The 288,358-nt window shown below is 44.7% G+C and overlaps 6 protein-coding genes across 16 annotated transcripts in view; 2 read left to right on the forward strand and 4 right to left on the reverse strand.

Moving 5' to 3' along the window:
- Positions 1-201: 201 nt before the first annotated feature.
- On the reverse strand, positions 202-37,951 carry BARHL1 (BarH like homeobox 1). 3 transcript variants are annotated; one of them, XM_081179258.1, is made up of 7 exons: positions 36,693-37,951; positions 29,381-29,603; positions 13,016-13,368; positions 11,402-11,546; positions 9,427-10,398; positions 6,154-6,265; positions 202-304 (listed from the first exon to the last, which is right to left on the reverse strand). In XM_081179258.1, the coding sequence occupies exons 1-3, from the start codon at positions 37,153-37,155 to the stop codon at positions 13,074-13,076; spliced, it is 981 nt and encodes a 326-aa protein (XP_081035384.1). In that variant the 5' UTR covers positions 37,156-37,951; the 3' UTR covers positions 202-304; positions 6,154-6,265; positions 9,427-10,398; positions 11,402-11,546; positions 13,016-13,073. The 3 variants fall into 3 exon arrangements, with proteins under 3 accessions (XP_081035384.1, XP_081035386.1, XP_081035385.1); XM_081179260.1 differs by lacking the exons at positions 202-304; positions 6,154-6,265; positions 9,427-10,398; positions 11,402-11,546 and adding an exon at positions 18,551-18,693 and having other exon boundaries at positions 13,306-13,368; XM_081179259.1 differs by lacking the exons at positions 202-304; positions 6,154-6,265; positions 9,427-10,398; positions 11,402-11,546; positions 13,016-13,368 and adding an exon at positions 18,110-18,693.
- Positions 37,952-50,538: 12,587 nt separating this feature from the next.
- On the reverse strand, positions 50,539-152,459 carry CFAP77 (cilia and flagella associated protein 77). Its single transcript, XM_081179266.1, has 6 exons — positions 151,687-152,459; positions 93,613-93,712; positions 91,499-91,727; positions 70,075-70,180; positions 68,040-68,141; positions 50,539-50,847 (listed from the first exon to the last, which is right to left on the reverse strand). The coding sequence occupies exons 1-6, from the start codon at positions 151,870-151,872 to the stop codon at positions 50,719-50,721; spliced, it is 852 nt and encodes a 283-aa protein (XP_081035392.1). The 5' UTR covers positions 151,873-152,459; the 3' UTR covers positions 50,539-50,718.
- A 12,883-nt stretch (positions 152,460-165,342) lies between these two features.
- On the reverse strand, positions 165,343-193,896 carry TTF1 (transcription termination factor 1). Of its 2 annotated transcripts, XM_081179193.1 has the most exons (13): positions 193,818-193,893; positions 187,672-187,848; positions 187,003-187,042; positions 182,249-183,849; positions 181,153-181,385; positions 179,417-179,602; positions 178,071-178,149; positions 176,097-176,227; positions 175,449-175,671; positions 173,169-173,258; positions 170,875-170,940; positions 169,858-169,943; positions 165,343-165,684 (listed from the first exon to the last, which is right to left on the reverse strand). In XM_081179193.1, the coding sequence occupies exons 4-13, from the start codon at positions 183,841-183,843 to the stop codon at positions 165,485-165,487; spliced, it is 2,889 nt and encodes a 962-aa protein (XP_081035319.1). In that variant the 5' UTR covers positions 183,844-183,849; positions 187,003-187,042; positions 187,672-187,848; positions 193,818-193,893; the 3' UTR covers positions 165,343-165,484. The 2 variants fall into 2 exon arrangements, with proteins under 2 accessions (XP_081035319.1, XP_081035318.1); XM_081179192.1 differs by lacking the exon at positions 187,003-187,042 and having other exon boundaries at positions 193,818-193,896.
- LOC308578707 (putative helicase senataxin) lies at positions 188,884-242,111 on the forward strand. Of its 4 annotated transcripts, XM_081179174.1 has the most exons (25): positions 188,909-189,071; positions 193,645-193,822; positions 202,724-202,892; positions 203,572-203,681; positions 205,753-205,972; positions 206,963-207,082; positions 211,327-211,498; positions 213,283-213,373; positions 213,836-217,216; positions 219,181-219,283; positions 220,027-220,182; positions 221,494-221,717; positions 223,113-223,280; positions 226,236-226,380; positions 227,107-227,208; positions 228,816-228,931; positions 230,051-230,122; positions 231,070-231,222; positions 233,015-233,122; positions 234,309-234,496; positions 235,764-235,856; positions 236,617-236,787; positions 237,665-237,763; positions 239,265-239,352; positions 241,379-242,111. In XM_081179174.1, the coding sequence occupies exons 2-25, from the start codon at positions 193,646-193,648 to the stop codon at positions 241,949-241,951; spliced, it is 6,999 nt and encodes a 2,332-aa protein (XP_081035300.1). In that variant the 5' UTR covers positions 188,909-189,071; position 193,645; the 3' UTR covers positions 241,952-242,111. The 4 variants fall into 4 exon arrangements, with proteins under 4 accessions (XP_081035301.1, XP_081035300.1, XP_081035302.1 ...); XM_081179175.1 differs by lacking the exons at positions 235,764-235,856; positions 236,617-236,787; positions 237,665-237,763 and having other exon boundaries at positions 188,884-189,071; XM_081179176.1 differs by lacking the exons at positions 188,909-189,071; positions 193,645-193,822; positions 202,724-202,892; ... (1 more) ...; positions 205,753-205,972; positions 206,963-207,082 and adding an exon at positions 208,162-208,481.
- A 5,805-nt stretch (positions 242,112-247,916) lies between these two features.
- REXO4 (REX4 homolog, 3'-5' exonuclease) lies at positions 247,917-264,248 on the forward strand. Its single transcript, XM_081179240.1, has 9 exons — positions 247,917-248,043; positions 250,012-250,275; positions 251,664-252,025; positions 253,123-253,272; positions 256,329-256,522; positions 257,678-257,766; positions 258,456-258,530; positions 261,134-261,208; positions 262,396-264,248. The coding sequence occupies exons 2-9, from the start codon at positions 250,051-250,053 to the stop codon at positions 262,486-262,488; spliced, it is 1,263 nt and encodes a 420-aa protein (XP_081035366.1). The 5' UTR covers positions 247,917-248,043; positions 250,012-250,050; the 3' UTR covers positions 262,489-264,248.
- Positions 263,991-288,358, reverse strand: part of STKLD1 (serine/threonine kinase like domain containing 1) — a 27,639-nt gene continuing 3,271 nt past the window's right edge. For 3 of the 5 annotated variants that reach the window (XM_081179206.1, XM_081179204.1, XM_081179205.1), the window contains exons 3-20: positions 286,941-286,985; positions 284,710-284,784; positions 283,744-283,848; positions 282,951-283,021; positions 282,688-282,803; positions 280,627-280,739; positions 277,493-277,644; positions 276,871-277,001; positions 275,760-275,843; positions 274,667-274,786; positions 273,664-273,804; positions 270,408-270,536; positions 269,214-269,342; positions 268,544-268,672; positions 267,272-267,412; positions 266,359-266,438; positions 264,259-264,307; positions 263,991-264,159 (exon numbers count right to left, since the gene is read on the reverse strand). In XM_081179206.1, the coding sequence (XP_081035332.1) occupies positions 264,146-264,159; positions 264,259-264,307; positions 266,359-266,438; positions 267,272-267,412; positions 268,544-268,672; positions 269,214-269,342; positions 270,408-270,536; positions 273,664-273,804; positions 274,667-274,786; positions 275,760-275,843; positions 276,871-277,001; positions 277,493-277,644; positions 280,627-280,739; positions 282,688-282,803; positions 282,951-283,021; positions 283,744-283,848; positions 284,710-284,784; positions 286,941-286,985 (1,824 nt within the window). In that variant the 3' untranslated portion in view covers positions 263,991-264,145. Of the gene's footprint in view, positions 264,160-264,258; positions 264,308-266,358; positions 266,439-267,271; positions 267,413-268,543; positions 268,673-269,213; positions 269,343-270,407; positions 270,537-273,663; positions 273,805-274,666; positions 274,787-275,759; positions 275,844-276,870; positions 277,002-277,492; positions 277,645-280,626; positions 280,740-282,687; positions 282,804-282,950; positions 283,022-283,743; positions 283,849-284,684; positions 284,785-286,940; positions 286,986-288,358 lie in introns of those variants that run through there. The other 2 variants (XM_081179207.1, XM_081179208.1) reach the window with 2 other exon arrangements.

The following is a 288,358-nucleotide window of genomic DNA, read 5'->3' on the forward strand; positions in this document are numbered from 1 at the left end:
TTAAAAAGGGAAAAAATAGAAAAAGATTAAAAGACTTCTGATTCTCTTGACAGCTAAATATAGCAACTAGTTCAAAGTATTCACTGAAATTGACATCCAACTATTCTATTTTCTATAAGCCAACATTTTCTCAATCTTCAAATCCAGATATTACAAGTTCATTTTCTCTTTCACGCAAAAAGTCCATAAGAAGTTTCCAGTCCTTAATAAATGTCAACAAAGATTTTTCTCTGATTGTTCTCTGTAGCAGGAACATTGACTATAAGTTGTTCAAAAGCAGTCAACTCTCGGTCTGCTTGAATGGCTATACATGGTTTTAACAGAAAGAAAAACAATTGATTAAAATTAGACAATGACCATGTTACATTGGGAATGTCAGCCAATATCTGCTTTTTATTGGGGGGGGGGGGGACTCTTTACATTAAAATCTCGAGTCTATAGAAAACTTAGTGGTTTTTTGTTTTTGTTTTAACTGTGCCTTGATACCTTTCCTAACAACAGTGACGTGGGTGGGTGTGATTGCATTCCTTCATCTGGGGGTAATGGAGGGAAAAGCTCTCCCCCACATGCCTGTCAAGTGGGCCTCTGCTGGCAGTCATATCTTCATAAGGGTCTCTCCTGCAGCTCTTAACAAGGGGGCAGGTTCATAATGAGGCATGCAGCCCCAGAGGAACTAAGCCGCTTAGGGCTTTAAACATCTCCTGAGCCTGGGGAACAATTGCTTGGCCATTACATTTTGCATCATTTGAAGCGCTGCACTGACCGGACAGTCTTCTAGGGTAGCTCCATGTAACTCAGTTTGCAGTAATCCGAACAGCAATGCAGAGAAGGCATGGGTAACTAGTGCTAAATCAGACTGACTCAAGAGATGTGATGGTTGGTACTCCTTGCCACCACAGCTGCAAGGCTCAAGGGGAGTACAACCCTTTCCACAGCAGGCCAGGCCCTAGTCCCTGAGGCAGACTGACGAAACAGCACCTCCATCTGTCAGGGGTTATTGGAGTTGTCACATAGCAACATCCAGAGGGCCACAGTTTAGCCTCTTCTGATGTTTCCCAAGAGTGAATGGCTCTGACCAAAAGGGACAGTGGTGGAGCTGAGGTATTACTTTCAACCAGTAGCAAGAGGGGTGGGCAACCTCCAGAAAGTGCTGGAATCCTGTAAGATCAGGCCAAAGGGGGCCCATCTAGTCCAGCATCTTGTTCTCACCATGGCCAACCAAATGCTTCAGTGGGAAACTCACTAGCAGGACTGGAGCACAGGAGAACTCTCCCTTCCTGCAGTTTCCAGCAACTGGTATTCCAAGGGATGCTGCCACAGGGGTGCAGCCATCATGGCTAGTAGCAGTACTACATTCAGGGCCTTTTTTTTCAGGGGGAACTCACAGGAACTCGGTTCCGGCACCTCTTAGGCATACCCTCCAACATTTCTCCGATGTCCTTGTCCCATTCCATAATGATTAATCAACTATATATACCCCACACGTCTCACTGGGTTTGCCCAGCCACTCTGGGCAGCTTCCAACATAAAAACATAATAAAACATGAAACATTTTTAAAAACTCCCCTATACAGGATTGCCTTCAGACGGCTCGGAGGCCGGATAACTCCATACCCTCCAACATTTCTTCAGTGAAAATAGGGACGGCCTAAGGAAAAGTGGGACATACTGGGATCAAATCAGAAACCTGGACAGCTTCTCAAAATCAGGGACATCCCTGGAAAATAGGGATACTTGGAGGATCTGCTCTCAGGTGGGTTCTGGCACCTCTCAGGTTGGTGCCACTGCCATTCTAAGAGACTGAGGGAGGTGTTCATAGTGAGTTCTGGCACCTTTTTTTTCTAGAAAAATACTACTGGCTATATTTACATACAGACTGAACAGGCTGCATCCCAGGGCCTCATAATCTAGGAGGGCCTCGGCCTCTCCCCCCCCCCCCCATTCTAAAAAAACAGGCAAATTTTACAATCTAGGCCCAGTTCCTTAGTAACGTTAAACATGTGACACACGAGTCTATGACAAGTGAATACTTATTGTTTAGTAAATTCGTGGAGGCTTTAAAGCTACTCAGAATCAAATAATATTGTCCACTACAAAGCAATGCAGGTGTTCAGATCACTGTCTATCATTACAGTGTGTGTTTTAAGAACAAGTGAGGATCCTTTTATATCACTGTGAATCACCTTTTTGTGAAAATAATAATGAGCAAGCAATATGAAAGTGGTGCTAGTAAATGAAAGTGACGAAAAGAACAGAAGGAAGTACTCCCAACATTTAAAGCCAATCACGTCATACGGCTTTGTACAGCCGGCAAAAACAGCCCTACATAATCCCTCAGATACAGAACGTTCGTGTTTACAAATAGAAGAAAATCAAGTAGACGACACTAAGCAGTTTGAGCAGAACAACCGGTTTATATACAGAGCGCAGCCTCCCAAGAACTTTGAGAACTGTTTTCAGTGACTACAGCCACAAGTACTGGACCTACAAAGACTACCATATTTTTCGCCCCATAAGAACGCACCTAGTTTTTTGGGGGGGAAATAAAGAAAAAAAATTTATTTCCCCCCCCCCCAGGCGCGGGGCTGGGGCGGGAAGATGCCCCCCGAGTTTGCGGGGCTGGCGGCGGGGAGAAGCAGGCTTCTCCCGCCGCCAGCCTTCTAACCAAGTTGGGGGACAGCCTCTCCCGCTATCCCCCGAGTTTGCGGGGCTGGCGACGGGGAGGAGCAGGCTTCTCCCCGCCGCCAGCCTCCAAACCAGGTCGGGGGACAGTGGGATGGCAGCGTTCCGCCTCCCCGCTGTCCCCCGAGCTTGTGGGGCTGGCGGTGGGGCTCTCCTGAAGCCTGCATTTGCCCCACAGGACGCACACACATTTCCCCTTCATTTTTTGAGGGGGAAAAGTACATCCTATAGGGCGAAAAATACGGTAACACAAGGTACCAGAGGCAGATTTAGGGGAGTGCAACTGGTTTGGTCACACTGAACGCAGAGCCTTGAGGGCACCACAAGAGATGCTGCAATTATGGTGTAGAATGGAGCGAGATGGGTGGGGAGTACCAAATCCTGGTGTTGCATAGGGCACCTCTGAAATTTGAGACCCCATGTTCCGCAACATGCCACGAGATAGTTATACCAAAAGAAGCAGTTAAAGCTCAATGCAATCTTAAAGAATTGGAAAACAAAGCAAATGATCTCAGCGAAAACCCCAGCACCACATACACAAAATTACTAACTAGTTATTTCAGAGACAATAATGATGTAGGTTTATGGATAATGTTGAATAACGAGGAAATATTCTGTATTGATTCTATTCCACCAAAAGTAAATTGAAAAACCTACCCTCAGGAATGGCTAATGTATTCTCTCACAACAGGAAAGGTCTACTAGTTTGTGTGCAAATTTTTCACTAACCTAACTACCTTCTAATGACTCTGATTATTAGCATCACACTTATCTTGTTCGAACCCACAAAAACTCTAAAAATCATATTAACCCTATGCTAACATGCTTAACAAGAAAGCATGATCACATGCTCACATCAAAATGAGCAGGATTACTGGAGGCACGTACTTCAGTGAGTTATTGCACTGATTTCTCTTTTGGCAGAACGTGGCTTGGCGTTTAGGGGAAATAAAATTCAGGAATTCAGTTCACCAAATAATGGTAACTTTCTGGAATTGCTTGAATTAATTGCCAGATTTGATCCCTTCCTGTGTGCTCACATAAATCGGTATGGAGGTAAAGGCTTTGGTCACCCTTACTTATCCAAAGCCATATGCGACGAGGTTATCCAGGTGATGGCTAATACAGTTCAAGAAGCAATACCAAATGACTTCAAATAGGCAGGTTATTTTAGTTTATCAGTCAATTCAACCCCTGATGTTTCCCATGTTTATCAGCTTACTGTCATTGTTAGATATGTTTCTCCCCACGATGGATTACCAGCTCAATGCTTTCTGAGTCTTTTTGAACTGAAAGATCACACCAGTGAAAGTATGGCTGAGCTGATTCTGAACTTGAAATAGATTTCAGCAAATCTAGAGGACAGTCATATGACAATGCAGCCAATATGGCTGAAAACTATAACGGCAACCAACCAAAAATGCTGGAAAGGAACAAGTTTGCAAAGATTATTCCATGCATTGGACATTCTCTAAATCTCTTTGGCTGAACTGCATTTTACTCATGCCTGGTTGCAATGATTTTTTACCACAATAGATTAACTTCATTGTTTTTTCTCAGCTACTTCAGAAAGATGGGCAGTGATAAAAGAATTCTTGCTTTTGGGTCAAAAGTTCCTAAACATTTATCCGACACAATAAGAGAGGCTCATGGCAAAGCTACTGCAGCTATTGGTGAAAGTTATACTTACATTGTTGAATTCCTCAGTCATATTTACTGTGGTGAAACCGAAAAAGGAGATACTAGACAACAAGCTGTAAATCTTCCGCAAAAAATGGAAGGATTTGAATTCATGTTTATGCTCCACCTTTGAACAGTTTTGCTAGACCAATTTCATAAAGTTAGCAAGGCACTCCCAAGTTTGCAAATTTTATTGAGCACATGTGTAAATATTTACAGCTCACTATTACACTTTGTATCAAACACCCAGGTTAAGTTTGATGAAACTGAACAGCAAGAAAAATTTACTCTACCAGAGGTAGAGTGCAAAACTGTCAAAAGAAGGTACGGGGTGGGGGGTGGGGAATGATGGGACAGCACCTGAAACCTTAAACAAACTTTCTCAAAGAGTTAAGGGTAAATTCATTTACACCTGTCATGGTCACTCTTAAAGCCAATGTAAACAGAAGGGCAACAGTGTATAGGAGCTGGCAATTTTTCTTTTGTGGTGAACCTTCAAGCAACCAAGGAGCATATTCACAATGGCATTGTGATTTTGGTGCAAAGTACCCAAAGGATGTTGACCTTAGTCTAGTGTCAATGAACGCTTGCACTTCTACCTGTATGTCAAACCAGCTCACCCTGAAAAAGAAAATTTCACCCACCAAGATATGCATCAAGTAATATTCCAGGAAAAATTCAGACAGCTTTTCCAAATGTGGAAACAATTTTTAGATTGTTCCTGCGTTTAATGGTTACAAACTGTACTGGCGAAACATCATTTTATAGACTAAAAAGGATACAGAATGATCTACGCTCAACAATGTCCCAAGAATGATTGTGTGATCTAAGCATTCTCTGCATATAAAATGATAAACTGTGACTTACTGATTTTAATGATATAATTAAGTTTGCACCCAAAAGACCTTGAAAGAAACTGTTCTGACCTTGTATATAGTGCAATGTTGTAACTTTGCTATAATTTCCCCTATGAAGGTTCTGTGTGGATGTGTTCATTAATTCCATAAATTTATAAACAATCTTTTAATCAGTGCTAAAATTTCAGAAATGTTCTACTTTCACTGAGTTGATAAAGAAGAGAACGGGGTTTTGTTTCTCATGATCAGATGCTATTCAGTTTGGGCCTCTCAAGATCTCTTAGCCTAGCACCTCAAGTTGCTTTCATCTGGGTCTGCCTATTAGCCACTGATAGCCTTTATCTCCATGAATTTGTCCAATCCTCTTTTAAAGATATCATTTTTAAAAAAGGTAAAGGACTCCTGACCATTAGGTCCAGTCGCGAACGACTCTGGAGTTGTGGCGCTCATCTCGCTTTACTGGCTGAGGGAGCCGGCATACAGCTTCTGGGTCATGTGGCCAGCATGACTAAGCTGCTTCTGGTGAACCAGAGCAGTGCACGGAAACGCTGTTTACCTTACCGCCGGAGCTGTACCTATTTATCTACTTGCACTTTGACGTGCTTTCGAACTGCTAGGTGGGCAGAAGCAGGGACTCACCCCATCACGGGGATTCGAACCACCAACCTTCCAATCGGCAAGCCCAGGGTTTAGACCACAGCGCCACTCGCATCATAGATGGTGGCTATAACTGTCTCCTATAGGAGAGAGTTCCATAGTTTAGCTACGCACTGTGTGAAGGCCTTTCTTCTATCTGTCCTGAATCTTCAAACATTCAGCTTCATTGGATTTCTGCAAGGATCTAGTGTTATGAAAGAAGGATGGGGAAAATGCATCCACTGTCTCCAATCCATGCATAATTTTATAAATTTCTACTGTGTTGCTTCTTACTTGCCTTTTTTCCCAATGAAAAAGTCAAAAATACTGCAGCCTTTCCTCATAGGAGAGTTGCTCCAGAATGGGTGCTGGAGTCATGCAACATCTGAAGGGCTGCAGACTTCCCAGCCCTGAGTAAGAGTGAAGACAGAGACCACATTCACACCATACATGTAAAGCACTATGATGCCACTTTAAGTAGTCAAGTCTTCCCCCCTCAAAAAAAAAATTATGGGAGTTGTAGTTTGTTAAGGGTGCTGAGAGTTCTCAGGAACAACTTCCCCGCCCATTACCCTCAAAGCTACAATTTCCAGAATTCCCCATGAAGACAAATTGACTGCTAATACACTATGGGAATCGTAGCTCTGTGAGGGGAATGCAGGGGTCTCTTTTAACAACTTTCAGCACCTTTATGAAACTGCAGCTCTCAGAATTATTTGGGGAAGTCATGACTGTTTAAAGTGGTATCATGGCGTTCACATTTTGCATCACAATTCTCCAGCCTGCAGGTACAGAAATGCATGTACTGGGGCAAAGTGTGCATAAAAATGCATATAATAATGAAAATGGCATACACAAATGTATCACACTGGGGGATATGGCTTGCAAATAAATGTATATGTTAGGCAAAACTGCCTACAAAGATGAGTCTGTTAGGAGAAATTAACACTTAAAATGCTGGTGAATATTATCATCAACATCACAGATTATTCACTGCCTTCTAAACCACTGCCTCCAGGAGATTTACATATAAGATGACTAAGAACAGTTAAACTAAAACAACTGATACATTAAAAACAAGACTGAAACCCTAACAAGTGGTAACACTCATGGTAAAGACTGAGGAAGTTTTCATGAGAACTTTAAACAAATGGACAGCGGACAGTAAGACAAGAAATGGAAAGAGAAAAACAAAATTGGCAAATTCTCCCATCCGTAGCGAAGCAAACATTTTCTGCAGCTCCTTAGATCATTTCTATGCCTATCCATTTTCAACCCTAGGGCCCTCCTTCTCTCCTCCCTGCTGAGGATCTCTGCATAGCTCTTTCATTTATCGCCATTTGTTGTCCCTCCGCTTGAGTGTCTGACCTGCATGCATATATTTTTGCAGCCTGGCCTGCAGGTTGGGGAGGAGATCTGTGTGTGTGTTTGTGTGTGCAAAGGGGGGTGGGTGACGTTGGTCTGGCAGAGGAGGCCTGGTTCTGTGTAAAGAGCTAAGCCTCGCAACCCATCTGTCAGCTTCCCAAGACAGAGAGCAGCTCCCAGGCTTGTCCCGGTGACCAGCTGCTGGGGGAGATGCAGGCCAAAGGCAGATGAGCAACTTAAGTCCTTTCCTTCTCTTGTTCCTCCCCTTTCCCCTTTTCATTATTGCTGGAGGGTGGAAGGCACTCTTTTTTGTTTTTTCACCAAAGCGATCATTTAAGGCCATTATCTGTTTGCAAGATGAGCGTTAATAATTCACTGTCGCTGGCAAGGTCCCCGCCTCCCTGACCCTCTCCAGCTCTCCGACTCTGCTTTCAGAAGGTACAGAGGGCAGAGAAACAACAAAAATAAGCCCCACCGGTGGAGGCTGGTCCACTGGTGCAAGTGCCCTACTAACTGTCAGCCTGTTCTCAGCCACTCCCTGCCTGCTTTTTACTTGCAATCATTCCAAGGGTGGTGGGGGCTCCGGCTGCCAGCTTCCTTTGCCTTAGTATTGTCCCTTGTAGAATATCATGAGCCCCAAGCACCACCCACAGAGGAGAGCCTCTCTCGCAGTTCTGCATGAGTCACTGGTCTGGCCTAGGCTGCTTTCTGTAGGGAGGGACATGTTCAGATGTGAAGAGCCGGGCCATGGTGGCTGGTGCTTATTCAGAACGATCATGCGGAAGGCAGGGTGGCCAACAGGCAGAGCCGACTAATTCAAGTTTTCTTCTCCATCCTTCTCCAGCCTGCCCTTTCCTTCCTTACTTATATCCAGTCCAAGGAGTAGTCCTGCCTGTCCGCTTCTTATTCCTTCACTTCAGTGTTGCCCCTTGTTGACATGGCTCTGCCTACTCATGGACTCCTTGCCTTCTGTGCTCCTACTCCCAGAGCGCACCAGCCGCTGCTGGATAGCACGCACATCCTGGTACTAAATCTACATAACCCCAGGATAACCACTATCAAAGGCTTTTGCCACAGCTAAGCACTGCCACCTTTTACCGCGGCAAATGGTTTGACTGCAATCTCCATGCTTTCAGTTTGTTTGGGCTTTCTTTGGGAACAGAGCATAGCCACATGGCTAGTAGCCCATGGATAGGCTTCTCCTCCATGTATTTGTCTAATCCTCTTCTAAAGCCGTCTAAGACTGGATTTCAGAAACAGCGAATTAGCTAAGTTCCTCCTGTAAATAAAACCAGAATCGAATTTCTTCTGCATACTTGCCTGCAAGTTGATGGGTCACTGTATGATGGGAAACCAGCAACATATCGGAAGGCTTACCTGAGCTGCTTTTGTTTACTTTTATTTTACACAAATGTAAAATGTTGATAGGCTAAGATCAGATACACACAGCACATAGTTCAAGATGGAACTTCCTCCTGCTGGAAGCAGTGATGGCCACCAACCTAGATGGCTTTAAAAGAGGATTAGGCAAAGTCATGGGGGAGAGGGCTATAAAGGGCTACTAACCACGAGTCAGCAATGCTTCTGAATACCAGTTGCTGGGAACCACACGAGGGGAGAGGGCTTTTGTGCTTGGGTCCTGCTTTCAGGTTTCCCACAGGCATCTAGTTAGCCACTGTGAGAACAGGATGCTGGACTAGATGGGCCATTGGCCAGATCCAGTTCTTAAGCCACCAAAAGGGCTGAAAAGCAGGGTAGAGACATTAAACTGATTCCTTATCCACGTAACCAGAATTATTTTTCCCTCCAGCGAGAATTTTAGGGACTTCCTCTTGCTGCTTCTCTCTCATTGCTTTCCAGCATGTTTTGATGTCTCTGTAGCGAAGTGGGGTGGGTGAAGAAGGCTAGGAAATGACTCAATCTGTTTGTAAAGAAGTTTATTTCCACATTTAAAAAAAGAGAGATGGAGAGGGAAAGAGAGCGAAAGCAAGAGAGGAAGCTTTCCCCTCCCCCTGATCTCTTCTAAAGCAAGAATCCTCCTTTTCTTCTTCCTCATTACAAAGTCCGGAAAAGAGAATCCTACAGATATACAGACTTACGAGACTCACTTACACAAATACGCCCTCTGGGTTCACCAATAAATAATTCATATACATTTGTGCACCAAAGTTATTTACAAAAAGGAAAAAAAATTAAAGTTACATACTTTTTGAAAATTCTTGGTCTAGCATAAAAGGAGTCCTCTTGTGCTACAGGGAGATAAAACATAGTTATTTCTTTTGCTCTGTGTGTGTGTGTGTGTGTGTGTGTGTGTGTGTGTGTGTCTGTCTGTTAGTGTGTGCGTGTGTGCGTGTGTGTGTGTGTGTGTGTGTGTTAGAGGGAGCAATCTACACCTTTCTGTACCTCGAGCCAGGCTGGTGGTCCGCCAGCAACTAATTTCCAAAATTGGAAGGCCTAAAACAGAAGTAATGCCTGCTGGGTTTAGTGGGGCTTACTCATAGGTAAGTTTGCAAGCCTAGTCTCATCTGCTGAAATCAAATTGGATTCTGTTATTTTAACCCATTCAACGTGCCTATTGTTTATTTTTTTTCAAAAATAATAATAATTAAATTTTACCTGTTGTAACTGTTCTCTCTGTTTTATATACACTATAAAATGAATGGTTTTTTTTTTAAATCTTTACACAAACTTCCCAAAATTGGGCTGGTAAGTGTTTCACATACCAGGAATACAGAAATACTAAGTCAGACCATTGGTCTTCTTAGCTCAGTAATGTCTACACTGACTGGCAGGGTTTCAAAGAGAAGACATTTGCATTCCTACATGGCTATGCTGTTGAAGGATTAAACCTGGGACCTTCTGCATACAGTACCACTGAGCCAGGTCTCATCTCTATTTAAATATATATTTCTTAAATGATTTTAAGAATCAAAAGAAGTAAAACACAGATATATAGAGTTGTATAAAACCAAGAGAAGGCCAACTGAAATGATGTAAACCACTTAGAGGTGTTGGTGATTAAATTGTATGTTAATCCTGCTGCACAGAATAGAGTAAGTTGAAACAAATGGACCTGGGTTCACTAAGTTAATGGACCTAGTGTGCACTGATTTCAGTGTGTCTGCTCTGAGTGTAACTTAATCTCTCTCCCCTTTACGAGCTCACTCTATCCCTTTTCCTGCAGTGAGAGAAAAGGACGAGTCAGCATGTAACGAGATGAGCGGAGGACATTTTCTTGGTGTGGCTGGACTGGGTAGGAGAGCAAACTGTAAACGTGTGTGTGTGTGTGTGTGTGTGTGTGTGTGTGTGTAAAAATAAATAGCCATCAATAACCCAGATCAGATATGTCTGCTGCTGGTTTTGTGGCTGGGGCGGCAGGGCTGCCAAGGTGTGAAAAATTCTCTTGTCTTGCCTCTGAGGACACCTCCCAAACAATTTGCTTATTGGTGTGGATGTGACCTCAGTCTCAAAGTGGTAGAGGGGCTGGGGTATGTTAGAGTGCCATGAAGAATATCATATATATTAAGTAACTGAAAAGCCAAACTTATTGAGGAGGTTGCCTATGGTATGTCTGCATCAATTACTGCCCTGGGCTTAGCCCCTCTTGAACAGGAAACACATTCCAGGAAATGACAGGCAGAAGGCTGGGCTGCTCTGCAGGTGGACGTATGTAAAGCATGTTTTTCCTCAAAAGAATCCTGAGAGCTGTAGTTTGTTATGGGGTACTGGGAATTGTAGCCCTGTGAGGGAACTACATTTCCCAGGATTCTTTGGGGGAAGCTGCCTGCTTGACTCTATTCACTCCATCTGAAAACAAAGGAGCATTATTATTATTATTATTATTATTATTATTATTATTATTAATATTATTATTAAAAGCTGCTTAACTTTGCCAGACCATGCAAAGGAAATCAAGTAATGCTGCAATAGTACGGAAGGGCCCTGTCAATGTGTTATGTGTGCGTGTGAGATGGTGGGCTGCATGTGTCCATGAAGCCATGTGTGTAAAGGGTGTTTGGGCCAGTATGCAGAGCAAGGGTCAGGCTCTTCACATGCGGCCCTCCAGACCTGTCTATGTGGCCCTCGAAATTCTCCCCAGGCCATGCCCTTCACAGGCCTGGCTCTGCACCTTTCTTAGATGCTTTTACCTGGCTGGAATGAGTCCCTGAACTCTTGCTTACCTGGCTGGAGTACAGATGTCCACATGTGCGTAGAAACCTCTGGGGTTTGCAGCACCCCTGTGGTACAAAGGTGAGGGCCCCTGGCCCTGCCCATCACTGCCATGCGTCCCCCAGAAGGTTGCTTATGAGGACAAGTGGCCCTCAGCTGGAAAAAAAAAAGTTTATTAGGAAAGGGGGTGCTATCAAACAGGTGGGGGAGAGAATATAAGTCCATCTTTGCCCACTTAGAAGGGTGCTGAATGCTCCGCTGCGATATCAAATCGGGAGAAGTTCTCCCTGCAATCTGGGGGAGGGGGAACTGCATCTGCTGAATACCTGTTGTACCTATTTAAAAAACTGAAGGAATTCTGGGAAGGGGTGGGGAGGTTGGCAACTTTGAAGCTCCTTCAACTTCAGGAGAGAGGGAGGGATGACCCTCCTTGTTCTGCTGGAAAGGACTGTGTCAGGCCCAAGCCCAGGCATAAACGCTTGTGCACATGGGTAAACAGAGTTTATGAAAGGCAATGGGTCTGAAGAGCAGGAAACCCCATGCAAACAAGAGGCAGCATGGGAGACACCGTCTTTGTAGGGGTTTTTTATTATTATTTTCACAGGGCCCATCCTACTTCTGTTGCTGTAATCTGATTTAACTGTTTCAAAACTTTTTTTCCCTATTTGAAAAAAAATTATTGATAATATTTTGTCTATTTGCTGCTGCTCGGCTTGTAGAGGGAACAAAGCACCGTCCCATAGGTCGTGTGAAGGAGGCAGAGGCGTACTTAGGGGTCAGCCAAGTTGGCCCCCGCCAAGGGAGCAGGCCGTGGGGCGGAGGCGCGAAAATAGTGCCCCTCTCTCGGCGCGGCGTGGAGGCATGGGCTGTCGCAGCAGCCCTGCAGAGCCCCCTCCCCAGAGAGCCGGCAGTGCTGCCGGTTAGTTCGTGCAGCGGAGCTCCCCGTGAGGACGCCGACGACGCCAAACGTCAGGCGAGGCTCTTAATTTTGCAAAGACGAGTCACTTTCCCCTGGTTTCCTTCCCGCTTTGACCAATTTCCAGCCCGCGCCGCTGCATGTTTACCCCAGAGAGCAAGGGCCATCGACGGGGCTTAGTTCCGAGTAAAGTGTGTACTTAGGGCGCAACCTCCAAGTGGTGCCATAAGAAACAAAAAGGCAAGCGAGGTATTGTCAGAAGTTGCTTGCTACCTTTAGGCTGCAGGCCGGTGTACCCACTTTCCTGGGAGTAAGCCCCATTGAACTCGGTGGGATTTACTTTTGATTAGACGTTGATAGGATTGGGCTGTTAAACGCCCAGTTTAAGAGTAATTTGTGACGATTGAATTAGGCCAATTAAAAAAAAAATATTTTTTGCTGGAGATGCGGGGGGGAGGGAGGGGGCGCGCCGATACCGCTCCTTGCCAAGGGCGCAAGGGAGCCTAGGTACGCCTCTGGAAGGAAGCACTAAAACGCGTGCATCGTGGTATATCCCCCAAATAGGATCTGATTTTCCCTCCCGTTTTCAAGAGTCAAACTGGACCAAATTTGTTCGCTTGCATGTGTGGTTGATGGTGCGTGTGCGTGCGTGCGTGCGTGTGTGTTTGAGCAAAGCAACGCCCGTTCAAAAGAGGGATTTCCCACCCACCCCCCGGCGTTCCCACGTTGTCTCTTCCAGAAGCTGCGCCCGGTCCCTCCTCCTCGCCTCACCGCGGCTGAGCCGCCCGGGGAAGGACTCCGGCCAGGGGGGGCAAGGGCGGCGGGGGCTCGCTGCCCCCTTGAAGTCCGTGGATGAGGATCCGGGGGACCAGCGGCCTCTGCAGGGCCGGCGGCGGGGCGCTGGGCCCGCGGTAGAGATAGAGGGCAGCGCCCGGATCCAGGTTGGACACCAGACTCTGCGGGTAGAAATAAGGCGACGGGAACATCCTCTGCAGCGCCGAGTAGTTCCCGGCTTCGGCCAGCAGCTCCAGGCCCACCGCGGTCTGCCTTTTCCATTTGGTCCTGGGGTAAGGGGAAAAAAAGTTTCGGGGGTCAAGACACTTGGATCACTTTTATTGACCGTTTTAAGAAAATCCATCTCATGTGTCTGCGTTTGACAAAGGGATTGCTCTCTTTGGGGCGGGAGTTCCACACGTGCACTCGCATAGTCTCTGCACCTGTGTGTACAGCTGCACGTGGCAACGGACCCTCTTGGAAAGGTTGGTTTTTTTAAGTGTTATTAATCATCATACTTAATGATAATACCATTTTTTTATTTGTTCCCATACCAGACTGTATTACAAAAGTAATACTGTTTAAAGAATAAATATAAATTAACACGCCCCCTTTTCATGATTCAGAGTATATTTCTTTAAAGCACAATATATTCTACAAATAGGATTAAGACTCTTGCATTTAGCATGATATTCAACCTGCAAGGGCTATTTGCTTCACTAACTTTCAAGAATAGAAGAACAGAATCTCGCTGAATGGACCAAACCTTGTTGGCTGATTGCATCAGGGGGAAACAAAACAAAAACCATTGTGTTCTAAGTGGTCATCAGAGCATCTGCCTGGGATGTTAGATCTGTGGTGGCGGATTCACACGTTCAAGTCACCACCTGATGAACAGGCAACTGAGGATCTGCTCAGCATGTGGGGATTAAGCAGGGATTAAAAGACCCAGCACAGAGGAGAAGCATAATTTAGGAGGACAAAATCATACTCATGTTCACATTAACTGAAAGAATTGTAACAGGCTGCTTACTTGCACATATGAAGTGTTAATCACAGATCTGACACCACAACTTTCCTATTGTGCTGCTTCTCCTCCAAGTAAATCTGAGGCACTCAAATTTGGCGGCCACACATAGAATCATAGAGTTAGAAGGCACCCCAAGTATCATCTAGTCCACCCCCCTGCAATGCAGGAATCTCAACTAAAGCATCCATGACAGATGACCATTCAATCTCTGCTTAAAAACCTCCAATGAAGGAGAGCCCATCACCTCCAGAGGAAGTCTGTTCCACTGTCAAACAGCTCTTACTGTCAGAAAGTTATTCCTGATGTTTAGTTAGAATCACCTCCCAGTCTCCTTTTTTCCAGGCTAAACATACCCAGCTCCTTCAACCATTCCTCATAAGGCTTGGTTTCTAGACCCTTGAGCATCCTAGTTGCCCTCCTCTGCACACGATGTAGCCTAGAATAGCATTAGCTTTTTTTGCTGCTGCATCACACTATTGACTCATGTTAAGCTTGTGTTCTACTAAGACCCCAAGATCCTTTCCACATGTACTACCAGCAGGGCAGGTGTCCCCCATCTTATATTTGTGCAACTGGTTATTCCTGCCTAAGTGTAGAACCTCACATTTGTCCCTACTGAAAATAATTTTATTAGTTTGGGCACAGTTCTCCAATCTGTTAAGGTCATCTTGAATCCCAATTCTGTCTTCCGTGGCATTAGCTACCCCTCCCCGTTTGGTGTCATCTGTAAATTGGATGAGCATCCCCCTTACTTCCTTCACCCAAGTCATTTATAAAGATGCTAAACAACAACAGGACCAGGACAGAACTCTGTGGCACCCCACTTGTCACTTTTTTACAGGATGACAGGAACCATTAGTGAGCACTCCTTGGGTTTAGTCAGTCAACCAGCTACAAATCTACCTCACAGTTACCTCATCCAGCCCACATTTTACCAGCTTTCTGCAAGAATATAATGGGGGACCTCGTCAAAAGCCTTATTGAAAACAAGATACCGTACATCCACAGCATTCCCCTGATCCACCAAGCTTGTAGGTCTACTAAAAAGACAGAGATTTGTCTGGCATTACTTGTTTTTGAGAAGCCCATACTGGACCTTAATATCCACAGCATCCTTTTCTAAGTGCTCACAGACCAACTTTATAATTATCTGTTCTAGGACCTTTCCTGGTATCGTTGTCAAGCACACCAGTTGGTCGTTACCTGGGTCTTCTTTTTTCCCTTTTTTGAAGATGAGAACAACATTTGCCTGCCTCCAGTCTTCAGGGACCTCACCTGTTCTCCAAGAATTCTCAAAAGATTATAAACAGAGGCTCTGAGATTACATCAGCAAGCTCCTTTAGTACCCTTGGGTGCAGCTCATCAGGCCCTGGAGATTTGAATTCATTTAGAGCAACTCAGTGTTCCCATACCACCTCTGTTCCTATCTTGGGCTGCAGCTTCCTTCTTGCATTGTTTATTCGGTTATCACCAGGTTGGGCACTCCTTTCCTTTTGGGTGAAGACAGAGGCAAGGTAGGTGCTGAGCAGTCCCACCTTTTCTCTCTTACCCAACAGCATTTCTCTGTCTTCTCCATGCAGAGGACCTACTACTTCCTTGTTTTTCCTCTTGCTTCGAACATAGCCATGTGAGCAATGCAATATGGACGAGCGTTTGTGACTCAAAGAAGCAAACCAACACATTCAGTTTGCAGAGGATCAAGTAGTCAGAAATCAAACAAGATGTAGGCGCAACATCTGTACAATGTTCAACCTTGGCCACAACACACTACTAGGAACAAAGGAACATAGTAAGCTGGTTTATGTTGAGTCAGATCATTGGCCCATCTAACTTTGTATTGTCTACACTGATTGGCATCTGCTCTACAGGGCTGCAAACAAGGGAAGCTTTCCCACCTCTACCTGGAGATGCTGTTGGAGATTGACCCTGCAACCTGGTTTATATAGAGCAGGTATTCCACTATTGAGCTTCAGGGGCCCTTCCCCAAAGGCCATAGTGGAGAACGTGTGGCCCTCCAGATGTCTCTGGATTACAACTCTCATCATAAGAAGAGCCTGCTTGATCAGGCTCCAGCATCCAGTTCTTACAGGGACCCTCTAGAAACCTGGAGGCAAGACATGAGCACAAGAGCCCCCTCCCCTCCTATAGTTTCCAGCAACAGATTCAGAAGCATTTCTGCTGTTGACTGTGGAGGAAGATGGTAACAATTGTGACTAGTCGCCCTCTGTCTAATCCTCTTTCAAAGCCATCCTAGTTGCTGGCCATCACTGCCTCTTATTCTATAGTTATGTGTGAAGAAGGGCTTTCTGGTATCTGTCCTCGGTCTTTCAACATTCAGCTTCATTGAATGTCCACAAGTTCTAGTCTTATGCGTAATTTTATAAATGTCTATCATATCACCTCTTACTCTCCTTGTCTCTAAACTATCCTTTATTTGCCCTGAATATTCCAACATTCCGCTTCAATCATCATCATGGTCATCAGCATCATCCTTAAGCCTTGGTCATGCTGGCCGAGGCTGATGGGAGTCAGAAATCTGCTGCATTAGGAAGTCCACGTAGGTCCCCCTTCCACGCTGTAAAAGAGTGCCGGCCTTCCAATTAAAAGATCTCCACTATCTGACACTGAAGCAGCCCAAAGCACAATCAATGCAACCAGCATCAACAGGGCCACATTCTTACTTGTGAGGAGCAGCTAATACCAATTGAAAACTTCCCTTCAGGAGTAGACTGCGCTCCATAGCCTCTGCTGTAAAGGCTGCCTCTGCCCGATAAAAGCCTACACATTACCTTTGAGAAGTTCAATCTTAAGTCTGGGGAAGTGAGGCATAAACAGACAAGTGTAAGTGACTTCCTTGTCTGTGTAGGACATGACAGGAGGTGCCATGTCAACCGAGGATTGTCATCAATGTAACATGAGCCTTGTGGCTCCACACACAAGGATTTGCCGTTGAACATAATGATCGCAAATTGTTGTTATTTTTATTACGTACTGGCAGGTGCTTGCGTGATGCACACATTCAGTGTAGCTGCAAAGGAGGTTGATCTGTTAGGGCAGATGGGACATTGCCCTGCTTACCTCCCTCTGCCCCCACCTGCCTGCCTTCTGGCTTACGCCCAGCCCAGGGGGTTGCCCTGGCTGCCAGCTTCTTAGTCTCAGATTTGCCCCTTTTAGAATTGACAGTGAGTTGACAATGGCAGAGTGCATGGAGAAAGGCTTTGTATATTACATATTGGGCCCCCAGCTTGATTTCCAAAGCTTCCTGCAAGCTGTCACTCAGAATTCTGACAGGAAGGAAGAGATGGGCAGAAAGAGAAATGGGCTGGCAGAGAGGGGAAAGGGGTATCCTCTCCCACTTTTGCCTCTGGTCCCAACCACTGCTGCCTTCAGCCCCACCCACTTAAGCAACCAATAGCTGTGGACAGGATCCAGGCAAAGGGAAACTCTTAAAATACTTCTGATTTCAGTAGGAAATAATCCATCCTCAAATGTGCCAGTATGGTATACCCTCGAGTACCCCCAGAAAAAAGTACTGCTTTTGGGTAATTGTGCCTGAGTCTGCAGCTTTCAGACCCATTGCTTTTAGTTTTGGAACCATGCAACTTGCATGTTTACTCAGAAGTAAGCCCTACTGAGTTCTAAGCATATGTAGGAGATTTCAGCCTTAAGCATAGACTTAAGTCTTCCCTTAAAAAACAACTTTTTTAAAATTGGGGCAAGATCACACACTGGGAGCTTTCAGATCCATATACAGTGGTACCTTGGGTTAAGTATTTAATTCGTTCTGGAGGTCCGTTCTTAACCTGAAGCTGTTCTTAACCTGAAGCACCACTTTAGCTAATGGGGCTTCCCGCTGCTGCCGCGCCACCGGAGCACGATTTCTGTTCTCATCCTGAAGCAAAGTTATTAACCTGAGGTACTATTTCTGGGTTAGCGGAGTCTGTAACCTGAAGCGTATGTAACCTGAAGCGTATGTAACCCGAGGTACCACTGTAGTTATAATCCTATGTATCCATGGAATGAGAGAATCAGTCCATTTCACTAGTTGTAAAAGCCTGTCCCAAGCATTCTATCACGTTCTACTGTGACCAAGAGACAGAGCTTGAATAGACATTTTCCTGAAGAGAAGCCCTGTTAAGTCTTTGGCAGCAAAAGCAACTAAAGCCAGTTGTCTGGTTGTCTGTCTATCTGTAGAACATCTGCTCTGCATGTAGAAGGTTCCAGGTTCAATCCCCAGAAACATCTCCAGTTAGGGCTGGGAATGTTTCCTGCTTGAAATCCTAGAAAGCGGCTGTCAATCTGTGTAGATAGTACTGGGCTAGATGAGCCAATGGTCTGATTTGGTAGAAGGAAGCTTCCTATGCTCCTTTATGAAACAGCCACATACTCAGAATGTTAAAGATATGCCACACTTTGGACTGCAATGGAACGCATATTCACCTGGAGGTATGTTTCATTGAACTTAATGGCATTTACTCCTGAGTAAACTTTGCACAAGCAACAGTACTTCTGAAGAGTTGTGTGGGTTTTTCAAGTGTTCATAATACTTCAGAAAGAGATGGAGAACAGCATTTACAAGAGCTCTGAAATTCAAGTTCGGAATTTTAAAATAAACATATCATTTCTCCAAGAGAATCGCAGCAAAGCTCCTATTTTTGAATGTGTATTATCTGCATGGGTTACTGATGCCCTTCCAACATTCTTCCTAGATCATAACATGGGATCAAAAATGGCTTTATAGGCACAAATGGAGTGCGCTTCCAGGGGTGAAGTCAAACTTCTGAAGAATCACAGTACTTGCTGTGGCATGCAAAGAGTGGTAGCTCATAACTGCTGCCTCCCAAATTGTTTTTGCTGCGATAACAACACCAAAGTGACCTCTCCTAGGCACACACCCAGGCAGGGTGTATAGAAGTCCTGGGCGACCAAGAGAAAAAGACTTCCTATTAGCTTCACTGATGTGGTCCAAAGAAAAACAGAACAATGCACCACCAGCTTGGCTGCAGGAGTTGCCAAAAGGAGGTGGACAAGACACCATCCAACCATCTTAGGGACTCCAGATTTGTTTAGGGTTTACTCCTTAGCCTTTTCTTCTCTTGAGAAAATGTTCCACAAGGCAGGGGCATGGATTTCCCTCCAGGGTTTACTCCTGAAGCCTTTCTCATGAATGAGTGTAGCCTCTTAGGATCAGAGTTTACCGGTCTACTTCTGCTAGATGGGCTACCTTCTCAGGTTGACAAGCCCCATCTGGCTCTCACTTCCCTCTACAGCTTGTGTAGAAACTGCCTTCTTGACCATTGGCCCCACTATTGGCCTTGTCAGCTCTATCCACCAGAGACTGTCTTCATGTGCAGGGGAAGTCCCTAACGCACCAAAGATTTGAGACCTTTGGCTACCCTCACCTGGTTCAGCCAGCCAGTCAAATATGTACCTGGGGTGCAGCCACTGTTGCTTGCTGACAGCATCTAGAAGCCACAGGTGAAAACTGAGTGCAGGGTGGGGACTAAAGGTGGACTACCCCAGAAGGAACATGAAGTGTCCCCCACCCCTAACACCCCATGCACTCAGAGTAGACCCATTGTAATTAATGGCCCTAAATTTGTCAAGTCTATTAATTTCAATGGATCCTCTTTTATTTGGGCGAACATTGGAAGGTATCAAGCTATCCATGGCATGGAAATTGGGTTAATTTCTGTCCCAGTATGTTGGGTCAAGATGGGGAGCACTCTTTTGCAGCACTTTGCTACAAAGCAAAGGACTGGAGGCTTTGGAGGCTGGGCCAACACTGAGAGATAACTTACAGAGAATGGAGGCATACCAGAAGCTTATGAAATTTTTAACGGCTCGGAGTGAGGAATATATTATTCTCTCCCCAAACAGACTTTGAGGTTAGCCAATGAAATTGATGGAGATTGTGGCCCCATCAAGGTTGGTCTTTATGGTCCCCGTTCAGTGGGAGGAGCTGTGGGTGGGGTGGAAATGCTGCAGTGCATTTTGAAGCAAATTAAATTATATGCATTACCATCTAAAAGAGAGGGGCTCCACAAGTCGATTAAGTTGGAGTCTAAAATTACATAACTAGCATACTGAAAAGGGAGTTCTTACAGGCCAGCCAAAATAAAAGTACAAGGCAGAATTAATTAATTGAAATCTGCAGCAGAAGAAGTGATAATAGCCACTAACCTAAGTGGCTTAAAAAATAATAATTAAAGGAAAAATCAGCATGGGTTGAGCAATAGTTATTAGGTATGTGCTAATTCAGGTAGAACTTCCACATCCACAGGCAGTCTACTCTTCAGAATATCAGATGTTAGGAACAAAAATAAGGGGAGGTTTTTTTGCCTTCTCAGATGCCTCTGGCCTCCTGTTTTAATAAAATGCTGGTAGGGTGGAAAATGTGTTGTTACGTTTCAATTTAGACATAAAAGTCTGGTTCGAAGAAGCGAAACCAAATTAAAATAGTTGTTACAATTGTTCTGAGTTCAAGACACAACTGAGTGAGATGGAAACCAGCTCATACAATTTGTAAGGAGTTTTGAGGGGACAGTGGAACTGGAATCTATTTTTTGTTCCATTTTAATGTAACTTTAAAAAAAATGCCTACAGGCAGCAAACTGCATTTATGTGGCTGTCAGGTTCAATCTATAGGAAGAAATTCAAAATAAATACTGTACACACACATGTCCACACAGAAAGAGAGGAATTGATATCCAAAGGAGGAAGAAGCTTAACTGACCCATCTTCAGTTTCTCACTCAAAAAGCATAGCAAAGAATTTATTCTTTGCAGAGTTCCTATTTGGGGGTTATCAGAACCCTCTGACCTCTCCTCAGCCTAAAGCCCCCAATATATAACACCCCCCCCCCACTTTACCCTATCAAACATTCTGATTAATTTGCAATCTGATCTGATACGTGCTTGCTGGGGCATAAACCCCACTTTGTCCATTGGGATTCCATTCAGAGCAAATATATGCACCTTTGCTGCGTTGCAGAACCACATCGGAGAAGCAGAGTGATGAATCGAAAGAACACACAAGGAGAACAAACTAGGGTTACAAATTGTAGGCATTCCACACTTGTACGAAGGCGGTAGCTCAGTGGCTGAGCATCTGCCCTGCATGCAGAAAGTCATAGGTTCAATTCACAACATCTCCCGGTAGGGCTGGGACAGAGTTCCTGTCTGAAGACCTAGAGAGCCACTGCCAGTCAGTGTAGACCAAGAGCCTAACTCAACAAAAAGCAGCATGCTACATTCCTAACACAGCAATCCTAATGATTTATACTCAGAACTAAATCCAGTTGAATTCAGTCAAGCATACAGGTAAGTGGGTTTAGAATTGCAGCTAATTCCTGTTGGACTTAGTTCTGAGGAAATCTGCACAAGATCTGGATGAAAGACAGAATGGGTGGAGCCTGTGATTGACTTTGTGTTTTTCGTTTGTTTTGCTTCCTGCATGGATAGGTTGGCACGAGATCTTTATTGCATTTCTATCCCACCTTATCCCCAAAGATGCTTGGGGGGTATGTGCGCACATGATTCTCCTCCTCCACAGCCTCACAACAACTGCATGAGATAGGTTGGTCAGAAAACTTTTTCAGCAGGGGGCCGGTCCACTGTCCCTCAGACCTTGTAGGGGGCCGGACTAGATTTTTTAAAAAAATAAATGAACAAATTCCTATGCCCCACAAATAACCCAGAGATGCATTTTAAATAAAAGGATGCATTCTACTCATGTAAAAACATGATGATTCCCGGACCATCCGCAGGACGGATTGAGAAGGCGATTGGGCCAGATCCAGCCCCCGGGCCTTAGGTTGCCTACGCATGGGTTAGACTGAGGGTTGGTGACCAGTCCAATGCCATTCAGTGAACTCCATGACTGGAGAATTTGAACCCTGGACCCCTTGATCCTACTCTGACACTCTGTAACCACTACACCACCGAGAGAAGAAAGAAATCTCAATCTGCAGTCTTGCCACTACATTAAGCTTGGCTCTGATAATGTAAGAACGTAAGAAGAGCCTGCCTGCTGGATCGGGGCCATGGCCCATCCAGTCCAGCATCCTGTTCTCACAGTGGCCAGCCAGGTGCCCCCACGGGAAGCCCGCAAGCAGGACCTGAGTGCGAAAGCAGCACTCATCACTTGCGAATCTCCGCAACCAGTTTTCAGAGGCATACTAAACAACAAAGAAAAATGTGTATGTGTGACACACACACACTGCCAGCTACAACCCCTTTTGAACAGAGATGATTTGGCCACTGTATGCCACGCTCTGGTAACTTCTAGACTGGATTATTGCAACATGCGCTATGTGGGGCTGCCCTTGAAGACAACTTGGAAACTTTACTGCGTCCAAAATGCAACAGCCAGATTATCGGCTGTGGTTCCATTTAGACGTCACATAACTTCTGTTCAGTGGCGTAGCATGGGGGGTGCAGGGGGGGCCGGCCTCACCGGGCGCAACATCTGGGGGTTAGGGTTAGGGGGCGCAAATCCACGGGTTAGGGGGCACAAATCCACAGGCTAGGGGGTGCAAATTACTTGCCTTGCCCCGGGTGCTGACAACCCACGCTACACCACTGCTTCTGTTTTAAAACAGCTGAACTGGTTGCTGCTCATTTCTGGGCCCAATTCAAGGTGCTCACAGTCCTAAATGATTTAGGTACCAAATATCTGGAAGTCTGCCTCCTTCCCTAGAGACCCTCTAAGGGCTGAGGTGGGCAGAGGGAGCACTTTTGTTAGTTCCTCTGCCCTCAGAGGCTGGGGGCAGGAAGGTGGCAGTCCAGGAGAGGGCCTTCTTTGTGGTGACCCCCAACCTGTGTAACTCCCCTGTGAATGCTGAAGGCGCACCCCTTCACCCCAGATTTTGACACTTGAGGTGCGTATTTTTAGGACCTAACTTATTTATGTGATTGTAGATTGTTCTAAACTGGTTTTAGTATTGTGTTTTTATGCTGTTATCCACTCTGGGACCTTAAGGTGAAGGGTGGGTAAATAATAATAATAATAATAATAATAATAATAATAATAATAATAACTTCTTTTGTATGAGAGAAGGACCATTTGGACATCTTCTTTATTGTGCATACACAATTATTTGTGCTCATGATGCTACCAGGGTGGTTATACACAACTGAGCTTTCAATATCGTTTGTACCTACAAAAGTTTGGGGGTGGACATACGGATTTGTTTCCCGTCTTTGCATGTAGCTTCTGGGTGAAATCCTTTGACTTTCTTCATACCACAAATACTCTGCTTTATTTTGTTTCGTTTCGGTTCTGCTTTTGCAGTGCTATATGGCAAGAGTGCCTCTCCAGCACAACTGTGACGCAATGGCACTGGGAAAACATCCGTGGAACAACTAATAAAGTCGTGACCTTCAGATGGCCCGGTATAAATCCATCGCCAATGCGCTATTATTGTCAGTTGCAAAACAAAAACAAAAACGGAACTCCGATCAATGGGGGCGGGGAGGTGGCGCAGAAAAAGCAAAGAAGCAGGAAATCGTGTGAACGAGACACAGAGAAATCTGTGCGTCTGAGAGTAAAGGGGGTGGGGGTGGGGAGCGGAACAAATAAATCGCTTGTGTTTGTCGTTATAGAGGGGCTGGAACGCTCACAAAACGATAGATGAAATGGACCAGAGTTGCAACCCAATGGTGAAACTGACCGGTATCTTCCGGACTATCTGTTGCCCTGTCTGTGTGTCCCACGCGTTGAGATGCGGCGGTGCCAAAATAGGAAAACTCTTATTCTTTTACTAAATGGAGCTGCCGAGCGCAGGCCGGAGGTGGCTAGGAGCTCGGGAGCCGCCGCCTCACATCAAAAGCCGCCTCCACAATCCCTTTCTCTCGCCGTTTTGCTGCGGAAGAAGCGCTTTCAGACCTATTTTCCAGAGTAAATTATTCATCATCATAATAATTGTGTAATTACTGTAACTGCTCTTAATTATTGATGCCCAAAGCAGTAATTGGTATTTATTATTAATGGGCCAGTGTGTTATGTGCAATGTTGTGTGTGTTTAGCTTAAAAAAAAAAAAAAAACAACCGGGAGAGTTTTGCTCTCTCACCCACCCACTCGCGTCGCTCTTATTTTCTCTGCCCTCCCGAATTAAACGACTAGTCTCGGCTGTGAAATAGTTTCTGCTTCTAGGGGAAATGCGGGAATGGGAAGATTGGGGGTGGGTGGGAGGTAAACAGCGGGCATTAAATAATTGCGATTGGTGGGAAGAGATTTATTTACAAAAACAGGCTTCATATAACAAAATCGAACCTTAAAAAAACCAGGAACAGAAACTGGTGGAGGGAAGGAAAGGATTGAAAAAACCACACGTGTTGAGTCTTGAAACCTGTCTGTAATGTGGGAAATGGGTACGTGCACGAGGCTGAGTGTTCTTCTTTTCTCTATATGCCAAATAACAATAAAAATAATAGTAACTATTATTGCTGGGTTCTACTCAGAGCACGCACATTGAAATTATTGGATTTAAATTAGTCATGTCCATTATTTTTTGTGGATCTACTCTGAGTGGGACTAGCAATGGATACATCATCATCATCATCATCATCATTATTATTATTATTATTATTATTATTATTATTATTATTCCTAAACAACTGCATGTCTATTTAAACTGATGGACTTAACTAATTTAGCAACAGCCATTTCGACAGGGTCTACTCTGAAAAGGACTTCGTTGGATAGATATCCCATTATTGGGATTTTTTTATGAAGAGGTTAGGGAGGAAAGTGGGCAATAAATAATTTAAATAATAATGATTATTTATTTATATAGTACCATCGATGTATATGCCACACCCCTCCTCTGAGAGTCACAAAGAAATGTAACAGGTCTCGTCCCTCAAGAGCTTACAGTCTGCATTTAGCCACTGGGGAAGGGCCCGAGCCGGTTAAGAGAGAAATATTGGTAAATGCAAATTATGTGTAGACTAGTTTCTTTGCATAGGGGTTGAGGACTAAAGGGTTAAAGCCACAGGTCTCTCAGGAAAAGGGGCATTTTTGAGGAAAGGAGGCAATTGTGCTCCTAGGCAGGCTTACTCGGAAAGAAGCCTCGTTGCTGCCAATGAGATTTAACTCCCGTGTCAGCTCCCGTGGAGAGACCGTTCACACGTTTAACTTGCTATCTGCTCATCGAGTGATGCATTTGCACATGTCAACGGACATTTCCTTTTCCATATCGCAGCTTTCTACACGCTTTCTATAAAGGCCTTTATTCCCTTTTGTTGGAGTTCCATTTATGGTTTGCCGTGAGGTTAATACTGGACTGGGAATACGTGTTCTCCAGTCTTGGTTAGCAAGAAGGAGATCTCAATAAAAAGAACCGCGGCGTTGGCTGCAGCCATATGCCCGTTTTCACATGGAACTCAATGGGACTTATTTTTTAATAAACCGAGTTGGAACTGCCCCGAAAATCCGCCAGAAGGTCTCTTTTTTTGACTGCCTACATACCGCAGGTTTAAAGAACATGACATCGCGCCAAGAAACTGGGAACTGCTGATTGTTAATTGTGCTAGGAAGTGTAGCACCGTGGCGGGGTAAACTATAGTTCCCAGTATTCGTTTGGTGGAAGCCAAGCGCTATAACAATGCAATTCTTTTCACGCCTGCCACTGCCTAAAATGTCTTACTTTATCAACCTCTAATTTTTGGACTTAGTTCCAGGGCGTGTTAAGAAGTCCTATTGGAAGAGGAAACTCGACGGAGTCGGATATCCATTGTGAACAGCGAAAATTTAAGTTTGACCTTGATTGAAATGTTCTTTGACTGATATATTTTGATTTAAACGACTTTATTCCTGACGCTGATGTGGGTGTTCTCTTACCTTCGAGAAGAGCACACCTTAAATGCTTAGAGACGCCTCGTCTGCCATTTCTCTTTTATAAATTGCTTCTGCATTCAGCAGTATTCCTGAAAATATTGGATAGTATCCTGCTGAGTTATACTCAAGGTGGACCCACTGAAATTAATGGAGCCAAGTTGGTCATAAATTTCAATGGGTCTGCTCTGCGTATGACCGAAGCTGAAACAGCCCATTGGCTCAAATTAAAACTGGAACAAAATGAGACTTACTTCTGAGTAAACCATATCTAGCCTCGCACTGCGTGCCCCTGATTCCATGTAATGAGTTGCCACCTTTTCTCGGCCACCCCTGCTCCACTGCCCTGTGGCATCAGCCTGACTCCCAAACACACCTTAGGTAAGTTAACCTTTCCCTGGAAAGGTGATGGCTGGTGGGAAAAGCTTCCTCCGGCTGGGTCCCTGAAAAGCACGAGAGCAGCTCTAATAAAGAAAAGTTAGCAACCCTGTATGTGTGTTCTCACACTCCCTGCAGAATGAATATTCCTGCAAAGGAGCTCAGCGTTGAGGAATGGGAAGGAAAGGTATTTAAGATGAACAGTGAGGACCTTCGTATGAGGAGAGAGAGGTTGTAGCTATTTTCAGGTGGAAATTCAGCTACCTACTAGCCACTTCAAGTCAGGCACACAATTATAGCTGAACCACTTCCCGCGAAATGTATGACTTTTTGGGATGAGGAAAGTAGGGGAAGTGAGCTGAAAATCGTGTGAGTGAGACTTGCTTTGGCGCAACGTCGTCTCACCGCCGTGCAAACAAATCAGAATTAATGCTCATTAAAACAGGCGACCTCGTCTAATCTCCCTGCAAACAAATCAATAAACAGGTTGTGTTAATGTCCCCCAAAATCAGAGCGTGGTACCGTCCTTGGCTCATTTACAGCTGAAATATAGCCTCCGATATGTGCAAAGAAAAGGACAGTTCTAACCAAAGAATGCAATTACGGTAACTCTTTTTAAAAAAATCTACATAATAATAAGAGGAACGCACCTTAAAATTTGCTAAGTGCTGGTTTGAACCTCTGGCTACCAAAAGGTGAGCTTGGCAACAATCTGAGCCAGTTGTTAAAGCGCTAATTTCCAAATGGGGAAATCTCGCTCATTTTGAAACCAGGCGCTATTTCATTTCAGCACGTCTGGATTTAATAACACGCAAGCTGGTGCCGGCTAGGGAAAGAGATGGGACTAAAGCGTGGGATGGTTTGCTTGCGCCTGTGTATGAATTTTACATTTATTTTCGGGATCGGATCCTGACTGTTTACAAACACCCTAACTGTGGGGAGAGAGAAACGTTATGTTTTAAGGGGCAAGCCAGAGGTATGGGGAAGCTTTGGTTCTCCAGACGTTGCTGGACTCCAACTCCCATCATCCCAGGACAAGTAGCCAATGTGATATATGATATATGACTGAAGCAGAGCTGTGTGGGGTGGGGGTTTTTTTGGGGGGCGAATTACCATGCAGAGACACAGAACTGGCTGCTGTTCCTTGCCCAAACTCGGGGTTGCTTGAAGGTAATGTGTGGAACGACTTTTTGCGTTGTATTCCACTAACCTTTACTCAGAGTAGACCCACTGACAGTGACGGGCCTACGTTAGTCATGACTTTTCAGTTCTGAGCAAAAGTGAAGATTCTGTGTCAAAATTTAGACACCCAAATTTACCCATATGTATGGTCATCGCTGCAGCATTCAGCCAGCCAATGAGGATCCAAAACCATAGGGAGGACCTCAGAATCACCTCCGACGCCATTAGAGTTGGCAGAAACCATTCACACGTTCAGTGCAAGTCAGCGAAGGCAAAATAATCCGGGGACTGTGCGTGCTTGTGTCTGTGCGCGGGCGAACGAAGAGATCGAGGACCCGTGTTTGGTCTTTTAAAGCAACGAACACTATCAGGAGCCCCAGATTTTGACAAACTTTCTTTGTACGTGTCAGGGCTGCACAGGTAGATATCAGGAAAAGCGCGTTTTTCTTCGGGGCCCAGCAGTTTCAGATCTGTGGGTGTTTGTGGTTTACCTGGTTACTAGACAAAACAGGATATAGGTAGCTTTGCTAATTTCACCCTCCCCGGTTCCTTCCCGTTCGCCCTTCTGGGAGTTTGATCTGGAATGTTGAGGAGGAGGAAAGGGTTAAACAGCCCTCTGTCCCCCCCCCGGGGGGGGGGAGAGATGGAGATCGTTGCTCTCAAGGATTTTAATTAAAATACAAAGTAAGCGACGCCACACTAAAATGTAACCGTGAAGTATTTTACATGCCCTTGGAGCGTACAGGCTAGTTTACCTTTGCACAAACGTGGGGAAAGACCCCCTTTACGTTCCTAGATCACCCCCGCGCTCCAAAAAAGACTTGTAACCAACTTTGCTCTGTCTATGCACGCACGCAACTAATATTTCGCTTGAAATACTGCTGATCATCAAACTTACCATTCATATAGCGCTTTTAAAATGCTTGTATATCTGAATCTCTTCCAGGACACCTAGAACCTTTTTCCTTTATTTTATTTTATTTATTTAAGGAGACCTTTAAGAATATTAGTAAACTAACTCTTTGGGTGTTCGAATACTTTCCCCTAATAATCTGACCAAGAGTCTTGTGTAACCAAAAAACCTTGCACACCTTGGAAGAGCTCTGTGTAGTTTAAAAGTGTGCAAGTGTCACTGCGGCATTGAAGCTGACTATACTAAAAATAATATTTTATTAGGTCAGGGGAGGGGAAACTGGTCCTTTAGATGCAGTTGGACTCTGATTCCCATCAGCGCCAGCCACCGCGGTCAATGGACAGAGATGATGGGAGTTAGAGTTGGAGTACAAGGGGAGTGGGGTTAACTCACCCAAATGCGTTAAAATATATATATACATGCATCTTTCAAAACTAAATTCCTTCAACTAAACTGAAGCAGAAACAGAATTTTTCTCTCTCTGTGTTAATTACTTTGGTAACAGCTCGAGTTTGTGGATTTGATTTTTTCCCGTCCAGTGTTAGGGAGGCACAACGTTTTGCCAAAGAAGTTTAACGTAATGGATGACATTTATTATTATTATTATTATTATTATTATTATTATTATTATTATTATTATTATTATTAAAAAGAGTAACCACCGCAGAGTAACTACCACCCTTTCCTCTGCTTTTTGCAACCCCTGAAGTAGGCTCTCTTCCCAACCTTCACCCAAAGATTTAGGATGCCATCCAAAACAAACTTTCCTGCATGCGACAGGATTTAATTTTCGAGCATAAACTTGCATAGAACTGCGCTTTTCGAAAACCAGAGTGGGAGGAACAATACCCTTTTCCAGGGTAACTAATCCGAAGTAAGGGAGGTGAAAGGTGCCCCGCCTCCTCCTCCTTGCCTTGCCACCCACCCACCCCCGCTCTCTCTCCCGCTCTCTTTTTACCTTCTGTTCTGGTACCAGGTCTTTACTTGGGTGTCTGTGAGGTTGAGGGACGCTGCCAGCTCCATTCTGTCCTGCACGCTCAAGTATTTCTGCCGCTCGAAACTCCGCTCCAGTTGGGCCAGCTGGTGATCCGTGAAGGCTGTGCGGGCCTTGCGCGGCTTTTTCAGCCTCACTGGGGGGCTCTCTCTGGAACTGGAGATCTCTCTGTCCCCTTCTTCTTTCACTGAGCAGGGGGAAGGGGGGCGGAAGAGAAAAGGCGTTGCCACAATCAGTGCAGACAGATTAGAAGGGAAAGTCCCCTTATCAAACGCGGGAGGGAAGACAAGTGAAGAGACCAGACGCCTCGGCGAGGGGCGCGGGCCGCTGCTCGTTTCTCTTTCGCAGGTCCGCGCCCCTTTCTATGAGATCCCTATGCCTGTTTACTCGGAAGTAACTTCCATAGCTTTCTATGGGGCTTCCTCGTCAGTGAAATGTGGATAAGGTTGCAGCCTTAAGATCCTCCTTTTAGGTATGTTTACTCACAAGTAAGGCCCATTAATAAGTCAAAGAAGTCCGTTCGTGAGCCCAGTTAGGAACAGCGTAACTGTATTATAAACCGAAGGTACTTTCATGAGAACTAGTCACTTAAATTCGAGATACCCTCGACCTGAGATACTGGGGAGGGAGAGATATCTCAATATATTCCAAGAGGACAGTAAATTTAACCACACACACAAATATCTATATGCATGCGTACACATTATTTATTTTATTATTAAAATTATTTATAGCCCTCCCAATATCATATCGACCTCAGGGCTGGGTTCACAGTCGTCTGCGTCAGCGATCCAGTTCAGCCTGATTTTAGTGCCAAAGAGTTAAGCAAGCCCTTGAAACATTTCCCCTTAAAATTACTTATTTATTCAAACATATTTCTAGTCCCCAAGCCTCTTAGTACAAACCCTGAAATTAAGGGGATGTCACAGCGCTTAACTTTAGGTGCTGCCCAAAATGTTCTTCACGGAATAATATATAAATATTGATCTTAAAGGAAACTATCCCCACCCCCCGCTTAAATAAAATAAATTCGGTGTTCATTGTGTCATTCTGGAATAGATTGCACTGTTACTTCCAGGTAAACACGGGTAGGATCGAGATGCGCATCAGAAATGCCAGGAAACTACTACTGAAGTTAGTTTTTTTCACAAAATATAGATTGCATCCTTCGGGCAAATGGATTTTTTTTTTAAGAAGGCAAGACAACTAGATTAACAGGAATAAACGTATGGGCTTGAGATGGAGTCTCAACACGATCCGTACAATTTACTCACAAGTAACAGGGAAGACGACAGGGAAGTAAACGCCACTCAACCCAATGGGAGTTACTTCTGTGTAAAACATGCCTAGGGATATACGAAACGAACCTGGAAATTTTAGAAAATATCTTATTCCTAACAAAGAGTGTCAAAAATTATGGGATGCCGGAGTTGCACTCCGGTTTAAACTATAGGTACAGTACTTTAATTCGTTTTAACTGTGATCTGTAGCCAACGTTACCCATTACAGTACTCAGGCCGGACCCACTGAAATTAATGAGTGTGACTAGATCCATTAGGCGAGGCTACTCAGAGTAAAAACTAATTGGAGACAGCTCTGATTTTGTTCTCTATAATGGAAATAAATCCGAGGTTTTTGCAACTGGAATTAGTGATAATCTGAATTAATGAATGCTAAAGTAAGTAACACACCACCCTAAATCCATACAGATTCAACAAAGCCTTTGGGTTTCAGCCAGTTAAATTCTACTCAGAGTAGACCCATTTAAACTAATTATTTTCAATACGTCAACTCTGAGTAGCACTACCTTCTGCATACAACCCAGAGAAATTTCGGTATCTGAGGCAAACGAGTCTTCCTTGTGCGGGGTTAAAAGCAGAGGAATAAACCAAACAAGTCAAATTTAATTTAATTTTAAAATTGACATTTTAATCTTGGTTTGAGGGTACCCGCGTTGTCCTTCTGAAGATGCAATGCGGACAAAACTGAGCACTTTCAAGGGCGCCAGCCAGGTTATGCACTTCTACCTGGGAGTAAGTTTCAATAGAGTCAATGGTGCTTTCTTCCCGGTGAACACACTGCCCGCCTCCCTCGATTCTGTGCACGTTTATTTGGGAGCAAATCCCACCGAGATCTGTCAAGCTTATTTCGAAGTAAACGCCAGGATAGGACGCAGCCTAAACCCCCTCCCCAATATTTACTGCAACCCTAAAATGCCTTGTTAGAAGAAGCAAGCCTCACTGAATTCCACGAGGGTTCCTCCCAGGTAAATGGGTAGAGGGCTGCAGCCTAAACGTGCGTCATTTTAGTTGCTTGGATCTTCTCAGAAATGTCCCAGAGAGTTCTAAGGGATTTATGCCTCTATCAGTGTGCTTGGGCCTCTGACTTTTCTTAAAATTCAAATTTCCCCCACAAAATCCTTTTTTTCTCCATTATTTTATTGGCTGGGTCCCGTGCCCCCTCCCCAGACTTTCTCACCTCCGCTGACAATAAAGTTTCCATCACTGAACAGTAAGCTATGCCACCCTACCTAGGGCTACTCAGAAGTAAACCGACTGAGTTCAGTGGAGCTGACTCCCAGGTAAGTCATGTCAGATCGCGGTTTTAAATTTTGAGAATTATGACAGCACCCAGATTTTGTTGCTTCAGGGATTAACTCTGAAAGAAATCGGATCTGATCAGCTTCCTCAAATTCCTAGAGAAACTTCCAAAAGAAATGGGATTACAGTTGTTGCTGTTGTTGTTGTTGTTAGTTTTGGGATAAAACTGGCATTAATTCGTGTATTGTTGCCGCCGTCATCACCACATTTGAAGCCCGCCCTCGCTCCGAAGAGTTGCGTGTGGTATCCAACTTTATCCTCACAATCAACCTGCGAAGTAGGCTTGACTCAAGTCCTACCACAGAGGCCTGACTGAGGATTCGAACCTACAGCTCTCTCCAGCCCGCTAAAGACCACCCCAAAGTAGGCGTTCCTGAGGCTTTCCATCCCAAAACAAAACAAAAACAAAGGACCGCTTATCTATCCAAGGAAAAAGAACAAACGACTCCCTTCGCCCCCTTTCTCTCTCCAGATATTTTATATATATTGAGAGGTGCAGACTTTCCCATTACCCCCACCCCCTCCCTCTCTCAAGGCACATAAAGGAAAAGAAAACTGCCTCAACTTTCTGGGTTGCCCCCGAAAAGAAGGCTTTCGGTAGAGCTAGGTCACAACTGGAGGGCAGCCCATTTCTCTGATTGATTCACAATACATTTTGTATATATTGGGGTAGGCAGGGAGCCTGATGTATGAACGGGCAACTGAACCCAATAAGGACATTTGTCAAATAAAAGTAGCAAGGGAGGTCAAACTTCTGCCTTCTCCCCTCAGCTCTGATACCCCACCCCCCATTATCCCTTTCTTTCTGCGTTAAACAACAGCGAATTTAAAGTGGTTTCACACTGAGCCATTGGAAGGGGGTACTAGATATTGCCAGAAATCATTAGCGCTCCCCTCTCCTTCCTCCCCTTGAACACAGATTTACTTTTTCCCCAGATCGCACGGGAGTCACTTCTGTTCCATCCGGATTGAAACCGATCCCCCCCCCCCATGGTGCAAGACGTATCCCTTTCGATAAAAAGGGCATTTCGGATTGATGGAAAGCAAAAATAAAGGGTGAAAGCTGGTAACTCTGAAAGAAATGGCTACGGCCTGCAGTTCCTCCCCCCTTTCTCTCGCCCACCCCCTTTATCTCTGTTCTTAAAGAGATTATGTTTATCTATAGGGTGGGGGGAAGCTGGCTCCGGTTTATATAAATTGGCCGCATTAGCTTTTTTACAGGGGTTTATGGTAAATTTCATTGTGGCAGGGTTTAGGAGCGACAAAGCTCAGCCTCCACGCGCGTTGATTTCTCTCTGTAGGAAGACAATAATCCACTTAATTGAGCCACCAGGGATATGGGAAACCCTTCAACCAGAAACCGAGTCCAGATAGGCATGAATATCTCTTAAACATGAGATGCTCTTTCATTGATGGATGGAAGGCGCAAACAAGTCTGTTTCTTCTCCGCACCCCTCCTCTCTTTATAAGAAATAAAGGGGGTGTCCTGGAATCAGTGGCACTGACCTCTACATAATGTTTACCTTGCGGGGGGGGGGACGGGCGGGCGGCAAATAAATGAATTTGATATTTGAAAAGCTAAATAAGAAATCATTCCCTCTCTCTCTCAAAATAGACCCCTCTTTAGGCTTTGATGTTCAGCTTAGACTAGGGGGCTAGGACAGAGAGAAAGTTGGCGCTGTGTACCTGAGGGGAAGGTGGGGGCGTTAAGGGTAGGGCCGTCGCTCAGCGGTTAAGCACCCGCCTCGCTCAATTCCTGGCATCTCTCCATGGAGGGCTGCGAATTATCTCGTGTCTGAAACCCTGGAGAGGCGCTGCCAGTCAGTGCAAAGAACTGTGAGCTTAGGAGGAAGAACCTATGTTTTTAAGGATGATGATGTTGGCAGAGAACCTGATTCTGGAGTTGTGATGAGGTGGGAAGAAGGGAGAAGAAGGGAGAGATTGAGAAAGTGGAGAGAGGGGTTTGAAGTTCAGGGAAGTTCCTCTGAGGAAGAGGGAGAGAAAAAGGAGGGAATGAGAGAGAGAGAGAGAGAGAGAGAGAGAGAGAGAAGAAAGGGGGAAAGAAGGGGAAAAAGAAAGGGAAAATGAAGACAGAGCTAAAGGAAGGAGGTAAAAGAAGGAGAGAAAAGTGGAGGAAAGGGGGGAAGAGAAAAGGAAGAAAAGGAGAAATAAAATAAACGTGAAGAAGGAGACACCTCTTGATGTTAGAGTTCCACGCTTCTAAATATATCCTTGATGTATCCACTGTAGCAACTCGGCCTTTAAAAACAGCAAGTAAAGAGCAACAACAACAAAAAAAGTTGAATGGTAATGTAAAATGCTTTTTTTGGGGGGTATATGTTTGTGGCTGAAATCCAACACAATTTACGGTTGGGGCGGGAATGAAGAAGGTTTAAAAAAGAATTTCCGTTTCTCTTTCTTAGCAACTGAAATTGGTTTTAATTGGTTAATGGGGGTGGGATGGGGGGAGGTTGGAAACAGAAAAGACCTGGACTTAAGGGCAGGAATTCCCCAGTGGGGGACCCTGCCTGGGTCCAGAATACCACCTGCCTTTTTCTACCGGCCCAGCTGTTAATCCTGGATGCGCCCACAAAATTGGAAAAGGAGGAGGAGCGCGTGGCCAAGATCCGGGCCTTTTGTATAAACAGGCCGAGGATGGAATTTTACTTTTTATATTTTTTATAAAATTGTTATTGGTTTTATTTTATTTAAATTAAACCTGCATTTACTGAGCATGTTTACGAGCATGCTTTTCCATTCTGTCAGTTTCTCCTTCCAAAGGAAACATAAAACCCACCAGGAACTGCAGAGGTATTGCTCGTTGCAGATCCTATTCTGGCCTGGAGGAAAAAAGAGCTTCCGTTTGGAAGTCTCATCCTGGGCCGCGTTGTTTACTCTGCATCAAGCCTCCTAGATTTCAGTGAGATATGCTCCAGAATAAAGCCGCGCCTTTTCCCGTTCCACGCAACGATGTTTGTTTCGGTTCCTATCCGGCATTTCTGTATATATATCTACATCTCGGAACAGGCTTTCTTCCTGCTTTCAGTGACTTCTGTCTAAGGCGACAAGCCAAACCGCAATGCTTGAGAGTAAGCCGCCCCCCCCCTCGCCCGCGCAACTCAATAGGATCTTACTTCTGAGTTGGCGTAGTTAGGTTTGTGCTGTCATTAAACTCCACCTCAGTCTAATCTTACGGCTGTTTTACTGGTAAATTATTCTCCACCGCCCTGGATTTCAGTTGGACTTACACGCGAGTAACCACGCGGAACTAAAGTCTTACGGAGTGGAAATTGAACTCATTGACGTCATTGGGGGGTTGCTTCCAAGTAAACCTGAAGAGGAATGAGGCATTAAATCTCTTGAGGATGTTACTTCTCATGGCGAGGGGGGGGGCAAATGGCGGGAGGAAATGACCCGGACCGGGTGGCTTTTGCGGTTTGAAAAACGTATTTGTCAAAGAAAGTAAAAACAATTCTTATCAGAAGGAAAGTCACTCTCTGGCGAGCCCCCCCGCCAATTGTTAAACTGAAGACCTGCTTTTGCTTTCGACAAACACCAATGTATTTAATTTCGAGCTATTTCCCATAGCAGATTATTTTTCAAAAGTTGTCATTTGCTTAACGGGACTGGCGCCTTTCAAAGCCTCCTCGGCCCAGTGAACGAGGAGCTTGAAGGTCGCCGTTGCGTTATTACGAGTTCTCTCGTCGAAAAGTTTTCTAGGGGAGGTGGGGCAGACTCAAGGGGAACCACCGATCATTCAAGGGATGATTACGAATGATAGGAAATCAGATAGAGGCGAAGAGGCGAAGCTTCTGTACTGAAGTTTGGCCTTCTTTCTTATCTGCCTGACAACTTGTATTGATCTGTGTGTCAAAAATCATTCGTGTCGCAACTTAACGAATTTGATAATATTGGTACCCCGTCCATCTCATTTCAGTAAATCCAGTTTATATGGGGTGGGGTCGGAATGCCTTTTCTCCAGAGTAGAATCAACTTTAAATCAGAATGCAGACCAGAATATCCTGGTGACTATAGAAACACTCGGGCTGCAACCCTTATACCCACTTTCCTGAGAGTATATCTAATTGAACTCAATAGGTTTTGCTTCTGAGACATGGAGGAAGATCGCTGGCGCAAAATAGATGGAAATAACAATCGAAACAGGCAAGTGGTTGGGTTATGCGGAGTTAAAGGCGCAAATAAAGAAGTTTCGCATTTATCTCCGCCAGGTTCTCATATTAGCTTCCTTCCCTCCAAATATAATATTTTTAGCAGAATTCGGAACTTTACAGATTGAACTAACGACACAAACAAACAAACAAACAAACAAACAAACAAACAAACAGAAAAAGAGGAAATATCCCAAATCAGGCCAACCGAATGTTATCCTGTCCTTCACCCTCGAACCTTCCGAGAGAGAAAAGGGAGGGGGGTAAGAAGAACTTGCATGTCCACATGCACCTCTGAATACCAGATCCCGAGGACTAGCAACGTGCGGGTTTGCTGTCCGGAAGCCGCTGGTGAGCTTGATCGACCAGCTTTGGTTCTTAGGAGATACCCCAACGGGAAGGGAAAACTCTATTTGTATGTGTGCGCGAGTGTTACTCGTTCAGAAATAGAGGGCTCATTCAGAAATCAGCAGGCGCTGGTACAGAGTTAGGAGAAACTCTCCTTACCTTTGTATTCTGTGTCCGAAGAGGAGTTGCTGCTGTTGTTCTTGTCCATCTTCTCCCGGAAGTCCTCTCCGGATTTGGGGGGAATCCGAACCGGTGCCTCCTGCACGCTCTGTCCATTGCTGCTGGAATAAGGGGCGCAGGCTGCCAAAGGCTTGCAATCGGCCAAGATGTCCCTGATTAAGAAGGAGGAGGTCACTGTTCTGGATTGTGAAGGGGCCAAGATTTGCCCCGCTTGGAGGTGAGACTCCAGCCCCACTGCCACACCTTGTCTCTGGGCTACTGCTTCCAAGCACTCCCTCCCGGGAGAGTGGGGCGACGGGCAGCCGCTGCTGATTTCGGAGCGGGGACTAAGTTCCAAGGGGGAGCGTCCTTCCCCCATGAGCGGTTCCCCTTTGGGCACGGCGGGGCTCCCGGCTCGGTGGGACAGGATGGAATCGATCCCAAATCCGTTGGCACCTTCCATGCCTTTCAGGGTGACATTGACCAGCCGGTGTCCGGATTAGGCTCGAGAAGAAGAAGAGCGACCTTGGAACTGCGGGACTTCGGATCCAAAGTTAGTGCAGCAACAATCGCCGGTCCGTATTACGATCCGAGGCGCTGTCCCTCTTGAAAATCTGCAGTCAAGCTAGCTGCAGAGATGAGGGGAAGGAGACAAGGGAGAGAAAGAGGGGAAGGGAAGACAGGAGCCAGAGTAGGGGTGGCGAGAGTGAAACTTTGCTCGTAGGGAGAAAGATCCCTAATCTGAACTATTCGCAATCGCCACCGCTAACCATAGATCCATCAGCCCTAAATTATAGGAAATGACTTCACCAAACAATGAACTTTCAAAGAGTCCATAACAAGATTTTCTTTTTTTAAAGAGCAGTGAATGAGGCAAGCGAGAGGCACGGATTACAGAACGAAGAGCGAGCTCTCCTTTTCGTACCAGCGCCTAAGGAAAGGGAGGTTTCAGGACCGCGGACAGCGCAGGCGATCTCTGTTCGAGGTCCGTCTCTGCTCAAGAAGGCGAACGCGTTAAAAAGCGGCAGGTTGGAAGGACGTTTCAGCACCTTTGAAAGCGCCTAGACTGGAGGGTCGGGGCCGCGGCCGCGCCACCGCCTCCCATGGTCGCCTTCCGAAGCCGCCTTGCCTGCAAAAGTCCCTGATGTTGGAGGCGAAGTAGGAACGCCGCGTTGCTTTCAGGACCAAGGACAGCTCAGCTCCGCCCCGCGGAAAGTGCTTCCCTTTTTAATCAGCGCTCACACCTCTCAACTTGCTGGGTTTAGTTTGGAATTCTTCTTCTCCTTCTTCCTCCTCCTCTACTTTTTTTTTTAAACCAAGAACCCAAGTTCACGTGCCTCACTGCCTCTCTCCTGATTGGCTGGCCAGCTTTTAGGGTGATGTCACACACATGCCACACACCAAGGAAACTTGATCGCTCCTCGGTTTGATTAAAAGAGACACTGAATTAATTACAGCCCAGATCCAACTGTTAACCGGCAATTTCCACCCTGTTTCCTATCATTACGCCACTGATGAAGTTCTAAATAGGGTTATTAGCAATGCGGTGTGTGTGCGTGCGGGGGAGATCTAGTGTGTGTGTGTGTGTGTGTGTGAAGTTGGGTGCATTTTAAAAACTGCTTATTTTAGGTTCACAATTAGCTGAATCATTGTCTCCCTTTATGCGTGCTGATGAAAGTTTTTTTTATATATATATATATATATATATATATATATATATATATATATATAACCGTGTGCGCGTTTTCACAGAAAAAGGATAATTATATAAGGACTCAGCAAAAGCCAGGCAAGCGATTTTTTTATTTTTTTAAAAAACAAACTTAAGCTCTTTGAAATTGTTCTAACAATCCCCCCCCCCGCCAAAAAAAAATAAAAATCTATTTGGCGCCTTTACCTTTTCCTCAGCAAAACATTTTCTATAATCGGCGACACTCTATCTGGCCTAAATTGGAAAGATTAAGAAGAATCCTATTGATTATTGTATTCTTAAAAGAGCGAGCGAGCGTTGAATTTCGCAGCTCTATGTATTGTTACTCGAAAGAAAATCCCCGGGAATGGGGTTGGCCCCAACTAAGTCGCCTTGGATTCCAGCCTTAGCTGGTGTTTTGTAAACGGATGGTATATGCTTCGTGGTTTGTGTAAGAATTAAAGCTACGCGTATAACTACCTGGGAGTAAATCCCACTGGACTCAGTGAGTCTTGTTTCCAAGTAAATGCATACGATTTGGCTGTGTTTATTGGCAGTGGCTGGTTCATACGGTGGTAATAATACTTGAGGAAAAATCCATGATTTTGATCCTAAATTTGAACTTATGAACGAAGCATTCTCCGACAAGTAAATGTATTTATTTAGTTATTTATTTTTGTATCCACACATTTCATTTGCACAGATGTTCTGTTGAACCCAGAGTGGCATCAATCACACACCAATAACAAACACATGGTCGGTTTGGAAAAGATAAAAAGTCCCAAGAATGTCAAGGGAACTTGTTTTTTTAAAAAAAAAATCGGGAAAATTTCCAACCTAGTTTGTTGAAGTTATTGATACTCTGGTGGTGAATTCTCAGTTCAGGATTCTTAACGAGATGCCCGTTCATTTGAAACCAAGAAGGCTTTACTAAGGGACTAGGAAAGATCCAGTTGCGTCGACAGAAAATAAAAAAGATCTGTGGGGTCTTTTACTGTAATTTTTACACGTCTTCAACTGAATTTAAGATTGGAGGAGGACCACTTCCATTCAGATCATCGCTTTCTTCCACGTTTTGAGATACCGGTTATACACCACCAACCTTAACTACCGCCACCCCTTTTTTTTACAGCCTTGGAACCGACTACGTTCCGGGGCGCTTTCCTCTCAACTCCACTTCAGAAGGCGCACCAGAGACGCCGCCACGTCGCTCAACCTCTCTGGAAGACAGCTCGAAGTCAACGATTTTACGGCTACTTTAAAGTCCAAAAGAGACTTTGCATGATTTAGTGTGATCTCCCCACCCCCGTGTCCGCCCCCGAATAATATCCTCTCAGGAAAGAGACATCAGATCGGCCTTCTCTGGTCTGATAAAAGACCTACTGGATTCTCCCAGGAAAGTTCACACGCATAGAGATTCCAACGCATTTTTAAAGGGGATGGAAAAGAGCAGTAAGGGCATGAGAGGAAAAGGGCATGTTTTTGGGAGGACCTGGATTGTTAAAACGAACAAATAAACAAACTAACTAACTAACTAACAAACAATAATAATAATACACGGTAGAGCTTTTATGTCTCTAGGGTTGTAAAACACACATCGAAATGAACACCAACCCCCTGAAATTGACCAGATCCCAGAAGGAATGAATCCTAAAGCAGTCTCCCTCTCTATATAAAAAAGGGTGATTTGTGTTGCTGTTTCCTGCCCACAGGCCAATCCGAGCAATGTTTTTCCCAAGGAGTAAGTCTCGCTAAATTCAATGGGATCATGGCGGCGTTAAAGCCTCCTGAGTTGACGTGCAGAATATCATTGAACCCTAAACCTTCCTGGTTCTTAATAGTGTTTACAAGGAAGTAAGCTCCATTGATCTCAAGGGCCATGCTCCCCACTAGAACTTAGGGAGTTTTTTTTTTTTTAAGTCAGCAATCCTAACCCCACTTACCTGAGAGTAAGACCCATTGCATTCAGTCAGACTTACTTTTGAGTATACGTGGTTAGGATTGCGCTGCAAGGCCTCGCTGAGACGTACTAACAAGTGCTTAGAACTACAGCCCTGGACCCGATCCTGTGCTATGATATTTCTATTTGGCATTCACCCCCAGGCTGCTATTTTATTTCGGTCCCCACCCCCCACCCCCCACCGCCCACCGCCCAATTCTCAATTTATCTTTTTTTAAAAAAAAACATTTCCTTTCTTCCTCTCCTCTCAATTTATCTTCCCCTTCTTTCTCCCTCTTTTCCTCTGGACTCTCCACCTCTCCGAGACGGTCCCTTTCGACTCAGCAGCTTGCGAGCGGCCGCTGGAGCGGCCGGGGAGGCGCTCTCTCGGCGGGAGTTGAACTCTTTCCCTAGAGGGGGGGGGGCCTAGGACGGTTGCAAGCTGTCGGAGGGCGCGGGGAGGAGGAGGAGGGGAGGAGGGGGGGAGCCCGGCACCAACTGACGGGCTGTTGGAAGTTTCTGCTCAGACTTTTTTGTTCCTGCAGACAGCCCCTCCATCCATAACCCCTTAACACAATAGGAAAAAGCGCGCGGGTGTGTGTTGATCCTTCCTTGTCTTGTGGAGGGGTGTGTGTGTGTGTGTGTTTGTGTGTGTGTTCCTACATTCTGGATCTGCCCTCCCAGCTGAATCACGACCTCCGCTTTTCAGCTCCCCCTTGATCCACAACGCAGTAAAATCCACAAAGCCACGCCTTTGAAACTGACAAGGTTTTAATAAATTTCAAAGCTGTAACCTAAGCTTTTCTTGATGGCTGCATTTAATCGTCGTCGTCCCCACCCCACCCCGCTCTTACACACACACACACACACACACACACACACACACACACACACACACACACACACACACCTGTATCCTTGCTGGTTGAAAGTGGATCACATGAGTCGCTTGGGAGGGCAGGATGAGACTATGAGACTCAGCCCGAGGAACAGGATCTGAGCAGAAACCACCGTAGCTCAGGGGCAGAGCACCTGCCTTGGAGACGGAAGGTCCCAGGTTCTAATCCTTAGAGCCGTCTCTAGGTAGGGCTGGGAGGGATCCTGCTCGGAATACTGAGCTAGATGGACCAATTGTGGCACTCGGACAGCTTCTTCCTGTGTTCCTATTAATAATCCTGCACTTCTGATGCTTGGCTCCGCTGTTGTCCCATAAATGAGACCCGCTTCTTAGGGACTTTCCTCCTCAAGGAAAGCAAGTTAAGTTGTGGCCTGGACTGTCAGTTTCGTGAGGAAATAAAAGTGTACGGTAATCCATTTCAATTTTTGTTCTCCCCAAAGAAAAAAGGGAACGTGAACAAGAGGTTTCCCAGCCAGCTCGGGACGCAACCGTCTTCAAGGCACTTGCGCTAATAATAATAATAGTAATAATAATAATAGATTTGCTTTTATAAAGAGGGTGCGTGTGCCAAAATTCCCTTCAATTCCCTTATACGCACCAAATAAAAGCAAATATTTTCCGTTGATTTAGCATATTTCAGTCCTTTGGACTTATACGTGAAGTGTTTTGTTTTTTTATAAAGTAAATAATTTTTGATTTTTTGGAAATCCTCTTCCACCCCAAATGTCATTAGGCAGCACAACGCGGTCTCCCCAAGTGGCAGTTCAGGTTAAGGAACTTTTCCGACTGCAGGAGTTTGCAATTCTAGGAGCTTCTAATTAGAAGTAAGTCCCATTGTATTCAATGGGGCTTACTTCCAGAGTACGTGGGTATATTTAGGACTGCAACCTCAGAGTCTAACTGAACTGCAAAACTCTTCCGGTTAGTGACCGTTCCTGCACCTCACGCTTCCCCCCTGCCTAATCTTATATACCGCTTAGTACTTAAACAAGTCTCTAAATGGCTTTAAACAGGGTAATAAGTTGTTAGCGTTTCATAAACTACCTCTTTTTACTTACTGCACATAATATTCCTCTTAGTGGGTCTTACTTCTGAGTAATAAGCATCCGGTATATATGGTATTATAGTACTAATATATAGACTGGGTTATTAGCAGAATGGGATTCTATTGTGGGGGGAGGGTAGAGAGTTATCTTTTTGTGAAGCCTTATAGACTGGCTATTAAATAGGTGTATATTACAAGTTTATCATTATCAATATTTTCATCATTATTACGTTTATTACTTGCCCTTTAGCAGGTTCCAAGAGTGGTTACAACAATTTAAAATCGAAAAATTAAAAACAATTAAAACAGATTACAATCACAGGTATAGGGTGTGAGCCCTGCAAACACAAATCTCAAATGTATAGTAAATGAAAATATATCACGACATTTGGTCCAGTGCCAAGACTTCTCCGATGAGTGGAGGAGTCATGCTAGTGATTATAGATTTGTTCCAGTCCGGGCATGAATGAGAAGGCGCCCCCTCCTTTTTCTAGGCTAGACAGGAGGCCAGCTAGGCTAAAGCTCTGCACTCCTGGTGGAAATATTTTTCTTTTTAACTGGGAACGACCAAGTCAAGGACTTCTCGAAAAGAAGTTCTACTTGCCTGGGGTGGACAGCGTCAGGATCCCAACAGACCGAGAGCTGCTTCGGGTGTTGTTATTCCAAAGGAAGATGCTTGCTTCTTAAAGTGGAGAGGGCCATAGCTCAGTAGTAGAGCACCTGCTTTCTATGCAGAAGGTCCCAGCTTGTCCCCTGGTCTGACCGTTGCCAGTCAGTGTAGACAGTACCGAGTTAGATAGAGGAATGGTCTGACACGACAGAAGGCAACTTCCTTACCTTCTTGTATGAAGAGGAGAAACAACAAAAGAAGCAGAAGTTGAAAAGTAGGGGAGAGGAGAAGAAAGAAAACGGGGAAACAGAAGGGAGGGAGAAGGCGGGAGGAGGAAGAGTAAAGAAGTGAGGGAAGAAAGAAAAAGGAAGGAAGCAGGGAAGGAAAGCTGCTTGGGACTGAGCAAACTACTCATGGCGCTAGTTCTCAGTGTCCCACTCCAGTGTCTCTCTGGGTCTTAAAAACTTTTAGGCTGCAACCCGAGAGCCACTTCCCTGACACTTATTGGGACTGACTTCTGTATAGAATGGCATGGTCAGATTTTAAATCACTGTTAAAGATCTGATCTAAGAATGCTCATCATAACTCAAGTCATTGTTTTTGTAGCCTCCAGTTCTCCCAGAGGTGGGAAAGTTCAGGGACAACTTTACACAGTCACTTTCCCTGCAAGGAGAGAGTTTTGAAGACCCCTGGGTTTTGGGAGGGATTGGACTGTATTCACAAATGCACACAAGGCACCATCCATAGCAAATTAGGAAGGCGCCTTATTACAAGTCAGACCACTGGTGCATCTAGTTCACTGTTATCTAAGAACAAAAGAAATGCCCTGCTGGATGTTTTCACAGTGGTCAAGCAGATGCCCTAACGCAGTGATGGCCAAACTTGGCCCTCCAGCTGTTTTGGGACTACAACTCCCATCATCCCTAGCTAACAGGACCAGTGGTCAGGGATGATAGGAACTGTAGTCCCAAAACAGCTGGAGGGTCAAGTTTGGCCATCACTGCCCTAATGTAAAGCTTGGTAAGCAGGATCTGAGCACAAGAACACTGAAGCATTTACTGCCTCCAGCAGTAAATAAAGGCAGAGCATAGCCATCAGGGTAGCTAGCAGCCACTGAAAGCCTTACCTTCCATGAATTTGTCCAATCCTATTTTTTAAAGCCATCTAAGTTGGTGGCCATCACTGCCTCTTGTGGGAATGAGTTGTTGTTGTTTTTTTTAAAAAAAAATTCTTTGTTTTCGGCAGTTCTTGCATCTATAGGCAGCACTGAGTATCATAACAGGAAAAGGCAGGGTATAAATAAATAAAGATATTATAATAATAACTAAAAGGGCCATGGGACACGGGTGACGCTGTGGGTTAAACCATAGAGCCTAGGACTTGCTGATCAGAAAGTCGGCGGTTTGAATCCCCGTGACGGGATGAACTCCTGTTGCTCAGTCCCTGCTCCTGCCAACCTAGCAGTTCGAAAGCACATCAAAGCGTTTCCGTGCGCTGCTCTGGTTCGCCAGAAGCGACTTTGTCATGCTGGCCACATGACCTGGAAGCTGTACACCTGTTCCCTCGGCCAATAAAGCAAGATGAGCGCCACAACCCCAGAGTCGGCCACGACTGGACCTAATGGTCAGGGGTCCCTTTACCTTTACCTTTATATTATCCACCATCAAAAACCCTGATTTAAATCTCTCCTCTCTATTTGTCTCTCTATCTGATTTCTGAAGCATTAAACAGCACTTCTGACAAGTTTGTTCTAGATCTTGGAAGGAAGCAATTAATGACCATAAAACATATATTTATTATAGTGACTAACCTAACAGGGACTAACATTGCAATGACTGTTATAACAGACCAGCACAATATCCTAAAAACAAAACATTTTTGGTTTCCACCTTCAGCTGCTGTGATGTGAACCAAAGGGCATATTAGCCAAAGTGCCACCACATCTGAAGTGCTGCTTGATGTTATATATATATATATATATATATATATATATATATATATATATATATAACCTCCCTCTCACAATTTCTGCGTGTGAGAGAGTGAGGGCGGAAGTGTTGTTTTTCAAAGCTAAAGAATATGTTTTTATTATAATGTAGCATTATCAGATTGTGTTATTTCCAGAGGGGTTGCAAAAAAAAAAAAAAGTGTGTGTGTGGGTGGGGTTGTACAGTATGTCTTGTGACTCCTGAAAGATTAACACATTTATTAAGGCATGTAAGCTTTCAGGGACTACAAATGTAGACTATGTTACGTTGTGTTTCAATAGGTTCAGAACAGACAAATTCATAATCAGCTTATGGAATTCATTCCCACAAGACAGCAACTAGCTGATAGCTTTTTTTAAAAAAAATCACATATATTAATGGAGGATTGATTTATATATTTCTATTAGCCTGGGATCATTGACTGAGACTTCCATATTCAGTGGCAAGGTACCTCTGAGAAGCAGATTCTGGTCAAGTGGGGTGGATTTAACTTTTCCTGATATGGGAGTGACTTCAATCCTTTTCATCATCTTGGTTAAAGAAGCTTGTGTAGCACAGTGACCAAGGGACAGAGCAATGAGCTCTGAAATTGCTGTTTGCTCCATCTCTGCACTTGCCTTACCTTTCTTACCTGCAGTATGGTCGTCACAGCAGCACCCCACCTTACAGGATAGTTAATTACTGATACTGTTTCTTTACCAGCAGCTGGGTCACTAACCAAGAAGTCTCAGGCCTTTTTTGGTTGGCTGGAATATTTATTTATTTATTTAGACATTAAAAAGCCATTTGAACCCTTAGCCAGGTATAGAATCATAGAAATGTAGAGTTGGAAGGGTCATCTAGTACACACACACACACACACACACACACACACACACACACACACTGCAGGAAACTGAGCTAAAACATCCATAACAGTTGGCCATCCAACCTCTGCTTAAAAACCTCCAGAAAGGAGAGTCCACCACCTCCAGAGACCATTCCACTGTCAAACAGCTCTTACTGTCAGAAAGTTCTTCCTAATGTTTAGTCAGAATCTCCCTTCTTGCAGAGTGAAGTCACTGGTTCGAGTCCTACCCTCCAGAGCAGGAGAAAAGAAGATTGCTCCATCTTCCTTTAGACATTTGAAGATGGCTATCATATCGCCTCTCAGTCTCTTCTTTTCCAGGCAAAACAGACCCCGCTCCTTCAACTGTTGCCCATAAGGCTTGCTTTGCAGACCCTTGATCATCTTGGTCACCCTCCTCTGCAAACATTCCTGCTTGTCAATATCCTTAAATTGAGGTGCCCAGAATTGGACACAGGACTCCAGGTGGGGTCTGACCAAGGCAGAAAAGAGCAGTACTATTACTTCCCTTGATCTGGACACTATACTTCTGTTGATATTTGCATGCTAATGAACTTCATGCTCTACTCAGAGTCCTCTTGAGGGTTTCCCCCCTGAAAAAAGCTTATTTATTTGGCATCTGGAGGATAGTCAAATAGCCATCCAGAATATGATGTCATCAGTCTTGAAATGACCAGGATTGCCTTCCAGCGTCTGTTGGTCACTGGTGGGTGGGGCCAGAGGCAAGAGTGGGTAGGGCACTGGATGTGACTCTCATAGTAGAGTATTTTCCAGCCACACAAAACCCAGGAATTTTGACACACCTCCCCATCCAGATAGATGGGCTGTGAGGCTGTAGCTCAGTGGTAAAGTATCTGATTTGCATTCAAAAGGTCCCAGGTTCAATCCCCTGGCATCTCCAGGTGTGTAACCACTGTGATAATAGGCTGCTGGACCAGATGCATTACTGGCCTGACCCAGCAGCCTCTTCTCAGGTTCTTATGTTCTAGTACAGGCATAGGCAAACTAGACCCTCCAGATGTTTTGAGACTACAATTCCCATCATCCCTGACCACTGGTCCTGTTAGCTAGGGATGATGGGAGTTGTAGTCCCAAAACATCTGGAGGGCCGAGTTTGCCTAGGCCTGATCCACTGGTGGAAGAGGAGTGCGGGGGGAGCGCACCGCCCCCGGCAGCACCATCCCGGCAGGGTGCCATGGCAGGTGTCGTCCCCCCCCTGCGCTGGATGCCCCACCCCCGCAGGTGGCACGCCCCGCCCCTGCCTGCTCTCCGCCCCTCAGTGCTGGAGCATGAAGCTCCGCCACTGGCCTGTTCTAGTACCTGCAATGATACACAGAGCCACCATTAATTCCCAGAGTTTCCTGTGAAAAGGGATTGATTGTTAAACCATTCCAGGATTTGTAGCTCAGGGAGGGGAATGGGGGGGGGTTCTCCTAACAACTCTCAGCACCCTTGACAAACCATAGTTCCCAGAATTATTTAGGGGAAGCCATAACTGTTGAAAATGGTATCACAGTGCATTAAATCTATGGTGTGAATGTGGTCAAGGTTTCATGGCAATAAAAGGGGTGAAAGGGTGTCAGAAATATAATTTTTAAAAGGAAAGGAGAGCCAGCTTTTCCATATAAGTCATTCACCTCCAAAAAAGAGAGATGAGAATGTAAGGAAGGGAAGAAAAAAAACTTGGTTGATGGGAGTTTGAAATGACATTGGAGTTACCAGTGGGTGTCACTACAGGACAAGGAGGCATTCGTTTGTGTGTCTGTGTGTGTGTCTGTGTGTGTGTGTGTGTGTGTGTGTGTGTGTGAGAGAGAGAGAGAGAGAGAGAGAGAGAGAGAGATTTGAAAGATAGGAGGCAAGCAAGAACAGTGACTATCCGATCTGTGAAGTGGGATGGTTCAAGGGAAGCCCATTTGACATAGAACCTCCGTTACAAAATGCCCAGGAAGGGAATCCCTCCATGGCAGCTGTTAGCAAATGCAGTAGTGGGAAGAGTTTTAGTTTGGAGAGGGGTTCCCAGCAAACTTGCCTCTTACAGGTAATCAAGACTGCATTTCAAAAATTGTACGTGCGAGTCACATGCCAGAATTACTAAGCTATTGAATTTTGTTGCCACAAGAGGGAGTGACTGCCACCGATTTGGATGTCCTTTAAAAAGAGGATTAGGCAAATTCATGGAGGATACTGTTCGCTGCGATGGCCACTTAGTACTTCCATGGTCAGAGGCAGAATGCCTCTGAATACTAGTTGCAGGTGGGGAGCTTGCTTGTTGCACTTAGGTCCTGTTTGTGGGCTGGACTCTATGGGTTACAGGCTCTTCTAGTGTTCTACATCCACTTCTGGAGGCTGTCTGCCTCTGGGCTAGACCACACTCCAGCATTCCTTGCTGCTTTCCCCCAGAAAAACCTGCTGTTTCCCTCTGAATCGGAACGAACATCAATTGTTTCTTTCCTGTAGATTGACGTTTGTTCCAATTCAGCAGTAAGCAGTGGGTTTTCCTGGGGATAGCAGCAGGACAATTTTTTAAAAAACCTGTTCATACTCATGCCTAGAAAGCATAGGAGGGGGCAGCAAACCCATTGGTCTCATGCTTTTCTAGGCATGGGACATGCAGAAGTGTGGACAAATCCTCTAAATAACAGCTGCTGGGAATCACAGGTGCACAGAGTACAGTACTCTTGTTCTTGGGTTCTTATTGTGGGCATCTGCTTGGGCCCTGTGAGAACAAGATGCTGGACTAGATGGGCCATTGGCCTGATCCAGAAGGCTCTTCTTAGGTTCTTATTTTGAGATCACCTGTTGCGGTTATTTACTTTATTTTTTAAATAAATTGCAACTACTCTAGTAATACTCAAAGACTAACAAACTTAGGTTTTGGGCCTATACTTTTACTAGTTGCCTTTTACCAGAATGCCTTTGACGATGCTCTGCTGTTGAATGTCTAAGAAAACATTCCATTTCTTAGAAGCTACACACAAGTCTCCCTTTTGAGGGGATCAAAGCATTATCTTGGTTCTGGGCAGGGTTGAGGAGTCTCTCTTCTGTCTGGGCGTCACATTCTCAGGGTGGTAATCTGACAGGGGCCATCCTCCCCTCTCATTTCCCTCCCTTTCTTGCTGCCCCCCGTTTTCTCTCTCTCTCTGCCTCCTCTTCATTTTCTCTCTCACTGCTACCTCTTTCTCTTTCTGTCAGCCCTTTCTCTCTTCTCTATCCCTCTACCACCCTATCTAGAGAACTGTCAGAGAAGGAACAGAACACTATTGTCAAATGCCTTCCAAACTATAGAGGACTTACCCCTCTCCACCTTCCATCACCCCATTTCTTTTGACTTTCTCTTCCTCCTCACCCCACACCTGCCCTCCTCTGGCTCTCTCCACCTTGGGAGAGGAGACCCCATTCTTAGGCCTCTCTCCCCTGCAGACATGAAAGAGCAAGAACCGGGCATCTTTTTCTATCAAGTGTGTGTTTCCTACAATAAACTTAAATTTCTTACTTTCATACTAAGGTGTGACTCAGTGTGATGGCAGTCAGGGTAAGGTATGCTCCAGGTGGATCTATTGCTAAGCAAAGTGTCCGCTAATACATATAAACTCCAAACACTATTAGGGCATGACCTAGGGAGAGTTCTGAGGGCCAGAGAGAAGGGGGGCTGCCTCTGGCCCCCAGGTCTGGGGTTCCTGACCCCATTTTAGATAAAGATCTCGTTGCTGATGGTGCTGCTTCAAAAATAAAGCAGTCACAGTCTCCATCCAGCCCCTCTCATGATAGATGGCTTGGAAGAGTGTGGGGTGCTGCAGTAGCTGAACACATTGCAGGGTGCTTAGGGGACACAAGAGATTTCACCATTTTGATGTTTGCATGATTCCCCCTTGCGAGTTTTATTAATAAAAACAGTGAATTATATAGCCCCCTGGCAGAACACATTATCAACTGTGTTACAGCCCGATCATTTTATCAGTCTTATCCTCACATTATCTCCCATGTTTGATTGATACAGCTGTAAGAGCCTGCTGGATCAGGCCATGTAGTGCAGCATCCTGTTCTCACAGTGGCTAAGCAGAAACCTGCAAGCAATAGCCCTCTCCCACTCTGTGGTTTCCAGCTGTGGAAGAAGAGCATAGTGAGTTACCATCGTGGCTAGCAGCCATTGAAAGCCTTCTCCTCCATGAATTTGTCTAATCCTATTTTAAAGCTGTTGAGGTTGGTGGCCATCACTGCCTCTGGTGGGAGCGAATTCTGTAAGCAGATCATTGTCTTTGTGATGGAGAGGATACTTGGTCTCCATGTGACTTTACCCCATCTCTTATGGTATGAGGCACTCTGAAGGCAGCTTCCTCCACAGAACCTTCTTTATTGTAATAAACATAACTGAATTACACCTTTATTTCTACAACTGGCATAAGTGCTCCACTATACGTGCTTTTTTGTTTCATGTATTGTTTATTTTACTCACATGCTGCCTTTTTGAAAAACCAATAAACATTTTTTTTGGGGGGGATGGTCATGTTAAGCACACTTCTTTAAAAGCTGCGAATGACATAGTGTTGTTTCATTATCTGCTTCTTTTATTTCACAAAAATTATACACTGCTTGATTGCAAACAGAACCTCTAAGCAGCTTACAGAAAAAAACAAGAAACCGAAACATTCAAAGTGTCAGAATGTATTTGCAGTATGAACTCTGGACTATTAGATTTGTAAGGTGCTTGGGGCAGAGACTGCCTTGGTCAGTCCTGACCTTATGCAAGCTACTACAGTACCATTTTTTGGGTCAACAGCAGAGTTTTTTAAAAATAAAAAATGCTTCCAGTGAATTAACTGACAAATGAATTAACTGAATAAGTGTTTAATGTAGAGACAGAAGGTACTTGGTCAATTATGAGCGTAATCAACTTCACAAATACAAACATAGACCTGAAATCTGAAACATGCAATGGAAGATTATAGTAGGATGCCCAGGCTGTGCAGAAGCTGGAGCTTTGATTCTCTGTTTTTTCCTCTGGATGATCCTTAGCAGGCAGTGGTGGTGTAAAGGCCCTGCGCCAGGGGCCCAAGCCTCACAGGGATTTCTGACTGGAAGGCCTTCAGAGCCCTCTGGTACGATTCCTTGTCTTGGAAGGTGGAGAGGTGTGGACATATCTGGAGGGAAATGAGATGGACATTGGTCATATTATCGTTGTTGCTGCAATGATTTTTTAAATTTAATTTTATAATGTGCATGAAACAGAGAAAACAATTATAATGATGGACATTAAAAGATGAAAACAAAACTATAAACTAAGCACATGGAATAAGTAAAGGACGCGTGTTCTGTTTCATCGCCAGAGGTGAAACGGTAATGTAGCTGCGCTGCTGTTGCCTCGCTTAACTGGGTTGTGTGCCGCTTGCCTGCGAAGTGGCAGCAGTAGCTTCCACTGAGAGCTTGCAAGATTTCACCAGAAGCCAGTGCTACTGCTGCTACCAGTGGTGGGGTGGGCAGGGTCCCCATGGGGCTGCTGCCTCTTGGCCTTTTGCCACCTTAGGTGGTTTCCTTACCCCACCTGATGGGTGGACCGGTCCTGAGAAAAAGGTACACTTGCATATGGGTTGAATGACAAAGTCCAAGCCATCAATGAAGAAAGCAAGAGTAAAAGTTGCCTTCACATAAAGAATTATTATTATTATTATTATTATTATTATTATTATTATTATTATTATTATTATTTTGCAGATTTGCCAGGCTGCTACTGAAGGTTGTCTTGAAATGATGTTTCCACTGTATATGCAATAAAGGAATGTCAAATCATATAGAAAGGTTCTAGTCCCTGTCAAAATATCAGATTATGCATATGTTTTTTCCATTATAAGTTGTATTCCAATATGAATGGTACCAAGTGCCCCATGTAAGATTTGGGGCTGTTTGCCACTGAGTTGCAATTACTATTCGAGCTGCCATGATATTATTATGCTTATTATTATTATTATTACTTATTAGTCTCTTTTCTTACACAAAAGAACTCAAAGCAACTTACAAACATTCATTAAAACCAACATAAAACAGAGTTAAAGCTAAAAACTAAAGCACCTCCATATTCACAAAAAAGGCAGGACTAAGACATTCTACTTGGAGACAGAGGCCATAAATGAGCCATGGAAGACAAGAGGATATTTGTGTAACTTTTCAGGTGGGTTTTCGATGTGTTCCTACTAAAGTCTTTGTTACAGCACAAAGTGGCGAACCTTTTCCAGTCTGAGGGCCACATTCCCTTTCGAGTGTGCTTTCAGGGGCCACATCACAGTGGTGGGTGGGGCCAGAAGAATAGTGGGTGGAGCAATGGATGGGGTGTGAGTGGGAGCTTACTGAAAGCTGCTTTGAGTTAATTGTATGGGGAACGTGATAATAATAATAATAATAATAATAATAATAATAATAATAATAATAATAATACTGCTGCCAGGTAACATTTACATTTGTTGCTCCACCCACTTTTGCCTCTGTCCCACCCACCACCTGCACATGGTCCCTGCAAGCTTACCCAGAGGAGATTATGGCCCTCTGGCTGAAAAATGTTCCCCTCTCCTAAGTCAGGCAGAATGGGGAGCAGGTAATGGAACAGAATAGTTTTTGCCAGTGTCCCTTGAGGGTGGCTGGTAGACAGAGTAGACAACACTGGTCTTTCAACCTGATCTGAGGCAGTTCCCAAGGAGAGGTCCAAGAGAATTAAGAGGCCGACTTGTTCTTGCCTGTTTTCAATGGTGTTTCCTTGCCTCTAACTATCCAATCTGCCCATGAGGCTTCCCACCCTCTGGGAATGGTTGATTAAGTCCTTTGTCTCGGGTCCATTTTGGGAACCTTATCCTACCATCATCAACAAGGCTTAATGAACTACTCCGATACAAAGGCTAATTTTCTGATTGGCAGACGAACCTCCAGCTACAAACATAATTGTGGACATTCAGGTATTAAGTCCTCAAATCTCATTAGAGCAGATCACTTGGCATTTTCCAAGTTAGATATCTAAATCCATAATTAGACTCCTGTATAATCAGGCTTTCCTTCTTTCTTTCTTTTTTTTTGAGGGTGAGGGTGGTGGATCTCCCTTGGCTCCCTTCGAACTAAGCAGATAGACACTGTTAGGTTCTGCATCAATGTCATTTTCAGAATATGAATTCCCAAACTGTCTGCTGTGTATGCTAAAAAAGAGGCATGTCAGAGCCTTAATAATTAGAATAATGTAAGCCCAAGGCGCCATTCACAGGGGGAAGTCTCTGTTGCATCTCTGTATGAGTCCCTGACCTGGTTTGGGCTCCTTTTTGCCAGGAATCACACCCAGTGCATGCTAAGATATGAGGAGTCAGGTAGTAGTTGTGGGTAATTGGGAGTCATGGGGAAGAAGGTAGGGAGGCCAACTGTAGGTGGAGTCAGAGCCAATGACAGGTGCAGCCATTTCCCCCCCCCCTCCGTCCTCCTCCAGCTGGTCCTCATCTACCTGCCTTCTTACATCTAGTCCAGGAGTGGCCCTTGTCTGTCAGCTTCCTCCCCCTTTGTCTCATGAGAACATCAAGAGAGCTCTGCTGGATCAGTCCAATGGCCCATATAGTCCAGCATCCTGTTCTCACAGTGGCCAACGAGATGACTCAGTTCGAAACCCTCAACCAGAACCCAAGCAGAGAGCACTCTCCCCTCCTGTGATTTCCAGCAAACAGTACTCAGAAGCATTACTGCCCCTGACCATAGCAATCATGGCTAGTGTCCATCAAAAACCTTCTCCTCCATGAACTTGTCTAATCCTCTTTTAAAGTCGTGTAGGTTGGTAGCCATCACTGCCTCTTGTGGGAGTGAGTTCCATAGTTTAAAAATGTGCTGCGTGAAGCAGTACTTCCTTTTATCTGTCCAACCTCACTGGATGTCTACGAGTTATCAGGGTGGCCCTTGTAGAAATTGGCAGGGAGGTGGATGTGGAGAAATGCTTCCAAGGCAATAGATGAAAAAGGCAACCGTCAGGCTTAGTATGAGCAGCCGGCCTGGTGGAATGCCTCTAATACAGACTAACACAGTGAATCACATCCAGCCATGAAACTCTGCTGTAGAGGCAGTGGTGGGAGAAAGTGGAAACTCTTTTACTCTGGCCAGATCATGCTGATTAGAAAGCACCAGATAGCAGTCCTATTGTTGTTTTGATACAATAAGGTCTGAAAAGGTTAGGTTTATGTGAGCATCTGTGAGCCTTTCAGCAGTAGATACTCTCTGGCTCCTGAGTCTGCCAAATAATCTCCAAATCATTCCAGTTGTAATTCCCACATTATACTCTTGTTTGAGATTTCTCAGAGACAGTTTTTTCTTTGAATTTGTATGATCTGGTTTGTTTCTTGGGAGCAAAATGCCTGCCTGGGCACGAACATTCCTAGTCTCAGCACCAGAGAGGAATAATGCCATTTATTTATTTCTCTGGAAAAAAATGAGAGCTTCTCTCATTATTAGGGGCACTTGAAAAGTATGGATTAATCCCAGGTCAGTCGTTAAAGCCACAGCAAGGGAACTTGAGGTTAGAGGTCTGTATCTGACAGCAGAAAGCGACAGGATTGTGCATTAAAACTGTCAGACCCTAATCACCCCTTGTTCTGCTTCTAAACTCTGTATTGGAAAATAAAATGACATTTACTCTGTAACCCTTCTCTCCCCAGCTGTGACACACACACGTATACCCTGCCAAATGTGTTGGTGGGATCCTGAAATCCACAGCTCTGGCTGCTTTGATAGTGGACACTCGGGGCCAATGGTGTAAACCACCCGTCTCTTCTTAACACAGGAATGTGGAGGTGGGCTTTTTTCACTGATAGCACCATTGTTGTGCAATGCCTACCCTGCAGAAATGGGAGAGCCCCATCAGCACTGGCATTCCCCTGGCTATTGAAGTCATGCCTGTTTAGACAACTGTTCCCCTGACCTCCAACTTGACCTGAACCTTCTCAATGAATAATTTCAATTGTTGTATTGTCTTGCTATGCTGTTTAAAGGTTTGTTGTATTGTAAACTTTGATTTTTGAGGTTTTAAACATTCTGGCAGAATTTTTTTTCTTGTATATTTTAATTACTTGCAGATTTATTTTTACCAGCAGTTTTACACTTTTAAACCTCTTAGAAGCCTTTTTGGCATGTAGGTGATATATAAATTAATTGTTGTCATCATTCTGACCATGGCTTCACTGTGATTGTCGGCTTTCACCACTGGAAAATCCCATAGAACATCAGGTTCCATCAGTCTCCTGGGAGATGGACCTTCCAAACAGGTCTACCACCCTAACAAGGGATGTGATTGCCACCACCAATCCAAATTTTGCCAGATGGTGCTCAGACCATAGCAGTGTGACATCAGCATCCCGTACCCTCAAGCCATCCCTCACATCACTCTGAGCAGAGACTAAATCATGCCCGGCTCAGTGTTTTAGATAGATGACAATTTGAGACAGTGTAATGGTTGCCATGAAGACTGTGAAGTCCTGAGCTGGTCTAGCAACAGCCTCTGCATGGATGTTAAATTCACCCAGGATCATTGATCATAGGTGGGCAGAGTCAATCACCTGTTAATGACATTGACGGCTGCCATGATATTAGGTAGTCCACTTTCCTTTGCTGTGGAGGTTGTACTCAGGCTGGTTGTGTAGGAAGTTCCCAGCTAGGATTGGCTGCCTGTCAGACTTCCCAGTTCCCTGGAGTCCTGTGTATCCCAGTAAGGCTAGGACTCTAAGAGGTCCATTTGTATTAGAATACAAACAGATTAGATTCCATGGAAACCCCTAGTGTTAGGGGCAGAACAAAGTACCAGGAGCATGAAACACATCCCTAAGCCACCCCTGTACTTAAAAAAAAATAACAGTTGTAGCAAAATAATGCTTTAAAATGATAAAACAAGCACATCCCAGGTTCGGATAAGTCAGTCAATATTTGTGGTTTTATTTTTCAGGAAGTCTAAACTTGTTGCTGGCTTTGGAACAAGGACATTTGAGGGTGCCTAGAATGGAGAGCTTTTGATTTCTGATGAAATTTCTGCAGGATTTTAACCACTCTCATACGCATTTCAAGGGTTGGACTAGAATGCTCTTTGAGTCCCCTCCAATACCTGATTCTATGATTCAGGACCAAATCCAATAATCTCATCAAGTACATTATGAAAATAAACTTGTCTCTGTGTGTAAATAATGTGTATAACATTACTCATGATTTGGGTGCAACCCCCCTCCCCAAAATCAGGCATTCTAGTATGTAACTGAGTCAAAGTACAACTGCTTCTCCTCAGTGGCGGAGTTAGCTGCATGGGTGCTCGGAGTGGGGGCCATGCCGTGTACCTGGTGGGGGGGAGCTGCCACGCACGGGGTCAGCGGGGCGAGCCCCTCGCGGTGTGCCTTTTGTCACTCCCCTCATGGATGACACCTAGGGCAGACCGCCCCCACCGCCCCCCTTCCTACACCCCTGCTTCTCCTCTTGCCCACCCCATCAGAGACTTAACACCTGTACACCAGGGTGGGGTGGGAGACACTTAAGAAGCCAGTGTGGTCTAGTAGTTTGAGTATTGGTCTAGGACCCAGGAGACCAGGGTTCAAATCCCCACTTGGCCATGAAGATCACTGGGTGATCCTGGGCCAGTCACTGTTTCTCAGCCTAACCTACCTCACAGGGTTGTTGCGGGGATTAAATGAGGAGGGGGAGAACCGTGGATCACATTGAGATCCATGGTGGAATGGTGGGACGTAAATGCAATAAAGACAGGCAATTCCCTCTTTGTGCGGGAGTTGTGTTCTGGTTCATTGTGATTGTCAGCAGTTGTGTATAAGCCCATTCCACCCCTGCCCTCTTCCGGGGCCAAAAACTGCGTGGGCATCAGTGGTCACGTGTCAAACAGACACACACAGAATGGTCACCGCCTGTAGATTAAATAAATACATAAACTCTGCTACTGCATAGTAAGAATGAAAACAAAATCTCCCCCTAAACAAAAACCAGGAGCAGTGTTTTTGTTTTTGTTTTACCAGGGACAGGAACACAAAAATCTAGGAAAATCGCTCTTCTAGGTAGGTTTGCGAATTTTTATATTGGATCATTCCTATACAGATTGACCTGACTTGCCCCCCTCAGCCTGATGTGCAAATGTGATCTTAAATATGCACTAGGAATCACAGTTACGATAGGCTTAAGGGCAAACACACATGCAAGTGGTGCGATTTGGCCCTCCCTAGACCATGCCAAGCCAGGAGAGCTGGGAATGGTGTGCTCTGAATATTTTGTGCCAAATTCCCTTCTGATGTCTCAATGCGCGAGGAAGATGCACAGCCAGACAGAAAACACTGAAATGGTGATGTGCCCCTCATCCCACAAAACAAAACAAACCTCTCTTATCCACAGAAAAAGTAGCAGATTGTGAAGATAAGCCAAGCTAGATCCTGACTTCGTGACGTGCTAGCTTTCCCAGGGCGGTGAGTTTTTGATGTGGCGGGGAACGCACAACTCCCTGCCTCCTGCATACCATGAGCATTCCTCCTGAATGCATACATTGCTCCGGAGTGCTTGAGGCCCTCTGCCTCTGGCCTCATAGGGCTGGCACTTGTTGTGAGTGTTTTGTTGCTGTTGTTGTTAAAGCACCTACTAATTTGAGTTTCTTCCCTGGCAAACCCATCTCTTATTTTTGTGGCCTGGGGGAGTTTAAAGACACGAGGCCTTTATCGGAGAAGGGAACAACAGTGTCGCCCCTGGAACCCGGAAACACACAGATGTGCTCAGGTACACACCCTATACCACATCTCTCTGTATATATACACACACACACGGATGCAAATGATATCCGCAAAAGCCATCACTTGTGAGGCTTGGCAGAAAATAATGAGAAACACTAAATCTTTTATAAGGTCAACACTCGAGCAGCTGTCAAACAAGAAAAGATTTTAGCGGGAAAGGCGGGAGGAGAAAAAAAACTTCCATCGCCTCATTAAGCCCTACAAGCCTGGGCCTGGCGTGGTGAGGAGACGCCGGGGCGCCTCCGTTTTGTGTCAGTAATTTGTGGCGGAGGAGGCGGAGGTACCGTGCAACAGCCAGTGCCGAAGGGGCCTAGGGGGAAGCTGGGGGATCGTTAGCGCGCCAGGCGCGGCCTCGGTTCCTAATTGGAACCATTGGGCATTATCAACGGAGATTTTGCTTCGGATGCCTGACAGCTAGCGTGGCCCAGAATGATCGCCCACTTGTCAGTGTAAAAGACCATTAAAAACAGACCATTTTGATTTAATTGGAGGCGGTGCGCTGGGGGGCTCAGGTGAGGAGCCTCATCAGCTGATGGCGGCTGCGGAGGTCCTTTTAAAAAAATCCTTGGTATTGATGTGTTCTCAGCCTTCTCTACCCCGCCCCCCCGTCCCTTCAAACCCCCCTCTTTTTCATAAACTGTCTGGGAGTGAAAGATCGGTCTCCACCACGCCAAGAGCCACCTTCAATAGGGTTGTCAACAAATGCTGTGACAAGTGGCAGAGAGCATGGTAGCAGGTATTTAAAAATATATATATTTGAGAAAGCTGATGTTATCTCTGTCCGCAACAGAACCAAACTCAGCAAAAGTACATGCCCTTGGGCCACTGTTGGTCAGTCCCTCTCTTATAACTGTACCCTTTTTGGCACCTGATAGAAGCATTTTTGTTTAGGCAAGCCTATTATAATCTATTGCATTTATATCCCACCACTTCCCCCGTTGAGTTCACGGTGGATACATGGCTCGCACCTCCTCATTTAATCCCCACAACAACCCTGTGAGGTAGGCTAGGCCTAGAGGCAGTGACTGGCCCCAAAGTGAATGGGGATTTGAACCCTGGTATTCCAAGTCCTAGTCCAACATGCCAACCATTATGGCGCACTGACTCAGATGTTTAGAAAGCTGATGTGAATTTAATCTGCTTTTTTGGTCTAAATTTTATGAGATAAATAATAGTGAATAATGCCAGAACTTGAGTGTTGGAAGTTTCCAGGTGGAAGAAAGGCAATACTTGTTCACACTGTTCACACTTATACTATGGAATTCACTCCCTCAGTAGATAGTGATGGTCACCAGGTTTGGATGGCTTTAAGAGAAGATTATACAAATTAATGAAGGATGATGCTATTGATGACTAATGTGGCCCCTGCAAGGTTGCCCCAAAGGTAATGCCGCCCTTGGGCTGAAACACGCTCCTCATCCCTGAAACAAGAGGCCTGTCCCTGCAAACAGGACACATGGACTGCCTCATGTGTTCCCTCAATATTCACAAACTCCCCTTACGAAATTTTCATATGAGATGGCTTGTCAATGAGTCCCCTTCTGAAACAGTTCCATCATGTAGAAAGAAGAGAAAATGCAAACTTCCAACAGTAAGCAAGACAACCTATACTGACCCACTGGGTAGAAACTCCAACTCATTTTAAAACAAAACAAAACAAAACAGACTTTTAATTTCCTGACATGACAGGCCCAGGAGGATGGTGTGAGCTCTGCTTGTTGACTGAGTTCTAAAATATCACACCCCTCCTTCTGAGAAATTGAGGAAATGTAAAATACATTGTCCCTCTCTCTGTGTGTGCGTGTGTTAAACTTCCATTGTTTGTTTTCAAGAAGAATGCGGATGTGAGTTAGTATCAGTTCCTGCAGTGGGTGTCAAATTCTGATGACTAGGTCTGTTCTGGAAAAGTTGATAGAGTGGACGATTCCACCTCCGTTATCCATGATCCAGTTGTGGATGAGGAGGCTGATTTGGTCAGTATCATTGAGACTTGAATGAATGAGCAGCGTGGAGTTGGTCTCAGCCAGCGGTGCCCACCTGGGTATCCAGCACAGCATCAGGGCAAACTTGAGGGTTTAAGAAGGGGAGTTGCTGTGGTCTATAAAGGTTCTTGTATCCACTGGGAGCTTGATTCCGATGTTACAGCAAATGACTCTCAAGGGGTGTCCAGAACATTGTCTAGTCCTGTTGAATTGGATGAGTTTCAGGTGGTAAGGTTTAAGAATGTGGGCAAGGTACTTGGATCAGTCAAGACAACCACATGTACGATGGACCCTTGCTGCTCTTGGCTGATAAAACAGGAGGAGACAGCTGGCTGGGCCAGGAAGGTGATGAATGCCTCTTTGTGACACAGAGAGGTCCCTGCCTGCTTGAAGGAAGCAGTGGTAAAACCACTCCTTAAGAAGCCCTCCCTGGATTTGGAAAATCTAAGTAATTACCAGCCAGCTGACAATCTCCCTTTCTTGGGCAAAACTCTTGAGTGGGTGGTCATGGACCAGATGCAGGCACTCTTGGAGGAAACTGATTTTCTACATACACGTCAATTCGGATTTTGGCACAGAAATCACTTTGGTCACCCTGTATGAAGTCAGGAGAGATACAAGGGAAATGTGTCACTATCAATTGTCCTCATCTCTTAGCAGCTTTCAATGCCATCAACCATAGCATCCTTCTGGAGCAACTCAAGGGGGTCAAGGGGGGCAACTCAAGCAAGTCCAAGGAGGTTGGACTCGATGGCCCTTGTGGTCTATTCCAACTCTATGATTCTATGATTCTATTCTAACTACCCAAGCTGTGGGTGGGTGGGTGGCACTGATTTGCAGCAGTGGGTGGCAGTGATTTGCAGCAGTTCCAGTCCTACCTGTCAGAGGGTGATGCTTGGGGAATGCTCTTTGGTCCTATGGAGCCTTTAATGTGGGGGTTCCTCTAGGTTAAATTTTATCCCATATGCTGTTTAACATCTACATGAAACCACTGAGTGGGGTCATTTGGAGCTTTGGAGTACATTGTCAGCAATATGCATACAGTGCTACTCCTTTACAACTGCAAGTGAGGCAGTGGATGTGCTGGACTGTGGTCCTGTCTTGGCAATGGGCTGCCAACAAACTGAAGCTCAATCCAGATAAGGCACTGTTAGTGGGTGGTTCCCTAGACCGGATGGATGGAAGGTTTCCTGTTCTTGATGGGGTTACAGTCCCTCTGAACGAGCGGGTATGTAGCTTGGGGGTACTTCTGTCACTTGAGGTTTGGATCACCATGGTGGTGCAGAGTGCCTTCCATCAGCTTCTGCTGTGCCCCTAAATGGACAAGGATTGCCTAACTTCTGTCATCTTTGGTCTGGTCACTTGTGGGTTAGATTACTCCAATGTGTTATATGACTGAATACAGTCTGAAAACTTTAGTTGGTGCAGAATTCATCATCCAGGTTTGAGCATATTACAGCAATCCTGGCCTGACTGCACTGCCTGCCAATTAAGTTTCTGGGTCCAATTCGAAGTGCTGGTTTTGACCTATGAAGCCTTAAACAGCTGGGAATCACAATATCTCAAGGACCGCATCTCCACATATAAACCAGTCTAGTTGTTGGCATCTGTCGGTCTCAGAGGACAATGGTGGAATAGACCTTTGGGAATGAAGTCAAACTGTTGGAAGGTTGCAGTGTCTGCTGTGGCTGTAGAGAATGATACAGGTGACACATGTTTTGTTGCATCTGGGGCAGGTGAATGCGTCTGGTTGTGCTACTGCAGATGCACCATGGTGTTTCTTCTCTCTGCACTCCTCCCAGTGGTCATTCCTCCTCTGGCTACGGCTATGGATGTATGAACCTGTCTGTCTCTCTCCAGGCATTGCGGTCACCTGCAAGGGATTCCCAAATGGAGGGGGTGATGTTGCCAGCCTTCATGTCATGTTTACAGACATCTTTGTAGCATAGAGTTGGTCTGCTATCAGGCCTGGTGCCTGAAACCAGCTCCCCGTAGAGCACGTCCTTGGGGATCCTGCCATCTTCCATTCTGTAGACATGACCAATCCAACGTAGATGTCACTGATACAGGACTGCGAACATGCTGAGAATGTGGGCTTGGGAGAGCACATCTTCGTTTGAGACTCTGTCCTGCCATGCGATGCCCAAAATCTTCCTGACACAGCAAATATAGAAGGTGCTGAGGCGTCACTCCTGGCAGGTGTAAGTTGTCCACAACTCACTACCAGAAAGCAGCATGCTCAACATGTAAGCCTGGTAGACCTTCACTGGACATTAGCATCACATTCTCCCATGTCCTTTTGGAGAGGCGAGTCACTGCTGTACCTGCCTTGCCAATGAACCAAGACCCTGCAATCATCACCTGAGGCTCTTCTTCGTGCATCTCCTCTGTGACAGCTGCAGAGGATGGCAGAATGTGAATGAGCCTTCTCTGCTGTGGCTTCCCACTTGTGGAGTACCCTCTCAAGGGAGGCATGCCTAGTGCTTTTATTATGTATCTTTAGGCAGCTTTGACTGATTAAACATTCTATGGCCTTTTAAATGTGTTTGTGGGAACGGGGTTATTGAGTTGTTATCATTAATTTTTAAAATTTCTATAGTGCTCTTCATTTGAAGATCCCAGGGTGGTTTACTATATAAAACCACAAAAATGCATACTGTCATCTGTCATGGATGCTTTAGTTGAGATCCATGCATTACAGGGGGTTGGACTGGATGACCCCTGGGGTGCCTTCCAACTCTACAATTCTATGATACCATAATAAAAAACAAAAACAATACCCCATAGCTTGTTCAATTGGCCAAAGGACTTTATATGTAAGCGCTTATGAATTGTGTGTTCTTGTTTTGTATTTTTATGTTGTGAACTGGCCTGTGATATTTGGATGAAGGACAGTCTACAAATTAAAAGAACAAACAAACAAACAAACAAACAAACAATAAAGCATTATCATACGATTTTAAGCAATCATGGCTTCCTCCAAAGAATTATGGGAGCTGTAGTTTATTATGGGTGCTGAGAGTTCTTAGGAGGCTTTGTTTCCTCCCACGGAGCTACAATGGCCAGAGATCACCAGGAAAAGGGATGGATTCTTAAACCACTCTGGGAACTGTACCTTCTGAGAGGAATAGGGCCTTCTAACAACTCTCAGCACCCTTAACAGACTACAGCTCCCAGGATCCTTTGGGGAGAAGCCATGACTGGTAAAATAGTGCTTTAAATGTATGTTACAGAAATATGTTACACAGAGCTGCTTTGCTTTCTTTCTTGGAGGTTGTTAGGCGGAATGGACAGGATGCTAATTTTCTCCTATTCCCAAAGAGTTATGTGATGCTAAGCAATTGCTGCTGTGTCTGCACTGGCAGATATACTACAGTTCAGCAACTTTTGCTAATCCAGTGCACCTTCCCCCCGCCTGTTCCTGTTAGGTCAGTGAACTGGCGGGGAGACAAGCAAGCCCCGTAGGGTCCCAGGAGGCACAAATTAGGGCTATTTTCCCGCAAAGAGACGTCCAAATAAGAACCAAATCGGAACAGCGGCATGAAAATCCTGTAAATCAAACGGTTGGCTTAATAGCATGTGCCATTATTCTGGGGCACTGGGGCCTGAACTCTGCATCCGAATGCGAAAAAATATTCAATTTGTCTAGCCTTTAGTGACTGAATGACTGTGTAATGTCACAGAGGCTTGGCCCGGAGGGCAGGAAAGGTGGACAGATAGCAATTAAGTGGGCAGTGGGGGGGCAGGAGAAGGGTTTCCGTTGCAGAGAAATCCTTCTACATGGTCCAGGAGGATGAATGAATGGTTTGTTTGCTTGTTTATTGCATTTATATCCCACATTTTCCTCTAAGGAGTTCAAGGTGGCACACATGTTTCATCTCCCCCATGATTTAATCCCCACAACAACCCTGTGAGGTAGGTTATAAGCTGAGTGAGGCAGTGACTTGCTCAACATTACACCCAGTGAGCTACATAGCCAACTGCCGGGTGTGTGTGTGTGTGTGTGTGTGTGTGTGTGTGTGTGTGTGTGTGTGTGTTTTAAACCCCGGTCTCCCAGATCCTTGTCTTCATTTAATCCCCACAACAACCCAGTGCGGTAAGTTAGGCTGAGCATGAGTCACTGGCTCAACGTCACACAGTGAGCTTCATCGCCTAGTGGAAATTTGAACCCTAGTCTCCCAAGTCCTAGTCCGGCACACTAAACACTACACCAGGCATGGGTGAAGGCAACTAGAGTGATGGGGTGGCATTAGTTTAGAGCTGTGTAAGCCTACATGCTGCCCCCCAGACAAAGGGAAGTATTTATTCACACAGTGAATAGCTTATGAATGCATAAGCTTTTACAGCCCAAGGCCTGCGTGCAACCTTCTGTGAGCAGGAGGGGCATGTGTTAGTGGTGGGTGGGGCCAGAGGCAAATGTGGGCGGAGCAATGGATGCAAATGTCATCTCTGTGTAGTGGACTAGGTTCTATACACACTAACCCCTACTCTTTATCCAGGGAAGCAAGAAGCATTTTCAAAATTCAAGAACACAAAAAGGAAGGTGGTCTGGAGCATGTGGGCGTGTGGTCTGGAGAGAGACCCGAGGGCCCCACAGAAAGGCTTTGAAGGCCCAAAGCTTTCCCAGGCAAAACTATGGATTAGATAACATGACCAATCACCAACTTGCATGGGAGCCAAGGGGCCGAGGGGGCTTCAGCACCCCAATAAAATATTTGAGGAGGCTGGCCCCTCCCAAAATGGATGGGCATTGCCATTCAAATGGTGTGCATGCACCATGTCATATGATTGATTATGCGGGGTGGGGCTTACCTGGGCCCTCCAATATTTTATTCAAGTCGGCACCCTTGCCAACTTGGATGGCTTTGGAAGATGGAGCCATAGGGGTTATGGCTATCAGTGGTTATTAGGGACTGCCAGACTCACTATATCCTGGACTGATCATGGAGATCTTTGTGGGAGTCACTGATAGCAGTCCCTGATGGCTTGAACGTGCAACTTATATCCTCCAGGAGCCATGCATTCAGTATGGTGGGCCCAGTCTCATGGAACTCCCTCCTAGTTGAGGTCAGACAGGCCCCCTCCCTAGTGAAATTCCAGCAGCTACTGAGACTTTTTTTAGTATTATTTCAGCAGGCATTTTAATTTTAACTGATTATTTCAATTGATTTTTTTTTAAAAAAAATTCTCACTATGTTGAATTTCTCATACTCTGCTCAGAGATGATTGTAGATAACTGGTGTATATAAATGGTCTAAATAAAAATGAAATAAAATCAGATCAGTGCAGCTCTGAATACTGGCCACCCGGAATAGGGATGGGAGGACCTGTTAGTTGCAGTTACTCATTCTTTCCCCCCATCTTAAATTCAGTTTTCCACCTATCCACATAAGTTTGAGGATTTTTTATTTTTTATTTATTTCATTTCGTTTTTGGTTCAGATGAACGTAATTGGGCAAAATCAAAGATGATCTATGAGCTAAAAGACTTGTAAATAATTTAGCATCTGCATTTATCAAAGAAATAGGCCTATATGAGTCAACGCATTCAAGGTCTTTCTATGGTTTGGGGAATATTATTATAGTTGAGGTCTTCCATGTTTTGGGGATCTGGCCTTTACTCAATCTCTCTAGAAAAAGTTTGAAGAGGAGAAAAATTGTATCTGTTCATTAAGAGGTTTTATTTTAAAAGGCCCATAATTTTTAAAATAAAAAGTCCTCATGAAAGTTCACCAGTATTTTAGCACTTTTTTTTGAATCTACACAATTTTTTATGCTAATATACAAATGATTGCAAGGCAATTTTCCATTATGCACATCTTTATGTTATTTTCACAGATATATGCATTCTCACGTGTACTTAACTTGCACCATATGCATTGCCATACATCTCACTTGGCGGGAGAAGTGCATTGCAAAATTCAAATAGCGCAAATTTCAGGGGATGACATCATTTCCGTTCATATCTTACTTAGGAAAACAGCTAATCGGGTAGGTTTGTTGCAAAATGTAAATTGAATAAAATCCCCCTCCACATCTATTCTAGGGAAGAACAGCAGGAGAGGACTATTCTGACCTCTTTGTGACTTTCTCAGTGACCTCTCATTGGCCTCTATGAGAAACAGGCTAGTGAACAAGATGCCATTTTTATCTGATCCAGCAGGGCTATTTCTATGATCCGATACGGTTTTACCTTGGATCCCGAACGCCTTGGTAATCAGACGTTTTGGCTGCCGAACGCTGCAAACCCAGGAGTGTTTTGGTTTGTGAACATTCTTTGGAACCCAAATGTTTGACGGGGCTTCCGTGGCTTCTGATTGGCTGCAGGAGCTTCCTGCAGCCAATTAGAAGCTGCACTTTGGTTTCCGAATGTTTTGGAAGTCAATGGGACTTCTGGAAAGGATTCCGTTCGACTTCCAAGGTATGGCTGTACTAGCTTTCTGCATGTGGGGAGTATTAAAAGCAGGTGAATGTTCAAAGATGTAGGCAAGCAGTGTGGGGGTGGGGCCTTCTTCAATTCTGGGCGCCACATGCCTGTGGTAGCCTGGATAAGAGGCAAAAGTAGGCACAGTAACAAATGTGAATTTTACCTAGTTTCTACACACATGCACCACTCTCTATCTTCCATTCATGCATGCAGGAGGCATGGTCAGACCAGTGGCAGATCTTGAGGTCTCAAATTTCAGTGGTGCCCTCTGAAACACCAGAAATTGATGCCCCTCTGCCCCTTGCACTCCACTGTAAATCATAGCTGCGATGTCCCAACAGCGCCTCTGAGGCTCTGCACCCAGTGTAACCGAACCAGTCACATGCTCCTAAATCTACCTCTGATCAGAAAGGCAAAATAATTCTTGAGGAGGGTGCAAATGAGGGCTGGTGAGGGGTGTGGCCTGTGAAGAGGCCCAAGGGCCATGTAGAAAGGCTTCAGGGACAGCATTTGGTCCCCAGGCCTGATATTCTCCATCCCTGATGTAAACACTGCCACCACCTGGCTGAACTGGTCACAACTCAAGTGAAGACTTTAAACCGCTTGGTTTTGTTGAATGTATCATACTGACTCAAAGCACTGCAAGCGTAAGAACAGGTGGGCAGTGGGATCAGTCTTCCAAGGAAATCTGGGCCTCCTCTCCTCTCTTGGAGGATTTGGCAAAGGGCCCGGAGGGAGTGAAGTTAGCAAGCAAAGGCTCCCAACCCCGGCTTGTGAGCGAGCGATTGCAATCTGTTTGAACAGCCCCTGTGTCGTGATCTTCCACTGACACACGCTGCTGTGGCAGACCCCACACTGACAAGTAGCTGGGATAAATTATTACTGACATATGCAAATGGATATGCAGATGAAGGTAGGGGCATAAGTGGAGTACAGCAAGGCCGAGGCAAAGAAGGCGGGGGGGGGGGAGAGAAAGTTAAAAAACCCAGCCACACTCTTTTCTGATCAAAGCACTGTGCTTGTGATGGCATGGAGTGGCCGTTACAGGAATCTGCAAGCCCTTTTTTCTGTCCTGAGAGTAGCATTAAATGGGAAGCTGGGATGTGTGTGTATGGAATTGCAAATATATGACACCCCCACTCCTGGGACAGCCACTTGATCATCAGCAAAAGTGAGAACAACGAGGGCAGAGGTTTCCATTAAAAATGTGCATGTGCTAATTTACAAGGCGTAGAGGTAAATGTAGAAGTAAACGGCTATCATTTCAACAGACACATTTGCCCAGAATAGGGAAGAGGATGTGCAGGGAAACTGTGTGCCTGCTCAGGCTGCTATTGAGATGCTGCTGATAGTTGATGCACGATTTCAAGGCTCTTCCTGCTTTTGGTTCTTTATCTCTCAACTAGTTTTAGACACGGCATCTCTTCACACAAAATGGGGAGGGGAACCTCCAGCCCAAAGGGTGACCGTGGCCCGCCAGGGGTCCAATTTGACCCATGAGGCTATTTTGCTCAAACCATGCCAACCTGTCCATCAGGCAGCATCACTGGGAAATGGGCAGAAAGGCGAGGATCAGTTCTATATTGCCTGCATCTACCAGTTTCCCGCAAAGGACTGGTGCATGCATCTAAAGTGGGAGGATTTAGCCCTAACTTCTCAGCTGATAAGTCCTTCTCAGGTCCCTGCAGAGAGCAGGGCAGAAGTCTCCACTCATCAGCTGACAAGGTGAGAGTTCAATCCTGCTGAGTGCTATTTTGTCAGCCCTACCAGAAGATGTTGGTTACTGAGCCTGGGACCTTCTTCATGCAAGGCGAATGCTCAGACAACTGAACAATAGCACTTCCTAAACAGGAACAGAGGAATGTGGCTTATGCTGAGTCAGACCCTTGGTCCCTCTAGCCCAGTGCTGTCTACACTGTCTGGCAGTGCCTCATCAAGGTTTCAGACAGGGAGTCTTTCTCAGCCACACCTGGAGATGTTGAGGACTGAACATGGGACCCTCTACATGTGAGGGAGATGCTCTGCCCCTGAACTATGGCCTTTCCAGAGGTCTGAGTAATGTTAAGGTGCGAGCCAACTCTTCAGGACCTCTGTAATCAATGCTATGTTCACAAGTGAGTCAAGGCGACAAGTCTGTTTGTATCTCCAACGTACCTTCTGAAAGTGGGGCATTTTCCAAAGAGGATCTGCCTGCATCGGAGGCAGGAATCTCCTGAACAGCGTCGTGCGTGTGTCATATGTCTTTCCTCTGCGTTTCTAAAAACAATTACGGCACACAGATTAATGTGCTGCCAACCAGAACATTGCTGCAGCAGAGATTCTCTTGTGTTGCATCAAGTGACAAGGGCCTAAGAGAACATCAGAAGAATCTGGCTGCTGGATCAGGTCAAAGGCCAATTCTAGTCTAGCATCTTATTTTCACAATGGCCAACCAGATGCCCCAATGGGAAGCCTGCAAGCAGGATGTCAGCGTAACAGCTCTCTCCATTTGTGATTCCTAGCAACTGGGATTCAGAGGCAGCAGAGAGGCAGAAGATAATAAGAGTCCTGTTGAATTAGGCCACTAAAAGGACCACTTAGTCCAGCATCCAACCACAAGCAGCATCTAAGGGCATCAGCAACTCTCCCCCCTTGTGACTTCCAGCAACTGGTCTACAGAGGCATATTGTCTCAGAAAGTGAAGGTAGAACACTGTCATCATGGCCAGAAATGACTGATAGTGTTAGAGTCAATGAATTTGTCTGAAATATCCATTTTAGCAGACACATATTCACCCGAAGCTTGCAAACAGACAGCTGGAAGAGAACTCAAAGGTCAGTCCAACACCTCCAACAGGGAATCCACTGCTAGAGTTCCTGATAGTTGGCCATCCAGCCTCCTTCAGATGAGGGAGAGTCCATCACCTTCTAATGTTCCTCCTAATGTACGCATGTATTTATTTCAATATTTATATCCCAACGTTTTCTCCAAGGAGGAAAAGGTAGCATACTTAGCTATCCTCCCTCTCATTACAACAACCCTATGAGGTAGGTTAGGCTGTGAGTGAGCAACTGGCCTGAGGTCACCCAGAAAACTTTGTTCTAATTTTGCACTTTGGAGAAAACACATCTGCTTCATTCTTTGTGTAAAGTATGAGCCTTGGGACTAGCCTCCAAATGAACCCTACACCCCAAATGAGGAAACAAGTTTTTTAAAAAGAGGTAAAAATTATACTGAAGCAGTCCAAGACAGTAAAGTCCAATTCCTTCAAACAAACTTTCAAAGAAATTACGAATGCTTGTGGTGCCACATGTTAAGCATCTCTTCTCCAAGCTAACTATGAAGAAGAAGAAGAAGAAGAAGAAGAAGAAGAAGAAGAAGAAGAAGGGAAGAAGAAGTCGTCAACCTTTACCCTAAGCTCCCAGTGTGGGTCACAGCAATTTTAAACACAACATTAAAAACAGTTTTAAAGAAACTACCATTTGTAGGGTTCTAAAAATACGTACCCCATGCATCAAAGGCTAGGGTAAAGAGGTAAGTCTTCTTATTTCCCCCCAAAGTATATAGACACAGACCCATCTCTGTGGGGAGGGAGTTCCACAACTTAGAGGCTGCCACCCTCTCCAGGGTCACCACTATTCCATGAGATTCTGAAGGTGGTGGATCTATCATGAAGGCCCCCTCTGCTGATCCTAACACCCAAGGAAGTCTGTAGGAAAGAAAGTGGTCTTTCAAATATTTGGGGCCTAAGTTGTTTACAACTTTAAACACCAACACAAGCTCCTTAAGTTGGGCCTGGAAATGAACAAGCAACACACCTCCAATCTTTCATCATGGAGCTTGGCAAAACCCACATATCTCCAACCAGCTGCTGGAAACCACAGGAGGAGAATGTGCTCCTGCTTAAGGATTTCCCACTGAGGCATCACAACAGGATGCTAGACTAGATGGGCCATTGGCTTGATCCAATAGGCTCTTCTTATGGAGATCTATTGTGATAGCAAAATCTCCATACCCAGGCACAATCTATCTCGGAATACCAGATAATGAGGAACAACAATTGGAGAGTTGCTGTTGCATTCAGGTCCTGCTTGTAGGCTTCTATAGGCATCTGGTTGGCCACGGTGAGAATAGGACATTGGACTAGATGAGCCATTGGCCTGGTCCAGCATGCTCTTCTTAGGTTCTTATGCTCCAAAGGTCTGCTCACCTTCTGCTTTTTTTCTGCCTTCTCAGCTTTGATGATGGCTCTCTGCTCGTCCATCCACATCTCTTTGTATTTGTGCTGCAATAGATCAAAGAATGGAGTGGAGGGCCTGGGGGAAAATGGGAAGGGAAAGATCTCATGGAAGAAGGAATCTATAAATGAATCTCTAATAATAAAAAGCCATATAACTGGATCAGATCAAGACCCACATGTGCCCTCTAGACATTGCTGGATTCCCAACATCCTATCAGCCTAGGGGTGGGTGGATGTATCAATTTCTGCTGTCTAAGTTCCTCTTTTTTTGCAATCTTTGAAGCAACTTCTCCATAGCTCCACCTCAATTGATTGATTTCTCAAATTCTCAGAAAAATCCACCAGCCTTTTAGTATGAATTTCACCTAACAGAGACAACTTTTTATATGACCTTTTGACTAACATCTCCACCCGTTGTGCAATTTCCTCTAACATAATACCTTCTTTTCTACATCATATTTGCATATACTGTATATATAGTCACATGTTTCCCGATAATACATGCATTTTGATAAACATTGTTTGGATGGAGAACTTCCAACCCAAAATTTGGAAAAATGTAAATTTTGAATAACAGCTTTGTTTTCATTTGAGAAGTCTGAATTAAGTAAACAAAACTGAATTTCCCTACATTCAACCCCAGCTGGGCCAATGGTCAATGGTGATGGGAGTTGTAGTTCACAACACTGGGAAGCCAGTAGATGGTGTGGTTGGACTACAATTGCCATCACCCCTAACCATTGGCCATGCTGACTGGGGCTGATGGAAGCTGTAGTCCAACAACATACAGAAGTCACTAGGAGTGGGTCCCTACCTAAAATCAATGTTGGGCAGCTATAAAATGCCTTCTTCATCATAGCCAATGCTTTAAAAATAAATAAATGGTGGAGGTTGCAGTTATTTCCCTGTCATGTATGCAAGTGGTCACTCTTCTTAAATCCCCCTCCCCTAATTTATTTTGCTCCTACCGTGAATTTTATTACTAATTATTGCACACTGCAGGCTTCAGAGGAGCCTTTGCTAATGATGTTATTGTTGGATATTTTCTCTCTCTGTGTGAGAATCATTTGTTCCAGAAACAGAGAAGAACACAGAAGAAGTTTCAAGAAGCAGCAGAAGGCTGAGATTGTTTTGTTTATGCAAATGTTTTCTATGGGAACTCTTCTTTGGACACACACAGTATGACACTGTAACTTGTGTGTCTCTTGCTTGCACCTTGCGGTGAGAGAAGCAGAGAGAGAGTCTTGGACTCTTGTTGGACTCAGGCATGCCTTGACCATGGAAGTGGTGAATGTCTGTATATATTTGCTACCAATATGCTTTTATGCCTGTCAAGTAAACCTCTACACTTGACTGAATCTTTATGGCGTCCATGAGTGCTTATTGCCTACTGTGTGTACCTTGAACCCCAAAGATGCTTCCAAGGAAGGAGCTGTATTGAGATGTAACTCATGGATACTGGCACACATGATCAGCGAAAGTGATGCTGGACCCAGTTCTTCTAAATCATCCATCAGAGGTTGATGGATTGATACAGTACAACAGTTATCATACCCTCTAACATTCTGCAAGGGAAAATTGGGATGTGTGCAGGAGCCAGCTGACTTGCATGAGAGCATCCCCACCCCATATACATGTTTGTAGTTGTAGCCACAAAGTTTTCCACGGCATCTTCTGCTTTTAACAGAAGCATGAGACAAAAGCAACAGAGAGCTTTTCAGTTTTGTCAACTTCATTAAATACAAAAGCACTCTGTGACTCTCTTACAAAAAAGAAAAGAAAACAACAACAACAACAACAACACCAAAGCAAATAAGAAACCTAAAATTTATTCTCTGCCTTGTGGAAAATTTCTTCCCTTCAAGTACCACTATTTAATTGAGCAGCAAACACATGCATTTTTAAATGGAAGGGGCAAAAAGGGGAAGTGACACATTTTTGTGTGTGCTATGGCTATGCAGTCAGAAGACAGTTCTGGGAACTAGAATAGAAAAGGGAGGAAATGCACCATATGCACACACACATACCTGCACAACCAGGTCTTCCCCACGAGCTTCCTTCTCCTGTGCGTGGGGATGTTGCGCTCTCTCTCTTTTAACAAACCTGTTAACAATTACTGCTTCCCCGATCTTGCCCTCTCACTCCTCCTAACTGCCACCTCCTTTAAATCCTTGGCCTGTCCTTTTCTGCTCTCTGCCACCCAATGCTCCCACCACACAGCCAGCTCCACCTTCTGGCTCACCTAAGCTGCTACTTTCCAAATTCTTTCGGGTGGGGAACACTCAGGTCTTCAGAACTATAGACGTAAACCAGAGAGTCCTACACAGACAACCTTAGAGAGGAGAGAGAAAGAGAGTGTGCGTCTCCTTTGAGCACCATAGATATATACCTAGCAAAAAAAAAACCCTCTCACTTCCCATTCTGAGGAGAATCACCCTCTTCTTTCTAGGTAGATGTGAAATTATTTCAAAGCACGTCACTGAAAAGTGGCCTTTTGGTTTAGGCAAAATCTCAAAAAAGGAAGTTCTTATTTTTTAAGAAAAGAACACACACACACACAAATCAGCACTTCTGATGTGGGCTGCCATACACCCAGATTTCCTAGGACATTTTTGCCGCCTTTTGAAAATTCTGCCCAGACACCATTTTCAAGGGATGAATCCTGATGTCTGGCAGCCCTACATTTGGTTCTGAAAGCCTGAGTGTTCCCTGCCCAAAAAACTTTGGGAAGTGGCGGCTTAGGTGAGCCAGTATTGCTTCTGTAATTTTGGGATGTCCCATTTAAAGTGGGGCAGTTTTTTGGGGGGGCGGGGGCGGTATGTGTTATGTGCATGATCTAATGCTATACACCCAGTGTGGCCATTCATATATAAAGAGACCATCCTTTCTGGATGTGTGGAGCTGGGCTGAAGGGGATGGTATGCCATAGATCACAGGGACTATGTCTTATGGACATCACCACATCCCTGATTTGGGGCCAGCTGTACCATTTGATAGGCTGACACGGCCCATCTCAGAGGGCAGCATAATGCTGATTATAATTTAAGCATGATGGGAGATGCTGTTTGGATTTTCTGCTTCAGGTATAGCAGGGATGGGGTCAGGAGAAGGGACAATCGGGTACGAGGAGCAATAGGCCACCTAATACCTGCCCCAAACCGCTGTTGTACTCATGTCCTGATTGTGGGTTTCCCATTGAGGTATTTGGTTCGCCACTGTGAGAACAGGATGCTGGACTAGAGGGGCCCTCTTCAGCCTGATTCAGCAGCCAGGATCTTCTTATGTTCTTAATGCTTACCATTCAGTTATATAAGAGAATGCAAACGATGTGTCAGGGAACTGACATCAGAGCAGAGGGGGGAGGCGAGGCTTCCAGACTCTGCAGGGGAGGGAACGAGTAAGGGTAGAGAGAGAACGTCATCTGGGGAAGAAAGTCCAGGTGACACCAGTAAGAAGGAAGAGGGAGAGAGCATCTCGGAGGTAAGGCTCCGAGATTCTAGCAGTGAAGTCAGTGAAGAGGGTGGAGGACCACCACTGGGCACGCCCACTCTGCGCAGGAGGCTTCCGCGCAGAGAGGCGAGGCGAAGGTTGTCCGTTAAGGAATTCTTATGCTGGAGGAAATTTAGGAGACGCCCACTCACGGATTCTTCGAGCGACTGAGCAGCAGCATCCAAGCTGCTCAGTCAGGGAAAGACACAACCGCCCCTAAGCAGTTTGGAACAGCTAGAGGTTTACACACAAGCAACCCCAATTCCCATGACACGATGCATCTTGGCACCCTACTGGAGAGAGGAGTTATACCTGCCCTTATTATCACCCACTCCTGCCACAGTGTCAGGGACCAGCACTAAGAATGTAAGAAGAGATTTGTTCATGCCAATGGCCCATCTAGTCCAAGATCCTGTTCTCATAGTGGCCAACCAAGTGCCTTTGGGAAGTCAGCAAGCAGGATATGAGCACTAGAGCATTCCCCACTCCTGTGGTATCCAGAAACTGGTATTCATAAGCATTACTACCTCCAGCTCTGGAGACAGAGCATGGGCATTATGCTCAGTCAGGTTTCTCTTCCTGCTACAGAACTCGGTGGGAGGCACTGAGAACCAAGCCAGCCTATTTGCATATCTCTCCTCTTCACCTGCATATCTCATTCCCAGATGCAATGCAGGAAAGTTGGAGAATACCATACTTTTCCGTCTATAAGACGCCCCTGTGTATAAGACTATCCCTATTTTGGGGGACTCAGATTTAAGAAAATGCGGGGAGATGGCACAGAGTTGTTGGCTCTAGTTGTTGAGCTTTTTTGAGGATTGCCCAGAGTTGTTGAGCTTTTTTTTGGGGGGGGGGAATTGCCAAAAATCGCTCACCCACACACGTCGCAAAATCCGCCTCCCGTCTGTCCCATCACCAGCATAAGCTGCCACCCAGCCAACTACCACAGCGTCAGCCAATCAACACCACCCATTAACACAGCAACCAATAACACTCACAATAGCTGCTGACAGCTGCGGCAGCAACCAATCAAATGGCAACCCTGTGCACTATCCATGTATAAGACAACCCCCACTTTTAAATATGATTTTTATACACAAAAAGTATGGTGTGTATGTGTGTGTGTGCGCGCGCACACACACACACACACAAACATTTAGGAGATTATTGGCAGAACTCCTTCTAATGTTGCCTCTCCTTAAATATCTGCAAACCAGTGGCGTAGCGTGGGGGGTGCAGGGGGGGCTGGCCGCACGGGCGCAACATCTGGGGGTTAGGGTTAGGGGGCGCAAATCCACGGGTTAGGGGGCGCAAATTACTTGCCTTGCCCCAGGTGCTGACAACCCACGCTACGCCACTGCTGCAAACCAATTCCACCGTCTATTCAAAAACATTACTTTCAAAGGAACATCTCTCCCTCCCAAACTGCCACACTTTTCTAGATTTTTTATGTACTCTGATGCTAAATTGATTTCCAAGACCCAGGAAATATTTCATTTGAAAGAGAAGCAAGCTCCTGTTCAGCTTGATTGTAAGATGGGCGCTAGGCTGCTTCTCTTGGAAAGCACACCTGCCTTCGAACTAGAATATGATCCTTCGCTGTGAAAAAGTTTTAACTCTTTCTTTTTTTTTGTCCATAGGGCTTTGCAGGATTAGGTGAGCAGCTGATTTTGATCAAGGCCCATCTTTCACTGTCACACACCTGACATCATATATGACCCCTGGACCACATTCACACGATGCATTTAAAGCACTGTGATACCACTTTAAACAAGCATGGCTTCTCCCAAAGGATCCTGGGAAGTGTAGTTCATTAAGGGTGCTGAGGGTTGTTAGGAGACCGCTATTCCCCTCACAGAACTACAATTCCCAGAATTCCCTAGGAAGGAGGATTGATTGTTAAGCCACTCCGGAATGGGAAGAGGGAGTTTCCCCTCTCAGCCCCATCCACAAACCACAGCTCCCAGAATTCTTTGGGGGAAGCCACTACTATTTCAAATCATAGTGCTTTAAATGTGTGGCGTGAAGGTGGCAGGTGGGCATGACTTGGCCAAAACTGCCTTATGTGCCAAATGGGGAAGCTGGGAGTGCCTAATTAAGGCTCTGTGGGCTGGCTCTCCCCCCCCCCCTTTTTAAGGGATAATGAATTATTAACACTATTTTAAAATCAAAACTGTATAGGCCTTAAACGAGCTACAAACTCTTCCCTGTTGGATACAAGCCTATGGCATGTTTGTGACAGAGACTAGGAAATCAGGACTTCTCTTTTTGAAAAAATAAAAACCCCAAGGTATTTGGTGGGGAGGACAGTCAACGCAAGGAACGATAATTATAATTTGCAAATATAAGGCTGACATTTTTCGGCTGTAGGTATGTATAAATCCTGACAGGCGTGATTCGCCCATTTGGCGAAACAGTTCTCTACCGAGAGCAGAACAGCCTGTTCTCATGATGGCCCGTCACATCCCTGCAGCTCATTAAAACTTTTTATTTTATTTTTTATATGGAGGATTAAACTTCCCCAAAGCATCAGAACCTTCTGAGGGACTTTAAGTACACACTGGTTGAAAGGTGTTTCAGGGGAAAAGCCTTGGGTCTGACAAACTGGATTTTTAGTAACGGCTTCCCGTTCACAGCGGGGCAAAATAATTGGTCATCAGTGACTACTAATTTGGTTGAATAGCCAGAGGCGTGTTTCCCCCCCCACTTCCTGGAAAATCAATGACAGCTCCGAAGTCTGTTCAGCAGAAGACAGAGAATTTCTTTTTTTTATTATTAAAAAAAACCCTTTTCAGATGTTGATGATCCTTTTGCTGGAGACAGCTGTTTTGTTAAAATTAAAATCTATGCACAACGCCGACCTGTGAGCAGGCAGCCAGGGACAAAGTGACAACACTGTACTCTAGGGTGGTGTGTCAGTTTCCTCTGAAAACTTTTCCCTCTGAAAAACTTACAAAATTCTAATCTGCTTCCTTCTCCCCATGCAACATAACCCTCTGATACCTTCTCTGGGCATTAAGAACATATGGAAAGCCCTGCTGGATTAGGTCAATGGCCCGTCTCGCCCATCATCCCTTTCTCAAAGAAAGGACCCTCTCCTAGCCCAGCCTGAATATGTTAGGGATTGAACCTAGGAACCTGTTCTTTCACTTAGCTGCAGCCTCATGCCCCAAAGAAGAACATGCCAAATGGCTAAGAAACCAAGAAGAGCCGGCTGGATTAGTCCAATGGCCCATCTCACCCAGCATCCTATTGTCACAGAGGCCAACCAATTGCCTGTGAGAAACCTGCAAAAGCAAGACCCCAGCAAAAGAGAACTGCTTTCCTGTGGTTTCCAGCAACTTGTGTTCAGAAGCATGCTGCCTCCAACTCTGGAGGCAGAGCATAGCCATCATGGCTAGTAAAAAAAGGTAATGGGCCCCTGGACGGTTAAATCCAGTCAAACTTGACTATGGGATGTGGCGCCCATCTTGCTTCAGGCCGAGGGAGCCAGCGTTTGTCTGCAGACAGCTTTCGGAGTCATGTGGCCAGCATGACTAAGCCGCTTCTGGCGCGACGGGACACCATGACGGAAGCCGGAGTGCACAGAAACGCTTTTTATCTTCCCACTGTAGTTGTACCTATTTATCTGCCTGCACTGGTATGCTTTCAAACTGCTAGGTTGGCAGGAACTGGGACAGAGCAACGGGAGCTCACCCCGTTGTGCGGATTCGAACCACCGACCTTACGATTGGCATGCCCAAGAGGCTCAATGGTTTAAACCACAGCGTCACCTGCTCCCCCATGGCTAGTAGCCATTGATGGCCATGTTCTCCATGGATTTATCCTATCCTCATTTAAAGCCATCCACATTAGTAAACATCAGTACCTCCTGTAGTATATTATTATTATTATTATTATTATTACTTCTACCCTGTTCCACAGTTTAACTACATGCTGCATGAATAAGTCCTTTATATTGTCCATCCTGAATCTTCCAACTTTCAGCTTCGTTGGATGTTCATGAATTCTAATGTTAGGAAAGTGGGCGAAAAACTTCCCTTTGTCCGCTTTCTCTATCCTGCATGCAATTTCATAAACTTCTGTAATGTTGCCTCTCACTTGGATTTTTCTAAATTGAGAAGCCCCAAATGTTGCAACCTTTTCCCATTTGATTTATTGCATTTATATCCCACCTTTTCCTCCAAGGATCTCAAGGTGGTGCACAACTCCCCCATCTCATTCAATCGCCATTACACCCTGTGAGGTACGTTAGGCTGAAAGGCAATGACTGGTCCAAGGTCACCCAAATGAGCTTTACAGTGGTACCTCGGATTACAGATGCTTCAGGTTACAGACACTTCAGGTTACAGACTCTGCTAACCCAGAAATATTACCTCGGGTTAAGAACTTTGCTTCAGGATGAGAACAGAAATCGCGCGGCAGCGGCACAGCGGCAGGCCCCATTAGCTAAAGTGGTACCTCAGGTTAAAAACAGTTTCAGGTTAAGAACGGACCTCCAGAACGAATTAAGTTCTTAACCTGAGGTACCACTGTATGTCTGTTTGGAGATTTGAACCCTGGTCTCCCAGGTCCTAATCACTTGTTCTACCATTCCCTGATCAGTGTTACCATGCTGTGCAATGCTAGGGGCTCCTTTCCCCCATTCTACCTCTATCCCAAATGATAACCGATGAACAGCAGCTGACCAAGTCCCCCATGCTTATTTCTTCTGCTCTCTTTGTCCCAGCAGCAAAGAGAATGATGCATCCACAGATTCGTGTCTTTCCTAGGCAGCAGATAGAGCCTGCTGTTCCCTGAACCTTCCTTCTTTCTCCCTCCCTCTCTTGCTGGCTTTAATTGTTCCCATTTGGGTAAGGGACCTGTCTGGTCTAACAAGGCCGGCTGAAAGTAGGAGGGGGAATCAGAGAAAGAGGAGAGGGAGGTAATTGAAGCACTTAGCTCCCTTCCATAGCCTTGGTGCTCACACCTTAATTAGGAAAGAGGACCGCTGGGCATTTGGTTATCTTTTTTAATTGTTTATGGCCTGGCGAGCATAAAAAAGTAATGGCAGGGGAGGGAATGTGGATGCAAGTGGCCGGAGGGCCTCAGCTTCCAAGTCAAGCTGTAAACGCCCATTTGCAGTTTGTTAGCTTGTTAGTATCCCCTCTTCCCAAGAAGGGGCAGATTCAATTAGTAGCAGGAGGGAGCCTTTGTCATAGGTGGCAGTGGGGGAAAAGGCGGACAAGGAAGGCAGGACTATAAAGGAGCTGTCCTTTGAAGCCGTACCATGCAGCCCCCCACAGCTTTACAGATAGGCCTCTAAACAGACCCCAGAAATAAAGCCACTGAGAGGCATGGAGGATCATTTTGAAAATGATCCCCATTTGTCCTCATTTTCCCTTCCTCAGAAAAAGAAAGAAGACCCTTCCCCACTGACAAATCCCAAATGTGTAGGTGGAAAACATTTGGGAATCTGGATCCTGAATGCCAGCAAAACTACCCAATCAAACCAATGGTTAGCTTGCATGCATTTTAAAGCACACTAAATTAAATTAAAATGCCTTATCTTGGGTGGAAAAAGCTGCAGATGACCTCAGATTTCCATACGCCTTCATGCCCCCGCCCCCAGTAAATTGCAAGGAGGGGGAAAACAGTGATATAAATTACTTCTCTGTGGGCAGCCAATAAGGAAAATGCTTTTTTCTAAGAGTCGGAAGATCAGTTATTTGACTCAGAGGGCTCGTATGAGCTGATGCCGTCAGAAGAATAAATTCTCTTGTAAACAGAACGCTTAAAAAGATTTATCAGATGTTCATTGCCATGCTTAGAGGAGAGTGTGTGTGTGTGTGTGTGTGTGTGTGTGTGTGTGTGTAGTTATGAGTGTGTCAAATTTGCTTTGCTCTTGCAGAGATGTGTCTGAAGCAGAGTACAAAGAAGTCTGGGTAAGGAAGGGCAGCAGCGCAGTGGGCTGAGCGGAAGGTCCCAGGTTCAAGCCCCAGTCACATCTCCAGGTAAGGCTGGGACCCTGGAGAGATGCTGCCAGTCAGTGTAGACAGTACTGAGCTAGATGGACCAGGAAATTGTACTGAGCTGACTCAGGACAAGGCAGCTTCCTGTGTCAATTGGCTGTTTATTCAGAATCATGAGGACTAGAATCTTACTTTATTTTGAGGGGAAGGGCCATAGCTTAGCGGTGCAGCATGTACCTGGGATGCAGGAGGTCCCAGGTTCAATCTTGTGCATATCCAGGTTGTGTTAGGGAAGTTCCCTGTTCTGAAATGATTGAGAGCTTCTGACAGGCAGTGTAAACCAGGGGTAGGAAACCTCAAGCCCAGGGGACAAATGTGGCCCTCAGATCTCACTATCTGTCTCTTGGGACACTTCCTAGACCTCATCCCTCTCTGGCCCTGTTCCACATCCACCTTAGGTGTTTTTGCCAGGCTGGGATTTGTCATTAAACTCTGATAAATGATCAGTGTTTGTCTGCATGGAGGATAGAGAAGTGTGCGTGTGGAAAAACTACCCTACTGTAAAAGATAAACTTTACATTCATTGCCCCAGACCACTTTTGTCTCTGACCCTGCTCATCACTGGCACATGCCATCCCCGCCCCCTGCCCTGAAGTTTGCCCAGAAAGGAACAATACTAAGTTAGGTGGACCAGCAGGTCTGACTCTTTAAAAGGCCATTTCCTGTGTTCCTAAATTGCTGGTGTTTTCAAGGAAGCTGAGTAAAGAACATGTAGGCCACATTAACGTCCTATGTTTAAAGCAGTATGATACCACCTTGTAAGCAGCCATGGCTTCCCCAAAGCATCTTGGGAGCTGTAGTCTTTTAAGAGTGCTGAGGGTCGCTAGAAAATGAACTGATATTGATTTATATATATTAATGTAATTTTTATATGAAACTGTATTATTGCAATATTTTGTTTATCAGTTGTTGCTTCAGTTTTCTGTTGTTGTTTAGTCGTTTAGTCGTATCTGACTCTTCGTGACCCCATGGACCAGAGCACGCCAGGCACTCCTGTCTTCCACTGCCTCAGTTTTCTATACACCACTAAATCTTTATTGCAGTCCAAAGACCCATAGAGCAATTTCAGAACAAAATACAGTTAAGAAGGCCAACCGCAAAAGAGAGAGAAACCGAGGCGGTCATTTTGTTTTGTCTCGAGCTTGATGATCTTTATTTCTTTTATCCACTTAGGGATATTTATATATATATTAGGCTGTATAGAATTTCAGTAATCTAATTTATTCTCCCAGAGCTACAATTTCCAGTTCCCTGTGAAGAGGGATTGACTATTAAACCAATAGGGCAATTGTAGGTCTGTAAGGGGAATATAGGGGTCTCCCAGCAACACTCAGAACCTTTGATCAACAGGAACCCCCAGAATTATTTGGGAGAAGCTGTGACTGTTTTAACATGGTATCACAATGCTTTAAATATATGGCGGCTATATGCATGTGGCAATATTTGCAAAGCTAAGCAGGATCCAGTATTGTTTCAAAGTGGATGGGAGACCACATGTTGGGATTCTTGCATTGTAGGTGATTGGACTAGATGACACTCATGGTTCCTTCCGACTCTATAATTCTATGATTTGTCTATGGTTTGTTTAGGGATACCAGTTAATCCTGAAGTCCCACTTGTGTGAAGAACTACCAAAAGAGAAAAAAAATGGCTGATTACCTGAATTCAAAAAAGGATGCAGGGTTTGGCTCACTCTTTAACAAAAATAGCCTTCAGCAGGGTTTAGAATACAGATTTATGCAGCACTTGGAAAGCATGAGAAATATAGGTTGTCAAACTTATAAACATTCCATTACTAAGCACTTACAATTCTCCCCTGCCTCTACTCTTCTCTAAGTGAATAGACCACAAACTTTAGTAAGTTTAAATGCTTTACTTACAGTAATCACTGGTCTCATGTATGCATCTCAATGCTACAGCAAAAACAACAGAAGTAAGGCATTCTTGGGTTGCAAAATACAGAAGTTAGTCATAAACACGTGGTCCCAGCCTCAGATGTGTGCTCAGCTTACATGGGGGTGGGGACAATACTTCCTTGCTCCCCCAAGGTGAGTGAGCATGACCTGGCCATGCTTTCTCTAGCAATTTACAGTTTTGTGGTCCTTAGGCCCTTACTTACTTACTTACTTACTGGCCCTTACTTATGCACAGTTATGTTTGGCTGCATTAAATCTCCCACTGTTTGGAGGCGGTGGCTTTTCCTTTGCTGGAAGTGCATAAGCAGAAGCTATCCAGTTTTCCGGCTGTCTGTCAGTGCAGGACAATGTAATTTAGGGTTGGTGAACCTGTTGTCCTCCAGATAAGGAAGAGCCAGGAAGCTTATACAGGAGTCAGGGAGAAACACACCATCCACTCTGGCCTATTAGATGCAACTATAACAAGGCTGGGAAACTTGTGGCCCTTAGCTTTTATAGGAGGGGCACAACTCTCCAGTCTATTTGGTAGGGTTGTAGCTAACTAAGTTATACTTGGAGTAGACCCACTGAAATGAATGAGCCTGAATTAGACATAACCATAACACTGGATACAGTGGTTAGAGTGCTGGACTAAGACCTGAGAGACCAGGGTTCAAATTCCCTCTCATCCATGAAGCTCACTGGGTAACTCTGGGCCAGTCGTTGCCTCTCTCACCCTAATCTACCTCATAGGGTTGTTGCTCTGGGGATAAAATGAGGAAGGGGGAGAACCATGCATGCCACTTTGAGCTCTTGTGCGGGGGTGGGGAAAGGTGGGATATAAATGCAATAAACAAACAGATATAAGTGCAATAAACAAACAGACAGACATGCAAACTCAGTAGTCTTTAAAAAAATCATCGGGCCCTTTTTAATCAAAATGGTGTTTGATACAATAATCTAACCAATTTACTAAACATTAAAGTCACGCTGTATGTGTATAAATGCATGCGCTCTCTCTCTCTCTCTTTCACACACACACACACACACACACACACACACACACACACACACACACAGGCCTACTTTTGCTTGAAAGCAAGGCTCAGAGGATGAGAGCAGGGGTCTCTTGGATGAGAGCGTGGATGCAGAAGAGTTATCTGTTACTGAGGCGCTTTGCGCTCTGAGGGCAACCTCCCTGCGGCATAACCTGGTTCACAGAAGGCAGCCCTTGTAAAAATCAGAGGATGGAGTGCGGATCCGAGCGATCTGATTGGAGGATGCCCCATGGGGGCGGCCGGGGACCCCACCACATCCTCGTTAGCGCTGACCTTGGCAGGAGTGCCGGCTGCTGATGAATAGGCTACAGTCCTGGACAACGCTCCTGGGAGCGGCCATATTATCTATTATTGTCCCATCAGCGCCTTCCTGAAAAGCCCCTCCCAGCTTAGCACACCACAGACCTTAGGAAGGGAATAAATCTATGTCTGGGATGAAGAGAAGGGGAAGGAAAAAGAGGAATGAAAAATGTCCTTTTTATGGCTCTTTGCAACAAAAGGTGGCCACGTGGCCTGTGCAAAACAAATTTCCTGGGGAAGGAGAGGGAGGTGGAGAAAACACACACACACACACACACACACACACACACACACGTTGAACAGCTCCTCTAATCATGATGCAATGTCTCTTGACCTAAACTGGTGCATGACCTTCCAAGGTAAACAGCCAGTTAAAGCTGCCTTACCATTTTTCTTAAGAACCTATGAAAAGCCCTCATGGCCAAAGGCTCACCTAGTCCCATGGCCAAGCAGAAATCCAAGCAAAAGAGAGCCCTCTCTCCAGAGGTGTCAAGCAAGTGGTATTCAGAAGCATTGCTGCCTCTGACTGTGGAGGCAGAGAATAACTATTGTGCTTAATAGCCATTGATAGCCTTCTCCTCTATGAATCTGCCCAAAGAGAAAGCTGTTTTAAAGCCATTCAAATGGTCATCATTGGCTCCTGCAGGAGTGAGTTCCATAGCTTAACTATGAGCTGTGTGATGAAGGACTTTCTTTTACCCATCCTGAATCTCCCAACATTCAGCTTCATTAGATGTCCCTGATGTATTAACCAGGTTGAATTTGGTTGATGCAAACCCAGCAGACACACCGATGGTGACAGGTTACCAGGTAGACAGTACTGCTGAAGCGTTTTCTGACACTACGCTGTACAGATGCATTCTAGGCAAGTTGAATTTCATTGCTAGATGTTCAAGACCTGACATAGCTGTAAGCACTAACCTGCTTAGCAGACATGCTAACAATCCTACTGTTCAGGATTGGAAAGCTCTGAAGCGCATAGCCCGCTATTTGAAAGGGACTTTGCACTACAGGCTGAGGTTCACCAGTCAGAAGACTGGAGGTCTTGAAATCTTTGCAGATGCAAGTTTTGGAAGTAACACCACGGATGGTACAAGCACTTCTGGAGTATGCTACATGTACAACCACTGCCTGTTTGACTGGTTGTGCAAAAAGCAGACGACAGTGAGCCTAAGTTCCTGTGAAGCAGAACTCAATGCTCTGCCATTTTCACTCATGGATTGTGAATGGTTGATGCAACTATAAAAAAATTCCTTCCAGTAGCACCTTAAAGACCAACTAAGTTAGTTCTTAGTATGAGCTTTCGTGTGCATGCACACTTCTTCAGATACACTGAGTGTGTTACTGGAAGGAATTTTTTTATTTTGACTATGGCAGACCAACACGGCTACCTATCTGCAACTGGTTGATGCAACTGTTTAAGGACATCAGAGTTTCTGTGAAATGTCCTGTACAAGTGTATCAAGACAATAGATCCTGTTTGGCTTTGCTGAACTCGGAGAGTTGCAAGCAAAGAACCAAGTACTTGCAGATTAAGCTACATCGTGCAAGAGAGTGTATTCAGAAAGGACTCATTCAGGTGTCCTACATGGCAGGAAATGAAATTCCTGCTGATCTGTTGTCTAAGGTTGTTAACAGAGAACAACTTAAGGTTTACGTACAGAGGTTGCAATTGGGTTGAACCACAGGTACTACAGGTTACACGGAAAGGGGGAGGATGTTAGGATATTTCCGTTCCACCTTAAAAGGGAGCAGGCTTTGTGAGTCAGAGTCTGCGTATTTCCTGTTTCACAGGATGTTTCTGTTGTGTCTTTTGTTTTCGCTCTCTCTGTCTGGAGACACTGAAGCAGGCAGTGTTTTTTTGTTCTGATCAACGCTGAATAAAACTTGTAAATAATGCTCTCCTGAGTGTGACTTTTGCTGTGCATTATCTGCTGATAGAGTGTGCATGAGCTCTGGAATGTGGCAAGCTATTTCTGGAAGCTCGTGTCGCTAATTGCTGATACTGTATCTACGGGAGATCGATGGATCGTCCGGCAGCCGGCTTGGGGGCCATGATGGACTTTGTGTCCCTGGCATTCCAACATTTTCTTCTAAACTAAAATGTCCCAAATACTGCAGTCTTTCCTTACGGGGGTTGCATTTCCCATTTATATTCCACCTGTCCTCCAAGCAGCTATACTATATATGATTTTCTTCCTCCCCATTTTATCCCCGCAGCTTTGTGAAGTAGGTTAGCCTGAGAGTGACTGGCCCGAGGTCACCCACTGAGCTTCATGGCTGAATGGGGATTTGAACCCTGGTTTCTCAGGTCTTGGTTCTAAACACTAAACCATCCTGGGTCTCAGTGGGATGTTTATCACAATTAAGGAGCCCTCAGAAGGCTAGAAACACAATTAAACATTTTAAACTGATGTTGTTCACTGTTTTATGGCTCTGAACTGCTTTGAACACAGGAACAAAGAAAAATTCCTTAAATTGAGTCAGATCATTGGCCTATCTAGCTCAGTGCCCCTTCATGGATCACTGCCTTACCGTGGCGAAGGGGCTTGAATAACTCAGAGAAGCTATGAGCTATGCCGTGCAGGGCCACCCAAGATGGACAGGTCATAGTGGAGAGTTTTGACCAAACGTGATCCACCTGGAGCAGGAACCGGCAAGCCACTCCAGTATCCCTGCCAAGAAAACTCCATGGACAAAGACAACAGGCAGATAAAAGTTATGACGCTGGAAGATGAGCCCTTCAGGTTGGAAGGCATCCAACATGCTACTGAGGAAGAGCGGAGGACAAGTACAAGTAGATTCAGAGCTGATGAAGCGGCTGGGCCAAAGCCGAAAGGACGCTCAGTTGCGGATATGCCTGGAAGCGAAAGGAAAGTCCAATGCTGTAAAGAAAAATATTGCATAGGAACCTGGAATGTAAGAACCATGAACCTGGGTAAGTTGGATGTGGTCAAAAATGAGATGGCAAGAATAAATATTGACATCCTGGGCATCAGTGAACTAAAATGGACGGGAATGGGCGAATTCAGTTCGGATAACCATCATATCTACTACTGTGGGCAAGAATCCCGTAAAAGAAATGGAGTGGCCCTCATAGTCAACAAAAGAGTGGCGAAAGCTGTACTGGGATGCAATCTCAAAAATGATAGAATGATCTCGATACGAATCCAAGGCAGACCTTTTAACATCACAGTAATCCAAGTTTATGCACCAACCACTGGTGCTGAAGAAACTGAAATTGACCAATTCTATGAAGACTTACAACACCTTATAGAAATGACACCAAAGAAGGATGTTCTTCTCATTATAGGGGATTGGAATGCTAAAGTAGGGAGTCAAGAGATAAAAGGAACAACTGGCAAGTTTGGCCTTGGAGTTCAAAATGAAGCAGGCCAAAGGCTAATAGAGTTCTGCCAAGAGAACAAGCTGGTCATCACAAACACTCTTTTCCAACAACACAAGAGACGACTCTACATATGGACATCACCAGATGGGCAGCATCGAAATCAGATTGATTATATTCTCTGCAGCCAATGATGGAGAAGCTCTATACAGTCAGCAAAAACAAGACCTGGAGCTGACTGTGGCTCAGATCATCAGCTTCTTATAGCAAAATTCAAGCTTAAACTGAAGAAAGTAGGAAAAACCACTGGGCCAGTAAGATACAATCTAAGTCGAATCTCTTATGAATACACAGTGGAAGTGAAGAACAGGTTTAAGGATTTAGATTTGGTGGACAGAGTGCCTGAAGAACTATGGATGGAGGCTCGCAACATTATACAGGAGGCAGCAACGAAAACCATCCCAATGAAAAGGAAATGCAAGAAAGCAAAGTGGCTGTCCAACGAGGCCTTACAAATAGCGGGGGAGAGAAGGCAAGCAAAATGCGAGGGAGATAGTGAAAGATACAGGAAATTGAATGCAGATTTCCAAAAAATAGCAAGGAGAGACAAGAAGGCCTTCTTAAACGAGCAATGCAAATAAATAGAGGAAAACAATAGAATGGGAAAAACCAGAGATGTGTTCAAGAAAATTGGAGATATGAAAGGAACATTTCGTACAAAGATTACCATAATAAAAGACAAAAGTGGAAAGGACCTAACAGAAGCAGAAGACATCAAGAAGAGGTGGCAAGAATACACAGAGAAACTATACCAGAAAGAAATGGATGTCTCGTATACCCCAGGTAGTGTGGTTGCTGACCTTGAGCCAGACATCCTGGAGAGTGAAGTCAAATGGGCATTAGAAAGCACTGCTAATAACAAGGCCAGTGGAAGTGATGGTATTCCAGCTGAACTATTTAAAATTTTAAAAGATGATGCTGTTAAGGTGCTACACTCAATATGCCAGCAAATTTGGAAAACTCAGCAGTGGCCAGAGGATTGGAGAAGATCAGTCTACATCCCAATCCCAAAGAAGGGCAGTGCCGAAGAAAGCTCCAACTACTGCACAATTGCACTCATTTCACACGCTAGCAAGGTTATGCTTAAAATTCTACAAGGAAGGCTCAGGCAGTATGTGGACCGAGAACTCCCAGAAGTGCAAGCTGGATTTCGAAGGAGCAGAGGAACCAGAGACCAAATTGCAAACATGCGCTGGATTATGGAGAAAGCTAGAGAGTTCCAGAAAGACATCTACTTCTGCTTCATTGACTATGCAAAAGCCTTTGACTGTGTCGACCACAGCAAACTATGGCAAGTTCTTAAAGAAATGGGAGTGCCTGATCACCTCATCTGTCTCCTGAGAAATCTCTACGTGGGACAAGAAGCTACAGTTAGAACTGGATATGGGACAACTGATTGGTTCAAAATTGGGAAAGGAGTACAGCAAGGCTGTATATTGTCTCCCTGCTTATTTAACTTATATGCAGAATTCATCATGCGAAAGGCTGGGCTGGATGAATCCCAAGCCGGAATTAAGATCGCCGGAAGAAATATCAACAACCTCAGATATGCAGATGACACAACCTTGATGGCAGAAAGTGAAGAGGAATTAAAGAACCTTTTAATGAGGGTGAAAGAGGAGAGCGCAAAATATGGTCTGAAGCTCAACATCAAAAAAACAAAGATCATGGCCACTGGGCCCATCACCTCCTGGCAAATAGAAGGGGAAGAAATGGAGGCAGTGAGAGATTTTACTTTCTTGGGCTCCATGATCACTGCAGATGGTGACAGCAGTCACGAAATTAAGAGACGCCTGCTCCTTGGGAGAAAGGCGATGGCAAACCTAGACAGCATCTTAAAAAGCAGAGACATCACCTTGCCAACAAAGGTCCGTATAGTTAAAGCCATGGTTTTCCCAGTTGTGATGTATGGAAGTGAGAGCTGGACCATAAAGAAGGCTGATCGCCGAAGGATTGATGCTTTTGAATTATGGTGCTGGAGGAGACCCTTGAAAGTCCCATGGACTGCAAGAAGACCCAACGCATCCATTCTTAAGGAAATCAGCCCTGAGTGGTCACTGGAAGGACAGATCGTGAAGCTAAGGCTCCAACTTTGGCCACCTCATGAGAAGAGAAGACTCCCTGGAAAAGACCCTGATGTTGGGAAAGTTGGAGGGCACAAGGAGAAGGGGACAACAGAGGACGAGATGGTTGGATGGTGTTCTCAAAGCCACATACATGAGTCTGACCAAACTGCGGGAGGCAGTGGAAGACAGGAGTGCCTGGCGTGCTCTCGTCCATGGGGTCACGAAGAGTCGGACACGACTAAACAACAACAGCTCAGTGCTGCTAACCCTGACAGGTAGCGGATCTCCAGGGTTTCAGAAAGGAGATATTCCTGGCCCTGCCTGGAGATGCTGGGGATTGAATTTAGGAGCTTCTGAAAGCAAAGCAGATGCTATGCTACTGAGCTACCGGCCCTTTCCAGGAACGTAAGTTGCATTATGCAGAGTTGGTCTATTGGCCCATCTAGCTCAGTACTGTCAGCACTGACTGGCAGTGGCTCTTCAGGGTTTCAGATGAGGGTCTTTTTCAGCCCTACCTAGATATTGAACCTGGGACCTTCTAAATGGAAAGCAGATACTCTACCACTGAGCTACGACCCTTCTTGGAAATACAGGTAGAGGCTTTATACTGAGTCCAATCACTGATCCCTCTAGTTCAGGGGTGTTCATTGTGGTGCCTTACACTGTGGTCATGGATGTGAGAGTTGCAGTCCAGCAAAATCTGCAGGGCCCCACATTGGCTAGCCGTAGTCTGCCCTGACTGGTAGTGGCTCTCTAGGGTTTCAGGTGGAATGTTCCACTTCCCAGGTCTACCTGGAGATGCCAGCTATTGAATCTTGAAGCTTCTGCGTGCACGGTAGATACTGCCACACTACCTTGAGTCAAACTATCAATCCATAAAGCTCAGTATTATCTACAGTGACTGGCAGCAGCTCTCCAGGGTTTTAGGCAAGGGAAACTCCCACCCTGACTGGGATTGAACCTAAGACTTTCTGCATGAAAAGCAGATTCTCTGCCTCTGGGAGACAGCCCTTCCCTCCACTGCAAATAAAGTAAATAAGAATTGCGTGCAAAACAGTTGTTTAATTAAGGGTGCCAGGAACTGTAGCTCTTTGCAGGTAAACTATGGTTCCCAAGATTCTCTGTAGGGAAGGCATATGCTTCTGAATGCCAGTTACTGAAAACCAGAGGAGGGGAGAGTGCTTTTGTGCTGGTATCCTGCTTGTGAGTTTCCCACAGGTCTCTGGCCAGCTGCTGTGAGGACAGGGTGCTGAACTAAACATTGTCCTGATCCAGCAGGGGTGTCCTTATGTCCTTATGCTTTAAATGTGCTTTTAAATGTATGGTGAGGATGTGCCCGGCATCTGGCCCAGCAGGCACTTCTCTCCATTGGTGGTAACTCTTAAACCTGCCACTCAGAAGAGGAATGGGTTAAATACCACCCACCCCAGTTTTCTTTCCTTTTTAACCTAAAGTGGGTCTAATGAGCCAGTAATTTGATTTGGTCTATAACATGCTTTTAAAGCGAGGGGATAAATACAGCTGGCCTGCATAAAAGGTAGCTATTAAAGGCTATCCGGGATAGGGCATAATAACTTTAAATTAATAGCTCCCCCTCTTCTCTGTCAGATCCCGCACTTTGGCCTTACTTGGGATTTTGCCATATTTATTCTTTAAAAGGGCGGGCGGGGGGGGGGAGCAAACTTTCAAACCGTGCCTGCTGGTCTCTCGGGCAGCCATTTAACCTCCGTTTATGAAGAAATAAAGGGAAATTGATGCTGATTCCAGCCTGCTTCGGGGGATCATTGTGCGGTGTAAGAGCTATTCTGCCTGCAATTTACCGGTCGGCCTTGTCATCCCCATGACGGCTGCTTCTGATCAAGATAAAGCTTTATAGCCAGGGCATTTGCTGCTAACAGCAACCTAATGCTGCATTTTCATTTGGCTGCAATTAATGTTAATGCCTGCGACGAAAACTGTCATTAAAGACCATTTTAAAATCCATTCAATTTGCATAGGCGCAGCCCATTTGCTATCGGGTAAAATACTTGCTGTCGTTCATCACATCTTCCTTTTGCAGCCATTTCCTCCCCCTCCCTCCCACCCACTCCCTTTTTAAATAGAAAAACCAACTTTATTAGCAGTTTGCTCTCCCCCACTTTAAAACGTGAGATCTGTAACATCACAGCTGACCCGGCACCATGCAAGGAATAATATTAATAATAATAATAAGTTTTTAATTACCTGTATTTGTAACCCGCCCATCTGGCATTTTACAAGGTATGCAGAATATAAGAGCCTGGCTGCTGGATCAGGCCAATGGTCCTTCAAGTCCGGTATCCAGTGGCCAACCAAGATGCCTTAGTGGGAAACCCATAATCAGGATCTGAGCCCGAGTACTCTCCCCTCCTGTAGCTGGTAAGAGATTGAACCTGGGACATTCTGCATGCAGAGCAGATGCTCATCCACTGAGTTATAGATGCTTCTGATAAACACAGGAAATCTGTCAGGCCATTGATCCATCTCCCTCTGTGTTGTCTGTACCAGGAGCAGGGAACCTTTAGCCATCCAGACCTAGCTGAACTACAACTCCCATCAGCCCCAAGAAGAATTACCAGACTATATCTCCACTGCATTTGCCATGAATTCATACCAATCTCTGTCAGCGGGGATGTCAGTGGAGTTCTGGAGTGCTGCGGCAGCCCTGTGGGGGCTCAACAGATCCCAACCTGGAGTTCCCCTGACCTCACCACTTCTGGCTCACCCTGCCCCATCCTGCTGAGTGCAGCCTTGCTGGTACTCGGAAGACACTACAGTGGTACCTCAGGTTACATATGCTTCAGGTTACAGACGCTTCAGGTTACAGACTCCGCTAATACAGAAATATTACCTCAGGTTAATAACTTTGCTTCAGGATGAGAACAAAAATTGTGCTCCAGCGACGTGGTGGCAGCAGGAGGCCGCATTAGCTAAAGTGGTGCTTCAGGTTAAGAACAGACCTCTAGAACGAATTAAGTTCTTAACCCGAGGTACCACTGTACTGGGTTCGCCCAATCCCCCAAGCCTCTATTATATGAGATTGGAGCATACAAAAAGAGAGAGGTAAATAACAGGGGGAATAAAATCAGTTTCTCTACCGCTACCCCTCTGTGGAATCCCTCAAGGAGGTGCCCCACTTTCTTCTGCTCACCGTGCTGGCCTCCCATATGTCATGTCCGCAGGTACTTTCGGAGGCGTCTTCTTGAAGCGCCTCTCATCATCCTCGCTGAGGCGGATGTCCTTTTGCTTGCGGTACAAGTTGCTCTCGTGTGCTGTGACAAAGCCGGCCTTGACGGCTCGGCTGTTGCAGGCCTTCTGGTCGCGGGGCCTCTCCTTCTCCGGAATGCTCTTGGGCTTCATAGAATTCCAGTGGCCAATGGCTATGGAGAGACAACAGTACAGTCGTACCATGGTTTTTGAACAGAATGCGTTCTGGAAGTCTGTTCAACTTCCAAAACGTTTGAAACCCAAGGCGCAGCTTCTGATTGGCTGCAGAAGCTGCAGGAGCATCCTGCAGCCAATCGGAAGCCATGGAAGCCATGCCAGACGTTCAGCTTCCGAGGCAAAGTTTGTTTACTTCCGGGTTTGCGGTGTTCAAGCTCCAAGTTGTTCGTGAACTAAGCTGTTCGAAAACCAAGGTATGGCTGTATTTGTGTTATGCAGTGAAGAGTATTTGTGGAAGCTGTTCCTGTGCAGAGACTGGCCAGGCAGACAGGGTGGTGGTTGAGGTTAAAGCAGTTCACGAACTGTATAGCTTTCAGGTTGAGGACTGTGTGCTTGTATTTGTGTTTATATATTTTGGAATTTTTGAACACCCTACCTGTTGACATCAGGCAAGTGCCTTGAGTGAACTTTTTTCAGCATCTGCTAAAAACATTTTTGTACAGGCAAACCAATACAGATATATAGAATGCTGACTTGTTTTAATCTGGTTTTTAGCATTGTTTTTTTTTAATGTTTCAAATAGTTGTTTTTGATCATCTAAATTGATAATCTCATTGTTTTAATCTTTTGATAAACCACTTTGAAGTTTTCCATTTTGTTTTTACAATGAAGTGGTATATAAATTTTATGGTGTGTGTGTGTGTGTGTGTGTCTGAGAGAGAGAGAGAGAGAGAGAGAGAGAGAGAGAGAGAACTCCCAGCACATAGAAAGCTAGTTGTCAGTGAGAAGTCTAAGCTAGAGACAATCTTCCTGAGGCTCCCCCCCCCCCAGGGGTGGACCTGGTTTCCCACTCTTGCACTATTAGTGTTGTGTGAGATATATATATGGGTGGGGGTCGGCAAGACAGAAATCATCCATGCAGTGTCTGTATACATAAATAGCATCCCTTCTACTTTAGCCCTAAGAATGGGGAATACCATGCACAGTGAATGGCCTCTCAAAACTAGGGTCTTTTACATGGGTGTTTGCTGCAGTATACCATTGATGCAATAGTAACATACCCATGCTGGATTCATACTGGACTGTCTGCACATCATTTCACATCATTAGTTGTACTATACCACTTCCACAACATTACCACATTACTACCTATGCCCCCTGCCCACTGCCTAAACATTTATGGTACAAAAAGTTACAGGATTTCAACAGAAAGTTACGGGACATACACTGACAGGGAATGAAGCAGTGCATCCTCCCTAGAACTTTAGTAAAGCTAAGGTAAAGGGACCCCTGACCATTAGGTCCAGTTGTGGACGACTCTGGGGTTGCGGCGCTCATCTTGCTTCACTGGCCGAGGGAGCTGGTGTACAGCTTCCAGGTCATGTGGCCAGCATGACTAAGCTGCTTCTGGTGAACCATAGTGGTGCACAGAAACACCGTTTACCTTACCGCCGGAGCGATACCTATTTATCTACTTGCACTCTGATGTGCTTTCGAACTGCTAGGTTGGCAGGAGAAGGGACCAAGCAATGGGAGCTCACCCCGTCGTGGGGATTTGAACTGCCGACATTCTGATCGGCAAGTCCTAGGCTCTGTGGTTTAACCCACAGTACCACCTGCATCCCAGAACTTTAGTAGAGCACTGAAATTGGGATGGTATAGCACCTCCCTGTCCCCAGACACCACTCTGAGTTCAATATCAACCACGAATGCACAATTTTTAATTGATGTTTTGGGGGCCCAGGATAATGCCACATGAAAAGAGAGATTCAGGAAATCACAAAAATGCAAAAGACAGCACACTTTCTTCCTCTGAAAAGTGTGGAAAGGTGAAAATATATCAGCGGAAATTAACAGGAAAATGCATCCTTATGGCCCTACCTTCGGCAACGCCTCCGTCCAGCCCATGCAAATATAACCCATAGTTGAAAGCATAGCCAGGGAGAGTGTAGCAACTTCTGCGGGGTTTCCCAAGCTCCGGCTGCAAAGAGAAGTAAAAACAGTCATCTTAAATATTCTACCAGCTAAATAATTTATTTATTTGCAGTCATGAAACCCTCATTTTCTGTGAGCAGAATAAATCACACAAAGTAAATTCACATGTAGAAATGCCTGATTAGTGCCAAGGCTCTGCTTCAGCATAGGAAACTGCTTTATATTGAGTCATACCATTGGTCTGTCTACTTCAGTATTGTCTAGATTGACTGGCGGTGGCTCTCAAGGATTGCAGGCAATACCTATCTTTCTCAGCTTTTCTTAGAGATGCTGCTGGAGATTGAACAAGCGACCTTCTGCATGCTGGTCAGATGCTTAACTGCTGAACTATGGCCCCTTTCTAAATAGGAACAGAGGAAGCTGGCTTACACTGAGACCAGCTTGCCCAACCCCGCTCCAGGGCAGATCAATCTAGATAAGTTTGGCAAAGTCCAATCTGTGATTTTGGTAGTTGCCATTCTTCAGGATTATCAATAAAGTATTTTATAAAAGTATGCCATATTTCATTTGTAGCATTCAATGCACTTAATCTCTTTTTTAATTCCTCTGATACAGAATAGACCATACAGTCTGTTTCCAATGAGAGATACACAGATTTTCCCATCCTTTCCAATTCTGTGCCACTATTAGGTGTGCCACTGCTAAAAGAAAAGTGATTAGTTCATTATAACAAAGGTCAGATTGCCCTTGTTTGAAAATAGTTAACAATTCCAGATTTAGAGTACATTCCACATGTTGACCCGTAATATACCTCATTTATGTAAACACCCTCTGACAGAGGGGCTTTATATGTTCAACACACCCATCACATGTGAAATGTTGTACCTATACTATTGCAGCCTCTCCAGTACAATGGTGGGATAGTTTTATTAATATAACTACACTACGTAATGGTGTCAAATGCCATCAGTGTAGTAATTTAAATGTATTTTCTCATATCCAGGTTGATACTGATTTTAGTGGGTTTTTAGCCCACATTTTATTCCAATCCACCTCTGCAATCTCTATCCCTGACCGGCAATGAATCTCTAAGACTTTAGACAGATCTCCCAGCCCTGCTTGGAGATACCTTTAGGGACTCAACCTGGGACTTGGGACCTTCTGCATGTAAAGCAGGTGCTCTACCACTGAGCTACAACCCTTCCCAGCATCTGTTTTCAAATATTATTTCATGGCATGAAGAAAGTGTATATAGAATTTTTTTCTCTCCCCCTCTCATTAATACTAGAACTCAGTTGACATCTGAATAAAGCTGAATGTTGGAAAATTCAGGACAGAGAAAAGGAAGGACTTTTTCACACAGCACAAGATTTAAATATGGAATTTGCTCCTGCAATAGGCAGTGATGTCTGCCAACTTGAATGGCTTTAAAAGAGTTGGCCACTATGATGGACTAGATGGGCCATTGGCATGATCTAGCAGAGCTGGAAAATATTTAGATTTTTTTTACAGAGGCAGAAATTTTTTCCCCAAGGGTTTCTTTGGTTTGGTGGTCACCATTAGAAGCAACAATTTCACAACAGCTCTCTCTTTCTTTTTTGCACTCTCTCCCTCTCCATCAACCTAGCGTTGTCCTGAGAGATTTGTGTGCATGGGTTCATATGTATGGGAAATGGTGGTGTCCACACAGAAAAATATGGCAGAGAATATTTAGATGAAAATCTGTATTGTGGCTGCATTTCCCCCTAGGACAAAAGAGAAAAACCTTAAAAGAAATATACCCAGAGAAACTGTCTAACCCACACAAGATCTGCAAAATTTGTTTATTGCATTTATATCCCACCCTTTTTTCTCCAAGGAACTCAACGTGGTATACGTGGTTCTCCCTCTGCCCCCCACGATCTGGGCAGTGGTTGGCCCAAAGTCACCCAAGTGAGCTTCACAGCCGAGTGCAGGACCTCTTCTACGTCTTAGTCAGACACTCTAGCCACTTCATTACACAGCCTCTCCTCACAAAATCCGGGCTGCTCTTGATCCAAAGCAGCTAGACCCCGACTCAAAGATTCCCCTTGTAGCTACAACCCTACAAAGAAGACCTCCAAATTGCGCTGGAACCATGAAAACATTTGTGTGAGCAGTGGCGTAGCATGGGGGGTGCAGGGGGGCCCGGCCGCACCGGGCGCAACATCTGGGAGGGGCGCACTCGCACTCGCAGCTCTCTGCCCCTACCTGGCTCACTCACTCTCCACGGGTTAGGGGGCGCAAATTACTTGCCTTGCCCCGGGTGCTGACAACCCACGCTATGCCACTGTGTGTGAGTCCCTACAAAGGGCCCACCCTTCGCAGGCAGAAAAAGTCACTAAAACATCAACTGATGGACAAGTTGAAGCGGGGGAAGAAGGACAATATGGGGGTGGCCAGAGGAAGGCTCAAAAGAGGGCATGGGGGGAGAGTGGCACACAATAGCTGGCCTCTTTTTATTTAGTTTTAAAATTAACTCCTTTTATTCCCTTCTGTGTACCCTGGCTTTGTGGTGTCTGTGGGATTAAGTGACCTCTGATCACTTCTTTGTGCCTTGACCAGGATCTCCATGGTGAAGCCAGCCAGAGATTAGCCCTCATGATGACATCATATTGTCTTAAAGGGGAGGGCAGGGCTGGGGAGAGCCAGACCAGAGGTTTTTGGCGGAGTGGTTTGACAGGAGGCCTGGAAGGGCAATGCCTTCAGGATGGCCCATGTTCGTGAATAGGGATGGAAGGATCTATCAGTTTTGGTGTCTCATTTTTCCAATCTTAAATTCAGTCCTCCGCCTTTCTGCAGCAATTTGCTTTTTTTTTAAAAAAGTACTTATGAAAATTTGGCAGCATTTATTCAAATCAACAGAACTTTGCCATTTTGACAAATATATATATTTTTTTGCAAGCAATTTCTTTTAATATGCATTTTTGTATCTTGTTGTTATTATTCCACATTTTGTTTAGTTATTGCATTTATATCATACCTTTCCTCCGAGGAGCTCAAGGTAGTATATGTGGTTCTCCCACTCCCCTTTTAACCCCCTGTGAGGTAAATTAGCCTGTGAGGCAGTGACTGGCTCAAGATCACACCCAGTGAGCATGATGTGCCTGTACATTTCATCCACTTTGGCCAAAAGCAGAAGAAAATTACAGCTGCATTTAGATTCCCTGTTATTGTTAATGGGAAAACTTGGAACTTTGTTTTATACAGGGCAGTTCAAGAGCCAAATTGCAGATCAATTATGAGAGCATCCACAGTGACCCAGGAACACTGCAGAATTTTAAGAGACACACAATGTAGTGATATTTCAGTTTCTGGTTAGCAAAAAAGCTAGTGGGTTAATCTTTAGCATCAGTGAGATGTGCAGAATGGCAGAGGGAAGTACTGCAATGTGACACAAGGTGGCAGCCTTCTTTCCAGCCACATCCACCACCTCATCCCCTATAGCAGCCTGGCCTCATCTTCATCTTTTCACCAGCTTTGGCTAGAATGCAGATTCCCCCGCTTTCTTCTCCTGACAGCTGTCCCCACCAACAGACAACTTCATTAAACCTAATTAAGATGTAATTTCACTGCCTTATTTCCACTCTCTCCGCTGTAATTAAAACCCATTTCTTGCTATCTTCCAGGCGGGCCTAATAATTTTCTCTGGGCACCTTCTGAAAGCTTTGCTCCCTTTATGGCTTCGATGATGGCAATCGAGCCTCCTAAACACTATTTATATGGCCACATTTGGAGACATCCTGCCTCAAATGTAGAAGGGGACAGAACCTTTAGGGAACCTAAAATTTAATGCCAGATTTCCACTGTTTATTATAGGAACACAGGGTGTTGCTTTAGATTGTTTTGCTCAGACCAGGGGTTATTCTCGCTACCTGGAGATGCCAGGAACTGAACATGGAACCTCCTGTGCTCTTAGCTACAGACCTTCCAGTAAGACACAGGAGCACAGGAAACTGCCTTATACCAACTCAGACTAATGGTCCAAGTGGCTCAGCATTGTCTAGCAGCAGCTATTCGGGGTTTGGGGCTGAGAGGCTTTCCAAGCCCAACCTGGAGATACAGATGACTGAACCCAGGACCTCTCTTGCTCTCGGACCTGCAAAACTCCACGGGTCAGCTACCTATCCTAATGCATGCATATACAATTTTTTGCAGTGGCCTGTTTACATCTACAAGTGCAATACAATGTTGGGGTATGGGGTATGCCAGCCAGTCTATTCCATTCCATTCTATTCCCTCTCCTTGATTGTTTGATGCAGGTCTCCAGCCTAGTAATGGGTACAAAAGTTCATATACTGAGGTGTGCCTTAAAAATGCACATATTCTTGAAAGGAACATACCAAAAGAAAACAGAACAAGAGAAAGTGACTTCGCAAAAGATTTGCGTTGTAGGCAAAATGTGTGCATGTGAGGAAATCCTCAAAAAGGCTGTTTCTAGATTTGCAGTGAGTGCCCCCAGACTAACAGCTCTCTGCAGCACTATTTTGTAGCTGCTACAAAATTAGGGGTTAATATTTGGAGGGAAATAAAAAACAAATGAAAGAAAAACAAATGAAATCAAGTGGGTCCAGGATTTCAAATTTATTTATTTTATTTATATATTTATTTATTATTTGTAAAAACCACCCTTCATCTGAAGATCTGAGGGCAGTTCATAGCATAAAAGCACAAAATAAAAACACAAAATACATAATGAAACAAGAGGAAAAACAAAACAAACCCATAACCCATCCAAATGCGTCCTGCAGGCTGCTGCAACCACTACTGCTTCCTTGAAAAGCGACCTTGTGTACTTGTGGGGTTGGATGTTCAGAAAATGGGTGGGGCGACCCTTCTATGATGAAAGGTTGCAGTGTGTGGGAGTTTTAGGAAAGGTGAGTGAGAGGTTAGAAGTTGGTAAAATTGTCCATGGTATGGAAAAAGTGGATAGAGAAAAGTTTATCGTCCTCTCTCATAAAACAGTGGTACCTCCGGTTACAAACTTAATTTGTTCTGGAGGTCCGTTCTTAACCTGAAACCATTCTTAACCTGAGGTACCACTTTAGCTAATGGGGCCTCCCGCTGCTGCCGTGCTGCCAGTGCGCGATTTCTGTTCTCATCCTGAGGTAAAGCTCTTAACCCGAAGTACTACTTCCAGGTTAGTGGAGTCTGTAACCTGAAGTGTTAGTAGCCTGAGGTGTTTGTAACCCGATGTGTTTGTAACCCAAGGTACCACTGTACAGTGGTACCTCGTCGAGCATCCGGGATCCATTCCGGAGCCCCAGATGCTCGATGAAAGAGATGCTCGACAAAACATCGCTCTGTGCGTGTGCATGGAGCAGTTTTGCGCTTCTGCGCATGCGCAAAGCAGCAAACCCAGAGGTAACCTGTTCCGGTACTTCCAGGTTTGCCACGGATGTCTGCCGAAATGGACAATCGATGGGGCGGATGTTCGTGGAGGTATGACTGTATTAGAATTTGTGGGCATCCAATGAAGCTGAATGTTGGCAGATTCAGGACACATTTAAGAAGTCCTTTATGCTGCTCATAATTAAACTTGGTTAAATGTGTTTGTTTTACAATAAACTCAGTAAATCACCCAGCTGTGTCCTATATTTACTTATTGGTAATCGTATCAACTTAATATTCCTAAACTGTTTTTCTTTCATTTCCTTTTTCTGTAGCCTGTTATTAAAATTCAATAAAATATATTTCGAAATAAAAAAAATAGTTGCTGGATGCCCCAGAAAGGGAGAGTGCTCTTGTACTCAAATCTTGCTGGCAAGTTTCTTGAAGGCATCTGCATTGCTACTGTGAGAATAGGATGCTGGACTAGATGGGTCATTGGCCTGATCCAGCGGAGCTCAGGACATTCTTTCTGCAGAGCAGGAGGCCTCAGTGAAGGCTCAGGAGGGCTCAGAACAGCTATGGGGGGAGTCTGAACAGGAGATGGTGACAGCAGTTGAACACCTTGTCACCTATAACCAGGCAACGCCTTTGCAGAGGGAAGCAGACCCACCCTCTCTGACAGAGCTCAAGTTCGCAATCCCAACACCAACATTTCCATGATGTGTGTGCCCCACTTTGTCTTTAAAAGTGTTGCAGGTGGGTTCCGAAATTTGTTGGGATATCTTCATTGCTTCCATCCACTGCTTGCCCTGCTTCTGAAGTGTAACTTCTGAACACTGTGTCTGCTGCTGAGCCTGCACCATCATCTGACTGAATATGTATCTCTGTCTTACTTACAAGGCAGAGCCTTTGTCTGCATGTACCGTCTGGGAGAAGGATACCAGGGTTGAGATTTGTGGTGGTAGTGAGGAAAACGTGTTCTGCATGCTTGCAGCAATGGCCAGAAGCTAGTGGTTGGTGTGAACTGGCTAGTGCCCCTTACATCACCAATTCACTTTCCACTAATCCCCAGAGCATTGTTGTCACTATTTTTAAAATGTCGTTTTTTAAAAAAGAAGAAGAAGAGGCAAATGATGAAACTGCAAACTGATAAATGCATGGGGTTAGGGTGCGTGAGACTGACAACTCACTTAGGGTTGCTGTGTCTGATGGTAACAGACCCATTGAAATTCATGGGTCTGGCTAATTTTGAAATCCATGCATTTCAGTGGGTCTAATCTGAGTAGGACTAGCATTGGATACAGCCCCTAGCGCTTAGAGTGATGGAAAGCCTATCTGCCATACATGTTGCGAAGTCAGGAGGCAGCCATGCTCACGATGTGGGTGAAGAAACTGCTCCAACATCTCTTTAAATATGACGTCTTTCTTCACCCCTAAATGGGTCTGTCCCTCATCAGAAGCTTCTGCAAGCCATGAGGTCACACCATTCCTTAACCTGTTCAAGAGCCCTGCTTGTTTCCTTCCCTTCTGCTCTGCTTTGGGTGTGTTTTTATTATTTCATTACACTCCCTTGCATAGTCAAACTCCTCATCATGCTCCCATTACGATTATTATTTCTGATTTACGGGTCCATGCCAGGCGGAGCAAAGGCCCGAAGTCTTCCCCCACCCACCCCGCCTCCTTTCCTCCACAACAGCTTGAAATCAAGCCGTTCATTTGCATTTACATGATCTCGCTGCGCAGCTTATGAGATGGAGAGATTTATTTGCTACTTAGCTTGATGTTTGATTACACTTGGAGAAGGCGGAGAGCTACAAAGTGTGGGGGTGTGGAGAGGCATGTGTTGGAGAGCATCCCTGAGGGAACTGTAACACGGCACATCGGGTTTAGTTAGATGATGAAGAAGGAAAGGTTTCATGGTTTGGAAGGGGACAGTCGTTTTATCAAATATGCGGGCATAAAAAGGGAGTGTGTGTGTGTGTGTGTGGCCGCCACCGCATGTTGTGTGTTGTTTAAAAGAAGCGGTTCTTTATTACTGCTGCTAATATATCCTTGTATTAGGGAGGGACAGATCTCTCAATATTGGTTTTCCTCATTTTCTCATGATACCATCTTGAGTTCACTTTGCCATGTTTTCACCTTGGCTTCTAATCATTATTATTTTAGAAAGCTCTGGTGAAAATGCACCGACATTTTAGTGATGCCCTTCTAGAATACACATTTTTGTGAGTATTCCCCCCATATTATTATTTTCACAAAGATGTCTGCAAACAGGACATCAAGGCTGGCAACATTACCCCACCGTGTGGGAATCCCTTGTAGACAACCACAGTGCCTGGAGACAAAGGAGAAATGGCTGGTAGGAGCGCAGAAAGAAGAAATGCCATGGTACACCTGCATCAGCACAACCAGACACCTTAATTTGCCCCAGCTGCAACAAAACGCGTATCTCCTGTATCAGTCTCTACAGTCATAGTATGTACTACAACTCTCTAACGGTTTGACTTCACAACCAAAGGCACACTCTTTTATTGTCTCCTGAGACAGGCGGATGCCAACCAGTACAAATATGTGGTCCAAGCATACTTGGAATACTGCGAACGGTTCTGGTTGCCTCTTCTCAAAAAGGATACTGTAGGTTTGGGAAATGCTGAGAAAAATGCAACTATGATTATCAAGGGGTTGGAGCAACTCCCCTTTGAGGAAAATCTACAACATCTGAGTTTGGGAAAAGAGAAAAGGTAAATAAGGCAGGACATAATAGAGGTGTATAACATTTATTCATAGTGTGAAGAAGGTGAATAGAGATAAGCTTCTAGAACCCAAAGGCATGCAATGAACAAGAGCATTGGAAGATTCACGACAGGCAAAAGACAGTACTTTACACAGTGCGTAGTTAAACTATGGAACTCATTCCCACAATATGTAATGATGGCCACCAACTTGGATAGCTTTAAATGAGGATTAGACAAATTCATGGAGGAAAAGGCTACCAATGGTTACTAGTAATGTACTACTAGCTACAATGGCTATGTTCTCCCTCCACTGTTGGGAATCGCAAGCAGGAAGAATGTTGTTGTACTCCTGTTCTACTTGCCAGCCTCCCATTAGGGCATCTGACTGGCCACTGTGGGGACTAGATGGGGCTAATGGCCTGATGCAGCAGATGGCAGATGAACAATCATCGTCCATATTCGATTGTGTCAGAAGAAAATAGTTGGAATTTAGCTCCGAGTCTGCCAAATTACCAAAAGATCTGCTGCCTTAATGAAGTGAAATTACTAAAAGGCTGCCTTGGCTGAGGAGTAGCCTCACAGTCATTGGAGAGACTGCCTAGAGGATCACAGACTTAATTGCTGAGGGCTTACAAAAACAGAATAGCCCATTATGGCTAAAAGAACGCTTGTTGCATCCCCCTGTATCCGACTCTCAAAACTGGCAGGCTTATTGCGGGCTGGCTGAATCTTGCCTCTTGTCTATATCACACTGAGCACAAGCTCTTGAATCTGAAGTGAACATTTTGAGATGGGGTTGGGTGGGAATGACTAGACCAGGCTGTAATTACTGAGAGAGGGGGGGTAGCGGGGGGGGGGGAGGAGAGAAGAGTGAAAAAGAACAGCGGGTTTTTCTAATGAATGACAAGCTACTGGGTGGAAATCTAATTTGGTCTAATTAAGCAGCCTTTGTGAGGATTTGTCTTCAGATGAGAAGGAACCAAAGGAGATCTAAATGCAAATGAACTCTTAGGAATTCGGTTTTAAAGGGCCAGCAAGACAGAAAAGCACTTAAGAACAGGTTCTTTCTGTGTGTTTGTGTGTATGTGTGTGAATAGGAGAGGGGATTGGTAAGACTTTAACTTCCTACTTGAAAACAGGGTGTTTCTAAGCAGAAATAACTTTTTAAAAATATTTTTGTATGCCTAGTGTTGTGCACTGGCAATTGGCAAGGTCTGTGCACCGGAAATTGACAGCAAGACTTTACTATCTAGGCCCAGTTGCTTAGTAACTTTAAACACGTGATGTACGAGTCTATGACGGTATAACAGTTGCACAAGTGCATACTTGCTGTTCAATAAAATTTGTGGAGGCCTTAAAGCTACTCAGAACCAAATGATGATAAAGCCACCTGCATAGCAATCTATCATTAAAGATCACTGTCTATCATTAGAGAGTGTGTTTCGAGAACAAGTGAGGCTTTTATATCATTGTGAATCACAATAATATTTAATCCTTACTTTTTGTAAAAATAATAATGAGTAAGCGATAGGAAAGTGGTGCTAGTAAACAAAAGCGGCAAAAAGAGCAGCAGGAAATACTTCAACGTTTAAAGCTAATCCCGTCATATGGCTTTGTACAGCAGGCAGAAGCAGTGCTACATAATCCCTCTGATACGGGAAACTCATGTTTACAAACGGAAGAAAATCAAGTAGACCACACTGAGCAGTCTAAGCAGACTGAAGAACAACCAGTCAACCATTTATAGAATGCAGCCTCCCAAGAACTTCGATGAGAACTGTTGCCAGTAACTACCACTACAGGTACAGAAACTTCAGGAGAGGAGAAAATGACAATGAAGTGACCTTTGACCTACAGTCAAAGAATTAATACAAGGTGCAGAAGGAACATACTACAAGATAGTTACACCAAAAGAAGCAGTTCATGTTCATTACCGTCTTAAAGAATTAAAGGAAGTCCAAGTGTTGCAGACACAAACATACCAATTGTTCATGCTACTAGTGACATTTCAGAGACAATAATGATATAGGTTTCTGGATGACACTGAATAACGAGGAAATATTCTGAATTGAGAAAGGTCCATTGGAATGTCAGCACTGGGTTGGACCTCCTACCTAGAAGCGAACATACGGAACCAAGCCCAGTTCTGCTCAAATAATTTATTATATTCCACCAAAGTAAATGGAGAAACCTACCCCCTTGCACTTCCACCTGTACATCAAATAAGCTCAACCAGAAAAAATACATTTCAGCCACCAGTATATATATCAAATAATGTTGTCATGGACTGGTTGAGCTCAGAGAAATGGTGGAAGGAACCAGCTGGGGAACCAAAAAGAGAGAAAGGTTTAGAGCCCGGCGACTAGTAGTGGGACAACGTCGAGTGTGCATGGTGTAATTTACTACCAGCTCACTCCTGACATATTCTAGGAGAAAATTCGACAGCTTTTCCAAATGTGGAAACACTTTCCAGATTGTTGCTGCGTTTAACTGGTTACAAATGGTACTGGCGAAAGATCCCTTTCTAGACTAAAAAGAGTGATCTGTGGTCAGCAACGTCCCAAGATCTGTTGTGTGATCTAAGCATTCTCTGCATAGAAAACAATAAATTGTGGCTTGCTGATTTTAATGATATAACTGATAAGTCTGCATCCAAGAGAGCATGAGAGAAACTGTTCTGACTCTGTATGTAGTGTATGGTCTATGTGAATGGTCCATGTGAACATCTTCATTAATGCCATACTTTCGTTAACTTATTAAGGGTTATAAATCTATAAACAATCATTTTATTAATGCTAAAATTTCAGCAATTTTCTATTTTCATTGCATAGATAAAGAAGAGAATGTGGTTTTGTTTCTTATGATCAGATGCTATCAGGTTTGGGCCTCCCAAGGTCCCCTAGCCCAGTGTTTCCCAAACGTTTTTGGGCAACGGCACACCTGTGTACTAAAAAAAAATCTCGCGGCACACCACCATTAAAGCCCCGCCCCGTGACGTCAGCGCGCAGCATCACGCCGGGAGGGACGCACAAAAGTGAACGTTTTTTCCCTTGGCAGCTCCTCTCAGCTGCGCTCAATCCGCCTCCGCGCAGGCTGAGGGAGGGAGGGAGGGAGGTGCGCGTGTGACCCGTCTCTGCTGGGAGACCAAACCCAGCGAGACAGAGTCGCGCGGAGGCGCCCAGGCAGCGCTGCCGGCTGCGAGGAGGAGCGCCAGGCAGCAGCAGGAGGCGCGGCCTCTCCTCGCCGCCCCCGCCCCGCCTCTCGCCGCCCGACTCGCCCGCCTCCCTCCAGGCATCTCGCGGCACACCAGCCGGTGTCTCACGGCACACTCGTGTGCCGGGGAACACCGGTTGGGAAACACTGCCCTAGCCCAGGGCCTGCAGTTGCTTTAATTTGGACCCAGATTGCTCCAGATATTGCACCTGTGACTGTGTTTGCCAGGTCAGTCAGAGAAGTGGGTAAATCAAGGGAGTTTGAGTAAAAAGTAAGCAAATTCCATATAATGTAAGAACATAAGAAGAGCTTTGCTTGAATCAGGCCAATAGCCCATCTAGTCCTGCATCCTGTTCTCACAGTAGCCACTGAGAAGTCTGTAGGAAACCCACAAGCAGGACTCAAGCCCAAGAGCCCTCTCCCCTCCTGTGGTTTCCAGCAACTGGAATTCAGAAGCATTACTGCCTCTGACAGGGAAAGGGAGAACAAAGATATTGTGACTAGCAGCCACTGATAGCCTTCTTCTGCTCCATGAATTTGTCTAATCCTCTTTTAAAGACATCCAATTTGGTGGCCATCATTGCCTCTAGTGGGAGCAGGGAGCATGTAGCAAGCTGGCCAGCCAATGGGTGCGGCTTTGGATCCTGACCGTTAGTGTTTTATTAACGTAACAACACTGGCAGAGGAAGGACCCCGCCTCCAGCAGCCGTGTACCCCACAATTCCCATAAGAAATCAAATATAATCCTATTTAAGAAGCTTTAAATAATTTTGAGCTTTCATATTGACTTATTAAAATGCAGCTTACAAATGCGCCTCACTTGCAATCCTTTTACAAGAAAGGGGTATTTTTTTAAAAAAAAAACACAGATGGAAGGAAAGATGATTGGAAAGATCAATGAGTGAGAGAAATATATATTTTCTTCTCCAGTCCTTGTGAGATCCATTCTCTCTCTTCCTCTCCCCAGCACCCCTGGCACCCAGTCCAGTCCCAGACAGCTGTATGACTCTGGCTGGACTATTAACAGAAACCAAAGCCTTTGGGGAGGTGTTATGGAGCGGGTTATATCTCCCTGCTTTTGACAGTCTTGTCTGTGCAGCGCAAGAGGCCCCGGGAAGTGGGGACAACAAATGGCAGACCAAGGTTAGGGAGCCTTGCTCAGAGCTAAAGGGAGACACTGTCTCCATGCAAACACCACCTGCCCTGCCCCTTGCCAAGTCCCTGGATTTTGTGCCACAGTGTGGGGACAGGGACGAGAACAGCAAGAGGCAAGCAGTCCCATGGGGACAGATCACCCTAGTATAGCGATGAGCCCAGTACTTGTCTGTTCTAATACAAGGTGTGGAAAGAGCAGACTTTATGGGGGGGAAAGACATCCGCTAGGATTTTTTAATTTTGCTTTTTGGCAGGGTGGAACATGCACCTTTCAAAGTGGCATCTTGAATCTTCGCTCCAAGGCATGCTTCTGGCTTGGGCTTCTTAATGTAAATTGGTCTACTCTAAGTAAAACTTAGCTAAAACATGTGAACTTGCTGGATGGACCACAGGTCCATCTAGCCCATCATTCTGTTCTCACAGTGGCTGACCTGTGGGAAGCCTGCAAACTGGACATGAACCCTTCTTGAAGAGGGCTCTGAGGTCTGATCTCTTAGTCGAAGGCGTAGGGCAAAGCCTTAGACCACAGTTGATTCAAGGCAACAGTTGCTCATCTCTTACGGCTGTGTGACTGAAGCAGTGGGGGGGGGGGGAGCCTGTTGTAGTTCCACCAGTGATATTTGAGGTAGACCTTGTACCTTCAATGGAGGTAGATGCAAATCTGGAACAGGGCTCTTTGTGTAAGGGGTACTTCCTGTTACCCCAGTGACTGGCCTTTCATGGCCCATGCATCCATCAGTCAGTCCATCAATTGGCGCTGCAAATCTTAGTATTTGAGTGTTAAAATGTGTGTGTGTGTTAAATTGACTCCCTGAAAGCAAACCAACTTACAACCACTTAAAAAATTGCCCAAGGTTTAATACTGACATCTTCGTGGAACTCTGCTTTATCTTGCAGTCCCCAACTTGCAGGCATAACAGAAGGTCTTGTTGTGTCAAAATCATGGTGTGCATGTGTGTGTTTTTTAAAAAACATGGAGAGAGAAAAAATGTCACACACATCCTGTGACAGCTGCAACCAAAGTCCAACCCTCAGGCATGAATAAAAAAGTTATTAGTTGCATTACTTCCCCGCGAAGTGGTTTGACATATTAGAATGTCACGATCACTAAAAAAGGTGTAATGAGCAGGGTGTGTGCTGTTGCCCATCAAGCTCAGTCTGTGAAATTTTGGCATGTTGAACGTACATTGCTGTGGGGTATGGCTTTGCAAGCATAGGCGGAAAATGAGACTGTGTATTCCAGGGAAGTGCAAGTCTCAATTTAATGGACACAGGCAAATTTATTGCATTTTAGGAAGGTTTAGGGTTGCCAGTTCTAGGTACAGAGGAGAAATTAAATTCTTTTTGCATTTTGATGAGGAACTATCTAATTCACACTTCTTGAACCAATATGTGAAACAATCTTTAGATATTTGCACTTCCCTGAATTTTTACAGTGCAGTTCTTGGACCCCCAAAAATGTGTTTATTAGGGGAAAGTGTGCATGAAAATACATACAGTGGTACCTCTGGTTACGAACTTAATTTGTTCCAGAAGTCCGTTCTTAACCTGAAACTGTTCTTAACCTGAGGTACCACTTTAGCTAATGGGGCCTCCCGCTGCTGCCACCGCACTATTTCTGTTCTCATCCTGAGGTAAAGTTCTTAACCCAAGGTACTACTTCCAGGTTAGTGCAGTCTGTAACCTGAAGTGTCTGTAACCCAAGGTACCACTGTATATCGTTGGAAATAACATGCAAAAAGGCATTATGCAAGGAGAAAGACTCTGTGTTGGTCAGAAAGTAATGGCTGTTTCCACCTGCCTTGCTCCACCCTCCATCCACAGACACCTTCACAAGGGGGGGTTGGTTTAATCTGTGCTGCCCCCACTCCAGTGAAAAATTATGAGTCATGGGGGTGAGGCATAGCTGTCAACGTTTCCCATTTTTAAGGGAAATTCCCTTATTCTGAATAGGATTCTGAATAGGATTCCTCACAAGAAAAGGGATGTGGTGTGGAGAGTGTACGTATGAACTCAACAGTGCTTAGTTTATTTTTGGCTGCTAGTTTGTTAATGTTTTTAATATTGTTTATAGATTATAAATGCTGTATTGATTTGTTGATTATATGACGTTTGGTTTAATTGTGATGTTTAACTTATTTTTCAGTGTCCTCTACATTCTAATTGCGTGTGAAGACCCCCAAAACCACCCCCAAATAAATACACAATAGACACAGAATTTTAGTTTGTTTTGGCAATAATTTTGGCCACAACTTTATTGATTACAGCATGTGAGTGGTTGCTTAGGCATAGTTCCTGACTACCTGAACCTGCACTGTGGCAGGAGCAGGACTGACAACTGGGCACCACCAGAGGTCAGTAAGAGAAAGCATTCTGGGGAAGCACGAAACTGGCTTCAATCTCTCAGCTCACCCCAAATGCTCCCAGGGACTCTGGCGTGGCCCTAGCCCTCCGACAGGGTTAGGACAAAAGCAAGGCGAGCCCCTGGATTCCTTTAATGGAATTCCCTAGTAGCATCAAATGGAGGGGCAGGCACAGCCAACCACTTTCCCTCCGAAAACAATGCCTAACCGCCAACCTTACAAAGTTGTGACCATTTGCTACATGGTAGGCAAAAACCAGAGGGCAACAGCCAAACAGCCAAATGACAAAATTCCTACTGGGCCCCTGCTTCAAAACAGATGACCCCTAGACAGGCATAGCAAGGCCAAAAGAACAGCCCTAAATATAGGGAGGGAGGGCAGGTGATTCGGTGCATGTTGCAAGGAAGAGGAAGCTCCCAGCAACGTGCAGCAACTTAAATAGCCCATCGGTAGCCAATAGACAACCCAACAGGCCAAATTTCTGCCCCAGCAACTGAGGGGCAACCAATGAGGTGTTGTGGCTATCCCCACAACAAGGAGGCAGTTTAGGTGATCTCATCGCAACATGTGCTCTCCATGATGGAGGACACAATTTGTTTCACTGATGATTTGTTAATTATTCTATATGACTTATTTTGTATGTGTGATGTTCTATTACATTCTATACTGTTATCATTATTTATTGTTTGTAAGCCGCTGTGGAATTCATTTGAATAAAAAGCGGCATAGAAATATAATAAATCAAATCAAATTATACCAAGGCTCGAGAAATTAAACAACGTGTATATTGGTCAAAACTGCATTAAAATAGAATCACAGTAGAGCTGGAAGGGACCCAACCAAGGCTGGAATGTTTGTTGGGAGAAATTCACACTTAAATGCTGATGTATTTTCGTGAGGTTTTGTTTTTTTTAATGTGGAAGATTTAATTTAAGATTGGGGGAAAACAGAAACTGGGAGAAACAAACAAAAAGTACATATTTGTCCATCTCTACATCTCACTCAGAGCATACATACTTGTCCCTTTAATAGGTCATTGTTAGAGCACATGCCTTGCACTGAAAAGGTCCCAGATTTTAAACCTGCAGGCTGACGGCGACCAGAGATTACATTTAGAGAATACGTTTTGTTAGTTTGACTCATACATGCACATAAACAAGCAAGGACTTCTGTGTTGTGGCCAGGCATGCCAATTCTAGGGGGTGGAGGTATTGCCAGCCTCCTAAATATTCCTTAGCAGGTGGCTCAGCCTCCCCCATGAATATTGAGGGGGTGGAGGAGGCCAAAGCATTGCTTCGAGCATGGTTGGTGCAGCATTAATGGAAGGCTGCACCAGTCTGTGTGGTGTCAGGAGTTGCTGTGCAGGTCGGTGCAACCTCATGCCAGGCCCACACTGGTCTCCCACATATGATGTCACACACATGTGGCCTGTGGCACCCCCGAATCTTGGGGGCAACCCAGCGCTGTGGCCGTGGCACCCACATTATGAAACCATATTCACCAGGCTCTTAATCGGCATAGTTTTAGGTACCAATTTAGAAATGCAGTTTTTGCTCAGGCTCTTGATAAACAGCAATGCTGATTTTTTTAGTGCTGCGTCAGAATATTGGGTTGTCGTCAACTAAGTACCCATATGCACTACACATTTAAAGCAACATCACATCACTTTAAAGTCATGGCTGCCCCCCAAAAGTATCCTGGGAACTGCAGTTTGCTAAGGGTGCTGAGAGTTGTTTTGCAACCTATTCCGCACACAGAGCTACAATTCCCATAACTTCCTGGGAAGAGGGATTGATAGTTAAACCACTCTGGGAATGGTAGCTTAGGCAAATGGCATCCCGCTGGTACATTATGTACCAGCTCATTAGCGAAGCAAAGTGTAAGTAAACATTGCATGCGGCTCGCCTAACTTATTTCAGGCACAGAATTCTCAGGGTAACCTCAGAGCAGAATGTGTTTGTGGCTAGGCCTATTCTAACAGTCACTGTAGCAGCCCAGCACTGGCCCTGCTAAAGTTTCAGGTCCTTGAAGCTTGGGCCGCCAAGAAACATCTCCTTCACACGCCTTCCCCACCTCCACCCTTCGCAAAGCCTCATTCAGCTGGTGTGCTGTTTCCCTTCATTACGTTGGTGCCTCCAGACTGTAAACCTCTCTAATTTTCTACATCGCCGCTATTTATTTAAATGCTAACTCGCATTATGAAGTGATAATCCACCAGCGCAGGAGATAATTTATGAAGCATTTAAATTAAGAGAAGCAGCTAATTGGGAGCATGTGTCTTATAAGCCCGGCTAACACCAGAAGACTACAAATTAGGGAGGAAATGGAAGATCTGTATTTATTTATTTATTTTCATCTGAGCATAAAGGCACGGAGGGCCAAAATAACATCATATATATGTGCATATATGTGTGTGTGTTTTATCTATCGATATCTATAGATATCTATATTAAAAAATGAGGGGATGAATACTCAGTCATAGAATCAAGAGCTGAAAGGATCCCAAGGGTCATCTAGTCGAGCCCCCTGCAATTCATGAATCTCAACTAAGGCATCCAAGACAGATGGGCAGACAAGACATATGGCCTTGTCTTTCTTATGTGTGAGGTCATGTAACGTAACATCTATCCTGCTGTTTTCTTAGTTCATCTTTTGCCAACCCTCTGCCCTCTAGGTGTATCAAAGGGGAGAATGCTCTTCTACAGAATAGGGGCCACCAAACTGAAGGCCCTGCTCCAAGTTACTGTGGAGTATGCTTCTGACATCTTTGGGACTTCAAGAGAAACGATATTGCAGAACACAGTGACCTACTGTGTATATATAGGGATTTTACTGGAAACTAGTGAATGCTCTAGTGGATTGCACCCCATACATCTGATTTTCCACTTTCCCTTCCTGGAATCCCAAACTGATCACCTTTGCATAAAGATGTGTATGGAGACAGTGGGTGCAGTCTGAGCCACTTTTGGCAGCTATGTGGTTCAGACTGTGCACACTTGCCCCAGTTTGCAGTGAAAAAAACAACAGGGCAGGGTCAATATGTTTTTCTGCCCAAGGTGAGGATTGGGCAGGAATTAAAAATAGCTGCATTTAATAGGTAGTACTTCACACATTCTGAAACAACATTCAAATCAAAGCACAACCATTCTTTCACAGAATCATAGAATTATGGAGCTGGAAATGTGCCCCCCCACAATGATCATCTAGCCCAGGCTTCCTCAACCTTGGCCCTCCAGATGTTTTTGGCCTACAACTCCCATGATTCCTAGCTAGCAGGACCAGTGGTCGGGGTGATGGGAACTGTAGTCTCAAAACATCTGGAGGGCCAAGGTTGAGGAAGCCTGATCTAGCCCAACCTCCCTGCAATGCAGAAATCACAGCTAAGGAATCCTTGACAGGTTGGGAAAACCTCTGTTGGAAAACCTCCAGTGAAGGAGAGTCCACCATTTTCTGAACAGTTCTTGCCACCAGAAAGTTCTAATGTTTAGTCAGAATCATCTTGTAATTTGAATAAATGAAAACATCAGATTAGTCTGCCCTGGAGAGGGGTTTGCACTGACTATTAGGTTGGGCTCGCTCTGAATAGTTATGGGGGTAGGAACCAAATACCCTTCATCCAAGGAAAGCCATAAATCCAAAACTTCAGTTGTGTCTTTATGTCCGTTCAGCAAAGGAAAGTGGGAGATTTATTCAACAAAAAAGGGAATGGCAGGGGGTTATTGCAGGAGCTATTGGTTTAGCTAAGAAACAATAGTTCCCCTGGGTGTCTCTGGAGAGCATCTGATGTGTGTCCATGCCATTGACAATAACAAGGCAATTATAAGGAACAAGAAGATGGACAGATGGGTGGCAATGGGATTGTGTATGTGTGTGTGTTGTGCATGGGCAGGCAGTGGTGGTGAGGGGAGAGTGTGTTCAGGCTTTGTTGAAGGTTGCACAGCAGTGCCCAAAGTGAGACATTTTGTCTGATTCAATACTTACCTTCAATATTTTTTATTAGCAGCCCAGGACTCTGAGGACCCACAGCCAGTGTTTTTCAAAATTCTTGTTTTCCCCTCATACTGTTAGACATGACAGAGAGCATCATGGAAGAACCACCCAATAGCAAAATGGAGGGGACGCCTCTCTCTGCTTTTCCCACCACAAGACCCTGGGCACTAATAAAATCTATATGGTTCACTCGTAAATGGAAGGGCCATAGCTCAGTGGGAGAACATTTACCTTGCATGTGGAAGGTCCTGGGTTCGTTCCCCAATGGCATTTCCAGGTAGAGCTAGGAGGGCTCTACCCCAGAGAGGCACTGCCAGTCAGTGCAGTCAATACTAGCTAGATGGACCAATGGCTCTGCCTTAGTATAAAGCTGCTTTCTATGTTAAAAATTAAGATAAGCCCTTTTGGCTCAGGCCACCTTCAGGCCATCTATTCTCACACTCCTTTTCCAGTAGGTGTTTCAGCTACATGCCTCTGGAGAGCCTACCTGAAGGGCAGGGATGGAGACCAAAAATAGTATGCAGACCGAAAGGCAGACTGAAAATTTGCACTTCTCTGACTTTTGCAATGCAATTCTGCAGCCAAATAATGTGTGCACATTATTATTATTTTTGCATGCATTCAGGTAAAGTGTGCATATAATTGCATATGATAGAGAAAATTAGGGGGATAAGACAGGGATGCAAGGTAGGCAGATAGAGAGGGAATCTGGTTAAATTAAAGTTTAAATGAATAATAGGCCATATTATAGGGCCCTAAATATTCCTGTGAGAGGCAGGACCGCAACTCTTAAAATAGCCGATTAATTAGATTTTTTAAAAAAGGTCAAACCTCCACACTCCCTTAATTAAAGGAAGGAAAACGTTGCACTTTTCATTTTGCAAAAGAGCAATCGCCAGTTTATTCCCAGTGGCATTTCCTTCTATGCCACTGCATTGCAGGCGTCCCATCACACCCCTGCCTCCTCCCACGCTGCTTTGCTTTCTTTGTGAGTCATCACAAGCGGCTTCACCTGGGCCAGCAGAAGAGGAAGTTTTGAAATATTACGGAGAAGGGCAGGGGACATTCCCTGTGGTCCTGCCCCTGGTGGCACACAGCCAGACATTTAAACAAAAAACAAAAAACAAGCAACTACAAACACTATCAGTAACCTGTCGCCAAAGCCCAGCTCCGAGGCAGGAGTTTTCCTCCCTGCCGTGGCTGTTAACCACGATGTATATCTTTCGGCACTAAGCACCGTCTTTCCTGGGGCTGCATTAGAATGATTTATAAACCCCATTTCTGTGGCAAACTAATAGATCAAAGCGAGAGGGGAAGGATGACGCCGACAGCTGGAGAAAAGCAGTAGGAACAGGGAAAAACTAGAGGATGAAAAACTAGATGGTGACACCACTGCGCCTCTCCACGCTGTGGTTTTATTAGAGGGGGGAGGAATAATAACAGGGGCAGCTGTATTTTAACCTCCTCTAATTCTTTTTTCTTTTAAATGTGTGATCCATCTGAAGAGCTTCTTCTGAACAGTGTACATGCTTGTACATGGGGGGGGGGAAACACATCTGTGTGATTAAACCAGAACATTTGTGTTGACATTTTTCAGCCCCAAAGGTGGCTTATCGCCAATACTTCAAAGCCTTGTCCACATGCTTGACACCAGGTGGCAGACACCGGCCTGGTCTGATAGCAGAGCAGTGATGTCAGGCCTCAACCAGAGTCAGAAGCTGTCAGATCATAGTGCCAGGAGAGGGCTGTTGTGCCCTGATCCTGCTTGCAGGCTTCCCACAGCGGCATCTGGTTGCTCACTGTGAGAGCAGGAGTCTGGACTGGATGGGCCTTTGGCCTGATTCAACAGCCGAGCTCTTCTCATTTTCCGCTTCCAGTATCAGAGGCAGTCTGCCTCTGAATACCAGGGAATCACAAGTGGGGAGAACACGGTGCATGCATCTCTTGCTTGTTGCCTCAACATTGAGGCATCTGGTTGGCTACTGGCAGTGCTTTTTTTCTTTAAAAATGTTTAGGGGTACTCTCATTTTGACTCAAGAAAATTACCATTTTATAGTTCAAATTGGGGGAAATAAATACAGTCAGTGGACAAAAGTACAACGATTCACAAAATGTTTAGGGGTATGCGTACCCCTGCGTCCCCCCAGAAAAAAGCACTGCCTACTGGGAGAACAGGAGGCAGGGCCAGTTGGTCGCTTTGCCTGACCCACTAGCCAGGGTCTTCTTATGTTCATAAACCTGTTTCCAATGCCATAGGTTACACCTACAATTCCCAGATTTTATGCCTTGATGCAGGAGCAAGAGGTTGAGGCAAGCTGAAATGTCCCTTGAGAAACTAAGACACCAAGATAGCTGCATTTATGTCCTCCCCATAGGGGCATAAGCTGATCTACTGATGACCATCACCAAGGAGGATTAACACAAATTCATTGAGAACAGCTACTAGCCACTATGGCTATGTTCTCTCTCTGCTCTTTGATGCAATATGCCCCTGAATACCCATTGATAGGAACCACTGGAGGGGACATGCTGTTGTGCTCTAGCCCCTTCTTGTGAGCTTTCAAATGGGGCACCTGGCTGGCCACTGTGAGAACATAATGCTGAACTGGGGGGAGGAGGGGCCTGATCCAGACCAGCTCTTCACTTCCAAAATGCACTGGGATACCCTAATGCAAGCTGCAAGATAACCAGAGTCCACCTGCCCATGGATCAGGGGGAGGTGGCTGCCTCAGAGTGGTACTCAAGAGAGGCCTTGCTGCCGAATGCCACCCCTTGCCACTGCTGCTTTACATGGTTGTTGCCGAACAGTGGCCTCTAGTGCGGAGAGCAGCAATACCTCATTTTCACAGAGAGAGCTCTGTGCAAAAACAACGAGGCCTCCATTTCGCTGAGGCTGGAGAGGGGTGGTTTTGGCTGATTAAGAGACACAACTGCCACAGTTTTATACAGCAGGCAGGCAGAAAAAAAGAGGTGGCATTGTTGCTGGCCAGGGAGTGTGTTCAGCAGGGCTGCCTTTGATATCACTGATGCGCTGTCCTCCCACTAACTCAGTGAGTGAAGCTGGGCCTCTTCCTCCTTTTCCTCCTGCTCCTGCAGAGAGATGTGCTCAGTTCCTAATGCATCTCTGCAGGGTGATGATGGGAGAACTTTCTTTTTGGAGCAGCAATTGTGTTGCTTCAGAGTAAATGACCTTCGAGGATGGCAGGCCCGATCTGTGCAGTACACCAGGCAGCTGGTACCTATTAAGATTTACACAGGAGTAAGTCCCGTCCCCCCCCCCCCGAGTGCTCACTGGAAGGACAGATCCTGAAGCTGAGGCTCCAATACTTTGGCCACCTCATGAGAAGAGAAGACTCCCTGGAAAAGACCCTGATGTTGGGAAAGATTGAGGGCACAAGAAGAAGGGGATGACAGAGGACGAGATGGTTGGACAGTGTTCTCGAAGCTACCAGCATGAGTCTGACCAAACTGCGGGAGGCAGTGGAAGACAGCAGTGCCTGGCGTGCTCTGGTCCATGGGGTCACGAAGAGTCGGACACGACTAAATGACTAAACAACAAGTCCCCCACCAAGCATACTCCTAAGGACTTTTGCCAATGTACCACGGAGTAATTAAGGATTGAGTGAAAACTTGCAGGATCGTATCTCAGCTCCCTTTGAAACCCCCGGGGGTTTGATTTCACAGGTGTTGGCTTGTAAAACTCTCTACCTGCCTACCAAGTTTAATGGGGCTTACTCTTCCATAAGTCTGCATATATTGCAGCATGAAGCATTCAAGCCCCTTTGATCACAATAAGCAGGGCCAGATTAAAACAACTGGAGGCGCAGGGCTAGAAGACCTTGGGAGGCCCAAGTTTAATTGCATTTGATCATTAGGAACAAAACCTTGTTCTCTTCATCCAGCACCCCAGAGGATCTGTAGGGAAGGAAGTGCTCTTTCAGGTATTTGGAGCCTGAGTGGTTTATGACCACCCAAAAAAGAATCATAACAGTTAAAGCACATTGCATTCACAAGAACGGGGTGGGTCCTGAAAGCACACACCTCAGGTGTCACATAATCGAGAGTAGGGAATCCTAGTGTCAACAGAAAGTGTGCTATGGTCAAGGGATGGTCTATACAAAAGAAAACCAGAATGAGTAGCCGGAACCTTAAATTTTCAGGAAAGAGCTGGGGAAAATCACTTGACCTTCTCTGGCCCATCCTTAATTATGTTACAGGTGCCATAATACTTGTTCTGCATTTAATGTGGCAGGACCTACACTTTGGAACTCCCTGCCTATTGACATCAGACAGGTATCTTCATTTTATCCTTTTTGGCACCTGCTAAAAACATTGTTTAGGCACAGCTACCTAGACATGAATAATGTTGACATGTGCTTTAATATGGTTTTTAGCTTATTGTTAATTTTAATTATTATTTTGAATGTTTTAAATAGTTGTTTTTAACTGCTTTTTACTGATGATGATGGTTCTGTAAACATTAAGATTTTTTAATATAAAAAATCAAGTTTTATATATATCTTAGGAACTAAATAAATAATAAGATTAATGATCCAATCGTTTAAGAATTCATGCCTGAGTTTAATTCCACCCTGCTTTCTTGCCTCTCTATTTTTCCTTGTGTGTCATATAATTTTTGTTTAGATTGTAAGCCTATGAGCAGAGACTGTCGTTTCAACTAATTGTATGTAAACCACTCTGGGAACATATTTAGCTGAAGATCAAGGTAAAATGCTCTAATTCATTCATTCATTAACTGGCCTGGGTTAGGTTCATGCAGTTCACTGCTTCTGCCAGCAATGGATGGTGGTTCATAGGCTGACTCTCCTTCTTAAGCCCTCAAGCCGCTGGTTTGAAACCTGCCATGGGCTCATCTCTAAGGTATGCTGAGAGCTCAATATCTTGATGCTCAAATATCTTTCTGGTACTCTAACAACTAACTAGGTGCCACTTTCTACAATAAGGTGTGTATGTGTGTGTGTGTGATTTTCATTTGCTCAGAGGCTTCGAAAGAGGCTTTATGGCTTGCAAAAACACAGCTGCCCTGCCTCAAATTGGATGGAAAAAATGAAACCTGGTAATTTATTACTCTCCTAAATGTGCAATATTGTATCCATAAATTACTCACCCCCACCAACCCTGTTTCTGAAGTTGGGGAAAGGAAGCAGAAGGGCTGTAGTCTGGGTTTGTTTGCAATGTACTTATTAGTTTCATAATTTATTATTATTGCGCTCCTGCCGCAAACGTGCCAGCCAATAAAAAGCCAAATCTATTAAAACGACTGCGTTGCTTTCTCCAAGCTGCCAAGGGACACCACTCCAAAGGAATTGGGGATAAATTGCTAAAGGCAATTCCCACAGCTCTGATGTTACAAAGCAGTGGTTAGCAAGCATGCAAGATGCGTGTGTGGTTTTTAAAATAATAATAAATACGAAAAACAAAAATGTAGGTGGGTTAATTCAGGATTCAGCAGAGAGGAGCTGGATGAACTAGGAAGTAGTCTATAAAACACCACTCTCTCAATTGCACTGCTGCAGTAAGGAGGAAGAGTTGTTTGATTCCAGTGGAGATGGTGGGTGGTGCGGGTCAGGACTTAATAGGGTAGGTTGCTAGCCCAACAGTAAGTGGCACCAGAGCCAATGGTGCGCAGAGCCAACTAATTCTGCTTTGGTTCCTATTCTCCTCCCTGCTAAGTTGTATAAAGACAATGCCAAGGAGCAGGAAGTGGACAGGCAGTTCCACCCCCCTCCCTGAGTGGTTGTAAATAAGAGGGCAGGTAAGGGGTGCTGGTTGAGAGGAGACTGAGGGTAGTAAGGCAGTGCCTCATTCACCCTAATGGACCAACCTCCACTAATGATCCAAGACTGGAATAGGCTAAGAAGAGCCCCATTGGATTGGACCAATAACACATCTGTTCCAGCTTCTTTTCCCACCTGCCTGCAATGGCCAAAAGGATGATCCAGGGAAGTAGGATGGGTGGTGGTGGGAGAGTAGTCCTGCTATGACTGCTTGCCACCAGTTCTGATATCTGGATGTGCTGCTTCTGTTTAGCTAGCATTATAACTAGGTAATAGCTGTTTGTGTTCTTGAGCAGTGATTGAGACCCAACCAAAATGGGTCTTTTTAGTTTAGAGCCACAAGAGTACTTCGATACGAAGCCCGCAGGCTGCACACTGCCTTGTCATGAGGGGGTGGGAGAGATAGCCCAAAATTTGATAACGCCAACACCAGCAGCCCTCATGTTGCCTTGCCTAAGTTGGCTAACCTAAGTGAGGCGGTGACCTTTGGGAAGGAAGCGCAAGGCTCTGGCAAGGTCCTAGAATCCTCCCACCTCCTTCATAAAGCTGGAAAAGGAGGCTTTGGGAAGGAGGCCAGAAGAGCCCTCACACTTCCTTCCCAAAACCCAGCACTCTGCTTACCCAGCTTTGGGAAGGCAGAGCAAGGGCTGTGGTGTTGCTGAGGCCAGCCAAGAAAGGCCTTGAGGACCTCCTGTTGGACCACCCTGTGATAGACGTTTATCTCACCGTGGCTACTCAGCTGCCTATTGGAAACCTGCAAGCAGGCTTTGAGCACAAGAACACTCCCTCCTGCACTACACCCCCGTGGTTTCCATCAACTTGTATTCAGAAACCTTATTGCCTCCAACTGTGGAGGCAGAGCATAGCAGAGACTTCTCCATGAATTTGTCCAAACTTCTTTTAAAGGCACCCAAGTTGGTGGCCGTCTCTGCCTCCTGTTGGAGAGAGTTCCATAGTTTAAATTTTGCACTGAATGAAGAAGGGTTTTCTTTTGCGTGTCCTGAATTGCGTTGGACATCCCTGAGTTCCAGGAGAGAGGGGGTGGGGAAATGTTTCTCTAGCCACTTTCTCCAACAATGTATAATTTTTTTATATACCTCTTTTGTGTTTCCTCCTACTCATTGCCTCCTTTAGACTTGCAAAGCCCCAAATGTTACAAACTTTCCTCATAGGGCAGCTACTCTGTAAGAACATAAGAGCACATCTGGTCCAGCATCCTGGCCTCACCGTAGCCAACCAGATGCCTGTGGGAAGCCCACAAGCAGGACTCGAAAACAAGAGCACCCCCCCTTGTGGATTCCAGCAGCTGGAATTCCGGAACGTTACTACCTCCTACTGTGGAGGCAGAGCATAGTCATCATGGGTAGTAGTCATTGATTGCTTTCTCCACCATGAATTTGTCTAAATCCTCTTTAAAAGGCACCCAGTCCTCTGATAATTTTGGCTGTACCTTTCTCAGCTCTACAGTACCCTTTTGGAGGTAAGGCAAATGGGGAATACCTGATTGAGATTCACTTGGTCATGATCTCCCCTGTCTTTGAACAGTCTCTACTAGGAATAGATGGAAGGTTTATGGTCAAGGTTTTGTGGTCGCTTTTAAAGGCAGGTGGTACTCTGAGCAGTTTGCAACAGATGGACCGAACCAGGGATGGGGGGAGGTCAGAAGTTAAAGGCATCTGTGCACAGGTACAAGCCGGGGAGAAAGTTCTTACGAAGGCTGTTCTTTCAAAAGAGGAAAGAAAGAGGAAGATTTGTAGCAAAAACATCTAGAAAATATAATCTCCAAGGCAACCCCCTTAGAAGAGGAAAGAGAGGGAGGGAGAAATGCATTTCTATGCACAAGCATTCATCATTTATGAAAAAGTGAGGATATTTCAAGGAAAATGGGGGTGATCCATGCATGACAAGGTATCTATGGGCCATGCAAGGTGCAGGAAAATTGTGGGGCACTTGACAGCTTGTTACTGTAGAGTTGCTATTCTGCTGAAATACTGCAACCTGGTAATTCGTTTGTTTATTTTGTCTGAAAAGTACAAGACGGCCCCTTTATTAGCTGTGAATCAAACAGAAATCACACATGAGACAGCACAGATGCAAGAGGAGAGGTTTGCATGCTTCTCTCAGCTGACAGAGCTACTCCCCCAAAACAAAAAGGGTTGGAAGCCTCATTAGTATTCATAATTGCCTGGGCTTATGACAAATGGAAAGTGATGTGCTTGTACAATGGCTAGGGTTCCATTTAGATTTCATACAACACCTGTTTTAAAACAGCTGGGCTGGTTGCCAGTTTGTTTCTGAGTCCAATTTAAGGTGCTCACATTTGTGTTGAAAGCCCTGAACAACTCAAGCCCCCAATACCTGAAAGAGCACATCCCTACAGAGCTTCTTGGGTGCTAAGATTGGCAGAGAAGACGTTTTTGGTTGGTCCACCAGCCTCAGAAGCTTGGAGCAGTGGAGGTGTGCCAGGAGAAGGCATTCTCCTTGGCAGCCCCTACGCTGTGGAATTCCTTCCTCTCAAGTTGACATTTGAGTGCAGGGAGGAAGCGAGGGCTGTTGCAGGAGGTTTAGAAGGCTGTGGTCTGATGGCTCATGAGGCCAATTTGGTCCTAGTTCTGAATCGGTGCCTAGATGAGAGTCCACTTTGGAACCTCATGAACACCACCCGTGTTCCATGACAGAAAAAAGCTAGGAAGGAAATAAAGGTAATAAATAAATAAAGTTCTTTAAAAAATAAAAAGCGACAATGAATCTTCCATTAAGGTACCTTCACGCATTACAAACAGGCATGTTTAAATAGTAGATGGCCACCAATTTAGAGCAAAATGATCAAAGGGGTGGAATGACTCCTCTACAGGAAAAGACGGATTTTACTTTAGAAAAATGGGAATTAAGGGGTGACAGAAGTTTATAAAAGTATGCATGGAATGCAGAAAGTGGACACAGAAAAATCCCCTCCCCAACATAACTCTAGGACTTGTGGCTATACAATGAAGCTGAACAGGAGTGTCAACTTGGGCCCACAACTGTGGGTGCCCAGGGCCATGGGTGACATACACTGTGCATGGCCCTGGCAGTGAAATTTATTGGTGCCCGGACCCTTCATGGGGAATTTTGTGGGTGCTCGGGCGCCCAGGGCCCCAGAGAGTTGGCACCTATGAAGCTGAATGTTGGAAGACTGAGAACAGATAAAAGACAACACATCTTCATGCAGCACAAACTATGGAACTTTCTCCCCCAGGAGGCAGTGATAGCCACCTACTTGAATGGCTTTAAAAGAGGATAAGACAAATTCATGGAGGAGAAGATTGTGCTCTCCCTCCACTCTGATTACCAGCTTCTGGGAAATGCAGGTAGGCATAGTGCTGTTGTGTTCAGGTCCTATTTTTGGTTCAGGTCCCACAGGCGTCTGGCTGACAACTGTGAGAACAGGATGAACCTTTAATAATAATAATAATAATAATAATAATAATAATAATAATAATAATAATAATAATAATTTATTTGTACCCTGCCCATCTGGCTGGGTTTCCCCAGCCACTCTGGGCAGCTTTCAACAAAGATTAAAAATACATTAAATTGTCACACATTAAAAACTTCCCTGAACAGGGCTGCCTTCAGATGTCTTCTAAATGTCAGGTAATTGTTTATCTCTTTGACATCTGATGGGAGGGCGTTCCACAGGGCGGGTGCCACTACCGAGAAGGCCCTCTGCCTGGTTCCCTGTAGCTTTGCTTCTTGCAGTGAGGGAACTGCCAGAAGAACCTCGGCGCTGGACCTCAGCGTCCGGGCAGAACAATGGGGGTGGAGACGCTCCTTCAGGTATACTGGGCCGACCCACCCGTCAGACTCTTCTTATATTCCATCTCCACTGTCAGAGGCTGTATACGTCTGAATACCATGGGCTTGTGATCACAAGTGGGGAGAGCACTGTTGCACTCATATCCTGCTGGTGGGTTTCCCATACATATCTGTTTGGGAGCTGTGAGAACAGGATGCTGGACAAGCAGCCTGATCAAGCAGCCATGCTCATCTTTTGTTCTTAGTTGTAGTTATTGCTTTTAAGAAACCAAGACAAACAATTAAAAAATAGTCCCTAAAGGAGAAATACTACCGATGAAGTTTAGTAAGTAACTGTGCTTGCCAGGCCTCTTTCTAGCCAGGGGAACCTGTTCATGAATTAAGCCATCCATCTTTTTCTCTGCCCTTCTCCTCACAGGTGGCAGGGTCTTACCCCATTGTAGGACTTCAGGGGTGGCTAAGGCAGTGTTTTTCAACCACTGTTCCGCGGCACACTAGTGTGCCGCGAGATGTTGCCTGGTGTGCCGCGAGATGTTGCCTGGAGGGAGGCGGGCGAGTCGGGCGGCGAGAGGCGGGGCGGCGGCGGCGAGGAGAGGCCGCCCAGCGCGGGGCTCTCGCCGTCTGCCTGCCTGGCTGCCTGCGAGCTCGGCGGGCAGCGCCTCCGTCCGCAGCGCCCGCCTTGCGGCTCTCATTCCCTGCCCCTGCCAAAGCTCACCCAGCCAAGCCGCGCTCTCCTTCCTGCCTCGCTTTGCTGCCTCCTCCCCCCCCACCCCCAAAGCTTGGAGGTTCCCCGGCAAGGGGGAGGGGAAAAAATTGAAACTTACACTTTCGTGCGTCCCTCTCGGCGTGACGCTGCGCGCTGACGTCACGGGGCTGTAATGGTGGTGTGCCTCGAGATTTTTTTCATCAAAAAAGTGTGCCTTTGCCCAAAAAAGGCAAAAAAGGTTGGGAAACACTGGGCTAAGGGATGCTTTTCAACAGTCAGAGAATGGAGATACATTGTAGGAGAGATGAAATGCTTGCCAAATCTTTTCCTTCTCATTAAGTTTGTTTATGGTCTGGGACCACCTTGGCTTAGCTGGATTTTTCTATCTCATGAACCCTGTGTTGAAAATATCCAACATTCATAAAAAGAAAAGTGGAAAGAAACAGAAATGCTACCAAAGCCCCTCCCCCCTCAATCCTCCTTGTCTACTTTGGGAAAAGTGTGAGATGAATTTTGTAAAGCAACGCAAACACGCTCACAAACGTGCTCTGGAAGACAAAACATCAGGCTAAACTAGAGGAGGTGGAATCTTTTTCGAGACTAAGGGCTACATTCCCTTCTGGGCAGTCTTTTGAGGGCTGCATGCTAATAGGGGGCAGTAGCCTTATCTTCCAAGGAATTTGTGGGGCTGTGCTTTTTATTGCTCTTTGGTTTAAACCTAAACTGGGCAGCCCTTCATAAGTACATAGGAAGAGCCCTGCTGGATGAGGCCAAAGGAGGCACATCTAGTCCAGCATCCTCTTCTCACAGGGCACCCCAGAACTCTCCCAAAGGGAAGCCCACAAGAAGGATCTGAATGCAGGAGCAACTCTCGCCTCACTTGCAATTCCCAGCAACTGGTATTCGGAGTTATGCTGACTATAAAAGGGAAGAGCACAGCCATTGTGGCTGGTAGCCACTGATAGCCTTATCATCCATGAATTGTCTAATGCTTTGTTAATGCTCTCCAAGTTAAGTAGACCAGACCATCAACAGTGGGCACCCTGGACAGCAATCTGAGCACAGACCAGCATGGCCTACTCACTGTCTCTCCCCAACATGGTGATATCTGTTGTATTTCTTACTTAAATTATAGTCATTATTTCTAAATTTGCTCCTGTACATACAAATTAGCCTATGCAGATTTTATGCAAATATGCATACCTTGGAGGGAGGTGAGATGTGTGAGAGGCTAACCTACCTGAAGCCAAAGAGGCAGATGAAACAGATAAACTAACTTTCCAAAGCACCCTTCCACAACTATTTAAGCAAATCAATTATTGCAAACTTTTGATTGATTGACAGCTGAACTTAAGGGGTTTAAACAAATAACTCTTTATTTATTTTAAAACCCTCCAATACTTTCAAAATGGCCCCTTTAAATCCAGATGAAGAAAATCGTAGCACAGCACCATAAACAACCATGCCCTATAAAAAAGGAGTCGCCATTAGGAGGAGCAGCTGTTTACATAAAATATAATTAATCCGTTACAATACTATCCCCATCCCCCTTTTAATGTAGCCATATGCTGATTTGTTTAACGACGATTCCCAGCCATCTTGATGGGTTAACTTTCTTTTCTTTTTTTAAGGCGAGGCAAACCATATTTTCTCACTCTGCTCGTAATCACTGTTATCACCTCATTAGTTTATTTGGATGGTATAATTTTCAGGAATGATTGTTGAGGGGGGTGGCCTTGTTCCTCCTCTTTCCACATGCCTTCCTCATCTGACAAACCTTATTAATTGCAGACTTGGCATCGGTAATGGGGATGGCTGCTCATGCTCTTAGTGGAGTTTTAATTTCCCCGTGGCGAGTCAATATTGACTTAAAGTGGGGTAATGTCAGCAAAAGAGACGCTCGCTCTCCCCCTCCCCTCCCTGCAACAAACACAACAATCGAATGGCTGAAGGAACAATACATACAAATGACTCTAGAGATGAAGGCCGTTTTATGCAACTCCCTGTGGTGACTGTCTTCATGGGATTCATCGCCACTGAGGGACTTCCCCCCCCACCCCAACAAAACCTTGATTTCTGGTAGCATGGAAAAGGGCTGCATATGCACCACAGATTTAAAGTTATATTAGCAAACTACAGTTCCCAGGATAATTTGTAAGGGTGACATTGACACCATATATTTAAAGCACTGAGATACAGTCACTTTAAACTGTAATAGCCACTTCAAACAGCCATGGCTTCCCCCAAAGAATCCTGGGAGTTGTGGTATCATTAAGGTGCTTAAAATCATTAGGAGACCCCCTATTCTCCTCACAGAGCTAAAAAAGAACTTAAACTTCTCATGGTGTGGAGCACATCCATTCATTGTGTAACAAAGACAACTTTGAAAGGCCAGCCCAAGATGTTCCACTGCCTGAGGCTAGACAAGATGGTGCCTCCCTCTCTCCTCTCCATTTCCAAGTACAAAAGCTGAGCGACACATTGTCAATGTCCTCTATTGCACCCAATGATATCAAGCTAGCTTAGGGCAATGGAGGTTGGTCCATTCGGGCAAATAGGGCACTTCCCCATGAAGCCCAGTCTGCCCTCACTTGCCTGCCTTTCTTAAAACCACTACAGGGGGTGGGACTGGCTCTCAGCTTTGTCCTCCTCCTTGGGCCCAGGACAGACCCACACCATACATTTAAAGCACTATTATTCCCCTTTAAACAGCCATGGCTTCCCTCAAAGAATCCTGGGTTCAGTAGTTTGTGAAGGGTGCTGAGAGTTGTTAGGAGACCCCCTGTTCCCTTACATAGCTACAGTTCAGAGTTCCCTGTGATGAGTGACTGATCGTTAAACCACTCTGGGAATTGTAGCTCTGTGAGGAGAATAGGGGCCTCCTAACAACTCTCAGCACTCTTAGCATACTAGAGCTCCCAGAATTTTTTGGGAGGAAGACAAGAATATTTAAAGTAGTATCACAATACAGTGGTACCTCAGGTTATGTACGCTTCAGGTTATATACGCTTCAGGTTACACACTCCGCTAACCCAGAAATAGTGCTTCAGGTTAAGAACTTTGCTTCAGGATAAGAACAGAAATCGTGCTCCGGCAGCGCAACGGCAGCAGGAGGCGCCATTAGCTAAAGTGGTGCTTCAGGTTAAGAACAGTTTCAGGTTAAGAATGGACCTCCAGAACGAATTAAGTACTTAACCTGAGGTACCACTGTACTTTAAATGTGTGGTGGGAATGTGTCCCTTGTAAGTTTTATTTTCTCTCTGTTCTGAGAACTTGTAGAGAGAGAGAGTGGTAGAAGAGAGCAACAGACAACCACTTTACCTCATGCATGTACTGACGATGGCCAGTTACCAACTGATAAATAAGTGTATTCACCCATTGTTTTCCTACAAATGTGCTTAGGGGCTAGAGTGCACCAGAGAGATTTGTGGTAGAAATGCGCCTAATTTATCTTTTCAAATTCTGTGTCAATGGACACAGGGGGAGCCATTTGTTAATGACACAATCACATTTTAGGCTGATTATAATTTTGTAACAGTACAACGAAATGATGGCCGCAAGCAGGAATTCACATGTTTTGTAAGCACACTGTTTCTGAGACTGATGGATGCCATCCTTCTCCCAGCCTTCCTCTTTCACAATCTCCCCGATCATAATAAGTCTGTCCAAAAGTGATGTTGCTCATTCCGTTGAAAGATGGTTTCATTTTCTACTCAAAATTGCTATGGAGAAGGAAGGGGAGCGGGGGAGGAGAAACAGCAACCCTAACTTTGGTGAATGAATGTTGCGTACAAAACCTGACAGATTCTCTCTCCTGACAGAAATAAAATATAACTCTGGGTAGCAGAGCTTAAAACAGATTTAACAAGGCAACTGAGACGGAAGCAGAACATGTTTCCTTTGAGGAGGCAAGAGAGGCAGGATTAACCAGGGTGTTATGTACGCTGAAGAGTGCATAGGCCAGAGCAGTGAGTCACTCAGAGTGGCAATGGGCAGCCTTCCCTGTGGGTGGGGTAATTTAGGCACCTGGTGCATATTTGTGCACCCTTTACTATTTAATTTATTTAAGGGGGGCAGTGTGATGTAATGGTGAGAGTGTCAGACCAGGAGCTGAGAGACCAGTGTGCAAATCCCCACATGGCCTTGAAGCTCACTGGGTGACTTTTGGCCAGTTATTGCTTCTCAGCCCTAACTTACCTCACAGGATTTCTATGGGGCTCAGATGAGAAGTGGAAGAACCATGTATGCCACTTTGAGCTCCATGGAGAAGGTGGGATACAAATGCAATAAATAAATGATAAATAATTCTTAGAGGACACTGGTTGTTCCCTTGCAAACACAACACATAAAGCCCCTCCAAACTGGTTTTTTTTGGCAGGTGTATTCTGAAATGTGTCATTCATGTAGTAATAGCATGTTAGTGATGGTATTATGAGTTTGCCCTGTAGATATTTCCCCAGTGTTACTACATTATTGTCTGGAGGGGTAACTCTTGTGCTACAATACAATAAAAGTGAGACTAAAATAAAATAAAATAAACTGGAGCATTTGCAGTATGAAAAGTTACAGATTTCCATCAGGAACTTACAGGATGTATACCAATTGCAAATGAAACAGGAAGTCCACCCTGAAACCTTTGGAGGTAGAAGCAGTAGAAAAAGTGGGAATGCAGATAACTGCCCCCATATCATCATGAGCACTAATTAATGCACTTTTAAAAGGATGTCTAGAGTTGCCCATAGTTTTGGAAATCACTGCCCCCACCACAGGCCCAGTGAAAGTAGAACATTGCTGAAATTTTAGCACTGATAAAATGTTTATAAATGTATAACCTTTAACAATTTTACAAAAGTATGGAATTAATGAAGACATTCACACAGACGTTCATAGGTGAATTAGAGCTATGTTATAACATTACGCTATATACAAAGTCAGAGTAGCTTCTTTCAAGCTCTCTGGGATGCAGACTTATCAATTATTTCATTAAGTAAGTCACAATTTATCATTTTCTATGCAGAGAATGCTTAGATCACACAATCGATCTTGGAACATTGTTGACTGTAGATCCTTATTTATCCTTTTTAGACTAAAATATGATATTTTGCAGGTACATTTTGTAACCAATTAAGCATAGTTGGAAAAGCTGTCAGAATTTTCTTCTTGAATATTACTTGATACATATCTTGGTGGGTGAAATTTTCTTTTTCAGGGTGAGCTGATTGATGTACAGGTAGAAGTGCAAGAGTGTGTTGACTAGACTAAGGTCAACATGCTTTGGGTACTTTGCACCAAAATCACAATGCCATTGTGAATATGTTCCTTGGTTGCTTGAAGGTTCAGCACAAATGAAAAATTGTCAGCTAGAGCTGTATATACTGTTGCCCTTCTGTTTAGGTTGGCTTCAAGAGCATCCATGACAGGGATAATTAATTTTCCTTAAACTTGTCTTTTGGAGAAAGTTCATCTAAGTTTTCGGGTGCTCTCTCACAATTTCCCCACACCCCTAGAATCTCTGCTTTCTTTGATAGTTTTGTCTAAAGTTAACAAGGTAGAGTAATCTGGTAGAGTAAATTTTGTTTGCTGTTCAATTTCATCAAAATAAGCTTGAATGTTAGATACAAGCTGCAATAGTGAGCTGTAAATATTTGCTCAACAAAACTTGTGAAATTTGTGAGTGCCTTGTTAACTTTATGAAATTGGTCCAAAGGTGAAGCATGAATTCAAATTATTCAATTTTCTGCAGAAAAGTTTCAGCCTGTCATCTACATAGTACAGTGGTACCTCGGGTTACAAACACCTCTGGTTACAAACACTTCGGGTTACAGACTCCACTAACCCGGAAGTACTACCTAGGGTTAAGAACTTTACCTCAGGATGAGAACAGAAATCGCACGGTGGCAGCACGGTGGCAGCAGGAGGCCCCATTAGCTAAAGTGGTACCTCAGGTTAAGAACAGTTTCAGGTTAAGAACGGACCTCCGGAACAAATTAAGTTCGTAACCCAAGGTACCACTGTATCTCCTGTCATACATCTGGATTTTCCCATAAATATGATTGAGCGATTCAACAATGTTAGCATAACGTTTGCTAATAGCTGCAGTAGCTTTGGCATGAGCCTCTCATCTTGTGTCTGATAAATGCTTAGGAACTTTTGACTCAAGAGGCAATAATTTTTTTTATCATCGCCCATCTTTTTGTGAGAAGTAAAATAAACCTTGCAAACTTGTTCCTCTCCAGAACTTTTTGTTGAACTCTGTTATCCTTGTCAGAGAGCCAGTGTGGTGTAGTGGTTAAGAGTGGTAGACTCGTAATCTAGGGAACTGGGTTCACGTCTCCGCTCCTCCACATGCAGCTGCTGGGTGACCTTGGGCCAGTCACACTTCTTTGAAGTCTCTCAGCCCCACTCACCTCACAGAGTGTTTGTTGTGGGGGGAAGGGAAAGGAGAATGTTAGCCGCTTTGAGACTCCTTTGGGTAGTGATAAAGCGGGATATCAAATCCAAACTCTTCTTCTTCTTCTTGTCAGCCATATTGGCTGCATTGTCATATGACTATCCTCTACATTTGCTGGAATCTATTTCAAGTTCAGTATCAGCTCAGCCATACTTTCACTGGTGTGATCTTCCAGTGGGAAGGTAAACGGCGTTTCCGTGTGCTGCTCTGGTTCACCAGAAGCGGCTTAGTCATGCTGGCCACATGACCCGGAAGCTGTACGCCGGCTCCCTCGGCCAATAAAGCGAGATGAGCGCCGCAACCCCTGAGTCGGCCGCGACTGGACCTAATGGTCAGGGGTCCCTTTACCTTTACCTTTTTATTTCAAGTTCAGTATCAGCTCAGCCATACTTTCACTGCTCAAAAAGACTTAGAAAGTGTTGAGCTCATAATCCATCATGAAGAGAAACATTTAACAATGACAGTAAATTGAAAAACATGGGAAACACCAGGTGTTGAATTGACTAATAAACAAAAATAACCTGCCAGTTTGAAGTCGCTCAGTATTGCTTCTTGAACTGTATTACCCATCAACTGGATAACCTCATCGCATATGGCTTTGGATAAGTATGATGGGTGACCAAAGCCTTTATCTCCATACTGATTTATGAGATCACACAGAAAGGGATCAAATCTGGCAACTAATTCAAGCAATTCCAGAAAGTTACCATTATTTGGAGAACCCAAATAATAATTTCCCCTAAAGTGGCTACGTTCTGCCAAAAGAGAAATCGCTGCAATAACTCACTGAAGTACGTGCCTCCAGTAATCCTGCTATGCTTTGATTTGCTCTTCGAGTTTTGATGTGAGCATCTGACCATGCTTTCTTGTTAAGTACAGTTAGCATAGAGTTCATATTTTCTGAGTTTCTCTGGGTTTGATGAATCCAGTAGAAGCTAAAGCTACAGTTGAGGTAGTTTGGTTACAAAAAAGTATGGAAAAAAGTAGACTTTTCCTTTTGTCTGAGAATACACTAGCCATTCTTGAGGGTAGGTTTCTCCATTTACTTTGGTGGAATAGAATAAATTATTTGAGCAGAAGAGGGCATGGCTTGCTTCAGAGTAGTAAATGGTCTATCCCAGTGCTGACATTATGATGGACCTTTCTCAATCAAGTATGATATTTCTCGTTATTCAGTGTGGTCCATAAACCTACGTCTTTATTGTCTCTGAAATCACTAGTAGCATGAACAGTTGGTATTTTTGTGTCTGCAGTGTTAGGGTTTCCACTGAGATGATTTGCTTCGTTTCCAAATAATGTACAATGGTAATGAGCTTCAACTACTTCTTTTGGTGTAACTATCTCGTGCCGTGTTCCTTCTGTGCCTTGTATTAATTATTTGTCTGTAGGTCTTGCCACTTCATTGTCACTTTCCTTGGAAATTTCTTTATTGTAGTGGTAGTTACTGACAACAGTTCTCATCAAAGTTCTTGGGAGGCTGTGCTCTGATATAAACTGGTTGTTCGTCAGTCTGCTCAGACTGCTCTGTTTCGTCTACTTGATTTTCTTCTGTTTGTAAACATGAATGTTCTGTATCCAAGAGATTATGTAGGGCTGTTTTTGCCGGCAGTGCAAAGCCATTGAATATTTCCTTCTGTTGGGGTTTGGGGTTTTATTTTTGGTCACTTTCATTTACTAGCACCACTTTCATATTGCTTAAAAGTAAAAAATAATATTGCTATTCACAATGATATAAAAGAATCCTCACTGGTTCTCTAAATGCACACTATAATGATGGACACAAGTGATCTGAACACTTGTATTGTTTTATCATTTGATTCTGAGTAGCTTTAAAACCTCCACGAACTTTACTAAAGTATGCACTTGTGTAACTGTTATAAAATCATAGCACATAGTACATAGGAAGCTGCCTAATACTGAACTGTTCCACCTGGCTCAGTATTTACAGCAACTGGACTTTAAGATAAGGAGTCTCTCCAAGCCATAGCTGGAGATGCCAGAGATTGAACCTGGTGTCTCCCGCACACAAAGCAGGTGCTCTATCACTTTGTACATCTCCAAGCCCACTGAATGTGCATAGTTTTGGGGGGCTTGGATAGACCGCAGATTGATTTGATGTGTGGTGTGGGCAGTACCAAATTTACATATGGGCTGAGCAGGCTGCAGTCCACGGCCTCATAATCGATGGTGACCTGGAGGATGTGAATGGTGGTGTGGCGGGGGTGGGCCTTCCAAACCCTTGGAACCCTTGACCAGTGCCCAGTTTGGCTAGCTGCTGGAGCCAGGCCTGCTTATAAGGAATGTAAATGGCAGCTAGAATCAGGCACCTGGTGCTTCTCAGACCATTGTCCACCCATTAGGACCCTACTGGCATAGCTCAGTTGGTAGACCACAAGACTCTTAATCTCAGGGTCATGGGTTCAAGCCTCACATCAGGTTCCTGCATTGCAGGGGGTTGGATTAGATGACCCTTATAACCCCTTCCAACTCTACAATTTGATGATTTTATGACCCATCAAAGGACAGTATCTTTGCCTACCCTGCCCCTGAAAACCTGCACGAGCGTATCTGCATGGGAGTCTGTTCATGCAGCCTTCTGAATGCATGGGTGTTGGGGTGTGAGCTCCGGATATGACCCTGCTCTCCTCTCCTCAATGGTGCATTTTCTCACCTTAGATGGTGTTATAGGTTTGTGAAGGTCAGTCCAGATAATGCACATGTGATCACAGGTCAGTATCTATAAGAAGAAGCATGGCTGAACCAGTCAGACCAATTTCCATGGATGTTCAGTGCTGCCATGTACATGTCTAAAAAAGTTGCCTGTTGCCATCAATATAAATAAAGGTAAAGGTAAAGGTACCCCTGACCGTTAGGTCCAGTTGCAGACGACTCTGGGGTTGCACGCACATCTTGCTCTATAGGCCAAGGGAGCTGGCATTTGTCTGCAGACAGCTTCCGGGTCATGTAGCCAGTGTGACTAAGCTGCTTCTGGCAAACCAGAGCAGCGCACAGAAACGCCGTTTACCTTCCCAACGGAGCGGTACCTATTTATCTACTTGCACTTTGCCGTGCTTTTGAACTGCTAGGTGGGCAGCAGCTGGGACCGAACAACAGGAGCTCATCCTGTCACGGGGATTCGAATCACCGACCTTCTGATCAGCAAGCCCTAGGCTCTGTGGTTTAGACCACAGCACCACAGCACCTCCCACATCCCTATCAAGATAAGTAGGTGGGCCTTATCCTACCTCACCTGGCTCAATGCCATGCCATCCAAGCCTGAAGACCTACATGTGAAGGGGGGCTGTGTGAATTTTGGCTGATGCTGGAAGCTGAAGAAACAGAGACTTGTATTGCTCTATGCTGGACCCCAAAGCTATGGGTGATCTTCTTCAAAACATAATGGTGAGAGAAGACCTATGGAGTGTTAATGCTGTGACCCCCTCCATCCTAAGCTCAGGTTGTATATATATGTAAATAAAGCCACACACTCCAAAGACACCACAGGCTCCACTGACCTTCTCTCCAAGGAAATCAGAGCCAGTGTGGTGCAGCAGTTAGGATGCCAGAGTAGGACCTGGGAGACCAGGGTTCAAATCCCCACTCAGTCACGGAACGTCTCTGGGTGACCTTGAACCAGTCACTGCCTCTCAGCCTAACCTACTTTACAGATTTGTTGTGGAGATTAAGGGGGGGGGAACAACCATGTAAGTCACCTTGAACTGAACTCTGGGTAAGCATTGGGACCCCGGGAGTTGCTTACCACTCAGAAATTGGAGTTTGTGCGACCATAAGAAAAAGCTTCATTTGCCTAAGATCTGTACAGATTGTTCTAGTTTTGCTCTTTCCAAAAGTTTTCAGCAGTAGAATACTCACTCCCCCCCCCACTCTTATGGGGGGGGGCAGAGAAGTGATTCAAAGGTGTGCTTAAATATAACCACGGTAAATGATAGCTGTTTCATTATATCGCCCATCACACCATCTAAGCGACTTCTTTCCCTATTAAAATTGTTGATTGAAGGTGGTTAGCTGTTTATCAGCTCTAAATTACATTTCTTCTCTCTTAGGGCCCTGTTGGTTGGAAAACGGGGAAAAAATCATCAACAGCCCTCCTAGTTAGTCACAAGGAAAGCTTCCAAAAGCTGGATTTTCAGGGAGTGGGGAGTGGGGTGGGGGAGATCGACAAACACAGATTGCACCTCCAGATCTCCCTTGAGACATCATGCTTTCTTTGTTCTGCTAAGAAAAATTAACCTCAATCTTGGCTCAAGGTCCCCGGATTGATTATCATAGTCATTTAAATACTGTAATCTCATTTGCAGCATCAAGGAAAGGGAGCGAAAAGGAGAAGGAATTAGAAAGGGAAAAGGAGGGGGGAGGAGACCAGAGAAAAGAGTGAGCAGGGCGGGTGGTGTCTTTGGGGGGGAAGAAAACCGCATAAATTATCTGACAAAAAGAGAAGGCTTTTGGCTTTCTGCTTATGGACCCCATTTCAAGATCTTTCCACTTGATTGAAAAAGTTGATGAAGTTTAAATGAAGCAGAATTAGGAAGCGGGGGTGGACGAGTATTGACGTCGGCCCAGCTGAAGAATGTACAATTCAATAGGGCTGGGAGGGATTTTTTTTCTCCTCTCTCCCCTTTTCAGTGGCAAAGAGGGGGAAAGGCCTAAATGGTATAATCTTCAATCAAATCTAACATTGAGGATGACAAGGCAGGGGTAATGAGAAGAGGCCAAAGCAGGCGTGTTGGTTAAAGAAATTAATCCCTCTTGCTGAGCCCAAGAGTTCAGGCTTTGATGTCTATTGTGTAGCCGTGGTGCCATCCTATCTAAATGCTAACTAACTAGGAGAGGGATGTGGGACTGTGCTTTTCATGGCGGAGGCTAATCTGATAATAACTATTTTATCCTCTCGATTCATACGCTCCAACTGTCCCCATTTCCCAGGGAAGGTCCTGTTTGTTTCGTCGTCGTCCCCTCTCCTTGTACCTGATCCTAATAAAATACTGTCCTCAATTTGGGGGGCCAAAAAAAGAGAGTTTTAATTCTGGCTTGGAAAGAGCCACTCACTTTGTATAGTTGCCTGGGGCACACAATTTCCTTCAGGTAACCCAAGTGCAAAAGTTGACAACACCTAGTTCTTGGAGTGGGGATGTTTCCTCTTTTAAGCCATAATTCAAGGACAAACTGCACATGGTTTGGGGGCAGGCATCTGTGTCTAAACACAGGTCTGCCCCATTCACCGATATAGCAGAGTACAGGATCTTTGTGTTAAGAGTCATGTGGTGAAGACTCTTGACTTAATGGTTCCCTCTTTAGATGCTAAATTTCCAAAGGTAATAAGCCAGCCCTGTTGTGTTTGGAGACTCAAGTGGGGCTCTAGGCTTCTGCCCCAAGCTACCACCCTTATGATGCCACTACCTCCCAGCCCTCTAGAGATGGGGGAGAATGTGTTTCAGTTCACATTTAAAGGCCAACCTACCAACTTTGCCGTTTCCAAAACTATATGCGAACCAAAATGCGGCCATCTTTCAAAGTTCACACTTCTCCAAATTTTGCAATGCAGCTGCTAAGCCAAGTAATGCTTACAAAAGTGCAAATCCCAGAGTAAAGTGTGCATAAAAATTCATATATTAGTGAAAATGACATATAAGAATTCATTATATTATGGAAATTTGACAATTAAGTATTCAACATGAATCTTAACCAGAGTAGACCCATTGAAGTTAATGGGCATGGATAACTTATAGAATCATAAACTTGTAGAGTTGGAAAAGACCCTGAGGGTCATCTAGTTCAATCCCCTGTGATGAGGAATCTCAACTAAAGCATCCATGATAATTTGCCATCCCACCTCGGCTTTAAAACTTCAATGGAAGGAGAGACCATCACCTCCCAAGGGAGTCCATTCTATTGTTGAACAGCTCTTACTGTCAGAAAGTTATTCCTGATGTTTAGTCAGAATCTCCTTGTTTTGATCTTACGCTCCAGAGCAGGAGAAAACAAACTTGCTCCATCTTCCATGGGGCAGCCCTTTAGATATTTGAAGATGGTTCTCATATCTCCTCTGTCTCCCCTCTCCCAGGCTAAACATACCCGACTCCCTCAACCATTCCTCATAATTTTTGTTTTCCAGACCCTTGATCATCTTGGTTGCCCTCCTTTGCACATGTTCCAGCTTGTCAATATCCTTTTTAAATTGTGGTGCCCAGAACTGGACACAGGACTCCAAGTGGGGTCTGACCAAGGCAGTACTATTACTTCCCTTGGTCTGGACATTAGACTTCTGTTGATGCATCCTAGGATAGCATTTGCTTCTTTTGCTGCTGCGTCACACTGTTGACTCATGTTAAGTTTGTGGTCTACTAAGACCCCTAAATCCTTTTCACTTGTACTGCTAAGTGCACAATCTTACATTTTTCCCGGTTGAAATTTACAGTAGTACCTCGGGTTAAGAATTTAATTCGTTCTGGAGGTCAGTTCTTAACCTGAAACTGTTCTTAACCTGAGGTACCACTTTAGCTAATGGGGCCTCCTGTTGCCGCCACCGCACGATTTCTGTTCTTGTCCTGAAGCAAAGTTCTTAACCCGAGGTACTATTTCTGGGTTAGCGGAGTCTGTAACCTGAAGCGTCTGTAACCCGAGGTACCACTGTATTGTGTTAATTTTGGCCCAGTTCTCCAATCTGTTAAGGTAATATTGAATCCCAATTCTGTCTTTTGTGGCATTAGGCACCCCTCCCAGTTTGGTGTCATCTTCAAATTTGTTAATTTCAGTGGGCCTGCTCTAAGCAGGATGTAGCCAAATGCTACCCTAGACATTCAAAGCATGTGGCTTCCCTCAAAGAACTCTGGGAACTGTAGCTTATCAAGGGCACTGGAAATTGTAGCTCTATGTGCAGCAACCCATAGTTCCCAGGATTTTGGGGGGTAGTCATACACGTTAAATGTATGCAACGAGAACTCTTTGATGGCCCCAGACACAAGAGGGAGGGAATTGTATTTCAGTGCATATCGGTGCTTTAAGGCACCATAATGACATTATCCTGTCATTTCAGTCGGTCTTGAAACCACATAGAAGGGACTAACAGATTAAAATAAGTTACACTCGTCACAGTGGAGCACATAAATTCATTGCATAACAAAGACAACTCTGCAAGAATAGTCCAAAACATTTTGCAGTTTGAGACAAAGGACAAGATGACATATTCCTTCCCTCTCTCCATTTCTATGTGCAAAAGCTGACCACACTAGCTGTTGAATCTTCCTTCAGCATCCTCCATTGCACCTGAAGGATTCAGGCTAGCTTAGGGCAGTGGAAGCTCATATGTTAGGGTATATGGGACACTGCTCCACCAAGCTCAGTCTGCCCTCACCTGCCTACCTTACTTAAAAACAGTCCAGGAGGCAGCACTGGCTCTCAGCTTCATCCCTAGTTTCAGGCCACACTCACACTAAACATTTAAAGTACTATGATACCACTTTAAACAGTCATGGTTTCGCCCAGAGAATTCTGGGAGCTATAGTTTGTGAAGGGTGCCAAGAGTTGTTAGGAGGCTGTGGTCTAAACCACCGAGCCTAGGGCTTGCCAATCGGAAGGTTGGCAGTTCGAACCCCTGCATTGGGGTGAGCTCCCATTGCTCGGTCCCTGCTCCTGCCAACCTAGTTCAAAAGTTCAAAAGCACGCCAGTGCAAGTAGATAACTAGGTACCACTGTGGCGGGAAGGGAAACAGCATTTCCATGCACTGCTCTGTTTTCGCCAGAAGCGGCTTAGTCATGCTGGCTACATGACCCGGAAAAACTGTCTGCAGACAAACGTCAGCTCCCTCAGCCAGTAAAGTGAAATGAGATGAGCGCTGCAACCCCAGAGTCATTCATGACTGGACTTAACTGTCAGGGGTCCTTTACCTTATTCGCTTCCCAGAGCTATATTTCTCAGAGTTCTCAGGGAAGAGTGACTGATTGCTAAATCGCTCTGGGAATTGTAACTCTGTGAGGGGAATGGGGCCTCCAAGCAGCTCTCAGCACTCTTTCCAAACTACAGCTCCCAGAATTCTCTAGGGAAAGCCATGTCTGTTCACCATGGTATCATGGAGCTTTATACATATGATGGTCTTCTTTTTGTCCTTTATATAACTCATCAGGAAGGAAGATGGGGACGAAATTGAATTAATTGGTTCTGCCTGTCATTGGCTCTCTGGCACCATCTACTGGTAGGCTCCCTGCCTTCTGCCCCACCAGTCGCAATGGCCACAAGCCACCATTGGATTAGAGGCTGTGCAACCGGCTGCAAGGCACATGAACACAGACACAGAGCTCTGTCCATTCAGCACCATTCAGCAGCTGCCACCTGAGGCAGGGCCTTATGGAAAGGACAACTTTCAAGGGGCGACGCCAGCTAAACAACAATAGCACAGGCAGCTCCAGTTTGCTCACTGCTTCTGTATCACTGAAGAAGGCAGCACCCTGGTGGTAAATTAGTCTAACCCTTTGCTCAGTGCAACTGCCACAACCCCACCAGGAGGGTATTCAACCTCTGCTAAACTACTTCCATGTTGTTCCACTATTGAATAGCTCTTCCCATTAAGACAGGGGCGAGGAACTATTTTCAGTATTGGCTAAGGCGGATGTCAGCTATAGTCCCAAGGAAGTGGAGGCACCAGATTGGTGAAATCTGCCTTACCTTTTGATTCTGAACCCAAAGGATAGAATCTAACTTTGTGCAAGGCATCCAAGAAAACACTGTGAATATTTCAGTGGTTTCCTTTAATATTTCAGGGTGTTTTGAGGATGAACTATGCTTTTATATATATAGAAATACAGTGGTACCTCGCATTAAGAACTTAATTCGTTCTGGAGGTCCGTTCTTAACCTGAAACTGTTCGTAACCTGAGGCACCACTTCAGCTAATTGGGCCTCCCACTGCCACCACGCCGCTGCTGCGTGATTTCTGTTCTCATCCTGAAACAAAGTTCTTAACCTGAGGTACTATTTCTGGGTTAGCAGAGTCTGTAACCTGAAGCGTCTGTAACCTGAGGTACCACTGTAATGTGGAGGGTTTTCACTCTTCGAAATATCAGCATTTCCAGAAATGTTACATCTCTAGATAAAACTGCTTTGGTTGCTATCCATCTGTACGCTGGACAGATCACTGGGAATTTCCTGTTCATTCTTACTGGAGAGAGGGAAATGGACATTCTTGTCTAGGGTACTGCCATGACCCCAGAGTCCAGCAGCTGCCAGGATCCTGACTCAGTTGAATCCCCACCAGGTTCTGGGAATTTTTTTAATGGCAATTTATTTATTTTTTTAAAAGTTTATATCGCAATTTTCACTGCATCTGACTGGATTAGGAAAATAAAACAAATCATAGACAAAGCTAGAAAACAATGTAGTGAGCATTAGCATGCTGTGCAAATTTAAGTATAAAGGGTTGCCGCCAACTTAAGTCCTTCTCAGAGTAGACCTACTGGAACTAATGGGCCTAAATTAGTCATGTGCATTAATTTCAATGGCTCCATTATTTCAATGGCTCTTCTCTGTCCCCCATCCCCCCTTTTTAAACATCCCATCCATTTTCTCAAGTGCAACGCTTAAGAGGATCTTCTCTTGATATAACTGCATATGGCTTTGCTTTGGGAAATTACACTACCCTGATAATTCAGTTTGGGGTAGAAAAAGGTTCCCATAATATTGCCTTGGTCTGTTTCTTATTTTATGGATCTGAGGATGGATGTACCACTCAGAATTGCAGTCATGTTACAGTTTTAAGCAACCCTTTCCAAATTCTTTCATTTTATGATCAGGCCAATCCCCCACCTTGCCCCCAGGATGTAAATATATGTAAAAGCAAGGACAGGGAACCTATGCCTCTTCAGTTGTGATTGGACTACAACTCCCATCATCCCAAACAATTGGCTATGTGGCCTGGGACTGATAGGTGTTGTAGTAAAAAAAACAAAAACTCATCCAGAGGGACACAGTTTCTTCCAGTCCTGTTATAAGCAAACTTTTCTCTTTTTTAAAAAACGGCATCTTATGCTAAGGATAAAGGCAGTGAAATAAGGAAACTTATGAGAGGTTGCCACCTAGAGGAGGAGGAAGAAAGTAGGTGCTGCAGAAAAGGCACGCTTGGTGTCGCTAAAACAGAGGGTGGCAGCATTGCCATAAATACCGGTATATTTATTTTGGAGGGATGAACAGAAGAGGCAAAATGAATTTTTGAGGACAGTGAGGCATCATCCCACAGACTAGATTTCTAAAAAGGAGGTAACTGGATATGCTCTGATGTTGAAACACATTTCCTGCAGTGAGTCCTGCTAAATTTTGATGGGGTTAAGTTTCAAGAGAGCAGTGCTTGGTGGGTTTCAGCCTTGTTTTAACTTCTAAACTGTAATCTGGTTACACAATTTGTATGTGGAAAGTGCAATCTGATGATGACTAACAGGCTTGGCTTCAGCAGTTGCACCCTGGGGCAGCTAACAGGACACATCCTCAGTATGGGCTATGAATGGAAGCTGCAGGCTTGCACATATTGTACGGTGTAGTGGTTAGAGTGTCAGACAACGGTGCCTGGGAGACCCCAGGGTTCAAGCCTTTCACTCAGCCATGCTGGGTATCACTTAGGCCAGTCACCGACTCCGAGCCTAATCTACTTCACAGGGTTGTTGTGGGGATTAAATAAGAAGAGGCAGAACCATGCATGCCATCTTGAACTCCTTGGGAGAAAAGGTGGGATATGAATGCAATAAAAATAATGGAATAGAATAGTCAATTTATCTAATAACACTCCTGGTCATTAATCTTTCAGATGTTATTTAACAAAATGTATACAAAAAACCTTTAAGCAGGTTTACAAAAAAAACCCACCCAAAACATTAAAATTATAAATAAAAAACAGTTAAACGGGTACTTTCAATGTTTTTAAAGATGATTAAAATCAACAGTAGCTAAAAAGAAATAAAACACCTGTCAACATTCTACAGGTCTGGGGAGGTCTGCCTAACCAAATAGGAGAGCACAGTGAAAGTGCCTGCCTGATGCCAATAGGCAGGGAGTTCCAAAGTATAAGTACTACTGCATTAGGAGGCTGATTTATTAGAAGTGTGGAACAAGTATTGTGTGACACCTGAAACAGTGCCGAAACGATCAACTCCCCTATAAAGAAAGGTTTCAGCATTTGGGCCTTTTCAGTTTAGAGAGAAGGTAAGAGGCAACATGATGGATGCTTATAAAATTATGCCTGGCATAGAGAAAGTGGATAGGAAAAAGAAAAGCCTTTCTCCCTCTCTCCAAACACTAGATCTCCTGAACATTAGGACCAAAAGTACCGTATTTTTCGCCCCATAAGACGCACTTTTTCCCCTCCAAAAATGAAGGGAAAATCTGGGTGCGTCTTATGGGGCGAATGCAGGCTTTCGCTGAAGCTTGAAGAGCGAGAGGGGTCGGTGCGCACCGACCCCTCTCGCTCTCCAGGCTTCAGGAAGATATCCGCCGCCCAGGCAGCCCTGTGGGAGGTCCCACAGGGTTGCCTAGGCTGCGGATAGCAGCCTGCTTCTCGGAGCGTCGGGCGCCCTGAAGGCAGAGCGCCCGACGCTTCGGGAACAATTCCGCCGCCCAGGCAGCCCTGTGGGAGGTCCCGCAGGGTTGCCTAGGCTGCGGATAGCAGCCTGCTTCTCGGAGCGTCGGGCGCCCTGAAGGCAGAGCGCCCGACGCTTCGGGAACCATTCCGCCGCCCAGGCAGCCCTGTGGGAGGTCCCACAGGGCTGCCTAAGCTGCGGATAGCAGCCTGCTTCTCGGAGCGTCGGGCGCCCTGAAGGCAGAGCGCCCGACGCTTCGGGAACCATTCCGCCGCCCAGGCAGCCCTGTGGGAGGTCCCACAGGGCTGCCTAGGCTGCGGATAGCAGCCTGCTTCTCGCAGCGTCGGGCGCCCTGAAGGCAGAGCGCCCGACGCTTCGGGAACCATTCCGCAGCCCAGGCAGCCCTGTGGGAGGACCCGCAGGGATGTCTAGGCTGCGGATAGCAGCCTGCTTCTCGGAGCGTCGGGCGCCCTGAAGGCAGGGTGCGCAAGGCTTGGGGCGGCAGCGGACTGCTTGCGCGCACCTAGAAGCTTGGGGCGTGCTGCGGTCAGCGCGCCCCAAGCTTCTGCATGCCGGCAAGCAGTCCGCTGCCGCCCCAAGCCTCCCGCACCCGGCAGGAGGTCCCGCCGGGTGCGCAAGGCTTGGGGCGGCAGCGGACTGCTTGCCGGCACGCAGAAGCTTGGGGCGCGCTGAGCTCCGCACGCCCCAAGCTCCTGGTGTAGCGCAGCGCACCTGGGGGGGAAATAAAATTTTTTTCCTTCATTTCCCCCCCTAAAATCCAGGTGCGTCTTATGGGCCGGTGCGTCTTATGGGGCGAAAAATACGGTACTTCTTCACACAGTGCATAGTCAAACTATAGAACTCGCTCCAGTGATGACAGTTATAACTACCAACATAAAGGTAAAGTTAAGGGGACCCCTGATCAATAGGTCCAGTCGTGACCAACTCTGGAGTTGCGACGCTCATTTCGCTTTATTGGCTAAGGGAGCCGTCGTGCAGCTTCCGGGTCATGTGGCCAGCATGACTAAGCTGCTTCTGGCGAACCAGAGCAGCGCACGGAAACGCCGTTTACCTTCCCGCCGGAGCGGTGCCTATTTATCTACTTGCACATTGACGTGCTTTCGAACTGCTAGGTGGGCAGGAGCTGGGACCGAGCAACGGGAGCTCACCCCGTTGCAGGGATTCAAACCTCCGACCTTCTGACCGGCAAGCCCTAGTCTCTGTGGTTTAGACCGCAGCACCACCCACGTCCCTAACCACCAACATAGACAACTTTAAAAGAGGATTAGACAAATTCATGGAGCAGGAGAAGGCTATCAGTGGCTACTAGCCACAATGGGTATGATCTGTCTTCAAAGGTGGAGGCAGCAATGATTCCAAATACCAGTTGTTGGGAACCACAGGAAGGGAGAATGCTGTTGCACTCAAGTCTTGCTTATGGGCTTCCCATAGGGCCATCTTGTTGGCCACTGTAAGAACAAGATGCTGAACAAGTTGGGCCATTGGCCTGATCCAGCAGGATCACCTTATGTTCTTATGCCAGTTCTGCAGATCAATGCAGTTGAGTGGGCATGTATGGGTTAAAGCAATCCCAAAAGTAAACTGGTCCCAAGTTGTTAAGGGCAATGCCTTAAACTTGGCCCACTAACAAACAGGCAACCAGATCTCTTTGTAGAGGTGTTATAGTAATATATATTGCTATAATATATATTGCTATCACTAGGCCTAGAGATTTCTGCTCCATACTCTGTTGGAACCAGCATAGTGTAGTGGTTACTGTCATGAAATTCTACTCAATATTGATCCAGAGCTGATTCCAACATATAGTTAGCAGATTAAAAACTTAAACATGTTGCAGGATTCCCAAAAAATAGACCAGAGGCAATTGAATTTCATCCAGCAGAGCTTTTCTGCTACTGAAGGCAAATGAGCATAATGGTCACAAATCCATTCAGGATTGGCACTGCCATAAGAAATCCAGTTGCAGCAGACTTAATTTAAACTTACAACAACTTATAATAAGACTAAACCTTAACACTATATACAGTCATACCTCAGATTACAGACGCTTCAGGTTGCGCATTTTCGGGTTACGGATGCGTTGAAACCTGGAAGTACCGGAACAGGTTACTTCCGGGTTTCAGCACTTGTGCATGCGCAGAAGCACTAAATTGCACTTTGCGCATGCGCAGAAGTGCAAAATTGTTACCTGTGCGTGCGTGCGCTGACATGGCGCTGCGGGTTGCGAACGCTGCAGGTTGCAAACATGCCTCCCGCACGGATCATGTTCGCAACCCAAGCGTTTACTGTACAGAACACCAAAGCAAAAGAGATAGAAAGATAAAGTTAAACCCACGCTCCTTCTGGCCTTATTTTTATACTCAGCATGGCCTTGACTGAAAGGGACAGCAGAGCCAGTTAAGCCAGCTGTACTCAACCCAAACATCACGAACCTTCTGCTGTTTCTTTCACACAGAGAAGCTTTCATAACCCTCTTTTTTTAATAATGTATTTTTATTTTAAAAATTCTTGATTTACAAAAGTATGTATAATGTCTCTCTCTCGTATTTTTACCATGTAACATTTTTACAAATCAGTTTCATTTGTTGAGACATTAGGAAGAAAAGGGGAAAGAGGTAGAGGGGGAAAAGATGGGTGAGGGTGGGGTGAGGATGTTTCTATTTTACTTAATGTATGTAAGGTTTGGTGTCAGCATTGCTCGTGCAGGTTCTCTGCTGTTCACTTGTGTTCCTTTGGTGGTGAGAGAGGTTGGGGTTGTTTGTCTGTGATTGGCTGTGGTGATCTTTGTTTTTGTGTGTTAGGGGGGTGGGTAGGTGTTCCATAACCCTCTTGAGTTAATTAGAATAGGAAAGATCTTTACACATCATATCAATACTTTCTGCACTAAGAAATGCAAACTGACAGTTACAGTGCCATACTCCATACCTGGGAGACCAGCGTTCAAATCCCCAGTTGGCCATGAAAGCTTAGTGGGTGGCCTTGGGCCAGGCACTGCCTCTCAGCCTTGCCAGCTACACAGGGTTTTTGTGAGGGTTAAATGAGGATGGGGAGAAGAACCAGGAGCAAAAAGTGGGAGATGAATACAATAAACAACTGTGCAAAGGAAACAGAATCTCAGCTCATCCTTAAACTATTGATCACGTGCTTCCCTCTAGTGTTTAATCTGGCACCTGCAGGCACCCACACTTCTAATTCTGTGTTATCATCAATATTCAAGGCCACTGGAACTTTGCTGCTTACTAAAAGTAGTCAACCTGCATTCCCTTCCATGCTGACCAGTTTATCTTATTAGCGAGAAAATCCTGATGTCTGCCATTTGCTAACAACCATCCCAGACCCTGCACTCATCTCTGAAGGGTGGCAACAGGAGAGGGAGACTTTTCTGTGGTGGCTTCCTGTTTGTGGGATGGTCTCCCCAGGGAGGCTTGCCCAGTGCCTTCATTACATATCTTTGGGCACCAGGCAAAAGCATTCTGGATCTCTCAGTGGCCTTTGATACAATCGACCATAACATCCTTCTGGGCCGTCTAGAGGGGCTGGGAGCTGGGGGCACTGTTATACAGTAGTTTCACTCCTTCCTCCTGGGCCGTGTTCAGAAAGTGGTGGGGGATGAGTGTTCAGACCCCTGGGCTCTCACTTGTGGGGTGCCTCAGGGTTCCGTCCTCTCCCCCATGCTTTTTAACATCTATATGAAGCCGCTGGGAGAGATCATCAGGGGGTTTGGACTGGGTGTCCATCAATATGCAGATGATACCCAGCTCTACCTCTCTTTCAAATTAGAACCAGTGAAGGTCCTGTGTGAGTGCCTGGAGGCGGTTGGAGGATGGATGGCGGCTAATGGACTGAGGTTGAATCCTGACAAGACAGAGGTACTGTTTGTTGTGTATTGAGTCAAAGGATTTTATATCTGTATTATTATTGTCTGTATTTGCATTAGGGTAAAGTAACTGCCTTTTGGTTTCAAAGGGTACAGCTACTATTGGTTCATTTAAGCTGCTGTATTTGGATCCTCTGTCTTATTGGTTTCCTCCAAAAGGCAGGACTGTGATTGCCTGATATTGTTCCCTCCAAAATGTATCCTTTCTAGCTAGTCCCCTGTCCCTATAAATGTAGCTTTCCCCTCCTCAGTCTTGAGTCTTGTTTGCTTTAATAAAGAAGTGTTACTAGAGAACTGTCTCCAGCATATTATGTCAAGAGAGCTGAAATCACAAACCCCACGTCACAACAACTGGCGACGAGGGTGGGATCCGGAATGCTGAGGAGCGGTTAACCGCAGCCCTGCCTCAGAGTCCGGATTGCAGCTAAGAACAAGACTCACTGGCCAGCTGAGAAGTTGACCCTGCCACAGGACAATGGAGAATCCAAGGGTATTGGAGCCCTTCCAGCCATCAGAGCCCCACACGTGGGAAGACTACGTCGAACGCTTCGAGTTCTTCGCAGTGGCTCAAGGGATCACCGATGCCAGCAAAAGAAGGGCCACATTCCTGAGCTACTGTGGGCCTGAGACCTTCAAGCTGGCCAAGGCATTGCTTGCTCCAGCGAAGCTAAGTGAGACATCTCTTGCCTGCCTAACAAGCCTGCCTAACAAGCCACTTGGTGCCTACTGAGACCAAGATGGCCCGGCGGATGGAGTTTCATAAGAGGCAGCAGCGTACTGGGGAGTCTGTATCTGCATTTCTAGCTGAACTGCGGAAGCTCAGCACTGTGACTTCCAAAATCTGGAAGAGACTCTCCTGGATCGGTTTATCGGTGGCCTGAGCAGCAAGAAAGCCAGAAGACGCATCGTGGCTAAAGAAGAGGTTACCCTTGCTTTAGCCTTGAAGGAGGCCACCGCCACGGATAATTATGAAAGAGAGGAGCTTGATGCCAGTCGCAAGGCCCCTAAGCCACAGATAGAAGTTGTGCATGCCATGGACGAGCTAGAGGCTACTCCGAGCCAGAGCCCAGTCCGTGGGGTCGAGTCAGTGCGTCAGGCCTGCACAGTGCACAAAGATCACCGAGGCAGGTGTCCAGGTTGTGGCGGAAACCATGAGCGGAAGAGTTGTCGTTTCCGGGATGCTATGTGCCGGATGTGCGGGAAGACAGGTCACATCGCCAGGGTCTGTAGATCGGCGGCGTTGGGAGCGACAGGAGCACCTAGACTGGAGCATCGCAGACCGCCCACAGCAACTCATTTTCTAAAGGACTGCCACTACGTAACGGAGATCAACGGGAGGGTCGTGCAGTTCCCAGCGCAAGGCAAGGCACACGTCAAGGTGAAGATTGAGGGTCAGCAGTGCGACATGGAGGTGGACTCCGGATCTGGATTCACTATCGTGTCGGACCAGACCGCGAGGACATTCTTCCCCAGGGGTAAATTGCCCCCTCTGGAGCCCTTCCCGGCAACCTTGCAGTCATACTCAGCGGGCCGCATCCGTGTTATGGGAATGTGTGCTGTGAGAGTTCAGTTCCAGGACAAACAGGCTGTACTCAAACTGGTGATTGCGAAGGGTAGTCGCCCCAGTCTCCTGGGCACTGACTGGTTCCCCGCCCTGGGACTGAGTATATCAGGGCTTAATTCAATCCAAACCTGCCCTGAGATGAGCGAGGCATTATGCAAAGAATTTGCTGGTCTCTTTAATGGAAAACTGGGTTGTTATAAAGGGCCCCCTGTTGACTTCGAGTTGGACCCTGGGATGGCCCCAATCTGACTCAAACCAAGGCAAGTGCCATTTGCACTGCAACCCAAGATCGAAGCAGAGCTGGATAAATTGGTCAAGCAGGGAGTTCTCTCACCCGTGGACTCTGCTAAGTAGGAGACTCCAATCGTCACGCCCCATAAAGCAAATGGGGAAGTCAGGATCTGTGCAGATTACAAATATACTATCAATAAGGCACTCAGGGGAAACTCATACCCCATTCCAGTCGTATCACATCTGTTGGCTAAACTGGCTGGGGGCAAGGTGTTCGCCAAAATTGACCTGGCACAAGCTTACCAACAGCTGCCAGTAACCCCACAATCAGCGGAAGCACAAACTATTGTCACACATAAAGGGGCGTTCAGAGTTAACAGATTACAATTTGGAGTTTGTGTGGCCCCAGGGATTTTTCAAGGGCTCATGGAACGCCTGTTAAGAGGTCTGCCGGGGGTCTTGCCATTTTTTGATGACGTTTTGATTGCTGGAAAAGACCCACAGGAACTGGTTGCGCGTGTCCGTGCAGTGTTGCTCAAGTTCAAGGAGGTGGGGTTGCAACTGAAAAAGGAAAAATGCAGTTTTGGGGTGCCAGCTGTGGATTTCTTGGGGTTTAAAATTGATGCATCAGGCATCCACCCCACAGATGCTAAGATTAAGGCCATCATCGAGGCACCACGACCACAGAACAAGACGGAGTTGCAGTCATTCCTGGGACTTATTAACTTTTATCATTCGTTCTTACCCCAGAAAGCTTCGGTAGCTGAACCATTACATAGACTGTTGCAGAAAAAGAATGTGTGGTGATGGGGGCAGGGGCAGCAGAAGGCTTTTGACTCCTTGCGAGGAATGCTGAGTAGCAGGAGCGTCCTTGCTCTTTATGATGAGTCAAAGCCGCTGGTCCTGGCATGTGATGCCTCTCAATACGGCCTGGGGGCGGTGCTGAGTCATAGGGAACCGGATGGGTCGGAAAAGCCCATCTCTTTCTATTCCCGTACGTTGTCGCCCACGGAGCGCAACTATGCTCAAATTGACAAAGAGGCGCTTGCAATTGTGGCAGGAATCAAAAAGTTCCATGATTATGTGTACGGTCGCCATTTCTCCATTGAAACGGACCACAAACCACTGTTAGGGTTGTTCAACCCGAACAAACAAACGCCACAAATTCTCTCCCCCAGAATGTTGCGTTGGTCTATATTCCTGAACGGGTTCCAGTACACCTTGACCCATGTGCTGGGGAAACGGTTGTGCCACGCTGATGCGCTGAGTCGATTGCCCCTCCCTGGCGGGAGCAATGAGGATCCCGCTCCAGCGGAGCACATAATGATGCTGGAAACACTTCCGGGGGCTCCTGTATACTGATATAGCTGCAAAAACGAGGAAAGATGCTGTTCTCTCCCGTGTGTTCACTTGGGTGGGGAGGGGTGGCTAGGTGGTCCGCATGAAGACAAATTCAGGCCTTATGCGACAAGGCAGCACGAGTTGTCCATGCATAAGGGGTGTCTCCTGTGGGGAGATAGGGTGATCATCCCAGCACCACTGAGAAACAGGGTTCTTGAGACACTTCACATGGGACACCCGGGAATGGTCAGGATGAAGTCGCTAGCCCGATGTTACGTGTGGTGGCCTGGAATGGACCAGAACATAGAACAATGGGTACGAACATGCAAGGCATGCCAAGAGGTGCGGCCAGAAGCGGCCAGAGCACCAGTCCACTGGTGGGAGCAGTCCAGATCTCCCTGGAGCCAGCTGCACTTAGATTTTGCTGGGCCATTCCAGGGGAAGGTCTTTTTGGTTATCGTCGATGCATATTCCAAATGGTTAGAAGTGGCGATGGTCCCTAGCATGGCATCAGCTGCCGTAATCAAGGTGTTGAGGCAGCTGTTTGCAACCCACGGGTTACCTGAGACCATTGTATCAGATAATGGGGCAGCTTTTGTATCCCAAGAATTCAGGGCATTCTTGGCTGATAACTTCATAAGAGGGGTCACATCCGCGCCCTTTCACCCATCCTCCAATGGGCAGGCTGAGCGCATGGTAAGAACAGCCAAAGAATCCATTGCGCGCTTAATGGAGGGTAACTGGTCAGCTCGCATCGCGCGAATGTTATTTTTGCAGCATGCGACGCCGTGTACTGCGACGGGCAAGTCGCCAGCTGAGCTGCTCTTGGGTAGAAGACTGGTAACGGTGCTGGATTATGTCCACCCAGATAAAATGCCAAACCGTAATTCAAGAGCAACCCCCCAGGCTGAGACTGACACAACAAGGTATCTCGCCCCTGAAGATCTGGTCTGGGTGAGGAACTATTCACGAGGTTCGCGGTGGGTGGCTGGTGTGGTCACCCGGGCTAGTGGACCTGTGTCCTATTATCTGACCTTGGAAAATGGGCAAGTTTGGAAGAGACATATAGATCAGCTGAGGCGCCGGGCGCTCAGCAGGGAGGAATCAGATAATTCATCCCTGGCTAACGACGCAGAGCGGCAAGACCAGAGTGAAAATGGCCAAGAGGTGCAGTCACCAGGGGCTTCAGCTAATGAACCAGGGTCTGCTAGTCCTCATGATGACGAGGTACAGGTAGGGGACCCTGAGATGTCTGGGACTCCATCTGTTCCTGACGAAACCCCTATAGCAGCCCCTCTACCACAGGTAACACCCAATCCAGAACCGGCAACACCTGTTGTCAGGAGATCAAGTAGAAGTTGTAGGACCCCACAGTACCTGAGTGATTACGTCTGCTGTGCTCACTAGGGGGGGAGGGGTGCTGTGTATTGAGTCAAAGGATTTTATATCTGTATTATTATTGTCTGTATTTGCATTAGGGTAAAGGAACTGCCTTTTGGTTTCAAAGGGTACAGCTACTATTGGTTCATTTAAGCTGCTGTATTTGGATCCTCTGTCTTATTGGTTTCCTCCAAAAGGCAGGACTGTGGTTGCCTGATATTGTTCCCTCCAAAATGTATCCTTTCTAGCTAGTCCCCTGTCCCTATAAATGTAGCTTTCCCCTCCTCAGTCTTGAGTCTTGTTTGCTTTAATAAAGAAGTGTTACTAGAGAACTGTCTCCAGCATATTATGTCAAGAGAGCTGAAATCACAAACCCCACGTCACAACACTGTTTTTGGGAGACAGGGGGCGGGCTGGTGTGGAGGACTCCCTGGTCCTGAATGGGGTAACTGTGCCCCTGAAGGACCAGGTGTGCAGCCTGGGAGTCATATTGGACTCACAGCTGTCCATGGAGGCGCAGGTCAATTCTGTATCCAGGGCAGCTGTCTACCAACTCCACCTGGTATGCAGGCTGAGACCCTACCTGCCCGTGGACTGTCTCGCCAGAGTGGTGCATGCTCTAGTTATCTCCTGCTTGGACTACTGCAATGCGCTCTACGTGGGGCTACCTTTGTAGGTGACCCGGAAACTACAACTAATCCAGAATGCGACAGCTAGACTGGTGACTAGGGGTGGCCGCCGAGACCACATAACACCAGTCTTGAAAGACCTACATTGGCTCTCAGTACGTTTCCGAGCACAATTCAAAGTGCTGGTGTTGACCTTTAAAGCCCTAAACGGCCTCGGCCCAGTATACCTGAAGGAGCGTCTTCACCCCCATCGTTCTGCCCGGACGCTGCGGTCCACCGCTAAGGGCCTTCTGGCAGTTCCCTCATTGCGAGAAGCAAAGCTACAGGGAACCAAGCAGAGGGCCTTCTCGGTAGTGGCGCCCGCCCTGTGGAACGCCCTCCCATCAGATGTCAAAGCGATAAACAACTACCTGACATTCAGAAGACATCTTAAGGCAGCCCTGTTCAGGGAATTTTTTAATGTATGATATTTTAGTGTTTTTTGGTTTCTGTGGAAGCCACCCAGAGTGGCTGGGGAAACCCAGCCAGATGGGCGGGGTATAAATAATAAATTATTATTATTATTATTATTATTATTATTATTATTATTATTATTATTAATTATTATTCATCCAGGCCTTTGGCTAATGAAACTGTATATGGGGCAGGGTATTGTTTGTGATTGTTACTATGTTATGTATTTTTGTGTTTTTGTATTTTAAACTCCCTGTGATCCTTGGATGATGGGAAGTATAGACATTTATTTAATATAAACAAACAAACAAACAAACAAAAGCATTTATTGGTGTTCCTTTTCTAACATATAGAAGAAATGGCAAAATGTATGTTCCCTGTAAGGCAGCCTTGAAGCACCTTAAAATTATTATTCCAATCCAGCGCAGCGAGAAGACAGGACACACACACACACACACATTCATAAAATGAAAAGGTCGGATCTAAACAAATAATACTGGACAGCATGTATGTAAATGTGCTTGGCATCCACAATTTAAGGGGCAGTCCTTATCAACCTTTCTGCCCGCCCCAGGCAGCTGCTGGAGACCTCGCACCCTCCCAAGACCACCACCATGTGGCTTCTATGTGAGCCCCTGCACCATGAAGCTGGGTGTGAAAGCTGCCATTTTGAACTTCCACCACTCTGTATCATTGTAGGAAAGTAAAATTCCCTCAGTGAGAAGCTGTGTGTGTCGATCTTAACTTTTTCTACGGTTTATTACTGTTGATTAAAGACTGGCATAACTTAATATGAAAACAGGTTGCCATGGTTGCCAGAGAGCAAAATAGAAAATGGCTACTGCTACAGCCAGGCCCAATGGAGGGGAAAGAGCTGTAGCTTAGTGGTAGAACATCTGCTTTGCAGTCAGAAAGTCCCAAATTCAACTTGCTGGGGTTTCATAAGGCCCCTATCCAAAACCCTGAAGAACTGCTGCTAGTCAGTGTGGACAATACTGAACCAGATGAGCCAGTGGGCCTGACTTAGTTTTATGGCAGCTCCCTGTGTTCCTATTTTAATCAGCCTTTAAAACACAATGAGGACTGGAAACCTGCTTTGTTTTTAGCTCAGTGGCAGTCCCTGGTGCCTCCAGGTAGAGCTGGGGAAAGTTACTCCATAAAACCCTTGAGAGCTTCTGCCAGTCAGTGTAGACAGCACTGAGCCGGATGGACCAATGCTCTGACTCTCTATGTCCCAAAGCAGCTGGGGTGGGGGTCCGAAGGCTGTCAGAGGTCCCTTTGCTGACAGTCCCATCAACTTGTGAAAATGCCACAGACACAAATCCCAAGAGGTCCCCAAAAGCGGCCTGGGGACCTCCCTCCCTCCAATCCCGCGCCATAGCCTCCTCACCTTAGCGATGAGATGGTTCTGGAGCATGCTCTCGCGGGCCACTCCTAGCCGCTCATTCTCACAGCCTGGGTGCAACTCTGCTAAAGTCATTGGCCTCCGTGGCGGGGGACAGATCTGGCTGACGCTGCGGCGCCGGGGCAAGCGCACCTTCTGGGCGGTCTTCTGCTCAGGGATGGCTGCTGCCATGGCTGCCCACTGGTGCCACACGAGATGCCCACCACTGCTCTGGAACGAGAGGGATCTTGCAGCGGCTCCCGGCTCTTTTTGGGCTGCACCACGTTGGAGGGGAGAGAATGGATGCAGAGGCAAGTTGAGTAGAGAGACGCCCCTCTGGGTTACGTCAAGGCCTTGAAAAGAAGGAAAGGAAATCCTGAGGAACCAAACGTACACATACACTCTCTCCTTCTCCTCTCTGGGGAATGGTGAGGCTGGTTGTCGCGGCAACAGGGGACGCTAACCGTGTTTATAAAACAATAGCCAACAGCAGGGTAGGGCACAGCAACACCACACCAGCGCAAGGGGTTGCTAAACAACCGAGTGCAAGAAAGCACACACAGATATCAAACTGTAAAACCCTCTGGCTGATAAGATGGGCCAGCAGTCGTGAAGTCCCAGGGCTTAGGAGCATGTGCCAGTTTATGCATTGTCAAATCTGCCATGAACTTTCAGGGCCATAGGTGCCAACTCCTAAAGGGAGTAAATGAGGCAGTCCCCCCCCCCCAATGTATTTTTTGAGGGAGCCAGGCCACCTCAATGTTCAGAGGGTGTTCAGCTCCACCCCCTGGTTCCTTGCGATGTCATACATGCGACGTCAGGATGTCGCGCAACATCGCATTGGGGCCCCTCAATAATCTGGAGAATTAATGCCTCTGTATGGGCAAATCATAATCAAAACACATAAACAGCTATTCAAGCTCTAGTGCTCAAGAAAGGAAACAACATTCACAGTTGTTCAAGAAAAGCTCAATTAAGTGGTTGGAGTGCTGGGCCTGGGAGAGACCAGGATTTGAATCCTCACTCGGTCATGAAGCTCTCCTGCTGACCTTGGGCCAGTCACTGCCTCTCTGCCTGACCTTCCTCACAAGGCTGTTATGGGGATTAAATGAGGTGTGAACCACGTATACCACCTTGAGCTCCTCGGAGAAAAATGTGTGCAATAAATAAATGGAGTAAAAATAATTTTAAAATGAAAAGTAGAACATTTAAATCAAAAATAGTATACAAATGCAACTTTGCATTCATTATTAGAAATTATCTTGACACAGCTTTAAAATTACCGGTAGATTAATTACATTAAAAATAACAACAACAAGGTTCTTTGGAGATTAAAGGTTGTTCTTTTAAAAAGTGGGGGGGGGGGAGACCTGGACAAAGATGCCGAGATGTGTTGTGTGTGTGTGTGTGTGTGTATGTATGTATGTATGTATGTAGTTATGTATGTATTTGGCAAAAGTGTCACTATGGGGAATTGCTTTGCAACTATGGGAACCTGGAACAGTTAGAGGAGAAACTGACCAATCACCAGGTGAACTAATTGCAGGTCTCAACAGTTATGGGTCACTTCATTCTACCATTTGTGAGAACAAGCAGCCATAGATTTTACTTAAAACCATTAAAGGGGAGCTATGACAATCAAGGATAGCCCAAGTTTTTTGAAGCTAAAAATCTAGAATGCTCTAAACACACACACCCCCATCACAGCCAGAAGGCAGAGGAAGGCCATATTAAAAGCGTTATGCTACCACTTTAAACAAACATGACTTCCAACAAAGAATTATGGGAGATGTAGTTTGTTAAAGGTGCTGAGAGTTAAGAGGCCCCTGTTCCCCTTACAGAACTACAATTATTACAGTGGTACCTCGGGTTACATACGCTTCAGGTTATATACGCTTCAGGTTACAGACTCCGCTAACCCAGAAATAGTGCTTCAGGTTAAGAACTTTGCTTCAGGATAAGAACAGAAATCGTGTTCCGGCGGCGCGGCAGCAGCAGAAGGCCCCATTAGCTAAAGTGGTGCTTCAGTTTAAGAACAGTTTCAGGTTAAGTACGGACCTCCAGAACAAATTAAGTACTTAACCCGAGGTACCACTGTATTCATTTCCTTTCTATACCACTTTATATTTTTAAGAAGAAATCTCAAAGCGGTTTACCACACATTAAAATATGAAATAAAACAATCCAGAATAAAGCATTAGTGAAGAAATTCAAACATAAAGTATACAAAAGACTCTACCCCTCCACACTTCCTCCCAGACAAAGTACAGTACTAGAGCTCTCCGCTCCTCCCAAACTGAACTTAGTGTGGCCTCTGAGAAAACTTTTATCTCTCAGCAAAATTGCTTCTTGGGGTCACAGAATGGAAGTTGGGGTGGAAGGGAGAATCCAAGCACCTGCTCCAAGCAGTAGTTAGGCTGAAAAATCACTTGGCAGCAGTCTTGGCAATCAACTGTTATTTTGAAGAAAGGAGATACTCCCTTCCTTTTTCATCTTAGAATAAAATGGATGTGTGAGCGGGTATGTGTGAGGAATTAAGGTATGAATGCAGTAGACAAATTGGTCATCTTGTATTTCTCTCCTTTGATGCTCTTTTCTACTTCCCTATGCCCCAGAATAGCCCCACCCTCACAAATATGAAGTAGCAAGCAAAAATTGCAAGGTCCAGTAGCTGCTGAGCATATCAGAGCAGTTTATTTTCATCAGGTGAAAATGAAATGCCTATGTTTGGTACACAGAGCGTAAATATTCATATCCACAAAATGAGCAGATCATTTACATAGAAAAGTCTCCTTTAACTTGATGTACGTGGAAGAGGCATTGATTCTGTTTAGCGATTAAGGTTGCATTAGGATAATACATAGGCAGGCCACACTCAGGACTGCCCCCATTACAAACACTTTGCCCCACAAAAACCCATTATTTGATAAAGATAAATAACCACCTGATTAATTATCATTGCTTTCTCACACTGCTGGTGCATAGCACTGGCCCACTTGTTGTGCCATTTTGACATCTTGGATTAATTTCCGACATCAGAATACCAGCACAAGTGACAACAATGGCTATTTCCCATGAGAACAGTTTCCCTGTTGATTACAGACCTTTCCCATACATGTTATCACCCCACAACTCTTATATACAAGCCAAAATAAGTTTTCCATCAAAACATCCTGCACATGTGAAGTGTACCTTAATTACTGCAGCATCATAAATATTTACTAAGAAATTATCAGTTCAATTTCCTTTCAGTAAGGGTGCTAGTCTTATTGTCAAAGCCAGCTCATCTTTGAAAATGTTTGAAAATGCAAAGATTTAAAAGGGCAAGGAAGTATTTCACTCACAGCTGTTACCACAGTTCCTTATGAAGTGGGATTGTTAAACCTCTGTAAATTGCAGCTCTGTGAGTGGAACAGGAACCTCTTAACAACTCTCAGCACCCCTAACAAACTATAGCTCCCAGAAATCTTTTTTTGGGAAGCTGTGACTGTTTAAAGTGATAGCATAGTGCTTTAAATATACAATTGAAACAAGAATATTGAGGGGTCCCTTCAAGGGGTTCAGCTTCTTAGGGAAGACGACCTTCAGAGAGAGTGTACATTTTAAGGCTCAAACCAGTCGGGAAATGAACAGAGACCAGACCAGAATATACGAAAGCAAAGCGGCTATTAGCCTGATCAATGGGTTACATCCATATTTCAGTTTCCCATAATACATCTCAGGATGCATCATCAAGACATCATAGATATGTCGCAGAAAAGGTGTGGTCTCAGGTAGAACCTGAGATCCAGGTATGCTGGTCACTCAAATACAGTCTTTCATACTTACTCCATCACAGTACAAAGGACAGTATTTATAGTTTCCAGGTCCCTGAGTCAAGTCAAATACCCCCCTTTGTCTTGACTGGGCTTTGATATAATAATAATAATAATAATAATAATAATAATAATAATAATAATAATAATAATTTATTATTTATACCCCGCCCCATCTGGCTGGGCTTCCCCAGCCACTCTGGGCAGCTTCCAAAAAATATTAAAATACTATAATAAATCAAATATTAAAAGCTTCCCTAAACAGGGCTGCCTTCAGATGTCTTCTAAAAGTCTGATAGTTGTTGTTCTCTTTCACATCTGGTGGGAGGGCGTTCCGCAGGGCGGGTGCCACTACCGAGAAGGCCCTCTGCCTGGTTCCCTGTAACTTGGCTTCTTGCAGTGAGGGAACCGCCAGAAGGCCCTCGGTGCTGGACCTCTGTGTCCGGGCAGAACGATGGGGGTGGAGACGCTCCTTCAGATATACTGGACAGAGGTCGTTTAGGGCTTTAAAGGTCAGCACCAACACTTTGAATTGTGCTCAGAAATGTACTGGGAGCCAATGTAGGTCTTTCAAGACTGGTGTTATGTGGTCTCGGCAGCCGCTCCCAGTCACCAGTCTAGCTGCCGCATTCTGGATTAGTTGTAGTTTCCGGGTCACCTTCAAAGGTAGCCCTATGTAGAGCGCATTGCAGTAGTCCAAGCGGGAGATAACCAGAGCATGCACCACTCTGGCGAAGCAGTCCGCAGGCAGATAGGGTCTCAGCCTGCGTACCAGATGGAGCTGGTAAACAGCTGCCCTGGACACAGATTTGACCTGTGCCTCCATGGACAGCTGTGAGTCCAAAATGACTCCCAGGCTGCGCACCTGGTCCTTCAGGGGCACAGTTACCTCATTCAGGACCAGGGAGTCCTCCACACCTGCCCGCCTCCTGTCCCCCCAAAACAGTACTTCTGTCTTGTTAGGATTCAGCCTCAATCTGTTAGCCACCATCCATCTCCAACTGCCTCCAGACACTCACACAGGACCTCCACCGCCTTCACTGGTTCTGATTTGAAAGAGAGGTAGAGCTGGGTATCATCTGCATACTGATGAACACCCAGCCCAAACCCCCTGATGATCTCTCCCAGCGGCTGCATGTAGATGTTGAAAAGCATGGGGGAGAGGACGGAACCCTGAGGCACCCCACAAGTGAGAGCCCAGGGGTCTGAACACTCATCCCCCACCACCACTTTCTGAACACGGCCCAGGAGAAAGGAGCTGAACCACTGTATGACGGTGCCCCCAGCTCCCAGCCCCTCAAGACGGTCCAGAAGGATGTTATGGTCAATGGTATCAAACGCCGCTGAGAGATCCAGCAGAACTAGGAAACAGCTCTCACCTTTGTCCCTAGCCCGCCAGAGATCATCAACCAGTGCGACCAAGGCAGTTTCAGTCCCATGATGAGGCCTGAATCCCGACTGGAAGGGATCCAAATGGTGCGCTTCTTCCAGGGGTGCCTGGAGTTGTTCAGCAACCACTCGCTCAATCAAGAATGCCCAAGAATGAAAGATTTGAGACTGGGGGATAGTTGGCCATTATGGCCACATCTAAAGATGGTTTTTTAAGAAGTGGTTTAATAACCGCCTCTTTCAGCGAGTCCGGGAAGGCTCCCTCATGGAGGGAAGCATTCACCACCCCACGAAGCCCATCACCCAGCCCTTCCCAGCTTGCTTTTATCAGCCAGAATGGACAAGGATCAACAAGACAGGTGGTTGGTTTCACTCATCCAAGCAGCCTGTTCACATCCTTGGAGGTAACAGATTGGAAATGATTCCACGCAACTTGACTAGACAGGACTCTAGCACTCTCCCACTCTGGCCCTGCTCCCACGGTGGAGTCTACCTCTTCCAGAATCTGAGTGACTTTATCTGGAAAAACTTTGCAAAATCATTGCAGGAGATCATGTGGTCCATACTGGGCCCTGATGTAACAGGTGATTTCGCTAAATTGCGAACCACCTGAAAGAGTCTCCTGATGCTGTTTTCTGCAAATGCAATAGAGGCGGTGAAGAAAGTCTTCTTCGCCGTCGCTATTCCCACTTGGTAGGCTCAACATTGAGCTCTAACCCGTGTCCAGTCAGATTCAGAATGAGTTATCCGCCACTGGCGCTCTAGCCGTTTAAGCGATTGTTTCATTGCCCTCAGATCCATGGAAAACCACAGGGCTGTCCGGGCTCCATGCAATCGGAGAGGGCGCTTCGGAGCCAAACAGTCAATAGCCCTGGTTAACTCCACATTCCAGCGGGCCACCAGGGAATCAGCTGAAAGGCCATCAGCATGGGATAAAACATCCTCTACCACTCTCTGGAAACCATTTGGATCCATTAAGTGGTGGGGGCGGACTATCTGAATCGGTCCCACCTCCCTGCAGAGGGGATGGATTGCGGAGAAGTCCAGTTGCACCAGGAAGTGATCTGACCATGGCACTTCTTTAGTTTCGCTTTTACTTAGTGTCAGATCACCAACATCCATAGAGGTGAACACCAGGTCTAAGGCATGACCGTGGCTATGAGTTGGGTCAGACTTATTCAGGGACAGCCCCATGGAGGCCAAGCTTTCCACGAAGTCCCGAGCGGCCCCTTGTAAGGTCGTGTCGGCGGGGATGTTAAAATCCCCTAGGACAACCAAACTAGGTGTCTCCAGGAGACCATCCACCACGACCTGAAGCACCTCGGGCAGGGAATCATTGGTGCAGAGGGAGGGCAATACACCAAAAGGAATCTTGTTCTGCCCCTATTGCCCAACTTCTAGAACATGCACTCAGAGAACTGGGTCTTCCCAATAGGATGCCTGGTGCAAACCAATGACTTCCTAAAAATCACTGCAACCCCCCCCCCCCCGCCCACAAGGCTGTGCGAAAGACAAACCTGGTGGACAAGCAGCGGCAAGGACAGGCCCATCTGCTTCATCCAACCAAGTCTCTGTTACACATGCCAGGTCAAGTCCCCCATCCATGATCAAGATATAAGAAAAAAAACTGCTCCTTTTCCCTTATGGGGTAACCAAGAGCCCATATAAAGTCCTTTTGTAGGTTCTCTGTTGATAGGATAAAATAACAGAGACCAACCAGAGAATATTGAGAAGCAAAGCAGCTAGTAAGCCTGATCTTTTATTAACTGTTGCAACAGGGTGCTCCCCTCACATGCAGGAGAGAGGAAGAGGACCCCGAGCCATGCGTGCAAGCCCTTATATAGACATTTTAAACTGCCTGCCCTGGAGTCCAAGACCACCCCCAAAAACTTCATACATGCACCACAGAAGGGGTGTAGCCCAAGACCACCCCCAATACATCATACATACAGGGGCAGGCAAACTACAACAGAAATCTGAGTGCGTTGTTTTTTCTCCTGTTTGCTAGGTTACTTGATTGGATTACCTGGGCATCCTGGCCACTCTTTTGTTTTCCTGAATCAAGGTCACAGGCTCACCCTATTCACATCTTAACTGTGCCCTTGAGACAGGATTTGTGAGCAAAGAGACAGTGGGGAGGCTCCTCGTTTCCTTTGATCTTGCAGAGAAATATTTGAGGTCAATTTGGAAGAGACAAATGGTTTCAGGACTTTTTCTGTGGGTCTCAGACATGTGGTCTATACGTTTTATGTATGTGCTTGCTTGGTACATTTATGAACATTTAATATACAGTGGTACCTCGGATTACATATGCTTCAGATTACATATGCTTCAGCTTACAGACTCCGCTAACCCAGAAATAGTGCTTCAGGTTAAGAACTTTGCTTCAGGATGAGAACAGAAATCATGCTCTGGCGGCACAGGGGCAGCAAGGGGCCCCATTAGCTAAAGTGGTGCTTCAGGTTAAGAACAGTTTCAGATTAAGAACGGACCTCCGGAACGAATTAAGTACTTAACCCGAGGTACCACTGTGTGTGTGTCTCCTGAGAAATCTCTATGTGGAACAAGAAGCTACAATTAGAACTGATATGGAACAACTGACGGGTTCAAAATTGGGAAAGGAGTACGGTAAGGCTGTATACTGTCTCCCTGCTTATTTAACTTATATGCAGAATTCATCATGCAAAAGGCTGGGCTGGATGAATCCCTAGCCGGAATTAAGATTGCAGGGGGGAAATCTCAACAACCTCAGATATGCAGATGACACAACCTTGATGGCAGAAAGAAAGGAGAAATTAAAGAACCTTTTAATGAGGGTGAAAGAGGAGAGCACAAAATATGGTTTGAAGCTCAACATCAAAAAAACGAAGATCATGGCCACTGGTCCCATCACCTCCTGGCAAATAGAAGGGGAAGAAATGGAGGCAGTGAGAGATTTTACTTTCTTGGGCTCAATGATTACTGCAGATGGTGACAGCAGCCACGAAATTAAAAGACGCCTGCTCCTTGGGAGAAAGGCGATGGCAAACCTAGACAGCATCTTAAAAAGCAGAGACATCACCTTGCCAACAAAGGTCCGTATAGTAAAAGCTATGGTTTTCCCAGTAGTGATGTATGGAAGTGAGAGCTGGACCATAAAGAAGGCTGATCGCCGAAGAATTGATGCTTTTGAATTATGGTGCTGGAGGAGACCCTTGAAAGTCCCATGGACTGCAAGAAGATCCAACGCATCCATTCTTAAGGAAATCAGCCCTGAGTGGTCACTGGAAGGACAGATCGTGAAGCTAAGGCTCCAACTTTGGCCACCTCATGAGAAGAGAAGACTCCCTGGAAAAGACCCTGATGTTGGGAAAGATGGAGGGCACAAGGAGAAGGGGACGACAGAGGACAAGATGGTTGGATGGTGTTCTCGAAGCCACAAACATGAGTCTGACCCAACTGCGGGAGGCAGTGGAAGACAGGAGTGTCTGGCGTGCGCTTGTCCATGGGGTCACGAAGAGTCGGACACGACTAAATGACTAAACAACAACAACAACAAATATACTGTGTGTGTGTGTGTGTGTGTGTGTGTGTGTGTGTGTGTGTGTGTGTTAAAATTCTTATAAGACAGTGAAGATGCTGTATCTTTACTCTTGGGTCCCCTGATGTTCCCTGATGTTGCTGGACTGCAACCCCCATCAGCCCCAGCAGACATGGCCAACAGTCAGGGCTGATGAGAATCCAGGCAGTATCTGTGGAACCCAAGACTGAAGAGCACTATGCTGGCTTACTAGGGTGGGGACTACAATTCAAATGCAACAGAAACTTAAGGCAATTTGATGCCTTGCAAGATGTTCTGACTACAATTCCTATCATCCCCTGACCATTGGCTATGTAGGGTGAGTGTCCTGATCCAAAGGAGGCCCTGTACAAGTGGATTGATGCTAAAGGATGCTGAAATACCAGCCTGGTCAAGTCACAAGAGAGCAAATGTTCATCATGACTGTCTGCACCCAGGCAAGCATTTTTTTTTTTATTGCTTACACAAAAAAACCCATTGCATTCCAGCTGGCCAATTAAGGCCACCTGTCTGTGAAGACCTAGGTAGCAGGCTTCCAAGCTGAACTTATAACTTCCCTCCCTAGCCAAGTGTCCCAAGCCAAGAGATAAGCATAGCATCAAAGCAAACCAATAAGCATAAATCAAAGCAAGTGGATAAACGTATGCGAGCTCATTCTTGCAGTGAATAACAATTAGTCCAACATGGTGTTCACAGGCCTTCCATGACATTTTAAATTGTTTGGTTCTACACACTGAGGCCAAAGGGAGAAGTCTAACTATATGAGGAGAGTATGTTGAACCCCGAGTGAACTGTTCTGGAAGCTCTGCATATACAACCTTGGTAGTCAAGATGACCCCACAATTAATTGGTAGTTATAGCACTGAGCTTGAATGTTTGTATTAACTTGCTTTGATATAAGCTAATTGGTTTTCTTAGGTGTTATCCTTAATTGTGGGCTTAGAGTGCTGGGCTCTGAGCCCAGGAATGGGAACTATTTGTAAGATTTGGCTATTTACCACCTGTGCCCTCATCTAATCAGATGAAGTGAAGGGAAGTGCTGGCCTAAGTGACTTAAGCTGCTTTGTGTATAAAGAATGCATTAATGTTTGCCATCCCTTCCTGTGGTGCCCATCACACGTCTATAAAGGCTGTAAGACTTGGCAGGTTGATTTGCTGCAGGTTTACAACTTTCTTTTAATAAAGCACTCTAGTGGTATCCCTGCACCCATACACTCCCACGAGCCCTCCTTTGGTCTACGGTTCAGAGCAGAGGTGATGGGCTTCAGAGATAACAAAAGGAGATTCTTTTTTTTTCTTTCTTTATTTAGAAAAGATACACTCTTTATCATCTCTCAGACACGTACACGCACAAAAATTTCCATCATAGTAAAAAGCAAGAAAGAGAAAGGAAGAAAGGAAAAAAGAAAAGAACAAAAGAGAAGAACAAAAGAAAAAATAACATACAATACTACAAGTACAAAAACTTCCGTCTAGCTCGGTTTTGGAATTATATAATCTTACAATTAAATCGCAGTATTATTCAAACGTTTATACGTCAATGCTTTTAATTATCGTCGATTGATAAATTACTTATTCCCTGACTGCTTTCAAAATAAATTAAAAATTTATTCCATTCATCTTTGAGTTTAGCTGTGTTATTTTGTCTTATTTTCTGAGTTAAACTCGCTAATTCGATATATTGGTATAACCTCAATTGCCACTCTCCGACCGTAGGTAGATCAGGAGTTTTCCATTTTTGTGCAATTTGAATTCTCGCCGCTGCCATAGCATATTGAATAAAGGTTTGATCTATTTTCTTTATTTCTTTACCAATCATTCCTAAAAGAAACAACTCGGGGGTTTTAGGAAAATTATACCTCAAAATTTTTTTCAATTCATCATATATTTGCTTCCAGAATTCCTTCACCACATCACAGGTCCACCAAATATGAAAAAAGGTCCCAACCTTGTCTCTGCATCTCCAGCAGATATTATCAACATTTTTGTACATCTTTCTTAGCTTTACTGGGGTCAAATACCAACGATATATCATTTTCTCTAAATTTTCACGTAGGGCTACACATGCTGTGAATTTAACACCTTTTGTCCACAATATCTGCCAGTTTTTATACTCTATGTTATGACCAAGATCTTTTTCCCATTTTACCAACGCTCCCTTCACCAGGTCTTCCTTAGTGTCCCACTCCAGTAATTGTTTATACATTTTGGAGAGGAGTTTTTCACTGCTCTCCAAAATTTCTACCTGGTACCTTGATTTTTTACCACTAAAGCCCACTCTCTTATGTTCGCCCCATAAAGCATTAATCTGATGATAAAGCAACCACTCTTTTATTATGTCTTTCAACTGTTCGTAGGGCTTCACCTTCCATCCTGCTTCTGTCTTCACTAAAAGGTCCTCATATGTACATCTTTCATCAGACATGTTTGTTTTCTTACTTATTATAATATCAGTTGGAGACAACCACCCTGGAATGCCTTTTTCGATCAATTTTTTATACCTCTTCCACACCTCTAGCAATGGTCCTCTAATTACGTGATTGGAGAAGCCTCTATGAACTTCCCCTTTCTCTTGCCAGAGGTAGGCGTGCCACCCGAATCTAATATTAAAACCCTCCAAGTCCAATAAATCTGTGTTTTGAAGGGTGGCCCACTCCTTTATCCAGCAAAGACAGGATGCTTCATAGTAGAGTCTAATATTCGGGGCCACGAAACCACACCTCTCTCTTGAATCTGTCAGGTATTTAAATTTTATTCTGGCTCTCTTTCCCTGCCAGATGTATTTGGTCAGGGTTTTTTGCCAGCTCTTAAAGAGGGAAGTGCCTTTAATAATCGGGATATTTTGAAACAAAAATAATAATCTTGGAAGGATACACATCTTAATTGCAGACATTCTCCCTGTCCATGATAGTTTCAGTCTGTGCCAAGTATCCATATCTTTTTTGATGTCCTGCCAGGCCTTACTGTAATTGTCTTCAATCAGATTTATGTTTTTTGGTGAGAGCCAAATTCCCAAATATTTGACTTTGTTCACAATTTTAATACCACTTTTTTCTTCTAATTGAATTTTATCCTGTTCTGTCATATTCTTTGTTAGAATTTTTGTCTTTTTCCTGTTTAATCTAAAGCCCGACAGTCTGCCAAATTCCTCTAAAAGTTCTATAACCCTACTTGTACTGTCCACTGGGTTCTCCACGGACAGGACCAGATCATCGGCATAGGCTTTAAACAAAAGGAGATTCATGGCCTTACTGTGAAGCTGCATGTGTGAACAAGAGAGCCATAAAACTTGCCCAAGAGGCAATTGATGTGCCCAGGAGGCAGCAAAGCCCAAACCAATTGCTGTTAACCCTGCTTGGCTTAAGCCAGGGGTCAGCAAACTTTTTCAGCAGGAGGCCGGTTCACTTTCCCTCAGACCTTGTGGGGGGCCGGACTATTTTTTTTTGGGGGGGGGGGAATGAACAAATTCTTTTGCCCTACAAATAACCCAGAGATGCATTTTAAATAAAAGGGCACACTCTACTCATGTAAAAACACGCTGATTCCTGGCCCGTCCGCGGGCCGGATTTAGAAGGCGATTGGGCTGGATCCGGCTCCTGGGCCTTAGTTTGCCTACCCATGGCTTAAGCTATAAGGCAGGCATGAGGAATCTTTGGTGCACCTGATGATGCTGAACTACAATTCATATCATCCCTGGCCAATGGCCAGATGTTTGCTAGGACTGGTGGGAGTTGCAGTTCAGCAACATCTGGCGGGTCTGACTAACTTTTACATGGATGCTAATAGACCTAGCCAGCATGATGCCCCCAGATGTGTGAACCAAAGTAAGAGGAACCATCACCATTATGAACTCAGGGTCTCACACACTTTTAGGCAGAATAAAGGATGCTTGATGCTGGCTGAGAAGCAGGAACCTGAGACAGTCAGAAAATCCATATTTATTTTCTGGTACAGGGACCCACTTTTTAAACTGCTAAAGGGGCTCTCCTTTGTTTTCAAGTATTTGTCTTGCTTATCTGATGTTATTTCGGGTGTTTAAATGCAGCCATATGGTTGCTTTGGTTTCCCCTTGCTAATCTCCTGTAGCTACAGAAGCTCTTTTAGTGAGAAAGTTGTTGCAATTGTGTGTGTTGTTTTCTTTTAGCCATTCTTGAACTTTGCATCATCCATCATACAAGGTGACCAAAGCAGTTTCTGTTTTAAAACTTGTCCTAAACTCCACCAGCTCAAAAATCTTGCCCAAGAAGGGGACAGTGGCAACTGGACAGATGTTTCTGAATCCAGGGATAGTTTCTTGAGGAGTGCTCTATTTTACCTCTTTTTAAAATATCGTATTTTTTGCACCATAACACTCACTTTTTTCCTCCTAAAAAGTAAGGGGAAATGTCTGTGCGTGTTATGGAGGGAATGCCTACGGGTGGCATGCCTACGGATTTTCCTCCTCTAAAAACTACGTGCGTGTTATGGTCGGGTGTGTGTTATGGAGTGAAAAATACGGTAATTTTTATTAAGTACAAATTAGAAAACATACATACTTACAACAAAAGAAAATACAAAGGAAAAAGGAAAATACATATAACCAAGGAAAAAAAAAAAGAGAATACTTTGCCTATTTTACCTCTTAGATAAGCAAGGAGGAGTCTGTACTTTAGTGGGAACTGAATGTTGCACCTTTATATCAGACCAAACAATAAATGTCACTGGTCACCAAAATAATATACACCTTCCCCAAAATAACCTAGCAGAGATAGAGCATGAAGATATCTTGGACAGGAATTTCTGGGGGTAGCTTCCCGGACCCCAGTGGATTCAAAGCCTCTCCCATAATTCTTTTGATGGACAATGTGTCTGTTGCTCCTTCAAATACAAAGTAGTAATAAAATATTAAGTACAATCCTCCAAAATTAAATAAAGCTTTATTTATCTTTTTATAAAGTGAAGGGGAAAAAATTATATTCTTTCTTTTTATCAGTGGAATTACTGTCTGTCTGTTATGAACTCAGAGAGTTCTGCTGGCTCTTAGCATTGGAAGCTCCAGGTCCTAATTCTCCTGATCATCGTCCGAGTCGTCATCAGAGATATAGTCGCTGTCATGAAAGATGTCGCTGAACTTGAAAACTCTTTTCCAACTGTGGTCTTCAACTTGCTGGGGCTCCACAGTTATATTCTTTCTTGCCATTAGCTCTGCCTGTTGTTTCTTTAACATTGGAAGTGTCACTTCATACAGATGAGTCATGATTTCTTAAAAAGACACAAACAAATACGAAATCTCAATGAGCCACAATGGCTATGTTCTCCTTCCACTGCTGGAAGCAACATGCCTCTGAATGCCAGTTGCTGGGAATCACAAGTGGGGGGCAGGAAGCGCTGCTTGCATGGTTCCCATAATTAACGGGCATCTGGTTGGCCAATGTGAGATTAGGAAGCTGGGCCAGATGGACCTTTGGCCTGACTCTGCAGGGCTCTTATTATGCTCTGATCTTGCTGGATTTTCAATAGTTGGTTTGCCCCGCCTCCAACACTTGAACCCACAGAACAAGGTAATACTAACTGATAGACTGGTAAGGGTCAAGAACCTTATCAGGAAGTCAAAACTAGCATCTCTCATGGAGCACAGTTGGTTGCAGATGGTGGCAAGTTTGCGCAGTTGTAAAGGGGCCCCGCACTACTCCAACTGCCTTGCCATTTTCAGTTCAGGTGGAACATCCAAGGAATCAAAGAGAGATAGCATGAAAGAGTTCCTGGTTCACCTTCCACAACTTTGGAAGCTGCCTTGTCCTGAGTGACACTGATATAAAAATTAAGAGAACCAAGGTGTGTATTTTTTATTTTAATAATTCTTCAATGTTTTGCTTTTAATTGCATGAAGGGAAAGGCTTGCTTTCTGTGCAAGGATCTTGAGGGCCTGCATTTTACAACTGTATGCTCTCTAGGCTGTAAACAAAAAACCCTGAAAATGGCACAAATGGCCCTCCAGGATGTCTATCATGAGTCAGCACCAGAGAGCTAATCAGAAATCCTTGAGGCTTCCTGGGAGGCTCAGGGACTAATAATAATAATAATTTTTATTTATACCCTGCCCTCCCCAGCCAAGGCCGGTCTCAGGGCGGCTAACAAGCAATAATAAAAACAAGTTGAATGAATACAACTTAAAAACAAGATTAAAATACTGAAACATTGAAATATTAAAATGCAGCCTCATCACAGGAGCAGAAAGGAAAAAGAAAAAAGAAAGAGGGGGAGGGAATCAAATTGGCTCCAAGCCAAAGGCCAGGCGGAACAACTCTGTCTTACAGGCCCTGCAGAAAGAAATCAGGTCCTAGGGGCCCTGGTCTCATGAGGCAGAGTATTCCACCAAGTCAGAGCCAGTGTTGAGAAGGCCCTGGTTCTGGTTGAGGCTAATCTAACTTCCTTAGGGCCCGGGACCACTAGGGTGTTGCTATTTATGGACCTTGAGGCGCTCTGTGGGGCATACCGGGTGAGGCGGTCCCTTAGGTATGAAGATCCTAGGCCATGAAGGGCTTTAAAGGTCAAAAAGCAGCACCTTAAATCTGACCCTGTACTCCACTGGGAGCCAGTGCAGCTGGAAAAGCACTGGGTGAATATGCTCCCATGGCAGGGACCCTGTGAGGAGCCTCACTGCAGCACTCTGCACCTGCTGGAGTTTCTGGGACAGCTTCAAGGGCAGCCCCGCGTAGAGCGAATTACAGTAGTCAAGCCTGGGGGGTGACTGTCGCATGGATCACTGTGGCCAGGTTGGGGCGGGAATGGAATGGAATGGAAGAGGTAAGGGAGTGAGATAAGAGAGAGGACTGTCAATAAGCTCTGTTCACAGGCTTGGCTACCAGGGCAACATATGATACCCAATACCTAAAATGGTCAAATGGCATGGGTATATTTGGGGCGCTCTAAGGTGATTGTGGGGATACCAATATGGAGCCATGCGTGTTTTACTCCTCATGACCTATAAGCTTTTCTGATGTATGTTTAAGAATGTTTAGATGCTTCGTACTCTTTGTTTGATGTGTCTGAACTACTGTATAAGCTTTGTTCTGATTTGCCTCTCATCAGTTGGCAGTCCTAACTAGCGTCTGAGCAGCTGGTTGGCAAGGCTATCCCACTGCAAGAGTTTTAATAAATGCTGGGTCCCTCCTGGATGATGGATTTGTTTTATTTCCTTGGTTTGTGGGGTTTTTTTTAAAGATGCGTTGCCCCACCAGGGTAATGAACAAGGTGGTGTAGAAGTAATTAAAAAAAAAAAATTCTTTATGCTTTTACAGTAAATTGGCACATCCATTTCATTATCCGTCTGCCTTGTTCTTTCTTCCCCACACCTCCCTCCATGGGTTCCTTTTTAATCTTAGTTGTGCTACAAATCTTCCTATACCTTCCAATTAATTCAGCTGCTATTCATATCTAGTCCTACTTGGAGATTTACGTTATTCTTTAAATATTCTCCCACTCCTCTCTCAAGGTATGTACATCCTGGTTTCTTATCTTTATAGTCAGGGTTGCTAACGTATTCTTTTAACTTATTCTGCCAACCCTCTTTTGTTGAGCTGTTTTTGTCCTTCAACATTTGTGCATATGCTACTCTGGCCGTACCAGTTGCATAAAGAAAAAGATTTAAAACATTCTTAGGTATCTTACCCTCTGCTATACCCAAAAGGAACATTTCCATTTTGGGGGGAAATGTCAGCCTTAACATCTTTTTTTATTTCTGTCTATATCATCTAATATTCCTTAACTTTCTTACATCCCCAACACGTCCCCTCTATTTCTTCTCATTTCCAACACATCTTAGATCCCCTTTTATACATTTGACCAATTTAGTCAGGGTGAGGTACCATCTTTTGTAGGTTTTCCTTTAGGGTGTGACATACTGAAAAGCTTAATATTTTTCCACAGCCTCTCCCAGGATATCATGTCTATGTTATGTCCCAAATCAATTGCCCATGGGATCATTGCTGCCTTTGTTGTTTCTTCCTTAGTCTCCCATTCTAACAAAAAATTATAAATTGTGGAAGTTAGTTTTTCTCTGTTAACCATTATAACTTTTTCACACTCCAAGCTTTTCTTACTAAATCCTTTTTCCTTTATCTTTTTAAAATAAAGGAAAAAGGATTTAGTTGATGGTACTGAAACCAGTCATTGATACAGTCTTGTACCGTGGTACCTCGGGTTACGGACGCTTCAGGTTACAGACGCTTCAGGTTACAGACTCTGCTAACCCAGAAATAGTACCTCGGGTTAAGAACTTTGCTTCAGGATGAGAACAGAAATTGCACAGCGGCAGTGGGAGGCTCCATTACCTAAAGTCGTACCTCAGGTTAAGAACAGTTTCAGGTTAAGAATGGACCTCCAGAACGAATTAAGTTCTTAACCCGAGGTACCACTGTATATCTTTTCTCTTTTTAAATATTGGTTGGTCTTCTTTGAATTATATCTTTATAAGTACCCCAATTTTCTTTCATGTTTGTCTTTTTCACTGACATGTTTCACTTTTTCACTGCTTCTATGGGTGCTATCTAGTTTGGCATTTTCCTTTCTAAGAGGTCTTTATACCTATTCCAAACCCCATATAGACTTCTTCAAATTATGTGCTTTAAGAACCCCCTGTGTACTCTAACCTTATCACAATACAGATACGCATGTAGAAGTAAATTCTTACCACAACATCCACACTCACACACATAGAAAGAGCATGAATGCAGCTCAGAGGTATGTGACAAGTGCGAAAAGGCAACTGGAAAGATGGGCTGGCTTTAGGCTAAAGCTGCATTAGCCAACGTGGTGCCCTCCACACAAAGGATAGCACTTCTTCACACAGTGCACAGTTCAGGCAGAGGGAACCTTTTTTAGCCCAAGAGTCACATTCCTTCCCAGGCAACTTTGCAGGAGCCACATGCCAGTGGTGGTTGGGGTGAGGGCAAAAGCGTGCGGAAAAATGGATGCAAATGTTAGCTTTCCTACAGAAGACTGGTTTCCAGTCACACAAACCCTTCTCTATCCTCCATTCAAGCAAGCAAGAGGCACCATCAGCGTTCAGTGACACATTCCAGCCAAGCAAAAGCACTCATGTAAGGGGTTGGAGCAGGGCAAGTAAGGGGCGTGAGAGTGCCGAGCGTCAGAGAAAGTCTTAAAGGGCCACATTCAGCCCCCAGAGCTGAGGTCCCCCCCCCCAAGTACATTAGAAAAAGATTCATATGTTCAATACATGGGATAAAAAACCCAGACACAAGCTGGGTGAGGGATTGGGATCCGATGGCCCTCCAGATGTTGGACTCCAATTCCCATTAGCCCCAGCCAACATGGCTAATGGTCAGGGGATCATGGGAGTTGTATTCTAAACAATTTCTGAGTGGAGCCGCAGGTTTCCTGTCCCCAAGGAAGTGGAAAGACCAGCAAACTCACCCATGAAGCTTCTGTTATTCCAGTGAGGGACACGGTAAGCCTTGATTCTGTAAAATCTGCTCCGAATATAATATGGAGGGACATTCCTGTGGGGCAGAGAAGGGGGTATATAAAAAGATAAATTATTCTGCAATACTGCTTGCATGAGAGAATGAAAAAGCGAGCAACCCACATTTATTTGCTCACATTGGGGGGGGTGTTGGTTGGTTTCTTGATGTTGGTTTTTTGCATCTTTATTTTAAATCTTGTGATTTATGTGGAAATTGTTCAGTTTGGTTCTTTATTTTTTATTTATTTATTGCATTTATTGACTACTTTTGTTATGTTGTAGTTATGCATTTTTTTTTTATCTGTAAGCTGCTTTGAGCCTGGTTTGAAAAGTGGAAAGGTGGCATACATATAAAATTATGTATGCATGTATTTAATGAAAATTGAAAGATTGCTCCTATGAATGCTTCTGCTGTAAACAAACCAGTCAACATCTATGGTCCATGGAGCTCGCCGTTCTCCTGATCCAGGAGACAGTTCTTAACTGTGTTTTCCTTTGCTATTGATTCTTGCCAAAACGCTTCAAATAGACGCGTTCAGAAACATTACATGCTCCTTTCCATACACCTGAGATGGGAGGCTTATGACCCTCCACGTGATGTTGGACTACAACTCCCATCATCTCCTGACCATTGATCCTGCAACTATGTAGAGGGGTACAGGTTCTCCAGCCCTGATCTAAGAAGCAGAATCCTTCTCTTACATTCAGTAGGGAATTCATCTTCTTGGATCAGAGGTGGGAAAATCTGTGGCCTTCCAGAGGTTGTTGAGACTCCAACGCCTATCATCCCTGAGTATTTGCCATGCTGTCTGGGAGCTGATGAGAGTTGGGAGTCCAGCAACATCTGGAGGGCCACAGGTTCCCAATCCCTGCATTATACAGACCAGCAATACATTCAGAACTTGACAACAAGGACACAGAATTGTAGGCACTTCCCCCATGTTACTGACAAATATTTTTTTATGTACCCTATAGCACTGGCTATCTCTTCCCAATCAACTTCTTCCACGTCATCAGCGTCCACTTCATACAACCTGAAATACAGAAGAAATCTGGGTGATTTGCTCATTATCTATTATTATCTTTATTATTATCTTTTTAGTGTTGTCCCACCTTTTCCCCAGAAACTGAACTAAAGGCGGCTCACACACAAAAATTAAACATGGGTAAAACATGGAAAGCCAAAGACATACAAAAGTTTAAAAGTATAATAGAATTAGCATGATTGATATAAAATACAATTTATTAAAATGCAGCTGGTGAAAACAGCACACCGTTAAAAGCCCTTTCCTTAAAAGCAGCCAGTTGCAAAAGTTTGTTGGAATAAAACAGTCTTCACCAGCTTGTGGAAGGACAACAAGGAAGGAGCCAGTCTAGCTTCTCTAATAAGGGAGTTTCAAAGTCTAGGAGCAGCCACTAAGAAGGCCCTCTCTCGCATCCTCACCAGACATGTCTGTGAGGGTGGTAGGACTGAAAGAAAGATTCTCTGATGATCTCAGAGCTTGGGCAGGTTTGTAAACCAACTGAAAACAGTGGGCAGAAAACTTAAATTTTCAATTGGTTTATTCTGACTGTAATTTAGTTAGCTACAGCCCTATGTTACTGTTAAAATTAAATGCGCTCTTTAGAAAGGAGACCTGTCTTTTGGTTGTTGTTGCTTAGCTTCTTATATTCTGCTGTATAATGACAGCATCACAGGATCTGAGACTGATTCCAGGTACTTGTAAGGAACCTGGGCAGAGCTTATACACTCACTCAACCGCTTTGATCTGCGGAACTGGCACTGTTACAGATGCCACATAATTCTCATTCTGCATTATAAGGAATCAATCTTTTAGCATAGCAACACCTATGCTTTGAAACTCCCTGCCTATATGCTTTTCGGCACCTGCTAAAAACATTTCTCTTTAGGCAAACCTACCCAGACATGTGTTTTGATCTGGTTTTTAGTTGATTGTAGTTATTACTGAATGCTTTAAAATAGTTTTAAACTGTTTTTATTGGCAGTTTTTGTGGGAGTGGTTAATCCAAAATGCTATGGAAAGAGTTAATGTAATATAGAATCCTATGACATCACCATAATAGGCAGTTTTTGTCATGAATTCTGCCTCAATATTGATCCAGAGCAGATCCCAACATATAGTTAGCAGAGCAAAAGCTTAAATACTTTGCATGATTCCCCCAAAATAGACCAGAGGCAATTAGCTTCATCCAGCAGAGCTTTTACTACTGAAGACAAATGAGCTTAACGGTTATGAATCCATTATCTTCAAGATCGGCACTGTCCACAAGAAATCCAGTTGCAGTAGACTTAACTTAAAACTTACAATATACTGAAACCTAAAGACTAAGCATACAGTGGTACCTCTGGATGCGAACAGGATCCATTCCGGAGCCCCGTTTGCATCCTGAAGCGAATGCAACCCACGTCCGCGAGCCTGGTGATTTGCTGCTCCCGCGCATGCACGTGAAGTCATTTTGAGCATCTGCACATGCGTGAGTGGTGAAACCTGGAAGTTACGCGCTCCGTTACTTCCGGGTCACCGCGGAGCGCAACCTGAAAATACTCATCCTGAAGCTACTTCAACCCGAGGTATGACTGTACTCTGTACAGAACACCACACCAGAACAAAAGAGAAAGCGAAACAGGCTCCTTCTGACCTATTATTACGGTCAGCATGACCTTGATAGAAAGAGATAATAGAAGAGTTTGAACAAGCTGTTAAGCTCCTTTGAAATTATAACCTAAACATCAAGAGCCTTCTACTTATTTCTAAGCAGAATAGAGACTTGTTTTTTAGCTAGAAACTTTCACCTGGCACCAGCTTGTATCACACAGAAAAAGCTTCCAGAAACCTACTTGAATCAATTAGAATGTGAAAGATCTCTGCACATCAAAAGGAAAGATCTCTGTACATCGAATACCCTCTGCACCAAAAAATGCAAACTGACAGTTTTTTCAGTTAGATCTGTTATCAACTGTAGAGTGAGAGAGCACACATACACACACATGTATAAATATGTTTTAGTATACAAAGTAAAGTAATGTGTTAAGTTTAAACTCTAAACAGAGAAGATTGTACAGGCTTTTATAGGAAAGAAATGAGAACTATATTTTTAAAAGGGTCAAACAACCTGGGGAAACTTTCATGCATATAAATACCAGAGTTTTATTGTCTTATTCCTTTTGAAAACTATGAGTTTGTTTCTGTTGTCCATTGTATATAATTTTTATTAAACAAACAATAAATTTTGCTAATACCTTTCAATGAGGGCAATGTTTATCCGCAGGTGTTCAAGTCTGCTGCTTTTCATCCGCTTACCCATAAACTTCTTGGTTACAATATTAATCCTTAAGAAGAAAAAGAAAGCTGATTACAATTGTTTATTCAGTAAACTGAAGGTATTTGCAGGTGACTTAGTAATAATGGTGGAAAATGCACAGGAAAGTATCTTGAAAACGCTGGAAAAAATGAGTATATTCGGTAGAGTTTCAGAATTTAAATTGAATAAATTTAAAATGAAATTAATGGTTAAAAACATGGGTGAACAAGAGAAAAATGAGTTACAAAAAAATCTGGACTGTCAATAGCAAAGAAAGTCAAATATTTAGGAATTGGGGTAACCATGTATAATAAAGTATGGAAAGAAATAAAAAAAGATATGGAAATCTGGAATAGATTAAATTTGACACTATGGGGAAGAATTTCGACTATCAAAATGAATGTTTTACCCAAAATATTATTTCTTTTTCAAATGATCCCAATTATAGGGAAATGGAGTGTTTTAAAATCTGGAGAGGGACATATCCAAGTTTATTTGGCAGGGCAAGAAACCACGTATCAAGTATAAGGTACCCCTGACCATTAAGTCCAGTCACGGATGATTCTGGGGTTGCACGCTCATCTCGCTCTATAGGCCAAGGGAGCCGGCATTTGTCCGCAGACAGCTTCCGGGTCATGTGGCCAGCATGACTAAGCCGCTTCTGGCAAACCAGAGCAGCGCACGGAAACGCCGTTTACCTTCCTGCCGGAGCGGTACCTATTTATCTACTTGCACTTGACATGCTTTCGAACTGCTAGGTTGGCAGAAGCAGGGACCAAGAAACGGGAGCCCACCCATCACAGGGATTCGAACCACCGACCTTCTGATTGGCAAACCCTAGGTTCTGTGGTTTAGACCACAGCGCCACCCGCATCAGTCCAAGTACAAATCACTAATGGATAAAAAAGAAAGGAGGCTTCGCTCTACCAGATTTAAAACTCTATTATAAAGCCACATGTTTATGCTGGTTAAGAGGGGAGATGATTTTGGGAAATACGGACATTTTAGATATTGAAGTTTGGGATAAGTAAAAATCCAGATAGATAAGTCATTTATTTTGTGCAAAAATGATAACAAGATATACAAAACAACAGAAAATGAAATGTAAATAGAAGAAGCTGCAATGTGGTGGTGGGAAATCACCGGGGGGGGGGGGGAGGTAATCACAATATGGATTGTTATACCTTAAATATAAGTGAAAATATGGGTGTGAATTTGTAATTGTATAATGAAAGAAAATAAAATAAAAAAGCAATAATTAAAAGGAGGGGATTGAGCAACAAATTTGAATAGCCCCACCTAATAATAATAATAATAATAATAATAATAATTTTTATTTATACCCCGCCCTCCCCAGCCAAGGCCGGGCTCAGGGCAGCTAACAAGCAATAATAAAAACAAGTTGAATGACTACAACTTAAAAACAAGATTAAAATACAACATTAAAATATTGAAACATTAAAATATTAAAATGTAGCCTCATCACAGGAGCAGAAAGGAAAAAGAAAAAAGAAAGAGGGGGAGGGAATCAAATTGGCTCCAAGCCAAAGGCCAGGTGGAACAACTCTGTCTTACAGGCCCTGCGGAAAGAAATCAGATCCTGCAGGGCCCTGGTCTCATGAGAAAGAGCGTTCCACCAGGCCGGGGCCAGTGTTGAAAAGGCCCTGGTTCTGGTTGAGGCTAATCTAACTTCCTTAGGGCCCGGGACCACTAGGGTGTTGCTATTTATGGACCTTGAGGCTCTCCGTGTGACAGAGGCGGTCCCGTAGGTACAAGGGTCCTAGGCCGTGAAGGGCTTTAAAGTTCAAAAGCAGCACCTTAAATCTGACCCTGTTCTCCACCGGGAGCCAGTGCAGCTGGAAAAGCACTGGGTGAATATGCTCCCATGGCAGAGACCCCGTGAGGAGCCTCGCTGCAGCACTCTGCACCTGCTGGAGTTTCTGGGACAGCTTCAAGGGCAGCCCCGCGTAGAGCGAATTACAGTAGTCAAGCCTGGAGATGACCGTCGCATGGATCACTGTGGCCAGGTCAGGAGGAAAAGGGAGGAACAATTTGCCTGAGGACAGCTGGCAGGGGTTTCTTGAAAGGATCATTCTGCAGACCTAACTAGAGGTGTCAAGGATTGAACCTGGGACCTTTTCGCATGCATGATGCCAGTGGCTGATGAGAGTTGTGCTCAATGTCTAGAGGGAGACAAAGGTTCGCTGGCCACTCTTACCACTTCTGTTTACACTGCCTCCAGTGCCTGGTGTCCACTTTGGCTTCCACTTTGGACCACGAGATGCCCTTGCAGAGATTCTCATACGTGACCATGAGTGCTCCATCCTCATCCTCTTTCTCTGAAGCAGGGTCTGAGTCTCTCATTTTGGACAGCAGTGTCTCCTTGATGGCTTGAACTAGCTTCCTTGTCTCTTCAGAACCCCAAGGACCGGAGTTATACGCTGAATTCATTTAAAAGGGGGAAATACTGATTTAATTCATTATCAGCTCTAGACATCTTGCAAGGGCTTATGCAGGGGAAGGTCTTGGCTGGCTAGCATCAGTAACAAGAATAGCAAACTGGATTGCTGGTTTAAGCAGATAGCAACAGTCCTCCATTCAACCTAGTTCAGTAGTTCCCAAACATTTTTGGGCCTCTGTCCCCTTGGCTCCCTCACCCTCAAGTTGCCAAACTTGAATGACAGAGGTAAGAAAGTACTTTAGAATAAATGATCCAAAAAAGATACACCAGCATGCCCAATTTCCATAATTCTGCTTTTTGGTGATTTTTAAAAATAATTATTTTTAAAGCCCTGAGCCCTGGTTTGAGGAAGGATTAGGCCAGGGTTGGGGTGGGGTGGAAGGAAGAGCAGGAGTGTTAATATACCACACTTGATCTCAGAAAATTTTGTTTCAACTGAATGGCTGCTGCGAGACATCAGGTCTGAGATCTTTTTCCAGTTGTTGCCATACATCGCTTGATACTTCTTGAGCTTCTTCTTCTCCAACTCGGAATACCTAGGGAGAAAAGGGGTTGCTGTTCTCAATGAGCTAGTTACACTGGTAGTGGGTTGGTGTGTCAGACTTGTGGTAATTATACTTTACAGAGTTGTGCAGAGGTTGCCCCAAGTTGTTAGGCCCTTTTTAATAGTTCTCTTTTTCTCCCAGAAAAAAAACAACTATGCAACACTTGCTTTTAAAGTTTAAAAATAACATATGGCTTTTACTAGGTGTGCTTGCTCTTGTCAGATTGAATGAACAAGAAAGGCAGCTAATACTTATACTACTGAAACATATTTACATGAACTTGTCTCTGAGACTGACTAATATTTACAGACTGACTATGAGGCAGACAGCAGCACAATATACTTGCTACAGATTCTATGCTACAGCATTAACTCTTTGCATAGTATTCTGGATGCACCATTCCTATGACTAAGACATAGTAGACTAGGGTTCAAATTCCCATTCAGCCATGAAGTTCATGAGCCAGCTGCAGTCACTCAAACCGACCTACCTCACAGGGTTGCTGTGAGGATAAGATGAGGAGGAGGAGCTCCTTGAAGGAAGGTTATAAATGTAATAAACATGATAATAATAATAATAATAATAATAATAATAATAATAATAATAATAATAATGCTTATGACTGGATCCAAGAGCAACCTTTGGTAAATGAACATTTTGGAAAGAAATTGCTCAATGCAAAATACATTTTACATTCTCACCCAGTACATACCCAACGAAGCACCAATGGAATCAATATTATAATGCCCTCATATGGATCTATGGTGCGACCGCATTTGGAAGACTGTACAGTTCTGGTTGCGTCACCTCAGAAAGGATATTGCAGATTTGGAAAAGCTTTAGAAATGGGCAACCAAAATAATCAAGGAGATGGAGTGACTGCTTTATGAAGAAAGGTTGAAGCATTGTGGACTTTTCCACATAGAGAGAAGGCAATTACTTGGTGACATGATAGAAGTTTCTAAGCTTATGCATGGCTTGGAGAAAGTGGAGGGAAAGAAGTTTTCTCCCTCTCTCATAACATTTGAACTCATGGACATCCAATTAAGCTGAATTTTGGAAGATAAAGGAAAAATAAAAAGGGACTTCTTTATGCACCAGAGTTAAAATATGGAGGATGCTCCCACAGAAGGAAGTGATGGCCACTAATCTAGATTGTTTTAAAAGAAGATTAGATAAAATTCATGGGGAGAGGGCTATCAGTGTCTACTAGCAATGATGACTATGCTCTGCTTCCATGGCCAGCAGCAGCAATGATCCTAAAGACCAGTTGCTGGAAACCACAAGAGGGGGGAGGGCTCTTGTGCTCAGGGTCCTGCTTGCTGCTTTGCCACAGACATGTGGATGGCCACTGTGAGAAGATGATGCTGGACTAGGTGGGCCATTGGCCTGATCCAGCAAGCTCTTATGCTCTGACTTCACTCTGTAGGAGCTGGCCTTCAGCAGTTACCATATTATTGGGAGGTCCATTTGCTATGATGCAGGAATCGTCCCTTTTGTGTAGTGGCATGCTACATTTGGAACTCCCTCATGCTACACATCAGACAGTGGCTGTCTCTATTGCTTCCATGACTTGCTTCCTTGAGATCAGGAGCCAGTAACCCCCACCCCCACAAGTATGCATTGAACTGGAAGTGACAAAGGACAAAAGTTAAAGCTTTAGTGAAATCAGAAATCTGGAGCTAAAACGTGAGTCTTTTGGAGTTCAGGCAGAGAAAAACTTTCCGAATAGGAACTCCAGAACCCTGTCCTGTTAGACTCGGTGGCCAAGTATTCTGGGATGCCTCCATGACAACAGCAAAAAACCCCAGAGAAGCCCAGTTGCCTTTCTTACCTTCCATTATAATTCTTGGGATCGTACATTTTTCTTGCTCGGTAATATACTAGCCTCCAAGGCCTTGGAATTCCCTGAGCTTCAGAAGAATTGATAAAGATGCATTAAAATCGACATTTTGTGATTAAAGACAATCTACATTAAGGACCTAATTGGATTATGGGTTGCTGATTTTGCAGCAGTTATGTTATGATTGTGTTTTTATACACCAAAATATTACCACTCTTTATTCAATTTATATAATAAGCCCAGCATTTATTCGTTATGAACCTTGTTCTCTCTGGGAACATGTTCTCAGAGGCCAGCTAAGGAAAACTGTACATCACATTAGAAAAAACATGGAACTTTTTGATTTCTTAATGACTGTGGTTGATCTTTTTCTTTAGGGGTTTTCCCTCTTTCTAAGAGGTAAAAATAAAATTCACTCCATCAGCCCTGCTTGGACCACATGAGCTCCATCATGCATCATCTCCCTAAACTGTCATCTGTGAGCAGCCATTCCATCAGGCTGCCTCAGTGTGGGAGAGAGAGGAAGCTGAAGGCCATCAGCTTGGCCAAAAGACCAGCTCCATCAGAGCCTTTGACTCCTGAAGTATGCAAGTTGGTAATTGTGAGAACAGCTGTTTAAAGGGACCTCAGTTTCATTCCCGCCCTTCCCTCCCTGATGTTGCTGGACACCCATTAGTCCCAATCATCACGGTCAATGGTGATGGGAGTTCATAGAATTGGAAAGTACCCCAAGGGTCATCTAGTCCAACCCCCTGCAATGCAGGAATCTCAACTAAGAATCCCTAACAGATGGCCATCCAATCTCTGTTTAAAAACCTCCAGCAAAGCAGAGTTCACAATCTCCCAAGGGAGTCTGTTCCACTGTCAAACTACTCTTACTGTCAGAAAGTTCTTCTTGATGGTTTTGTGCAGTAATATCTACAGAACCAAAGGTTCTCCATCCCTAACTAACTTGTATATAACTAGCTAGCTTGTGCCCAGAATTGCTTGGAAATCCAAGAAATGAAGAAACCCAGGGCAGTTTTGTAAGATTTCAGTTCGCCATCTTGATTCAAAATGGCACCCAATGGTATCCAAACAAACCTAAATACCTGCTCCGCGATCTCAGGAACCAACATGCTAAATTTGGCTACGGTATCTTAACAAGTGTCCATACACATGTGTCCATACACATGGTAAAACAAACAACTTTCCCAAATATGTAATAGATTATGGTTTGATTCGGACAAAGGAGGGAATTTGGACAGCTTCACAAATGTACTAGAGAGGCAAATCTTTTAGCAAGACTACCCCTCACCACCAAGTCACCCACAAAAGCCACCCAGTCAAATACTCACCAATCTTTGCACCAAACAAGTTTTTAGTTTTTAGTTTGTTGATGGATTCTCTTTCTTGGGGGAACCTGTGAGCAAAGAGGAGTTTTTCTGCAGACTCTATCCCAGTGTCTTTCAAGAAGGCCTCAACATTGTGCCGCAGCTGATTGTTTTCTTTCTTGGAAAATTTGCCAAACCGCACAACAACGCCTACATCATTTCCAAGGGAGAATAGGAAAGTTTCAGATTTCAGACCTTGCCCTTCAGCGTTAATCACTCATTCATAACGCTGAGTAGTTTTCAGGGCCACGTATACCTTGCAGTGTTGCAACATGAGCCTCATGGATAACTTGTCTACTGTCAGCTTTTGTGAAACTGGCCATTTTTCAGGACTCCTAAATTATGCTTGGTGCTCCCATAAAACAGGTGCAGTAACCTTTGGGTCTCTAGATACAGTGGTACCTCGGGTTAAGAACTTAATTCGTTCTGGAGGTCTGTTCTTAACCTGAAACTATTCTTAACCCCACTTTAGCTAATAGGGCCTCCCACTGCTATTGTATCGTCGCCACACGATTTCTGTTCTCATTCTGAAGCAAAGTTCTTAACCCAAGGTACTATTTCTGGGTTAACGGGGTCTGTATCCTGTAGTGTCTTTAACCTGAAGCATAGGTAACCCGAAGTACCACTGTATTGCTGAACTCCAGCTCCCAACGGCCCCATCGCGTTTAGCCAGTGGCGAGGTATGATGGGAGTTGGAAGCTCAGCAACCTCTGGATGGCCATAGCTTCTCTACACCTACCATAAAATGATAAGCTAGCTGTAGATGTGGGTTTGGGTCTTGGTTGTTAGGACAAACACCAAATGTTTGCCATCTCAAAGCCAGAGGTGGGAAACATTGTGACCCTCCACATGGTTGCTAGACTTTTATCTCCCACCATCCTTGACCATTAGCAGCCATGTTGTCTGGGGCAGACAGGAGTTAAGAGTCCAACAACATTTGGAGGGCCACAAGTTCCCCACCCCTGCTGAGCATGTACACACCTACACATGCACGAGTGGCATATATGAGGGCAGACCATGCTCTTTGATTTTCTGAATTGGGAGTCAAAGAAACGTGGTGTCCCAACCTTTCCCCCACAAAATAAGCAACATCTAGAGAACTACCGGTTACTCACCACTGTTATGCCCCTTGCAAAGAGCACATGTTTGTATGTGTAAAACCTACCATTCCATCAGGTTATCTTGGTGGGAAAGAAGGACTCTCCACCAGTTCTGCCAGAATACCAGCTGCAACAGAAACCTCCTACCCCTAAACTGTTTCTGTGTCAGCTGGTTATTAAAGCCCTGTTTGGTGCCTGAGTTTGTGTTTTCCTCTGCCTGCCATGTCCGCCTTTCCTTATGTGCTGTTTTTTTAAAAATTGTGGGCCCACAAGAAGCGACTGCTTTAAGGGATTGTATGTAAGCCACTCAGAGCCTCTTTTGGTTGAAGAACGGGGTAAATGTGGTCTGAATAAATATACATATATACACAAATACACACCCTTTCTTTCAATAAATACATATAACAACATTTGTATTCCACCTTTCCTCCCAGGATGAAAGGGTAGTGTACACTTTCCTCCCCCTCTGCATTTTCATTATTTGAGTATTAATCACCTGTACATAACACTTTGGAGATTATGCAAAGAAATTGCCATGACCTTTGATTTACTGAAGAGCCTACCCAAGTGAAAGGTGTTCTCACTCAAGACTGTACACACCTTTTTTCTTAAAATTTCTAAACCTGACCAGGTCCCGACCAGCCAGCTGTCTGATCGCTGAATCACTCAGGGTCCTGATGTGAGGAATGAACTCTTCCAGCTCCTTGGTGGCAGAGTCCAGATCTTTCATTGAAAGCTGGGAAAATTCTACAAACTCATTGTCCACAAGGGAAAACTTGCTGGAAGACGATTCCTCAGCGTCTGAATGGACAGGAGTTGGAGATTTCTGTGGCCTGTTAGGAGAGCAAAACGTGAGTCCTGCATACTATTACTGGTACTTGTTGGCACTGAAAATCGCTTTGTGATGCCAGGGAAAAGCCTGGCATTAGCTTGTGAGACACTGACAAAAGCCACACTTCACCAAGACTCCAGTCTTGGAAAGATTACTTACTAGGTGACCTGATCAACGAGCCCAGTGATGCTTATGCAGTGTTGGAATAGCATATCTAATGCTTGAGTGTAAGATTCTTGGAATGTGTTGTGTATATTGAAACAATTTACTATGCACACAAGCTTGGATAAGGAATACTAGTGGTGGCTGGCAGCTGAAACAGTCTTTTTAGTACAATCCGACACTCCAACCATGGAAACTATGGAAACGTTTTACAATTTGGGGGGAATTAATACAGCCAATTATTGTTATTATTAGTATTATGAAGAAGTGTGCATGCACACAAAAGCTTATACCCAGAACAAACTTAGTTGGTCTCTAAGGTGCACTGCGTCAGACCAACACGGATACCTACCTGAATCTGATTGGCTGTGTTTCTAGATTGTAAGCCAGTGGGAAGCAACTATTTCTGATACCTGTAAGCTGCCTGGAGTGCCTTTTTCAGCTGAAGTGGCAAAGGAAGGAAGGCTTCAACACTCCTAAGCTCCACCCTCTCTCTAGTGCATCTTCTGAATCCCACTTCTACACATCTGGGACAGATCTGGGTCGAGACACACAAGAGATCTGTTGCCAACAAACTTGTTTTAGCCTTCAGCCTGTGCATGAAGCCCTTCACCCTTTTGCTAAACATCAATTTAAATACTAAAGCAGTTCATGTTTTCCTCACACCTGCCAAGAAAGCCCATCCATGGGTAAGGTACTTACCCACCATCAGAAGCATTCGTGCTGGGAGCATTTTTACGCTTATGTGATTTCTTTTGTGTGGCAGGGCTGCTGAAGTTCACAGTTCTGTCCAACTTATTCACCTCATTGTTCTCCTCTTGGGAAAGGTCTGAGGGCTGTGTTAAGGGTACAGGAGGAGGCAAAGGTGTAAAGAAGTCCTCCTTCATGTCCTCTGTGTCACTGCAGTTGGTTGTATTGTGCTTGTGCAATCCTGCATTTTCCAAGTCACTGGCTTCAAGCTGGCTGCTGGCCTCTTCTGGAGTTTCAGCTTTTTTACGCTTTTTCTTCTTCTTCCGTGCAATGGGACTACAAAACTCCACAGTTTTGTCTGACTCAGTTGCCTCGTTTCTCTCCTCCTGGGAAAGGTCTGAGTGCTGTGTTACGAGTACTGCAGAAAGTGAAGGTGCAAAGAGGTCCTTTTGTGTGTCCTCTGTGTCACTGCAGTCTGTTCTATTGTGCTTGTGCAAATTCAGAGGGTGAGCCCTAATATCTGTGAGCCTGTCAGAAGCTCCATTTGCCTCGTCCTGCTCTGTTAACAAGAGCACTTTTGCCTTCTTCTTCTTCTGAACAGGTGTGGATTCAGAGACATAACCTGCATTTTCCAAGTCACTGGCTTCAAGCTGGCTGCTGGCCTCTTCTGGAGTTTCAGCTTTTTTACGCTTTTTCTTCTTCTTCCGTGCAATGGGACTACAAAACTCCACAGTTTTGTCTGACTCAGTTGCCTCTTTTTTCTCCTTCTGGGAAAGGTCTGAGTGCTGTGTTACGAGTACTGCAGAAAGTGAAGGTGCAAAGAGGTCCTTTTGTGTGTCCTCTGTGTCACTGCAGTCTGTTCTATTGTGCTTGTGCAAATTCAGAGGGTGAGCCCTAATATCTGTGAGCCTGTCAGAAGCTCCATTTGCCTCGTCCTGCTCTGTTAACAAGAGCACTTTTGCCTTCTTCTTCTTCTGAACAGGTGTGGATTCAGAGACATAACCTGCATTTTCCAAGTCACTGGCTTCAAGCTGGCTGCTGGCCTCTTCTGGAGTTTCAGCTTTTTTACGCTTTTTCTTCTTCTTCCGTGCAATGGGACTACAAAATTCTGCAGTTTTGTCCAACTGAGGTGTCTGCTTTTTCTCCTGCAGGGAAAGATCTAAGCGCTGCATTAAGGGTACCACAGGATGCAGGCTGCTGGCCTTTTCTGGAGTCTCAGGAATGCAAAAGTCTCTGCCACCCTCTTGTTCACTATGTTGATACTTCCTCTTTTTCTTATTACATACGCGAGTTTCTGTTCCAGACTTGCTATTCAGCTCACTGTCTGTTGGGATCCAGGTAGCATCCGACTCAGAGTCTGGAATCTCTTTCCCAGCTTTTATGTTCTTTGTTTTTTTTCTACAGGCCCCAGTAGCTTCTGTATCCTCAACAAGCCAAGGAAAAATTGAGGAATGTCCGGAAGATGGAGGCGAGCAAGGGGCAGCCTTCACAGGCTGGTCATCCCCCTGTCCATTAAGGCCCTCCTTCCTCTTCTTTTTCTTTTTCTTCTTCACCAATTCTGGGAAATGAAAGCCATTTGAGGCTGATGATGCATCAGCTCTGTGCATAATTTCCTTTAAAAGGAGAGGTGGCAAATAAATAATAATAATAATAATAATAATAATAATAATAATAATAATAATAATATTTATACCCCGCCCATCTGGCTGGGTTTCCCCAGCCACTCTGGGCAGCTCCCAACCTAAAACATGATACAGCATTTAAAATTCAAACAGTCTTAAGAGTATTTAGGCACCGTCAGGCCCACTACTGCGGCACTTCAGTGCTAGTTTCCAGTTATTTACTTATTATATTCACATCTTGCCTTTTCATGCAAGGAACTCATGTGGTGTACGTAGTTCTCACCTCCCCATTCTATCCTCAGAGCAAACTTGCTAGACAGGTTAGTCTGAGAGATGGGCTGACTGGACCAAGGTCAACCAGTAAGCTTCATGATTCAATATGAATTTAACCCACGTCCAGCACTCTTAACTGTTACACTACTCTGCAATATATTGATATTGGGAGATATACTCCACAGATCTCTCTGCAGTCTGTTTTTTAGTTTAGTTCCCGAAGAAGGCCTTTAAACTCATTGGGTAGGTTTGAAAGTAAAACCTGTATTTTCCCCCAACATCTCTGCATTGGTTGCAGGGCTGCTGTCTGGATTTTGAGTTTTTTGGTTGTTTTTTGTTTTGCAATTTAAAGACTACCGTATTTTTCGCCCCATAAGGCGCACCGGCCCATAGGGTGCACCTAGTTTTTTGGGGGGGGAATAAAGGGGGGGAATTATTCCCCCCCCCCCAGAGGCAGGGGAAGCCCGAGCTTCCCCCGACCCCAGCACAGGCTGCTATCCGCAAGCCTAGGGAGCCCGGCGGGAAGTCGCGCCAGTCTCCCAGGCTTGCGGATATCTGCCCAAAGCCCGGGGCGCGCTCCGCTGCGCTCCCCAGGTTTCGGGCTGCAGGCTGCTATCCGCAAGCCTAGGGAGCCCAGCGGGAAGTCACGCCGGGCTCCCCAAGGCTTGCGGAGAACTGCCCGAAACCCGGGGCGCGCTCCGCTGCGCTCCCCGGGTTTCGGGCTGCAGGCTGCTGTCCACAAGCCTTGGGAGCCCGGAGGGAACTCCCGCGGGCTCCCAAGGCTTGCGGATAGTTTCCTGAAGCCTGGAGAGCGAGAGGGGTCGTGCGCACCGACGCCTCTCGCTCTCCAGGCTTCAGCGAAAGCCTGCATTCGCCCCATAGGACGCACACACATTTTCCCTTCATTTTTGGAGGGGAAAAAGTGTGTCCTATAGGGTGAAAAATATGGTAACTTCATCAGCTGCATGACACATTTTCTTGGGTTGCAGTTCTGTGAATAATGTTTGTTAGAAACTTTCATGCTTTTGAGAACCTGCCAGGGATATAAGTGTAAATATATACAGTGGTACCTCGGGTTAAGTACTTAATTCGTTCCGGAGGTCCGTTCTTAACCTGAAACTGTTCTTAACCTGAAGCACCACTTTAGCTAATGGGGCCTCCTGCTGCCGCCGCGCCGCCGAGAACAATTTCTGCTCTCATCCTGAAGCAAAGTTCTTAACCTGAAGCACTATTTCTGGGTTAGCGGAGTCTGTAACATGAAGCATCTGTAACCTGAAGCGTATGTAACCTGAGGTACCACTGTAAAAGGTTTGTTCATATATTGGTTTGCTATACTAAGATGAGATAATCCAAAACAGCTGTTACATCATGCACCTAAGGGAAACACTTTAGGCATCTGACAAAATGGGACCAGTGCACAAAAGCTTCTGTACTACAGGAGATGAAGTCAACATAGTCCCCTCCAAACTTTCATAACAAGCTGCCTTATATCAAGTTAGACCATTGGTCCATCTAGTTCAGTACTGTCTACACTGATTGGCTCTTCAGGGTTTCAAGTATGAATCATTCCCAGCCCTATCTGAAAAAGCTGGGACCTTCTGCATTCAAGGCAGATGCTCTACCACTGACCTGCAGCCCTAATCATAAGAACATAAGAAGAGTTCTTCTGGATCAGAAGAGTTCTTGTAACCACCAAGCAGAAATTGAGGTCACCAGCACTCCCTCCTTCTCTGGTAACCAGCAAGTAGTATATCCTACCTATGGTTATAAAATTTTGTGATGCACACACACAGCAGACATACACTCCACAGAAAACCAATCCTTCCATCATCAAAATTTAGGAAATATTCCCTGAGAAAACAGAACAATCCTAAAAAACCATCATGGCTCTCCTAATGACCTAAAGAGAAGCCCTTCTTGATACATTAGTTCTTTCACTTCCAAATCCTGTCTTAAGGGCATTCTTTGTGTATGAATAGGGTGGACCTGTGACCTGGATTCAAGAACTAAAGTATTTACTTCAAAAGAATAGCCAGACTGCCCAGGTAATGCAACCAGTAAAACATGGGAAGGCAAACTAAGGCCTGGGGGGCGGGGCGGGCAGATCCAGCCCAATCACCTTCTAAATCTGGCCTGCAGATGGTCCGGGAATCAGCGTGTTTTTACATGAGTAGAATGTGTGCTTTTATTTAAAATGCACCTCTGGGTTATTTGTGGGTCATAGGAATTGGTTCATTTTTTCTTCTTCTTCAAAATATAGTCCATGCCCCCCCCCACAAGGTCTGAGGGACAGTGGACCGGTCCCCTGCTGAAAAAGTTTGCTGACCCCTGCAGTAAAACATTAACATTATCCTGGCAGATAGGAGAGAAGCCACACTCTCAAATGTCCGTGGTAGTCTGCCTCTTTCTGTGATATTTTTCTGGGTGGTCTTTGGCTAAGGGGTTGAGCATTGTTGAAAGTCTTTAAAGCGGCTTACAAACCTTTGCTCTGAGCCTCTCATCTCCTTGCAAGAAGGGGGGAACTCTGTCACACAACAGAAAATTAAAGATCTGCCTTGCTTTCACTGGATCTTGCCTCCATCCATTCTTCTCTCACTGATCATGGACTTAGGGGACTCAAGAGTCTGTTGGAGAATTGGGCAGCAAAAGCCAATCCCATTCCCCCCCCCCCTACAATACTAATATCAAACATCTCACACACAGATGAGGCCTTGCTGGTGGTGCCACCATTGAGGGTTGTCTGGTTGGTCCTGACTCATGACAGGGCCTTATCAGTGGTGGTTTCAGGTTTGTCATATGCCTTCTCTAGTGAGGCTAGTCTGTCTCCAATGTTATTAACTTTCAGGAGGAATTTGAAATTGTCAAGCTTACCCAGATATTTGGTGGCTGAAAAACACTGATCCTGGCAGTCCTGAAAACGGTGGATGAAATGCCATTTTAGAACTGTTTTAAGAGTTTGCTTTTTTAAAACTGTGGATGGGTTTCCCACCTTGGGCTCCTTTGGGATGGATGAGATGAAAATTTAATAAATAAAAACAAATAAATTGGCCCCGGCCAGCGTGACCAACAATCAGCGATAAACTGGTTAGAGCAAGCGTGCAATATGAATAAATGCAGTAAACAAAGGAGTAACCCACGTGGAAGCGCTTTAGGCACCTATAATACTAAATACTGTAAAGAAGAAGAAGAGTTTGGATTTGATACCCCGCTTCATCATTACCCGAAGGAGTCTCCAAGCGGCTAACATTCTCCTTTCCCTTCCTCCCCCACAACAAACACTCTGTGAGGTGAACAAGGCTGAGAGACTTCAGGGAAGTGTGACTAGCCCAAGGTCATCCAGCAGCTGCATGTGGAGGAGCGGAGACGAGAACCCGGTTCCCCAGATTAGGGAGTCTACCGCTCTTAATCACTACACCACACTGGCTCTCCAAAGCAATTAAGCATCCCTTCCTGCTTCGAAAACAGCATCCCGAGAACCCTAATTCCTCTTTACGAACTGGCCAGGCTACTGGAATGCGAGATAAACACACGAAAATATACCTGATGCATCTGCTTCTTCTTCGGTAACAGATCGAGGCAAAGCGGTCCAGCACACGCGCCACAGGCTCCACTTCCGGTTGTTTTTCACCGTTTCCTCCCCTCGGCGGAAGGAGCGTGTTGACTTGGAAAGGCTAGAGCGCCTCGGCCGAACTTTCGAAATACGTTCCATCCCCGCCCCTGCGAGTTGGTTGGAGAGAGGAATAAACATCTCCCGAGAGGAGAGGCGGGACGCGTCTTTTCGGGAGGCCAGGAGCTTGTGCTAAACATGGGTGGGTTGGATTGGGTTCTGAGCGGCTATTTTAAGCAGAGCGATGTGTGCGACATACCCAGAGCTCTTTAGATAAAGGGTGATGTTAGAAAGCGGACCCAGGTAAGAGGCCAAGGCTCAAGCATCTGCTAAGCTACGGTGATCACTGCGTGTGGTATTTGAGCCGGTTAGCTTCCCTTTCTCGAAGCCTCAGCCCACTTCACAGGGTTGTTGTTGCGTCTGTCTCTGTAATAGCGTTACACAGCAGAGAGAAATAAGCACAATAAAGCAGATGCAAACGAACTGCGCCCTTTTAAAACGAAGAGTGCCGCCAAATCAATGAGCGATCAAAAACAATTTAAAAAATACAGGCGCAACTAGAATTTCGCTGTGAGTTCAAGGCAGCACGTGGAGTTTTGTTTTCCTTTTCTCCTGGTGACGCGAAAAACTCTGCCGTCCAATCAGCGCCGGCCTAAGGTCCTGCGTTCCCGCCTCCCTTTCATTTGGCGCAACCTTCGCAGGGCGCGCAGGCGCCGTGCGTGCGGAGGCGAGCGAAGAGTTTTTGTGCGTGTGTGCTAACTATATATATATATATATGTGTGTGTGTGTGTGTACGTATATCTATATCGGACGCATCGTCTCCGGCAGTGAGAATGACCCGCCTACTGTTTTATAAGTCTATGCAAAATGAGTAATGAAGCAGAAGAGCGGCAAGCAGAAGAGCGGCAAGCCGAGTCTGAGGCGACTCTACTGCTTTTCCTAACTCTAGGGTTGCGGGAGGGGAGAAGAGCGGCAAACAGAGCCTGAGGCGACTCTAAGGTTTTTCTAATTCTAGGGTGGCGGGAGAGCGGGGAAAAGACTTTTTGAGCACGCGCGTTTGTGCTCTTGCCTCTCATTTACTTATCTACTACTGTGGGCGGAGCCAGGGAGGCGGGGCCAAGAGTCTAGAAAAAGGAGGTTCGGATGCCGGCTTGGTCTCTTTCGCTGGAGCGAGAGGCTTCCGTCGCGTGGTGGGCGGGGTCAGTGCCTGGCGGAACAGCTTGAGCGAGCGGAGAGAACGAGAGAGCGAGAGCCGGAGGCAGCAAGGTTGTCCGCGCCTACGGGCCGGCTGTGGCAGCCACGTTGCCTCACGGGCACCTGTCCGGAGCAGGAGGTGAGTGAGGCGAGGGGCTGGCGGTGTGTGGGAGGCTTATTAGGGGCTGCGGCGAAGGTGTGGGGAGGAGGGCAAGGAGTAATGCAGCAACTCAACAGTTGCTTATGGTTGCGGGGCTGGCACGGCTATTCCCCGCTTCAGGTACCCCCCGCAGCATCTCTCTGTCCCTCCAGTTCTGCATGTCAGAAAGTGCCTTTGCTGCATCCCTTTCCCCCCACTGTCAGGGGAGAGTCCCCGTGAAATGTGCGTGTAATTCGCATGTTACACTTAGGGTCGGTTCCGGGGGGTTCCTCGCGTTTCCGCGAAGTCTCTAAAAGACGGGAATTCTTGGGGTCGCTGCCGCTGCGCAGACAGCAAGGTGGAGGGCTGCTTACCGGGCTTTGGAAGAAGACGCGGGGGGTTCCCGGAGTTACTTGTGCAGCTGTATGTAGCCCCTCTTTCCTTATACGTGAAGTAACTTTAGCCCCTGAAGAGATACACATTATACATTTGTAGCATTGTTCTTTGCGGCAATTTGTAGCAATTCTATGCCAACGGTACAGTTTAGTACAGTCTAATGTTTTTTAAATAACATTTTTTTAAAGTTAAATATTGTTTTGGTTTGCAAAAGTACATGCATTGTCTTTTTCAGGTTGTAGGCTTTTTTACATTTGAAGTGAGACATTAATGTTGTATGCAGAATAAAGTTGGGGAAGAAGAGGGGGGAGAGGGGGTGGGTTGGGCATGGTAATGCTTGGTCTTTGTGTGTTGTTTTTATGTCGGCGTCGCTTGGGTACTGAGAGAAGTGGAGGGCAGGCATGGCTGGTTGTCTTTAGCGGGCTGCAGTGAGATTTGTTTGCCTGCGGGCATGGGGGGGATTGTTGGGTTGTTAGCCATATTGATTCATATGTTGTTGGTGGGTTCTTGTTGTTTTGTTGGGTACTGCCTGAGAATGTTGAGCTGTTGACTTCTTAGGTAAGCCTATGCTGAATCTCTCAACAGAACCATCTGGCAGTGGGTGCCTCCCCATATACATGGGTAGTGGGGTATCTAGTCATGCAGATATTATCACTGCCTGCTTTGTAAGACAGCAGAAATATTGTCAAGGCCACGGGAGGATTAACCCAGGGAACAGGTAATTAATGCGTTCCAAGAATGGGGATGAGGTGAGACAAGAGTTCTGTCCTTGCAGAAAATCCACAGAAAAATACAGCTGTAGTGTGTCCAAGTGCTGCACCTCTGCTGTCAGGATCTGACCATTTTGCCATCCAGAGGGGAGTCTCGGGCTACTGAAAGAGTTTATCTGCTTTCCTTTGCTCTTTACATTCCTCATTCTCTGAATAAAATCCATTTAAGAAACAAGCTTGGTGTCCTTTATTGCCTACTTGAATCAAGAAAACCTTGGCCAGTTTGCCAGTACAGTAGCACTGTGGCAGAGCAACTGCTTTGCATTCAGAAGGTCCCAGGTTCAATCCTCAGCATCCCCAGGTAAAGCTGGGGAAGTGCCCTGTCTGAAACCCTGATGAGTTGCTGCTGATGGACCAATGGTCTTGTCATGGTATGTGGCAGGTTTCTATGCTCCTATGCTGATGTGTTCTGCAAAAGTTGAGTTTATCTATCAATTATAACTTCATAACGATTTATAAAGTGCCTAAAACCTAAACATTGGATGATGATTTAAATAGGGTTACCAGATGTCCCCTGACAGTCCCCGGATTTTCAAATCTGTCCCCGGACAAATTCTGTCCCTGGAATGTCCCCAGATTTGCAAATCTGTCCCCGGAAAATGTGGCAGCGGCAGCCTGAGCAGCCTGGAGCCAGCCTGATAGCGCAGTTGGCTCTGGCTGGCTTCAGGAGCTGCCCGCTGCCGTGATGCCTGCCATTTTTCCTCGCTGGAAGTCCCCATATGATGTGTATTGTGCACAACACATCATATGGGGACTTCCGGAGAGGAAAAATGGTGGGCGCCATGGCAGCGGGCAGCAAGCAGCTCCTGAAGTCAACCAGAGCCAACTGCGCTACCAGGCTGGCTCTGGGCTGCTGAGGCTGCCACCGCCACTGCCTAAGTGGAACCAGGGACATCAGGTGGTACAGATCCCCTGCCCCTGCCCTCTTTGTTCTGACTGATCGGGGGAGGGTCAGGAGTTGTGGTTGGCCGTTGCCAAGTTTTTTAAAAAAAACTCTGCACATTTATGTTTCACAGGGTGCGAAAGAAGGGCTTTGCACCTTGCCTGGCAGGGAAACCATGTGCCTTGTGCCCCTCCTGGGCAACAGCCGCCCGCCCATGACTCCCGAGCCTCCCCCAAACAAAGGGGGAAAGGGGCAGGAGATTAAGGAAGGCTCAGGTGTCACAGGTGGGTGGCGCGCCGTTGCCCAGTTTTTTTTAAAAAAAACCCCTGTGCATTTATGTTTCACAGGGTGCGAAAGAAAGGCTTTGCTCCTTTATACAATATGCATGTGTGCTTGGGCCCAGGGTCTTTTGCCTCACCATCCCGACTACTGACTCCCTGTTGCTACTCAGCTTCAAAAATGTGTCCCCAGATTCACTGAAAAAATTCTGGTAACCATAGATTAAAAAGAACGAATCATGCCCATACACTTAGTCTTAAAAAATACAGTACCTACCCATAAGGAAGAGTAAGGAAGTCAAAAGGAGATGCAGATACAGAGTTATGGCTTGGGATAAGAATTCTGCTGTTTAAATAATGGCAATGCATGAAAGGTGTAGTTGTAGTGTCCCTGCACCTAGGCTGTGGAATTCCCTGATAATATTTAGGATGAACCATTAGCACTTTGTTTCAAATGCCTGCATTGAACATAGCCAAATTCATAATTTTATCACTCGGTTCCTTTGTTACGGCATATCACTCTACAGGTGCTTGCTTTTATGCTGTTTTACAGATGTGACTGCCACCTTGTTGATTTGTGCGGTATGCCTGTAAAATAAATGTATTGGGAGGTAGCAGGTTACAAAGAACAGGAAAGAAGTGAGTCAGGGACAGTAGTATTAGGAAGTAATCTTGTGAGTAAGCAAAGAAAAAAATGAATTTGGCAGAGTGAAAGCAAATGGGAAGAAACCAAAGTAACAAATTTGGCTCATCTGCTTTAATGTGTATTTGGGGTAGACATTTATATTTTATTATGAGGAAATTTTAATTGCCTTAAAGCAAGATTATCCAAAGGGATGCGGGTGGCACTGTGGGTAAAACCTCAGTGCTTAGGACTTGCTGATCGTAAGGTCAGCGGTTCGAATCCCCGCGGCGGGGTGAGCTCCCGTCGTTTGGTCCCAGCTCCTGCCCACCTAGCAGTTCGAAAGCACCCCTAAGTGCAAGTAGATAAATAGGTACCGCTTTCTAGCGGAAAGGTAAACGGCGTTTCCGTGTGCTGCGCTGGTGCTGGCTCGCCAGCTGCAGCTTCGTCACGCTGGCCATGTGACCCGGAAGTGTCTTCGGACAGCGCCAGCTCCCGGCCTCTTAAGCGAGATGAGCGCGCAACCCTAGAGTCAGACACGACTGGCCTGTACGGGCAGGGGTACCTTTACCTTTAAGATTATCCAAGAAGCAGTGAACAGTTTGTGTATTAAGGTTCCATAACTAAAGCTGAAGTTTGGGCACCCCTTCACTTGTGATCTTGTGCAGTTGATTTATCACTCCAAATTTATAAGCTGCTTCTCCTCCCCAAAAGGAAGCTTTGGAGCTAAAACATTAACCAAACTACTGGACATAATAGCAGTTAATATTCATTGTAAAACTTCCTTAAATTGCATTGCAAAGGCCTTGGCAAATATTAATAAAAGTGTTAATATTCCTCCTGAGCGCAAACTAGGGTGTGAGACTGCCTGGTTTGTCCTGGGAGCACAACAGGTTGCCAGCACAGAGTTGTGCATTTCTTTTCAAGTGTTGGCAGATTCCTTGCTCATTTTGGCCCTGGATGGGTTTTTTTTGGGGGGGGGTGCGCATAATGGTCATGACTGAATGAATACCATCAAATCAATTTACATATTAATGTTTGGCAAAATAAACAGCTGATGTACCATTCTTAAGCATCTTTAGTTCAGGGCCACCGTGATGGTCACCAGAGTGCTTATCTCTTCCCCATTTCTGAAAACCAACCACAACTCTGACGCAGGGAGCCATCTATTTTGGGCAAATATTTATGCTTTAACATAACCTATGTTGTGCTGCCTTGTCAGGCAGGAAGCTGGGAGATAGATGTATGTGGGGAGTGTGTGTTGGTAAAAGTTACATTGACACATTAAGTCATTCAGTCACAAAATATTGATAGTTATTGTATGTACAGATGTGAACCTGTATAGGGGAGCTTCCCCCTGAGGTAGCTCAGGAGGGGCTGTAGCTCAGTGATGGAGCTGCACCCACTTTGCATGCAGACAGTACAAGGTTCAGTCCCCAGTATTTCCAAGTAGGGCTTGGAATTGCCCCCTGTTGGGCTGATTTGGCAAGCTCATTTATGTTCTTATGCCAGGCTTGGTATAAGGCAACCTTCTGTGTTACTGAACTTGGCTCAGGTCATTTCTGTGTTCATATTTTTAAATAATTAAAACAATAATTTATCTTATTTTTGTGTTTATCTGCAGAATGGAGACGTGCTGTTGGTGCACCCCTATTGATTCGGTTGTCACCACCTTAAAGAACTATGCCCATTCTTTACTGCCTCCAGAAAGATTTGCTGCAGCCAACGAAGACCTTTGTTACTGTTTGGAGTGTGTGGATGAGTATCATAAAGTGAAGGATGAGTTGCCATGCTTACATGAGGTAATTTGCTTTCATTTATAGGCCACCATATCCTGGCTGTGTTGGGGTTAACAGATGACAGAGACAGTCAAAGCAGATTTAGGTAGGCAGAAGACCATAGAATCATAGAATCATAGAGTTGGAAGAGACCACAAGGGCCATCGAGTCCAACCCCCTGCCAAGCAGGAAACACCATCAGAGCACTCCTGACATATGGTTGTCAAGCCTCTGCTTAAAGACCTCCAAAGAAGGAGACTCCACCACACTCCTTGGCAGCAAATTCCACTGTCGAACAGCTCTTACTGTCGGGAAGTTCTTCCTAATGTTTAGGTGGAATCTTCTTTCTTGAAGTTTGGATCCATTGCTCCGTGTCCGCTTCTCTGGAGCAGCAGAAAACAACCTTTCTCCCTCCTCTATGTGACATCCTTTTATATATTTGAACATGGCTATCATATCACCCCTTAACCTCCTCTTCTCCAGGCTAGTTATTGGTTTAGAGATGGGGAGCACAATTCACCTGGTGGGAGAGATGGGCAGTGATGTTGTCAGGTGACTCATTTCCCCCTGCCCTATGTGATGAGCAGCACTTTAAAGTGCCAACAACAAAATGTTGGGGCTGCCAAACAAATCTCTATCTATCTTCCAAATGCTGAACACTGCTTTCAGCTCTAAGTTAGTCACTCATGCCCATTAATTTAACGGGGACCAGCTCAGATCGAATACAATCCACTGTAGTGGTTTTGAAGTTGAATTCACAAGGTGGCTGCAGCAACTATGAAAGTAAATTATCTGCAGTTGATTTACTTTGGAACTGAGTCTTTCTTTGTGTAAAATAAAAGTGGTCTGCAAATCCTTTTCTTTGCCTTGTTGCTCTGTTTCTATGTCCTTAAAAATAAAGTCCTTTGTTCCTCTAGTTCTGAAAACAAATTTCAGATTAACCGTTGCTGTTTAGACTTTCAGGTGGTGTTCACTGCTTGTTTTGTCTCTTTCCTTTGGTGTAACTCAAAATCTGAATTGCACAGAGAATGATCTAACAAAGTCTATACAAGTGTTTTTACCAGCTGCAGACTTGGGAGGGTACACCCCCCACCCAGATTTTTTCTTACCTCTGTTGTGTCCTTCTGTTTTATACTTTTGTATCCTGTTGTAATTAAACTCTAGTTCCCATTTATGGTATATACGGAAGACAGCCCTGGGTCTTTTGACCCTTTAATTAGTTCTCTTTTCTCTCCTATAAAAACTATGCAAGACGCTTTCTTTTAAAGTTTAAATAACAAACAATGTTTACTTTAGTGTACTTGCCGTTGCAGATTAAAATATACAATGCAGGTGGATGTTTCTTAAATTGCTAATACAGCTTACATAGGTTACACTGCCACAGACTAACATCAAGGCAGACAGTAGCACAACATAACATACCTGATGCTGTAACAGTTAGGACTGTTCTACTAACTGTCATAGAGTTCTACAGCTCTTGCAATTAACCCTTTACATATGCATATTGAACCCTTAGGAAGAGTTTTTGCTCATTACATTCTGACATGTCACTCTTTTTTGCTCTTCTTTTTTGAATAACTTTTTACTAGGCTTTGGAATAATACATGATGCATATAAATAGACAAAGTCATCACATGTCATTTGTTTATCACAAAAATAGCATAATGTGCAGTAATATCTACAACATATGATTCATCATTAGTGGTCAGTGTATAGTTTATTGGTTCGTGAATTGGTTAAAACAAAAGCAAAGGGGAAACAGTACAGAGTAGAGTTAAAAAATATTTAACATTGTATTGCCAAACATCCAGTCAGGAGCCCTTGCGGTTGTGCTTAGATCACCGCATTTTTCGCTCCATAAGACGCTCCTGACCATAAGACGCACCTAGTTTTTAGAGGAGAAAAGCAAGGAAAAAAATATTCTGTGCAGAGCATGTAAGCGGCTCTCGCTTTTCTTGCTTTAAACCCTTCCGTCCCTCCTCCCTCTTCGCTGAGAAGCCAGCAGAGCAAGCTGCGCAGCTCTCGCTGAAGCCAGCAGAGCAAGAGCGAGAGCTGCGCAGCGCCTCTTGTTCTGCTGGCTTCCGAGCAAAGCGGGAGGAGGGACGAAAGGGAGCCCTTACAAGGGAGCGTTGAGCAGAGCCTGGCAGCGGCTCTTGCTGGCTTTTCCAGGAGGTGTGGGAAGGGACAGAGGGCAGCCCGTCAATCCCTTCTCCCTCCTCGGGGAAAAGCCCCCAAAAGCTGTACACACGCTCTGTGCGGCTCTTTAAAGGGAGCGCTGAGCAGAGCCTCCTGCTTGCATTCACTCCATAAGACGCACACACATTTCCCCTTACCTTTTAGGAGGGAAAAAGTGTGTCTTATGGAGCAAAAAATATGGTAAGTATCATGCTACTTTTACATTATCAATGAAACAATAAAAAGTTTTGGTGTACAGTGGTTCCTTGGGATGCGAACGGGATCCATTCTGGAGCCCCGTTCGCATCCTGAACAGAGCGTAAGACGCGATAGCGCATCTGCGCGGGTCACGTTTTGCCGCTTTTGCGCATGCGTGTGATGTCATTCTGAGCGTCTGTGCATGCATGAGTGGCGAAACGCAGAAGTAACGCGCTCCGTTACTTCCGGGTCGCCGCGGAGCGCAACCCGAAAGCGCTCAACCTGAAGCACATTCAATCCAAGGTATGACTGTATTGACGAATTTGGGAGGGGGAGTTCAAAGTGAAGATGATTACATTTAAATTTAAATTGTAAGTGTACTTATTTAGTCCGTATTTCTTGGTCCGATAGTGGTATACAATCATACCTCATATTACGTTTGCTTCATGATACGTTTTTTCAGGTTGCGTCCTGCAGTGACCCAGAAGTACTGGAGAGGGTTATCTCCAGGTTTTGCCACTTGCACATGCGCAGACGTGCAAAATGACGTCACGCACATGTGCAGAAGCGGCAAATCACAACCCCCTCACATGCGCAGACATGCCGGTGCGGGTTGCATTCTATTCATGTTGTGAACGGGCCTCCAGAACGGATCCTGTTCGCAACCAGAGGTACCACTGTATTTCTGTTACAAAAGTCACATAACTGGTATAGACCTTCTGCTCTCTATCTGGCCACATAAAATTGTCAAGAAGTGTTGTGAAATTGTGGGTGGGAGGCAAGGGCTGCCAGAGGGGACAGTGCTGGAGTTAGGAGTCCTGCCTTCTCTTTCCATGCATTAAGAATGGTTTGTGTGGATCAAATATGAACTTTTGGGCCAGAGCCCAAACCTGAGCCTAAGCTGCCCGCTCCAGAGCCGAACCAGAAACAGCCCAGGTTGTCTGTGCCAGACCCCAGAGCACAAGCCAGAGCCCAGGCTGCCACAGCCAGAGCCCGAAACTGAGCTCAGACCATCTGCACCAGAGACTGAGCACAAACCAGAGTCCAGACCAACTACGCGAGAGCCCAAACATAAACCCAAGCCTCCGTGCACAAAAAAGTAAATACAATAAAATAAAACCAACCCCCCCCCCCGAAACCTGGACAATTGCTGTAACTTGTAAAAATCTCCCTTGATGGGGATGTAGGCTCCCCAAAAGAGGACATGTATAGGATTTCCTGGGCATACGGCAACCCTACAAATTGATGCCATTGTTTTGAGGTATCATCTAAAATAAAAGGGATGGCATGTTTTACATGGTTAGCAATAAAATACAGTATCAAGTTTGGGATGCCCCTGCCTCCTTCTACTGGGAGTTTGGCATTTATTCTGGTTTGGTGTTTTTTTTTCCTTCACTTTTCTTGAGTGAGATCCAAGTGGGTTAGTGATTGGAATAGAAATGGCAGTTTTGGTAGAATCACCATTTTTACCATTTCTAATTTCTCTAGGATAAAATGGGGTTTATTCTATTGTGTGTGTTTTTGTCAAATTCTGAATTGTCCACAGATATCCACAGGAGGATATTTTGTCAATAGAGTCTGTTAAGGTTTCTTGTTATAATTATTCCTAAATAGCTAAGCTTTGTGTGAGAGAGTCTATCTAATGCCTGTGAGTTTTGTGAAAGCTTTTTGTTAGGGTGGTACACTGAAGCATAAATCTTCAGATTTTGAGAATTTAACATGCAGACCTGATTGTGTTGCAAAGCTGTGAAGCTTTCAAAATATTGCTGCTCCTGTCTTCAAGGTCAGGTGTCATTATCATTAAATCATCAGCAAATAGTCCAGTCGTATAGTTTTGTTTTCCAATTAGGACTTCCTTGACACCTGGTGTTGTTCTGAAGTATATAGCTAATGGTTCTAAAGCTAGGATGAACAGAAAAGGGAGAGATTGGACAGCCTTGCATTGTTCTTTGAATCCCCACTAAGGATGAATTTATATTATTTATTTCTACTGTAGTGGAAGCTTCAGAGTATATTTGTTTCAAAATTTGTATGAATTTGGGGCCAAATTGCATTTTAGAAAGGACTGCCTGCAAGTAGTCACATTTCAGACATTCAAAGGCCTTGAGGATGTCTGAGGCCATTACTACCAGTGGGAAGGTTGTCTGTCTACTATGTAGACAGCTTTTTGATAGGTCCGGTGATGTTTCAATGGAGGACAAAACCAGCTTGGTCTCGGGCTTAGTCTGGGGCTATTAGTTTGTGTAACAATGTCTTAATTCTGTTGACTAGCACTCATGTAAAAATTTCATAATCAGAAAGATTGGCTAAAAAGATTCTACTTTTTGGTGGTCTTTAAATGGTTTTGGGATAGCTATAATCTTGGTGTGGTGCCATATTTTGTTGATAGATGCTCCTCTCATTAGGTCATTAAATAAGAGGCCCATATATGATGATAATGTTTCTTTGAATTGTTTATAAAGCTCAAGAGCTTAGAAGTGAAGCCACCAGGTCCTGGGGCTTTATGTGGTTTCAGTTTTTTAAGAACATTGTCAATTTCTTCTAGGGAAATGGGGCTATCTAAAAAGTTTTCTCATGAGTTAGTGAGGTTATAGGTAAGTTTTCTAATAATTGTGGATATCTTTTGGGGGATTATGAGGTATATAATTTAGAATAAGAGGAGGGGGTAGATGCCTTTAAAAGAGATTGTTTTAGTGCCTTTTAAGTATTGTTTCATATATAAGAGGTTGACCAGTGTACTACTATTTCCAGTGAGCTTATTTCTCATCTCTTTTGTTAAATTACGTTGAGGAGGTGTTTTGACTATGATTCCAGAGGGTGGCAGCAGGATACTGTCTTTTGTGGCATTAGCTACCCCTCCCAGTTTGGTGTCACCTGCAAATTGAATAAGCATGCTCTCAATTCAAGCCATTTATAAATATATTGAGCAACTGTTCCAGGAGAGAACCCTTCAGCACCCCACTTGTCACTTTTTTCCAGGAATAGAAGGAACCTTGAGTAAGTACTCTTTGGATTTGGTCAATTAATCAGCTACAAATCCACCTAACAGTTACCCCATCTACCCCATATTTTACTAGCTTCTCCACAAGAATATTATGTGACACTTTGTCAAAAGCTTTACAGAAAGCAAGATACACTACATCAAGAGCATTCTATTAATCCTCCAAGCTTGTACCTCTATTAAAATAAGAGAGATTCGTCTGGCATGACTTGTTCTTAAGAAACTAATGCTGGTCTTGGTAATCACAGCATTCTTTTTTAACTGTTCACAGACTGGCTGTTTAATTATCTGTTCAAAGGCCTTTCTTGGAATCAATGTCAAGCTGTCTGGTTGGTAGTTACTGACTGGTCAGTATTTTTTTCCCTTTTTGAAGATGGTGACAATATTTGCCCTCCTCCACCGTGGGTGCAGCTCATTGGGCCCTGTGAGTCTGAATTCATTTAAAGTAGCTAGGTGTTCTTTTACCACCTCTTTTCCTGTCTGGGGCTTCAGCTCTCTTCTTGCATCCCCCCCTCTTTTTTATGCTATGCATAATTTTATATACTTCTGCCATCTTTTCTCTAAACTAAAAAGTCCCAAATTTTGCATCCTTTCTTCATAAGGGAATTGCTCCATCACCTTGATCACTTTAGTTGTCATTGTCTGAGCATTTTCCAACTCCGCAGTATGAGAATTTGAGCTGAGACAACCAGAACTGTGCACAGTATCCCAAATGTGGCTGCACTGTAGATTTGTTTTTATGTGCTTGGATTTTTCTTTCTCATGTAATAGACGATTTCCAGAGAGGTTGCCATGTTAATTTATTGCAGCCTAAACAACAAATTCAAGGGACGCGGGTGGCGCTGTGGGTAAAACCTCAGTGCTTAGGACTTGCTGATCGTAAGGTCGGCGGTTTGAATCGCCGCGGCGGGGTGAGCTCCCGTCGTTCGGTCCCAGCTCCTGCCCACCTAGCAGTTTGAAAGCACCCCTAAGTGCAAGTAGATAAATAGGGACCGCTTTATAGCGGGAAGGTAAACGGCGTTTCCGTGTGCTGCGCTGGTGCTGGCTCGCCAGCTGCAGCTTCGTCACGCTGGCCACGTGACCCGGAAGTGTCTTCGGATGGTGCCGGCTCTCAGCCTCTTAAGCGAGATGAGCGCGCAACCCTAGAGTCGGACATGACTGGCCCGTACGGGCCGGGGTACCTTTACCTTTTTTAAACAACAAATTTCTTGGTCTTTAGGTGCCATAAGGCATTGAGGGTTATTGATGCAGTTTTTGTATTTCTTGTATCTGCCAGCATTTCGCATTTCTGTTGTATTGCTTCCTTTTCTGCGTGACTTAAAACTTACACATCCTTTCAGCATTACTTAGCCTTGTCAGTGGCCCCGACTTATAAAATGACCTGTTATCTTTTGCCCTGACCTTCCAGAAACAGGGCCATATAATCTTTTCTGAAAACTGGCACAGCACAGTGGAGAACTATAAACAGTCATTGATAATTCAAGTGTGGCTGAAAACTAAAAATGACCAAGGATATGTTTTGGCTTGCTCCTGAATACAATCAATGTACAACACTATTTGCTAATCCTGAGCTCCATCCTGCTTTGACCCTCCATTTGCAACATTTATGTGCTCCCATAACTTTTAAATCTATTTTCTTAATTAAAAAATCTCCCCTGCAGCTACCAGTTGGATCACTGGTCTCTGTAGCTCAGTATTGTGTACACCAACCAGCAGCTGCTCTCCAGGGTTTTAGACAGGGAGTTTCTCCCAGCCCTGCCTGGAGATGCCACTGGGGATTGAACCTGGAACCTTCTGCATGCAAAGCAGCTGCTCTAGCCCTGATCTGCAGGCCCTCAGTCTGGACCTCTTTGGGGTGGAATCCGCATGTATTTGCGGGTGAGGGAAGCAAAGGTTTATAAGGAATCATGGAGACACATGGTAGGAATGGGCAAAAGCTGAGTTTAGAAACTTGGTTTACATACAGGGCTGTCCCTCCTGATTTCTCTCAGCCTCAGTTTTCAGATGTGGGAAAATACAGGATAGGGGGGCTAGGCTTTTGGCCCAGCTATGGAACCAGCTAGGGACGCGGGTGGCGCTGTGGGTAAAACCTCAGTGCCTAGGACTTGCCGATCGTATGGTCGGCGGTTCGAATCCCCGCGGCGGGGTGAGCTCCCATTGCTCGGTCCCTGCTCCTGCCCACCTAGCAGTTCGAAAGCACCCCTAAGTGCAAGTAGATAAATAGGTACCGCTTTATAGCGGGAAGGTAAACGGCGTTTCCGTGTGCTGCACTGGTGCTGGCTCACCAGAGCAGCTTCGTCACGCTGGCCACGTGACCCGGAAGTGTCTCTGGACAGCGCTGGCCCCCGGCCTCTTAAGTGAGATGGGCGCACAACCCTAGAGTCTGTCAAGACTGGCCCGTATGGGCAGGGATACCTTTACCTTTACCTATGGAACCAGCTATGGAATAATAGCCCAGTGTCAAGAAGATACATGGCTGAGGTGATTCCTGTTAAGCATCACCAGTCTCCTCAAAATACATAGGAAATCTTGAGACAGTCTTTAGACAGTCAGGAATTTGAGGTTATAGAGAACAAATGTGTTTTTGGGTTGCTGGGGAATAAAAAAATAGGTTGTGCTCCTGCATTGAAACTCACTTAACTTTTGACCTTTTGAATTTATATGACCTAACATCCATGTGAGAAAAAAGTTGCCAGAGACACCAACAAACTAAATTCCAGCTTAATTTCAAATTAAACGTCCAAATCACAACAATTTATAGCAATTTTATCTTCTTCTTTTTTGCAGCCTGTGCAGATACGTTCCTTGCCTGTATGTTTCTATTAGCATTAACAGCTGGGCTAACTGGCTTCAAAACTGCTCAAAATAAAAACAAATTAAAACAGACCACAGAGCTCAAGGACAAGTAGCTTTGCCCATTGCCATCTTCTCCATTTTATTTCCTTTGTTCTCTGGTGAAGCGCAAACAAAAATATTTTAACTTTTAGTTACTGTTTTTCACCCGATTAATTTTTCCTGGGTTTCCTACACTGGACTGATTTATGCTAATTTACACCTGAGATTGTACAAATCTATTTCTTGAACTCCTGTTATGAATAGGTAACTGTTATTTTTTTCTTTTTCTCCATTACTTGGAAAGACAAGGGGCAGAATTGTCTGAAGGATATGTAATTTTACATAATGTAGTTTTGATTTCATTTATGCTATATCATTGTGAGTTATACTTCCATATCCTGGAATGCAGTCATTGTTTGTGATACATTAAAAAAAATAAAATCCTTTCCGGTTGCTACTACTTGCCCATTTAAGCCTTTTAAATAGAGATCTTTCCCAGTCTGTTTCTCCTTTGGAATTGTTTTTAGATCTTTTAAGTGTTTCATTGCATCCATGTCTGGTGATCTGGGACCCTTTTGGGATGAAGAGTGGGAATGTTTTAAAATAAATAATAATCTGTAGATTCTATTTTCAGCTAGCATCTTTTTAGGGCAGCAGAGTTAGTTACTGCAATCTCTGTTCTAGAATTCTGTAGTTAATTTATTTTCTAATTACAGAGCCTGTGGAATCTTGAAACCACTCGTCTTATTGCCCATTTTGAGAAATTGCTGGGCTGTGATGAGGGGGGAAAGGTGCAATGCCTGGATTCTGACATCGAGAAAAAACTTAGAGTGCCATTGTTGGAAATACTGAAATACCCCTACCTGTTGCTTCATAAACGACTCAGTGAGTATCTTGAGGCACCTGAACTTGATCTGGTTCTCCCTTGCATAGTAGCTACAGATTTTGAAAGCAGCTACTGAAACAGGTTGTGTCAAATCACTTAATGGTTGCATTCTCAGGATACGCCAGGAGATGGTATGTTGACTGGGCTTTTTTGAACTATTTTGCTCCTCAGAAAATCTTGTACACAAAATTCTTATTACTATATTATGTATATTCTGTTGCCATCACAAGTGATCAGAAATTGTGGCCTGGGTGGTGTTGCTCACTTGACTTCCTCAAGGCATGCATCCCTGCTGTTTACTAAGAACAGGAGGGTAGAATTCTTTTTGTTGCAGGAACCTGTGTATTAACTTTGCTGGAAGGACAAGCTGTGGGTTTGTTTTGGCCCAGCCATTTAGTAACAAGGTGCCTATGGAAGGTTTACCAAATCTCTCCTTTGTATGTGGGGGGGGGGCGTGTTTCATGAAAATGCCAGACAGGTATCTCCCTTAAGAAGCTTTATAGGATAAAATCCTCTGCATAGTGTTGATCTGAACACTATACAGAGGGTTCCACCGAGTCCATTCCTGTTCTATGAATCTTTGAAAATGGCTTTCATCTTATGCAAGGATCATTTCCCTTCAAATTATGGTTATTCCAGCAGCCCTGACACTTTGTGTTCTCTTTTTTTGAATTGTAGGCATGCTGTTTGTGGATGCTATTTGCAAAATGGAGGCAATCAACTACCCCTGCCAGGTGCTTGGGAAACACCCAGGGGTCTATTTGCTCATGGTACACCCTAATGAAACGGTGAGCTGCTTTAATTGTCTTCTACATTTTCAGTTTTGCTTCCCAGGCTTAAATGTAGGATTAAGCTGCCTTAACCATTGGTCAAATGAAAGAAAGTCCTTATGCATAGACTTGTAGAGTTGGAAGGGACTCCAAGCGTCACCTAGTCCAACCCCCTGCAATGCAGCAATTTCAGCTAAAGCATCCATGACAGGTGGACATCCAATCTGTTTAAAAACCTCACTGCTAGAAAGTTCTTCCTTATGTTTAGTCAGAATCTCATTTCTTGTGAATTGAAGTCATTGGTACAAGTTCTCCAAGCAGGAGAAAACAAGCTTGCTCCAGCTCCCACATGACAGCCCCTAAGATATTTGAATAGGACTATCATCTCTCCTGTCTCCTCTTGTCCAAGCTAAACATACCCAGCTACTTCAACCACTCCTTATAAGGCTTGATTTCCAGACCCTTGATCATCTTGGTTGCCCTCTGTATACATTTCAGCTTGTCAATATCCTTTTTAAATTGTGGTGCCCAGAACTGGACACAATATTCCAGTTGTAGTCTAACTAAGGGAGAATAGAGATGTGCCTGTACTTCCCTTGAATTGAACACTACACTTCTGTTGATGTAGTCTAGAACAGTATTCCCTCTTTGTTCTGCTGAATCACAGTACTGACTCATGTTAAACTCGTGGTCTACTAAGACCCCTAGATATGTACCACTAGCAAGCCAGGTGTCCTTCCATCATATATTTGTGCAGCTGGTTCTTCCTGCCTAAAGTGCAGGAAGAACCTTACACTTGTCCCTACTGAAATTCATTTTGGAAGTTTGGACCCAGTTCTCCAATCTGTTAAGGTCCTCTTGAATTTTGATTCTTTTTAAGTGGCATTAACTACCCTTCCCAGTTTGGTGTCATCTGCAAATTGGATGAGCAGCCCCTCAATTCTTTCTTCCAATTCATTTATAAAGACATTGAACAACAAGCCCAGGACAGAACTCTGTGACACCCTATTTGTCACTTCTTTCCAGAATGATGAGGAACCATTATTGAGCACTCTTTGAGTTCAGTTATTCAGCCTGCTGCAAATCCACCTAACTGATACCTTGTCCAGCCCACATTTTATCAGCTTCTTCACAAGTATATAATGGGAGACTTTGTCAAAAGCCTGACACAAATCTGTGTTATTCAAATTACATTAACAAGTTTGAGAAAACAACAGTTCCAACAATACTTTCCTTCATAGTTCTAGGAAATAACAAACAAGCTGTTTTGTGTTTTATATATTAATAGAAACACCTTGAACTTGGCCTGGTAACAAACCAACAGGTTGGTCTGTGAGCATGTGTGTTATATGCTGACAAGGTCTCACACCTGTCAGCAGCCATGATGCACCATTCTGCACTAACAGCAGCACAAGGAAAGCCCGACACAGAGCACATTGCATTAATGCAATATTGAGGCAGCCAAACCTTTATAGGAAGCTTGTTCTTTTCATCAGGCTGAGGGCCTGGCAACAGAAATCTTTGCCTGGTTAAGACCCTTGGGGGGGCTACCCTGTGTGAGAAGAAATAAACAAACTTAACTTTTGTAAGTATCTCTGAATTCTCTTTTGGCTAAAGGGTGAGGTGTAAAAAAAGACTTGTATCTAACTTCTACTTAGAAGAGATTCATTGATGTTAACAGTCTAAGTTAGTCATGCCCATCAATTTCAATGGGCCTGCTCTGCATAGGACTGACACTGGATTCAACCTAAAGTAACATCCTAGTTGTTCTATGCTGTTATTAACACAGTTCTATTTTTAGTGATTCCACCCAGGTTTTTTATTTGTTTTTGATAGGTGGTTGTTAAAATATCCCTGTCCCTCATTTTCTGGGATGATTGGTAAGTGAGGAGGCTGTGGAGAAGTCCACGGCCTTCAAGTAAGTTTTCCCTGAAACATATCTACACTGTCTGGTTTGGAATGTGAACCTTTAGGTTAGACTTGGTAACAGTTGTCTTTCACACCAACTTGGCTTCTGCTCCACTTTCCATAACAATGACTGCTCTGATTCCTTACCATAGTAATTAATAATGTCCCTTCAAACCCACAGATCCGTCGATGGGCCATTATGACAGCCAAGAGTCTGGGAAAGGTGGACAGGGACGATTACTATGACATACAGGAAGTGCTAAATTGCTTGCTCAGAGTTATAGAGCTGAACCTCTTTGAAAACGCTTATGTTTATAACCCCACAACAGTTGAGAAGGGTAATCTCATCTTGTTGCCTGACCACCTGTACGATATTACCAGTTACAAAAACTACTGGCTAGGTGAGTAGAAGCAGCTGAGATGGTCTGAAGGGTAAAGGGATTTGGCATGCCCCATTCCACTGGGCATGGTAGCATTGTGGTACAGCAGGAATAGCTAAACTTTTTTTCTCCTTTTGGTAAGAGCCACATTGGCTCATAACGAATGCTCGGAGGGCCTCATGCTAGCAGTGCTCCCAAAACGGGTACGGGGTGAAAGTGGGTGCGACCTCCATAAACACAGCCTCTGCCTCTGTCCCTCCCTAACACACACACACACACACACACACACACACACGAAGCTACCTTACGCTGACTGACCATTGATCTATCCAGCTAATAGTTCACATTGACAGGGGCAGCATCTATCTCCAGGGGGTGTATTCCAGCCCTCATCCATGAAATCAGGTGCCAAAATAAACCTATTAGCCTTCTCTCCCCACACCCAGCTCATCTCTGGCCTTCCAGATGTTTCTGGAGTATGTTTCTCATCCTCTTATTTTTTGACATGCCAGCTGGGGCTGATGGGAGTTGTATACCGATAACACGTGAAGGGCCACAGGTTTGCCAACCCTCCTTTAAGGTGTTGCCAGGCTCCTTTTCCTCCTGTTCCATTTAGAATTAAAACTTTGCTTCCTTATTGACTTTGTGGCGCTTAACAGTTGTATATATCATTATTTTTAATTAAACCATCCCATCCATGTATGTGCAACCTTGCTAAATTCTAAAATGTAGGTTCCTATCCCAAGGGATGGGTAATGTAAAGCAGGGATAGCTAACATGGTGCTCCTCATATGTTGCTGGACTCCACCTCCTTAAGCCCCAGTCAATATGGCCTATTGCCAGGGATGGTGTGTTCCCAAACTCTGGAGGACACAAACAGTCTAAAATTTGAGAGGACTGCAAGCAGGCACAATTACATTAAGTAGGTTTTAGTTTGTTTATGGATTAAGATTGGGAGTTAAGGCAATGCCCAGTGACAGTTTCTGAACTTTCTAATTTTCATTGTTGTAGGTATATGTATGGTGCTGCTGGTGCTGGATGAGCAAGCCATGGATTCATTGTTGCTTGGCCCAAACAAACAGAACGACTTTATGCAATGCATAATAAACACCCTTAAGAAAGACTCGGATGGTAATTAATTAATAATCTTTTAGGGCAGTGATAAAAGTAAATTAAAAATAGTCTGAATAGCCATAAAACTTGTATGTCAAATAAATTATTTAATGTTCAAATGCTATAGTGCATGATGGCTGATCACTAGTTTCTATGCTTATAAAAAACAGCCCTCAAATGTCACTGAAGTTTTGTTTTTCTTATGTGTTTTGCAGTTATTAGGTGAGATCTAACTAAGTCATAGTTTAGACACATTGGTTAATGAAAGTTCATTGATTTCATTGGTGTCTAGATTATTAACTGAAGTTTGATATCACCAAATGGGTTTTAGGGGGTTTCTTTTTGGAGAATTAGGTGTCATTTCTTCTGAGGAGGAACAGAAATCTGTTTGGATGCACCTTATATCCAACTGAAATTGCATAAATTGATATCTGTAACTTGCCTTCCTTTATCCATAATACTACTGTTTTGGTTGCTACATGAGAAATTCAGTTTAAAAACATCACACACACACACACCCCATGTGCTTTGGCTCACATTTACCTACAATGTAATATCTTCTTTCAGCATAGTTGATAAAGTCATTAGGTTTGCAGACCTTTATTACAGTATTACTGTTGTTTGCTGATAAGCGCTGTTGTGTTGAATGGCATTTTCCTGCAGCAGAGAGGGAATCCTCACATGGATTGTCCCGTCCCCCCCATTCCACACTTGCTCCACAGGCAGGAATATGTAGATTAGACAGATCTTACCTCAGTGGGACAGCATTGCTTCCTTTCCTTCCTGCCTTGCTACTGTGCAGGCCCAGGTCGCAGCTCTACGCTGCTGCCGTTTGCTGCTTGAGAAGAAGCTTTCCTTTCATAGAATCATAGAGTTGGAAGAGACCACAAGGGCCATCGAGTCCAACCCCCTGCCAAGCAGGAAACACCATCAGAGCACTCCTGACATATGGTTGTCAAGCCTCTGCTTAAAGACCTCCAAAGAAGGAGACTCCACCACACTCCTTGGCAGCAAATTCCACTGTTGAACAGCTCTTACTGAGGCACATTTAATTACAGAATTCAACAACAAAAAGGTATGAGTCGTCTCTGAGAGCTCGCAGCCTCCATTTTTGGCCAATTTCTCAGATGAGGAGGCCGGAGGAGCAGAGGCTACCCGCAGCAGTGGGGTGGTTTCCCTTGGTGTACCCTCAAGCTTGCCAAGAACTGCATCAGAGGCTGCAGAGGAACAGCCAGCAGAGAAAGCTGAGGCTTTGTAGCAGCTGCTGGGCCTTGCATCACCCCGTCATTTAGTGATTGACAGCACAACACTCCACACTGAGTTCTGTCAGTGAATCCGGCAGGCATTGGCCCAGGATGCAGGAGCTGGTTTAGTCCCAGTCCCTCAGATGGCATTTCTTGGCCCTCCAGTGCCCAAGGTACTTCAGGTTTTGGCGGGAAATAGGGCCTCACGCTTGTTTTCTGCTGAGAGTTTTGCCCACCTGTTGAAGATCCTAAAGATAGATAACTGTGCCCAAGAACACAGGAGCTGGTGGTGGCGGCAGCAGCAGCGGCAAAGGGAGTGTCCAAAGTAAGGACTGTTTCAGTCCTTCAACCCTTTTGGCACCTTTTCCATCTGTTCTCAGTACCTGGGGATAGTCACTCCTCAGGCCCAGGTAGGCCCAGGTCCTAAAAGGTTTTATACCTTTCAACTTGAGACTATGACTAAATGCTGAGTTCCCCACCGTACCTCTGTATGTTCGATACAGTGGGTATAATGACAGCCAAGGACGCAGATGAATTTCCTAGAATTCGGATGATAATAAGACTCCATTTGACCTTCCGGTGGTGCCTATGGCCGCGGAGACAGTAGAAGCTAGCGGTACCAGTGATATGGGCAGAGATTCCAGCCCTGGCAAATAGCAGAAGCAGTTCTCACCCAGTTCTAGAGAGACTGGACAGAATCAGCAGGGAGGCAAGAAGTTAACTTAGTCCTGACTAGAGATGTAAAATTTCCAGAAATTTTGAAGCCATGAGAAAAAAAATGTTTTTTCCTCTTTTTCCCCAGAAAAAAAATGAAGGTTTTTTTTGGGGGGGGGATTAAAAGTTCAATGTGTAGTTTTACAAATTGCGTGAAACACTGAGTAGGTAAAAGTATTGTGCTTGCAATAAACCATGTAACCACCCCCTTTCCCCCAAAAGCAACAAAAAAAGCAAGAAACCATCAATATAAAAAATAATCAGATTTTACCCTTAGCACCAACAGCAAATAAAGTTAAGATCCACTTTAATATTTAAACTCCATAGAAGATCTACCCTTTGAGTAGTGCTTTTTTAAAAAACAAAAAAGGTGTGTGGAATATTCAAACTATATCAAACTTTTTTTCTTCAATTTTCCTAGAAAAAAACAGCTTCAGAAAAAAGTGGGGGGACGGACACTGGGGTTTCCTCCCCAATTCCCCCCCCAGGCCTTCCCATCTCTACTCCTGACTCCCTAAGCTTCCAGTTTAGTTCATCTGTAACAGTTCTTCTCCTGCTGCAAGGATATAACAACAGATCAGTGGGTTCTACAAACCACAAGGCAAGGGGATATTCAAGACTTTACCCACTTACCTCACAACCACTTTGTCATTCCTCCCATGTCCAAAAAGGAGAAAACGCTATGTGGTCCTTGCAGCCATTCAGCTGATAATCCATCAATGCCATAGAGCCCATGCCCTGCTACTCGATAATCTTCATAGTCCCAAAGGAGGAGGAGGAAGATTTCAGGGCCATATTGAATTTGAAGAGGGTGAACAGGCACATCTCTCAGACACTGATGCAGCAAGTGACACATTGTTCAACTGGGTGGAAAACTACCTTGCATCTATCACTGAAGAACATGTATTAGGTGCATCCACCAGGGAGGATTGGCAATAAAAGATATTAAGGATGTTAGTAGAATAAGTCAGTGCATATTCTTATTTGGAAAGTATTAGTTAGCTTGAACATGCTTAGATTAGAAAACTATATAGATCAAAATTTGGAATATCGAAAGAATGTCTCTTTGATTGGCTTAGAGATTAACCTGATGTTACTGTCCTGATGGAATGTTAGTTATGTAAAAAAAAAAGGGGGGGGGTTATTATGTAAAATGACCTGTAGGAAAATCTTGACCAGCATGTCATGTCATGGCTGGTGTAGAATGGGCCATGTGGAACTGGTTATATACTTAGCGCAATGTAAGCGGTGTATGGAGAAGTATAAAAGCTGTCTTGAAACCTGTGATTAGCACAGTACCCACTATTCTATGGGATTGTCCTTTACTGCAGCAAATTTAATAAAAAGTATTGTCTTGCTGGAATTGGTTCACTGAGGTCCAGCTCTGAGGGCCTTCTGGTGCTTCCCTCACTGTGAGAATTGAGGTTACAGGGAACCAGGCAGAGGGCCTTCTCAGTAGTGGAACCCACCCTGTGGAATGCTCTCCCATCAGATGTCAAGGGAATAAACAACTTTCCAACCTTTAGAAGACATCTGAAGGCAGCCCTGTTTAGGGAAGTTTTAAATGTTTGGTGTTTTGTTTTATTTTTAATATTCTGTTGGGAACCGCCCAGAGTGGCTGGGGAAGCCCAGCCAGATGGGCGGGGTATTGATTGATTGAGTTCCTTACCTGGGAATGAACCTGAGGAATGTTCGAGCAGCTTTGGTACATCCTATCCGAGTATCCCCACCCCCCGGGCATGGAAATGTGACATTGGAGCACCAGGGAAGGTCCAGTTTCTGCAGGGGGTGGAGGGGATCCTATGCACCCTGGGGTCGTTTGCATAATTGGCTGCGTGGTTGCACGCATACACTGCTTTTTAGTATTTTCTCTAATTGAATACGTTCTAGTTTGGTGTTGAAACACTCTCTCCTCAGTTCAGTTTAATACAGTAGTGCTCTCCTGCTCCAAACATGTGGGCATTCCACCTCCCTAGGCAGCAAAATTTTGCTGCCAGAGGACAGTTGATCAGCTGCAGCAGGCAGCATGAAATACTTGCAGGGACTACAGGTTGCCCATGGATTCAGCATCAAGCCAGTTCCTTAATTTAGCCAGGTTCATTCATTTCATTTGAAGTTTACTCTGAGTAAAACATAATTTGAATACAAACTTGCTCACTGATTTTATGGCAATTCCAGTATTGCTTGATACTGGGTTTTTACCCCCCCCCCCCATGTACTCAACATTTTCATTTTTTAATTTATGTGTTTTCATTGACTAAATATTATTTCCCATCTCAGCGTGTTTTGACTTGTCTGTTTCAGATGAAAGTAACAGTCCCTTCTGGCCTGCACTCCACTGCTTCATGGTGATCCTGGATAAGCTTGGGTCCAAAGTGTGGGGGCAGCACATTGATCCAAGTGAGGCATTTCAAACTATTAACAACAGCGTGAGTTATAATAAAGAAATAGAGAATATACGCCAAAGGTGCAAGAGGTCAGTCCTTTATCCTTTTATTACAGTTTTTATAATACAGCATTTTGGAAGCCAGTGTGATATCCTTCAATTCTTGCTGAGCAATTGGCCGTTCTGGCTGGGGCTGATGGGAATTGTGCATCAACATGTAACTATATTAGTTACCACCGGATTAAGATTAAACATATTTAATATAGTTTAAATGTTATCTGCAAATCAATTAAAGGCTTTGCTTAAAATATTTTCAAGTGTTCCAGTTAAAATACCTACCAATAAAACTCACTCACTGTTTAAATTGTAATTTGTTTTTGTTTTTTGTTTTAGTTCTAATACTAGTTTTTATAAATATATTGTGTTTTGTAGGGATGGCTATCTGTAAAAAGTTAACTACTACATTGATTTTAATCATGAGTTTCTTGATTGGATTTGTGTTGTGTTTATGTATTGTGACACTTTCTAATTTTATGAAATGTGGTTCCTGCAGAAAATATGTCAGTGGAACAGTTTCCATCTAACATCATTGGGTGAGCTATGTTGCTCTTGCCCATTTTGTGGATGTTGTGCTATTTCTTCCAAAGCCACCTAAGGAGCCTATGACTTAGTGAGGTTGTCTTTCCTGCATTTACAAATCATGGTGCATCCATGGTGCGTATGTGAACTATGGTTTGTTCCAACGTGCCTTAGATTGTCTCACAGATGAGCAAGCAAACCAGTTTCTTTCTACAGAGCTTAAAACAAGCCATGTTTCATAAACCTACAAGAAATTTTAGTGCCAGATTGGAATCAACCAAACCAAGCTGTAGTTAGTCAGCTGAACTGGGTTCCAACTCTGGAAAGAAATTAGTAGAGGAGTTTGACCAGACGTCGCCCTCCACTGAACTCCCCAAAGACACAGGCTTCAGTTGAAAAGTAGGCCTTTATTAGTACAAATGTACATAGGGTCAGTCTCTTCAAAAATACTGGAGAAGACTGCGTTTTGGGGCTTTCAAACGTTATTTCTACTTCACCAGTCATAGGATTACAACAGACTTTCCCATCACAGTTACAACTCATTGACACCATTCTAGACCAACCAGAGATCCTTTTGCTCTTCTGTCTAGCCCATCTCAACCTCCTCATCTTACTATACATTTTTTTAAGGGTAACCTTTTTTAAGGGTGTTTTTGATTAATTTCTCTTATTAGCTGTTTATCAACATCTGTTTTCCATTATCTGTGATTCATTTATCAGGTTAAATATAAGTGCTGCTATGCTTAGCAGTCCTTTCACTATTGCCATACTGATTATCTGCTTACTTTCCTTCAGAGTTTGTTCCCTCATTGTACCAGGTGCACATAACCTCTTAGTTAAATACAATGGTTTTTTCCTTACTAGAAGAGCTTAGTTAATCTTCATACACATATGCTGGATACATAATATAGAGTCCTAAAGGCTCAAAGTGGATTCAAACAAGATGAAGAAAAATGGAGATTTCTTCTTTTCAACCATCTGTGGTTTAGAGTTAAATTTGAGTGAAATCCTGATCGCTCTGGCTTAAGTGAATTAGCTTTCACTAAGGCAGTTAGTTTAAGTCTGAGAGCAATTTAAGTACTCTTTATGACAAATTTAACACTATAATTATTTGCATAGTCTTTTGGACTCAGGGTCAGAGGAGGAAATAACATTGACCTTGATTACATATTCTTCTGTTCTGTTCTCCCCCCCCCCCCAGCAGTCGTGAGCTTTAGCTTTAAGAATGATGTAAACTACACATTTAAATAAATAGCTTTTGGTTTAAATGCTTTGCTTTCTTAATGTTTTCAAAGGAATAGATCTGTGCCGCTATCAGATTGTGAAGATGAAATGGTCACCTGCAGCCAACTGGTGTATGACTACCGCCTAGAAAAGCCACAGAAGGTACCTTGCATGTTGATCTAATTTATTGTCTCCTTCCATGGTTGAAATATGGTTATGGGGGCAGCTCCAGAGTATAGCTGGAGAGAAGAATCAAAACCACATCTGTCCTCTAGAACAAACACTTTTCATTTTAAAAGGCTGGATCCTGGTGTTCGTTTGAAGGGTGGTTTCTTACTGGCAACAGAATTCAGCCTCCTGAAAACTTTGTTTTTTTCATTAAAACAATGTAGACCTGTTGCACTCTGGATGATGCTAGGCTACAACACCCATCGTCTCTGATCATTGGCCATGCTGGCTGAGGCTGATGGAATTTTGAGTCCAGCAACATCTGAAGCGCAACAAACCCCCTTTCCTGTCATAGTAAAATCATGTGAGGATGGCATCTGTATATGCGGGGTGGGGGGTGGGGTGGCGGCAGCGGAATGGAGAACATGCCATTAAAACAGTGACTTCTTGTTTCAGGTTACCAGACAGAAATCTGCTGCTTGTCCTAATTACTTCCCTGACTTGTATGAAGATATGAAAACATTAATTGATGCATTCCAGGCTGACTTTGGCCAAGACATACAGTTGCACAGCAGCACTTTTCTATGGCTTATCCCTTTCATCCACTCCCTTATGGGCCTCAGGGAGCTGGGGATTGGCTACAGCGTACAGGTTATGAGCCACCTGTGTTTGAAAACGGATGTCTCTGAGAACTCTGCTGAATCCTGTGACAAAGTATCTCAGTTCTTTATTTGGGTCCTGGTGATCGTGATTCAACTCCACCTTAAGAAAAAGTGCCTGAGTTCTCTGTGGGTCAGCGCGGAAAAATGGGTGCGGACGGTGGTAGCATGGGCCAAGCTTCCACGTGCAGTGTTCATGGCTGGCATTGAGAGAAGGGCGGCCAGGAGCTGCTTAATAAGCACAGCTACATCAGCATCTCTGGAAACAGAGTCTGTGCAGTCTTTCTGCATGAAACTGATTCGTAATATCCTGAAGGAAGGCTTACATGATGTGAAGACTCCCGTTTGTAAGCAGTTCTTTCTTGAACTCAACTTGCTTCTCCGTAACCGCATGAACTTGGAGCTGAGTCCAAAGCAGACTCAAGAATTGCAGAGTACTCTGAAGCATATCATAAGGACCATGTGGATGAAATCAGGACCTTCTTCCCCCATCGTGGAGAGCTTTCCCATTGGTATAAATGAAAGACAGGAAGACATGCATCCAGTGAATATGTGCAATGAGCACCCACCTCACTTGTCAGCAGCAAGGAAGGATGAAGTCTGCCAAGAAGGCCAAGTACAAGAGGGCTCCATGTTAGCAAACAGATACATGTATGTTCAAAAAACCATGAGCTGTCACCAGACACTAGGGATAGACATAAAGGTTGAGAACATCTGGTCAGGGGTGGAGAGACCCAGAGCTTCCAGTCCTCTGATGACAAAGAATGATGACAGCAGTGATGCTTTGGAGAAAAGTGTTGATCAGAATGACCTTACAAGCCAAAGGAAACCTCTGAGACCTCTGATACCCGACATCAAGGAGAAGTTGAGACATCTTTTTGATAAGTATAGAATCAGCACCATGCTGGAGTCAAAAACAAAGGAGGAGCAGTCAGTTAGAGACCAAAGGAAAAGCCAGGAAGGGCCGAAGAGTGATATTGTTGCAGGTAGCGCTGGCAACACATCAGATCCATTGCTCTGCAAATCGGGGGCAGGCTCAAGCAGTCTGTCAGCCTGTATGAAAAATAAATGCAAGGACAGGGTCCTGGATTTCGAAATGGGACAGTCCGATTCTGAAGAAGGCAGCAGTGATGACATGAAGGAGACAATGCCACTTGACATTGTGGTGAGGAATCAGAGGAATGAATTTGAAGCAGCTGTCGCTGCCACTTCAACTAGCACAGCAACAGATCCCCAAATTAGCATAGTCTTCAATAAAGGCACCTTCACTGTTTACACCAAAGAAACTAGTTTCCCCGTTGACTCTAGGCAGGAAAGCAGCAAGAAAGTTATGGGCTCTGTTCAATCTCAGTCTTCCAGTGAAGACTGCCCTTCTAAGGCAGCAAAGGGACCAAGCTGTACAATTATTATTTCTGATTCTTCAGAAGAGGATGAAAACCAAGGGAACACTAGTAGAGAGAGCAGAAACGATACAACATGTGTGCGCCATGAGAAGCAATCCAGTGCACAGGGGCAAGAGCCAACAAATGCGGAACATGAATCACAGTTGTTTGAGTTTGAATCAGAAGCTGAAATTTACTCAGAATGGCAGGACAGCCAAACTAATGAGGAACCGACAGAGGAGGAGAACCTTTTAGCGGAGACAGACAATGGCCACAGAGCCACTGACTTGGAAATAAATTACTGGGGTTATGAGTCGAACCCTGATTGGTTTAATGCCACTGAAGAAGCAAAAGAGGACCATGTGCAAAACAGTGAAACTAAAACAAAGCCACATACACCGGCTCAGAAGGTCAACATTAGCAGCAGAAATGCAATGTGTTGCTCGACTTCCACAGGGATGGATGCAGGGTGTTCCAGACACATAGATCCATCAGCACCTACTGCTCCTTCAGAGGTAGCATCTGCTGTCAAAGAATCTACTATTCAGCCAAAGAAGGCACCACCACAGGCAGAACCAGCAAGATCTACTCCTGCTGTGGTGCCACCTGCCAAAGTCCACCATTTTCCACCCCCAACCTCACTGACAGAGAATCTTGGCCTGTCAAAGAAAGTCCGTAGAGCAGCTGAACTATCTCAGCGCACACAGGACAGTCTTGCTGAGTTGCGTCGTCATGGGGAAATTGCTGGCAGGGTAGATGTTGCACAGAAAAGAACATCACAACTAATAAATGCTTCACACCTAACTACTAAAAATAGAAAAATGCTTTCTTGCCAAGAACTTCAGTTCTATAGGCAGACAAGGCCTAAAGAGAGAGAGAAGGGTCAGCACACTCAAAGAGGAAACCCAAGTTCCTCAATCCTTGAAGCTACAGCTAGTAAAACCAATCCCTTGACCTCTACCGATTCCTCCTCTAGCTCTTGTGATGAGGATGTGGCTTTGAAAGAGGGAGAGCCACAATTGAATGAGAACATTGAAGATGACAACTTGTTTCTTACACAGTCCGATCCAGTGGACATGGAGCTGTGTTCACAAATAGAAAGTGGCAGTAACCCCACACACATGGAAGTCAGTGTATCTGCAAGCCCACTACAGGATGCTAATGAGATATGCAAGGAAGCAGGTTCTAAAAGAGCAGCTGAAGCAGAGGCTCACGGCGCAAGCTGTTCTGCTGGTGGCCCACAAGACAATGCGTCTGCCAAGACTTTTGCACCCCCTAGGCTCTCCACGATGAAAATCTTCAGCGTTTCTTCCCGGAACGCAAACCTCACCAAGGAGCTCGAGAGCATCCCAAAGCCCCCAGCAGTTCCAAAGAGCAAATCATATTCCTTCATGCCCCCCACCTCAAAGGGGAATGGATTGCAGTCCCAAATCCCCATGCCGAACAGCATTCTCCAACCACAGAATTCGAACAATGTCCCTCAATTGCTAAATGTGCAAAATAACTCCGATGTGTATACTGGTGGGGTGCTGCCTGCCTGCAGACCTGTTTCCTGGCATGAAATGAATCCACGCTTCACACAAGCAAACAGCGTGAATGCCCAGCAGAGAAGTCCTGCCATTTTTAGTAGAGAAATCCTGAAGTGGAACTATGACATGTTTGCACAGTTCAGTCAGTTTGGGCCACCAGCTTACCTCCTCCAGTCTGTTATGACTTCTGTTCCAGCCACTTTTAACAATTACAATGACTACTTCAATACTTTCTTCCCCTTAATGATGCTAAATACCTTTGAAACAGTAAGTAAAGTCTCCCTCAGCTCTTTGTAGTCTGGTGGCCACTTTTAACTGGAGTCTTTTGGCTAGTTTCAGGGAGGCCCACCTGGCTTAAAGAAACACATTTTTAATTGATTTTCAGACCGTTATGTAAACAGAGTAAGTGAACAATAACAACAATAATATAATAATAACTTGACATATCTAAAACAAGTCAAGGCAGATAGAAGAACCACCATAAGAAGTAATGACACCCAACTTTAAATCATGACATATTTCTCTGGTGTAAGGAAAGATCATTCCATGTCTATCTTTGAACGGAGTAAAAATGTTCAGGGTCCTCCTTCCCCTTGCAGACCCATAATTTAGGTTTTTTACACCATGGAGAAATATTCAAGCTCTGTAATGTTTTCCATTGTTGGAACTACGGAAATCTAGGCTGCTGCCAGCACCCATGTTTAACGTTCCTTTGAGCGAAAAGTCTTCATCATTTCTGCCCACATATTTATCAAAGAAAGCTGGGCAAAAATTTAAACAGGTATTTCTTGATCCCAGACCAGAATGACTTGCGGGCATTCCCACCAAAGGTGGAAAATGTCCCTTTGGTCCCACAGTCCTGCCAACTGTTCCATGCTATAGTAGAAGTAATGTGGGATAATTGTGCTGGTGCACAGTGCCACTGGTGTGCTATTTTAAAGTGCATTCTTGGGCATGTGCAAATACAGGTTGGACAGTCTAGAGTTCCATAGCTTTATATTCAGCATTTTCTGTACAAAGAATTAAGTCTTTTTAAGAAGACACACTTGTAAGGAGAATACATACCTTAGTTAGTGGACCCTTCAGGAAGTGCATTGGAGGTGGTTGGGAGCTGCTGCATGCCAGCAGAGGACAGGACCAGAGTTGGCAACAGAATGCCCCATTTTTCTCTTTCCTCTCCTCTTCCCTTCCTACCTCCACTGCAATTCCACTTAGGCTACATCTTCACCATACATTTAAATCAGCATCATACTACTTTTTTAAATTAAATTATTTTTTATTAATTTTTAATAACAATCCATTGTAGGCCACATTAATACAATACCAAATCACGCCAAATCACAATACAATCAAAAGAGCCAATTAATCAGTTCCTAATTAAACATTTTTGAATGACTTCCCATGTTCCGGCTATCAGGAGTTGATGTCATTCCTTGGTCCTGCACCAATTCTCTTAATTAGTCCAAGTTCCACAATTCCGATCTTAATCCTTTATTTTAACAGCCACTGATGTGATGACTTTCGATCATATTTAATAAATCCCTCATAAATCTCATTTTACAACAAATTCAGAGGTTTATTCTCCAGGGTACATTCCTGTGCCTCCAGGTTCTTCCATGTAGTATAAACCCTCTCTTCTAGCTCTGCTGAACTCCAGGTGGTTATGTTTGCTACAGTGGTGGAGCCATTTTGCCACTGGTGGTTGATGCAGGCACCACACCTTTGGAACCAATTCTCTATAGCCTGCCTGCCCCTGACCAACTAGAATTTCTCCCTTATTCTACCCAAGGGTCTTTGCTACACCAGAGTGCCCCAGCTTCTTTAGCTTTGTTAGCGTGTGGTGCTGATAATGCCAAGGTTGCAGGTTTGATCTCCATATGGGACACCTGCATATTCCTACATTTGCAGGGGTTTGGACTAGATGATCCTCAGGGTCCCTTCCAGCTCTATGATTCTGTGACACAACTAGCTGCCACCTTGCCCAGCCCCAGTGGTTTCTACCCATTATCTGTATAGTATGTCATCAGTGAGCTCTAGACTCGTCCATTGAGACCAAAAGGCCTTCATGGTGGTGTTGAGTGGGGACACAACTCCTCAGGGTGGAAGAGCCCAAGAATTAATTTTTCACTTACACAAAGCATTGATGTCTGGATCACCCCTTTGTAAAGTCTAGTGGATGGAAGAGCACTCTTCATAGCTGCTGTTAAGCCAAAGCTTGCTTTTTCTTGTAGGTGGCACAAGATTGGATAGAGAACCAGAAATGGAAAGACAAAAGGAATTTCCATTTAACTTTGCTGAACTTCAGTCTGGACACAAATGAAGCAGATTTTACAGGTGAGTGAGAATTTCACTGCATATAAACAAACAGGCAGTAAAAATTCGGTTCTGTTTTCAGTAGTGGTTGAAGTAGATAGCAAATGCTTGTGTAGCAAAGGTGAGATTGCTGGGGTAAGCAGACAAGTGCTATTATACTTCTTTCTGCCTGCATAATTTTTGCTTTTTTTGCCCACACATGTTGATGGGTGTTTTAGACCATTTTCAGTTTTGCACTGATCTGAATTAAAAAAAAGAAAGGTTTATACCAATAATTTTATTGTTTTATATCTTGTGTATAAAAGAAGTATTAAACCTTGAGGTGGGTGGGTATAAATTTTGGGAAATAAAATAAACCAATATCCCATGCCCATGACCCAAGCAAACTGAACTCCAGGTGCTGTAAAGGATTAAATAAATAAAAAGCTAATGCTATTTCATAAAAAACCCCCAAAACAAAACAGGGATTGAGGAGTGGTATGCCTGTTTTATCTCAACACCTAGATTGCTTTATATGTCTCCAAAACTGTTCTTATCAGGTCATACAAATGAACCGAGAAAAAACCCTCATACAACTAAATTGACAAAAGATTTATTAGGCTGGGTCACAGGTGTAACTGAAAACACCTGAAATTCAAAGCTGAGCTTCAACAACTTGTGGTTGACCTGTATCTTTTTACTGAGGGTTTGGTAACATTAAAGCAATATCCATATGTGGCTAGATGCTTGCATATTTTTATTCTGTGTTCAAATTATTTTTCCAGCTAACCTCTCGGAGAGCAATTTGGGGAGACAGTACCCAAAGCAAGATGACTTTGTGGTCTTAACAGTGTATGAAAAGCAAGCCTTTCATAGCAACCCTGGCAAGGCAGAAAGCCACCCAGTGTGCCACGTCGGTTGCGTCACTCGGTTTTATTTTAGTAAGTTTTTTAAAACTAACTTGTCAGTGGGGAAAAGAATTACCTTAGCCAACCATTTGTGCCATTAATTCTTTTGATTTGGGATGTGGGGTTCCTTTCGGCTATTTGAGCGTGGAATTCTAGCTCGGCCCAGATATTGCAACAAGCTTTGTGGTTAAGAAAAATTACCGTATTTTTTGCTCCATAAGACACACTTTTTTCCTCCTAAAAAGTAAGGGAAAATGTGTGTGCGTCTTATGGAGCGAATGCGGTGGGGGCAGGCAGGAAAAGCCCCCAAGAGTCGCACACAAGCTCTGTGCGGCTCTTGCAGGTTTTTCTCCAGGAGGGAGAAGGGACTGACGTGGCCAGTCAGTCCTTTCTCCCTCCTCGTAGAAAAGCCCGCAGGAGCCGCGCGCTCCTTAAAGGGTGCACAGCTCCTGTGGGCTTTTGCAGGAGGTGGGGGAATTGCCATAGCCGCGCGTAGCCTCTCCCGGCTGGAGAGGCTGCACGTGGCTAAAGAAGCCAAGACAGCCAGCAGGATGGATCCCGCTCACTGTCTTGGCTTCTTTAGCTGCGCGCAGCCTCCCCTGCCTGGAGAGGTTGTGCGCGGCTAAAGAGGAGCAAAAAATACAGTAACTCTAGTTTGATGTAAAGCCGGACTTGACCAACCATGGTCAGCTGGCAACCCAAGAAATCTAGAGATCATGATTTGACATCAGAAACAATGGTTTGAAGTGGGGTTGCAAACCATGGTTTTGGGAAATGAAGGCAGACAAAGAACTCTAAACCATGTTTGTTAGTATGTATATATACTGGAAATGCTCTCAAACTTTGATTTGGGATGCGGGTGGTGCTGTGGTTTAAACCACTGTGCCGCTTGGACTTGCCGATTGGAAGGTCAGTGGTTCGAGGCCCCGCGACGGGGTGAGCTCCTGTTGTTCGGTCCCAGCTCCTTCCAACCTAGCAGTTCGAAAGCACACATTGCAAGTAGATAAATAGGTACTGCTGTGGTGGGAAGGTAAACAGTGTTTCTGTGCACTGCTCTGGCTTTGCCAGAAGCTGCTTAGTCATGCTGGTCACATGACATGGAAAAACTGGCGGTGGAAGCGGACAAACGCCGGTTCCCTCAGCTTGTAAAGCAAGATGAGCGCCGCAACCCCAGAGTCGTTCGCGACTGGACTTAACTGTCAGGGGTCCCTTTACCTTTACCTTTATATATACTGGAAATGCTGTCAAACTATGGTTTGGGTTCTAAATGATGATGAATGCATGTAGTATTATTTCTGAATTTTATTCCTGTGTATGTGTCTTTTCTTTTAAAAAAATAAACAGAATACAAAGAGCAGGATGTCGTTAATCTGTCTGTCAAGACACAAGGGAATTTGTCCCATATCGAGAAGAAAGTAATGTGCCTCACCATTTGTTCATTGGCCACCATGCAGCGAATGTTTAAGGCCCTTCTTCTGCTTAACCGAAGCCCTCTAGCCAAAGCCATAATCAGCACAGAATATTCTGACTTCTCTCTCATGGGCTCAAATGTGGACTCTAAGAATTCTGTAAGTGTTTGAATTGGTTTTAAATGGGCTAAAGATATGTCCCAGTCCTGATTTAGGGAAGTATAATATCCTTGCTACCCATTACCAAATTGTATGCCAATGAGCCAGGTTTTAAGTTGAAATTTCCTCAGAGATGGGTAGAGAAGGCCAGAGAGAGAGGGGAGATGATATCTGTTTATTTCTACTCCAGCAGCCAACTTTCCTTAGTGGGCTGGGGAGAGGGAAGAACTGAAGTGACAGTTAAATGGTAAGATTAGCAACAAATGGAAGCTCTTTCCTTCTACCATCTCCAAGGAAATCTTCGGAATTATGGTTCACAAAGTGCTGCTTTCTGCATGGTGCCCATAACATGGCTACAAATCAGTAGACCATGGGAACAGGGAATGGTCTTTTAGATGTCTTAAAGGGGTGAGGAACTTCAGGTCCAGGGGCCAAATTCCACCCTCCAAGCCTCTGTCCGGCCCTTGCAACTCTCCCCAGGCTATGTCCCTCACCAGCCTTGCTTTGCACCTTCCTTGAATGGTTTTGTTTTGTTTTTTGCCTGGCTGTGATGTGTACTTGAGCTCTGATCAAGCCTCTTGTTTACCTGAATATGGGATGAGATAAAGTGGTGTCTTCAGTGTGAAGAAGCAACTGTACAAAGGTAAAATGTACTATGTTGTTCTGCCCATATTCATCCCTGGCATGTGGCCTTAGAAGGTTGCTCAAGAAGGAATGTTGTCTCCACCCAAGTGTATAATTCTTCAACCTCCTTTATGTCTCCTTTTTATTATGCATTTTGTGCTCTCATTTTGTATTTTTATGTTGTGACCCTATGAGCTTCGGATGAAGGGCGGTAGACAAATTTAATCACTCATATAAAAATAGTAGCAATGCATGAACTATGGAGGGACACAGGTGGCGCTGTGGGTTAAACCACAGAGCCTAGGACTTGCTGATCGGGGTGAGCTCCTGTTGTTCGGTCCCAGCTCCTTCCAACCTAGCAGTTTGAAAGCACACATTGCAAGTAGATAAATAGTTACTGCTCCGGCGGGAAGGTAAACGGCGTTTCCGTGAGCTGCTCTGGTTCGCCAGAAGCGGCTTAGTCATGCTAGCCACATGACCCGGAAGGTGTACGCCAGCTCCCTCGGCCAATAAAGTGAGATGAGCGCCACAGCCCCAGAGTCGGCCACGACTGGACCTAATGGTCAGGGGTCCCTTTACCTTTACCTTTACCTTAATGAACTATGGCCTAGCTCAAAGCAGGAGAATTAGCAAGGTTCCTGTCCCAGGAACCCACATGCTCACACTAAGCCATGCTTTGGCATAGCAGCAGTGTAAACCAAGTCACAGAAATCTCAGGGAATAGAAAGTTCTTGTGAATGACATGCCTTTGTCCTCTCTCCTACTCCACAGTCTTCGTACATGAGAGAATTTAATGAAGAACAAAGGACAGCTATTGAAACAGCTTATGCCCTCGTGACACAGTCCCCTTCACTGCCCAAAATTTGCTTGATCCATGGGCCACCTGGGTCTGGGAAATCTAAGACTATCCTTGGACTCCTTTACTGCATTTTCATCGAGGTGGGTTAGGTCGATAACACCCTGCATGTGCCAGTCCTTGTGAAATGCATGAGAGTAGCTAATAGGCTTAACAACAAATGGCATTCCCGGCTCTCTTATTCTGGTGGCAAATTACAAGACACAATATTTTATATTGCTTTATTTAATACACTTAGGGTTTTATTTTGAGTTATTGTTGTTAATTAATGGGAAACGACATAGCTATAATGCTAGTGTATTTGCTCAGCATACAGAAAAGGTCCCATAATTGATCCCTGGCATTTCCAGGTATAGCTAGGAAAGGGTCCCTGCCTGAAACCTTGGAGGACAACTGATGTCAGTCCATGCACCCTATTGAAGGAGATGGGCCAGTATAAGGAAGCTTCCTATGTTCCCATATAAATCTTGTTAAATAAATAAATAGTGGTCCCTCTTATTATATACTGGTTTTAGCCTGGTGCTTTTAACAAAAAAGTAGGGTTGCTTTCTTCTCTTTTTTTATTGGACCTGTTCTTGTCCCTTTACATAATGTCCATTCTGTGTGTGCAAGGAGTTGAGCTTTCAGTGAGGCAGCACTTATTCTCTGGAACTCCCTGCCCATTGAAATTAGGCAAGCATATTCCTTGTACTGTTTCTGCTCAAAACCTTTTCATTTAGGCAAGCCTATCCAGACTGTGGTCTAAACAACAGAGCCTAGAGCTGGCCGATCAGAAGGTCGACGGTTCAAATCCCTGCAACGGGGTGAGCTCCTGTAGCTCGGTCCCTGCTCCTGCCAACCTAGCAGTTCGAAAGCACATCAGAGTGCAAGTAGATAAATAGGTACCGTTTCGGCGGAAAGGTAAACGGCATTTCTGTGTGCTGCTCTGGTTCACCAGAAGCAGCTTAGTCTTGCTGGCCACATGACCCGGAAGCTGTACGCCGGCTCCCTCGGCCAGTATAGCGAGATGAGAGCCGCAACCCCAGAGTCGTCCGCGACTGGACCTAACGGTCAGGGGTCCCTTTACCTTTACCTATCCAGACATATAATTTTATTATGTACATCTAGTTTTGTATTATTTTAAAAGTTTATTTTTATCTCTTATTTTCATCATTTTATATGTCTGATTATTTGCTATTTTTCTGTTTTTTCTTTAACTTTATTAAACCACTTATATTTTTTTTAATTAAGCAGCATATAAATCTTGTTTAATTAAAAAAAATTCAGAAAAGATGAAGGTCTTATAAATTGCTATGTATTGGGTTGCTCTTAAAGACACAGATGTAAGAGGAGGGACTGGTAAAGAAAAAAATGTATATAGATAACTCTGAATGGTTAAAGACTCATATTCTTCATATGATTTTTCTTGTAAAATAAAATCCAGAGTACACAATTTGTTGAATCCACTGCTAGTTGATAGCAGGCAGTACGTAAAAGAGGACTGGATAAATTTATGGAGAATAAGACTTATCAATGGCTTCTAGCCACAATCAGAGGCATCAATTCTTCTGAATATCAGTTGCTGGAAACCTCAGGAGGGAAGCAGGGGCATAGGAAGGGAGGTGCAGGGGATGTGGTCCGCCCTGAGTGTCATCCTTGAGGGGGGTGACAAAATGGGACTGCCTGAAACAGCAGCGTGGGGCTTCCATCCACTGGGTGGACTCTGTGGGCAGCTCACCATGGCGCCCCTGTGGGCGGATTGCCCCGCCCCCACCACTCCGAATGCCGGAGCAGCAGGCTACGCCCCCAGAGGGATGAGTGCACTTGTGCTCAGATCCTGCTTGCTAGTTTTCCACAAGCATCTGGCTGGCCCCTGTGAGAACAGGATGCTGGACTAGATGGCTGATTGGCCTGATCCAGCAGGCTCTTCTTAGCTGTACTTGGAACAGACTCTTTGCAGTTACTGTGCACAATTAACACAGGCCTCATAAATTTAAGGGTCTACTCTATGAGTAAAATTATGTTGGATACAACCATTGCGCTTTAAAAAGGGACCTTGATCTGAAAGGGTGCAAGACTGCCCTACATTATTGCATTTACATTTTTCTCCATCCCCTTTGTGCCCTGAGAGAACTGCAAGGGAGTCACTTATTTGGCTAAATATTAGAGGGCACTTCATAGAGTTAGGAGCTTTTCAAATGAGACTATCTCGGGGGTGGGGGTGGCCTTTCTGTTGCAGGAGGTCCTTTACCCAAGAGCATTTTTTTCAAGGATGTTGAGGTTGCAGTGTAGACCCCTTGTCCAGCAGGGACTTGGACTAGATGCTGTTTGAAAGACCCTTCAAGGATTGTTGTGCATTCCTCTTTTTTTGATCATGTTTATTAGTTTTCCTTTACAATAATCCAATAATAGCCTCATTATAACAATGCCAAATTATAATACAATTATTAATACTATTCATTTAGATGCGAAATTATATAATTTTGGTCCATCCCCCCCCCCACGTGCTAGAATTGATGGTTTGATGATTTACTTTATTTCTGCATTCCAGAATCTTATTAATTTCAATTACACTCCAGTCAGAATAACAATCCCTTAAACAACAACTGCACTTTTAACTACTTCCATTAATATTGTCACATTAAATTATTTGTAAATCTACAGATGAAGCATTCAAACTGTATCCTTGTTCTTCCTGTGTGGATTGTTATGCATTCCTAGACTGGACATGACTACTTACAGTGGTACCTCAGATTACATACGCTTCAGGTTACAGACGTTTCAGGTTACAGACTCCGCTAACCCAGAAATAGTACCTCAGGCTAAGAACTTTGCTTCAGGATGAGAACAGAAATTGTGTTCCGGCGGCGTGGCAGCAGCAGGAGGCCCCATTAGCTAAAGTGGTGCTTCAGGTTAAGAACAGTTTCAGGTTAAGTACGGACCTCCGGAACAAATTAAGTACTTAACCCGAGGTACCACTGTATATGATTCAGTTGTTTCAATTGTGCTACACTGGGTGTAACTTACAACTTCTCTCCTCCCCCTTTTTTAATCTCCAGAGACCAGGAAAAGAAAATTCTGTGCAAAGCAAAATCAAGAACCGTGTGCTGCTGTGTGCCCCATCCAACGCTGCTGTCGACGACCTGATGAAAAAAATAATTCTTATGTTCAAGGGAAAATGTCAGGACAGTAGCAGTCCTTTGGGTACACTGAGTTCTTGTCCAGTTCTCATATGTGGAAGTCATGGTTTGGTGGGAGCAATTGGCTTGGTTATAGCTAAACGCTAAGACTTATTCAGGGTTTAAGTCACTTAGGACTGTGCTCCCACCCTTTCAGTGTAGTTAGCAGTAATTACGCTTACTGTAGCATATGTTCTTGCAGAAAAGTCATTCCAAATGGGGCCTGGTGCCATCTCTGTGTATCTTTTAGACTCCAAGCATGGTCTTTCCTGTACATCCTTACGCTTTTTAAAAAGGATATTTAGGGTCCTTTGAGATATTTTTAATGCTGCACTTGTCTACTGAAAGGTTTGCTTCATTTCTTTTTGCTAGTTTTAGTGGTTTTAAAAAATTGTTATTTGTATTTGGTTTTTTGCAAACCATCCTATGGGTGTTTTCAGCAAAAGAACGTTAAGTACCTAAGAAGAGCCTGCAGGATCAGGCCAGTGGTCCACGTAGCCCTCTTCCAGTTCTCATAGTGACCACCCAAAAACCTAAATGCTGCAACCTTTCCTTGTAGGAGAGTCGCTCTATCCCCTTGATCATTTAGTTGCCCTTTCCTGAACATTTTCCAACTCTTAGCTCTTAATATGCAAGATGCAGATTTCAGGATTTGCTAAGCAGATCAAAATTGTTTGCCAAATGCTTTTCTTTCTTTTTCAAAAAACTAACTGTAATGTAGCAAGGCACTGAGTATCTGTTTTACATCCAGGAAACTGTGGTGACATCAACTTGGTGAGACTGGGACAAGAAAACTCCATCAGCAGGGACGTCTGGAAGTTTAGTCTAGATGCCCAGGTCGACCATGAAATAAGTGAGTATCTTATAAAGGGGTTTTTTCAAGGTCCCCGTCCCCCCCAAATATTTTATTAGAAGCATTTCATTTATAAAAAGAGAGTGAGGAAAGAGAAAGAAAATGAGTGAGAATGAAAAAAGCAAATTCTTTTACATTACCATACATAAATATCCAGATGTGTATATTCTTATTATTCTAATACACATATAATTGTCAGTAAACTCATTCACAATATTATTGTATATATCCGAAGAAAGTCTGCGTCCATAAGCTGTCCAATCATATGCTAAGCCATTGATTAAGGGGAATAGTGTGTCTGTTCCTTCAATTCATCAGTATCAGTCTCTTGGCCACCATTAGGGTATGTAGATTCCATTTTTGCTGTCCTTTTGTCAATTTCCATACAATGGGTATATAGCTCAAGAGCACATTCACCTCTGAAAATCTTAATTTTTTCCGTAGGGTCTTTGTTTATATAGTTCAGCACTGCCTCCCCAAAACTTAGTAAGTTGGGACACAGTAAAAACATATATTTCAAGGAAGCACTGTCTATATTACAGCTCCAACAAAGAGCTACATTAGATAGTCCTTTCTTATACAAACATAAGGGAGTCCAGTAGAAAATAATACTTAGAATCTACTGGACTCCCTTATGTTTGTATAAGATTCATTGATGCATCTGATACTGAAGCTATGACATTTTCTTTTTGTCTAGGAAATAGTGAGCATTCCAAATCTTTATTCCAATAATTTCTTAGAGTTTAAGAAATTAAACTTTATCAAAGTTATTTGTTGATAGTAAATAACTATAAAAAGTAATCCTGCCTTTTTAGTTTCAAATGAATTATCCAATTGCTCCAAAATCTCTGGTGTGTCATATGCTGTGAAGGCTGCTGGACCAAAGATGTTGTTGCTGCAAGTATTGCCATTGGGCCACCTCTGACAAATGGTATTTTTCTCTTAGAGCATCATACACGTAAAATTTGTCTTCCTCATCTATCAGTTGGTTTTTCCCCATGGTCAATTGTCTATTGATTAGTTGTTTTAATAGTGAGGTCCAAAAGTTGGCCTCTGTTCTATCTGAAATAGTCTTCCCAGATCATAAGCCCAGAGCAGGGATTAGCTGAGGGGATGAAATCCTGTAACATCATCCTATCCATCCCATCCTATCCAGGTCTGTAGCCAGAGATTGTTTAATTAAATAAATTTATACGTGCAGGTTCTGCTTAGCAAACACAATGTGTTTCTTGGAAATGGTTTGTTAGGAACTACTTGTTTTCGAAAGCACATCATAGTGCAAGTAGATAAATAGATACCGCTCCGGCAGGAAGGTAAACGGCATTTCCATGCGCTGCTCTGGTTCACCAGAAGCGGCTTAGTCATGAGTGCAAGTAGATAAATAGGTACCGCTTCGGCGGAAAGGTAAACAACGTTTCTGTGTGCTGCTCTGGTTCGCCAGAAGCGGCTTATTCATGGTGGCCACATGACCCGCCGGCTCCCTCGGCCAGTAAAGCAAGCATTGAATTTCAGTGTGTGAGAGAAAGCATCTTGGTGAGTGACCAACATTCTGTTTCAAAAGTGGAATATAAATGACTAAACTAAAAGCACTTGGTTGAATTCCTTAGGCAAAGCAGCCCTTGGCAGACATCAAGATATCTGCAGACGAAAAGAAGACCTGGATCGACAGCTGGACATTATTTGTCGCCAGCGTGCTATAGCAAAAACCCAAAGCGCTAGCCAGGTACTTGTTTGTTAGCATGGGTAATTGGACTAGGATTAGCACGTCCAAATCAGGCTGTTGAGTAGGCTGGCATTCCGAAACTTGTTTAGACATGCTTTGCAGTGGGAGGAGGGAGGCATGAGGGAGGGGCCAAAACATGGTGGTGTCGTGCTTCACTTGTTCAAGGACGCAGCCTCCAGAAATGGGGGGTTCAGGTAGCAAGGGGGCTGTGCAGAACAAAATGTTTTTAGTAAGATTTGTTGAGTTAGAGCGTTGGTCCATCTAGCTCAGCATTGTCTGCTCTAACTGGCAGTCACTGTCCAGGGTTTCCAGCAAGGGTCTCTCCCAAACTTACCTGGAGATGCCATTGGGGATTGAACTGGGTCCCTCTGTGTGCAAAGCAGATGCTCTACCTCTGCACAGCAGCCTGTCCCCTAAAATGAAATAAGGTTCCAGTCCTCGTGGTTCTGAATTAAAGCTGACTTAATAGCTGCTCTTCACTGAATCAGACCATTGATCTCTCTAGCATTGTTTACATCAGGGTGGTTTGAGGTTTTTTGCTTCGCTAGAATGTGTCCTTGGAGTTTTGCTTTCCCAGATAGCAGATTGGGAGAGGGGTGTAGAATTGAGTCAGCTGTACAAAGGGAACACCCATTACTGACACATGACCCCTGCAAACTTGCTCAGAAAGGGATGCAGCCCTGAGGTTGAAAAAGGTTCGTCACCCTGATCTACACTGACAGGCAGCAGCTTTCCAGGGTTTCAGACAATGGATATTCCTCCCTGGAAATGCAGTTGAGGACTGAACTGGAGAGCTTCTGCATGCTTAGCAGATACTGCTGCTGAGCTCAGGAAGCTGCCTTATCTTTCATCCATCCAGCTCATTTTCTCAATACTGACAGGCAACAGCTCTCTGGGGTTTCAGCTGGAGTTACCTGCCTAGCCCTACCTGGAGATGCCATTGGAGATTGAATCTGGGACCCTCTGCATCCAAAGCAGATGCTCTGATGCTGAACTATGCTCTTCCCCATGCTTGGTTGTTTATGCTTTTCAAAAATATATGTTGCTATGGCCATTGGCTAATGCGAATAAAGTTTATCTTGCTAAAAATAAGAGTGCAACTTTCCCCCTTTCATTCAGCTGCAATTATTAGACAAGGAGATTTGCAGACTTGGAGAGGAAAGAAAGAGGCTCACTGTTCAACTGAAGAAGGTAACCATTTGGTCTTTAAGGTGCTCTTAAAAACAGCCTCACTCAGTGAACTGCTTTGTTTTGTCATGCAAAAAAGTGTTTGTATCTCAAGTTAGCTCCAGCTAAGATATATCTCTCATTACCGCAGATCACTGATGGTGCTGCTGCTCTGTTACACATCAGTCATGTGCCATAAACTCAGTCCAGTCATAGACTTATAAGCATTTGTGGGGGCTCAGAGATCATTGAGTCCAGTGTCTTGCTTTCTGTTCAGCTATTAAGGTGCCAGTCTGAGCCTTGAAAAGCACATCAAACAAAAAGAAGTTAGAAGTGTAGCGCTCCCTCCCACTTCCTCTTTCAGCTCTACAAGTTGTATGCAACTAAATTTTAATGGGCTCAATATGTTATTAATTGTGTTGGATACAACCTTTTGCACTTTCCAAGGCAGGGGGTAGCTCTCCTCACCCCCTTGTGGCACAGAAGGTGGGGCTCAGGGGCTTGGTGAGCATCGGGAGAAGTGGCACTGTTGTACTCTTGAGTGCCACACTGGTGAACATATGCCTTCATTTGACTCTAAGCAGGTATTGGCTGTGTTCATCATGAGTTATCATGAGCACAGGGAAGCTGTGTTATACTGAGACCATTGGTCTGTCTAGGTCAATACTATCTGCACTGACTGGCAGTGGCTGTTCAGGATTTCAGGCAGGGGACATCCAAAGCCCTAACTGAAGATACTGGCCAATGAAGCTGCCACCTTCTGCATTCAAAATGGGCACACCTCCACAGAGCTATGGCCCTTCATTTTAGCATCTAAGCCACTTCTTCCTCTAAAAGGAGCTGAATTCATCTTTAACCACACACTGAACAGGGACTTGTTGTAAAAACAAATCAGGCAGCTGAAAGAAAACTGGGCTCTGTCTGAAAACTAGGTCTTCTTCAAAATGAAATTCCTGGTTCTTATTTTCCAGGATTGCGGACGATCGCAAGGCGATTTGAAAGCGAATATCATCCTGAAGTCTCACATCATCTGCTGCACACTGAGCACCAGTGGGAGTAGCATGCTGGCATCAGCATTCCAGCGGCAGGGCTGTGACCCTCTGAGCTGTGTCATTGTGGATGAGGTTAGTGGGCACTATGGTGGCAAGGGGGTATTCAGAGGGGAGGGTGTCATTGGTACCTTTTAGGCATTGCAGAAACAACCCTTTTCATTTTAGCTGGCTTTGTATTTATTTGATTGTTTATTTCCACCACTGACACAACCTTCTGACACTAAAAGCCCTCAAGGCAGCTTTTTTGTTCAATGTGATTGATTGATTCTGGAGATATAGCCTTTTTTTCTTCTTCCTATTTTGAGATGTGTATGAGTGGCTTGCCTGGGGTTTTTTGTTGGAGGTACCGGTGAGTCAGAGCCTTGCCAGTTTTTCTTCCATGAAATGGGTATTTTGTGGAGCCCATAACAGTTTCTTAGATTTCCAGATAGGCCCCTGAGCTCCAAAAGGTTGGGTATCCCTGTTAGCAAACGAAGGATGCTGCCTTATATTGAATGAGACCATTGACCCATCTTGCCTATCCTGACTGGCTGCAGCTCTCCAGGGTTTCAGGCAAGAGTCTCTCCCAGCCCTACCTGGAGATGCCACCGGGGATTGAACCTGGGACCTTCTGCAAATCATGTGCCTTTTGGAGGGCATCTTGTTGTCTACCCTTAGACAGGCCTCTCTTACCACCTTACACTTTTCTCTGCAGCGTAACAACAGCAGTAAATATACTTTGCCTATAAGGACTGCCGCTTGTTTCTTCTTTCTCTGACCCTGGGCCTGATCACCACATTTCACAGCCTTCCTTCTGGCAGTAAGGAGTTTTTCCTTTTGCAGCTCAGACCAGTGGTTCCTTCATCCCAGAGAGCAGCACCCCCCCCCCTTTGAACCTTCTGCCAGCGAAGTCTTTCTCAAAGATGCCTAGAGCAGGGGACCTGAGAGTTGCAAAGCTTGTTCTTGGTCCCAGAACCTCAATTAATATCTTTGTAAGGGGAAATAATTATATTAATAGACGTAAGCTGTCAAGCAAGCCGCCCTGCCTCCTCTTACAGCCTGGTTGAAGGCAGTCAGTCTCGGGCCGTTAACAGGCTCTCCTCTGTCACTCCATTTAGCAAAATCTGACACTGTCCCCAGCCCCTGTCGTGGCAAGAACAACATGCAGAATCTTAATTTACTGTGTGTGCTGAAATTTGAAAATGAGTTTTCCTCTTGGCTTGAGTGCTTTGCACATTTTTGAGGGTGGGCATTTTGACTTTGATTCCAAGGTAAATCCGCCCCCTAAACTGGCTATCCACCAATCTCAAGTTGAAGAAGCCATTGCCACCATTATTATTTTTTTAAAAAACCCTCAACACTTTAAAATTCAGTTGCTGTAATCCAAGAACAAAATAGTCTTGTTTGTATGTTAGCATTTAGCTGTGCAGTTGAGCATTATGTGAAAGGGCTCCCATTTGGGGCTGGCAGGAGTTGCAGTTCCGAAACCTTTGATGGGCACTTGCTGGGTTGGGAGGGAAAGCTGAACTAGATCAAAATAACCATACAGGGAAAGCAGAAATACATTTAAATGGGAAGCAGACAAATAAATGTTGGAAGGCTAGGAATTTGGGATGATTATTATTTTTAATGCAAGATCCCCAGGAACCTCCCCTCTATTTGAAGACCCTGGCTTTCCCTCTCCTCCTGAAAACTGGCTTCTGGGGGTTGCAGTGGATGAGCTGCAGGTGTGGGGCTGGGGGTGGGAAGGGGGAGCAGGATTTGATGCAAGATGGCTCCTGCAGCAAGATCTTAGGATCCATACCTGTGGCTTTTCTGTCATTGCCTGGAATATACCTCTCTTCCTGTCACCCCATTCACACTGCTATGTTTTTCTTCGTAAAAGGCTGCACAGTCTTGTGAGATGGAAACTCTCATCCCGCTCACTCATGACTGCAAAAAACTGGTCCTGGTTGGAGACCCAAAGCAGCTTCCTCCCACAGTTAGATCTATGGTGAGTACGGCACAAATTAAGGTGTTTTCTCTATCCCAGGAAAGATGAAGTTGTGCAGCATTCTTTTTATCTCATGACCCTGTTATTGGCATGCATAAAGTAGACCACCTATCAGCTCCTTAATGGCATATGAGCTGTTTCCAGTGGCGATGACTGAATTACTTTGCCTGATCAAATGAATCACACAGTTTTGCAGGCTTTTCTGAAATCAGCCCATGTGGCTCCCATTTTGGTAGACAACAGAGCTTTTGGTGAAAGATTTATCTACCCAAGCAAGCTGGGATACATTCCAGTGGCAGGTGAGGCAGAGGCAAAAGTGGGTAGGGCCAGTGTTTTAAAATGCATTTTAAAAATGTATATTAAGAAATATACCCATAGCAATAGCCTTTGAGAGACTTTTGCTGCTCAAGCACCACTAATTCTCTTAGTTCTGATGCACTGGGGAGAACGTCAGAAGAGGGGAGATGTTCCTGCACTCTTTTTCTCCTGCCATCTTCCCCACATTCCAGTATATAAAAAGTAGGGTTATTTCATGGGACTGTTAATTTCCCAAGCCTTTTAGGTAGCTCAAGAGGGCTCATTCATTCGTAATCTCTACTTCAAACATCTCTTCCCTGCCGTGAACCCACCCCTGCCTCATTCCCTCCCCTCCCAATTTGTGAAATGGGCATAATATTACTGATTTCCCTTTATAGGATGGTGGTAAGGGTTATCACAAGGTAATGTACATGTGACACTTTGAGCCATCTAAATCACTGTAAATGTTAAACTGTAAACTAATACTGATCTCCAAGCCCTCATGTTTATGTAGCCAAAATGTGGTAGCTATGCACAAAGAAATGCAGCTTGCAGCAGCCATGCAGAAAATGCAACAGCCATGCACAAGACTTGGTTTCAGTGGACTTGGTTTGGCCTCTCAGTTTGCAGAAGTACAAAAATATGGTTGGGGGGTACCTAATGATGTTTCTTCCAAAAACAGCCCAGTGAGAACTGAGTGTGCCCATGAAATACTGGCTTACTCTTGGGAGAGGGAAAAGACAAAAAACCCAGAGGGTGTGGAGTTAGCTGTATAACCTGAGCAATTTCACATGGCAACCTCTTGTTCTTTAGTTGCTATCTGCACCTGACCCACCCACTGAAAGTCTCATTCCTCCTCCTTTCTCTTGCTTCTTTCCCACATTGGCAGAGAGCTGAGGAATACGGCTATGGGCAGTCTCTGATGGAGCGGCTGTGCAGACAGCTGGATGCGCAGCTCCAGAATAAAGTCATTGACAGGCTTCCAGTCCTGCGCTTGACCACTCAGTACAGGATGCACCCTGAGATCTGCCTCTTCCCTTCTAACTACGTCTACAACCGTGCCTTGAAAACTGACATGTGCGTAGTCACCTTTTTGTTATTGATTATCTCACCTCAAGTCAACAGACATTGCAGAAGAAGTGGACGAATGAATGTGGACGAATGAACCTGATTGTGGACAAAGGTTCCACTTTATCCTGGATTTTTCAGAACCCCCAAGTCCAGTGGTGGGTTGGCTATGCTCTCCAGATGTTGCTGGAGTCCAGCAGCCCCAGCCAGGAGGGCCAGTGGTCAGGGATGGGGGGACTTGTAGTCTGGCAACACCTGGACATCATATCCGGTGTGTGTCTGTGTGCGTGTTTTAGAGGGGGAGGGAATACACTTGCTCAGACACTATAGGTGAGTACTCAGGTGAGTGAAAATTCTGCACATGATCATAGGCATCCATCCTGACTCCTTCTGGCAACCTGATTTGATACGTAAACAATAATAATCTTTCTTTCTAACCATTTCTGAAATGTTACTGTTGAATTATGTCTCTTTGATGCTTGTCTGGATTTGTATAGTGGCAAGTAGCTATATTTATGCCAAGCTGCTGCTGCTGCTGCTGAGCTTTTTTAAAATAAATAAATAAAATAAAATTCTGTGCCCTTACACTTCAAATTCTGTGTCAGGAAATGCTGGTTTAAGTGACATGCATGAACTGTGCATATGACTCACTCATTGTTTTTGTAATTTATCTTACTTTGCACAATTTCTTAGCTGGGTTTTCTGTTGCTCCTGGGAAAGTCAAAAGCACTCCAGAAACCTTGTTCTGACTTCATTCTTGCTCCTGGGGGCTCCCATAGACTTTCTGAACCTTCACCAGGGAAAATCTGTATAAGCCTCTGTATTTTTTCACCCTTCTACTGCTAATCTCTGCCTGTGCTTGTCATACTTTTGGAATGTTTCCCTGCCTCCCTGACATGCAGGGCCGTAGCTAGGGGGTGTCAAGATGGGCCCCCGCCAGGGGCGTAGGCGATGGGGGAGGGACGCAAAACCGGCTTTAAAATATGCCTATAAATAAATATAAATATCAATTATTGCCTCATAAGAAATGGTTTTAAATAGAAGGTGAATTGAAGGGGGGGGGCGGTTGGAGGAGAGGCAGAAAGAAGAGCTAATTTGTCTGTGACTAGTTCTGCCAGGGGCACAAGATCACCTGGCTACAGCTCTGCTGACATGCTAGTTTTCTCCAGGTGGGGAATATCGTGTGAATGGACAGTGTCTCCTCCAGGAATAAAGAATTTAGCCAATTGACTTTCAACACTGTTTTTACATGGTGACTATTTTCATGGCGTTACAGGAGGACAGAAGAGAACCGATTCTCTAAGGATTGGCCCTTCCTACCGTACCTCCTCTTTGATGTTTTGGATGCCCATGAGATACGGGAGAGCGAGTAAGATACTCATTTATTTGCTTGTTAAATGTGTAGTCTGCTTTTTTCACGGTAGCTAGCAGCAGTGAAATAAAAAAGCAAAATACAAAACAAACAAATTCAAGCAAAAACCAATACAAATGAAACATTATTGATTTGTTTTAATTTATTGTTAGCTGCTTTTTACACAAACAAGTCTCAAAGCAACTTAACAGATTAAAAAACAAAGAAGACTAAAAACCTTCAAAAAACAAAACAAAATGCATAATTTTATAAACTTCTACTGCATTGCCATTTCTCTAAAGTAAGAAGCCCCAAAGGCTGCAACCTTTCCTCATAGGGAGAGTTGTTGCATCCCCTTCATCGTTTAGGTTGCCCTTTGCTGAGCCTGGCTCAAGGACCCCTTAGTTCAGCATCCTGTCCTCAAAGGGGCCAAACAGATGCCCCACTGGAAAGCCTGCAGCAGTCTTAATCTGATCTTTCCCACTGTCCGCGACAGCAAGAGCAGGTGGCAGTTTGGGCAGCCATGTCCTCCTTCACTGCTGACAAAGAGTTTTGAGAGCTACCTTTTTTCAGAGTTGGAGAGAACCAATAAGTTTGAAGTCAACTTTTAGGTCACCTAGCCAGAACCATGTGGGGGCAGGGTATGTCCCCCAAACCCCCTTTCAAGAGAAACAAACAGCCTGTGCTGACTTTTAACCTGAGGCACTCATCCATCTACAAGGCCCTTCCGCTCATCCTTTTCTTCTCCCCCCCTTCTTTTTACTACTTTCTTGTTCAGTTCCTTCGTCAATCTCCAGGAAGTGAAACTGGTTGTAGAATTAATTACGTTAATTACAAAAACGAAGAAAAGCATCAACTATCGTAACATTGGGATCATCACCCCATACAGTGCTCAGAAAAGAAGGATCCTGCTCGAGCTGGAGAAAGAATTTGGAAGAGAAGAAAAGGGGTAAAAGCTTTGCAAGCCTTGAGTGGTCAGGGAATTATGGGAATCTGAGTCCCTCAAGCAGGAGATGGAAGAATTCCTCTATGGAGAAAAGGCATTCCCTCAGGGGAAAGGGAGGATGCTTCTCAGATCAGAGCTGGGAAACCTGCTGTGTCCCTCTCGATGCTGCTGGACTCCCAACAGCCCCAGTCAGGATGGCCTGTGGGGGGGGGGGATACTGTCCAGCACCACCTGGAGGGCCAGGGTTTCCCCATCCCTGTGGTGTACAAAAGTGCAATAGGTAGCCAGCTCTGCCCACACTTGGGCAGCCATTCCTTGCTGGACTTGCCTGCACTTATTTCATAAAATAGAAATTTCCTTCCCTCTGTTTCCCTGTTGTTAAAATGTACATTGTAGGCTCCCTGGGGCAGGGATCTCTCTACTTAGATGATAGTAAAGCTAGGGCTGCCATACGTCTGGATTTTACCAGACGTTACCAGGATTTCAAAGATGGAATTGACATCTGGGGGGATTTTTGGAAGGTGGCCTTTTGTGCCGGATCTTTTTGAAATACAGCAACCCTAGAAAGTGTATGTAAACAAAAATATTTTCCCCTCCCAAAAAAACTCATTTCTTTATGCAGCAGCTGTGTGTGAAATATAGGATATGTTCTCATTTTAGTAGTGGAACAAGTGATGTGCCGCAGCCCATTCAGTGACTCTGGTAATCTTCCCTCTGCCCCTCCCTCTTTTTCCACACACACAGACAATAAGTGCAGAGTTTTCTTCTAATGTCATAAGAGTGTGGCTTGTTTCCTTCTTAGTTTCACCTCTGCTTTCGGGAGGCAGTACTAATAAAAATAAATGTGTTGAATGGCTCTGTACATTCCTTCCTTTTTCAGCGTTGCAGAAGTCGACACTGTGGATGGGTTCCAGGGCCGTGAGAAGGACTGCATCATTGTCAGCTGTGTCAGAGCGCAAAGCACGCAAGGGTCAATAGGGTAAGGCTTTCCTGTTGTTTTGTGATGTGTCAACTGGGGTGCCTCTGCTGGCCATTCTAGGGCTCGGGTGCAATCCTTGGGGTGGTCAAGTGTGTGGGCCATTGTCCACAAGTCACAGCTGTCTGTTAGAGCCCCTGTTGGTCTCTGGCCGCATTCTTGCAGCCCCCTGCGATGCCCATAAGGGAATCCAGGAGAGGAGAGGTTTGTGGTCCCACAATAGTCTTTGCAGGGGGTGAGGGCAGGCCTGGGCCATGTGAGCTTCGTCACTGCAGCTCTCTTACTGCAATGGACTTCCCATTCCTGAGGCTGGCAAAATGGCTTCTCTGAGGGAGCTTCTGCTGTGTCTCACTGGGGGAGAGGAGAAATGGAGCCCCAAAGCCCTGTCCTCCCTGGCAGGCAAGGGGTTTGGGGCTCTCAGGTGTGACCCGGCAGAATTGTTGGCCCCACGGACGGCTGATGGGGTGAAATCAGGCAAACAGGGCTGCACATCTTTTGGTTTTCCTTTACAGCTTTGGGTTTTTCCTGTTTTTTTGAGAAGGAGAAAAAGGTCACAGCTGCGCTAATGGTGCCTTTCTGTTTTGCAAGTCACCTTTGGAATGAATAAAATATTCAGGCACAGTTTTGAAATATTAACGAGAGAGTTTTCACATGAATCACAACAAATAATATTAATCTGCCAATGGTTTGTGCTGCAGGGATGTGTGGCTAAGGTCTAAAGCTGTTTCCCACCACCAGCCCACTTCCTTTCCACCTGGGGGGGTGGGTGGAAGGGCACTCTGTGCTTGGAAGCCACATGGTGGGGGGGGGGGTGTAGCTGAAATTGCAAAAGCATATCATGGACTGACTTCTAAGATTTATGCCCCAAGCTTCTCACTTTGCTCTCAAATGATGTCCAATAAAGGAGGCACCCAAGGAACAATTGAATTAAATGATAATTAAAGCTATCGATAAACAACCATTTTGAGTGTTTTAAATTATAATCTTAAAAGGTATTTCATAAAAAAACCAATGGGGGAGGCAGAGAGAAGCTAAAATATTGCAAAGCAAGGGAAAAAACCATGTATAAATGAACATCACTAATAAATATTCACCACTAACGAAATTGATCAAAATCAGGGCCTCCAATAAAAAATGTAAAGCAGAAACATGGCAGCAGGGGGTTGTCTCTACTCAGAGGAGGCCCACTGAAATTATACATAGACATGGAAACCTTGGTAGGAATGCCTGCAACCTTTTAGTAGTGCACTTTCAAATGCAGGGATTTAGTGAACCCCACTGTGGTCATCTAGTCACAGTGTTTCCCAACCTTGGGCCTCCAGCTGTTTTCGAACTACAATTCCCATCATCCCTGACCACTGGTCTTGCTAGCTAGGGATGATGGGAGTTGTAGTCCAAAAACAGCTGGAGGCCCAAGGTTGGGAAACACTGATCTAGGAGGACACGGGGGGGGCACTGTCCATCCTGAGCCAGCTTCACCTGTGGCTTGTTTTGGCCTCTCCAGGTTCCTGAAGAGTCTGCAGCGTCTGAATGTCACCCTCACCCGAGCCAAGTACAGCCTCTTCATCCTGGGACACCTGAAGACGCTCATGGTAAGTGGAAGAAGGCATGAAGTCTCTCTCTGGATATATACGTCAGCCCTCCTTGTAGAGAAAGGCGGGACTTGGAGGGCCAGTGGGGGTGCCCTGGCAGTGTGTGGGGCTTGGCCCAAGACCCCCCCATTGCCTCCCAAAGCCATAAATCAGGCCTACTTCATAGGGTTGTTTGGAGGAGCAGGGTGCCAACAGGCCCAGTATGCTGTGTCTATATGTGGTGCTCTCCGCCTGCCCTTGAAAAGGGGGCACAGATTTGCTGCTCTGGCTGTGGCAGGTGAGAATTGCAGTTCAAAACTTCAGGAGGGATCTAGGCTGGCCAGAGGTGTTGTAGACAATTCAATCTTTTGAATCTTTGGGGTAGGGGAAAATGTTGGGCCACATGTATTCATTCATTTATTGAATTTAGGTCCAGCCCTCCAGAGCCCAGGGCGGTAAACATATCAGACACAAAACAATGGTTTAGAGAGCCTTCTAAGAAGAGCTACAGTTCTAAACCTCTTTGGAAAAGGCATTCTCTCATCCCGTATCCCGTGTCCTTCTGCCACCGAAGGCACCTGTGTAAACAAACAGGTTTTCAAACTCCTCCTGAAAGGCAACAATGAGGGAGACAGGCGCAGCTCCCCAGGGAGGGGGCCACTACAAAGAGGGAGCTACCACTGAGAAGGTCCTGTTGGGGGGGGGTCAGTGCCATCTCAATTTTGTCCCTGTTTGTGGACGCCCAGAGGAACCTGAAACTCGGGTTTCATAGATGGTAAAACTTACGTTACTTTAGCTCTTTCACCAGTTGATCTTAGACTAGCAGTATGGTATTCCAGAGCTAATGGACTGGACTACAACTCCCATCATTCCTGACCATTGAACACTGTGGTTTTCCATGCAAGGCCAAGCATGGCATTTCTGGGAGGTGTTTGTGAGATGCTGTAAGGGCCGGGGATCCTGCAGCCCTGCAGATGTGCGATGCCCAGCAGCCCCACCGGCCTGGCCAATGATGAGGGGCGGTGAGAGATGGAGTTCAGCAACTTCTGGGGGCCACAAAAGTTCCCCACTCCTTCCTCTGTGCTAGAATGCCAGCTGTGTGCAGGGCAGCAGAGAAAGGGATGCCGTCCTCTGCCATGCTGGTTGCCCCTGTCCCATCAGACTCCTGTCCTGCCAGTTGTCTCCCAGGGAGGCGCCCAGTCGGGGGATAAAGCAGCTGGCATGGGGGACTCCCCTTTCCATCCTGGCACTTTCCTGCATGAAGTCAGTTACTCCCATATTGGGCGCAAAGTCTTCATGTGGTCCTTTTCCCTAGCCTTGTACCATAACGACTTTGCCACTAGAGGGCCTCCAATCCAGGTTTGTCCATTGGAAGGCCTGGCAATGATGGTTTGCTCCTGTAAAGTTCAGAGTTGTGAACGGATTCCTGTTAAACACTCGTTTCCCTGCTGCTTCTGCTTGTTTTGTAACTGCAGTGAGGAGGGAAGGATCCTTATAGCCCGAGTACGGCCATATTGGAGGGATCCTCTGTTGCATGTTCACAAACCACTGTTTACCAGTGGGTGCAATCCAGAGGAAGTTTGTCCTCATTTCTCCTGACACCCATTATTAGTGGTCTCTAGTGTTTTAGATTTATTAAGCCAGCCTTAGAGGAAGGGTGAAGAACACTTTTCAGGCCAAGGCCCCCATTTTCCCCAAGCTGAAAGCTGTTGAGAGATGCACTCCAAAAGCAAGGGAAGCCCAAGACTGACAGAGTCAAACTCCCACTTTCCTGCAGTGCAGCCAAGAAGCTAGAATGGTCTCCTAAGCAGCAGGCAGTAGGGTTGAGAAGAAGTTGAAGGTTGGCAGGCCAGCTGGGAACACTAGGGGGCAGATTAATTCCACCACCGCCAGGTTCCCCTCCCTGCCTGAGAAGGAAAGAGAACTGGGATCAAGTTACAACAGTTTCTAGTTTGAGGCATCAGATTAATTTCCCCCAGCTTATAGACCACCACTACCCCCAAATCATAAGAATTTGTTTTGTAAAAAAGAAAATTTCCTTTTGTAGGAAAATAAAGATTGGAATGCATTGATTAAGGATGCTCAGAAAAGAGGCTCCATCATCAAGACCACCTCCAAAACCATGTACAACAGTATTCCTTGCTATGCAACTGGTGCTAAGATGATCCTGAAGCCCATGTCAGCCCAGCAGAGACTGGCGAGAGCCACAATTGGGCAGGTGACCACGGTGGCCACATCGGGTGAAGCTCCTGCACAACATCCCCAGCCATCATCTTCTGGTGCTCCTGCTCCTGCTCCAGGGAGCAATAAAGAATCTCCTGCGCAAGCCCAGCCGAGTCTGGTGGTACCCAGATTTGGGCAGGTGACCATGGCAGCCCTGATGAATGAAGTCCCTGTACAGCATCCCCAGCCATCATCTTCTGGTGCTCCTGCTCCAAGGAACAGTGGGGCACCTCTAATGCCAGCATCTGGGCACTCCAGTTCCTCAAACCCACAGGCTACATCTCAGAATAGGCCAAGAGATCCGCGGCTGGCCAAGAGGGCAGAGGAAGGAGTCAGAAGGAGCCCCACTGAGAGCCATAGCCCCACAGATCCCAAGCGACAGAAGACAACAGAGTAGCCCTACCTGTATAAGCAAGAACTCTTATTGTGGCTGCACCATGTACAGCCTTTTTCTGAACGATCAGCTTTCTGGTTGGTTCCCTGTTCCCTGTAAGATAATGTATTTTTTTTTTGTTTAATATATTTTTAATAAACTATTTTATTTGATACCAATACAATATATTGAGTCTCTTGTTTTCAAGTCATAAAACCATTCAAACAAATCAGTTGTATCCAGAGTGAGACATTACTGTTATTGGCAATTTGGGATTGAGGGAAAAGAGGAAGTGGGAAGAGAGAGGAGGAGGAAAGGGGGAGAACTTTTTTTTTGAGAATCATAAAATTGTGGAGTTTATGTCCTTCTACGTAGAATTGTAGAGCAGCCAGATCAGTACTAGCGACCCACTGGAAGAACATAAATGGACTGTCACATAATAAATGGCTAGATAAGAGTACAGCAGGTAGTCCTATCTGAAAAACTAAATCACCATACCGAACTCATGAGATGCACTGCAAAAAAATTATTTCTTTTGTTATGTCATTCATTTATAGAATTCATTAATAGTCAGCAAAGTTTGTTCCCACCTACAATTCACACAATGTCTTGAAGAGGACTTATTCTTAATATTGTAGGAAATGACTGACTGGAAGTATAGGAAGTGACAAGTTATTTTAAATGTTATATAATTTACATCTAAGATAAAACTTTAAACAATGGGGTGGGGGGGTAGAGGCTTCACAGAGCAAGCCTCAGATTCAGCGTTTGCATTTACCTGCCACGTTCCAAGGCAAAATGTCACTATGGGGCTTAGGAGGAGGCCCCACCTGAGCACAACATCATCTCCAGATTTGGCAGAATCCCGGACAAGGCAAGCCTCTGAGGAATCTCTGAGGAAAAACGACAGGGTGGGGAAGTGCTTGTGTCATCCGTGGAAGATTCTGCAGAAGCACTGTGCAGTATCTGGCTCATCACTAGCATCAGATTCATTAATATCCAGCAATAACCTACATTTGTATTAATGATTCTGGAACATAGGTGTCTGCCTTATACTGAGTCAGGCCTTGGTCCATCTAGCTCAGTACTGTCTACACTGGCAGGCAGCAGCTCACCAGGGTTTCAGGCAATGGGTCTCTCTCAGCCTTACCTGGAGATGCTGGGGCTTTTAGCATGCAAGGCAGATGCTATGCAGCTGATCCACAGAACTTGCTATGGTTCTGACATAACAAACATGAGGAAAGTGCAGTTATGCCCTCGCTGCCTCATTTCAGTAATCAGCAGAATATTTTCCTCAATCGCCTAGAGCAGGCACGTCCAACAGGTAGATCGTGATCAGTGGACGTCTGTGGTAGATCACTGGCTCCCCCCAAAGAAGCTCAACAACTCTGGCTCCCCTAAAAAAAAGTTCAACATTTTTGCCCTGCACCCCCCAAAAACAGGGCTTTCCTCCTTCCTAAAAAAAAAGCTCAACTTGGACCTGAACCCCCCAAAAATGGGGATAGATCACTGCCAGTTTATAGCACTGTGAGTAGATCACTGTCTTTTGGGAGTTGGACACCCCTGGCCTAGAGCCTGAGATGGCCCTGGAATATTAAAAAACCCACTTTGCTAGGCCAAGGAAGGGAGAATGCACCTAGATGCGCTCTCACCTATCTGGGTTTTAAAAATGGCAAGAGGCAGTAACCACCAACCTCTCTCATGTTTCCAGTCTCAAGGGGAGTAGAGAAATAGAAGAGATGAGGGGTTTTTTTTGTGTGCCTGGCTACACAGCCATTAGCCAGAAGAAACTAGTCCCATTAGCCCAAACAGCCTCAAATCTGCACTCATCATTCCCCCATCTGCCCACTTGGCAGTTTAATCTTTGTTGCAGCTGCAAGGGTTATTTGTTGAGAGTGGGGATGTTTGGCTGGACATCCATAATGGCGTTTTGTTTTTCAAAATTTCACATACAATCCACCATAAAATGAAGCACAACACAATAAAACATAATTTGAATATTGGTGGAGTAGCACCTTAGAGACCAACTACGGTAAGTTTGTCCTGGGTATAAGCTTTCATGTACATGCACAGTTCTTCAGATATCTGAAGTGTCCATGCACATGAAAGCTTACACCTAGAACAAACTTAGCTGGTCTCTAACGTGCGTGCTACTGGACAATTTTTTTCGACTGCATCACACCAACATGGCTACCTACCTGAATCTTGAACACTGGTGGGTGTGTATGTTTTGCAAGTACATACCTAAGGAATAAATAAGCCAGTGCCTTCATCTGCCCATTTAGCACAAAACCACAGGCTCCTATTCATACACAAACGCACCCTTAAGACAGGATTTGTGAACAAATGGGACAATAGGGAGGCTTCTGCATTTCCTTCCACCTTGTAGAGAAATATTTGAGGTGACTGAAAGAGTAAAAATGGCTTTAGGAGTTGTTTTTTTGTGGGTTTCAGACATGTGGTTCATATATTTATATATGTGTTTGCTTGGTACATTTATGGACATCTATTATATATAAGACCTTAAGATTCTTATAACCACCAGGTCTTCAAATGCCACACAGAAACAGCCATTCTATCAGGCTGCCTCAGCAGGAATGATGGGAAGCAGGGCCCTTCCCTCAAGCACCTCCTACGGCCAAAATGTTTCCCTAACTTATAAGAACGGCTCTCTGAGAATTTGCTCCTTTGGGAGGAATGTTTCCTCTTTCCTCCCCATCCATCTTGCCTTGTGTGCTGTGTATTTTGCATTGCAACCCTGTGCGTAGGGACTGGTTTCAATCTGGTATGTAAGCCGGGCTGAAGAGCTGGTTAAAAATGCACCTCAAAGTAACTGATTCATAAGCACAGTGTTATAAGAATTCTGAGGTCTCAAATATAGAATAAATGTTCATAAATGCAAACACACATACATAAACCACGTGTCTAAAATAGTACAGGAGAGCAATCCTGAAGCCATTTGGACTCTCCCCAAAGGACCTCAAATATTTCTCTGCAGCAGGAGGATGGGAGAAACTTTCCAATTGTCTTTTCACTTGCAAATCCTCCCTGCAGATTCAGCCTGGCAAGTTTCTGCTAAGCTGAGCAGACTTTCAGTAAGGTGTAAATTTGTAAAAAGGAGATTCAGGAACTAAAGTATTTAATATTGCAGTAGTGAGTTCTGCAGGCTTAGGTTGGAAGGTCAAACAAGACTACAGTCAAGAAACCGAAGCAAACCAGTGGCCAGGAGGCCCAATCTTTTTTGTTGCAACAAGACTCCAAACTACAACACAGGAGAAGCAGAGAGAATCAATGGGTTACATCCATATTTCAAAGTTTCCCACAATACATCTCAGGATAAATCATCAAGACATCATAGATATGTTACAGTAAAGGTGTGGTCTCAGGTAGAACCTGAGATCCAGGCATGCCCGTCACTCAAATATAGTCTTTCATACTTACTCCATCACAGTACAAAGGAAAGTATTTATAGTTTCCAAGTCCCTGAGTCAAGTCAAATACACCCCTTTGTCTTGACTGGGCTTTGATATAAGAAAAAAACCCTGTTCCTTTTCCATTATGGGGTATCCAGGAGCCCATATAAAGTCCTTTTGTAGGTTCTCTATTGGTAGGATAAAATAACAGAGACCAACCAGAGAATATTGAGAAGCAAAGCAGCTAGTAAGCATGATCTTTATTAACTGTTGCAACAGGGTGCTGACCCACACGCAGGAGAGAGGAGGATAACCCCAAGCCATGCATGCAAGCCCTTATATAGACATTTTAAGTTGCCCGCCCTGGAGTCCAAGACCACCCCCAGAAACATCATACATACACCACAGAAGGGGTGTATCCCAAGACCACCCCCAAAACATCATACGTACATCAGAGAAGGGGCAGGTGAACTACAGCAGAAATCTGAGTGTGTTGTTTATCACCTGTCTGGCAAGTTACCTAATTGCATTATCTGGATTTTGGCCACTCTTTTGTTATTATAACTACTTAATTCCTGAATCTAGGTCACAAGTCACAGGCTCACACCCTGTTCATGTCTTGAATGTGCCCTTAAGATGGGATTGGTGAGGACAGGATTTGTGAGGAAAGAGAAAATCGGGAGGTTTCCCACCTTGACCTTGCAGAAAAATATTTGAGGTCAATTTGTTCAGGACCTAATCTGCGGATTTTCAGACATGTGGTTTATATATACAGTCCTGAATACACACACACACACACACACACACACACACACACACACACATATGACCTTAAAATTCTTATAACAGCTTCATCCCACTATGGGGCTGGTAGGCATTGTGATTGAGATGGTTATCTATCTGACACTCTTGGGGCAGGATATCACTGGCCATGACTCCTTGGGAAGGCCCTGCAGATGTGACTGTACACCTCCGGGATTATGGTGGGCTCACTCATCCCTCCCCTTATACCTCACTTCCCTGGGTCCTAAATACCATTGGAACTGAGAAGATTGATACAACGAGTGATTTATTATGATTTTCTAAAGTTTTCCCATTGAGCCAGCACATAAATTCATTTATCAGTGAATCGCTACATTTGGTATTGACACTTTGCCTTGTTTTCCTTTGTTGGAGACCTGGGGCTCAGCGGGGAGTCAGAGACTCCTGAGCTGAGCTTCCCTTGCCAATGCAAAGCCTTTGCAGATATGTTGCTGTTATTTTCTCTTGACACTAGAGGATTTCCTTTGACAGGTGAAAGGCTGGGAAATGTGCACGAGTGAATAGTTTGGTAATATGCAGCGGAGGCTCTTCTCATGGTGTGCGTGTGGGGGGGCGTCTTTCAGCCCCCTTCCAATTTCCTGGTAACGCCATCTCAAAGGAATGGCCAGGCTATCCAAAAAATGCAATCAGTAAGGCATTATCAGGTATCTTGGCAGACAGGAGAGAAGCAACTCTCAAATTTCTGTGGAAGACTGCCTCCTCCTGTGATGTATGTATGATGCTTTTTGGGGCGGTTGTTGACTACAGGGTGGGCAAGTTTCAAAGTCTTTATAGGGGTTTGCACACCTTTATTGTAGGTCTCTCTTGCCTCCTTGCAAGGAGAGGGAATTCTGCTGCAACAGATAAATAAGGATCTGCCTTGCTTTCAGTGAGTCCTGCCTCCATCCACTCATCTCTGACCAATCATGGGCCTTGGGGAGTTGGGCAGCAAAAGCCAACCCACCTATTTTCTATAACAACAGAAACAGCTCTTACTGTCTGTTTTCTTGATAAAAAAGAAAAAGCGACCAATTAATAAATAAAGCAAATGAATTCCGAAGTAGACCCCGTCCGAGTTTGGTGGTAAATATATTTCAGGAGAGGGACGCGGGTGGTGCTGTGGGTTACACCACAGAGCCTAGAACTTGCCGATCAGAAGGTCGGCAGTTTGAATCCCCGTGACGGGGTGAGTTCCCATTGCTCGGTCCCTGTTCCTGCCAACCTAGCAGTTTGAAAGCACGTCAAAGTGCAAGTAGATAAATAGGTACCGCTCCGGCGGGAAGGTAAACAGCGTTTCCGTGCACGGCTCCGGTTCGCCAGAAGCGGCTTAGTCACATGACCCGGAAGCTGTACACCGGCTCCCTCGGCAAATAAAGCGAGATGAGCGCCGCAACCCCAGAGTCAGCCACGACTGGATCTAATACCTATATTGCAGGAGGCGTGAGGACCCTTTGGTCCACCACATGCTGATGGACTACAACTCCCATGATCACCTGGCCCTGCTTGCTGGGCGCTGTAGTCCAATCAGCTGCCAGAAGGCTGAAGGTTCCCCCGTCCCTTCCTCGATTACAGCCTCTGTTTACCGTTACCCGAGCATCCCGCATTAACATCCCGCATTAACATCCCGCCACACCCGCTCAGCAACCCCTGTTATTCCACGCCGCTCCCACTAGAGGGTGCTGTCCCGCATCCCTTCCTTTCTGTTCCGTCCCTTTCCGCAGGAACCAGCTCGGCAGAGCTTGCGTTTCCCACCAGCGCTTTCCTGGGAGCGGACCCACTTCCGGTTTCCGTCAGGCTTGGGAACTCGTTGCTTCTTCGGCAGGAGGCGTGTTACAGGAGCCGGAGCGCGTCGTTGCCACGTGCTGAGACCCGCGAGCCTCAAAGCCGGAGCCCGAGCGCTGGGTAAGTGGAGGGTCGAAGCACCTTGAGTTAAGTGATCTTTGTGCACGCTGCCTTACCTGAAAGATCATCATTATCATTATTATGAGTCATCTGGGAGAACTGAAGTTGTAAGAGGCAGGACGATTTGGGCAGGGAGGGGCTATTCCTTTAAAAACAAGAAAGTACTATATATACGTACTAGTGTGTGTGTGTGTGTGTGTGTGTGTGTGTATATATATATATATATATATAGGACGCCCCCTAAGTGATGCTGATTGCCTCCCAATATCCTAAATGCTCTGGTCTTCAGCTGTTGGGTTGGGACCCACTAGGTGGTTTCAACCTGATCCAAGGTGGGATACCTCTTCTAATGCATGCATTTCATGTGCAAAAGCACCTCCCACGTGCAATCTTTTCAGTGCTTTGCCACAGAATCTATTATTAATTGGTTAGTCACTTTATTTGGGACGGGGTGAGCTCCTGTTGCTCGGTCCCTGCTGCTGCCCACCTAGCAGTTCGAAAGCCCGTCAAAGTGCAAGTAGATAAATAGGTACTGCTCCGGCGAGAAGGTAAATGGCGTTTCCGCGTGCTGCTCTGGTTCGCCAGAAGCGGCTTAGTCATGCTGGCCACATGACCCGGAAGCTGTACGCTGGCTCCCTCGGCCAATAAAGCAAGATGAGCTCCACAACCCCAGAGTCGTCCGTGACTGGACCTAATGGTCAGGGGTCCGACCTTTACCTTTACCTTTATCTGGCCTATGGCAGCCAAAAGAAACTTACAACCAACCAGGATCTAGCAGAGCTATTGAGAAATGCTCTCTTCCCCCCACCCCCACCGCCAAGTGAACTAGGTGCACAGTTTTGCAGATTACAGGGAGTACAGCTTGGAGGCAGTAATGCTTCTGAATAGCGATTGCTTGAACTGCAGGAGGAGAGGGTGCTCCTGCTTGTGGGCTTTCCATTATGTATGTATGGTTGGTCACTGTGAGACTAGATCCCCTCCACTATGTTTTTAGTGGTTCATGTTTTTATCTGTAAGCCACCTTGAGTCCCATCGGAGAAAAGGACAGGGTATAAATAAATAAATAATATGGGTGGGCATTCGGCTTGATCTAGCAGGACTCTTATGTTCATATTCCAGATGCCAAGTTTCATATACAGTGGAATATTGGTTCCCGAACCCCTCCACTGTTCTCAAATGCCAAAAACCTGGAAGTAAATGCTTCTGTTTTCGAATGTTTTTCAGAACCCAAATGTGCAATGTGGTGTATGAGCATATCATTTGACATTCGTAGAGGGTTGGGTCTGCTTTGTCTCCTTTTGCTTCCAAAAATTGGTTTGAGGGGATCCAAGCAGGACTGTTAGGGTTATGGTCTTAGAATACTGGAATTTGTAGCCTATGAGGACAAATCTTAGCCTTTCCCCACAGGCTTTTCAGAGAAAAATGTAATTTAAAAATCCTTTAAAAAATCCTTAGGCTTCTTAGGTACGTATAGCCTAAGAAACATTTTAGCAATGTTTCACTCCCAATTGACATACAGTGGTAACTCGGGTTATGGAAGTAATCCATTTTGGGGGTCCATTCTCAACCCAAAATTTATGCAACTAGAGGCGTGCGCGGCGGTAGACTGCTTCTGTGCGTGCCGCTGAGACGTTCTGGTACTTCCAGGTTTGCCGCGGCTGTAAACTGGAGATTCCGTAACCTGGAGGTTACGCAACATGAGGTACCACTGTACATCATTGTCTTATCGCTCTGGCAGTCTTTTTAAAAGACAGATCTTAGGTTGTTTTGAAATGTGTAATTGATGAGCAAAGGGTATCAGTTTTTTTGTTTTTTTAGTGATTATATGACCACGTAGACTGCCTTTTGGACCATGGGGGGGAAATGAAATAACTAAATACATAAGATTATGTTGTTATTATTGTGGAGTGCCTAAATTTGTACTACATGGGTTATACATGGGTTATAAAGTTTGACTTTTTATTTCAGAAATGGTTGTGGTGAGAGGTCAGTGACTGTCATGTCAGGATGGCAAAAATTAGAACCAAAGAATCAAAAGTCCCAGCAGGCAACTCCACAAGTATATCAGAAAATTTAAAAAAACAACACAGGAAGGAGAAGAAGAAAACATTGTTTTGGAAAAAGAAAATCAAAGGGGCAAGGAAGAAAGCACAAAAGGATTCCAAAGCCATGGCAGATATGCCTCCGAAAAATCCTCAGGAAGTTTCGTGCAACTGGAAGGCCTTGCAGGAGGTATGACTGGACAATGGTTCTCTGTTTTCTATCTGTGAGCCTTTATCTTCTAGAGCAGGATGGTCCAACATGCAGCCACATGCGGCCCCAGAGGCTGTTTTTGGTGGTCTTTCAGCTCCCCATCCTCTACCTCAGCTGGAGCAGCGCAGACATGGTGGCGAATATGTGTGCTGTTTCTCCTCCTCCTCTTGCCGCTGCTGCAGGTGCTCTGTGTGGTGAACACAGGCCACCACTTGGACCTGCTTGGAGCGTGGCTGCGTCCCCAGAGAAGTGGGGGGTGTCTTTGTGTATCTTGTCTGTGTGTGTGTGGAATACTGTGTTTCAGTATGGAATACTTTGCTTTCTTTTTTTGCAATACAGAGAAGATTGAGCTTTTGGATGCACCAGTTGGTGGGGGAAGGAAAGGAATTTTGGTGCAGAGAAGTGTGGGGTGTGTGTGTGTCTGTGAACAAGCATTTTCGGACATGAACGTCATAAAGTCCAAAACTTGAAACAACTTAGCAGAGTTGCCTGCGGATGCCAACAACCAACCTCATCCAAATTGTGATGAATTCTATACCCCAGACATCCATTTGATGTCTGCGTTGTTAACGAACGTGCATACATATGTTTGTGCATTAGGTAAAGGTACCCCTGACCATTAGGTCCAGTCGTGGATGGGGTTGCGTGCTCATCTCGCTCTATAGTCCAAGGGAGCCAGTGTACAGCTTCCAAGTCATGTGGCCAGCATGACTAAGCCACTTCTGGCGAACCAGAGCAGCGCATGGAAATGCTGTTTACCTTCCCGCCGGAGCGGTACCTATTTATCTACTTGCACGTTGACGTGCTTTCGAACTGCTAGGTTGGCAGGAGCAGGGACCGAGCAACGGGAGCTCACCCCGTTGCAGGGATTTGAACTGCCGACCTTCCAGTCGGCAAGCCCTAGGCTCTGTGGTTTAGACCACAGCGCCATCCGCGTCCCCCTTGTGCATTAGATTTGTTTAATAAATAAATATGTTAAATCTGCTAATTGCCTATTTAATTAAATATATTAAATAATATTGACTATATTGCAAACACATTAATTTACATTATGGAAATTTAATTCATTGTGCAGCCCCCAGATTCTGTGTTGAAGTATGCTTGCGGCCCATTTGGTCTGAGACATTGCACCAACCTGTTCCAGAGGATATGACAATAGCTGCGTGTCTTGGTTGTGAAAGTCCTATGTTAAACCCTCACTTGGTCTTCTGTAGTTATTGTTAGCCTTCCTGGTGGAGATTACAGTGTGGTTGTTGAGGAGTGAGAGTGTTATGGGGACCAGATAGGAATCTGCTTGGGCTGAAGTCTCTGTTTGCCGACACCAAATTGGAATTGCGCTGATTTGCGTTTCTTGGTTTGTTTTTCAGCTTCTGAAACCAAAGGCTGCCATTCTGGATTCCGCTCTTACTGCCCCCAGCACACATTCCAAGGGCAAAAACAAATCCATAGAGGGAGGAGCTACCCTCAAAATGCCAAAGGTAAACGGAAGTGAGAGGATGCTGGCATCCAAGCCTCCAGAAAAGGCCAAGAAGAATCAGGCTGAACATTTTGCTCATCCAGTTTCTGCAAGCTCTGAAAAGCCTGTACATGGAAAGAACTCGCACCAGGCCCAGGAGGATGGAAAAGGGCCCAAGGGAGGCCATAGAAGGGGCAATGTTGAGAGGAACTATGGGGACATTAAAGAGAAAATAAGGAAAGCAGAAGAAGAAGTGGAACCAAAGCCAGCAGAGTAAGTCTTTTACAGCCTTGTGCTTAATGATTTTTAGGCAGAGCTGGCAAAAGAGCTCAGGTTTCTCAGCACCAGCTGCAGATGTATAGGCCCCTAGTTCCTTCATGCAGCACACAGTTAAACTGTGGAACTCCCTTCCACAGGAGGCAGTGATGGCCACCAACTTAATGACATTAAGAGAGGATTAGCCTTCTCCATGAATTTGTCTATCAATGGCTGCTAGTCAGGATGGCCATGCTCTTGTCTCCACATTTGGAGGCAGTAATGCTTCCAAATACAAGTTGCTGGAAATCACTCAAGGGGAGAGATGCCCTTGTGCTCAGTTCCTGTTTGCAGGAGTCCCATAGGCTTCTGGTTAGCCACTGTGGGAACAGGATCCTGAGCTAGATGAGCCATTGGTCTTCTTATCTTCCTGTGTAGGAGCTTAGCAACAGGCAGAACCAAAATAATTTCACTTGTAGCCACTTGTGAAACTACCTGCTGCATATTTCAGGTGGAGGTTGGGTGTATGTTTAAATTTGCAGATCAGTTGGGTAGCAACTCTTTAAGACACAGCAGTCCCACTGAGGTCAACATCTGATTTGCAGCGTTGAAATTTTTATGGGCATGTTCATCAAACATGTTTACATAGAATCTGTGCTGCATGGACCGATTCTATTACCAGTCACACTTTTTACAGACACTATGGACACCCCATTCAGATATGATCCATTCCCTGCCCTCGTTTTCCATACTACAAATAATTTTATACACTTCTATCATGTTGCTTCTTACTTGCCTCATCTCTAAACTTAAAAAGCCCCAAATGTTGTAACCTATACCTATAAGGAAGTTGCCTTATTAAATCTGAGTTACTTGAAGAAGATGCATCACGTTTATAGCTTACACTTAGGGAGGTATACAAAGGATTATGCCATTCTTATTCTCACAACAACCTTATAAGGTGGGCAAGGCTAAGTGATAAAGAGTGGCCCAAATGAGCTCCTTGGCTACATGGAAACATGAAATCACCCATCTTCATTGCAGCTGTTTGACTCTTCTGCCTGGTTAATACTTTGTGCATTTTTTGGTCACCTGTCTTTTGCTTTCCCTTCTAGTATCTGGTTTGATGATGTTGATCCTGATGATATCGAGGCAGCCATGGGTCCAGAAGCAGCAAAAATTGCCCGGAGAAATCTGGGCATACCAGAGGTCAGACCCCAGCAGTTAGCAGAAGAAACGCTGGTTAAAGAAAAGGCTTTTGAAGGGTAAGTGTTTCTCAGTAAAGCTAATACAGTGGTACCCCGCAAGACGAATGCCTCGCAAGACGGAAAACCCGCAAGACGAAAGGGTTTTCTGTTTTGGAGGCGCTTCGCAAGACGAATTTCCCTATGGGCTTGCTTCGCAAGACGAAAGCCCATAGGGAAATCTCCGGGGACCTGTTTTAAATTGCTGGCGGTCGGGAGCAAAGACTTTCGCCCACAGCCGGCCTTCAGAAGAGGTCCTGGACCTCTTCTGAAGGCCGGCGGGGGGCAAAAGTCTTTGCTCCCCCCCCCCCGCCTGCCTTCCCGGGACAGCGGAGACTTCTCCGCTGCCCCGGGCGATCTTAAAATGCTGGCGGGCGGGAGCGAAGCGTTCGCTGCCGACCCCCAGCATTTTAAAATCTCCCTGGGACAGCAGAGAAGTCTCTGCTGTCCCGGGCGATCTTAAAATGCTGGGGGTCGGCAGCGAACGCTTCGCTCCCGACCCCCAGCATTTTAAAATCTCCCCGGGACAGCAGAGATTTCTCTGCTGTCCCGGGGAGATTTTAAAATGCTGGGGGTCGGCAGCGAACGCTTCGCTCCCGCCCGCCAGCATTTTATTTTATTTTTTAAAATAATTTTTATTGGTTTTTCACCTTTTATAACAACATAACACACACAGAAAAGACAAGACAAAAACATATATAATTTCAGAAAATCCCACTTTCTTAACCTTGTTCCTTGACTTCCCCCCACCCCCCTTCATGCATCCCAATTTCCATAATTGTGTCAGCAAATTAAAATTTCTCCTCTTAACCATCTTAATATTACTTCTTTTGTAAAAAATAAGCTTTTTCTAAGTTGGACTCAAATTCCCTTCCATCGATTTCTCATTTTGTCTTAGATAAAAGTCATATTAACTAAACCCAAAAGTCCTGAGTGTTTTTAAAGTTCTACTCTTCCCTCCCTCCCATCCCCGGTTTTCGTCCCTTCCCCAATACATGTCCAAATAACAGTTCTTAGCCTGGATTCCTCACGTCCGAGGCTTTCAAGTCTCTTTCAGTCCCTCTCCGCCGGTCTTGTTGGTAGTCCTTTATGTTGGTCGTCGAATCTCGAAGGAGTTCTGTCCCCATCAAACCAGGTTCTCTTCCCACAAGGGCATTTAAAAACAGCTGCTGCAAAAGTTCCACAAGCCCTACATCTTCAGAGTCAGAGTGGAGGCCCCAATCATATTTCTTCTTTATTTTAAGTTCCTGTATTCCATATACTCCCGGGGCCTCCTCCTTCGTCTTTTGCATCTTTCGCAGATTTGTAGTCGATGTAATCCAAAAGTCACCTTGCTTATATTCCACTGGTGTAAGCTTCTGGTTGGTACTTTCCATATTTACTTTCTCTTTTCCTTGTTTAGTCTCCTCCACTTCTTGAGATATCATTTCCGGTTCAGCTGCAGATTCTTTCTCATTCAGGTCCTCAATACATTCAGCAGAGCTGCTTGTTCCAGAAGTCAAAGTCATGAGTTGTTTATTCATAGCCAGACTCTGCTCTTGTAAGATTCCCACCAAATGAAACATTCTTTCAATTTCCACTAGTAACTTTCCATCCACAGCCATTGTAATGTCACAGAATTCCCCCTAGAGGGAATCTGGTTACTTAATAATCTTTCTCCAACAAACCTCTGACTTGTTGTTACCTTGTTTCCAACGATTTTAGTTCAATTATAACTGATTTTAATCCAGAGGGATCTTAGATGACAATTTTTCAACTTTTAACTGTCCGTTTGACAGCTTTGACAGCTGTCAAACTCCGTATTCCTCTTCTGAAGGCTGGCAGTGGGAAGAAAAGCCCTTGTTCCCCCCCCCCCCAGCCTTCAGAAGAGGTCGGGGGACAGACTGTCCCCGGACCTGGTCTGAAGGAGGTTTCCCTAGGAACGCATTAATTGATTTTCAATGCATTCCTGTGGGAAACCGTGCTTCGCAAGACGAAAAACTCGCAAGAAGAAAAAACTTGCGGAGCGAATTAATTTCGTCTTGCGAGGCACCACTGTACTTAATAGCACGTGGCTTTGAACTGTTGCAGCAATATTAATTGAACATTAAACTGCCTTTGAATTGATGGATAAATAGATTCATTAACTACATCTTCATTTTATTAAAAGAAAATTCAACAGAGGAGCAGTATGAGACATTAAGAGCTTACGGTTTAATGGGGGAAATTCTGATTCTCACTGTTAAAAGAAAAAAACCAACATCTTCAATATTTTCTGTTTTGTGCCTGTTAACAGTTAATATGCTGGAACTAAAATAGCCTGGGAGTGAAAATGCACGCGCACAGAAACACCAGCATGCTCTTAACACACAGCACCACCATTTGAAAATTTGTCCTTGTCAATTTGTTGAAGAAGCACCTTACAAATTATTTCAGAATCCCATTATTACAAGCCTGGCCACTAGTAAAAGAGGATTTATTAAGAGGTTTAACTTTAAGTTAGTATTGATTCCCATGAAAAGATTGGCAAAGCAAATATGGCAAAAAACACATGGGAAAATTGACTAACAAAATAAGATTTCCACAATGTTTGAAGCATAAAGACTCTTGCAACTCTCTCTTCAGCTTTATCATGCATACGGCTTAAAATGAAAACAGAGGGAACACCCACCCCTATAAAACATTTTGGTAAAACATAAACTGTGTATTGCCTTCTATACAAATGGTTGTCTGGTACAGGAATTTACTACATTATTTGGATATTATTTTAGATGTAATGTCTTCTGTAGCGTGGGATATTTAATGTGTGTGCAATGTTGTTATATGTTATAACCTAATTTTTTGAAAATGCACCCACTAAATTAATTGGCTCCCCCCAATTAAAGCTTTCATTAATCAATTTTCCAGTCAGACCGATTTAACACTGCAGCTGCTTAGCTGTGCAGCCTGTTTTATGTTGGAAATAAGCTCTCTCCAGTTAGGGCCAAGTTCTGGGCAAAGAGCTCTTTAAATCCTTTCCCCAGAAACGTTGATGTCCTGTGGAGGCAGCTGGTAAGCAGCTGGTTAATATAATAATAAGGCTCTCTCCTTTTCGGCAGCCTAACCAAAGCTGTGGCCATGGACTGTGAAATGGTGGGCGTGGGACCCACAGGCAAAGACAGCATTGTGGCCCGTGTGTCCATTGTGAACCTCTTTGGCAAGTGCGTTTACGACAAGTATGTCAAGGCAATGGAAAAAGTGACAGACTACAGGACTGCCGTCAGTGGGATTCGGCCTGAAAACCTAAAGACAGGTTGGTGCTCTGTGGGTGTACTGATTTCATATTACAGTGGTACCTCGGGTTAAGTACTTAATTCGTTCCGGAGGTCCGTTCTTAACCTGAAACTGTTCTTAACCTGAAGCACCACTTTAGCTAATGGGGCTTCTGCTGCTGCTGCGCCGCCAGAGCACAATTTCTGTTCACATCCTGAAGCAAAGTTCTTAACCTGAGGTAATATTTCTGGGTTAGCGGAGTCTGTAACCTGAAGCGTATGTAACCCGAGGTACCACTGTATGACTGTAAGGAGCTGTATTTTGTTGAGTCAGGCCATATCTGTACTATACATTTAAAGCACCATTCTATGACTTTGAACAGTCATGGCTCCCCCCAAAAAATAAATCTTGGGAAGTGCAGTTTGTGCAAGCCACTGACAATTGTTAGGAGAGTCCCTGTTCCCCTCCCAGAACTGCAATTCCCAGAGTTCCCTGGGAAGAGGGATTGTTAACCACTTTGGGAATTGTAGTTCTCTGAGGGAATCAGAATAAGAGAATTGTAGAGTTGGAAGGAACCATGAAATGCCTGTTATTTTCAAAAAGGCCCAGATTGTCCCCCTCGCTAGCAATTGTTGCTGTCGATGATGGGTTCTGATCAGATTTCATTCTGGTGTAAACTCTGACCCATTGCTCCATATTTATTAACATTGAAGAAGATGATGATGTAAACCAGGGGTCAGCAAACATTTTTAGCAGGGGGCCGGTCCACTGTCCCTCAGACCTTGTGGGGGGGTTGGACTATATTTTGGAGGAAAAAATGAATGAATTCCTATGCCCCTCAAATAACCCAGAGATGCATTTTAAGTAAAAGGACACATCCTCATATAAAAACACACTGATTCCTGGACCATCCACGGGCCAGATTTAGAAAGCGATTGGGCCGGATCCGAACCCTGGGCCTTAGTTTGCCTACCCATGATGTAAACAATCTTTATACTTCACTCAGTCACAATTATGGTTAGTTACGGGTTTTTCTTCTGATTGATTTGTACATCGTGCTGACTTTACAGCTATGGTCTCAAAAATCAATACACATATATTAAAAGAAAGAAAGGCCCTTGTGTGGTGTTTTTCTGTGGACTCCTGTTGTGCTTTTGCTGAGAACATTTTTCTCTGTGTTTCTTTGGTTGTTCAGGTGAGGATTTTAAAATCGTTCAGGAGGAAGTGGCCAGCATCCTGCAAGGAAGGATCCTTGTTGGTCATGCTCTTCACAATGACTTAAAGGTACAGAGCCCTTAACTTTATTATTATTTTGTATTGAATTTTTTTATATATCTGTTTCTATGCTGCCCTTCATCAGGTGGTCACAGGGCAGTTTACAATAAAAGTTTTTTACAAAAAATATGTAGCATAGTAAAAAACAAAAATAATAATCCCTCCTCCACAATATTTTATATCCCACCTTTTTCTCCAAAAAGCTCGAGGTGGTGTACGTGGTTTTCCTCATTTAATCCCTACAACAATTCTGTGAAGTATGGTTAGGCTGAGAGAGGCAGCAACTAGCCCAATATCACAGTCATAAGCTTCATAGCTGACTGGGGATTTGAACCCTGGTATCCCAGGTCATAGTCTGACATGCTACCACTGCACCACACTGGCTCATTGTCTTTCAACCCTTGCCTTTCATTGTTGGTATTCAGAGACTTGCAACCAGTCTAGTTTTTCATCTGCTTCTCCCACCCCGAACTCAACCAGAGAGGCCATGCTTCCTCTCCTCTTGAGGACTCCCACTCTGAGATGTCCTATGCTGGGCTGTGATTGTTCTCTTGTCAGCTGAAGTTTGAATTGCAATTTGCAAGCCCAGTTGCTTCTCACTCAGGTTACCTGTTCACGTTTCAACTGTGCGTGCTACTCCGATGTCTCGATTACACCGTGAGCAATGTTCACAGTGGAAACCTTTTGACTGTTTTCAGATCTTGTTCCTTGACCACCCCAAGAAGAGAATCCGGGATACACAAAGATACAAGCCTTTCAAACAAGAAGTCCAGGTAGGAACTGAGAGACACCCCCCTCTCCCATCTCAAATCAACGGACTCTACATTGGGGTTGGGAACCTCCGCCCTATGGGCTGGTCTTGGCCCAATAGGGGGTTTCACCTGTAAATCCTGATGAGTGGGGGAGGAGGGAGGGCTCAATCTTGCTGAGTGCTGCTTCCTGTGTGCATTCCCTGCAAACATTGCGCTGGTGAAGCAGACTCCTCTCACTACCGTGGGCCAACTTTGACAGCTGATCATGATTGCCCACCTATTATTCACCTGACAGCACGTTTGACAGTGCACGGGCCCCCCCACCTGTCAAAAGCAGGCTTTCAGTGTGGGGGGTGAGATAAAGATCTGGCCCACTGGGCCAAAAAAGGTTCCCCTCTCCTTTAAATTGAAAAGTATGGAGGCTACTAGAACTTGGGGCCGTTGATCATTCCGCTGCCATTTTCCTTCTGGACAAGTTTTATTGGTCTGGCAGCTCTACTTAGGCAAATCTTCTGGTCCAAGTGTCGGCTGTTACGTCACTTTTATATTGGAATATATAATTGGTGGTATTATTATTATTGCAATTTTGAATGATTGGATTGGATTTGTCATTAATTGGAGGATTCTGTTGAAAATGAATAAAAATTATTTACAAAAAAGAGAGAGAGAGAGAGAATCAGGACTTGGAAGATAAACCACTAATTGGATTTTTCTTAGGAGCAGCATGTGGTTATAGCCACATTCAGGAAGGACTTGAAAGGTGCAGATTAGAATGCTTGGTACAAAAGATTATAGCATATTGGACTTGGGAAAAATTGACTTATTACCGTACCTTTCCGTCTATAAGATGCCCCCATGGATTAGACGCCCCCTATTTTGGGGGACTCAAATTTCAGAAAAAGGGGGAAAGATGACTCCGCTTTTTTGCGGAGGATTGCCCAAGGTTTTACAGCTGGGGGGAGGGATTGCCAAAAATCGCTCATACGCAGCATCCATGCTGACCATTGCCGGCAGCTGCCAATCGCCCACTTGCCACAGCGACAGCCAATCGCAAACAGACCCTTCCTCAGCAAAAAATCTCTTACCCGATTGAGAAAAGCTGTCCACTGGCAATTGCACGTGTCACAGAACAGCAGCCGCCAATCGCGGCAGCAACTGCCAATCCACAGCAGTGTTTGTTGCAGAAACCAATCACCAACCCAATTAGAGAAGCAGCAGCCAATCCAAAGCAGCCCTTCTAGCAGCCAACAATTGTCGCTGACAAGCTCCTGCTCACAGCTGCAGCCAATCACCCATCCACCCCATTCACTATCCATGTATATGTTTTTAAACAAAATTTAGAGTAAAAAAACCTTGTCTTATACAGTGGTACCTCGCAAGACGAACGTCTCGCAAGACGGAAAACCCGCTAGACGAAAGGGTTTTCCATTTTGGAGGTGCTTCGCAAGATGAATTTCCCTATGGGCTTGCTTCGCAAGACGACAGCCCATAGGGAAATATCCGGGACAGCGGGGAAGCGCAGCGCGTCTTCCCCACTGTCCTCGGACCTCCTCCGAAGCCGGGCGGTGGGGCGGGAAGCCTCCTCCCACCGCCGCCCGGCTTCGGAGCATCGTTCCGAAGCCGGGCGGCGGGGAGGGAACACCTTCTGAAGGCGGGCAGGGGGCGAAAGTCTTTGTTCCCCCCTGCCTGCCTTCCCGGGAGAGCGGAGAAACACGGCGCGTTTCTCCGCTGTCCCGGAGGGTTTTTGAAGGCAGGCGGGGGGAGCAAAGACTTTCGCCCCCCGCCCGCCTTCAGAAGAGGTCCAGGACCTCTTCTGAAGGCTGGCGGGGGGCAAAAGTCTTTGTCCCCCCTGCCTGCCTTCCCAGGGGCTTTTAAATCGCCCCAGACAGCGGAGAAGTCCTCCGCTGTCCCGGGGCGATTTTAAAATGCCGCCCGCCAGCATTTTAAGATCGCCCGGACAGGGGAGAAGTCCTCCGCTGTCCCGGGGTTTTTTAAAATGCTGGGGGTGGGAAGAAAAGCCCTTGTCCCCCCCCCCCAGCCTTCAGAAGAGGTCCGGGGACAGACTGTCCCCGGACCTGGTCTGAAGGCGGTTTCCCTAGGAATGCATTAATTGATTTTCAATGCATTCCTATGGGAAACCGTGCATCGCAAGACGAAAAACTCGCAAGACGAAGAGACTTGCGGAACGAATTAATTTCGTCTTGCGAGGCACCACTGTACATGGAAAAGTATGGTAATTGACAAATGGACAGAATTAAAGATAGGCAAGAGGAAAAAAGCACAAATATACTTTGTGGGAGAAGGGTGGAGCTTTGTTTCATTTACAAATACCAGAAGTGGATTCCTGCATTTCAGGGTAGCAAGTAAAAAGGCATTGTCCAGCTGTGTGCTTTTTAGGTTTTATTTAACAGACATAAGGGAGATTTGTGCATCATCCATTAATGCAAATGGTCAAGACCAAAGCAGATTGGCTTTTGTGGTAATCTTGGATCTCTTGAGGTTTCTCAACAATTAAACCTGTCAGGATTTGTTAGTGTAGGCCAAATTGTTGGTGGCCTCACAGCAACACAAAGAAATCAAGCACAGTACCTCCTCTTCAAACCATGATTTCTCCTTTCATATAGAGTGGGAGGCCATCTTTGAAGCTGCTCTGTGAGAAACTGCTGAATGTGAAGGTGCAAGCTTTGGAACACAGTTCAGTAGGTATTCTTTCATTAGGTTCTGGTTGCAAGTAACATATTATTCCGGGCTCAGAAAGGAAATAATAGAGAAATGTATTCTATTTTACTGGGGAGCTAGCTCTTGTTTAACCCTGGGCTATCTCCTAATTGGTTATATTTCCTTTTCTAAGAAATTACAACTTTTAATAAATTCTTACTGGTACACTGGCCATCACTTCTTAACACTGCTAACTCCCCCCGCCCTATATCTAACCCACTTTACTTAAGCTTTACCGAAATGGAACACCTTATGTTTCTAGCTTATTTTTTTGCTAAAATGTGAAAACTGATCATGTTACTTTTTTTCTTCCTTAGTAGTGTCAAAGAGACTTTACAGTGCAGTTTCAGGCATGTATACTCAGCAGTAAACGCCCATGTCCACTCAGATGTAAGGCTGATTGGGTTCAATATATCTTACACCCAGGAAATTGCATATAGGATTGCAACTTAAGTGTCCCAACAGTTTTCTATGCCATTTCCACAAATGATGTGTTTGAATCTTAAAATAAAGATGAGTTCACACATGTACTTGTCACGTATCGACTGATAATTTGCATATATAACACAGCCATCAAAATACAAATGCCTCAGAGAGAGCTTTTATATGATCTCAAAGACTATGCTTTTTAATGGGGAGGACCATAGCTCAGTGGTAGAGCATCTCATTTGAATGTAGAAGGGCCCAGGTATCATCCCATGCAGGACTAAGAAAATGTTCTTTGTCTGAAACCCTGGAGAGCCACTGCCTGTTAGCTGAGACAATACTGAGCTAGATGGGCCAATGGTCTGACTCAGTATAAGGCGGCTTCTTATGTTCCTATTAAGTTTTTATATTTCTGTCCCACCTTTCTTTTTCAAATGAAAACCAAAGTAGTTAATGCAAGCCTTATGAAATGCTTTTTGTCCTCCTCATGTGATGTGGCTGTTTGCTGGTAGAATGTGCAATGTACCAGCCTTCCAAATCAGGGGAAGGGTTATAATTTTGTCATTTAAGCTGCTCATTGTTGTTTGTAGAAATGTGAGAGTAATTGGGGAACAACCAGGAGTTACATCATTCCTGCAGTCAGGTCACTTGGCAAGATTTCATCCTGTTGATTCCATCACTTGACACAAAGTCAACTAATTCATTGTATCCTAAACTTGTTGCTCATTTCTCTCTCTCTCAGATTCAGGATGCCCAAGCAGCCATGAGGCTGTACATGATGGCGAGGAAGCAGTGGGAAGCCTCGCTCAAAGAAAAATCAAAGACCAAGAAATAATAAATCTGAGTATCTCTGGATGTGTCCTGCTTGCTGTACTGCCCAGCACTGACTGAGTAAAAATATCAGTTGTCCTACTGGCCTTTCCCCTTGGACCCTTTTGTTTGCTCTTGGTCAGCTACCATACAAAAATTACTCCCAAGTTATTCAGTTATGAAACCCTTCTATTTGCTTCTGCAACTGACAGCTTCCTGGAGCCTCTCTCTCATAAGCTTGGGACACAGTGAAACACAATTATTTCCTTAACTGTAGAAGAAGAAGAAGAGTTTGGACTTGATATCCCGCCTTTCACTCCCTTTAAGGAGTCTCAAAGCGGCTAACAATCTCCTTTCCCCTCCTCCCCCACAACAAACACTCTGTGAGGTGAGTGGGGCTGAGAGACTTCAGGGAAGTGTGACTAGCCCAAGGTGACCCAGCAGCTGCATGTGGAGGAGCGGGGAATTGAACCCGGTTCGCCAGATGACAAGTCCACCACTCTTAACCATTACACCACACTGGCTCTGGTTGCCTTCAGATTTGCTATTTGATATACCATTCAAAGATAGCACAAGCCCAATAACCAAACTAGTGCGTCACCTGCCACTCCGAGGAAGTCTATGATTTCTCTTCATAAATGCTCTGAAGAGAAACAGCTATCTCTACCCATAACCCCACTTTTGAAGATAGTGTCTTTGTTTGCACATAGAGCTGACTGTACTATCATATTGAAAATATATGAACATTTCGCCAACTCTACATACCATTGAGCTCCTGTTGAGATAAATCAGGTTCCTGCTTTCAAACAGGCTGTTGAAATTAGACAACTTGTTCCCCCCTAAAGTGAAACATGAGCCAGCCAAAATGTTGACATGGCTTATGTACCAGCAGATGGGAACCAACAAGGCCCAGGGCATTGTTGCTGGACAATGAATGAATCGTTTGAAAGGTGAACAGCTGTAACAAGTACACCTCTGGCATCAGTTTGGTGAACATACAAAGCTGTCAGAAGTTAAGAGAGGAGCTCGGAGCCATTGGCCTGAGTGCCAGAGGAAATCCATATAAACTTCAAAATCTATGCAAACTTGTATATTTGTAAGCTGGAAGCATAATAAGCCATGAAAAGAGAGGCACTTCATGATTCTGGTGACAACTGCTTGTAAACACTGATAATCAGTTGGCTTACAATTCCTTTCAGGTTGCCAGCTGCTTTCTCTCACTAGCATCCAGAGAACTAGTTCTGCAGGCAGAAAGGGGAGCTTTAGGCATGATTTCTTGCTCTTAAAATAGCAGTGTTCTCCACTGTGTATGGCAAGCTGCTTTTGAAAGGGGTGAGTTTCAAGAGCAAGTAAAAATAAAATATATGGATCAGCAAAAATCCCCCAAATTCATTGGATTAGTTAAATATCTACATCTGAAGCTGAATACCTCTGCAACACCACAGACAAGGGACAAAGTAGATGATGCCTTGATTGGATTTCCTAATTTTTAAAATAGCATTGACTACCAAACTGAAGGACCACATATTCTCATCTGGTATTCATATTTATTGACTGTTTTGTAAAACAAAAGTGTATAGAAGGTTTAAGATTTCCCTGAAATATGGCAGGTTCCTTGAATGCTGTTGCTGACTTACAAATAGTGCAAAGAAGCAATCTTCTAGAGTGAGACTTGTCTCATTTCAGGCAAGGAGCCCTGCAGGTAGGGGTAAAAGATACATGCTTTAAAGAATACTTCCGAAGATTCAGAGCTTTCAAAATAAAGAGCTGATGTTTGTGTTTTGATATCATTTACCTTTTTTCTGCAGTTTAGAGAGTGCCTTTTCTGCTAGAGCAACTATTTCCTGGTTGGGGAAATAAGCAAGTTTCAGATGCCAGTTTTTGTTTTGTTTTTTAAACTTCTTTTAATTAAGGTAGCTCCTTTTTTATGCCAGTCCTCCTATGACTCTTTCAGATGTATGCTGTTTCCCTTTAAAGCTTGACAATTAAAACTAATGAATGCAAGATTGAAGTACTGAGTCAAAGGCCACATTTGTACCCTGCATTTAAAGCACAACAGTGCCACTTTAAATAGTCATGGCTTCCCCCAAAGAATCCTGGCAAATGCAGTTAGTTAAGGGTGCTGCAAGTTGTTAGGAGTCCCCTTTTCCTCTCTCAGAGTGGTTCAGCAGTCAGTCCCTCTGAAAGAGCAATAGGAATATCCTAACAACTCTCAGCACCCTTAACCAGCTACAGTCGCCAGGATTCTTTGGGAGAAGCCATGGATGTTTAAAGTGGCATTGTAATGCTTTAAATACAGGGTGTTTTTAAATACATCTTGTTTATTAAACAAGATGCCAGGGGCGTCCTACCCATAGAGGCTAGTGGTGCAGGGTGCCAAGTTCTGGAGGGCACCAGGGAAGAGGTGGAAGCTGGACACGGCGCCTCCTGGCATCAGCTCGCTGCCCTCACTTGACTCCGCCATGCTGTGCCAAAGCAGCGCTGCACCCGGAGCCTCCGTCTGCTGTGGCCACCATGGCACGAAGCGGTCAGCTGAGCCGGGAGGAGCCACGTCTAGCCTCCGCCTCTTCCCCACTGGAAGAGCCGTCCTCCAGCCACTGCCTGCCTCCTCCAGCCCCGCTGACAGCGCTGTCCTCCCTAAAAAAACGGGGGGGGGGCGGAGGGAGCTTTGCACCACGGTGCCAGATATGCTTAAGACAGCCCTGCAAGATGCCCTCAGTGGTACCCTGTTTGTTTGTTCCTGACACACTCTAATTCCTTCACTTGTTTTCTCCTTCTGGACCCAATCCATGCAGCCATTCAGTGATGTAGCATAAGGCAAGATGCTGCTGTGTCTCCTTTCTCTTCTCTTGCTGCTTGACATGCTTAGAGAGGGCAAGTGAAGAACTCCCTGGGCTTACTACTGTTTTGTTACATTTCTACACAGCTCTTTGACCATTTAGGGATGCGGCCATGGTTCAGTGGTGTTTGTTGATTTAATGTTTTTATCTCCCAACTTTCTCCCAAGTTGGGATTTAAGGTAGCTTCCAACCTTTAAATCACCATTATAAAATGCAAAGTTAATAAAAACAAACTACTTAAAAATCATAGGTAAAATACATCAAAACATGTGTAGAAGCAGCAATAAAATTAGGTTTGCCCAGACAGCAGCCCAGCAATCAGCATTGTCTGCGCCTGTGTTTCTAAAGGTCTGTCTGAATAGAAATTCATTAACTTGCCAGTGGAGGGATAAAAAAAGGGAGCCACTCTAACCTCTTGGAAGGGAATTCCACAATGTGTAAATCTCATGTCACCACTAGCCATGCTCCTGATGTTGATGAGACTAAGAGAAGGTGCTCACCTGAGGATCTTAGCACCTAGGCAAGTTCATAAGGGGAGTTAATATCTGTCAGGTACTGGGCCAAAGCCATATAGGTAGACCACCTTGCTTTGAATGCAAAGGGCCCCAGGTTCAATCCCGGCATTTCCAGGTGGGCCTGAAACCTGAAGAGCCACTGCCAAATCTGTGGACAATACAGAGCTTAGATGGATATCAATGGTATTAACTGTAGCTTCCTGTGTTTCCTAAGTCCCTCAGGGCAGTTTTCAAAAATAAGCAAAATGCACCATTCAGTAGGCTTTGCAGCTAAAAAGGTAGGCCCTCCTGAAGGGATGTGAGCCTTAGGTGCACAACAAGACCAAGCCCTAGAGCCAGTCCTATAAGATACTGACTTTAAACAGCTGAGGAACAGAAGGCAACTTCCAATCTTTTTAGTTTATTATTTTTAGCCCAGTGGCTTTGTTGTAGGCCAGATGCTATTATTTGTATTATCCCTTCTAGGTAGCTATAGAAAAGACAGGGCTTCTTACTGAAGCGTCAAGGTTGTCCACTGTAATCTCTAGTATCCTTGCTTACCAGACTAGATGTAAACCGGTTCTTCATTTCAGTCAGCATCTCAGTAATGTGCTGGGAAACCATCTCCAAAACTATTTCCTCTGCATTTCAAAGAAAGGGAAGAATCAAGCCTTGTTATGCAGTGAGCATTACTAATTAATTTCCCTGCCTGTTGTTTGACCTTCCTCAACAATGGTGGCATCCTATGATATCAGATATGTAGTGGGTAAAGGGCCATAGCTAAGTGACAGAGAATCTGCTTTGCATGCAGAACACCCTAAGTTCAATCCTTACTGGCATCTCCCGGTAGGGCTGGGAGAGACTGCTGTCTGAAGTCATGGAGTGCTTCTGACAGTCAGTGTGGACAATACAGTATATAGACCCCAGTAGCCTGACTGGAAGCTGCAACAATTGCGCTAGTGGAAGCTTGTTATGCAGCAAATTGTGTAAGCAGGTTGCTGTAGCCTTGTGCAATCTATTGCCCAACAGTGTTCCACTGGCACAAAACATTTTGCCTGTGGAACACATATACCACTAACTGGGTTGTATCCAATGCTAGTCCTGCTCAGAGTAGGCCCATTGAAAGTAATAAACATGAATGACTTGGGTCCATTGATTTCAGAGGGTCTACTCACTAAGTAAAACTTAGTTGAATACAACCCAGAGACTTTTAACTGGTTGCTACATTTGATACAACCCTTAGTGTTTTAGATTTTTAGTGCACTCCATCCCTCAAGGTTTGGAGTAAAAAATCATCCTCGTTGGGTTTGCTTGTGAGGGAGGTTGGTAATTCATTAACCATTTTCACTTGCTCAAGGCTATCTTGAAAGTCCTTGTTTAAACATGGATTGGAACCCAAGGCCCAGATCCTTCTCCCCACCCCCTATTGGTTTGCAGAGCACACAGGCTAGGATTCCAAAGAAGACAGACTTGCCATATTTAAACATCTCATTAATCAAGATGCAAATGTTTTCCACAACTTCAGGATCCTCACGGTGGAGCTCATAGCAGTCTTTGAGCAGGACAATCCCGTTGCCCTTCTCATCGGTTACTATGAACCGGAAACCACACAACTCTGGAAAAAGGGAGACAGTTTGTTAATCAGAAGGTTCCTGACCACCACCAGTCTTCCTCTGCAAACAATCTGTTGCCCACCTGCAATGTGGTGAAAGCTGAACCACTCTGACTTGTGAGTGCTCAGGCACAACCTTGCCATGCTCTGCATCTATTAGCACTGGCTTGTGTTCCTCTGGGTGCCTTAAGAAATAGTTACTGGTAGCATTTGATGGCTTGGCAATGATTGTGTGGGACCACTGATTATTTTCATTAATTGGTTGTTTTAAAATCATAGCCCTCCGTAGCAATAAATAAATATCTAGGTATATATTAAAAATACAGCATAAACACAGCCAGCAATCTGATGTGTAAAATATAATTTAATCTAGACCAATCCCAAAAGTTTGGATGCCTGCAAAAGTTCGGGATTGTTTATCTTCATGTAATCAATAAAACAGTAACCAGTCATCTGTAAATGAGCCTTTGCACCTCTGTCTTTTACATAGTTGTATGTTCTTTGTCCAGGACGCGGGTGGTGCTGTGGGTAAAACCTCAGTGCCTAGGACTTGCCGATCACATGGTTGGCGGTTCGAATCCCCGCGGCGGGGTGAGCTCCCGTCTTTCAGTCCCAGCTCCTGCCCACATAGCAGTTCGAAAGCACCCCTAAGTGCAAGTAGATAAATAGGGACCGCTTTATAGCGGGAAGGTAAACGGCGTTTCCGTGTGCTGCGCTGGTGCTGGCTCGCCAGAGCAGCGATGTCACGCTGGCCACGTGACCCGGAAGTGTCTTCGAACGGCGCCGGCTCACGGCCTCTAGAGCGAGATGAACACGCAACCCCAGAGTCGGACACGACTGGCCCACACGGGCAGGGGTACCTTTACCTTTTTATGTTCTTTGTCAACATCTCAGGGCAGAATGCCAAACCCCTTTAAGCCATCTCCAAATCTTTCCAAAGCATCTACTGGCAATAACAACTAGTCTATCAACCCTATCCACATCTCACTCAGAAAGTCCTGTATGTTTCAATTGCATTATTCTGAATCATTGCACTGGTGCAGCGACTTGCACAGCAGCTCGTAGGATTCCACAGTTAATGTGCCAAGTGGTGCTGGCCACAAATGTTGCCCAACCCATTATATAGGCTATTACCAGATGTCCTCAAGAGGCTTGCCAATGCCAGACAGGCGTTCTTTGCCAGCACTGGCCTTTCAGGATGTTTCCGGAGAGCCTCCAGGATAAGCAAGGAATAGGGTTCGTAATTAACTTCATCTATACAACCTGGCGAGGAAAGGGGGGAGGAATCCGGTTAAGCAAATGCCATTTTGATGACTCCCCACCCCTAACTTTGCTCCAAAGATGGGTGAAGAACTGTTAGGGTGTGTTGTTCCTGGTCTACATGAAATAATCAGAGAATGGGAATGTACAATATGGCTTTTCTCTTTCAATTTTAAAGCTTCTAGCTGCAGGAGACAATTCTTTCTCCACTGATCATCTGCTGACGAATATTTAAGCAATCATTGTGGAATTACTCCACATTGGAGACTCTTCTGGAGTGTGCTTTAGAACGTACAGCTCGGTTTTGCATGGGTGTGTGTGTGTGTCTAGGGAGGCCTTTTTTGGGTCTAGCTAATTAGCACTGCCTTGGAAATGGGCACTGAGGGAAGATCAATCATGCGGAGCAAGTTGCCCACCATTGCCAATCTTGGTTGAGAAGCGTGCTTGTAAGCTGTACTTTGAAATAATACCCACCGTCCCCAGATGGGGGAAGTTAAGCTCCTCTGTCCCACTACTATGGATGAAGCAGATCTTGAAAGCTCACCGTGGAGAGAAAGAGCCCAGAAAGCGCAGCATGCCGCCTCAGCCACTTCCACATCCTCAAGGTGCATGTGAAGGATTATAGAGACAACCTCAATAGCATACTTCAGGGGGCTTTCAGCCACATTGGTTGCTGCAACAGAAGAAGGCAATACCGTATGAGGTAGCAAATAGATGACTGGCTTTTACAGCCTGCTCCTTCCCTAAAGCTCTTGGGTGGGCAACGGTAAAATGAAGTGAATACGTAAGCTTGGGGCTGCTAAAGATCTGTGTGCACTGAGGGAAGACAGAACCAAGGGAACCCGGACCAAGGGAGCACACATGCCATCAGCTCTCAGCTGGCGTGAATGGATACCATCGGTCTTCATTATCTATGTTTAGTGTTTAAACTTACTACTGAACCAGGTTCAATGTTCTTGTATTAATTTACAAAGACCTGAACAAATTAGGTCTACAGTACCTCAGGGGTCACCTGAACCCTTCCATCTCAGCTTGATCACTTAAATGATCTGCAGGGGCATCAATGATTGCCAAATGAGCCTCAACAACTAGGGGGACAACAAGAAACCAAGCCTATAGTGTCATTGGGCCAATCCTGTAGAATATTCTCTGACAATAAAGATTCAGCAGGCGCCTTCTGTTTCAATTCTTAAATACCTGCTGAAAATGTCTGTTGTACACCAGGCCTAGGCAGGCAATTAAGAATATATCCTTCTACAATGGTTAACTGATGTCTGTTTTTAACTTTTTATGGTTCTTATTGTATAGTTTTATAATTTTATTGCTGCAATGTGCTTTGTTTTTTTATGACACGATAGTATAAATAAAAATATATAAACCCAATAAATAAATAATAAGCAAAATATGTTTAAACACTTGCACCCTATCTTTCCATATTGACTTGAAAACCCAATGCAATTTAGGCAATGGATTAGAATGAGCAGATGAAAAACAGAGCAGGTTTTTTTTTATTACAAGGGGGGGGGGGGGGAGCCTTGAAAATGAAAGAGTCAGGTGTAACAAAGGCCCAAGAAAAGCCCTTTAAGCAGATCTGCTCCCTTGCTTCTGATTTTACTCAGGGCACACAAGTTATGACCACCAACATTTTCTGCCAGAGAGATCTGAGCAAGTCAACAAATTTAGGAAGCATTTTTCCCAACTGGAGAAGCCAACACGTGTTGCACATACAGATACCTACCATGTACTACCAGACTCCAAATAACCCCACAGCAAGCAAGGCAGATCTCTTTGTTCTGGGCAAAGTTACCCAGAATGGTCAGGATGTCTGTGAAGACACCAACTTTCCTCAGGGTCTGAGCTGCAACTTCTGAGAAGCAAAGGGGAAAGCATTTTAATGGACAGTGGCTGTAACTGCACAAAGGCACTTGGATAACTACACTAGTTCTTTTTTGCACTCAGCGAATTGATAACAGCATGAAATGTAAGTTTTAAAAACATAACGAAAGATAGGGATCCCAATGTTATTTGACAATAACATAAGGCTTTCCACCTTTTCCTGTTCTATCTACTGGTACTTCAGCAGTTCATAAACCTTTCTTTATCCCCATAGAACACTTGAAATTGTGCAGGGGCTTAGTGGATTACTTAATGAATTTCTGTCTATAGTGGCCACTATAATGCTGCTGTACATGCTAGATGCTGTATGGTGTTTATTACTTCCTTTAATTTATTATCTATTGCCTTTAATTGTGTACCATAAAATTCAAATTGCAATACAATAAAACACAGTGCTAAGAAATAAAAACGGCAATTAAAATGCAATTAAAAATCAACACAAATACTGAATGTGATGGATGTGCCCTCTTCTGCCTTCAACCACAAATCCACAAGCATATGGAGGACTATCTGAATGAACAGTAGATCGTTGGCCACAGCTTCGGAGAGCCTGACCTAGTTATATTTTTTAATTGCTAACACCCAATAACTTTACACACACACCTTTTTTTTCTGAGACTGGAATTTGAATAGAGGAAGGTTCAAGGCAAAGTAATATCTATCCATTGACTCAGTTCCATGAAAGGAAAAATGCCAGTTAATTTATATTTTTTTTAAAAAAATTAAATTTCTATACCGCCGTTCATCTGAGGATCATAGGGCAGTTTACAATATAAAACACAAAAATACATAATATATTAACAAACAAAACCAATAACCTTCCCTGGTTTAGATGGCCACATTTTAAAAAGCCTGCGGGGGGGGGGGGGAGGAATGTTTTTGCCTGGCATCTAAAGTTATATAACAAAGGCACCAGATGAGCCTCCCAGTGGAGAGCATTCCACAAATGATGAGCTATCACAGAAAAAGCCTGTTTTCATGTTGCCTCCCTCCATAGGACCAATCAGACTGAAGCATTTTGGATCCTATTCAACTCAGTACATAACAATACCTCTTGTAGGGGCACACAAAGGGGCACATGAAGAAGCACCATAGATGATAATCACAGGTTCTGGGTCAGTTCATATGGGGAGAGGTGGTCCTTGAGATAATTGCAATTCTAAGTCATTTGAGGCTTTATAGGTGAAGCCAATGCTTTAAATGGGATCTGGAAACTGAATAGCAGACAGGGCAGATAGGTCAGGATTGGCTCAAACTGTCTTGCCCTGGTGAGCAAGCTGGCTGCTGAATTATGCACCAGCTAAACTTTCTGAACTGTCTTCAGAGGCAGCTCTACATGCAACACATTGCAGTAATCTAACCTAAAGGTTACCAGATGTAAGCGACAGAAGTTAAGCTATCCCTGTCTAGACTGGGGCACAGCTGGGTCACCTGCCAAAGCTAATGGAGGGAATTCTGCACCATTGAGACCACCTGAGCCTCAACCAAAAGATTTAGAAGTACTCCCAAGCTGTGTACCAGTTCATTCAGAGCCAATGTAACCTGGTCAAGAGCAGGCAACCTCTCATCCATCTGATTTGGCAAACCACCCACTATGCCTCAGTCTTATCTGGATTGAGATTCAGCTTGTTTGCTCTCAGCCAGTCCATTACCCAGGCAAGTTAAGAGTTATTTGGCTTTCTTTCCTCAGTATGAAGAGAAATGGGGGCTTTGGCAAAGTTCTCCATAGAAGCATCACAGCTACTGACTCACATTGGTCTGTATCTTGCCTCACATAAGGCAGGGGTGGGGAACCTCAGGCCTGCGGTCCAGATGCGGCCCTCCAAGCATTTCTATTTGGCCCCTGGGGTTCTCCCCAGGCCACACCCCTCACCAGCCCTGCTTTGCACCCTCCCTGAGTGTTTTTGTCTGGCTGGAATGTGCCCTTGGAACTCTGATAATGCTTCTAGCATGCTTGGATGAAAGCTGGAGAAACGTGTGTGTGTGTGTGTGTGTGTGTGTGTGTGTGTGTGTGTGTGTGTAGAAATGCTGCCCCTGTTCACAGCATCTGCCACCAGTATATGGCCCCAGAAGGGAAAGCAGCCCTCAGGCTAAAAAAAGGTTCCTCACTCTAGACATATCGTGTGTGCAGCTGAGATTTCCAACTAAGGGCCTGTCCATACCTCCATTTGTCATGTGCCTAGAAAGCACAGGTCAGAGCAGTGTTCCGCTTGTCCCATGCTTTCTAGGCATGGGTCTAAGTGGCTTTCCCTTTGCCCCACCATTTTCACCAGGAAAACCTACTCTATACTGCTGGATCAGAGCAAATATCAATCCACAGAAAAGCCAATTGACTGATGTTTACTCCGATTCAGCAGTAAAGAGTGTGTTTTACCAGCAGAAAGTGGTGGGAAAAGCAGAAGCATGTGCAAGCCCTAAGCATCTGTTGCTGTTTACACAAGGGTGTGGGGTACTTTAAAATGCCCTTTGCCTCTTCCTTGGCTCAAGTGAGAGTCCGGTTAGAGAACCCTCAAGCCACTAGCTGTTTATCCCTAAAACAAAAAAAGCTGCCTTCTCACTTACCATCAAGGCAGACTTTGAGGAAGCAGCTCAGGTCCCCTGAGCAAGAGGGTCCCCAAACATAGCAGGGCTGGCTGTGTCTACATTTTGTAATGAGTGAAATAACACATTACTATCCTGGGCTTTGTCAGCAAACACTGATCATGTACACACTATATATTTAAAGCACAGGACTTCCAAAAAAGGATCCTGGGAAGTATAACTCTTTACAAAATCACAGAATTGGAGAGTTGGAAGGGACCACAAGGATCATTTAGTTCAAACCCTTGTGTTGCAGGAATATTTTGCCCAACATGGGTGCTAGAAATTATAGCTCCATGAGGGGCAAACTAAAATTCCCAGGATTCTTTGGGGGGAAGCCATGACTGTTAAAGTCCTGTAAATGTGCTTTAAATATATAGTGTGAGTGCAACCATTATTCCATTACTTACCAGGCTCCACGTCCAAGCTCACCACTGCTTTCTGGAGTAAAGGCAGAGTTACAGTGCTAAACAGGATACTGCTTTGAACTAGGGCAGCATCTGGTCTATTGTACCCACCATTAGTCGACATCATCATGAACAATGTGCAAATCATCCAGATCAACTCTTTGTTGTTGAAATGAATTCTCATGGAGGCTAACAGGCAATCGAGTATGTTTTCGGAGGCTAGGAATTCAATATTCAGGTTCTGCCTCATGGCTGCCAAAAGCAGAACATAAAGCAAGGAGGCATTAGATGCTTTAGATGCTCATTCCAGCATCTTATCACAAAGGTGCCAATAAAAAAGTGATGGTGACTGGTGCCTATTAGGACAGGGTGTAAGGCAGGGAGGCCAGCAATAGGGGGAGCCACGGCCAATGACAAGCAGAGTCAACTCATTCCATCTGCCTCCATGCTGAATTTGGTAATTTCTTATAAACCACTTAGAGGTTTTACTATAATCAAGCAGTCTATATGTTTTGTTAAATAAAGAAAACGGCAACACTCAGACTTTGAAGGAAGTTGCTGGCAGACAGGGCCACCCCCCCAGGACATATCAGAAGAAAGAAGAAAGGCAGGTGGGGGCTAGCTGAAGGGCAGATTGAAGTTGGTGATGCAGTGCTCCATTCGTCACAGTGGGCCAGCCTCCACTGCTAAGAGAACATCTCTTGCTACATGGATACAAGACTGGATTCAGGAACAGTCTCTGGCCTGGTTCACACATAATACTAAACCATAGCCAATGTTAACCATAGTGAAAGCTGAGGTGTCTGGCAGATGAGCACTTAAACTTGGTTTATTACATTGTCTGTGCCCCTCCCGCTTTTAAAGAGACACAAATCAGAAGAGCCACTTTGTAGCTTTGGGGCAAGTCAACATCTAACAGCTAAAAAAAGAGGTCAAGGAACATGGTAAGAAGTAGATTAAAGCAAGTTCAACTTAGGTGAAAGAAGATGATAAGAACAGCAAGACACTCTGCCAATAATTTGAGACCTCTGAGTATAAGGCGGTATATAAATTCAATAAATAAATAAATTTCATAAAATCGGTATGGAACTCAAACATTGCTCATCACCCTTACCTCTGCTAGTGATTTCAATCAGCAAAGAATATCCAGCTAACTGTACCTCAGGAGAATCAATATGATTCTTCATTGCAGAGGTAACAAGCTCCGTTATTCCAAAGAAGACTTTTAGACTGGCTGTGGGGAAGAAACAGAAGCTATCATTATTATTATTTTAATCTGTTACTGCTCTTCCCTTATAGTTTTAATTTTTTTAATTTTCTTTGCATGGATGCTGGGAAATGCAAATATGTGGATGTGGACAGAGGATGATGGCCTACAGCACTTCTTCTTTAGGGGTTGCCACTTTGCCGTATGACCTGGGAGCAGTGACTATCAGCGTGGCTGCAGAACTTACAAGGTACTGCATAGCAGCTGCATAAGGCTGGCAAAGCTGCTTTCTGCAGGAACTGACTGTACGATTGAGTTACCCCATGGGAAACATAGATGTACAGCCAATCCAGCCAAGTATAACCAAAATGGTGACTTCAAATCTGTTTTCTGCATAGATTGGCTGTACAATGAAGTTCTTGATCATACAGCCAATCCAGCTGCGTCTTTTCCTGCCCCCCCATGTCACATATGGCATCAGGTATGGGGCAAGTGGGTGTGGTTTGGGAGGGAAGTGGCCACCTACAGGTCAAAAGTTCCCCACCTCTAATGTAGCTGATCTCCTTAATCACTCATGGTTTTTTCCCAATCCTTGAAATGTTGCTGGAAATATCAGTAAATCCCAACCCCACTGGTAGGAGCTATGGCATATGCAACTAGCACGATGCCCCACTCTTATGACCAAGATAAGCCTTTCCCATCCAGTTTGGCTCTGAACAACACCCCCCTCCAAACAGAAGTAACACGCCCAGGGCTTTTTTTCAGCTGGAACTCACCGGAACGAGATGAGGGAGGTGTTCATGGTGAGTTCCAGCACCTTTTTCTACAAAAATAGCATTGTTTATGCCTATATTACAAGTATAGCAGGGGCAGGCAGGAGAAATCTCCACATTTGCACTCTCTTTGGGGGGATTTCCCACTCTGACTCATGCTCCTTATGGAACCCCATGCATCAGTTTATAAGTATCCAATGAGAGACAGCAGCACAGTCAAAGCATACCCTTTCCTTCTTTCAAGAGGACAGTTAGACGCTCAATGCACTTTTCTTGAGCTTGCTCTATGTCCTGGTAAGACAGCATGAATTCTGCAGGAGGCAAAATAGTAGCACCTTTCTGTGAAATCCTTCACACACACACACACACACACACACACACACACGGGGGGGGGGGATACACAGAATTGTATTCTGTGCTAATCCTACTCAGAGGAGAATCACTGAAATTAATGGACCTAAGTTAGCTGTATGACTGGTAGCACTAGCATTGGATACAGTTCATAGTTCTTCAAATACCCTAGTAAATGCCTATAAATGTGCATAGGTTAATGTTTTCTGATAATAGCAGCATATAATACCCGTGGCTTGTCCAATATTAATCCTACTCAAAGTAGATCCATTAAAATTAATGCCACAATGAATGTTGTTGTTGTTGTTGTTTAGTCGTTTAGTCGTGTCTGACTCTTCGTGACCCCATGGACCAGAGCACACCAGGCACTCCTGTCTTCCACTGCCTCCCGCAGTTTGGTCAGACTCATGTTTGTAGCTTCAAGAACACTGTCCAACCACCTCGTCCTTTGTCGTGAATTTAGGGTTATTCATTTCATGGGTCCAACTCCGAGTAGAACACAGTTGGAAGCAACTATGTGTCCACAGCCTTCCCACACACTTTACTGGGAATACGTGCCCCTAGTTTCGGTGTGTCTACTCTCTGAGTATGACTAACACTGGATACAAACCCACTGCATTTAAGGGCATGAAACATCAACTGCAAATTCCTGGATTAAGCCTTAGTTTAGCCACGCCCTTACAAGACAGCTTGTGAGTACCTCAAATGCAGAACATTTTCTGTCACCAACCCATCTGCCTAAAACAAAAGGATTATATGGGGTTTTAATGGTTTCAGATCAGATTATCTGCATGTTTCTGTCATTGGGTGTAAAGGAGAAGGGGTTCAAGGCATGAATAAGACAGGGACTTTGTTTGGAAGTGGGGATACATCTGAATCACTTTGAGAGTCAAATGCAGCCCACAAACAACCCCTCATATATTACATTCTTTCATATTCCCAAGAAAGCTACAAGCCTCTGTTTCAGAGCTGCTTTTCCAGCATTACCTAGAATAGTTGGGATCCCACCGTTGAGTATTAAGTTCAGTAATCCTGGAGGCAGAGTCTTCTTCACCTTTACTAAGGGTGACCCAGCAAGAATCAGGCATTCTCTGATAAATGCATTGTCAGCCAGCTCCCTAAAGTAGCAAGAGAAGTGGAGTGGGGAATAAATTAGTTTAGTTTAAAATATGTACATTGTGTTGAGGGTCCAATTTGGGCTGAAAGGTGAGTTAGAAATGTAAAATAAGCAAAAGAAAGGGGAAGGATTATTTAATTGTTAAAGCTGGGCATTCATTTTGAGGGATCCTGATTTCTCTTTGAGATTGGGGGCATAAACCATTAAGTTTAGCCAACGACCCTCTCTTTCAATGAACAATGACAGTAACGTCCATAGTTACATCCACACCACACATTTAAAGTCCATTTAAAGCCCATGGCTTTCCCAAATAATCCTGAGAACTGTAGTTTGTTAAGAGTAAAGGGCATTGTAGTGGGAGGGGTAAACTACAATTCCAAGGATTCTTGGGGGGGGGGGAGAGCTGTGACTACTAAAGTGGCATAAATGTCCTTTAAATGCATTGTGTGGGTTATTGGGTGGAGCAAGGGAGAAAACAAACCCAGGACTGACCCTGATGTGGGCCTCATTGTTGGCTCAATCGTCAGCATCATTAGCAAAAGAGAAGACAAAGGTGTATCCATCTGCTTCATAGTTATCAGGGCTTCTTCCAGGTGACTGCTATTCTCCTTAATGTTATGCAGCAATGAAACTGGATCTTTCACCTAAAAAGAAACTCATGCAAATACACAAAAGGAGCACATAATAAAATCTACATATGTTTTCTCTTTACAGACTCATTGTAGCAGAGCTGCTTATAGTATAGCTGCTGTTCTGAGCATCTTTGGGAGGAACAGTTGTACAAAAATGTAACCAATGATAATATAAGTGTGAGTACTGGTTGGTGCTCATTGGGACTGGTGGGGCAGAAGGCACTCACACTTATATTATTAGTGGAGCCAGAGCCAATGACACGAGTTCTAGAATGGCAGAACTGAGACTTGAGGAGGCTTCTGGCAGCCAGAGCTGTCCTTTGGATTGGTTGTAAGTAGGAAGGCAGGCAGAAGGGGGTTGGGTGAAGGCAGTGAGGAGGTAGGGCAGTGCTCCACTTGCCTTAATAGACCAGCCTTCATCCGCAGACCCCCTAACTCTTCATACACCAGAGGAGGGATATCTAAAGTGAGCATGGGTTGTTCATAATTCAAATGATGGAAGTGACCTTGCCAACTGGCAAAGCCTTTGAACAATTTTATTGTTTCTAAAGGTTCTGCTTTCTTTCACTTCTGGTTTATCACTAAAATACAGAAGGAAATAGGTCCATAGGAGGGTTACACTTCCTGTAAAGGCATACCCTAAGTGGTGTCCAAACTTTTTTCAAAGAGGGCCAGATTTGTTGAGCTTTTTTATGATTTTACCCCAAAGTTGTTGAGCTTTCTTTAGGATTTTACCCCAGGAAATAAACTGCCACAGGGGCCTGATTAAACTGAATGGCGGGTCAGATTAGGCCCCCAAAACAGACTTTGGACATGCCTGCCCTAAGAGCACCTTAATTTGCTTGCAGGACTACAGCTGCCAGAGCTACTTAGCAGGAAGCTATGCCACTGGCACCAGAAAGGCATGATCCAGCCCATGCTAAGCACTTTTAAGTAAAATTTGCTTCAAGGTGAGAAGGAAACAAGGGCCTTAGTTTCTCCCACGATAATCAAAAGTAGTTAACTTTCGCTTATCAGAATTGAAGTTTGTAGTAAAATGTCCAATGGTTTCCCCTTTCCCACACCCAAGATGAGTAACCACCATGCTGAGGTGTTCAATACAATGTTGTGAAGGCTTGAGTGATAAGAAGAATTGGCTCTGTCAGGCTAGTGGCCCATCTAGCCCAGCATCCTCTTCTCTCAGTGGCCAACCAGATGCTCCCATGGGAGGCCTACAAGCCAGACATGAGTGCAACACTCTTCCTTCCTGTGGTTTCCAGTAACTGGTATTCAGAAGCAGCGGAATAGCTAGCCACTCAGGTGCCCAGGGCAGCACGTGCGCCTTGCATCCGGGGGTGAGGCGAGCAACCGATGACGGCAAGGTGAGCCAGGGCAGGGCGCACTGCGCGGAGCCTCGCCACTGCCTCCCCCTCAGCTGTAGGGCGGCAGCCTGAGGGGGATATGGTGGGCAGATGCAAGCCCCACACTGCCATTTTCAGGCAGACAGAGCCTGCAAGGCACCCAAGTCACTGTGTCACTCCTAGGAGAGACGTGTGGCTCAGGAGTGCTGCAGGTCCTGCAGTAAGTGCCACTCCCCCGTTCAGAAGCATATTGCCTGACAGTGCCATACATACATACATACATACATACATACATACATATTGTTACACACCACCCCAATATCTGCTGAGCGATAGCAAAATTCCAAGGGTTCCAGAAACTCATCCAGGGTCATGTGTCTGTTGGAAGTTCAGACATGGCAGAGGCAGTAGAGTTTTAAGATATATGAGTGTTTTACGCATATATGTAACCTTTAGCTTTCACTGGAGGGGTGCACAGCAACAGCACCCCAAGATGCAGTGCTGGCTTATCCTTATGGCAGCATCATCAACATCTTTTTTGTTCTGCAGCTTATCTTGGTCTCCAGGGAACGTACAAGCATACTTTCTTCTCTGCCTCCTGGTACTATCTCCCCTAATTCTGCTGTTTCCAAAAGTAATCCCCCTTTATTCATTTGTATTCTAATATTCAGTTCTTTTGATGCTTTGACCTCATCAACACTTGTTGATTGACTAGTATTAAGGTAAAAGGTAAAGGTAAAGGACCCCTGGATGGTTTAAGTTCAGTCAAAGGCAACTATGGGGTTGCAACGCTTATCTTGCTTTCAGGCTGAGGCGTTTGTCCACAGACAGCTTTCTGGGTCATGTGGCCAACATGACTAAATTGCTTCTGGCACAACAAGACACCTTGATGGAAACCAGAGCACACGGAAACACCATTTATCTTCCCTCTGCACCGATACCTATTTATCTACTTGCACTGGTGTGCTTTTGAACTGCTAGGTTGGCAGGAGCTGGGACAGAGCAACGGGAGCTCACCCAGTCGTAGGGATTCAAACTGCTGACCTTCTGGATCAGCAAGCCCAAGAGGCTCAGTGGTTTAGACTACAGCACCACCTGAGTCCCTATACTAGGATTAATGGCTAGTACACACTTAAAATGCTTACCTAGGTTAATTGAATTTTCACATGCTAACTGATGATGCTCATATGTAGGTCCACACACATATTCCAATACACATGGATCTTGATTGCATTCTCAAGGCCTTATATTTATGTGTTTATACATAAATGCTAATTAAGCACCTCAAACCTGTTACATTAACCCCTTCTAATAAACACTGAGACCGTCTTATAACACATCCCAGTTATAACATACAAATTATAATTAAATCCTAATATTTACAAAATCTAATTATTTAGCAGAATAGATCTATTATCATATACATAACAGAGGGGGGTACAACCGATATCTATATCTATCGTAGGCATCTCCAATGTTAGAGGCAGCATGCTTCTGGATACTAGTTGGAGATACCTTTATATATATACTGTTGGTAGGTTTCTGAATATCAGTCACTGAAAACTGCATGCTGTGTGTATTTAATGTAACTATCTCTCTCAAGAGCCAACTCTGAACACCGTCACAGTACTGTTAAAGGGGAAATGTACCGTACTTTCACACAGGAGATCATGTCGAGAAGAATACAGCCAAGAGACCAGATGTCAGATTTGTCACTGAAAGAAAATTTGAGTGCCTCTGGAGCCATCCAGGATTTGAAAGGAGGATCTGTGGGAAGAAAAGCCAGGGGTGTGATTTATTTGTTTATTTTTATCCCTTGTAACTTTTCCTTTGTAACCAAGAGTAACATCTCTTTGGAGGTGGAACAATATTCCATCAGAAGGCAACAACTGAATACATATTTTTGTTTTGTAAATGTTTTCTAGCTAGATGGGGGGGTGAGGTCTGTGCTTTATGTGCTAATGTTAATTTTGTTCAATTTTTAAACCTATCTTCAATCGCTGCTTTGTAAACATTTTTGTGATATGTTTGTAAATCGCCTTGAGACGTTTATAAAAGGCAATTCATACATTTAATAAACTGAAGAGCCAGTGTGGCATGGTGGTTAGAGTGCCAGACTAGAAGCTGATAGATAAATCCCCACTTGGCCATAAAGCTTCCCAGCTGACCCTGGGCCAGTCACTGCCTCTCAGCCTAATCTACCTTCCAGGGTTGTTGTCGGGATTAAATGAGGAGGGGGAAACCATGTACCCCACGCTGAGTTCCTTAGACAAAAAGATGGCCTATAAATGCAATGAAATAAATAAAGATAGTGGTTTTCAAGCTTTCCACATTCAGAGAACCATTTCTACAGCTTAACTGTAAAAGAACCTGCAAAACATTCTAAGGATACTGTTCAGTTTGCAAGGGGCACTGTGGAGGTCTGTCAGTTTGTTTCTGGGCCTTATTTAAGGTGCCCGTGGTAGTGGTTAAAGCCCTGAATGACTTAGGCCCCAAATATTTGGAAGACTACCTCCTTCCCTATAGTCCCTCCTGGGCAGTGCTTTCCCCCCTAAAAAAATGTTTAGGGGTACTCTCATTTTCCTACTCATTGAAATACTGCCCCTCAATGACGCCAAACTTAGATTCACAAAATGTTTTGGGGTATGCGTCCCCCCAGAAAAAAGCACTGCTCCTGGGTACTAAGATCAGTAAAGTGGGGGCCCTCTTGGTAGTCCTTATAAATGTGGGGTGGTGTTGGCCTAGGAGAACAGTCCCCTTGGTTGTGTAACTCCCTCCCCACAGAGATTAATTTGCCATGCTCATTATAAAGCTTTCAGGGAATGGTGAACACGAGCCTCTGTACTCTGACCTTTTGACACCTAACATGTGTATTTTCAGGATCCACCCTATTCCTGTGACTGCAATATGTTTTAATGGTCTTTAATGTTGAACTTTAAATCATTAAAACCTTGCTTGTGAAGGGACAGGTAATAATAATAATGTCACTGTAACTTAGGGTTTCCATATTTTGAAGGGCAAAAAAGAAGACATATCTGCTGACTTTTAACTATGGATCCCTATGACAACTCTCATTTTACATACCCATGATAAGGAGAAGGTGTCCTGGAAAAAGAGGACATATGGCAACCCAATGTGTTGCTTCACATGAGGTGACAGAACAGCTTAAAACAGGGATAGGGAGTGTGGCCCTCTATATATGTTGTTGGAACTTCCATCAAGTCTTGGAGTAGACCCATTTAAATTAATAATTTGGTCAGTTCAGTTAATTTCAATGACTCTCCTCTGAATAGGATTAAAACTGGATACAACCCATTGTAACGTGCTAGATGTGAATATGTTCTGACAATATGAGCACATCTCTATTGCACTGAGACTCACTAACCATCCACACCTTACATTTAAAGTACGTTTAAAGCATATGGCTCCCCCAAAGAATTTTGGGAAATTCTAATTTACGTGCTGGGAATTGCAGTTCTGTGAACTGGAATTCCCAAGGTTCACTGGGGGAAGTAATGCACTTTAAATGTATGGTGTGGCCCACTCCACATACATGTCAAACTACCATTACTAAACTACATATACTTTAACGTTCTTCTAGATGCTAACAATGTCATGTCATAAGGAAATATTTTCTCCTTGACCTTATATTTTCAAAAACCCGACAGTCTTTCTGAAGAACAAGGCTGCTGAAAAGATAACAACACATTGCTACCTTCTTCCACCCTAATCTTCCATTTCATCTCATCATTCATGAGGGTTTCTGTGCTGAAATCACCAAGCACGAAAGATGCCTTGTCATCTAAAAGGATGTTGGATGGTTTGAGGTTTCTGAAACACATCAGAGTTGTTTTTACAGCATGTTGAAACAGAGTTGCAGCCATGTTAAGAGTTTGTTTGTTAAAAGACCTTAGGTTTTGCACTACAAACTACTGCAGATAAATAACAAAACAATATTTTGAAAAACTGACACCTCACCTGTGAAAAATGGTTTGTTTGTGGATGTAAACTAAAGCATCCACCATCTGCCCCAGAAACATTTTAATCACCTATGGAAAGAAATATATGAAATGATGAGGACATAATATACAGGAGAAAAGTTTGCTGTTATGCCATGTTAAAGTCTTGAGAAATTCTCTCCCTCCTGTTGGCCCTTGACAAAGAAAGGGTGGACAATGGGAATAATGCTCTTCCTTCCGTAGCAACATTTGCCCACCTCCTGTTTTCTGATTGTACTATCATGCCTTACCTCAACATATATTTTTGCCATGAAACATGCCAAGAGTAGGCTGAACCTGCGAGTGACAACACCCAGAACAAAGTCCCAGAAGTGGACATTCTCTCAACAGTTCCTGTGGCTAATGCCCACAAGGAGTTTGTATACTTAACTACCCAGGCAGGAATAATTAGTAGCTGTAAAAACTATGCAGGCAAACTATATATTCAGTATAACCAGTGTTAGGCATGTGCCTGGGACTGGAGCAAACAAAGAAAATGCCTGCCCTCGTGGCTGGTCCAAGAAAGAGAGATAGGAACAGAAGTACTATATGCTCCTTCCTCTTCAGGAGAAAATGACACCACACAGAGCCTTCTCTACCAATTGCTTTTCTATGGCCTGAGTATCTGCCTACCAGCTACAAAGCTCTGTGGACCTAGCCCCTTCTAATGCTAACCAGCAAGAATATGCACTTGTTAGGTTTGGCTGCTAACCTCCCGCAATTATTATTATTTGTATTATACATATTTATTAAATAAAAACATTCTTTTCTACCTTCTTTTTAATTTTCTCAGGTTTTTGCCTCTTGGCCTTGATCAGAGATGAAAGATCCCCTTGATCTGAATAACGCATCACCAGACAAAGAAAGAGGGAGGAAATCTGCAAGCAACAGGATGAAGATGAAAATCACTGTGCCCCTTTAGTCAAGGGGTTTCAAAGTTTATCACAGTAAGGCTTCCTACACCAGTTTCAGCCCAGCGTTGGGAAGGGGGATGCTAACAACACAGTACAGTGGTACCTCGGGTTACATACGCTTCAGGTTACATACGCTTCAGGTTACAGACTCCACTAACCCAGAAATAGTACCTCGGGTTAAGAACTTTGCTTCAGGATGAGAACAGAAATCGGGCTCCAGCAACGCGGCAGAAGCATGAGGCCCCATTAGCTAAAGTGGTGCTTCAGGTTAAGAACAGTTTCAGCTTAAGAACGGACTTCTGGAACGAATTAAGTACTTAACCTGAGGTACCACTGTACAGGCTTTTCCAAGTGAAACTAATAACCCAATCTTGCATATAGGGTCAGGCAAGAAATCCCAGGACTTGCACTCTACCTAGGTGTGTGTGGTCCAGCCTCTTCATGTGATAATTTGGCAGAGCTTCTCCCTAACGTGAGACTTTTTGTAAGTTCAAGTAATTTGACAAAATAAATAAATGGGGATAATTCAAATATTTTTCTCCCCCCCCCCATCCTCTCCTCCCCAACCTAAGGTAGTACAATCCAGTAACAGGGAAATCACAGATCTACCCACTATGGGGAATATGAACCTGGGTCTCTATGGTATGGATCATTGTTATTTAAAGTCATCCACTGGACTACACTGATATGGATTCAGAAGCAATACATCCCTGGATCACCAGTTTAGAGCTGCTGCAATTTACCCAGGAGCAAGTCTCATTGAATTCAGGAAACTTAATCTTTCCAGTAAGCGTATATACCATAGTAGCCTTAGGAAATTGTCACCTGGTTGTCCCAGATGATGAAAAGTTCTTTGTAGCTGCAGATGTTCTGATGATTCAGCTTCAGCAGTTCCAAGGCCTTTCAGAAAAATGATGAGAAAGGTTCTATAGTAAACTACTACAATTTAAGCTAAACTGGTGCGGTCCCTAGTTTGCCAAATTTCTCCTCTTGATTCAGTCATGCTGCTGGATGCTATACAATTGATATCAGCAGACCATGCTCCCATGAAACTGTGCTTAGGATCACACCTTAACTTCTTTTTTAGGGGAGGAAGGGATTGGGAGTCCAGCCACCTTCTAAGCTAAGATAGATCTAAGGTTTGTAACAATCCTCACCTAGATTTAGAGAGGGATCCTAGCTCTGCAACAGATTTCCAGTTACTCTGCCATGGGACTCCACCCTTTCCACATCTGGAAAATGCAATTCCAAAATTACAGGAGAGTAACTACCGTAATCATACAGGCAGCACCGGGCGGGGAGGAAAGCACCCTCTAACAAGGAACTTGCTCCTCAACTTGCCCCCCATTGCTAAACTATTGTTAACATATGCTGCAATTTTTTTTTCTTGCCAGCCTAGAAATATCCTTAGTCTCTTCTGTGCCATCCCCAGAATTTTTTGTGTGTGTCGCCACTGACTAATCAGGATGTAATTATAAGTTTAAGCCTGCAGATGGGGCTGGTGCAGGGGCTTGGTGTTTCTATTTTTTGTCAAGTGGCTAGACGCTTTAGGCACTTAATAATAAAAACTAATAATATCAGAGGCAGCTTTGAGAAACCTGAGTCCATGAGTGTTAAAAAAGCCAGTTCCATAGCTCTATGGTCTGAAGTTGGCTTCTTTTGAAATCAACCCCTGTTCCTGATTCACAGGTAATAGCCCAGCTTCTTTGAAAGTAGAGGTGTAAGAAGAAAAGCTGTTTCCATTCCAACCTATATTTCTCACAATCAGCACTGCTTCCATTTCGCTTCCACCAAATATGATATTATTCATCACACTGTCCCCTACTTAATGCAACTTACATAACTTACATTCATTTCAATGTAAAGGGCATATCAGAAGAATGGTAAGACAACCTTTATTAATTGTATATTGTTAGTAAACTTTAAAAAACCCCAACAACTATGATATGTGCAAGTACCAGTCATTAATTTGCATAACTGGTTTCCATTCTTGACCACAGACAACACACAAACTGCAGCAATTTAGTCATGTCTATCAATTTCAATGGGTCTACTCTGAGTAGGACTAACCATTGATAAATCCCTTGTGGTTTCCTGCATGAAGTCCAGAAGGGTAGCTTAGTGTGTTGTAGTAGAACCAATAGTAATGTGCCGTTCTAAAGACAAATAAATGTATTGTGCCATATGCTTTCACAATTTAGGAATGGGCCATAGATCAGTGGTAGAGAATCAGTTTTGCATGCAGAAGATCCCAGGTTCAATCCCCAGGTAAAGCTGGCAATGTACCCTGCCTGAAACCCTGGAGAATCACTGCCATTCAGCATAGACAATGTTGAGCCAGATGGTTGGTTGGTCTGACACTATACCACAGATAGGCAAGATCCTACTTCCAGTGGCGTAGGAAGGGGGGGGGTGCAGTGAGTGCAAGTCGCCCTGGGTGTCATCATTGAGGGGGGTGGCAAAAATATGTCTTTTTGAAAAAACAACTCTCACACCCACCGCATGCCTCTTCCTACACCACTGCAGAAACACTCTCCTCTTGAGTGATTTCCAGAAACCAGGAGCATTGCTGCCTCCAACTTTGCAGGCAGAGCACAGCCTTTATGGCTAGTAGCCTTCAACAGCCCTCTCCTCCATGAATCTGTCTAATCTGGAGGAGTAGCTAGGTAACGCGGGGGGCAATGGGCATCACACTGTGGGGCCTGCAGTGTGCCTGAGCCACGCGTCTCTCCTGAGGGGGAGGCGGTAGGTGGACTGCCTGCAAGCTCCGAGCTTTTTCCAGCAGCGCGGGGCTTGCGTCTGCGCACCACCTCAGCCGCCCTACAGCTGAGGAGGAGGCTGCGGAGAGGCTCCATGCAGCGTCTTGGCTCACCCTGTCTCATCCTGTCTTGGCTCACCCCGCCCCCCATGGGTGGCTTGCCCCACCCCCATGGGCAGCTCGCTTCACCCCGGGTTGCAGGGCACGCATGCCACCCCAGGCACCCGAGCGGCTAGCTACTCCGCGGTCTACTTCACCCAATGTGTGAAATAAAAAAGGATGATTAAGGGAAAGCTACCTCTTGAAGAGCATCATTTGCTTGCTTTTCATCAATGCATTCAACCTGCACATAACAACAAAGAAGTTGTTAAAAGTAGAACAACTTATTATCCACTCCAGACACTTAAGGCACATTCAATACACTTAAACATTTAACACACAGTTAAAGCACATGGTTTCCCCTAAGGAATCCTGTGGGATGTAGTTTCACTCTCACAGAGCCGTAATACCCAGCAGTCTTAACAAACTACAATATAAAGCAGTTTTCTATCTTGCATTCCTATCTTCGGACGTGGGTGGTGCTATGGTCTAAACCACTGAGCCTCATGGGCTTGCTGATCGGAAGGTTGGCAGTTCAAATCCACGCAAAGGGGTGAGCTCCCATCAGTGGCAGAGCTTCATGCTCCAGCACCAGGGGGCGGAGAGCAGACAGGGGCCTGGCACGCGTCCTGGGGGCATGGTGCCCAGCGCGGGCAGGGGAGCAGCTACGATGGCACCCCACCGGGATCACGCTGCCGGGGCGGTGCGCTCCCGCTGCACTCCTCTTCCTCTGCCACTGGCTCCCGTTGCTCTGTCCCAGCTTCTGCCAACCTAGCAATTTGAAAGCATAGCAGTGCAAATAGATAAATAGGTATCACTGAGGTGGGAAGGTAAACAGTGTTTCTGTGCGCTCTGGCTTCCTTCACGGTGTTCTGTTGTGCCAGAAGCAGTTTAGTCATGCTGGCCACATGACCCAGAAAGCTGTCTGTGAACAAATGCTGGCTCCCTCAGCCTGAAGTAAGCTGAGCACTGCACCCTATAGTCGCCTTTGACTGGACTTAACCGTCCAGGGGTCCTTTACCTTGTCTTTGGAATTACAACTCAGAAGTCCTTCTCTCTAACTCTGAAAGTCTCTAGAGAATGATTGTGGCCAGTGCCAGATTTACGTATAAGCTAAACAAGTTATAGCTTAGGGCCCCAAATTTTTTTAAAGGGAAAAAAGAACTGGATGTACATTTCCAAAATATAAGATAAAAAACAAAAATAAAACCTACATACAGCAACAGTGTTTTGTGTTGCGTAGGCTCCTATGATGTAAGTAATGTGCCCCGTCTGCTAGCCTGCTGCCTAAAATATCACTGATTTGCTCATTTCTATATCAATTACTTTGATAAAATACATATTTGTTATGTGCAAATGGCTTTAGATACCTATTAGGTCCATAAATTACCATATAGCATATATTCAACACAAAAATCAGCAACAATTTGTTGTTGACAAAGGACAGCTGGAACCGCCAACTTTCTGATTGGCAAGCCCTAGGCTCTGTGGTTTAGACCACAGCGCCACCCACGTCCCCTAAATCCAGCCCTGATTATGGCTATTCAGTGAAGAAAAGAGACTCTTTACATGTCCCAGCAGCATTGAGCCCTGGCATTTCATTTTGACATTACTGAG

Source organism: Podarcis bocagei (genome assembly GCF_964188305.1).
Source record: "Podarcis bocagei genome assembly, chromosome: Z".
Lineage (NCBI taxonomy): Eukaryota > Metazoa > Chordata > Lepidosauria > Squamata > Lacertidae > Podarcis > Podarcis bocagei.

Coding starts and splice junctions, on each gene's coding strand:
- REXO4 (XM_081179240.1), top strand. CDS start 250,051: ATGGCAAAAATTAGAACCAAAGAATCAAAAGTCCCAGCAGGCAACTCC. Junction 250,276..251,663: donor ACTGGAAGGCCTTGCAGGAG/GTATGACTGGAC, acceptor TTTGTTTTTCAG/CTTCTGAAACCAAAGGCTGC. Junction 256,523..257,677: donor GCCTGAAAACCTAAAGACAG/GTTGGTGCTCTG, acceptor TTGGTTGTTCAG/GTGAGGATTTTAAAATCGTT.
- BARHL1 (XM_081179258.1), bottom strand. CDS start 37,155: ATGGAAGGTGCCAACGGATTTGGGATCGATTCCATCCTGTCCCACCGA. Junction 29,604..36,692: donor TTCGGACACAGAATACAAAG/GTAAGGAGAGTT, acceptor CCCCCTGCTCAG/TGAAAGAAGAAGGGGACAGA. Junction 13,369..29,380: donor ACCTGGTACCAGAACAGAAG/GTAAAAAGAGAG, acceptor CCCTTACCCCAG/GACCAAATGGAAAAGGCAGA.
- CFAP77 (XM_081179266.1), bottom strand. CDS start 151,872: ATGGCAGCAGCCATCCCTGAGCAGAAGACCGCCCAGAAGGTGCGCTTG. Junction 93,713..151,686: donor AGAACCATCTCATCGCTAAG/GTGAGGAGGCTA, acceptor TTCTCTTTGCAG/CCGGAGCTTGGGAAACCCCG. Junction 70,181..91,498: donor ACATATGGGAGGCCAGCACG/GTGAGCAGAAGA, acceptor ATTTTCCCCCAG/GCCCTCCACTCCATTCTTTG.
- TTF1 (XM_081179192.1), bottom strand. Junction 178,150..179,416: donor CTTGTTTGGTGCAAAGATTG/GTGAGTATTTGA, acceptor ATTCTTCTGAAG/CTCAGGGAATTCCAAGGCCT. Junction 175,672..176,096: donor ATTTTCTGAGATCAAGTGTG/GTATATTAACAC, acceptor AAATGAATTCAG/CGTATAACTCCGGTCCTTGG.
- LOC308578707 (XM_081179174.1), top strand. CDS start 193,646: ATGGAGACGTGCTGTTGGTGCACCCCTATTGATTCGGTTGTCACCACC. Junction 219,284..220,026: donor AAATGAAGCAGATTTTACAG/GTGAGTGAGAAT, acceptor TTATTTTTCCAG/CTAACCTCTCGGAGAGCAAT. Junction 236,788..237,664: donor TTTGGAAGAGAAGAAAAGGG/GTAAAAGCTTTG, acceptor TTCCTTTTTCAG/CGTTGCAGAAGTCGACACTG.